At 30.8% G+C, this 279,186-nt stretch overlaps 7 protein-coding genes across 9 annotated transcripts in view; 1 reads left to right on the top strand and 6 right to left on the bottom strand.

Moving 5' to 3' along the window:
- The first annotated feature begins 366 nt into the window (after nt 1-366).
- LOC145319039 (erythritol/L-threitol dehydrogenase-like) lies at nt 367-51,604 on the top strand. 2 transcript variants are annotated; one of them, XM_080160863.1, is made up of 16 exons: nt 367-520; nt 808-869; nt 2,731-2,794; nt 3,370-3,467; nt 4,085-4,149; nt 7,449-7,509; nt 17,172-17,243; nt 19,140-19,214; nt 19,965-20,045; nt 28,497-28,557; nt 31,190-31,248; nt 31,615-31,667; nt 32,610-32,698; nt 36,853-36,911; nt 40,231-40,323; nt 51,377-51,491. In XM_080160863.1, exons 1-16 carry the CDS (start codon nt 481-483, stop codon nt 51,419-51,421), a joined length of 1,077 nt encoding a protein of 358 aa, XP_080016989.1. In that variant the 5' UTR covers nt 367-480; the 3' UTR covers nt 51,422-51,491. The 2 variants fall into 2 exon arrangements, with proteins under 2 accessions (XP_080016989.1, XP_080016988.1); XM_080160862.1 differs by lacking the exon at nt 36,853-36,911 and having other exon boundaries at nt 51,377-51,604.
- On the bottom strand, nt 41,905-46,440 carry LOC145320278 (uncharacterized). Its single transcript, XM_080162700.1, has 9 exons — nt 46,376-46,440; nt 45,934-46,028; nt 45,561-45,696; nt 45,183-45,356; nt 44,956-45,015; nt 44,623-44,670; nt 44,088-44,190; nt 42,771-42,820; nt 41,905-42,202 (listed from the first exon to the last, which is right to left on the bottom strand). Exons 1-9 carry the CDS (start codon nt 46,437-46,439, stop codon nt 41,961-41,963), a joined length of 972 nt encoding a protein of 323 aa, XP_080018826.1. The 5' UTR covers nt 46,440; the 3' UTR covers nt 41,905-41,960.
- Nucleotides 51,605-65,957: 14,353 nt separating the features above from the next.
- LOC145319040 (3-hydroxybutyryl-CoA dehydratase-like protein, mitochondrial) lies at nt 65,958-85,876 on the bottom strand. Its single transcript, XM_080160865.1, has 13 exons — nt 85,781-85,876; nt 85,457-85,496; nt 85,030-85,068; nt 84,280-84,361; nt 81,365-81,405; nt 80,914-80,995; nt 72,656-72,717; nt 71,657-71,739; nt 71,136-71,195; nt 69,970-70,085; nt 67,626-67,715; nt 66,997-67,045; nt 65,958-66,645 (listed from the first exon to the last, which is right to left on the bottom strand). Exons 1-13 carry the CDS (start codon nt 85,853-85,855, stop codon nt 66,592-66,594), a joined length of 873 nt encoding a protein of 290 aa, XP_080016991.1. The 5' UTR covers nt 85,856-85,876; the 3' UTR covers nt 65,958-66,591.
- A 1,483-nt stretch (nt 85,877-87,359) lies between these two features.
- LOC145319051 (protein Fe65 homolog) lies at nt 87,360-200,820 on the bottom strand. Of its 2 annotated transcripts, none has more exons than XM_080160876.1 (25): nt 200,755-200,820; nt 175,903-175,979; nt 175,540-175,604; nt 168,579-168,639; nt 158,565-158,649; nt 149,345-149,454; nt 148,605-148,701; nt 139,865-139,958; nt 136,830-136,907; nt 133,105-133,202; nt 130,789-130,862; nt 125,999-126,040; nt 125,419-125,547; nt 117,743-117,869; nt 115,219-115,258; nt 114,177-114,300; nt 109,358-109,445; nt 109,009-109,134; nt 101,888-102,035; nt 95,661-95,777; nt 91,892-92,002; nt 91,230-91,380; nt 90,939-91,041; nt 90,419-90,465; nt 87,360-90,248 (listed from the first exon to the last, which is right to left on the bottom strand). In XM_080160876.1, exons 2-23 carry the CDS (start codon nt 175,922-175,924, stop codon nt 90,971-90,973), a joined length of 2,058 nt encoding a protein of 685 aa, XP_080017002.1. In that variant the 5' UTR covers nt 175,925-175,979; nt 200,755-200,820; the 3' UTR covers nt 87,360-90,248; nt 90,419-90,465; nt 90,939-90,970. The 2 variants fall into 2 exon arrangements, with proteins under 2 accessions (XP_080017002.1, XP_080017001.1); XM_080160875.1 differs by lacking the exon at nt 200,755-200,820 and adding an exon at nt 188,202-188,323.
- A 1,292-nt stretch (nt 200,821-202,112) lies between these two features.
- Alg14 (ALG14, UDP-N-acetylglucosaminyltransferase subunit) lies at nt 202,113-213,950 on the bottom strand. Its single transcript, XM_080160878.1, has 7 exons — nt 213,838-213,950; nt 213,460-213,566; nt 212,834-212,894; nt 211,643-211,728; nt 207,149-207,295; nt 204,140-204,198; nt 202,113-202,221 (listed from the first exon to the last, which is right to left on the bottom strand). Exons 1-7 carry the CDS (start codon nt 213,937-213,939, stop codon nt 202,160-202,162), a joined length of 624 nt encoding a protein of 207 aa, XP_080017004.1. The 5' UTR covers nt 213,940-213,950; the 3' UTR covers nt 202,113-202,159.
- A 1,234-nt stretch (nt 213,951-215,184) lies between these two features.
- On the bottom strand, nt 215,185-233,018 carry LOC145319052 (tyrosine-protein kinase HTK16-like). The gene is made up of 29 exons (XM_080160877.1): nt 232,893-233,018; nt 230,160-230,241; nt 229,823-229,861; nt 228,934-229,009; nt 228,537-228,602; nt 228,242-228,317; nt 227,898-227,964; nt 227,464-227,584; nt 226,880-226,929; nt 225,953-226,057; nt 225,644-225,689; nt 225,338-225,398; nt 224,886-225,029; nt 224,578-224,705; nt 224,214-224,284; nt 223,813-223,959; nt 223,237-223,337; nt 222,812-222,953; nt 222,221-222,384; nt 222,006-222,087; nt 218,311-218,399; nt 217,950-218,059; nt 217,622-217,742; nt 217,183-217,314; nt 216,744-216,834; nt 216,276-216,395; nt 215,973-216,041; nt 215,586-215,664; nt 215,185-215,428 (listed from the first exon to the last, which is right to left on the bottom strand). Exons 2-29 carry the CDS (start codon nt 230,231-230,233, stop codon nt 215,327-215,329), a joined length of 2,673 nt encoding a protein of 890 aa, XP_080017003.1. The 5' UTR covers nt 230,234-230,241; nt 232,893-233,018; the 3' UTR covers nt 215,185-215,326.
- An 8,264-nt stretch (nt 233,019-241,282) lies between these two features.
- The window catches only part of chb (CLIP-associating protein), a 65,355-nt gene continuing 27,451 nt past the window's right edge, over nt 241,283-279,186 (bottom strand). Inside the window, exons 11-20 of the mRNA XM_080160879.1 lie at nt 250,058-250,146; nt 248,968-249,042; nt 248,456-248,534; nt 247,690-247,887; nt 246,143-246,191; nt 244,945-245,854; nt 244,611-244,695; nt 244,105-244,206; nt 242,993-243,165; nt 241,283-242,551 (exon numbers count right to left, since the gene is read on the bottom strand). Coding sequence (XP_080017005.1) covers nt 242,998-243,165; nt 244,105-244,206; nt 244,611-244,695; nt 244,945-245,854; nt 246,143-246,191; nt 247,690-247,887; nt 248,456-248,534; nt 248,968-249,042; nt 250,058-250,146 — 1,755 coding nt within the window. The 3' untranslated portion in view covers nt 241,283-242,551; nt 242,993-242,997. The remainder of the gene's footprint in view (nt 242,552-242,992; nt 243,166-244,104; nt 244,207-244,610; nt 244,696-244,944; nt 245,855-246,142; nt 246,192-247,689; nt 247,888-248,455; nt 248,535-248,967; nt 249,043-250,057; nt 250,147-279,186) is intronic.

Below are 279,186 nucleotides of genomic sequence, written 5' to 3' on the forward strand. Positions count from 1 at the left end.
AAATAGCTCAATGTCTCCTCTCTCCTTGGTGAAACTCAGCTACACTATGGCGTATGAAATATGATAAAATCACCTGTTTGGAAAATTTACGGCTTTGACCAAAAAAATCAGGTTTGTTTTTTAAAAGGAATTTGAGCAAAAAGTCTTACAGACATCTGTAAAATTTGTCAGTTGTCTTTCAGTTTTTAAAACGCGCACATTACATATTAATTTTTAAAAATATTTTCTAGTATATCCGCTTGATTAGAAAATGTTCTTATATATCATCATAATTCCGACAATTTTCTACACGTATTAAAATAAAAATCATAAGATTAATGCATTTTTGTCAGCCCCGAAGGGCTTAATGTAATATGCTTAATGAAGATAATTCCCCACATAGAGCTTATGTAACTTTTCTTATCCGGAAAATATTTTCATTTAATCATTATGGATGTTGACATACTTGTTCAACAATATTTTAAAAAAAATAGTTAAAAAATGGCTAAAATGATGAAGGCTGTTCGAGTTCATGGAATAGGTAACATCTTGTAACTTTTTGCTTGTCGATTTTTCCTTATTTAGGTTAGGTAAGGCTAGGTTATATAAGATTTTGGAGAGCTCTGCATGGATAATACCCCGTCGAAAGCCCTCCCATTTCTGTTGGTGTTAGGAAGTTTTTATTTCTACAAAAAAAAATAAGGAGGAATGTGTTTCGATGGTCCAATTATAATAAAAAGGGAAAGCACGAAACTAACTGGATATATCTGAATAAAAATTTAATAACAACTTAGACCAAAAGTGGTTTAATTAGTGGTTATATTCTAGAGGATTATAGGTATGAGGAGCTTGAAGTACCTAAACCCGGTTATGGAGAAATTTTAGTAAAGGTAAATAAGTTATTTGGAATTTTGTCTCCTATAGATTTATTTTTCTTTGTCGAAGTATTTTTATGCATAGGCTGTTTATTGCACTATACCCCAAAGTTTTTATTAATAACGTTTTCTTATCCGTTGACTTAACAACTATGGGGACCTTTATTTAATTTTCATTGTTTGTTTTATTAAGATTAATGAACGAACATTTTAACCACCAATAATAATCTACAGATGGGTCAATTATGTCAATCATAATTGGGGATTTATATTAATATGTCTTCATTGTCCTATCCCTGATTTTTAAAATTTTTTGACTCCAAGGACCTTCAACACAATGGTCTCTTTGTTTGGGTCACACTTTAATTTCACAGCACCGTTTAAGATCTAAAGCATTAGAAAACCCTTGCCAGTAGATATTCTGGCCTTTTGTCTTTAATTTGATGCTATAAATGATTTTTTAGTATGGCTGAGAACACAAAAGAACATTTTTTCCCATTTAAAATGGCATAAGTTTACATGAATGTTTTTGTAAGATCTTAGACAAATTATTTATTTTTTTTATCTCTCTTTGTTTATAATTTCTATTTATTACTGAAAAAATGTGTTTGTTTTAGAAAATAAAATAAGCATAAAAGGAAAACTATGTTTGAAAATTGTAGCTCATAACAGCCTTAATTGTTTACTTAGTAGATGCTATCTTTCTGTCTTAACAATATTACAATTTTTTATTTTCTTCCTTACTTGAGTGAGTATTTAGAAAAATCTTTCGATCTATTTATCCATCTGTCTATCCATCTATCTATACATTTATCTATCCATCTATCTATCCATCTATCTATCCATCTATCTATCCATCTATCTATTTATCTATCTATCCATCTATCTATTTATCTATCTATCCATCTATCTATCCATCTATATATCCCATCAATCTATCCATCTATCTATCCATATATCTATCCATCTGTCTATCCATCTATCTATCCATCTATCTATCCATCTATCTATCCATCTATCTATCCATCTATCTATCCATCTATCTATCCATCTATCTATCCATCTATCTATCCATCTATCTATCCATCTATCTATCCATCTATCTATCCATCTATCTATCCATCTATCTATCCATCTATCTATCCATCTATCTATTTATCTATCTATCCATCTATCTATCCATCTATATATCCCATCAATCTATCCATCTATCTATAATTGCATTTTTATTGTTGACACTTGATAAGAAAAGAAAAGTTAACCCAATTACAGAGACCTTTCCGAGACCAATTTATGTCAACATTTTGTCCCCATGGGAATTTAATCAGGGATAACAGGGATATAGAAACATGTCATTAATGTTGAAATAAAAGATATTAAACCTGTAGGGATTGTGTCGTAAGAAAATTTAATTGGGTCATAACTAACACATCCGAATTTCAGTTTATATAACTTAAGATAAACGAAATCAGAGTGAAAACGGTCAAAGTTAAATTTACCCTGGCAAAATCTGAAATCAAAATGAATAGTCCCTTAGTTTCTGTGATTTATGGGACTTTTCTAATTTTTTTATGTCTATGCTGTTACAAAAGAGTAAAATCAATTTAAATGCCAAAAAATATTTTTTTAAATGTTCTTTTTCTAATGTTATACTGCCTTTTTTAAAAAATCTATCATACTTTCTATCTACAATTTTTCTATAAATTTTTCTAGATACATCCACATAAATTATTGATAAACTAAAAGTAGCACAAGGCTAATGATAGAATTTTCAAACCAATCCATGTATGTATCTTTCTAGCTATCCATAAATCTTGCTATCTAGCTATCTATCTAACTATCCATCTATCTATCTAATATCTATATATCCATGCAGGTAGAAGCAGTAGGTATCTGTGCTGGCGATGCGAAAACATTCGCTGGCGCTGAAAGATTCTGGGGTAAGTTTTCAATTTAAATCTCAGAAATGTCTTATTTTTAGATTTTTGAAATATTTGTTTTAAATCAAATATTATTCAAATTTTCAGATATTTAAAAATATTTGTTTTAAATCAAATAATATTGTTACAAAATGTATTCAAGTGAACATGTTTCTAGACTCAATTTCCTTTAAATCTTATAGAAGATTTATACTTTACTCTCTAAATAGCAGTGTGGAAATTAAGGCTTTGGGTTTATCTCAAAAAAAGGTTAGGGTTAGCCCTCACCACGTTTGATTTTTTCTTTTTAATTTCCCATAAGATCTCGTAAATAGCTGGTAATGGTAAATTATATGAGATGACTTTGAAAAAGACGTTTTTTTGTGATACTTGCAAATTTATGAATGTACCAAACTCGAAAGATGTTTATAGTGCCTATAAAGAATGACGTAATACTGGCCTACCATTGGTTAATTAAAATGTATACTGGCCTGCTATTAGTAATTTAATCTTTGTATTGTCCTATCATTGGTCATTTGTTTTGTATGATGACATTTTTTTAATATGCACTATAAACAGCTTCAATACTTGTACAGGTAATGGAAAAGACCTCTTGCCCTATGTTGAACCTGTGGTAACTCCTGGACACGAATTTTCTGGAACTGTGGTACAGTTAGGAGAACAGGCTGATAAGGTTACCATCTCTTATCCAGTATGACTTTGAAAACCGATTGATATTCGCTGGACTAAAATCAGTTCTGAGCCATACTTAAAAATCATGAATCCTTAATTTTTCCTCGAATGACACAATAAAAATGAAAAATTAATCCCTTTATTTGATTTCCTGTGCCTTTATTCCCCTCAGGGCCATTAACAGGAATTAATTTTTTCAATTTACTATCCCTGGAAAGCTGTCTATAATACGATAAATAACTATGAAAGCTTTAACCAAAGCAAAGATTTTCTTCGTGGAAATTGCCTTTTGATGAATTATTTACTTCTTTCAAATTCCCTGTAATGATAAACAACAACACCCCTGCTGTGGGTTTAATTATTTGCTGAATAGTTTGAACACCGATAGTTAAGAAAGATCTTTTTTTCAATGCTAATTTATTCCTGATATCTAATGTGTTAAGTAGTGTTATGGACTATAATTCAAATAAATATTATCATCCTTGTTAGGAATTTATACTGCAAAAATACTGTATTTACTTGTATATGGGTGATATTATAAATACATGAATAAATCGAGAAAATAAACTTGTATTATGATTTACTACTAATCTTATTGGTGTTGTCTTCCTTGTTTAGATTCACGGAGTAAAGCTGGGGGATTTAGTTGTGTCAGAACAAATTGTTCCTTGTCATGAATGCAAGTAAGTACTACCTACCTATCTGTCTATCTATCTACAAACCTGTCTATGTATCTACCTATCTGTCTATCTATCTACAAACCTATCTATATATCTACCTATCTGTCTTTCTAACTATCTATCTGACAAAAATGATCAATCTTTTCATTTATCACCATCTGCTATTATGGGAAGAAAGTCGATGGTTGATACTACATAAACACTAAAGGGATAAGTTAATGGCCGATAAATTGATGTACATTCCCAATGGTGATTTACAAAATTAACCCTTCTATAAATTATGATTTTAATTGTTTGGACACTCAACTTAATGAAGCAACCAATCAAAAATCAATAAAAATACCCAAATTTGATAAACATTAGATTTTAAAAAAGAAAAGAAGCTAATCTGTGATTTATTCATTGTTAAAAATCTGATTATGTTTCTGACTGGAAAGGTTGGAATTTGTTAAAATTTTAAATCTAAATTTTTAAAGCTAAATTTTTAGTTTTTAAACATTTTAAACATAAATTTTAATTTACAGAAGGGGTAATTTTGTGTATCATCATTTATCGGCCATTGTCTTATCCCTTTAGATCCCTGCCAATAATAAATCAATTCTAAAAACAAAAGTTGAAGTGAATGAAATGAAAGTTGTGTAAATATAAAATCCTTGATATTGAAAACAAATATGTGAAACATTTGAATATATTATATTGTGAGAAATGTCTAGCGGAGAGAATATTCTCCACTCCTACCAGAACCTTTGTTTTAAACGTGTTTTTTATCGAAATACTGAATGGTCAAGCAGGTGTATTTGATGCAGGCTTGCCTGGGGACTTCTTTTCCATCTCCCCGGATAGAACCACTCCGGAAAAGCTTGCATCCTCGGTCCTAAATACTAACATATCCTAGTTAATTATAGAGTAGTTACAGTGCTGAAAAAAACCTCTCTGATGCTCTTGCTCTGAATTTGATATATGTTTTTTTTTACTTAGTTAGGTAATAGTTATTTCTTTCATCGTATAGAATGTACAATTATAAGATTAAAACTAGTTTTTTTTAGCCGAAGGCACCGGCTAAAAAAACTGGTTTTAATCTTATGATTGTACATTTTTATATTCCTAGAAAGCTGGAAATAATTCGGTGCTATACATAGTTTTTTCGTATAGATGAGAACCGGTTCCTATCCACCGGATTTGAATGAATACGAGGGGAAAAAATTATTTGAAAATAACGTCAACAACATCAATAAGTAGCGAAGCACAAATATGAAATTATTTGTCAAAATACCAAAGTAAATTTTTTATTAGATGCTATGCATGCATAGCAATTTAAAATTCTACATTTTTAAAACCTAAAATAATTTTTTTTTTCAATATTCATTTCATTTTACTTTAATGGATAATTGAAGACTTGAACTGTTGAGTTTCTCAACCTTTCCTCTTCCTACAAATATAAAAATTATTAAATATTCATTTTATTTCAATCCTATACACAACTTACAATATCCAAGTATATATATTTTCTTGAATAAGGCATTTATGGTCTTAACAAATATTAACAATTAAAGACTATTTGTCCCAATGAAGTTGCAATGTTGTATTTATAGAATATTTAACTGTAATACAGTAAAATAAAACATTAAATTGGCATTGATTTAAGGTTTTAGAAAATGAACTAGCTCAATATATCAATTTTAGCTACAATGAAGGTTTACTGTGAGGTTTTTTTAATTAGATAAGCGAGTCGATGGCATTCTTAAAGATCTTTAAATAATACTTTCTTGCCCCGAGAATTTTGGAAAATGTTTATTCTTATTACAATGTTTGTAACCTATATTAAAAAAAACTGAAGATGAATATTTGCTAGTATGAGTAGCAAGAATTTAACTTATCATACATATTCGAAAAATTTAATATCTTTAAGTGCGATGTCAAGACTGCATAATTCTGGAGGGAAATACACTCTAAAATTATACCTTTTAAAGATTACAACACAAATAAGAAAATAAAAAAAAACTGTACTAACTGTATCAGTGCATATAAATATCAATACTGTCAGACTGTCAAATATATTTAGACTAAAATGGAAAAGAAAAATTATTTCGCGGATTTTCTTTGAAAAGGTCCGGACAAAAAATTTTATTATTACTTTTCCCAGTAAGACATGTGATTTTAAGGCTTTGTGCAAACTGCTTTCATCGGTATTTTTTTGGCCTACCCGTGATGAAGTACAGTCCTGACTGTATATGAATAGAAGTAGAACTTTCAGAGCCTGAAATACAGTCCTAACTGTATATAAATAGCAATACTGTCAGAATTATTCTCTTCAAAGGGAATTCATAATTTAATCTTTCCAATACAGCTTCACCTTAAATATATGAAATACACCTCACCTTAACTTATCCAAGATAATTTACTACAAAGCCAAAATTGTTGTCTTGTACACATATGTCCCTCAAGGTAACTTTAGGAGCCACAGCTTATATTAGGATAAAATGCAGGGATTTAAAGAAACAAGACAATGGCTAATAAAAAGATGCCCAGGCCCAATGATTATACACAAAATTACCCATTGTGTTGATTACAAGTTGGTTTTTTACTTTCAACCTAATAAACCAACCAATCAAAATTCAATAAAAAATCCCCAATTCTATAAAGTTTTTAGTAAAGTCAACATTTCACTTAATTTCCCAGAGGACATGGTTTCTTAATTTATGTAAAGAAAACAGTGATAATTTCTATAAATATAGTACTATATATATATAGGTTGAGCTTCAAATATATTTCAAATTCTCTGTATTTGTTGACATCTATCTATATATATACATTTACTTATTTTGATTTTTACCGCGACTTTTGCTTTACACATAGCGAATCCGCTCATCGTCGGGAATGTGATGAGATGGAGTCTCGATTCAACACTGCTCGTGCTCACTCCTATGGTTCCTACTGCTGCTATGTCAGTTCCGCGACATTAATAGTTAGAGTAAGTGGACTTAGGACTTCTAGACAAAGGTCGTGGTTGTCTATTGGGTGTTACCTTACTTAATACCCTGGACGATTGAGCGCGTTAGACTGTAATACCACACAGAGTATGTTCAAGTTGGTGTGGAAAGGACTTGTTCCTGAGGCGTCATCGAGTCCCCAAGAGGTCATCTTTATATAAAAACTATTTTTATAATTGTTTATATACTAAACTCGGCCTTCGGAAGCTTGTAAATATTCGGAGAGGATAAGAAAGTAGCTAATAGCTTGTCATAACAATTTATTATTACATAATTTTTCAAAGCAAATATTTTCTATTCTTTTTGTTGTAGGTATTGCAGGAATGGTAATTATCAAGTGTGTATTCCCCATCATGTTTATGGTTTTCATCAGGTAATTTTAGACAAGGTATTATAGACAGGTTTCCGCGGATATTAAAAAGAAATTTAAATAAAGTTTTGTTAGCTCCGAGGGGTAACAAATCTGGTATTAGGTTGTAGTTTTTATTTAATATTTGTGGAAGATTGTTTGTAATACGATGCTATGCATGATTTTTCAGCATTGCCGAGAACCATTTCTATTCCTACGGATAAATTAATGGGTTTCGAAGAAAAAGCTATTAATTCCTAGTGACTATTATGGTCACCCTTTAATATAAAGCAAAACGATGTCCGTCGTTCATCTGTCCTTCGGAATAATATGAAGTTATCATCAACTATTGGATTATTAGACTCTATATTCCAAAATATAATCATACTAAGGTTTTAGGCTGTTTTTTTTACCTTTCCTTAATGTTTTAGCCATACAGAGCTACAAAAACCACATGGTTTTACTCCATAATGAAATTATCTTACCTAAATTTTGATATTAGGTAGAACTATTTGATGTAATTTATTTACTAAGTATATTTGCGATTACTTTTATTTAATAAAATCTTCCAATTTTTAACATTTACAAAACGGCATGCTTTATTGGATCAAGATCCATGACAGATCTATATAGGAAATAAACGTCTATAAATGAGCTCGAGTCTTCCAATGGTAAAGTGTTTAAAACTCATAGTGCTCCAATAATCCTCATTAAACTCTCATTGACCAAAGCGATAAGACCTTTATTCTATTTTTTTATGGAATGAATTAAGTTTTTCACTTCATGTTGATATTTGAATTACATTGAAGTATTTAATCCTTTTTTCATAAATAATAAATTTACGTTGATAATAGAGTAAATCTAAGAAAACTGTATTTTAAAAGAATTCGATTGTGGCGACACTTTCTTCGTGTTAAAATATTAAAACTAAAATTTTAATCATATTAACCCTCTGTTGATGGTAATGTGAAAAAAATATAATTGAAAAAATCTTTTTAAAATCATTTAAATTAATAAATATTTACTTCTTTCTTTTAGATAGTAATGGCGGGGGAGGAAAATTGATTTATTGAGAAATTGAGAAATAGATAAATAGATACGTACTTATAGAAAACTAGCCAATAGCGATATAGTCATATTGAGCCAACTATAGTACTACATATATAAAGGATTACAGGATTTGGGAGGGTTGAAATACCCGGATGTCCGGCCTAAATTATTGTTTAAAAATTCATATACATAGTTAAAGAATAGCTAGTAACAAAGAAATAAACGGTAGCGACAATGGAAGTGGGTCACAAACATTTTGTGCAGTTACTTAGGTGTTCAGATATTGTCACTGAATTTTGAAAAAGCACAGTTTCATATACAATTATAGTACATGAAAAATAATTCAAAAGGCAGTTTCTATTTGAACTTATTGCTTAATTATTTTTTGTTAAAATTTATTTTCTAAAATATTTACTATTTTATGAGTATTAAACTTTTTAGATTGGAGTAGCTGCATATTAGAGTGGCCCAAATGTAGGTCTAAATCGCTTTTTAATGCGCTGAAAGTTAAAATAGGTTATGCATTGTTTTTAGATTTTAGCCTTATAACTGATTTTAAGAAAAAATCTATCGCTACCTCGTCAAATGCATTTTTATTTTCACCTTTTCTTCCCCAATTAAGAAAGCCTTACACAAGATATAAAGCAAAACATAAATTTTTTCTGTCTGCTTGTTTACAAACATTGAAATTAGATATCAAATCACCAGGAATAAACATATGAAGAAAGAAAGTATAAAAATATATTTATGTACAATTACAATAATTAGGGAAAGCTAATTCATACAGCAAAATCATGGAAGAAAAATAATTAAAGATATGCCTTACTCTTTATTCCTGGTTTAACCCTTACGGTCGGGGGGGGGGGGGGGGGGGGCGTTGAACGCCCCCCATCCGGTTTTTTCTTTCTCATTTTCTGTGTGTGAAAGATAAAGAGCCCAAACTGCGTTACTTTTTAAGTGTGGGTATGACACATAACTGAGAGTTGGAATTTTTTGAATACCTCCATCCTGGTGGGCACAGAATGCCAGCAAACCTGGCAGGGTGATCCAGGTAAAGAGCAAAAATATTTTTTTGACTTAAACAAAGCATTTTATCTTACTAAAATACTAAAATATACTCTAGTAGTACATTCTCATATGAAATACAGGTGTTAAAGTCAATTTCAGGTTCCAGGTATGATCCTGCAGGTCCTGATCCTCCAGGTCCCCAGAAATCTTAAAAAGGCTCCTGTGACCGCAATTATTGACTTAGAGACTTCAAATTTTAAACTTAAGCTTTCCTTACAAAAACAAAGGTTATTAATTAAAGGGGTGAAGGAAGCGAAAATTGACTTTGACTCACTTAAGGTCGGAAATTCATTATCAAACAGGGGACTCTCAAAAATTTTTTTAGCCCTCTAGATCTAATAGGAACTGAGATAATAGAGGGGGGCGTTAAACGCCCCCCCCCCCCCCCCAACTGATTAAGGTGCGACAAGGGGCCCAACTGTAAAGGGTTAATAGTAAACAATCAAATTTTTTTTTGCAGTATTAATTTTTTATTAGTATCCTTTTTTTAAAAGTTAAATATGAGAAGTGTAATACATATTTTTTTTACCTTCAATTAATTTTTTATATAAATAAATTGTTTCTTTGTTGGCCACAATGTCTGTTGAGACATGAAATTTATTAAAAACACTTTTTCCTAGTTCATGTCTTTAAAATGTAGATTTTTTAGAGTTTTTCATAATTTCTCTTCTATAAGGCTAATAGCTACTGTTTTAGTTCAATTTCTCACATAAATTATCAGTTTAAATAAAACAATGTTTTTAGACATTTTTTGGAATTATTTGGCAGGAATGGCAGTTCTGTCTACTTTTTATGATTGCTTCATATTTGAACACTTGTTATATTATTTTAGGTTTGCAGTTCTTTCATTATCTCTTTGTTAAAATCATGAAAATATGAAGTTTTAGAAAAAAAGCTTAAAATTGAATGTTGAGGTCAATTATCATTGTAGAGAGGTCTAGTTTTCACTAAAAGGTCTACTTTTGAGTCGGTAACAACTTCAATATATCAGCAAATTGATATGGGAAAGATTTAAAAATGTATGTTTTTTTTTGTGCCAGCCTTAAAATAAATCTTCTTTGTGTTTATGTTACTTTTCAGCCTAATTGAGTTTTATTTGAACGAAGCTCGTTATAGTGTCTATCGAAGAGGAGAATAAATTGTAAAACTTTTGGCCGAAGGATCCCAAATGACGTCATATTTAAATGATAGTCTATTCTAACATGACGTCATTCGGGATAAATTTGCCAAAAGTGTTTTGATTTATCCCCTATAAAGAGATTCTATTTGAACCGTTCAAATTTTAAATTGCATATAAATGCAATTTTACAAGCACACTATTCTTTTTTTTACTAAGGGTGAGTGTTGCTTTGGTTTGCTATCCCTTTCATTTCAAGTGTTTATACAATACAGATAATATTACAATTCTACACAAAAAATGGACATTCGTTTGTCCACTTGTAAATAAGAAAGTTAGAATCGTCCTTTCTATTCTCAACTTTCCTGTTACGAAGTATGATTTTAAAGATATAGAATCATTATAGTTCATTTTAAACATGTCTCCTGTCTAACTAATTTTGAATTCAAATTAACTTTGATTTTTGAAAAGCCGATACCTAGGACGATTAGGCACAATCATCCTTTAATTTTTGTCCTTTAATTCCTTAAAGAGTGTAACTTAGAAAAAAATTACACTCTTTAAGGAATACATAAGGTGCCTGAAAGATATATTTGTCTAGATTCACGTTATCAAACTTTTTTTGTAGTTTATTGGTTGTTTAGTAGGTCTAAGCTGCTTTGTATTATATTGAAGACGCTGTTATGCAATTTTCTTTTCTTTTGCATTTCTAATTTTAAAAACAAGAACAATATCTTACAAAGAACAATGATATTGGTTTTAAAAGTAAAAAAAAATATGTTAAGCGGCATGTACAACTTTGTAATCGATTTATTAGTACTTGGATTGTGCACCAGATTTACATTAACTGTGATGAAGTGGTTCTCGCAGATGGCTAAAAAACGATACCCACCATCTACACCCTTTACCCCATCGCCTCCCACCCTACTAAAAGAACGAACGGATAATTAAATGAGGACCATATAAAAAATTTACCTGTTAAGCATAAAATCTTGTGATATATATTTTGCAAAAGTTTTGTTTAAAACCAATAAGTCGAATTTTGGAAATTCTTTTGAAAATTATAATAATAATATTGCGGTAGGGTGAAGCGGTTCAACCCTACTGAGCGAGTCCGGTCAAAAGAGCCCCTAGCCTTAAGGATTCTATCAATAAAGAACTACAAGTAGTTACAGTTTGAATGTTTTATTTGAACTCAATATACACAACAAGTTAATGGCTTTATATACAAACAGATTACAATAATGGGTTAGGTAAAAAATGGGTGTGGAGAAGATGGGGGGCCGCAGCCAGGTGAATAGTAACTGGGTAGGCCCCGGTAGGGGGTAAGGTAGACGTCCCCTGGAAAAGGGTAGGTTACTGGAACATGCAGTGGGGAGGGGCAACTCCCTCCCCATATCGGCGGGTGATAACTTTGACCGCTTTCTTTGACAGTCAAACAATGGAAGAATGGGTTGGCTAGAAATGTGATAAGGAGGGGATTAACATCTGGGTGTTATCGGCAGTCCCGGAGCATAGCGTGCTCTAGGAAGTGACAGTCTGTCTGTCCGACTACCACAATATGAATGACTTTGTAAGGATTTATTTGAAAGATCTTTACGATTTACATAACAAAACAAATTTTAGAGTAGCCCTGCTTCTAAACTGCAAAAATTGTTAAGACATGCTTCGAATTGGAACATAACAAGACCAATTATTATTATCTGTATTATTTAGGTTGCATTTATATTTATTGGAATTACATATCATGTTTCACACAATACGACAAGGAAAGATTTGTTAACCCATAACAATCGGTGGTTGGGGGAGTTGAACGATTAATTTGCGGTAAGGGGCCCAACCGTTAAGGGTTAAGGTTTTATCCTTTAACCCTTTAAATTATGTTTACAATAGAAATATCCTTTTTCGGGAAGCTTTATATAGCCCCTGAGTGTTTGTATGCTATTTTTCAGCTTCTTTTGAATAAAAGCCAGAAAAAATAGGGGCGAAGCCACTAGTTTATAAGATCCAATTCCCCACAAAAAAAGCATTGTATTCATGATTATATAGCAAACACTAGATAATGTCCTCAGTTAACTTATTTCATGAACTCCCTACAAAGTGGAATTTTTGATGTTACATCACCCTGTATATAGTTGAATATGTGTCTTAAGTTAACATATTTCTATGGACACTCTGTAAAATTTTTTCAATGTTCAATTAAAACCTGTATATTGTTTGATATATGCCACTGGAGTGGACAGAAAGAAAATTATTGAATTTAAGGTTTTTGTGTCACCCTAAGTATTCGTGATTATAAAGAGACTGTCGTAAGTTAACATATATTAAATGTTTTCATTGTTGTTATGACACCCTGTATTTATTGTTGAATATGTTGCACTGGGGTGGACGGTAAGAAATTTTTAATTTACTGTAGGTTTTTGAGTCACCCTATGAATTGTTGATTATATAGAGACCTTCTTGAGTTAGCATATTTCTATAGACACCCTGTAAAATGTTTTAATTGTTATATCACCCTGTATTTTGTTGAATATGTGGCACTAGTAGACAGAAAGAAAGTTTTAATTGAAGGTTTTTGTTTCACCCTATGAATTGTTGATTATATAGAACCTTTCCTGATTTAACATATTTCTTTGGACACCCTGTAAATGTCTTTATTATTGTTATGTCACCCTGTATCTATTGTTGAATATGTGGCACTAGTAGACAAAAAGAAATTTATTTAATTTAATGGTTTTTTTGTATCGCCCTATGTATAGTTATTTCATGTATTGAGACTTCTTTAAGTTAACATATTTTTATGCACACCCTGTAAGATGTATTGTTTGTTGTTATGACACCCTGTTTATTGTTGAATATGTGGCACCGGAGTGGACGGTAAGAAAGTTTTAATTGAAGTGCATTGTGAGGCAGCTTTAAGAGAGTCAGGGTCAAGGACATGGTACTCAAGGGTTATAATTAAAGGTGATTATATTCTTATATATAATCACAATCAGCAGGTTGTCTCTCAATTTCTAAAGATTTTTCTACTATGACAAAGCTACTCGTAAATAAATGTAAATCTTTTCTGCTTTATGTTAACAATTTGATCTGAAAAAATTAAATTTCAGTATTTAGAATACAAGAAACTTCGCTTATTTCTAGCGAAGCTTTCTACTGGCCCTATTATTAGTTTTTTTCTGGGTGGAGAGAGATATAATCAAGCAGAAAGTGCAATATATTATAAAACAATAGCAAAAAATACTATAAGTTTGAAAATGATTAAAAAATCCCTCCACAGATTATGATGTCATATGATAAAATAACCAATGAGAGGCCAGCATAAATTTACCATTCGTCAATTACAGTGTATACTGGCCTCTCATTGGCTATTCTATCGTATGACGTCATAATCTGTGGAGGGACTTTAATCATCTTCATAAATTTTCTAACCTTCTATTAAAATGCTTGGGCAACGCTATCGCTTGAGAGCTATTCTTATAACTTACACAATAACCATACAATATATCAAATATTATAATAACAAGAATGAGAACTTCCATAAATAACTAATAAATAAAAAAAATACAAAAAAGACAAACAACTATATAAAATAAAATATAAAGAGTAGATGCTCGTTGACTTTGAAATATTTCAAAGAAATTCAGGTTTTAATTTTCAATAGAAAAACATCCCCTTTTTCGATAGACGGACAACGTGAGTTATAGAATAGATTTTATTTGTTACAGATATCTTTTTAAAAAATCTAGATGTTTATCTTTAGTAGCAACCAAGAAAATAAATTTTCCATCAATCAAAAAGGCAAAATTTTAGATCGGCCAAAAAGCTTTGCCTATTATTACCAAACCTCAATAAAATTTGAAAGAACATTCTTTTTTAAAAAGAAGTATTTATGCTCAAGGTTTTGAGAGTTCTGAACTAGATTATCATATTACATGCTTAATATTTTGGCTTACGACAATATCATGACATAAAACATTTAAAATTGGAACTACTGTTCGAATGATTAAGATCTGCTCTAAAAGCACCAAAATAACACCTTGTAGTCGTCTACTTGAGGTTATAGGATATTCAATTACTTTTCCCAGAGGAACATTATATAAAACAAAGATTGTCAAATAAGTTATTCTTACTCAGCAGATGTAAAAAGGTTATATTGTTGCTGATCAATCATACCTATGTTTTATCTGGAGACTTATCTGTTTTTCGTTCTAAAACCTTTTACATACTTACATTATAGATTAAGATTGTTAACTAGAAAAAAACAAGGATGGCAACATCCATACTAGCAAAGCTCTAAGAAGGTACGACAAACAAACATCAATTTTGAAGAGTTTCAAAGCTGAATAAGCACAATATGAATGTATATAAGTCTAATCAAAATTGTAATTGAATTTGTTGTAAAACTGACTTAATACAGGATACTGTTTAAGAATTTTTTTTGATTTAATTATACAAATCTAACATGCATAAATTAGCTATAAGTACTATTCGTTACGGACGGACGGACTGACCTTAATCATAGAGAGCTTCGCTTTTTATAATGGGCTTAACAGTAGACATTTTCATTTAATTGCAGATTCTTTATGGCTGAAAGTAGCATTAGTTTTAAAGAATGAATGACCTTTTATAAACATAAATAATTATTAATAAGACCCAAGACGAAACATGTGTAATACATCCCATGGTATATTATATAAACCAAAAACATGAATAAAATAGTAAAAGAAAACTCTTTTCAATTTCTTTGTCTTCATAATTCAAATTCAGAAAAAAACTAATTGAAGATTGTAATTTATTTGAGACTATTGTGTGAGATTTATCTTTACATGTGGAATAGAAAAGTTTTCACAGTTTAGAAACAAAGACATTGAAAACAAGACCGAATATGTCCAAAATGCATCGATGATTTAGGGAGATTTAGCGATGCAAATAAAAAGGGTTATAAGAAAAAGAGTAATAGTTATTTCTCGCATCGTATTATAAACAGCTTTCCGCGGACATAAAAATGTACAATTATAATATTAAAACCATTTTTAGCCCTGAGATGTCTAAGGCACGGGCAAAAAAACGGGTTTTAAGCTTATGATTGTACATTTTTATATTAGTAGATAACTGGATATATAAATACGATGCTAGACATAATTTTTCCGTATGACTGAGAACCGGTTCTAATCCACTGGATATTAATCGGTTTCAAATGAATACGGGAAAAGGATTCAAAAACTTTTTTTATATTGATAACAGAAGATTATATGATGGAGTTTCAAGTAAGAGGGTGTAAAGATATGATTGGAGTTGCTATGCATCAAAAACTTGAATTCAAATGAAAGTTTTGTTTTATTTTAGGATAAAAAAACAAAGCCCTGTAGCCACGCATTAGCCGCAACTAAGTCTCAAATCTAACCCGTTTGGGTGCTTTGAAAATTATTTTTGAAAAAAGGGATTGTCATATTTTGGTCAGGTTTAAACTTCCAGCTTTATTTTTTAAGGTAAATTGTAAAAGGTTGATTTCAGGCTTACTGACGGATGAGGCGCTGCTACCTAGCCATTATAAAAGTTTTGGTATTCTTTAACCAATGACTTATGTTTAAGACATATTGAAAAGAGAAAATAATTGAGTGAATAAATAAAATTAAAGAACATGAGTTATATTTTCCTAACTAGAAAATTTTCTCTTAAAAGAAGGATGACAACATCCATAAAAGCAAAGCTCTGAAACGGTAGAAAAACGAATATTAACACATCTAGAGTGTCAGAACTGAATTATCAGAATTTAAATGTATAAGTAGAAACAAATTTGTTGAAAAACTGATTAAATACAGGATAAATCATTCGCTACGCTTTCTAAATCGTACCTAACTACTAAAGGAATTACCATGCAAAGTTCGAAATCGATGGAAAATTCTAACACATGACTGAATTAACGAAAAGATCTAACCGTAGCGGACGTACGGATGGGACTACCCTAATTATAGAAAAACTTCGCTTTAAAAATTCCAGTCTAAACACTACATACATTTTCTACTAAAATAAATTTTCCATATAAATCAGCAAAGAAAGAAGTAGAGTCAATTTGTTTTTGTTTAGAAAGAGAAAGTAATAATGGTAAAGTTAGCTAGCAGAGTATGCTACAAAATAATACATTTTTAATCAGATTTAGAATGTTTTTTGGAAAAGGTTGAAAAGTTTTAAATAATAACAGGTATACAAAAATGGATATAGGATATACGTGGATATATTGTCAGGGTTAATATTTGTCGTAAATTTAGCTTGCTCATTTATTGGTCAGCTGGTTCTTCCAGTAGAAGGGGAGGAGATGGGGTAAAGAGGGTGGATGGGGGTTATCGTTATTTAATCCAGCAACAAACATTAGAGTACATGAAAATCTGGTGCAACATCCAAGTATTAATATATCGATTTACGCAAACTACATTTTCAATATTTTTAGGTTACCCAAGGAGCAATGGCTGAATACATGATATTTCCTCAGAAGGCATTAGTACATGTTGTCCCAAAACAGGTTATTATTGTCAATTTTTTATACTCTATTGCAGTTTACTTGAGCTTTGATGTTTTATTTTCTACATTTTACTGATCTGTTTGCCATATCATATTTTCTATAAAAAATATACTTTGATATGCCGTGCCTCTAGATATAAAAAAAATGTATCATGTATTTCGACAAAAAAATCCGTTCCTCCATTTTTAATATTTATAAAAAACAATCACTTTTGTTTAAGTTTTAATTTTTTAAAAGTTTTATTTGTTGTTAAGCTTGAGTGCAAAAACAACTAATCCTAAACTTTAAAAAGGAAACTTTTCTTCATATTGAATTAGTCCGTTAATCCGTAAAGAATAACTATTACCATACATTTAGGGATTTTTAAATTGCTCTTTTGATTTCCAAACTTGTATGAAGATATTGTTAAAGGAATAATTGCATGAAGACCATTTAAAAAGTTTGATTGAAAGCATAAGTTACAAGAATACCATCTAATACATATATAATTTTGTAATACAATAAATAGCACTACCAAAATAGTCATTATGCTGTTTTTATGAAAACAGGACAACCATTTATGTTGCATTTATCCAAAAATATGTTTTTCAAGTCTTGATATTTTTAAAACTAACTGGTAGAAAATTGAAATTCTTTCAAATATATGTCCTATGGATGTATTTTAAACTATTGAACAGAATATGCAGTTCATTGCATTCAAGTTTAAATTTTTGTTCAGACTTTTAGAGTTTATATTCCGTTTTTATTTACAATTTTCTAAATTGTTAAGCTTCGCCTTAATGGATGTTGTCATCCTTTCTTTAGAGAAAAATTGTTGAAGTTTTGTAAACAAATATGCATATCCAACATTTTTACTTTGACTGTTTCATTTCAATTAAACTTTAAAGTTTAATTTAAAAAAGTTTTTAACAGATTACTTTCAAATATTTAAATCTTTAGATCATTATTTCAAAAATAAATAATTTGACAAAGGGAAAAGTAGGTTGCAGGTAAAATCTGTAAAGGTGTGTGTTTTAAGGCTTAAAAACAGTAGTAGAACGATAATATTCACTAGATATGTGTATTCCTTATTGAAAAGAACTATAGACAAATTTTTTTTTTAAGTTAACGTTACCTGAAAATTGTTAATAAAACCTGAAAAATTCACCAAAACTTTGCTAATGTCAAGCTGACAAAATTAAATTTTATAACATAACATATAATACATAGAATTACCATGGACAATCAAATAATGTTTTAAAAAATGGATATAGTTCTTTTCAATAAGGAATACACATATTTAGTGAATATTATCGTTCTACTACTGTTTTTAAGCCTTAAAACACACACCTTTACGGATTTTACCCGCAACCTACTTTTCCTTTATTCATAGGACGCAAACTATGACAAATATTTTATTGAATTAACGTTAAGAAAGCAATAATATTTATATATACTGGTTCATATTTCTAGCTTACGTAATACTTTCATAAAAATAACATGATATCTGTCTGTCTCTGTGTGCAGCTTAAGATCTCGCTAACCGCTTTTACAAAGGAGATTCCTATTGGTCCCGGGAAGGGAGTTAAACATTGTAGCGCACTGGAGCGTCCTGTTTATATGCTTAATTATAATTATTTTTATGTATATAGGTACCGTGAGCATCACCATTAGACAGACCAACCAATTAACAGGGCTTAACAACTTTGATGGCTTTAGTGAATTTTGATTGGTTGGATCATTAAGTTGAGTGTTCAAACATTTCAACTAATAATTTTAATTTACTTAAGTGTTAATTTTGTGTATCATCATTGGGATTGAACATGAATTTATTGGCCATCGTCCTTCCTTTAGATCCTGAATTTTAAAAGTAGTTTCACTCCTAAATCTTTATTCTAAAATTAATAAATAATTAAGATTCCAGCGCACCATGCTGCCTTTATTGAACCTCTAGCCTGTTCTCTCCATGCTGTTGAACTTGGTAATATCCAGGTAAATTTATCTTTTTCTCCACTTTTAATCCGCCCTTCTTTTTACTTGTAACAAACTGTGAACCGTTTTAAACACTAATGTTATTTTAGTTTAGAAATTGCCTGTAAGGTTTCTAAAAAATAAATTTTAAAGCATAGTTTTTGTATTATTAGATTCGGTCTGTCCGTCCGGTCCGTACTTTCGTTTTTCGGTTCATCCGTACGTTCGTCCGTAAGTAATCGTTAGCTCTTAACTATAATTTAAACAGGTTAGGATTGTCCTATCGATTTCAAACTTTGCATGCTGATTCCAATAACAATTAAGTACGACTTAGAAAGTGCAGCAACTTTATAACCGTTACCAGAAAGTCAGTATATGTTTATTTAAAACAAGCGGATTTTTTTTGCTTTTATGAAATTTTTTTTTTGTATGTTAATATTACCCTATTCATCTGTTTTTTTGAATACTATTACAACAAGGTACAATGTTATAAGCAAAGCATCTCTATAATCAAGTCCTAAAAATGCCAGTATGTCCTTAATCAGTATCATGTATTTAAACAGTTTTGCAACAAATTTACTTACAATTTTGCTGAGACTTCTGCATTAGTATTCTGCTTAGTTAGTTATGTCACTAAAGTTTTAAATCTTGATTGTTGTTGGTTTTATTTATATGTCATGTTCGACAAACAATCATGATTATATTATTAGATTGATTATATCGAACAGAAAAATTACTCCTCAAAAATCTTTAAAACAAAATATATCCTAGTGGAATGATGTGGTTGTTATTTCTGGATGTGGACCCCTTGGACTTGGAATGGTGGCTGGGGCCAGACAAAAACAGCCTAAGGTATTGATAACTATGAGGTGCGTAATCAGGAATTTTCTAGCATATAGAAATTGTTATGTTCAGCGGATTTTTAACACTAATGACTTTTTTTTCAAATTCAATTGCTGTTTATATTGAGATCATGTATTAGCTGGTTTTTATTTACGATTTAAAAAAAAAAAATTAAGCCATCAAATTTATATGATCATCATTTATATTGAATTCCTTTTATTAATTTGTTTTCTGTTTATTAAGTCATTTGGGTTAATATCTTTAAAGTTTGTAAAAATGATAGGAAATAGGGATGGGTTAAGTTAAATAGAATAGATAACCTTATTTTTAATGGCATTTTTTAGGGAAAAAAGGACTATAAATTGCTATGGTTATTGTTGGCTTCGATCCTAGAGTCAAATTTAAACATTATTTGTTTTTTTTGTGAGGGAAGGGGGGGGTGTGTGTAGTTTGTATTAAGGCCATATCTCCAAGAAGGGTTTACTTAAACCTCTCCAATTAATTGTCACAATCCTTAACTGGACTAAGGCTTCCTAGATAATTATTGAGCGTAGTACCAACCGTTTACTAGATATTATGGAACATGCACTTAACTTTCATATTTTATAGAGATTTGAGCAATTTACATATTCATTTTACTATTAGAGTAAATTGCATCTTTTGTGTCCATTTATTAAATTAAAATGCAAGGGTCCTTTGTTTGTGGCTCTTTAAAGATAATGCTATAAAAGTTTTGAAATTAAATTTTAGCAAGTTTAGGTTGCATGTATATCATTAGACAGTATCAAAATACCTAAGAATACTGCATTTACAAGCAAGATAAAAATATGGAAAAAAATATATACAAATTATTATCGAGAGTATTTCTAATTGATTATGCTAAAAAAGATGTTGAATAATATTTTTTCTTTAATTGATTAAATGGCAGTTATGCACAAACTAATGACATAACGAGTTGATAATTTTTGGCGATTTTGAAAGACTCTATCTATAATACAAAGTAGAACGATGTCTGTCTGTCTATTTGTACCGAAGGATCTCGCTAATCGCTGAACCGATCGGAATCTCCTTTACAGGGTTGCTTCACATAGGTCCTGGGAAGGTTTATAACTATTTTCTTAAGGGTTGGGACACCCCAACCCCCCAAAAAATTAAAAATACCCCCCATTTAAAAAAAACTAATTAAAATAGCGGAGTCGACTATAAAAAAAATATTTTAAATCTAAAGTACGAAAAATAAGGTTGATCAATCCTCTTGGGGAAAAGCCCCTAGAGGCTAGGGGCAAATCAGCTAGTTACATATAATGTACAGAATAACATGCACACATTTTTCATCTTACTGTAAAAAAAATTAATGACTATTTCAGATTATTTGCAGGCCTTTTGACAAAGATTTTAAACACGTAAGATGGATCCCTAGAAAATATATGAGGAATTAACTAAACAATAAAATGTCTTTTTTAAAAAACAATAAATACATCCCTAATCCATTCTAATTTCATGAAAAAAATTAACAGACAAACACACATTGTCTACATAACAATTGCATTCTCAAACTTAATGACCTAAATATGCAATTTATTCTATACCTATATGAGCGATTACTTTTTCTGTTTTTTACCTTATGAATTATTTTTGACAGATTTTTTATAAAACGGCTTGCTTTATTGCATCAAGACCCATGGCAGATCTATGTAGGAAATAAACGTCTATATATGAGCTCCAGTCTTCCAATAGTAGAGTGTTTAATACTTATAGTGCTCCAAAAATCAATAATAAACTCTCACTGACCAGAACTATAAGACCCATTATTTTACTCTATAAAGAATAAATTCTTTTTTTAAATTTCATGTTGCTATTTGAATTATACTAAAGTATTGAATTTCTATTCATAAAATAGAAAATTTAAATTTATAAAATAGTATATCAAAGAAAACTTAGTTTTAAAATGATTTGATACTAGCGTTGCGTCTGTAATGTGTTCAGATATTAAACTAAAATTTAACATTTAACTAAATATTCTAACCCTTTGAGGACGATAATTTGAAACAAAAAAATTCTAGGATCCTAAAATATTTTAAAGAAAGAGAGACAAAATTATAAATACGGTTTTAAATAAAAATAATGAAATTTAAAAAAAGATAGAAGGAAAGGGAAGTGAGAGAGAGGGACATATAATCTCTAAAAAATGATGAAAAAACTAAACTAAAGTCGTAGTATCTTTAAAATAAATCTTTAAGTGTAGTAACTTTTTTGTAGTTGGGTTGATATTCAGTGGTTAGACAATGGAATAAAAAGATTAATATTCAGAGATAGGCCAATGGAAGAAAAAAGATTAAGATTCAATCTAGCCAATAGCGAGATAATTTTAGAACGCCGCCTCTAGTATATATATATATAGTTGAATATATAGTAGAAAAGTTTTAAAGTATTCCAAAATAAATTAGAACAATTTGTGCCTATATTATACATACAATATATAAAGAAGATTTCTCTCTACTGAAGTGGTTATTCTAATATTCTCTTTTATAGGTTTACTAGAGTTGGCTCGATATAATTATCTCCCTGTTGGCTAGTTTCTATATGCATATCTATTTCTCAATAAATCTATTTTCCTCACCCGGCATTACTATCTAAAAGAAAGTAAATATTTAATAATTTAAATGATTTTTAAAAGATTTTTTAAAATTATATTTTTTTCTTTACATTACCATCACCAAAGGGTTAATGATGATGATTACAATTTTAGTTCAATATTTGAACACACAAAATGTCGCCACAATCGAATTCTTTTAAAACATAGTTTTCTTAAATTTATCATGTTATAAATTTAAATTTTCTTTTTTATGATTAGAAATTAAATACATCAATATAAGGTAAATAGCAACATGAAATGAAAAAAATGAATTTATTTTTAATAAAGTAAAATAATGGGTCTTATCGTTCTGGGCAATGAGAGTTTATTATGGATTATTGGAGCACTATGAGTTTTAATCATATATTCCTTGGATAACTTGAGCTCGTTTATAGACATTTATTTCCTATATAGATCTGACATGGATCTTGAAGCAATTAAGCAGGCCGTTTTGTACATGTTAAAAATTGGAAGATTTCATTAAATAAAAGTAATCGCAAATATACTTAGTAAATAAGGGGGATGATAGTTACTTCCCACCTGGGAATCTTACCTTTGGGATACAAAAATTGTTCTAACCCCCCCCCCCCCCCCCCCAGTTGAATTACCCCACAATTTTTTATTTTTTACCAACCTTCTCACAAAAAAAAACATAGTTTGAAAAATTGTTTTTTTTAGTTTTACATGAAGTTTTCTTGATAACCAAATTAAATAATTAGGAGGTAAAATACCAGAACATCTTTATCAAAATGCATCCAAGAACCACACTGTAGTGTATAGTTTTGAAAGGAAAAATGAGGAAATGTACAGCGAGGGAGGAGACATTGGACTATTAATGACACTATTTCCAAAGTTTTATAATCACGGTATCTTATTCGTTGGCTTAAAAACTTTGGGCAGTTTTAAAGAATTTTGATTAAGTTCTACGCTAGAAGTGTCAAAAATTTTAAACAAATGATTTAAATCTAGAGAAGGGTTTAACTTGTTTATTATCAATGGGGAAGTATGTTAATTTATCGTTCATTGTCTCTTGCCTCTAATTATTATGTGAGAAATTCTTTATTTAGTAGCTAATAAATATCAGATTTTGAGAATTTTAAAACAGCCTTCCTTTGGCATAAAAGTGATGATAATTTTCTGAAAGCAATTCTATTCAATTAAAAATATAGAAAGATATCACAAAATATAGATTTTTGATAACTATTTACGATTTATTTGATATTGATGGAGATGTTAGTGCAATGAAACAATGATCACGTGTCCTTTTTCTATATTAATAACACAACTGATCCATTATAATTTATTTTAAAGATCTGAAGGCCTGTAGCTCCTTAATCTGGAGTCTAATTTTATTATTTTCTTCAAATATGTAAATAACATTTATAAAGATGCATATGTTGTTTTATAAACTGTAGGCCGATTTTATTACTGCATCCCCAAAATAAAACTTTTTGCCAAATAACATATCCTCTCTCTCCTAATACTAAGCCTATACTCACCGTTTACGAAAATGTGTCAAAACTTCCCCTCTCCCAATAATATCTATTGAAAATTATAGTTTAAAAGTTTTAGAATTCTGTTAGAAGTAATATGATTGAATCGAATATTGAAATGTGAATAATTTATCAATGATACCAAACTATAAACTTTTATGGATTTTCATGTTTATTTTCCCGTTTTTAAAACTTATGGAAGGATATATTATTTTATTAAATAAACTGGCTTCAAATCTGATTGATTTCCGCTGGATTTTAACTGGTTCAACTCTATAATTTTTCATTTTTCTATCCGCGGACAACTGTCTTTAATAACGTAGAATAAGAAGATGTATTATATCATTATCTTATTAATCAATGAATGACACTGTTATTTAATTTATGCCTGATACTTTTAAATTGTTAAAAAATTTTTTTTAGAAAAATCCTCTTCAACGAATCAATAGCTACATTTCATTGAATATTTTTAAAAGCCTAACTTTTCTACAACATTTAGTATCTGTCTCTACGTCCGTAACGGGAACTTGTAATCGTTTATTTAAAATCTTGTCAGAATCGTTCAATTGATTTCAACTTATTTCATTATGACTCTTGTAATGATAAGATACAATTTAAGAAGTATGGCAACCTATAATCATTGTCTGTATGTCCATATTAATTTTTTTGGTATTTTTTTCAAAATATTTTTTTTGGAGTGGGGAGGGGATTATGGAAGGTCCAAATTCTAGTTAGAGGATATTGACAAATATTTAGTGCAATAATAATATAATATGAACAGTGAAACAATATTTATGTCACCTACTTTTCTGCTTTAAAATGCAATAAGAGGTACTTTTTCAAACAACAACAAAACAAATAGTAAATGTAGCAAAGCCAGTTGTAACGTACGTCCTTTTACTGTTTGCACTAATTGTTAGATTACTGTCTCTTCTTTAAAAATCTAATAAAAGCAAGCATATCCCTAAAATCAGCCCATTGGTCTGTGATGACAGATTGACTAACAGACTTTCTCTCTTTCACTCTCTCTTTGAAAATTATCTTTTTTTGTATTCATATGCTTAAAAATTTATGAAAACGCTCTCTTATTCGCTGGCATAAACTTTGGGTAATTCTATTAAGTATGGTTAATTGGTCCAACTTTTCAACAAATGATTTATCAATTTTTCGTCCATCGCCTTATCCCTTAAGCAAGGACGTCCAACCATTGGGGGGGGGGGGGGGTAAAAGGGTTATTACCCCCCCGCCCAAAATGAAAAAGCTTTGACGCCCTTGCTATTTTGATTGGTATATATTACAATATTATTGTGGAAGTGATAACACTTTTGTATTTCCAAGCCCTTTCCCTCTCGCTACTTAAGGTGTTTCTGCAAAAAAACTATTAATTCTTACAAAATAGCAAATAAATCTTTTCCTAACTTAAAAAACTAAAACCTTATAACAAAAATGAAATAAGGACAAAAAAATATCAAGAACCTTTAAGAGCTTAACTGGTGAAAACTACAATTTTTTTTTGTAAATGCATATTATTGCATAGTAAATTTCCTAGTGCCAGGGAGGAGGGAGTAGAAAATGTTGTTAAATTAATCTAACCTTTCTTTGTCACGTACCAGCTACCAAAGGTAGACTATTATACATAAGAATTTGGGCAGTGATAAGTTAGCTGTCCTTTTATCCATGGTTAAGGCTCAAAATATATTACATAAGGAATCTAGGACTCTGATTAGAAAGGTTACAAACAAGGATGGAACATGACAACATACGTACATATGTATCTAAGAAACTTAATTTTTTCAGAGAATTCCAAATAAAGCATAATTATCCAAAGACATTTCAGTTATGGAATCTAAGACAATTAAATATATTTCCCTCGTAGAAATCAAATTTTATGTTATTCATGAATTAATTTGTTCTATGATAGGAAAGTTCTGGGCCCAATTTTGTACAGGACTTACCATTTAAAACAGGGGTTAATACAAATTATACTAATATTTTTAACAGGTTCATTTACTGGAAAAGACAAAATAAAGAGACAAACCCCAAGGAGAGTATTAATAAAATTTAAGTAAATTTAACAATCTAAGGGCACCTTTTTGAGTATGTTGAATGTATTTGAGGGGTGAACACCTAGGGGTGTGTAGGGAAAACCCCCTGTTCACTACATACTTGTTCAACATTTATGTATGATAACCTTGTAGCAATCTAGGTCGTTGTCACAGAAAAGAAATGAACAAAGTCTGCTTGTGTTAAATATAGTCTATATTTTATGAAAGGTTTAGCTTTAGGGCGAAAGAGAGGAATTGTATTGAGAACCAACATAATGAAAAAAAGGAATAGCCAAGATCCAAAACATGTAACAGAGACTAATTTAACCACGAAAATTGTTTTCAATTGGGTCAGGATTAATGCAGATTTTTTGAGGGCTTCCTATATGGGTTTTTTGGTTTCTCTAAAATCTTAAATGAATTGACTTAATACAAACGATCTTTCATAAAAAAACATATTTTGGGTTAGGCATAAATTCATCTATTTTAAGGTGTTTCCTTTCCTACTCTTCTTCTCTCACCCCTACTTTTTAGACGTATTTTTATGACATCATACCTGACATTTTCCAGTGCTTCGAAGAGCTCCTCAAGAGGGGGGTTGAAATATGTTTGGAAAACTTAATATAGAGATTTGAGTGATACAGTTATTTATTCAGAAAAAAATAGGTTTATCCCAAATTATAGTAGAATTTAGAAAAAGTAAAAAAGATTTTTTATAAAGGATAGAACGAAGAAAAACTAGAAAGAATGTGTCTTAACTATTGGGATTTTTTAACCCATTTGTGACAAGCTCCCAAAGTTCAAAGTTTTAATTCAACAGGGTTAAAGAAAATAGATTTTTAATAATTACTCAACATAATTAAAAAAGTAAGGTGTCAAATTAAAGATTTTACTATTTTTGTTCATAAATGCAATTTTCTTCTTCTTTGCATTGCGTTTTGAAACCTTAAACCAACTTAATATAAAAAACTTAAATTACTTTAAAAATAAATAATTACTTTCTTTCAATTTTGATTAGAATGGATTTGTAATATTTTCTCATTCTAAAGGTAATCATGAACACCTATTTTTATGCTTGTGTTAAAAAAATAGATTTTATAAAATAATTATCAGAAAGAATTTAAAAAGTAAGCTGTCAAATTAAAGATCTTACTATTTTTGTTCACAAAGGCAATTTTCTTTTTTTTTGCATTGTGTTTTAGTACCTTAAACCAACTTAATATAAAAACTTAAATTACTTTAAAAATAAATAATGACTTTCTTTCAATTTTGCTTAGAATGGATTTGTAATATTATTCTCATTCTAAAGGTAATTATAAACACCTTTTTTTATGCTTGTGTTAAAAAAATCGATTTTTTAAACAATTACCAGAAAGAATTTAAAAAGTAAGGTGTCAAAGATCTTACTATTTTTGTTCATAATAGTAATTGGCTTCTTTCTTTGTTGCGTTTTAGAACCTTAAAACCAAATTAATTTTTTTTAAACTTAAATTACTTAAATTAAATAAGAGGTCTACAAAAAACCGATTGCATATATAAATTCTATGGATCATTTTACATCTACTATTTACTAAAAACACAGGCTAGCTATTTTTAAAAAAATCACAAAAGTTAGCACACATTCTTTTATAGATTATGTCTTTGAACCATACCCTTTTTATAACCTTGTAATTTTGCATATGGTTGAAATATGTAATGTCTTTATTATGCAAAAATATATTCTAGATTTTATAATAGTCTTAGAAATTACAATATTTCTTATAAATCAAATTATTATGTTCCTATTAGATTAAGTTAATTAAGACCAAAGAAATGATTTTGTATTTTGGAAATTTTTTCGTCATCCTTAAACAAAAGTAACAGGTTGTCTTTCTGTCTGTGGCTACCTAACTGAAGGATTGTCATGGTTCTTCTTTACAGTAAAGCATCTTATAAATTTTAACTATTTGGGGGGGGGGGGGACCCACCCTCCAAAGAAATATTTCCCCTACCACTAAAAAAAAAATTCTCCCGTTTCAAAATCAATATTTTTCTCTTTCATTCAAATCAAAATGGAAACTTTAACTCGAGTAAAATTTTAAGAATTATAATACTGTTCCAATATTAATTCTTTACTATTTTTAGAACCTAGGATTAGTGTCTAACTTTTTATCTTTGTGACGTAACAAAAATCAAAGGATGAGAGGGGAGGTGGGACAGGAAACCCCTAAAAAAGAGATGGATTTTTATTACGTCACAAAGATAAAAAGTTAGACACTATTACTAGGTTTCTATCTTCATATTGTAGGTGCTAGTAGCCCTGGATTTATGTAACTGGAAGCTGGATATTGCCAAGGAATGCGGGGCAGGTAATAGTTATTTCTCGAATCTTGTTATAAACAGCTTTCCACGAATATAAAATGTAAAATTATAAGATTAAAACAAGTTGTTTAGCCCCGAGATGCCGTATGCACGGGCTAAAAAACTTGTAGTGTTTAAAAGGTCTAGACTGCAACTACTATAGAGATTACCAATACACTCTTATTTTAAATGTTCACACCTAAAATCTACGTCTTTAATATCATCCTATTATATAAAATAGCTAGGTTTTTTTGTTCCTTAACATCTGCTAACTAAAGGACGTTCTACATTTTAGGAATGCTTCACAATGGTCCTGAGATCATTTTATTATTATATTTATGTCTGAAGGTGGTTATAGGTTTTTTCTCATCCCATTGAATAGAGAAACTACAGGTTTGGGGGTGCAGCTGCTAATCTCTTAAACTAATGTAAAATTAAGGTTCTAAAATACGAGCATAGCACATATAGTTGAATAATTATCCTATTTCAAGCAAAATTAAACACAAAACAAATTAGTTTAAATCCAGGCGCGTACACAGAATTTTGCATAAAGAGAGCGTGTAGCACCTTGAAAATTTAACACCTCCTTGGCGATATCTGTATATCTATTTAACTGATTGTTTTGTAATTGGGTATATAATGTTTGTCAGGTGGATAAATGTAAAATTTTGGGTAATGTAAAGAAGACGAAGTTTTTTTTCCGAAAAAGGACAAACATTACCTTCCTAAGATTTGACCTCAGATGGGTTAGATATGAGCTAGAATCAATTTAGAAGCGTCATGGCATGCTTTACAAAGTACTTGACACAACTTAGGGTCTATCTCTGACATTTCATATAATTTGTACGATTACTTTGCATGCTAAGACGCTCCTATAGACACCTTAAGATCAATTCTAGCACATACCTAGCCTATCTGACTTAAAATCTTAGGAAGGTAATTCCTGCCCTTTTTCGAAAAAACTTTGTTTTCTTTACATGATCCCATAACCCTCTTCAGCCTCCCCCTTATGTACGCCCCTGTTTAAATCCACGTTATTAATTATGTTAATTTAATTTTATTCCAACTCATCTTGTCTGTACTAAACATAAGGAAAGTTTAATGGAAAGATAGAAAGCTGCGGCATAACTTAAGACGGTAAAAGATTTACAGTACCTAGTAATAGAAAAAGGTATAGGGGGAATGCAACAGCCAAAAAAGGTGTAAATAGGTACAATACACAATAAATGACAGGGTTAGAATCTTAACTTTTTTACTGGTTGTTTAAGCTTTGGTTCTAGATGCTATTGATTATGTTTGTTTTTAGCAAACCAGAATATATAAATATAAGTTTAAACACCTGCATATAAAATAGATTTAATATATGGTATCATACATACCATTAAACTTATTGAATATGTTTGATATTATATATTCCAATTTTAAAAAATCTTTTCAGATTCTTTAACGTGATAAAAATTGCTCTCACTAAATAATTAAACTTTTCTAGATAAATACTAATAGGTCTTTTAAGATCATTGAGGTGAAACTATAAAATTGAATTAATAGCCCAGTGTCCTCTCCCTGTAGATTACTAAATTAAAAGATAGAAAATAATTTAATTAAAAGTTTGTTTAAATAAATTTTCTAAATAAAACTTAGAATGTTGCTTCCTAATTACACAAACAATCTTAACCTGGGTATTATTCATGAAAAAATAAATAAAAAAAATGCTTGTAAATTTAAAATAAAAAAAAACGTTCGGCTCTAAAAACAGGTGCAACTCACTACCAAAAATCTTAAAGACATACAGCTAAGTGTACCAGTCCCCTCTAAATTATTTAAGAAATTCCTTTATAAAAATATTTCTTTTTAAATTCAAAAAAGATATTTGAAAAATCTGGACTGTTTTGCAAGTTTTGATGATGTATTAGGACAAGTTTTATTTAAAATGCTCGTTCATTGTTATTGTAGCATCATAATAAAGGAACAATTATTTTTAAGGTAGCGCATTTTTTTATAAACCAAAAGTAAAGAAAAGGCTTTTTAAAAAATTCATTAATAAAATGAAAATTATAACTAATAAAATATACAGAAACTATTGACTAAACAAATATTAAAGCTATTTAAGTAACAATAACTTTAACAAAAAAAATTAAGAAGTGTCAAAGGAAAAACACAATGAGAGTAAGAAGTCGAATTAAAAGAAAACAATATTAGGAATAAAGGAATGACAGAAAAAGATTACTTCTAGATGACGCTTTTCTGCTAAAAATATCTTACATAGTAGCTTTGACATGTCAAAAATGCAAAAAATTGCAGTTAAGGAAGGCACAATTTAACTTTTTGTAAAAATGACGTTATTATGACCTTACAAAGGGGTTTGATACTGTGCAGTGTCTTGTAATCATAAGAAAACAGGTCAATGTCTGTTTCATAGAGCAACTTCTTTTATAATGTACAATTTGTACAGGGATGTTCAAATGTTGGAGGGGGGCATAAAGGGGTGTTTACCCCCTCTCCTGAAATCTTTTAACCCCCTCAAAAAAATGTAAAGCTTGGACGTCCTTGAGTTTGTACTAAATTTGTAAAATCAATTACGCAATACCATTCTCTAGAGAAACATAGATGATTTTTCATTTTTTACACTTTTTTTTATAGATATTGTGTTGAACCCAGCAGAGTGTGATCTTAAAGCTGAAATTGATAAGCTAACAGAGGTAAGTTTTTTCCAATATACATTTTTTACATATGTAAATTAAATTGTTTTATCTTTTGAAGAATTCTGAGCATCAAAGTTGTAGGTTCTGTAATTTAAACATGATCAAGCTGATATTGAATAAAAATATCATAAATTCTGAAATTTTGTGAACTTTTGATCTAATATTTTATGAATTTATGTCAGAGAGTGTATATTTTCTACAATTAGGATATTAGTCAGTATGTCATATGGTATATCTATTGCACTTAAATTATTTATTGATATGTTTTGAAATGATTTTGTCAATGCTCTGCCTTAAATGACACTATTGTTTTGTGAAGACACATATCAACAAAGATTTTTTTTATAGTAGGTATACTTATAGGGGTATGGATGTGATGTGTATATTGAAGCAACAGGGGCTGGTGCTTCTGTCAGGTAGAAACTTTTCTTTACATCTTTTTAATAATACACTGAATACTCAATAACTATAGTAAGTTATATATATATTATTTATGCCTGTTTATTAGTTTAACTAGTCATAGGTGTATTACTACATTAAAACTGTTAAACTTTCTTAGGTTCTTTATTGTTCTTTCTATATCACAGCAACTCTATAATTATGGTACCAGTCTGATTAATTATGTTCCCAAAAAGTATTTTTATATCGATTTTTTATGAAACCATTGCATTGTTTAACATAAATCTTTGCTCCTTAACATGTTTTGTTCCCCTAAAGAACAAATTTGATAATACTGCCCTAGAAATTTGAATTAAAATAATTAAATTAATGTATCCATGATAATAAATTAAGACTTTAAGGTTTCTTGCTTAGGAATTAAGAATTGATAATTTAACACTTTTGTAACTTTTTAATAAGGATAACATACAAGTATATAATCCAACATATTATGCATTCTTTTCATTCTAATCATATTATACCACAGTATTATTTTATAGTTTTGATACTGGAGAAATATTTTAAGTTAAAAATAAGATCTTATTTTTAAAGAATTCTTTGTACATTTGTGTTTGTCAGTCCATAGCTCTACTTGTAAATGTGGATACGTTAAAAGGATTATATTGCTTTCAAACCTAATATGCAATTTTGTTTGACAATAAAATATAATCTTAAAGGCTTTTAAATGGATTTTAAAAAATAAAAGTAAACCTTGCATATTTTTAGCACATTAAATCATGTGAATGATAGACATCCTATTTTTTTTAACATACTACAAGAGTATTAATAATGTTGTTTAATTACCTGGATTGAGTTGGTGACTTTTTTGATGGAATATGTAATATTTGCATTGCTTTGGATTATATTAAAAATTTACATAAATTAATTTCGAATAAATGTAATCATTATTCAATTATTAGACAAGGTTTGAATGTAATTGCAAGACAAGGCAGATTTGTGGAGTTCTCTGTCTTTGGAAAGGAGATTTCTGCTGATTGGAGCATTATTGGTAAGCACAATTTTTAATCTTTTTCAAATTTATTTGGGTAAGCATAAAACAAGGACAATTATATGCTACAGTTGCAAGGTTTGAAAACAATTGTTTAATATGTTACAGTTATTAAATTGATATACATATTCATTCCAATTAGTGTAATGTAAAGAGTTTGTTTTAAAAAGTATGCATTTGCATGGTCTAAGCAGTTAAGAGTGTAAAAGAAGGTTTGAATTAAAAAAATTATGAACAATTTAGACCAATGGATCCATTCACATTAATGTAAATTATTTTAGTTTCAAGGATTTTGTTCAGACATTTAAACATGTGTATTGAAAATGAGGAAAAAGACATGCCGGTGAATACGAAAAGAAATCATTAGTTTGTATAGTCTGGTTCTTCATTAGTAAAACACAAGATAAAAAAAAAAAAAGACAGTCTAGGTTTTCTGCAACTAATTAGATCTAAGAATCCTAATTATGTAATATTTTCCAGTATGGATTTAAAACAGATAAATATCTGCTGGATTGGAAACAATTCACATCCATAATGAAAAACATGTATATCATCATTTATAGCAGTGCTAATAAATTGGTTTCAACCTTATAATTTTTATTTCAACATCTGCGAAAAGCTGTCTATACAATGCGATAAAACTATTCCAGTATGGCTTTAAAATCGATTACTGTCCACTGGATTAGAAGAGGTTCTTTATTTAAAAATAATGGTGGCAGTAATTTAAAATTACAACACTGGGATAAATATATGTTCTATTAATATTTCCCTATTTTTCTATGTACATATAATATATATCCAACTATTACACAACAGATGCTGGGTTGATTTACTTCAAACTTCCTAGCAACCTCAGAAACCTTCCCCATGTTTTTGAAATAAATTCAGTGGGTTGGGAATGGGGTTTGGTATTTTCTCCCTTTCTACCTAACCCCCTTTGAATGGCCCTAGCCCTAGTGGAATATTCACTAGCGGTTCCCTAACCTAAGATAAATACTAACACAAAGAAATTTAAACTTCCTTCCTTCCTCCCCATTTTTAAAATTTATTTCCAAACATCTTTGGGATTAGGGATTGTGGGGGGGGGGGGGGGTCGCGCTGTTCACTGGTCTTATGTTTAAGAAACTTATATTTATGATTACATTTGCTCATTATGTTTTGGGAGCTGACTTCTATAATTTACACTTAGATAATGCCTTAACTTTGAATAATATCAGATTATCAAACATTGAGTATAAACACTTCCCTGATAACAGATTTTAGTTGTATAACTCATTATTATGGATTGGAAAGCAAAGGGAAGTAATTTATAAATAAATATTTTTGACGAACCCCAATCTGTCCTACTTTGAGAAAGACGATTTCAGTCATATTACGTTTAGGGAAGGGGTGAAGAAAATCTCTTCCCTTGTCTTATTTAAGGGAGAGCAGCTCGATCCAATCTTCCAAGACAAATCGCCCCTATAGCCTGTAGCCGCTAGTCCCTATAATAAAGTAACAGGATGTCTTCTGTTTGTACCAAAGGATCTCGCTAACCGCTGAACCGATCGGGTTCTCCTTAACATGGTAGCTTCTCATAAGTCCTAGAAATGTTTATAACTTTTTTGGGGGAAGGGTACCACCACCCTAACATGAGAAATCGCCCCGAAATTTAAAAAAAAGGGGTTTTGGGATTTTACTAACCCCTCCTCAAGTGCCCCTAGAGGCTTCTAGGGGGCGTAGCCGCTAGTTGTTTAACATTCTGTACGTACATGCTTCAAAGGAATTTAATTTCTTATAGATTATTTGCTATTTATTGGCAATATATGTAAAATGTTCAAAGATGCTACATTTTATCGGAAATTTAAAGTTATTGACTTTTAGTTGTACATCTATGTTATAGCAAAATTGTGCCCGTATGTCAAACATTAAAATATTATAATCATTATGCACTTGAAATATTATTACAACAGAAAAAAAACATAGCAGTTTTGGTTTTTAATATGGCATTTAATTAATTTATTTTGTAAACAAGATTAAAACCCTATTTCGGGGTTGCCTCTAAATAATCACTATCAGGGGAAGGGGAGGGGGGCGTACAATGCCCATCATCCTAGCTCGGAACTAATAGGTGCTTAATTCGATGTAGTTTGCTTCAATTTTCTCTATTAGCCATCTTTATAGTAGTTATTAACACACTTTTTAGTCAAAATTTCATATAAGCTTATGATCATGATTCTACATTATATCAAAAACTATTTTTCAATAATCCTATTAAATATACATCGCTATTCTTATAATAAGTTTATTTGCTGTATTATACCACAACCAATATTGGTAAAGTAATCAGGAAAAGATTACTAAAAAAATTTCAGTTTAAGGTTAAATACGACTATTTTTTGCAAATTCCATGGTTAATTTAATATAAACAAAATTACATTTTTATTTATTTATCATATTAAGTTTTAGAAAATTTCCTGAATAACCTCTAATTTTCTATAATTTCTGTATAATATTAACCGCAGTATCAAACTTTTTGTTAGTTGCAAAACATTTACCTAATCAACTTTGTCCGTTTCTTCTTTTACCTAAAAATTCTCGAATAAAGATATTTTTTGAGTGTTGGGTATATTTTTTGAACTTACAGACAGACAAACAACTTGCTACTGTAGTCAGGGATTTTAGGGGATAAGACATTGTACAATAAATCCATTTATATTGTACATCCAAAATTACGAAAACACAAAATAACCATAATAATAACGTTATTGGTGTAAACTAAGGCAACAAATGATAAAACTTTGGGGACCATTTATTTACTAAGTATATTTGCGATAACTTTTATTTAATGAAATCTTCCAATTTTTAACATGTACAAAACGGCCTGCTTAATTGCTTCAAGATTCATGTCAGATCTATATAGGAAATAAATGTCTATAAACAAGCTCAAGTTTTCCAAGGAATATATGATTAAAACTCATAGTGCTCCAATAATCCATAATAAACTCTCATTGCCCAGAACGATAAGACCCATTATTTTACTTTATTAAAAATAAATTCATTTTTTTCATTTCATGTTGCTATTTACCTTATATTGATGTATTTAATTTCTAATCATAAAAAAGAAAATTTAAATTTATAATATAATAAATTTAAGAAAACTCTGTTTTAAAAGAATTCGATTGTGGCGACATTTTGTGTGTTCAAATATTAAACTAAAATTGTAATCATCATCATTAACCCTTTGGTGATGGTAATGTAAAGAAAAAAATATAATTTTAAAAATCTTTTTAAAATCATTTAAATTATTAAATATTTACTTTCTTTTAGATAGTAATGCCGCGTGAGGAAAATAGATTTATTGAGAAATAGATATGCATATAGAAAACTAGCCAATAGGGAGATAATTATATCGAGCCAACTCTAGTATTGTAAAATCTTTAACATTTCTTTACATGTTATTACAATTCTAATGTCTAACTTAACGAAAAGAGCTACCGTTTTGGACGGATGGATCGATCTTAATTACAGAAAATTAATAATTAAGAAAATTAAGTATTACACGCATTAAGTATGGGTATTCTTGTTCTATTTCTGCCTATTGAGACAAGTTTAGTAAAAAGTTTGAAAATTTGATCTAATTTTTTGACAAGTTAAACCCTTTTAACTTTGGTACGAGAAGCACAACTTTTGGAATAATTATTGCATAATGTACAAAAAAAAGTACAAATATTCTGCTTCAAATTAACACCTGAACTAATTCTGAACTATTTGCTTTTATATAGACGTAGTCGTCCTTATTGTATTAAATTCTATGCCTAATCCTTGTAATAGAGTAACAGGATCTTTGTCTGTCTGTGTGTACCGAGGAATCTTTTAACATCTGAACCGAAATGGTTCTCCTCTGCAATACAGCTTATCATGGGTCCTTGGAAAGTTTATAACTTTTTTGATGGAGGGTACCACTGCCGTCTCAAGAGAAATCGGCAATATTTTAAAGTTCCGCTTGAGACCGCCAATGAATGACTTCCATTAGTAAAGGGTACCAATTAATACCAAAACTATTTTAAAGTGCCAATGGAGGCCTTCACAAGCATAGAAAACATTTTAAAGTGACGCTACAGGCCTCGAGGGGCGTAGTCTTATTGTATGATAATGGAATATTTCTATCTTAGGAGATACGAAAGAGTTGACCATTCGCGGTGGTCACCTGGGACCCAATTGCTGGCCGAAGGTAATATACTTTTTTGGCGGAACTACTCTATATCTTTGATATGTCCTTGAATATAAGTTAAATCAACAAGGACATATATGGCCATTAGCATCGAAGCTTTAACCTTCAGTTATCAGAAAAAAGGTAGGAAAAGAAAAAAATAAGGTTATTATTAGAGAAAATCCCGAATCCTTTACATATAAATTTTAAACATCTTTTTTATTAACATGATTGACAGACTGACAGACAAAGTAGGTTGTATACTGAATGGGAAAGTTATCTACACAAGAAACAATCTTAAATAGCAGCTGAAAAAATAACATTTCTCCCATAGCGTTAAGGACGAACAGATTGAAAGACGGACAGACAAAGATGATTAGTAGCCTTGCTCATAAGAATATGAATGAAATTACGTAAAACTTGATAAAATTATATTTTATGGTTTAGTCAAATTATTAATTAATTACTTACCTATCCTTCTGTTTTCAATAAATATGAAATCAATTAGTTTTCTGTGAACAACAATAATTTTAGATTAATTGGAACAATAAGGTTGATTTTTTTGTGTATATCCGTAAAGGTGTGTGTTCTAAGGCTTTAAAACAGGATAAGAACACTAATATTCAATACACAGTTTTTTTCCTGAATGAAAACAAATATTGACAAAAAAAATTATGTAAAAAATTAACGATACCTGAACATTGTTTTTAAAATTGTAAAATTTTCGTCAAATGCTATGTAGTATGTTTAGTCAAACTGACAAAAATTCGCTTTTAACATAGTATAACAAAATTCGGGTATTGTCCCTTTCGTGGCAACGCTCCTTTAGGGGCGTTTCTTTGTTTTTTTCAATGTAGCTTTTCTCCTATTTCTAGCTCTAACCCTGCGGGGCCAATTGCCTAACCCTGTGGGGCAATCACCTAACCCAATATAACCTAAAATAATCTATCAAACGCCATTTTAAAAATACGACAAATCGCCCCTTAAGAGGCGTTGCCACGAAAGAGACTAATCCCCAAAATTCGATTTTTTTGCAATACAGAGGCATGGGCTCTTTTAAATAAGAGAAGAAGCTATGTAGTGTGAATTTTAGCGTTTTACTTGTGTTTTAAAGTCTTAGATGAATAGACTAAAATCTACATTGTACAGACAGACAGACACGCTAAAACTTTAGCAAAGTGAAAATGTACATACAAATTATTAAAAAAATACAGTAAGGAGCTACGCTTTAGATATAAAACTGTCAAATATAAAATGTAAAACATGGATGACAACATCCATAAAAACGGACATACTTACATTTTTTGGTCTTAGTTATAGAGATGCTTCTGTTATATCATTGTACTTTGTTGTTCTAGGAATCCGTATCCCAAAAATTAGATCAATAGATTAATTATATCATATAAAAAGTTGTTAACGAAATGGACGTACGGACATTCTGATAATGATTATATAGTTTCTACGTTTCCAAAATTATATTTAATTGTTATAGGAATCATCACAAAATCGATAGGACAATTCTAACTTATTTAAATTAACAAAAAGAGCTAACTGTTACGGCCGGCTTCGCTTTTAAACAACAACCAATGAATAACAATTTTCTTTTGTTATATAAAGATTAATTTTGATAATTATTTTCCATCCTAGACAGACACACCATCAAAACTAATATTTAATTAACATAGAACAACAACTCTATTTTACATTTGTATGTTTTAAGATAATTTTCTATTCTTACTGTATAACCTGGATAGAATAATGATGTTTGAATACACCCAGGAATCGTTAGGGATTAGAGGACAATGGACGACAAATTAATGTACAATAACAATTATAAATACTCCTTCTGAAGATTAAAATTGTTGGTTAAAAATTTGGACAACCCAATCCAAGTAAAGATAAAAGTGCCTAAAATTTTCAGTCAACTAAAAGAGCATACTTTATACGTGTTTTTCAGCTGTCGTTGGGGGGCAACTCATCGTAAAATTGACGACCTCTACATTTTCCCCCAAATATTATTTTAGATTTATTTCGCTTGTTGGTTATACCTTATTCCTGATTCATATTAATTTACCCGCATATCACTTAGCAGCAGTATGAACCCTTTAATGCGGATATTCATCCCCGTGACCTACAAGACAACGAGCGGATGCCGCGCAACTTATGGACACAATTCACTTTGTTGCTATAAATACAGAAAATTGCGTCTAAAAAAGTTTGTTATTTTTTGACGCTTTTTTTGTCTGGAAATTAAATATAATCAAAGAAAATAAAGTTATGTTATTGATAAAGTGTGCATTCACTTACGCAAAATATAACTTCCCCTGTAAAAGGTTATATATTCGCAAAAAGAGTAAGCATAATATATCTCGATTGGCCATCTGATCCCATTTTTCGTCAAATTTAAAAAAAAAATTCTAGCAGACAAATATTATTATTTTTTAACAGCGAAGCTTTTCTATAATTCACAGACAAACAGAAAACAAACACATTCTTAAAAAAACATTTAGGCCCAATAATAATATCTAGAGCAATTCCTACCTATACAATTTTTAAGTCTAGCCTAGAGCTAATTAGAATAGTCTAGAAAATTTTATCGTCATAATCATATTGCATAGGTTAAGGGTAGGTAAAGAAAGGTTTAGATGAAATCTCGATTCATTCGATACCCTTTAATATCCGGTGGATTAGGAAAGAATTATGTCTAGCATCGTATTATATCCAGTCTTCTACAAATATACATAAAAATGTACATTCACAAGATTAAAACCAGTTTTTAGCCAGTGCCGAATTCGGTATCTCGGGGCCAAGAAACTGGTTTTAATCGTATAATTGTATATTTTATATCCGCGGAAATCTGTTTTATTGTATTGTTTTGGAGTACCAGAAATCCGCAAGACCACCAACCCTTTGATTGTAAAATCTTTGTCTAATAGTTCTAACTGAATTTAAAAGTTAGCTACGCCTGTTTATGGGATAAGGCATTAACTTCCAGCACCTGATATAGAAACAATAGGGCCCCAAATAATTTTATATTTCTTGAACCAAGCAGTTCAATGTGTTAGCAATTATCCCAACGTCGCATCAGATATAATTGGTTAATAATTATAAACAGATTTCCACGGATATAAAAATGTACAATAACAAGATTAAAACAAGTTTTTTAGACCAGAGATGCAAAAACGGTTTGAACCCTATGATTGTACATTTTTATATTCATAGAAAACTACATATAATACAATGCTAGACATAATTTTTTCGTATGGATGAGAACCAGTTCTAATATACCGGATACTAATCGATTTTGAATGAATACGAGAAAAAAATTATTATATTTCAGGCCATCTCTATGGTTGCGGACAACCTGCTTCCACTGGACAAAATCATAACTCACAGGTTCCCACTAAAGGATTACTTGCCAGCTATACAAAAGGTAACCTTTTTATGCATTCGCAGTTGCGGCTAGCAGATAGATAATTATAACCTACAGCTGCATACAATATTTACAGCTGCAAGTTATCTACACTGTTTTGGCCCTGCTAATTTCGCAGGCTTAATACCGAAAATGTAAGAGCATTCTTGACCGCCAATAAGTCAAAAATCCGTTGTTACACCTAATGCTACCGTACATTGTATCCGACCTAAAAAAAATCTAAAGCCACAGCCAGTATAATTTGAAACTAGGGTGTGTAGTTAATTCCCTGTATTCCTAGCCCCTGCGGGACCCATACCTGCAGTGCCCTAACACTGCTGCGGGGCTTCCAATGTCCAATATAACCTGACATAACCTGACCTAAGGTAATACACAAATACTTGGGAAAAATACCCGCCCGTTACCTCTATTTTCAATTTAGTTAAAAATAAGTGTGGCAGGTTTTTTTGTTCGACTTGGCTTCTCTGAGAGTAGCAAATTTGTTATCCGATAAAATCAATAGAATATTGTCAGTATTTTGAAAAAAAAACATGTGAAATTTTTATGAAAGGAATAAAAACTAATTAGCCAACTAACATATTAATTCAAATGAAAATTTAAATTTGAATCATTACAAAGTGAATTTAATATGTTTTACATAGAATTCTAAATATGCATTTCACCAATTTGAATTAAATTCAATTTAAAAGGATGACTTAATGTACCGTAAATTTATTTAATCATGGGACATCTAGGAGTCTAATATACTATATAACTAGGGATTTCTAACTACTTACTTTGGCTTTGTTAAAATAATTTCAAACCTTCACAAGAATATCATTAAGCTTCCCTGATTTAAATATATATACTTTAAGGTTTATTAAAAAATCAGCACTCTATTTTCAATAGTAAAAGAGGAAATAAAAAAAAATATGTGAAAATTGAAAATAAAGCTAATGTACTTATATATATGAAGACAAAAATCCTTTAGAACGACGGGAAATTCAATTATGATACTTTGTAGTACTGTGTTTACTACTAGAGCTCTTGGTGACGGATAACAATATTGTAGAGTAAGCTTTGCTGAATTATAAAGCTAGTCTAAATTTGCAAGTGTCTTTATTTTCTAACAGTGAACAAATAACTGAAAACAATTGATTAAGGTTGATAACAAATAACATACATATGATAGAATTAGCACAATTACAAGGTAACGAAGGGTGGGGGTAGGCCTTTCCCCTAGCTGTAGCTGTAGCTAGGGGAGTTGACTAGTCCAGCATGCCCCCTCTCCATCCTGTACTGGAGTAGGGGGAAATTCATAGGCAGAGCTCTTCCTTATATGTTTAGTATTAACGAATAAATAATACTTTATTAAATGAGTTGCGAGAAGTGTAGCTTTTATACCTATTTAGCCTGTCCTTACTAATAATAATTACTTTAAATTTTAAAACATTTATTGATAATTTGCATAACAAATTACAAAATAAAAACTAATATAAATCCAAAAATGATAAATATAATTTGCTTTACATAAAGGTTTAAAAATTTGAAAGAAGTTTTAATTACAATTTTATATGTGAAAGGTAGCACAGAACTATGTGGTATATTGTCAAAACTATAGGCTATAGAGGAAATAGTTGTGATGCATGAAATTTGATCTATTGTCCACAATATCTGCCTGTGCAATAAGTCACATCTGTTAAGTAGTACACAAAATAATCTCCACAATTAGAGGCCATTCCGTCAATTTCATAATCACATACAGAACTTCCGTAATGAATACAAGTTGTTATGTTGTTAGTTTGGCCAGGCATGGGTAGGACAGACAGTGGGGACATGTAACCAGTCTCAGATGCACCACAAACATTTATTCCAGGATCACTTGTTGCCAACATCGTACCTGGATAAAGATATGACAATTTATACAATAACAACCTTTAATGATTTAAAACAAAAAAGGATCGGAAAAGAATTTCTTCTTCTATGTTTTGACTAAGAAAAAATTAACATAAGTCAATTTTAGTTAGGATTTCCTTTTCAACAGTTAGGACGTTAGGGGAGGATGGAACATTTATTTAAGATCGTAATTGACAAATAGACATCTGAATTGGGTGTTTCAAAGAAAAAGGTCGTCTGAAGTCTTATCAATCAATTCAAATCTCGATAATCTAGTTGGATCTTGCACAATGCGTGTTTCAACTGAAAATTGAAAAGTACATTTTTCCAATTCCTCTACCTTTTTTTCTATTAACTCTTACTGGTAATGTTTTAATATAAAGACAGGAAAGAAAAGAGTCTTATTTAAAAAAAATATACTAATTAGAAAAATGGTTTTTATTTGTCAACTTAACAGAGAGCAGATTGCTTCAAACAATTATATAGATAGAGAATGTAACTCCAATCAATAACATTGATAACAACACTCAGATCCTTTTAGCCAAAACTTAAAGAATAAAATAAAGTTTAACCTGCTGGTTCCATAAATCGGTACCATGCAGAACTAACCCAATTCCCTATACTAAATAAAGTTTAAAATCATTACATATTTTAAATCAGCATCTTCCTGAAAATAGAAAGTGTAATACAGGATGAGCTCCATCTTTTATTCTCATGTGCAAAATAAATATTTATTCCATCCCATGATAGTGATTGGAAATAACATTCCTATAAAAACTAAATTTTCTTTTTTAGTATTAAACACTATTTTTAATATTTTTAGTACCGAAGCTACTCTATAATTTGAAATGTCCGTCTGTCCGTCTTAGTTTGGGGGAAATGTGATTTTCCCGGCTCGTATAAAAGATAAAAGGCTGAATTTTTTTGACCATTATTAAGGAGCATAATTAACTATAAAACATCAATGGCGGTAGGACCGCTTTTTGGCAGGTTTTAGGCTATTTTTATATTTTTCACATTTTTCTCCATATCATTTGTGTTTATGGTCCGATTTCCAAAATTCCAGTTATAGTATCAAAATTAAATTTCCTGTCGTTTCAAGAAAAGAACTATGACGGTCAGACTGCCTTGAAGCAGGTTTTAGGCTATTTTTGTATTTTCACATTTTTCTTCATACCTGTGGTGTTTATGGTCCGATTTCTGAAGTTTTTCAGTTATAGATATCAAAATTAAATTTCCTGTCGTTTCAAGAAAACATCAATGGCGGTCAGACTGCCTTTTTGCAGGTTTTTGGCTATTTTAATTTTTTTCACATTTTTCCTCATATCTTTGGTGTTTATGGTCCGTTTTATAAAATTTTTGTAGTTAAAAATATCAAAATTGAATTTCCCGTTGTTTTGAGCATCCAGTATGTAATTTACTTGTTAAATGTTAAAATGTTGAAAGGTTTCATGATTTTTACCCTAATATACATGCTTTTGACAACTAATATCTAAATTCTTATTTAATTGTTTGTGCTTCGCTACTTATGGATGTTGTCATCCTTGTTTATTTCTAAACTGCAGTAACTATTCCTTTCCCAAACAGATTTAACATAAGCATCTTGGGGGCTAAAAACGTGTTTAATCTTATAATTGTAAATTTTATATCCACAGAAAGCTGTTTATAATATGATGCAAAAAATAACTATTTTAAATTTTATATCATGAGGTGTGAAAAACTTACAAAAATTTAATACACCTAAATGTAATTTTAACATGCCTATAAATTTTTTGTTATTGAAGTTGCAGGATTCAAGTATAAGGTCAACTTGTTGCAGTCTCTTAGCATTTAGAGCAGTTTATTTCTTGCAGAGTTTCTTTAACTTTTACTGCAATATAATATCTTACTTAAAACTTGTAGAATTGCTATCACAGTATCCATCAGTACCATTGTAAGAGTAATCAACATTCCTGTTATCTTCATCCAGAACAACATAATCATAACATTCTTCTAACATAAATATAGAATTCAAGTATTACCTCATTCCTATCTTTTAATATATAATGTGATCATATGAAATTCTCATAGATTTTTAGGTTAAATATTAAAACAAAGGACTAAATCAAGTATTGTTTAAATTTATAATCTTGCTAACAGATTTTAAAGAGTAAAAAAAAACTATTACAAAATCGATATATATTAAAGATCTAGCTGTAAACAAAAAGTTTGGGCAGTAAAAAAGGTTATGGTTATTATTTTAACTTAATAAAAAAAAATATTCTGTTTAGTATTTTTTCCTTATATAAAGCAATAATCTTTTGTTGTAAAAAAAGGAAAAACAATGTAGGGTGGTTAGGTAAGTTTACATTTCCAGGAAAACTGATGTATTGAAATAGATATCCAAGTTATAGAGTAGCTATGTCTGTGAAAAGTTGTATTTACCAGGCATTGTTGGTTGTTCTGTAGTAGTTGTAGATGGTGTCTCTTCATCTAAAGAAGAAAATTAGCAAAGAAGAATTTGTTTAAGGCAAATAAGCAGTAACAAAGGCATAGAGAAAAAGTTTTGCAAAGTTTATTATAAAAATTGTTTAGATTTTAGAGGGGATTTTAAAGGGTTTCATATACATAACCTTTAAATTGACAACTTATGTTGATCTAGATATCAAAGTTTTATCAAGGTATAAAATTTTATTGTCAAATAATTAATATAAAGCTTACTACAGCACAGATGTTTCATAATCATGTTGTTTTGTTTACAAATCATGAAAAAATTACCTCGTTTACAGAATTTAAGTCCTAATTTTATTCTGATATCAGTTATAACTTTCTTCACAACTAAAATGTTTTATAAGTATAATTTTATTTAAGTTATTATTTGGTAAATTTTACTAAAATTGCAATTTTGTTATTTTACTTAATAGCTAACTGCAGTGCTTTAGTTTACATGCAAAGAACCTGATGTTCACAAAATATTTTTTTTAAAAATCAAGTAATTATTTTACCCACAAGTGAAGAAAGTCTGCATTTCTGAGATTTTTCACTGTATCTCCATAAGACACAGTTTTGCTTAGAAACACAGGCTTTATTACAATCAGCAGTGGTTGGTAGAGAGCCAGGTACAAACTTGGATTTCAGGATTGGTCTTCCCTTCATCACCTCACACTCTGGTGCAATTTCTACAAAGATTGTAAAAAAATTTTAAGTAGTTAAATTATTAATATATTTAGCTGGGAATCCTCTTATTTGATTGTTATTTGGCATTATACTTTGGTTACAAACACTTGGAACAAAAAGAACATCAATAATTTCAATATAACCAGTGATAAATAGATTTCTTGTTTTGTTCTAAAAAGTAGCTGTTAATGATATATATATATTACTTGATGGTTTTCCTCCTTTACATTTTCCAAGGCCATAATTAACATTCTTTTGTCCACTTGATTTGACAACTGTTAGCCAACAATTATCTCTGACAAGCTTCCACAGCAAGCAGCTTCTGTTTTCTAAACAAGCTTTCTAAAAGTGATAAAAATTTAAAATACAACATATAAAAAACACATTTTTAATCATAAGTTATCTAATTTTCATAAATTTGTTTCTGAGCTTTTTTATCTACAGAAAATTTGAGAACCTACTACTTAAATCCAATCATAAGATCTTGATTAGGAGAACATTGTTGCAGTATGGGACAGAATTGAATCCTCTAACACAAGGACAAGGAAAGATAACTTTTTTTTTCCAAGATCAACTTACCTCACACTCTTCAACAGTCCCCTTAAACATCCTTAAATGTTTAATCTTTGGTGTTTGGCTGTAGAACACACATTGCCTATCATCTGCGACAATGTCTTAAACGTATTGATATTTTATAAACTAAATAAAAACTACTAAGTATACTGATGAAGTAAAACCTAAATATTGATAAATAATATTAATTGTCATCTATTTTGAACATTATCATATAAAAACTACAAAAAATAGTTATTAGTAAAGCTATTATGCTGATCACTTAACACATGAAGTTATCATTGTTCTGAAATTGGTAGGATAAGTTAAAAAGATGTTTTCATTAGGATTATGATATTTTAAAGTTTTAAGAATTCAAAATCTGATTTAGAAGACAGTTATATTGATGTGCACATTTTCTATATGCAGAGAAGCCTTTGTCTATCAAATTATAAATTGTTGATTTTACCTTGTGCTATTGCAGACAAGACAGCATGGGCAAATATAGTCCATAGAAATAGCCTCATCATCATTCTATTGACAAATACAAATAAGGTACAGCAATATAAAATATTTACAGCATAAATTTAAAAAAAAAACAGCTTATGCAGAAGAGAAAAGGAAAAATTATATGATTAATTTCAGTTTTGTTGGCCCAAAGGTGTAAAAACTCAGGATAACAAAACTAGAGCCAATTCTATGATTTTATTTTTTTTGCAGAAAAATGTCATTGTAAGAATAAAATTGATGGCAAACTTTAAAGCACGTACTGTTTTTATTTAATAATTGGCAATTTAACAATGTGATATTCCTTGTTAATCATCTTATAATGTAAACAATTAAGGGATTAATCAGTTTAAAAACTGGTCTTGGACTAAGAAAAAGTAGCATTTCATTATGCATATTTTATTGGCTTGATAATCAAATTGAACTATTTTCTTCAAGTGCTTCAAAGTTTCACTTCAATTATCATTTATCATTTTGAAAACAATATTATTTATTTTTTAAGTGTGGCTAAGGACCAGCATAAATTAATCAAAGTAGCTGTCTAAAGCGCTCTAGCAAAATGGGGATAGATGTCACTGCTTTTGGCCTACCTATTTTATTGACGTCCGGAAATTCCCTATACCCCATCTTTTTTCTATGGGGGTTTGTTTCCCCCTTCCCTTTCTCTTTCCCTCTACTATGACGTCAATAGACTAAGTAGGCCAAAAGCTATCCCTATTTTCCTAGGGCACCAAACACAGCTACCTTAATCAAAGCCATACTGAAAGTAAATTAAGCCTATAATAGATAAAGAATCAATCTATTAACATAAGAATATTTACCTTACTGTTGCTGATATAAGATTGACATCAATTTGATTTTGCTCCACACTTTTATTAAAAATAACAGGTGTTTCTTTTAATTAATTGAAAAGGTATGCTGTACATGGGAGGTGGTGGCAAATTCGAAACTCAGCTTAAAATTAACCTTGTGGGTATCATTAAAAATCATTCATAAAGTCCCCCCCCCCCAAAAAAAAAATTGACAATGTTGATGGGTTGAATGCATTTTTGTATTATTCTAGTTCAAAATTTGCAAATGTTTGAAAATAAAGCTTTTAACACGATCGAAATGATCGAAAATCAGAGAGAAAAAAAAGATTGGTTTTAAACATCGTAATAGACGTATTGTAAAACATGTATCAAAGAATCTGCCAATTGTAGACTTAAACCACAAAACAAAATATTTGTGATAGATTTAATGCCCATAACAGTTATATTTAACCAAATTCAATCAGTGCTGTAGCTGGTCATTTTTCGGTATTATCCTAATATTTTTTTTTCAATTTTGAAAATTTTTATAAACATATTTATATAGGACAGCCTAACTTTTGTTCTTTTTGAACTTGGTCTTTAATTTTCTTATCAAATTTAAAAAAAACTTTAATTAGTTTAAATATAATGAACTACAGGTGTCAAATTTTCTTGTTAAATTGATAAGAAACTTTACAACTATAGTTGGCGTATTGGCCAATTAACAAACCACGCACACCTCTTACAAACCTCTCTAATAAACCTCTAAATAGACCAAGAAGCAGTTCCTTTTCAGTTACTGAATTATAGTCAATATTTCAGTATTACAGATAACTGTTATCTTTGGATATTTGGATATTGATTATGCGCTACTCATGAACATAATAGAATAAGGGAGGGAGAGGGGGGGGGGGTTGTAGGGTAAAGATTTTAAAAAATAAAATAAGAAAATTGAATTTGACATTTCTTTTCAGTTTTTATACTTTGAATGAATTAAATACAAAGTAATTAATAGCAATTAACTTGAATTAATATATTGAATTAATTTCATCGCAAAAGTAGATCATTTATTAAAATATAAATTAAATTTGATATAATCTTTTTATAACAACTACAAGGATGACAATAGCGATAAAGCGAAGTTTAAAAATCACAAAGAAATAATGTTCTGTATTTTAAGAAAATGTGTTTAATTTTCATATTGATCAGAGCTGGATCTTTAAATTATTTTAGTGGTGAGCCAGATCGGGGTGAGCCAACTTTCCACCAATGAGAGCACAGCATTTTAAAAAATGCCGCGCTGTGATTGGCTGAAATTCGGTGCACCCCGATCTGGCTCACCACTAAAATGATTTAAAGATTCAGCTCAGGAAACTTTATCATTTCTAAAACCAAACTGGACGTGATATATAGATATATCTATTTTCAAGCCGAAGCAAAAGCTAGAACACCCGTGATGTTAAAGCCACCCAATTAGTATCAGTAGCGGGGCTTAAAGAAAGAAAGAACAGAGGTGGATTCTTTAAAAATTATTGTCATTGCATCGCTGCCTCACCAAACTTTTATTATAGAAAGGTTATTTACATAAGATTTTATTTAATTTTTGTAGATTTTTTATTTGATTTGTGAGGATTTGTGCAACCTCAGCCCACTTAAGCCTCAGCAAGAGCCTCACCCTTATGAGCCAATATCAGCTGCAGCCACCATCAATTTTTTCCTCTGCCACCTAGCTTTGAGCTGCGGTTAAAATAAGTCACATTGGTTAGACCAGGGATGTAAGGGATAAGACAATAGCCAAAAAATTGATGCACATACCCTATAATTATACACAAGTGGACGTAGAATATACGTGTGTTAGTCGGGCCTTTTATCCAGTAGGAGAGGAGGGAACAGGGTAAAGAAGGGGGATTGGGGAGATCGCTATTTTAGCCCGCTACAGAGTACACTTTTATACAGAACATGAAAATTTGGTGTACGATCCAAAAAGGAATAAATCCATTGATACACAAAATTACCTCTTCTATAGATTAAAACTAGTGGTTGAAACGTTTGAACACTCAACTTGATTAACCAACTAAAAAGTCCTTAAAGTTATTAAGCCAACGAATAAGAAAACGTTATTATAAAACTTTGGAGACTAGTGTAAAACAGTCCATTGTCCCCTCTCTCTCTCTGGGTTTGACGAAGTCTTTGAGCTGATAGAGGGAATAAACAACCATAAACTACAGTCAGCCTCAGACACAAAATTTGAACTCAGTAAGATTTAGCCTTATCGAACCCTTCAAATCGTAGCTTGACAATATGTCTCAAAAATCAGCCATTTGACGTCATAAAAATTAAAGAGATGAGATATGAAGAAGGAAAGAAAACCCTTAAAACAGAGATGGATAATCCTTCATTTTTATGACGTCACAAGGGTGATTTTTTTAGACACTTTCACCAGCTACTTCAAATCTAGGTCGTCGCTTTGATGCGGTGCGTTTGAATGATATTATTATCTGTTATTGCTGCTATACAAAACTGTTTCTTATATATATTTATTTACAGAAGCAAAAAGTTATAAAGGCCAAATGAATTAAATACAGCTGTTAAAACGTTTTTGCATGTTAGACATAAATAAAGATTAATTATATACAATTTTTATTACATATTAGGTGCTATAACCTCAATTAAATAAGCAACCTGTGGTCAATAACAAGAAATAATTACTTACATTTCCAGTATGGCTTCCAAACCGATTAATATCTGCTGGATTAGAACTGGTTCTTAGCCATACTGAAAAATCATGTATAGCATTGTAATAAATTGTTTTTTTTACTAATACTAAAGTACAAAACATAAAATTGGTACCAGTTTTGTTAGCCCTGGCCTTCGGCTATTGGGGGGCCAACAATATAATACATATATTTTCGGCTACTCTAATTTAATTGTCCTTCGGCCTTCCAGCTGGCTAATATAATAGCCATTCTTCCACCCCTTTTACCCCATCCCCATGCCTTCTGCTGGAGGAAAGTACTGGCTAATAAATGAGGACTAAAGTAGCAACCAAATTGACGACAAAATTCCCATGTCCACGTATATTATATATAACTACTAGAGGCTTAGCCCCTTGCCCAAGTCTAAATAGTTTACCATTTACCTTTTTTTCGTTGGGGAGGAGATGATGTTTTCTAGGGGCTATTTATTTTGGGAGAGGTACTCTCACTCAAGATAGTTATAAACATTCCCTGAACCTTTCAGAAGATTCACTATAAAAGAAAACCATATCGGTCTAGTGGTAAGCGAGATCTTATGATAAACAGACAGACAGAAATCATTCCGGCTACTTTTATATTTCGATTGTACTATTCCTGTATTTTATCCTCGTCCTAATGGATATAGAATAGACGTGGATGTCATGACAGAGGAAAATTTGTCGTTGATTTAGGTTGCCATTATGGACCTCATTTATTGGTCAGTTTGTTCACCCAAATTAAGGGGAGGAGATTTTATAAAGTGGGTGGATGTGGGATATCGTTGTTTTAGCCCGTTGCGAGTACCGCTTTATTAGAGTACATGAAAATCTGGTGTAAAATTCAAGTTATAATATTTCTTTTTTTTTTGTCTAATAGTCAGTCTATTGAAGAGACAGCTTTTCAAGTGTTTATGAGAACTTTTTCTTTAAATTAAACAGGGGCTAGTCAGCCGCTTTTAATATTGAAAGGTGGCGCGACAGCTTGCGATGTGTGTCAGCTGCAAAAATGTCATGCAATTCTCAACGGCAAATGTTCTTTCTATCATGCTAATCAGTTGCCAAAATAATAATCGCAGCGCTCTTTATCCAATCCGCAGTATTAGCCACAAAGTGGCAGCAAAATTTATCTGTGTTTTTGGGTATCCGCCGCGCGACAAAATCGCATATCAACTGCTGAACTTAATACTAATTTATTGAAAAACAAGGCTAGATGATTAATCACATTAATAAAAAAAAAAATATATATATATATTTTCAAATGATTAATCGAACATTTTGTTTTAAAAATCTCCTAAAATATTTAATTAAAAATTCTTTTGTAAAAATCATATGTTATTGGGATTTTTATGAAGATTAAACAAGCATGAAAGTAAAGACAAACAAAATTTAAGTAAAAAAAGGTTAACTACTATAAATTACATTTCTATGTATTTTTTAGGTGCTGTCCAGTCAAGATTCCATCAAAGTTATGCTGATTCCTTAAACAAGTCGACATTATTCTGGAACTATGACAACAACGATTTGAAAATGAAATTATTTGGTGTGTTTATTAAGAGATATAAGTTTTCCGGAATTGTAATGTAGGGAGTAGATTTGAAATCTGCATCAAATTTTAAAGATTTTTTTTATAAAATTCGTTTTTTGTAAAATTCTTTATCTGAAAGCGGAAATACAAATTAAGTTAATTAATTTTGGCATCTGTGATGGTGGATTTAAAAAATCTGCGCTCTGATTGGATGTCGTACATCATTCAACCAATTAGAGCGCAGGTAGTTTAAAATCCACCTATCCTATTGGTCAAAATTAATTAACTTAAAATGTATTTTCGCTTTTAGATAAAGAATTTTACAAAAAACGAATTTTATAAAAAAAATCCTTAAAATTTGATGCAGATTTCAAATCTACTCCCTACAATAAAATTCCGGAAAACTTATATCTCTTAGTGTTTATTAATAACAATTAAATGAATGAAATTGTATTTTTAGCAGCGAAGCTTCTCTATAATTCACTTGGTCCGTCGGTCTATCTGTATTGAGTTGATCTGAGTGATATTCAATTTCTGTACGGGAAATGTGTTTATCTTATTTGCTTTTTAAGATAGAGGGCTGTATTTATTGAAGAATTGTCTGGCCAATGTGGATCTATTCTATACTTTACTTCGTCCGTCAGTCTGTTTTTACTGCTTTGTATTATAGATACCTTTTTATAGGAAAGTTTTCAAGCTATTATTTGTTTAAAGATTCAATTTGACACTGAGTATCTACCCTACAAATCAATATGTTCGGTTGTCTGTCTATCGTGCTATGTTTGAGAAGGATAGTATCTGTGGACATATGTCTCATCTTATTTTTTATATTAAGGATAGGTGTTTTCCCTGCATATGCATGTTCGGTCTTGTTATTATTTTTATATGTGTATTATCTTTGCTACTTATGGATGTTGCCATCTTTGTTTCTCAGTCTTTCAAACTACTTCACAAATAAGATTTGTCTGTTGGTTGGTTGTTCCAAGGATGACAACAACGTAAATGATATCCATAAAACTCGTAATCAAACCTTTTACCAGTAATTTAAAAGTTATTGTTATATAAAACTCTTATTTTCAAATCTTACACTCATAAACCTAGATGACATATGTTTCAATTTTCTGTTCAATCCATAAAAAAACAACTATATGTGTTATTTTTAGGGCGTGCGCACTTCAATTGAATGGGATAAAAAAGGAGGAGGGGGGGGGGGGGTATTTTTGTAATCAACCCTTCTATTCACTTTATTCACTTGTCCTTTGTCATGTTAATCTAGAGGAACGAATATTTTTGGAAAAAACCTATCCTGGATATCAAAACATAGGTTTGGGTGAAAGATCCTACTTATTTATTTTTCCATAAGTAACGTAGCAAGAAAAGTTATGCGCTGTAATCTTTACTGTTAGGTAAAAATGAATTTTACTCAAAATCAAGTAAAGTCTAAAATTCATTTTTGAAAATTCTAGGATAAACTTTTAAAAATCAGGAATTAAAAATCAAATTATATTTATGTAAGGGAAACAGTTTATCACAATTTAAAATTAATTTTAAAATCCACAAATCATCTAAAATAATATCTCAAAAATTTTCGACCTGCCAAAAGGGTTCAAGTGCATAGTATAAAAAGAGTTTGTTATATAAGACAGTTTCTACAAAATAACATTAAAATGAAAAAAAGTCACCATGATGATTAAATGAAAAAGAATGATGACATCCATAACAGCAAAGCTCAGCAAATGAGACGGACAGATAGACGAACATGAGTTTAACATTTGTTTTTAATTAGAAGTCTGAAATAAAAATTGACACAAATCCAACCGGAAATTACCCAAATACACATGATTATGGACGCAATATTTTAGCAATTAATTATAGATGTTCTTCGCTATTAAATATTTAACCTGATCGTCCAAGTAATCCTTATAATAGTTTAAAATTAATAGGACAATTAAAACATGCCTAGATAAAAGATAAGAGTTATCCGTTACAGACGGACGGGCGGACGAAATTATCTAAATCTAGAAAATCTCTCCTTAAAAAAAGATTGATTACTGAACATCAATTATAATAGTTATTTTTTTTTCTTGTATCGTTTTATAGACAGCTTTCCGTGGATATTAAAATAAAAAATTAAGTCTAAAACCCGTGGGGAGAGCAAAACTGACTTTGTATTTTCATTGAAAATTGTCTGTAATTCGATGCTATCCATGATTTATCAGTAAGGCGTAGAACCAGTTCTAATCCACCGGATATTTATCGGTTTTCAAGCTACAATGTATAGAATGTTATTAGCTTGTACTTTTATAATTTATAAAGAGTGTAGTTATGTTGTCTGAACACTGCACTATACATAAAATAGTGTATTATGTGGGTTTGTCATTGTGTCACCCAATTTGTTACAAGGTTTCGTTTAACATTACACAATAGTTTTTATTCAACCTTCTCTATATTCATAACTACTCTGCCCCTAGAGGCATCTCGAGACAATTGAAGTCGACACGTCCTTCCCCTTTTAAATTTTTTTTTAAATAGTGGTAAATTTTTCTATAGTAGCTTTCTCTTTGGAGGTTGGAGTAGTAATAAACCTTCCATATCGGAGAACCATATCGGTCGAGCGGTTAGCGGGATCCTTCTGTTCATACAGACAGACACATATCCTGTTACTTTTATATAAGGATTATAGCTAATTGTATTTTGTTTTATTAGCAGCCGAAACCGTATTCAGCGATTTTCATATATTTTTGTTAAAAAATCAAAAGTTTCCTCTTTCATAAACGTACCATAATGACGTATAGTTGGACATTCTCTAGCTGGACATACGCTATTTGTAGAGTAGCTGCGTTATCAAAAGTTGTATGGATAAATAAAAATTTAAACATACATATTTGAAGAGTACTTGAGATTTCTATTGAGTTTATTGATAGTTTTTGTAACAACTATATAAATCAACAAAGCTTCTATATAAGTCACTCTCTCATTTTTGTTCTTTTTAAACGTTATTTTTTTTATCTTTTTATTGCTGCAATACATTACTTTTTTCATTCTTGTCTTTACACATTTGGATTATTGTTTTACAGTTTAATTACTTTTAATCAAATGCTTTTGAAGGTAAGAATATTTGCAGAATATATTCAAAATAAGTTTTTTTGCTTGTCTTTTAAGTCTTCGAGAACTTAAATAAACTGCGTGTACCAAAAAAAAATTAAAATTCTTAGATTAATGATAGTGAAATATGGAATGTAAACTCTGGTTTATTGGCCTTGAGAAGCCAAAGAATCTGACAAAACACAGGGATCAATCTTATGATTTGGATTCTATGTATTACTCGTAGAAAATTCTTAATAATATCATGCGATGTATGATTTTTTAGCATGTCTCAGAACCGGTAATACTCGAGCGCAAACTTACCGGCTTCGAAACTAAACTGAAAAAAAGATTGTTATCTATACTCAATTATTCACCCAAAAGTGCGTTTAGCTTTTTAGGTTAGACGACACCCTATTCTCCCTTTCAAACTGGCTGATTTATGAACTTACAAACAAACGGACATTGTAAGTAAGATAGCGTCGCAACAAATGTTCAAAGTTAAAAAAATTTGGGCACTTTTTGTGAATTTTAGGCAGGTGGTGGATTTTTTTTTATCTCTCTTTAGTTCAACCCATTACTTGCTTGACCCATTGATTGATTGTTCAATATTCATAGATTAAATTACAATTAACATTGGAAAAAAACGTTTACAGAAATAATTAGTTTAGATTTCATATAAAACTGAAAACTAAAATAAAAGATAAATAGATAGAGGAGGAAATATTAAAAAAATACAAAAATAGATAAATAATAAAGTTAGATAGATAGATAGATAGATATATAGATAGATAGATAGATAGATAGATAAATATATAGATAGATAGATAGATAGAGAGAGAGACAGAGAGGAGAGAGAGAGAGAGAGAGAAAGGGGTAACAATCCAAATAAATGGATTCATAGTTTTTCCAATCTATGTAACTTTATTTTCTATGGTGGACTTTTTTGTTGTTAAAAAGCAGTAGCTGCCTATTATTAGGTCTAAAAAGATTAATATACACAGATGTTTGGAATTTGTACTTATTGTCTGATGTTCTTTAAGGGAATACGGACGTGACATATTTATAAGGTAACTACGCTTTTAGCATTATATTTAAAACTGCGACTGTTTCTTCCTTAAAAAAAACCAGTTTATCGTTACATGAAATCTCTCGGGACTGACCGACAAACATATATACAGCTTTCCTCTTCGTACAAGGACTAGCGTCAACGCCCCTAGATGTATTGTAGGGGAGAAAAGGTTGACCCACTATCTTAAATCTTGATTTTTAAAAGATTTATTTTTGTAACCTTTGCATGGATGGTATGCATCCATTCTTACATGATTATGGAGAAAAATATAGAATACCTGATGAACCTTCATATATGTTTTAATTCAACCCCCCATATTTTTTCCAGGAGGGTGGATACTCCCTTTCATAGATGTATGCAAGCCATGTTAACATTTAGTAGAAGTCTGTAAATTATATGACTATGCATTCTCTAATGTAGCGAACATATACATACATTAAGATATATAAGTTTTCCGGAATTTTAAAGTTAGGGGGAGATTTGAAATCTGCATCAAATTTTGAGGATTTTTTATAAAATTAGTTTTTTCTATAATTCTTTATCTAAAAGCAGAAATGCAATTTATGTTAATTAATTTTGGCATCTGTGATTGGTGGATTTAAAAAATCTGTGCTCTGATTGGATGGCGTACATCATTCAACCAATTAGAGCGCAGGTAGTTTAAAATCCACCTATTTGTCTGTGAGGATTTCGCTGACTAAAAAGCATCATATATATTTAATTAACTTTGTCAGTCAGTCCAGTCCGTCCATTATGCTAAAGTTTTAGTAATTATATTTTATGGTATTTTATGTTTTAAGTTTACTGTATTTATTTCTATTGACATCTAATGTTTTAACCATATTGTCCGTCTATTTTATTAGATTTTTATGAACTTCACAAAGTTTATGGATGTTATCATATGTTTCTTGGTACTCTAATTGAAATGTCTGTCTGTCTGTCTGAAAGAAACCGTAAAGAAGTAAACGTCAATTTCTCTTCAGTTATAAAAGATCAATGGCTGGAATTAAAAACATCCCCATACTGATGAACTTACTTTGTCCGTCCGTCTGTTGGAATGCTTTAATATGCATCTACTATCAAAGATATTATATAAATTCTATTGTAAAGATTTCCATGTTTATAAGCTTTACTAAGGACTTATAAATGATGTCATCCTTGTTTAGCTTTAAAATTTCTAAGAAATTCTATATGTTCTATAATTAATATCTTATCAAGAGTAAAGGCACATCAAGTGTAAACCTCGGTGGGTTAGGGCCCCCTGCAAGAGTTAGGCTTATGTGAAAAAAAACTATCCCTTCTAATTTACAATTTATTTATAAAATATGGAAGTGTATTTTCAATGCTCGATATGCACTCGATATGGAAAAGCACCCTAATCCTCACTTTGGCTGACCTTGCTTTTTTATTAAATATAATATTTTTTACGCGAAGCCCCTCTTTAATTAGAAATGTCCGTCTGAGGGTAAAACATAATTCACCATCTGCTATTAAAGATAGACGGTTTTAATTTTTGAGAATATACCCTATACCTTTAAGCATCCTATATGTGATTTACTTATTCCGTCAGCCTGTCGGAAATACCCTGCAAGGCATTTAATTTAAAATGAAAAAATGTATTTATCAAATTCTAAATTAGATAGACGATCACTACTGATTTTTTCTAGAGAAGATTTTCCTGATAGATGAATATCTACTCTCTACCTTATTTAGTCGGTTAATCTGTCTGTAACCCTCCAGATGACATCAATTTCTGTAGGGAAATGTGCATTTTCTTCTATTGAAAATAAAAGTCTAGCCTATAGTCCTTAAAATAAAGTAAAAGGATCTCGGTGTGTGTGTGTGTCTGTCTGTACTAAAAGATTTCTATAAATGCAGAATCGATATGGTTCTCCTTTACAAATAAGCATCCATTATATAATTTACCTGGTCTGTCAGTCTATCGGTAATGCTCTGATTGTCATTTCATTGATAGAAAGATGAATTTTTCCCTGGTAAAATTTTACAGGGTTGATGAGCATCTACTCTGCATTCCAATTGGCCCGTCAGTCTGTCTGCAAAAATATGTTTTTACACTTTTTTATGAAGGTTAAGATCTTAATAACTACTGAAGCAATTGGGTTCTCAATTGGGTAAGCTTTAAATAGGTCCCATGATGGTATTAGGCTATTTCATTTTCAGATGGTTTTGAGCTATTTTTTCTAGCCTGTTTCTGCCTCTTTTAATTGAGAGCCCCTGGATGCTAGATACACATCCGCTAGTTTAAAATATTCTTTTGCATTTAGAATAGAAAGAGATAAATATATTAACTTACACATAAAGATTACTTCAAGTTCAACTACTTACGATAGAATTTCTGTCTGGCTGATTTTAGTTATTTATTTTAAAATAAAAGCCTTTGATACTATGAACGTATTAACATTCTGCCTTAGCGTTTTCTTGTTTTAAAAAAAAAACCTCTCTCTAACTTGCTTTTTCTTCCATTTTCTTTTGATTTCTTAATTTAATCTTCAAATACGTATTTATAATAAAGCCATTTTCATTCTTTCAAAAATGCAATTCAAATTACGGAATTTATTTTCCAATATATATTTTTTTATAACCGTCAGGAAAGGGTTAAAATGTTTTTAATTTTTGTTTCAAAATTTGGACACATTAGGGAGGGGTGCTAGAATCAACTCATTTTAAAACTAAGTTTTCTTAAATTTACTATATTATGAATTTAAATTTTCTTTTTTAAGAATAGTAATAAAATACTTCAATATTATATAAATAGCAAGATGAAATAAAAAAAATTAATTTATTCTTAATAAAGTAAAATATTGGGTTTTATTGTTCTGGGCAATGAGAGTTTATTATGGATTATTGGAGCACTATGAGTTTTAAACATTTATTCCTTGGAAAACTTGAGCTCGTTTATAGACATTTATTTCCTATATAGATCTGACATGGATCTTGAAGCAATGAAGCAGGCCCTTTTGTAAATGTTAAAAATTGGAAAAATCTATTAAATAAAAGTAATCGCAAATATACTTAGTAAATGATATAGATAATATGGATCTGCCGCGAAAAAACAGGTGCTTTTGCAAAACGTTAATAACTTTTTTGTTTTTATAGCTAAGTTGCTGATTTTTTTTGTGAAATCTAATGTTTATTGACAAGTACATCTATTTGTGAATTCGTTTTATTCAAATTATTATTTTTTATATGATTTTTTTATCATTTTTTTAACGCCCTATTAGGACCCTGTTCAGCATGGCCATAAATACCCAACAGTTTTAAAACCCCGCTCGGTTTTGGTTTTATTACCCAGTTTTAACTTTTCAACCATTAAATATTTTTTTATGATTTATTATTCTTGAGCCACCCTAATCAGTATACCCTAGTAATCTCTATATGTGTCCTCCAATAGTTTTATGCTCTTTTTCTGATATGTATCATCCAATTTTTATATGTTCTTTTTTTGTGTATGTCAGGTTTTAAAACTTCGACAAACGGGCTTTTTTACCCGGTTACGGCGGTCGAAACCGGCCAAAACACTAAATTTAAAATAAATGCTTCGTATATTACTTGTAGCCCTATAGATTACATGAAGTTGTGTAGTTTTCAATTACGGATCGTATCAAAGTTCTAAAAAGTGTTCATCTCACTTTGGGCGTTCAAAAATTACATTTTTCATTTTTTTGTCGAAATAACGGGTATTTAGGAAAAAGCGGCTTTTAATGCCAGCAGAAAACCACCCAAAACGGGTTTAAATACCCGTTGTGCATTTATGGCCATGCTGAACCAGTTTTTTTTGCAACTTTCCTGTGCACGCCACAAGAGCAAAACAAAAAAATTGAAATTCCATTTTGACCATTATAAAGCTTCCCTGAAATGTTCAGCTTGATCGGCCCATAAAAGTGTCGCTCGGCACTAATAGGTTAAAATGCATTTCCACTTTTAGATAAAGAATTATACAAAAAACGAATTTAAAAAAAATCCTTAAAATTTGATGCAGATTTCAAAACTCACCCTAACATTAAAATTCCGGAAAACTTATATATCTTAACATACATACTTATTAGGGTATCCACGGATTGGTTCAAGTTAAAATTTTTGAAAGTGACCATATATTTATTGAGTTGTTGAAACAACAAAAACTAAATTGTCATTGCTAAGAAAAACATTACTAATACTATTTTTGTGGGATAAAAACTAAAATTTGCGCCTTTAAATTTTTTTTTGAAGATTTTTAAGATACCTTTTCAAAATTCTAACATGTATGAAACCACAGGTACCCTTCCTACTTGGTATATTGGATACGCTAACCACCTGACTTTCAGTAGATAACATATAATCTTTCTATCGATGTTTAAACAAAACAGTCAAAATTACAGCTTCAAAAGACAGTTAAAAATTCATCCAGGGCCATTTAAGCTTTAAGCATTTATATGATTTCTGCGGATTTTCTAATTTACATAGGTGTTTTCTATGTATATTACTCTTTCCAAAAATACCTCACTTGTCAAGATTGGATAAAAGAATCTTTGTGATCAAGATTCTATAACTGTGCGCTAAGGCGTCCTATCTCTTTTATTTGGGCATAATTTCTTGCTATTTTCCAAAATGGATGTTTTGTAAAATACTAAAAAAATTGTCGAGTTAATTCAACAGTATTTGAAAAAAAGATTGAAAGATTTTTTTTTGCAAATATAGCATTATAAATCATTAAAACGTTTATCCACAAGGATAACTATATAAATTACCTTTTTATCTTTTAAATTTAAAATTTAAAAGTTTGTATTTATATGTTAATTTGATCTTAAACAAAATAGGGAGGGAAGATAAATTAAGTAATAATGGTAGGAAAAATTTTATAAACACCTATTCTCATTCGTTGGTTTAAAAACATTAAGGGCTTTATCATATCTTGATTGTTTTTGCAAACTTTGAGTGTCCAAACTTTTCTACAAATGAATGAAATCTACAGAAGTAATTAAGAGTACACATCAATTTATTGTCCGTTGTCCTATGCATTGAAATCCCTGGAATCTGGATCACAAATAAATTTGATTTATGTGTAAAATTCATAACCCTAAAGCTGATATGCTTTCGGAATTCGGTACTTTTATGTACCATCGGCTTCGACCCTAGAGGCCCATAGAAATAAATTTGATTCAAGATTGCCAGAATCAGAATTATCAGTGGCAAGAATGGATTTATCATTACTTGGATCTTGCACCAGATTGTCATGGTTTATTACAAAGTGAACTCTGTAGCGGGCTAAATTAACGATCTCCCCCATCCCCTCCCTTCCTAATGGATAAACGGCCCGACCAATGAAAGCGGGGGAAAATTGCAACCTAAATTGACGTCAATTTTTTTCCTGTTATACTAACCACGTATATTCTACTACATCTATTGTTGCAAGTCGAGGATTAGGATTAGAAATGACAGGATCAGTTGCATAAAAAGAACTTTGACTTGAAATGTGATAATTTCTTTAAAAAAAGATTTTGCACTCTAGCACAAGCCAGGGATTCAGGGATATGACAATGGAGGTCCATATCCGCCCATTTTCAGTCTTAAGGGTGAGATTCTGCCTTCGTTGATAAGAGATTAATCCCGGATGTTCCCTTTCCTCCCTGAGCACAACACACAAATCAAATATTCTATTAAACTTCTTACAAAGATATTTTAAGATTTAAAATTCTTTCAGTGATAAGGTTACTCTATAAAAAGCAGTATTTTACCTCACAGTCACGGATATATCCTTAAAATAAAGTAACAGGATGTCTCTCTGACTGTACCGAAGGATCTCGCCATCTGTTGAACCACTATGGTTTTCCTTTGCAGGGTACCTTCTCATAAGGTATATATATCTATTTTGGGGGAAGGTGCTTAAAAGACATAAATAACATCATATAGCGGCAAAACATATTTTTGGTAAACAGCTGATCTTACTGTAAAGCAAAAAAAAAATTTTACGTTCCGCTAAAGGCATCTAGGAGCGTAACCGCTAGTGATTCAATATTACATTTACTAAATAAGCCTACGAATTTAAAAACAATCTAAAGTGATTTTTAGTTTTCTTGAACATACTTACATAAATGCAGATTTATTAATTACAGCCAATTTTTATCCCCCAAAAATTTCCATCTACCAAAGAAAGAATCTTACACATAGACTTGATGGAGGAAGGGGGGGGGGAGGTATTTACCCCCAGTCTACTATCTCATCTCTAATGTCTTAACATGATTCAAATTTCTAGACAAATTTTATTATCCAATTACAAACTTGGTTTCACTGATATGTTTATTAAGCTATAAAAATTGGAAAGAATCTTAATGAATATAATAGATTTGAAAACTGCATAAAATTTTATGGATTTTTTATAAAATTCGTTTTTTATATAATTCATTATTTAAAAGCGCAAATCCAATTTAAGTTAATAAATTTTGACCAATAGGATAGGTGGATTGGAAACTACCTGCGCTCTAATTGGTTGACTGATGTACGTCACTTAAGCTTCTCCAATCAGGGCGCAGATAGTTTTCAATCCACCAATCACGATGTCAAAATTATTTAACTTATTTTGTATTTGCGCTTATAGATAAAGAATTATACAAAAAACGAATTTTATAAAAATTCCTTAAAATTTTATGCAGATTTCAAATCTATTATATTCATTGAAATTCTTTCCAATTTTTATAGCTTAATGTTTATACCTCAATTAAGGGTACAATATATCACTGGTTGTTCAATACAAGAATCTGGTTACCAGTATGAATTAAAACCTATTAATATCCGGTGGATTAGAACCAGAAGGGAATATGCCATATAGTACAATTACAATGTCTAAATGTCTTTAGAACCAGCTTTTATTTTCTGCACTAAATTAGTAGAATAAAATATATTGTGGTAGAAATTCAAGTTTCTTTCAAACACATTCAAAAGCTATGTTGTATATGAATTCAGCTTTTAAACCAGGGATAAGGGATAGGAAACCTGGCCATAAATTAGGTCTCGGCCTGGTTTTGAAAGGGATCATGCAACTTTTACCTTTTGCCTAATTTAATGACCTTACTGGCGGACGGCTCATATTGGCTACCGCTCTAAACCAATAGTGTTCTGTGATTTGGGCTTGTTTTGTATCAACCAATCACCAATTGGCGGAAATTTTAGAAGCAGACAGTTCTAGAAAAAATAATGATTTCGTCTGCTACAAAAAAATAAATATAAATGGTGTTAGATCACATTAGTTTAATTATTAAATCTGCTTAGAGTTAAACATTAAAAAAGGGCCATATAGAAAAAACAAAAATAACGGGATTATTTTTTTGGAAAGAAGGTAGCTACGAATTTTCATTTGGTAGTTAATAAATTAGATGTTGTATTTTGAATTTTAAAAATTTAGTACGGAATTGATACAACACCTTAACCTTAATTTTTGTACAATACAACACAGTACAGATATATCATTACATTATAGTATCCAAAGAACTTGATAGAATGTTACCCAAGTGCATATTTATTTATTTATTTTGAATTTTAATTAGCAATGAAATTTTCAAATAAAATTTTTACTCATTAATAAAAATGCAAATAATACAAACTAAAATCTGTCTGAGGGAAACCCAACGATAGCTTTCTGACAGTTCAAATTACCAAAGTAAAAGATAAAAAAATTTTGGGATAGAAAAAACTTCATTTTAACAAAAGCCATTAATATATAGGTTTATAAAAAGTTATGTTTTTTACTTTAAACTAGCTACCTGAATTTGATTCTATACTTTATCTACACACACACACAGCTTTTTCATTAGCGTTTAGGACGAACCACTGCGTCATCCCAAAACTGGTTTATTAGGCCTGAAATAATATTTTCCTACGTTTCCCATCCCTTATCCCTGTTTTAAACATGTGACATTTGTTGAGAATAAATCTTTGTGCTGTTTTTATATTAACACAAGACTCGGGGATCTAAAGGAAGCTCTACAAAGTGTCTTAAATAATTAGCCATGTCACGTCATATTAATAAGGGATGAGGGAGAAGTGAGAAAGAAAACCCCTAAAAAAAGAGATGGTTAATCCCTCATTTTTATGGCGTCACATGGCTGATTTTTTTCAAAACTTTGTAAAGCTTTATCTAAAAGGAATAAGGCAATGGACGGTTAATGGATGTACTATATATCCCTAATAATTATAAACAAAAATTAACTCTTTTGTAGATGAAAATTGTTCCTTGAAAAGTTTAGATATGCTTATTTTTAACACAAAATAACCCAAAGTTTTAAGCCAACAATGAAAGAGAAATTATGGGTACCATAATAATTTTAGTCCAATTACCTTTCTTCTCTAAAAGCACTTAATAGTCTAGAGATCTTAGGGGATATGGTAATGGCCGAAAAAATTAGGAAATCCAAAGAAAACAAAGTTTAATCCAAAGCCAGCGAATGAGAAACCTTGCTTATAAAATTTGTGTACCATAACAATGTCCTTTTCTTTCCTGGAAAGACTAAAAAACCATATTAATACAACAAGACAATAGACGATAAATTAATGTACATTCCCAATTATGTTAAACAAAATTATCACTTATGCAGTTATGAAATTGAATGTCGACAAAAATACTGTTTTATTTTATTATTGCAAGGTTTCGTGATTTTTCATGTTAATTTTAATAAACAAATTCTTATCATTTTGAAAAAATGCTTAAATTAAAAGTGCAGCTTATCATTCAAATAAGCTTCTGCAAACAGTGTTTATTAATTTAACATGAAAAAAAAAGAGATAAAATTTTTATGATCCCCTTAGAAATAAAGGAAAAAGAAAACTGCTTTTAAATTTTCTTGCTAATAAATTTTAAGAAAGCCGGCTTGTTATTTTTACAAAAATAATTTTAAACACGCGCACCGCGTTTTCTATACTGCTTCGTTTTCTTGTATCTGTCTGTTGTTACATACAACTATGTTTTCACAATCCTATTATATAAAGTAGTAGGTTTTTTTGACTGAAGCTTAAGATCTCAATATCTTCTTAACTGATTGACTTCTTCTTTTTAGGGAAACTTCACTTGGGTACTGGGAGGGATTTGGCTGTTTTGTTTTTAGATTTCATGCCTTGGATGATTTTAGGCTAGTTTTTCTGCCAATTCCATACCCCTTTGAATACAAAACTCCTAGATACTAGGGGTGAAACCGCAGGTTAAAAATATAGATCATGTCGGATATACGAAGTTTGGTATTGGTTGGAACTCTAAATGCTGCTTACTAGGGAGAGCACATTTTATTACTTGCAAATACTAGATGAAAGAACCAAGACACAAAACAGTACAGTAAAGGCAGGGCTACTGAAAAAGCTCGTAAAATCGGACTTTTATTGAGTCTTGGCTAATATAGACTATTTTGGTTACTAAGTGGAAGTAGTAGGTAAAAATGTAAGTATTTATTCTACTAGAGGCTAAAAGCGGCACTTAACAGGGGGGTGGGAAAGTCTTTCAATTGTAGTTTTAAAAAGAAAATAAATTTGGGGTGGAGAGCCATATTTTCTAGTGGTACCCTCCCAAAAAGAAGAACCATGTCGGTTTAGCGGTTACAGAAATCCTTCTGTACAGACAGACATACAAAGAGACAGACAGCGATCCTGTTATTTTTATAATAGGATAAATCTTGGGAGATTTGTGTTTTTAATATTCAAACAATTATACCTATCCCGAATTCCATGATTTCCTTACAGTTTAATCTCCAAAAGATAGGACAAGAGGGCATGTGCTACTCATGGTGTTCCATCACTTACACAAAATTATATTGCATTAATTAATCATCAGAAACGCCAATTGTTATCACAGCATAAAGTGTCATTCCCCCTTGCCTTCACTTTCATGTGTAAAACTTCCTTGTAACTTTTTGCTAATGTGTCGTTTTACGAAAACACCGAGGACATGGAAATCATCAGAAATGAAGACACACCGCTATTTAAATAATAATAATAAACATTCATCATACATACTTTACAAATCTTTTGTTTCTGAATTATTGTTTTAATACTAACAGGATGACTGTCTATACCGAACGATCTGGCTAACTGCTACTTTTTAGTGCAGCTTTTCATGGATTAAGGGAAAGTTTATAACTATACCGTCTCTAGAAAACATTCACCCCACCTCTCATAAAAAGTCAGGTGAAGGGTCGACACCATCACCGCCTTATAGAGGCCAATAAAGGCGCACTAGTACTTGGTGGTTTAGGGTGGGGGGGGGGGGGGGGGGATTGTTGGTTACGTAACAACTTCCTCTTTGTCACGATGCTTCAGACAAGAAAAGCAGGAACAGTTTAATTATTACAAGTTTCGTGATTTTTCTTATCAAATATATTTTCAACATTTATCATTATCAAAACTATATATGTATGTAGAATATATTTTTAAAAGCGAAGCTTTTCTATAATTAGGGTCGGTCCGTCCGTCCGTGCGTCCGTCCGTAACGGATAGCTTTTTTCGCTAATTTAGGCATGTTAGAATTGTCCTATTGATTTCAAACTTTGCATGGTGATTCCTGTAGTAGTTAGGTACGATTTAGAAAGCGTAGCAACTCTATAATCATTACCAAAATGTCCGAACGTCCATTTTAAACATGTTGATTTTTTACTTTTTTAACAACAAATTTTTATGTGATCTAATAATCCGATTGATCTGATTTTTGGTATACTGATTCTTGGGACAACAAAGTACAATATTATAATCGAAGCAACTCTATAATCAAGCCCTAAAAATGTAAGTATGTCCATAAACATTATTCTGTATCAAGCAGTTTCAACAATTTTACTTACAATTTTGCTTTGACATTTATACATTTATATTCTGATTATTCAGTTCTGACACTATACAAGTGTTAGTGTCCGTTTGTCCTACCGTTTCAGTGCTTCGCTTTTATGGATGTTGTCATCCTTATTTTTTACAGAAATTACATCAATCAAAAACTAAAATTTATTCAGTCTCCTTTAAAAATTGGCTTTCTTTTTTCTTGAAGTGCCACTACGCCCTCCTAGAAAAAAAAATTTATTATGTAGTTGGACAAAATGTCTGCTGATTTTTTGGTTCTTTCCCTCAAAGTACCTAGGGAGCAATGATACCTATGAACACCTCTCATCCTTCTTTTTTTCTGAAATAAAGAGGGAAATGAACACTCCACTTTAAAAATTTAGGGAGGGAGGGGGGGGGGTCATTGCTCTTGGGTGGCTGGAGTGGATGTTCTATAAACCAAAATAGTTAGGGAACTTCTCTGTCCTACTAGAAACTTCACTCTAAAGGAGAAACTATTAGCGAGATTCTTCGCTAAACACACACACACACATAGACTATTAGAAATCCTGATACTTTTATTAAAGATTAAAACCTTCAAATCATTTGTGGGATAGCATTCTGCCTGCGCTTCAGCTTCTCTTCTAAATATGAAAACAAGGATAACAAAATCCATAAGTACAAGTTTAAACTAATTTAGTGAAATATCCTGATTGATCAGAAACTAAAATTTTTGAAGATAAGAATTGAAACCTTCAGCAGTTTGTATATAATAATAATTGAAGTTATGAGAGAGATGGGATTTTAAAAAATGAATGCCCCGTTTTTTCAGTTTGCGAAATTTAAACAGAGTATACATCTATTTATTTAATTATTTCGCTTTTGTTGGTACGGACCTTCATAGAAGACAAACAAATTATCTTCAATCCATTTTTGCTACATATTTATTAATGCATCTTTTTAGAGCTGTATTAGACATTATACAATGGCTAAAATAATAATTTTAAAATTTTGAATTCTTAAATTGTATACTCTGTTGAAATCCTATCGTCTTCGTTCAATCAATCAATGTCGAAAAAATGTCGAAAAAACGCGGCATTAATCTTTCAAAAACCCATCTCAGGTCTAATTTCCTATATACTGAGAAATGGGCAAAAACACACATACATATCCTATTCATAAAGTAGCAAAGCTGCGCTGCGGATAAGATTAAAAATAAAATACCTCAATGATTCCTCAAGGTTGATATTTTGTTTGTCCCTCAAGGTTTTTAATAAAGTACTAACAGATACTGGTGCTGATAGACAGATATCTCTAAATATAAATTATATTACATGGTTTTTAATAAAGTACTAACAGATACTGGTGCTGATAGACATATATCTCTAAATATAATAAGATAATTATATTACATGGTTTTTAATAAAGTACTAACAGATACTGGTGCTGATAGACAGATATCTCTAAATATAATAAGATAATTATATTACATGATTTTTAATAGAGTACTAACAGATACTGGTGCTGATAGAAATATATCTCTAAATATAATAAGATAATTATATTACATGGTTTTTAATAGAGTACTAACAGATACTGGTGCTGATAGACAGATATCTCTAAATATAATAAGATAATTATATTACATGGTTTTTAATAGAGTACTAACAGATACTGGTGCTGATAGACATATATCTCTAAATATAATAAGATAATTATATTACATGGTTTTTAATAGAGTACTAACAGATACTGGTGCTGATAGAAATATATCTCTAAATATAATAAGATAATTATATTACATGGTTTTTAATAGAGTACTAACAGATACTGGTGCTGATAGACAGATATCTCTAAATATAATAAGATAATTATATTACATGGTTTTTAATAGAGTACTAACAGATACTGGTGCTGATAGACATATATCTCTAAATATAATAAGATAATTATATTACAAGGTTTTTAATAGAATACTAACAGATACTGGTGCTGATAGACATATATCTCTAAATATAATAAGATAATTATATTACAAGGTTTTTAATAGAATACTAACAGATACTGGTGCTGATAGACATATATCTCTAAATATAATAAGATAATTATATTACAAGGTTTTTAATAGAATACTAACAGATACTGGTGCTGATAGACATATATCTCTAAATATAATAAGATAATTATATTACAAGGTTTTTAATAGAGTACCAACAGATACTGGTGCTGATAGACAGATATCTCTAAATATAATAAGATAATTATATTATAATGATTTTAAAAGCGAAGCTTTTCTATAATTAGGGTTGGTCGGTCCGTCCGTAACGGATAGCTTTTTTCGTTATTTTAGGCATGTTAGAATTATCCTACCGATTTCAAATCTTGCATGGTGATTCCTTTAGGTACGATTTAGAAATCGTAGCAAATCTATAATCAGTACCAAAATGTCCGTACGTTCATTTTAAACATGTTGAATTTTTAACTTTTTTAGCAACAAATTTTTATGTGATCTAATCATCCGATTGATCTGAATTTTGGTATATTGATTCCTGTGACAACAAAGTATAATGTTATAAGCGAAGCAACTCTATAATCAAGTCTTAAAAATTTAAGTATGTCCATAATTATTTTCCTGCATGTATAAAGCAGTTTTTCAACAAATTTACTTACAATTTTGCTTCGACTCTTATACATTTATATTCTAATTATTCAGTTCTGACAATATATAAGTGTTAATGTCCGTTTCAGTGCTTCGCTTTTATGGATGTTGTCATCCTTGTTTTATTAAATTTTCATTTTATCTTTATGTAAAAGCTCTAAAATCGTCTTATTTATTCTTGTATGATGTAGTTAAACGTTAACTTTATTATAGAGAAATAGTTTTATGGGATACCCATTTCAGGATTATTCAGGATTGTTTGATCACCTCGACATAATAAGCAAAAACAAGAGACTGATAAAAAAATAAACAAAAAATCTTATTGCAAACTTAATTATCAAGAATCTAGGTTGTAAGACCTAACCTGCTTTAAACCTAAAAAGATTCAGAAAGCATAAAATAAATATGCTGCTTTGCAAAAAAAAACTGGTCAAAAATATAAATATATATCATGAATTATTCTTAACACATTTCTGACTTTAGAATTTAAAACTTCAACAGTTCATTAAATATTTAAGTTACTTTCAACATATCTTTTCACACAGAAAATGGTCAAAATATTTTTGCTTTTTACATATTCAAATGAGAATTCAAAAGAAATATTTCTTATTTCTTTTAATGATATACATACAAAAATTATTGAGAGATTAAGGTGGTATGGTCTAAAAAGTATAAATGACAAAAAAGTCATTGTAAATAAACAAAGTCTAGTAATCATGTCATATTACCGCGGAAAAGTCCCTAGAGGATACTTGTCGATCCCCCTTCCCTATTTGAAATTTTTAGTTTCTGTTAGTGTTAACCTTCCCCAAAAGTATTATAAACCTTCATAGGTACTTTGAGAATCTTCATGTCATTGTCAGCTTTTGTTATGTTGAGTAAAGAAAATATAGAATACAAAAAATAAACCTTGCTATTTCTAAGCTTGTTTCAACAGCATTATCAGATGATTTAGACACTAGACCAAGTCTTACTGCTTCTGAAGAGTCTACCAGTCTGCCTGTAAATAACAGATCAGCTGCCACCTGAAAAATTGCCAAATAACTATGAGTTATCAACACCAGAAGGGTATATGATTATAATATAAAAAGATTTTTATCTAAGAAGCCATTCCTAAATATTTTATTTTAATGGGATCGTGCTATTTGTGGTAGGAAACGAGTTGCAGCAATTCCTAAATGTTTCATTCACCTGGGGTCTGGCTATTTGTGGTAGAAAATAAAATGCAGCCATTCCTAAATATCCTAATAATTTGAGTTCCTACTATTTGTGGGAGGAAATGAGTTGCAGCCATTGCATTCTAAACACTTAATCACCTGAGGAACTGCTATTTGCAAGTTGTAGACATTCCTAAACATCCTAATCATCTTAATCATCTGGGGTCTTGCTATTTGTGGTAGGAAATGAGTTGCAGCCATTCATAATTATCCTAATCACCTGAGTTCCTATTATTTGAATAATTGCAGCCATTCCTGAATATTCTATTTACATGAGGTTTTGCTATATAAAGTTCCTAATATTTGAAGTAGGAAATGAGTTGTAGCCAACCTAAATATTCTACTTACCTGGAGTCTTGCAATTTGTGGTAGAAAACTAGTTGTAGCCATTCCTAAATATTCTAATCACCTAAGGTCCTGCTATTTGTGGTAGGAAATGAGTTGTAGCCATTCCTAAATATCCAAACCACTTGAGTTCCTACTATTTGAATAGGAAATGAGTTGCAGCTATTCCTGAATATTCTATTTACATGGGGTTTTGCTATTTTTAAATATCCTAATAATTTAAGTTCCTGCCATTTGTCACAGGGGATGAGCCATTCCTAAATATCCTTATCACCTGAGTTCCTAATAAATATTTTAAGTAGGAAATGAGTTGTAGCCAACCTAAATAACCTAATGTACTTCAATTTGTGGTAGGAAACGAGTTGCAGCCATTCCTAAATATTCTACTTACCTGGAGTCCTGCTATTTGTGGTAGGAAATGAGTTGAAGCCATTACTAATTATCCTAAACACCTGAGGTCCTGCTATTTGTGGTAGGAAATGAGTTGAAGCCATTACTAATTATCCTAAACACCTGAGGTCCTGCTATTTGTGGTAGAAAATGAGTTGCGGCCATTCCAGGATGAAGACCAAGCTGAAAAAAAATTAAATTGAGATTGTTTGGCAAATTATAGTTTGTAATATTTCAATCTTGAGAAAGATTAAATAAATTAAAGCTCTATAAATCAAGCCTCTATTGGACTGCAAAAAAATGGCAAAATTGAAAAGAATATCAAACCTTTAATGAGCAATATATTTTAAATATTAATATGTTACAAAAATTTAAGCTTTAAATATAAAGAATAATCACAAAATTAAAGTAATTCTGAGGGATAGCAGTCATCTATGTTGACATTAAGTTATGAAAAATAACACTTGTAGAGATGTTAAAAATCAGGTAAGGTAACAAGTGAAATAAATCTTTTTTAAAATTAATTATATTATTGGTATAAGCTGGTTAAAAACCATGTACAGTTGTACATTCATCTCAAACCAACAATTTTGTACAGGGCACCTAGTAAAGACAAAGTTGTAGATAGTGAGAAAATAATTCACCTTAGTAAAAGTAAGTCCCATTTTAGCTTTGGTATGAGCCACTCTTATATCTGTTCCTCCTAAAGCCAAACAGAAGCCAGCACCTATAAAAACCTCATCATAATGTAATATATAGATAAAGTAGAAAAGAAGAAAGAAAATGAGAGGAAGATGAATATTTCTCTTTAAAGTAGAAAGTTTTTATCACCCCTTAATTACTTACCTTTCAACTAGAAATGCATATGCTTGCTTTTAAACTCATTCCTTTCCTTTTTTGTATTTTTTTTTGTAATTCATAATTTTCGCTAAAAATACGACCAAATTCATCGTATTTTTTAAACATTGCACATACGGTAATAGGTTTCAAAATTATTCTGTCAATGTAGTGATCATATGGTAAAATTTGTAATTTAATTGGCGTCGAAGCTCAGGAGTAACGCACTGAGTTACGGTGATGAGAGTTCGAGTTCTAGTCCCCATGTGGCAACTCGAATTTCTCAGTTGAATACATTCACGCAACTTCCCCTGGTTGTGTAAGAAGGGGATTATTGAGTAAGTTTGGATACTTAATAGTCAAGTACATAATATCAGTACTACCCTTTTCCCAAGCTCCTCTGCGGAGAGCGAATTCATTACGATAACTTAATTTGGGACACCTGCCATACTCGGCGAGGGTGAGGTAATAATGAGTAGCTCTCATGAGATAGCGGGTCAAGTCATAATGTGCTTGAACGTGGAGCTTGATAGCCCTAGTGGTTAAACAAAAGTGTCTCAGCCTACTCCATGACTACTTAGGTCCAAACCCTAAGAGACTATGGCTAATCAATCAATCAATCAAGCCTTATTCGTCCACTAGAGGAGAAAAAAACTTTCAAGTTTTGTCATGTGATCACACATTACCAAAATATTTGGAAACCCATACCAGCTTGACCAATATTACGAATACTATGTATACTATAGAAAACTATTATTGTCAACTAGGAAAGTCAAAGATATATACAGTATAAAAATATGCTTTACCTATTGCAGGACCATTAATGGCACCAATTACTGGAACAGGCAAGTCTCTCATCACCAGAAATCTAAAATATATTCATTTGAATCAAATATATCATTTTTTATTAAAAAAAAAATTGTCAAGAATTCAAGCTTTGGCCGGGGCGAGAGATGTGGATGAGTTTTAGTTCTACTTGTGTAAAATAATATCCTATCGTTTATTGTTTAGTTCCTGCTTTGTTACATAAGTAAATTACAGTCCCTGTTTTTTCAACCTTTATAAACTATAAAGATACTGTACTCTTTAATATATAATAGGTTCATTTATGATGTCAGAGAGAGAGGGGACAATAGTTTGTTTATTAAACAAGTCCCCAAAGTTTTATAATAACATTTTCTTTTCCATTGGCTTAACAACTTTGCTTGGTTTACTTAGTTGAGTGTTCAAAATTTTCAACCACCAAATTTAATCTACAGAAAGAGTAATTTTGTGTATCATCATTTGGGATGTACATCAATTTATCAGCCATTGTCTTATCCCTTTTATGATGTAATTAACAAGAATTTATAATTGTATCTAATGTCTTATTTCATGTTAAATTATTCAATTTGATGATAATAACGTTTTGACCTAGGAGTCGAGAAAAAAAGGGCAGTTCAAGCTCCACGGTTAAATGCTGATATTGCTTATTAAGAATATGAGAATTATTACAGAATATTAGAGTACTATGAGTTTAAAACACTAAATGGTTGAATAACTCGAGCTCAACTATAGACATTTATTTCCTATACAGATCTGACATAGATCTTGATGCTATAAAGCAAGCCGTTTTGTAAATGTTTCCAATTAAAAGTTTCTATGTTGTAAAAGTTGTCGCAAATATAAGTATTAAATGACAAGTGTACCAGATTAATTCTACATTATAAATAACACTCTCCAATGAATGTTAAGCTGGATATTAGACCTTTTCATGAAAATAAACTTTTTCGAATTTCAGTCTTCTGCTAACCTAAAAAGTTACTTTAGGAGCCTAGAAATACATGTACAAAATTTCAGCTCTCTATCTCTACTGGCGACCTAGCGCCAGGCATGTAAAATATCAACAGATAACGGTAGCACGGCGGTTTTAACAATATCTCGGCAATGTGCAGGTTTTAAGCTCTTCTGCATATTTCAATTTAAACACATAATGACAAAGGTATATTATCCCAAAAATCTTTTGTCCAAGTCTACTCTACACCTAGCGCCAGTCAGTTTTCTAAAATCATGCATTTTATACCTGTGAAAAATGAAATCGCCAGCGCTAGGTGTAGAGTAGACTTTGACAAAAGATTTTTGGGATATTATATCTTTGGCCTTATGTGTTTAATTTGAAATATGCAGAAAACCTAAATTCATCTTCCAAGCCATTCTCTAAGCATTTTATATTTTTTTTATTAAATAACGGGATTTCAAAACTGCCCTTTGAAAAGGCCTAAAAATATTTTTTTTTGTCACTTTTTTCACTGCTTATAATTACAACTTATTAAGATATTATGCTCAGTTAAAAAAAATCGGCGCCTCTAGCACCAAAACCGGCAAAAACTGGCAGTTAAACTTCTGTGCCCCTGCTTGCCCCCCTCTTCGGCCAACAGTAGTTATCTCAAGAAGTAGAAGAGATATCAACACACAGAAAGAAAACTTTTTTAACATAACCGAACAGATTGTAATGTAATGTTTACAGATTTCATTTTGGGACTTTCCTTCTAGGGGCTTGCGGAGCAAAAGACCCCCCAAAACACTAAAAATATGAGTTCTGAGCTTATTTTTAAAGATATCAACCTGATTTTTTTTGTAAACTTTGTTAACATAACCAACCTCAGTAACATTTACAGATTTCATTTTGGGACTTTCCTTCTAGGGGCTTGTTTGCCAAAAGACCCCCAAAACTAAAAATATGAGTTCTGGACTTATTTTATAGATATCAACCTGATTTTTTTGGTAAACTTTGTTAACATAACTAAACTCAGTAACATTTATAGATTTCATTTTGGGACTTTCCTTCTAGGGGCTTGTTTGGCAAAAAAAAAACTAAAAATATGAGTTCTGGACTTATTTTAAAGATATCAACCTAATTTTTTTTGAGAAAACCTTTCCACATAACCAAACTCAGCAACCTATACAGATTTCATTTTGGGACTTTACTTCCAGGGGCTAGTGGAGCAAAAGACACCCAAAACACAAAAATATGAGTTCTGAGCTTATTTTTAAAGATATCAACCTGATTTTTTAAAAAGAAAACTTTTTAAATACAACTGAACTAAGTAACCATTACACATTTCATTTTGGGACTTTCCTTTGAAGGGCTTGGGGAGGAAAAGACCCTCCTAAACATAAAAATATGAGTTCTGAGCTTATATTTAAAAATATCAACCTGATTTTTTTAAAGAAAACTTTTTTAACATAACCAAACTCAGTAATGTTTACAGATTTCAACAAAACACTAAAATATGGGGGGTCTTTTACTCCACAACAATCTTTACTGAGTTCGGTTATGTTAAAAAAGTTTTCTTTAATAAAATCAGGTTGATATTTTTAAATATAAGCTTAGAACTCATATTTTTTGTGTTTTTGGGGTCTTTAGCTCCACTAGCCCCCAGAAGAAAAGTCCCAAAATGAAATCTGTAAAGGTTACTAAGTTCTGGTATGTGAAAAAAGTTTTCTCAAAAAAAATTAGGTTGATATCTTTAAAAATAAGTCCAGAACTCATATTTTTAGTTTTGGGGATATTTTGCCCAACCAGCCCCTTTGAAGGAAAGTCCAAAAATGAAATCTGTAAACATTACTGAGTTTGGTTATGTTAAAAAAATTTTCTTTAAAAAAATCAGGTTGATATCTTTTAATATCAGCTCAGAACTCATATTTTTTGTGTTTGGGGGGTCTTTTGCTCCACAAGCCCCTGAAAGGAAAGTCCCAAAATGAAATGTTTAAATATTACTGAGTTTAGTTTTATTTAAAAAGTTTTCTATTAAAAAAATCAGGTTGATATCTTTAAAAATAAGCTCAGAACTCATATTTTTGTGTTTTGGGTGTCTTTTGCTCCACTAGCCCCTGGAGGGAAAGTCCCAAAATGAAATCTGTATAGGTTGCTGAGTTTGGTTATGTGGAAAGGTTTTCTCAAAAAAAATTAGGTTGATATCTTTAAAAGTTTTCTTTAATAAAATCAGGTTGATATTTTTAAATATAAGCTTAGAACTCATATTTTTTGTGTTTTTGGGGTCTTTAGCTCCACTAGCCCCCAGAAGAAAAGTCCCAAAATGAAATCTATAAATGTTACTGAGTTTGGTTATGTTAACAAAGTTTACAAAAAAAATCAGGTTGATATCTTTAAAATAAGTCCAGAACTCATATTTTTAGTTTTGGGGGTCTTTTGCCAAACAAGCACCTAGAAGGAAAGTCCCAAAATAAAATCTATAAATGTTACTGAGTTTGGTTATGTTAAAAAAGTTTTCAAAAAAAATCAGGTTGATATCTTTAAAAATAAGCTCAGAACTCATATTTTTAGTGTTTTGGGGGGTCTTTTGCTCCACAAGCCCCTAGAAGGAAAGTCCCAAAAAGAAATCTGTAAACATTACATTACAATCTGTTCGGTTATGTTAAAAAAGTTTTCTTTCTGTGTGTTGATATCTCTTTTACTTCTTGAGATAACTACTGTTAGCCGAAGAGGGGGGCAAGCAGGGGCACAGAAGTTTAACTGTTTTTTGGTGCTGGAGGCGCCGATTTTTTTTTAACTGAGCATAATATCTTAATAAGTTGTAATTATAAGCAGTGAAAAAAGTGACAAAAAAAAATATTTTTTAGGCCTTTTCAAAGGGCAGTTTTGAAATCCCGTTATTTAATAAAAAAAATATAAAATACTTAGAGAATGGCTTGGAAGATGAATTAAGGTGTTCTGCATATTTCAAATTAAACACATAAGGCCAAAGATATAATATCCCAAAAATCTTTTGTCAAAGTCTACTCTACACCTAGCGCTGGCGATTTCATTTTTCACAGGTATAAAATGCATGATTTTAGAAAACTGACTGGCGCTAGGTGTAGAGTAGACTTGGACAAAAGATTTTTGGGATAATATACCTTTGTCATTATGTGTTTAAATTGAAATATGCAGAAGAGCTTAAAACCTGCACATTGCTGAGATATTGTTAAAACCGCCGTGCTACCGTTATCTGTTGATATTTTACATGCCTGGCGCTAGGTCGCCAGTAAAGATGGAGAGCTGAAATTTTGTACATGTATTTCTAGGCTCCTAAAGTAACTTTTTAGGTAAGCAGAAGACTGAAATTCTAAAAAGTGTATTTTCATGAAAAGGTCTACTGGATATATTTATTTTACCTTACTTTCTAGTCATAGTTCAATCTCTGGATGGACAATTTAATAAATTGACCTTTTATTTTAAAAAACTTAAATTATTTTTTTTGTTTATTTTTGTTTCAGTAAAGGTGTGAATTTATAGGGAATAAGCGAGGAGTCTTTTTTCTTGTACCTGCGGTATCCCTAATGCTAAGGGGCTACCTTGTACCCAATATAACCTAACCTAACCTGACCTAAAGTAATAAACGAAACAATAATCTACCACCACCCTTAATTTATATATATTTCAAAAATAAAAAGAGGTTTCTATGTTCAACGGGGTGCTTTGAGGGAAAACACCAAAGAATGCAACACAATGCAGATAATCAATTTAGTTTTTTTTTAAACTTTCTAAAAACTCTTCAAACTTCCTCTATACCCTTTAGCTATCAAGAAAAGTAAAAAAAGGGTTAGAAAATAAAAAAAAAACATTTGACTCAAAATAGATACAATTTATGAATAAGTTCCTTTCAATCAAATAATGAACAAGACACAATTCCCTCATTGCCATGTTTTTCAAAAAAAATATAGGTAGTAGCAATGGTCAGCTGTAATGATAAGGGGCTTCCATTATACTAACCTAACCCGAAAAAAAATTCTCTTATGATACCTAAAAGAAGTATTCAAAATTCATAACTGGAGAAGTACAATTTTAAATTGTACAAAAAAAGAACAAAATTCATTAATTTCAGCCGTCCCCCATATAAATTAGCAGGTTTTACTATTACTAGGTTTTTAGTAAATAATTCATTTAGCTTTTGGCTGTAAAAGATATATCATTTTTTTATGAGAAAATGTTTTTAGTGCATTTTTAAAAGCAAAGCTGTTCTATAATTCTTATTAGCAAACTATCCTTATAATCCAGTCCTAAAATAGTATCCTGTATTTAAGCAGTTTTGCAACAAATTTCTTCGAATTTTGTTTAGACTTATTCATTTATATTCTGCTTATTTAGTGCTGAAATTTTCAAGTGTTAATGTGTGTTTGTCCTACCGTTTAAGAGCTTCGCTTCTACGGATATTATCATTCTTCTTTTTATTAATACTTAGTTTTTCACCAGGTCCATACAAAAATATACCTTTCCTTTAAGATTAATGTTAGGAAGGGTTAACAGTAGATAATCTTAAATGATTTGTAGGAACCAGTGTTGCGGAGCCGGAGCCGGGAGCCGTGGAGCCGCCATATTTTACTGAAGCCGGAGCCATAATTTTCGTTAAAAAACGGCTCCGGCTCCGGACTAGATAAATAAAGAGATTTTTTTTATAAATTGTAATTTTGTAACTCTGTTTTGTCATGTGCAAATGCCCTTTTTAAGTTTTTCAAGTCCATTTTTATCAAAAATTGAACTTTTAAAACTTTTAAAAGTCGAAAATAAAAAATATTTTTTTATGGGTAAAAAAATATATCGAGTTTTTCTTGATTTTAGGTCGGAGCTTGAGCTGGAGCCGCACCAAATTCAAACGGCTCCGCAACGCTGAAACAATTACTTTTATATTATTTTATTTTAAATTATTGGATAAATAATAAAAAAGATCAAAATCAAGCATCCCTAAAAAAATATAATCTCATTAGTACAGCTGTTAATGAAACCTTTTAAGGGAGCGCAGTAAGAAAATAACAATATAATTTAAAATCTTTTATCTTTATTCTACTTTTTAAATTTTAAGGAAAGCTTCCTTTCCGTGTCTTCTTTCATTCAATTAGCATATGTTATACTCGACCCCCAACCCCTGCACCCCCATCCTTTTCTTTTTTGAAAATTATCGAATGCCTCTTTAATTCTATAAACTCAAAACTTTTCCCTTCTGTTGCACTGAGCCCATTTTTAGTGTTTATATAATATATTTAATATACAGGATCTTGAAAATGCAAAAAAAATCCACGTAAAAAGTAAATTGATTTGATTGTGATATAATCTTTCTTTTTATTAGCTATACAGGGAAAGGAAAATTGAAACAAATTTGATATTCATTTCAGTTATTTTGTTCATTTCCCCTTAATGGTATATTTTATATTTTCTAAAGGGGGGTAGAAGTGTAGATTGATTTTTTGTATGCATGTTAGGATTCAGTTTCCATTTTAAGCTATATTATTTAATGACATTCTAATGATTTTTGAGCTGTTGTATAAAAACTCTTCCAAAAATGTATAGCAATAATATTCTTCGAGGGCATTTTTTCCGGTAATAGGGAAGCAAGAACAAGCTAATAAAAGAACAGTAACTCTTAAAATAAAGATTTTTTAAATCACATGTTATAGTCATTGCACTAATACACATTCTAAAAGAGCTGTTATACTAATGCAAATCTGAACCCAAAAAATGGAAAATGCTAAAGAATTTTAAAACACTGTGGATTATTTTATATTCTTAATTTTTCTGTATGGCTTCAAAACCGAATATTATCCACTGGATTAGAATCGAAAATCAGCCATACTAAAAAATTATGCATAGCTCCTCAAAGTTAACAAAAATGGTTTTAATCTTATAATTTTTTATTTTCCTATCCGCGGAAAGTTGTCTATAATACAAAGCGATAAATATAAATTCTAATTTTTTACGGCTCATATACGAGTATAAATTGTAATAAAGAACGTCTATCTACTGTAATGTAAGAACACTTATAAAACAAATTTTGTCTAAAGTTGCAATATCTATATCTAGGTTATCTTTCATAGTTATCATTCAAAGTAACAAAGTTCTAGAATTTAAACAGCAAAGCCTAAAAACAAGGAGGTATGACACATCTTTTGACTTATTAGATACTGCGGCTGCGCCAATAAAATCTAAGTCAGAAAAAGAGCATAAAACCATCTTAAAATTTGAATAGTGAAAAACAACGTAATACCATCACAGGACCATTACGATGCTCCCCTAAAATTTTTAACACAATCGGATCAGTAACTACCGAAATCTTCAGCTGCAGACAAAAAACCTTACTCAGTTATAAAATAAGATATTAGATCTTCAAGTGATTTTTAACTTATTTTTTCAGCCAATACTTATGACCTGACCTAACTTGCCATAAAATTATAATAGCTAGACTCTTAAAAAGACACTGATAGCATAAACCTTCCTCAAACAAAAATATAAAATTTCAAACAAAAACGTTTTTTTACAAAAATGAAAAAACACTCTAAACTACTAATAGATCCTTTTAACACTAAGTAGTTTTCTATCTTTTCTTTCCTTCAAAAACAATATTCCTTCTTTTTAAAAAGTTTACTATACTAAAAAGGATGACAATATCTATAGGTAGCGAAGCAAAAAGGATCACGGATAGGTAAACGGACAAAGTGAGTTATATAGCAGATGGTCATTGGTCATACAAAAACTAATAATAAAGAAGGATATGGTTTTTTAAAGCATGACCGAAAAACCGATAAAACAAGTAGGTTTATTGGATCATGATCTGTGGAATCTTCCCAAACCAGCCGTAGTGACTCTGACTGACACACTGATGTATGGACGAACAGACAGACAGAGTAAACTATAACCAGACAAAGATAACTAAAGAGTAGCTTTGCTACTTTAAAAAAAAATAGCCAAGCAGATGGACTGAATAGTGTTTAAAAAATTAGCCAAGCAAAAAGGACGAAATAGTGTTCCAAAAAGTAAATGGTCACATTGGTCATCAAAATCTTTAAAAGAGATTGGAAACATCTATAGATAATATTACAAATGGACATAGAATATACGTGAATGTTATGTCTTTAATTTAGGTTGCTAAACATAGACATAACTTATTAGTCTTATTCATCCAATTGTAGGGGAGGTTATGGGGTAAAGGGAGTGGATGGTGGGAATAGTTACTTTAGTTAACTACAATTTCACTTCTTTAGAGAACATGATATTCTGGTTTAAGATCCAAGAAATGATATATAATATTACCTTTTATAAAATTTCATCATGATATCAATATTATTCTGTGGAGTATCTCGATGCCTTTGTAATAGCCAGTCTAAATCACCACCTAAATGATTCAATAAGTATACATTTTTTTCTGTCTATACATACATTTATTAATTTTTAAACAGTTTTCATCAATATGGTTCCTCATCTGTCTAATATGGAAGTTATATATCTATCATCCACCTATTAATACACAAATATTCTTCTTTTTAAAATCTCTATCTAATTTTCAATTATCCACACATTATCCTCACAAAAATAAAATTACATTAAAGTCGGAGGTTTCTTTCAAAGTGCCTCTTATTGTTTTTAAATTATTCAAAAAAAAATCATGAGGGTAGAGATTTTAGTGCTCTTTAGGCACTTTGAGGAGAAACTTTTAGGTCTATCTATATATCCAAAAATATCTATCCATCCATTAATTCATTACCTGCGCTGAAGGCTTTGCCAGCACCTGTTAAAATTGCTGCCCTAGAATACAAGAATAGTTGTTTATCGCATCGTATTACAAATAGTTTTCCGCGGATATAAAAACATACAATAACAAGACCAAAACCCGTTTTGTTAGCCCCGAGATGTCGAAGGCACTGGCTAACAAAAATAGCTTTAATACTATAACTGTACATTTCTATATTTGTAGAAAACTGGATATAATGCGATACGATACACGATTTTTCAGAATGGCTTGGAACCAGTTCTAATCCAGCGGATATTAATCGATTTCGAAGCCATACTGGAAAATATAATTGGAACGCGCAAAATCTGTACAATCTCTTGTGGATCTTCTAGACTTCTATAATTTAAAATGTGAAGATTAGATTAAACCAATAGAGGGTGAAGAAGGGGTTAAGTAAGTGTAATTCCCCACCCCGAAAACCCTGTGCAGACTATCAATTGTGTCTTTGAAAATCAACCAAAAGCGTTGGGAACAACAGCCAAGTCGCTACAAAAGAGCCGAAAACAATTTGCTAGCAGACAAAAAAGTTTCCAACAGGATAGAGGTATATATCTGTTTGTACATCTATATATTTATAGATTTATTATTTGGAGAGATTTGGTTAGATTTTGATTTGTGAAGCAGCCATATATAATATATATATATTGAAATGTGAAATTGATTTACATGAAATTGAACAAAGGAGTAAATGTTATTACTCAATGCTGTATAGAATATTAGGGCCAGTACAATTCTTTATATTACAATTCGGTTTTAGAAGCTACGCTTCTAGAGGATCTAAAGGTGGGGAAAGGGCGAGTCCCCATTTTTAACCTTTGATATAAAAAGAAAAATAAAAATAAAAATTGGGGTTAATTTTTTTTATGGACGATTCCCCCCAAAATAGTTACAAACCATCCATGGATCTTTCAGAAGCTTCATTGTAAAAGAGAACCATATCGGTTTAGAGGTTAGTGAGATCCTTCGCTTAAGACAAAAACAAAACTTCTTTGGCTAGGATACAACATATCCCTGTTTAAAATTCACAGGATGTCTATCTGCCTGTCCCCTCCCAAACCTCCCTACCAAGAAAATGACCCCTTGCTAAATTTTCTCTAAGGCACATTTAAAGTGCTCCAAGAGGGACGTAGCCGCCAGCAATAGAAATTCTAAGGGAAAGAACCATCCAAAAATGTCTAACATTATTAATTAGGATGTATTTTGGGTATCTAGTCCCTTTCGTAACATTGCACCTTATAGGGCGATTCTTCGTATTTTTCCACAGTAGCTTATCCCTATTTCTAGCCCCTGCGGGGGGCTCTAACCCTGCGGAGCCAATTACCTAACCCTGTGGGGCAATCACATAACCCAATATTACCTAACCTAACCTAAAATAACCTATAAAAAGCCTTTTTAAAAATACGACGAATCGCCCCTTATGGACTATTCCCTGTATTTTTAACAAAAAAATGAGGCTATGCTTTTCATGGAAGATTTCTTTTAATTTCAGAATGCTGTTTCTTATTTTAAGTTTAGGGGCGAAGCAACTAGTAAATAATTAGGACAAGGGCAACGCTATATTTCTGTAAGCATATTGTGTAATATAAAATATCAGTTGTTTAATACAAATACATAGTATGGTATAGTAATCAGGGATATTAAGGGATAAGACAATGTAGATAAATAAATTGATGAGCTCAAATTATGATAAGCAAACATACTCCTACTATAGAATAAAATTATTGGTAGAAAAGTTTTGACAATACTAGTTTAGAGCAACAAATCAATATTTAATAATGGTATCCTAAGTATTTAAGCCAACAAATGGAGGAAGGTGTTTCTAAAACTCTGGGTACCAGTATATTTGCACTAGGGTGGGTCGATTTTGGACATTTTTTTTCTGAGGCCAAAGCGGGGATCTGCACTCAATTTATATAGATATAATACACCTCTGGATGATTTAAAATTTATCCTAAGTCTTAAAACCGCTGACGACCAGACATTCAATTGTATAGCTATTTGTAAATGGGAGTCAAAAATTTATTGACTCAGAACTATGGCTTCATGGTGCTCCCTGGAAATGCCTTGAGGAGCTGAGTCAGGAACTTTTGTCCGTTTCAAAAAATCTCGTTCCTAGCCTGAGAAAATCTAAAAAACCTCTACAAATTGGACAATTCTCAATAAACCTTAAAAATTTTTGTTTTTTAGTGATTTCTAAGGCTAGGAACGAGATATTTTGAAACGGACAAAAGTTCCTGATTCAGCTCCTCAAGGCCTTTCCAGGGAGGACCATGAAGCCATAGTTCTGATTCAAAAAAAATTTTGAATGTCGTCTTTGCATACTAATAAGTAATGAATTATATTTTTAAGTGGTCGTGTTCTAAAACTCAATTTTTTAAAATTCTTTTTCGGTCAGAAATGTTTTTAAGGTTAATTTTATCTGTTGCATATCCCCGCTTTGTCTAATTCCGATATGAACCCACCCTAATTTGCACCAGTCTTCTCTCTCTTCCCCTTTATAGCTAATGTAGAAAATGAAATTGAAAATCGAATTACTTTGAAATGAACTGTGTATTTTAATACTTAAAGCATGCGTCAATGTAATATTTATACAAGGACAATACCTGTGACGTGCAAAATTAAGAGGGGTGTATACCGTATACAACCTCTATGGTTTTCACTCCCTACCCCCATTTAAACCTCTCCTAACAAGTGTCTAGTCTACACCCACTGCACTGGTACACCCATTAAAGTAGCCAAGGTGTTAATAAAGTCATATTTAATTTGATGGTGAGTAGACACCTAAGGAAGTATATCGGTCCCCCCGCCCACTTCCCACTTTGGCAAATTTTATGCACGCCATATTACTTATAAGCTTGTTTTAATATTTCTTTTATTATTAAAAATACCTCAAATTTTTATTTGATTTTAAACTGTTTACTTGTTCTGTTAATTCATCTCCCATCGGTTCTGTTAGGGCATTTAGTTTTCCTTAATAGAATATATATCTATTTTTCCCTTTTTTGATGGTCTTCTTGTATGTTAGTAAGAAGTTATGTAATCTAAAGTGTTTTCAAAAGAAACCAATCACTCACAATTTTAACTAATTTAGATATATAAAATCTTGGAGATAGTCCCCACTCCCCATAATGTTTTTAGTTTTTGATGGGACATGTAAAGAACTAAAAACTTCATGGGGTCTATCTCTAAGATTTAAAGTACTTAAGACAGTTTGTTATTTTTAGAAAATGACAAACTTGTCTTAATTTGTAATAAATTATCCATTTGCCAGGTAGGGAAAATTTCTCTGCAAGGGCTAAGTCTTGACCCGTAGCGCTCTGGAGAGGTGAGTAGATTCAAAATTCAATATTGTTTTCTTATTGTCATTGCTTGAGCATAAATTAAATACTTTTTTTATTAGCGCTATATTAGCACTGAACTACCACCCCGCCCCCCCCCCCCCACTATATTTTTGAAATAATTTGAACTTAAGGGGCGGGGTTAGTTTTTCGTTTGTTTGCTTATTTCTTTATGGTAGATTAGGTTAGATAATATTCGGTACTGGATAGCTCTGCTGGGTTAGGACACCACATGTATATATACGGCCCCCGAATCCAGCCAAAAGGTTTCGAGGCCATACTGGAAAAAATATTGTATACCTGGATTATTTAGCGTAATCACAGCTATTTTACCTTCTTCTAAAAATAAAACTATGTAAACAAAAACAGTATTGTGAGTAGAGAAACTACTCTTTAATTCACTTTGTCTGTCAGTCTGTAACGCTATCATCAAGCACGAATCTAATATATTCAAATACATTATTTACTTAATTTTGACATTAAAGTAAAAGAATAGAGGGGACATGGGTTTAATATCTAAATGTTCACAGGGCGGAGAACTTGTGCCGACTTTAAATTGAGTCTTTGAATATCAGCCAATAGTGTGGGAAGTATTAATACAGCAAAGTTGATACAAAAGAACAGAAAGCAATTTGCTAGCAGACGAAAAAGGTCCCCACCACTGGAACCAGGTTGTTGTTTGGGTTATGCATCTATACTTATAAGTTTATTATTTTGACTTTCTTACCTTCTAGTGTTGTTGTCACAAGATTTGAATATTTTCTTGCCTAAATGATTTTAAGTTAATTTCAGTATGCCATAATATCCACTGGAATAGAACCGGTTTTCAGCAATATTAAACAAATTTTATGGATAAATCTGGATTTCATGGCTTTTCAGCGAAAACTCTTAAATTCAAGTAATTGCCCATTTCCCCTTCCCTTACTCCCGGGCCAAAAGCTAACATGTTACCGTCAAAAAGACATTCTAATACATACATACATATGTAGTTAAAATAAAATAAAACAATAGACAATCAATTGATAAAACAAACTTTTGTTGGGAAATTTACCTGTAATTTATTGGCAGAACGTGAAAGTCCTGGGCAGGTTGACCGTAAGACTCGCATTCCTCGGAAAACTAACATTTTACAGAATTTAATTCTGAAAAAAAAGAACTATTTGTTTCATATGTAGTTCAAGTTAATACATATGTCAAGCTTAAACTATTCCGATAACAAAATTACAGCAATAAAAAAGTGTAAAAGTCAGAAAAACTTGTAACATGTTCATAAAATGTTAAAATTTGTCATATAGCATTTTGGATATTCTCCATAACAGGCTAGGTCTATTGTCAACCTTTTAAAATTTGTTCATATATATGTACTTGTATTTATATTTCAAAGATTTTTTACTGAACAAGCACAAGGCTATACTTTTATTAAGTAGGTTACCAAAGAAAGATTTTCTTATAACAAATAGAATTTCTTAATGGTTGTAAAATTCAAACAGAACTTGTCAATAAAATTATTATTTTCAGCATTTCTTTTTTTATTTTAACTTAGCAACTAATTTCTAAATCTAATGTTTACATTTTTTGTCTGCTTCTAAAGTTGAGTTTAATTTTGTACACACAATTATTTGTCCGGTCAAAAGTTGTTCTTTTATAGAAAACGACATTTAATGTAGTTATTTACATATTTTTTTAAACACAGGAATAGTTGTTCCATGTGGCTCTTATAATCTTTACCTAACCTAACCTTAAAAGAGCATAAGAGCAAAGAATTATGACTTTCAAATCCTTCATTTTAGTAACTTTTGAGGGCCGAAGGACCTAAAACCACTAGACTTCATGTTTAATTTGCTAATTTGTAGGGGGATAAGTATTACAGAAAACACAATAAAGAGAGGGGTAGGTTTCTGGTAGAATCCGTAAAGTTTTAAGGTTTAAAAATAGTAGTAGAACGATAATATTCACTAAATATGTGTATTTCTTATTGAAAAGAACTATAGACAATTTTTTTTAAAAAAGTTAACCTACATTTTTATCGTTCTGCTACTGTTTTTAACTTATAACACATAACCTTTACGGATTCTACCAGAAACCTACCCCTCTGTTTATTGGTTAGGTAATAAATTTATAGTATAGATGTTTAACCAGACAACTACCTCCCCCCCCCCCTAACCCCATTTCCAAGAACTTTTTCCGTCTGTTAGAAAATTGCTTTCTGCTCTTTTGTAGCGCTAATATTCTCGAAGCAATTCGTTGATTTTCAAGGACACTATTGAAAGTCGGCACAAGGTTCTTGGAAAGGGGACAGACAGTAATTTAACCCCTTCCCCCTCTAGTGTTTTACTCTGTAAGGTAGCACTGAATTTTTCTCAGTGAGTTAGAGATTATTTGACGGGATGACATGTCGTCTTTTTTGTGTGACCTGTGGGATGTTTTGGTATAATTTTTTTAAAATCCCCCTAAATTTTCAGTTGGTTAGAACTCTTTATCTTGGCACTTCCCTTTGCTGTATTAAGGGGGCCGGGTGAAGACACTTGTCAAAGGGGGTTGGGGAAAGATATACATCCCCTCGAATTACAAACATAAGATAAAGTTTTTTTTTGGAGTAGCAGCACTTTTATCAATTTAAAAAGACATGATTTATAAAAGCATATTTTTTATTTTGTTAATATTATGCAATTATTTACAAGAAAACCGCTTCATGTTGATGCACATTCAAATTAAACATCATTTTTATTTAATAATACCAATTCATTTTACAATGAGAAAAAAAACCCTACATTTCAAGTAAAATTACATGAAATATTGTACAATAGAATTTAAATTTTTTGATTTCTGTTATTTTCTTAAATCAAAAGTTATACTTCTATTTTATAAACAATTATTCCATATGAAAAACTTGAAAATATTTGTCTTTTTTTCTCATTGTAATAATCAAATGATAAATTAACATTAATAATTATTATTAAAAATCTACGAATGCATAAACAGTTTTTTTTTACTTGTGATCAATTTTTAGTTAGTTTTTCAAGAACAGATATTAAGATTCTTTAAAAAAAAAAAGAAATTTTTTCTCATTGTTTTTTAATTTTATTCCTGTTCTCAACTTATTGTTAATATTCAAAGCACTATTTATGTATAATAATATTAGTATAATTGGACTAATAAGAATTAGCCTTTAACAATTTTAAATTTAATTTATAATTCAAAACCCAAACGTATTAAAAAATTGCTGTACAAAATGTAGTTTATTTTACCACTAAAAATAATAAAAAAAAACCAACAACTAGATCATTCAAAGACATAAAAAATCATTATTATTGGACAATTCAGTTTAATTTCTTGAATAGTTATTATATGTAAAAAAAAAGAAATACTTAATTGCTTATTAATGTAAATTTGAATTTAGAATAGCATTAAACAACTGATATGGCATTTTTTTTTTACAAAGGCGCGTTCTATAAAAAAATTAAATATGTACAAAAACTTTTTAAATCAAATTTGTATTTTATATAAAATAATATGTGAAGGTCAAATAAATAATACTCAGATAACAAATAATTTTTTTTTTAAATTTCTAACAAATGAGTGATCTATTAAAATATATAAGCAATAAAATTTAAATAATGCTTCTGATAATTTTGAAAATTTTTTAAAATAAATTTTTCTAACAACATGAAATAAATAAAATAAACATATATGTAACAACAATGGAAATTTTATTACTTGGATGTTACTCTCTAATCAATGGAAACGCTCAGCGGCCTGAAATAACAAAACCCCTCATCCCCTTTCCTCCTACTGATCAATAAAAGATTTCCATGTAAACACCTAAATTTATTAAAATTTTCCCCCTGTCATAATATCCACGTATATCTTATATCTATTGTAACAACAAATGAAAATCAATTACATTGAGATTAAATCACTAGCAATGTCATACTTTTTACAATTTTCTTTAATAACAAAAATAATTGGTGAAATAAAATTGATTTAAATTCAAACATATCAATTTTTTTCTTCTTCAAATTGAGCTAATTTTTTTAATCAAAACTTGTTAATATCATAATCCATTTCATGAAAACTGTTACATGTAAGTTTTAAGCAAGTAAATAAATGCATACTAAATGCTAAATTATTCAATGTAATTGTAATGTGATTACTTACAGCTATCATAGATTTCATCAATTCATTTAAGAAAATTACTGAGGATAATTTTTTAACAAAGAGGGAGGTCATTTTCAAGTAAATCCCCTAAAGGTGTGTGTTATAAGGCCTAAAAATAGTAGTAGAACGATAAGGTGCTCTATATATTTGTATTCCCTATTGAATAGAACAATAGGGAAGAAATTTTTTTTTTTTTTTTTGATAACCTTTCCTGGAATATCTTTAAAAAATAAGAAATTTCTATCAAACGCTTTGTTTGGCTCAAACTGACACAAATAAAAAAAAATACAATTATAATAAATCAACCTGTAAAGAATGACTTCTTCCTTTGTTTAATGGTATAGATTGTTCTTAACCTTTACCTTGTACCTATAGAAAACATTATTATTATAATTATATTTTTTTTAAATTTTTGTCAGTTTGAGCCAAACAAAGCGTTTGATAGAAATTTCGTATTTTTTAAAGATATTCCAGGTACGGTTATCAAAAAAAAAAAAAAAAATTTCCCTATTGTTCTATTCAATAGGAAATACAAATATATAGAGCACCTTATCGTTCTACTACTATTTTTAGGCCTTATAACACACACCTTTACGGGATTTACTAGAAAATGACCTCCCTCTTTTTAATAAACTCTGTTTTTAGATTCTCAGAGTCAAATAATTAAATTCATATTTAAAATGGGGTTAAATAAAGTATGTATACCATATGAAATAACATACAAACAACATTACACATGTAGCCAATTTCTAATACCACAGCTAAATTTTCAAAGGTTAAAACTAGAAAAAGGATTACTAGTCAATATTATAATGTATCAAATAAATGTAAAGGATTCTTTGGAAAATAAACAATACAAACAAATGATTTGGCTTATAACAAACACCTTCCATCAATATTTGTAAAAAGCTAATTCTATGATTATGTTGTTTTATTAGGATTTTTCTATTTTAATTTTTTTGTTTTGGTTGAATTGTTAGGTTCTAGGTAGAAAACAGCTTTTTTTCCTTTGGTATTAAATTGAAATTTTCTGCTCTTTTGATCAAGTTTGTTGTTAATACAGATAGCTTTGGAATTTCTGATTTAAAACCGTAGTGATGACCATAATGGTTTGGTTTGGCTTGAATGTAAATTCAGCTGCTTGTTAAGAGTTTAGTTGGTAGCTCTTTGATTATGCAGTTGTAAAAAAGCTCATAAAAATGGGAAGAAGCAGCTGTTTTAGTCAGAGTCAGTCTCAAGACAAGTTGGCAGCTGTTGTGGCGGCTGTTGGATGTTGTTGACCGCCTGACTGCTGTTGTCAATAAAACCTAGAATGCTGTTGAGGGAAGGTGTTGAAAAAGATTTCCTCAGCACTTCAGTGCCTGAAAAAATGAAAATTAAGCCATCATGCATTTCATATAAACAATGGCTTCTGTAAAAACCAAAAATTAAAAACTTTATAAAGAAAAAGGCATTAGGTAATCTATATAGAGAAACGAACTTACGATCATGCGTTAGATATAGAGTTGCAGGTTTTAAAATTTATTTTTACCTGGAAATTTAGGAGCTCTTGTTGGACATGGGGTCAATGGAACATGTCTGAAACAAAAACAAATATGTTGAAGTAATATTTCTAACTAACTATTCTAGAATAAAATGTATTACCGTTTGCTAACCTCACATATTTTAGTTGTTACGTGACCCAGAGGGCGTGGATCCTACTCATTACTCACCTACTATTCGCACTATCCGAGGCAACTGTCACGTGACCCCAAGGTATGGGGACCTACTAGGGACCTACTCATTACTCTCCTACTTTCGCATCCAAGGCAACTATGGGGACCTTCTTAGTATCCTACTAAGGACTTACTCATTACTCACCCACTATTTGTATCCGGGGCATCCCATGGTTGTCACGTGACCCCTAGGTCTGGGGACCTACAAGGGAACTACTCATTACCTATAGGTATGAGGACCTACTAGGGACCTACTTATTACTCACCTACTTTTCACATCCAAGGCAACTATGGGGACCTTCTTAGTATCCTACTTAGGACCTACTCATTACTCACCTACTATTCGCATCCGAGGCATCCCATGGTTGTCACGTGACCCCTAGGTCTGGGGACCTGCCCTTCTTGGTCAAAGCTCCAAACATGTTCTTTATTGTGGCCCCTTAAAAAAAACATTAAGATTAATTTGACAACGTTTACGTAAGGTAAGGAGATATTGCTTTAAACTCCAATACGAACAGAAAACAAGTTGAAATGTATTGTTTTATTGACTGTTGTATGCGAATTACCTATTATTTTTTTACGTTTTTTGTTGACAATTAATAAATAATTTTACTTCTCAAAACTTACCTATAGAGCTTCGCTCTGAACTGGTTGGCTCCGGACGGCTGGGCCGTGCGTCCAAACACTTTTGGTAGCGCAGCTTACAAGCAGCTTCTATGGTCTTGCACAGCGGTCCAGCGGTTGGCTCACAATGAAACACGTGGCACACAAAGGTGTCCTAGACATATAGATAGTTAGTAAAAGATAGCAACAAGATAGTTAGCAGGGGCTGTGTTTCGGGAAATTATTTCCATTTGAAACTGTTGAAAATTTAGATATATAAGGGCCGTAAAACTTGTTTTGTGCTGTAACAAAAGAGAAGTGGATAAGAAGGAGGAAAAAGAAGGAAGTGGGTTGTAGGAAAATGTTCAAGTAGAATTGTTTGTTAAAATCATGATCCCTTGGACATTTCTCCCATTTACGTGTGGAACAAATTACAATTATCCCAAAACCTAAAAATTTATATTAAAATTGAAGATAAATGTGAACACAGCCAGACAAAAATACAACATACTACTTCATAAGAAGGATTTGAACTTATTTTCTGATTATTTCCGCCAACTTATAAAAATCAGAGTACATCTTATTTTCATCAAATATAGCATTACGATCAACTATGTATGCCTAATTCATAATCAAATTCTGTTGTGACATGCAGTAATTAACCCAGATAGCATGGCTGTTACTACCTGTGTGGTATGCATAATGAAGGCTGCCTGCTGCACGTTGTTACCAATTCCCAGGAAGGACAGGAAACGAACCCTGCAGTCAATGGGCTCAAAGCCGTCCAGGAAGGAAATCTAAATACATTAAATGATATAAATATTGAACATGAAGGGCAAAAATTATATTACACCTCTTCTATGTTTTATTATTTTTACTGTTTGTATTTATATAAATCAAGATCTATGTTATGTCTAACTTTTGAAAGAATATGAAGTCCACAAAAAAATAAAAGGTAATATTGGGCCTAAAATGTATTTTTTTGTAAATATGAAGCATTTGCAAAATTATAAAATCAATAGGTACAGTACAGAGATGTGAATTTAAAATAGGATGAAGTTATGAATTGGAGATAAAAATGTTTTAGGTTTAAAAGCATTGTTTATTGAATTTTACCAAAATTGCACTGGCTAAGGGAATAAGTAAAATAAATATTAACTTTATACATTGTGCTTCTTTTATGGAACAAAAGTATTGCTTAATATAACCCACTAACCATTGACAGCAATTAATAATCAATATCTTATTATTTTCTTTAACGTGGAACATTTTGTATCGGAAAAAAACATTTCATGGTTTTCATCTAATCGTTCCTTTGGTTTTCTAAAGTGCCTAATTTTTGCCTAAGTTTTGTTCCATCAAAAAAACACACACACTGTAGTTAGACTTTTAACAGCACTGTTGCTAATTATGTCAGTTTTTGTGTGCTAATTGAGACCACCTTGTGTACTGCGTAGGTTTAAAGCAGGTCAAATCTTAATCCTTATATAAAAGTAACAAGATGTCTATGTGTCTGTCTCTGTGTGTGTAAGTAGTATCTCGCTAGCCGCTGAATCGATATGTTTCTACTTGACAGTTTAGCTTCTCATAGGTACTGGGATGAGAAGGTGCCCCTAGAGGCCTTAAGGGGGCGTAGCCACTAGTGTGGCTATATATTGATATTAAGGCTTCAATATGGAAAATTTATTTTCAAAATAGATCAACCTATTCTTTTAAACCCCTGAAAGTTTTGAAAATCCTCATATTACAAAATTTTCAGAATGAATGGATAAACGCCTTGCTTTTTTCTTACAGGGGTTTCAGTCCCCCGCACACCCCCCCCCCTCCTCACACACGCCCCACCACCTAACCATAAAAATTTCTTTTTATTTATTTTTAAATAGATGCACGCAAATATTTACATTTAAAACTTCTAAATATTTTCTTTTGAGATTCAATTAAAAATGAATTTCCTTGTTTTGTTTATTTGTTTCAATTTAAGTTTGGAATAAAAAGTTTTTAATAGTAATTGGTTCGAAGTAAATTTGCATTAAATGCAATTTGATATTTATTATAAATGTACATTAAGTATACCTTAAAATAGTAATAATGAAAATATTCAGAAAAAATCCTTTCAATCATTACTAGACCACAAAACCTACCTCATACCTACATATTTTTGTAAATCTATTGTCATGGTTATGTGAAGGTCAAGGAATAGGGGGATTCGAACTTTTTCACAATTTCCATACCCCAATTATTGTTTAAAGAAAACATAGAGTGCACTCCTTGGTCTTTATACTTTCCCCCATTTCTTTGCACCTAGCCCTTAAACTTAAACAAACTTTGCTATTTTAAACAAGATAATAATATTAGTTCCGGTATTTTGATAATTTACTGAATTAAGTTTACATGTGAAAACACGGGATGCCAAAATAATTTCAAAAACAGAGATTTGTGTTGACAGTGTTATCCTACAGTACAACAGTTTAAAATCTCTTTTAAATTATCTTTAGTTGACATTATTTTACTATTTGACCCATAGAGGTGTTCACACCTCCCCTTCCCCCCCCTGCTAAAACCTTCAAACCCTCCCATTTTACCCCCTCAAATAAAGCTTGGACGTACTTGACCTGACCCTTAGTATATAGTCAAAAAATTTCATTGCTTATGGCATTATTAGTTGCGAGGCTACTCTATAACATGGAAAATAGTCATTTATCCAATCTATAATACAAAATAGAATGATGTGTGTCTGTTCGTCAGTCTATCCGTCCGTCCCTTAAGATCTCGATAACCACTGAACCGATCGGATTCTAATCTTCAAGGAATATTCCTACTGGTCCTGTGGTGGTCTTTTAGGCAGTTAATTTAAAATGTGACAGAACCAGAGGTACTTATTTATTTTTTAATTACCTCTTGGGCAAAGCCCCTAGAGGCTAGGGGCGAAGCCGCTAGTATTATCTAAAGCAAATTTTGAATTGTAGTCATTTATGGTATATCCCACACCCAAACTTGCGGTAACTCTACCAAAACTTGTCTTTATTAACATTTTTACCTTATTTTTCCTTTGCTAATTTCTTTAGACCTAATTGTCCATGATGTTTGTTTTATTTACTAATGCAAAGGAACATAATTTAACAACAAAGGCAAACAAATAAAATGAAATTACACAACATTTTTTCCCAATTTCTATTCCATTAAGAAATATTTTTTTTCATCTAAGCAACTTACCTAATATATATAAAAAGGGAAGTCATTTTCTAGTAAATCCCGTAAAGGTGTGTGTTATAAGGCCTGAAAATAGTAGTAGAACGATAAGGTGCTCTATATATTTGTATTCCCTATTGAATAGAACAATAGGGATTTTTTTTTTTATAACCGTACCTGGAATATCTTAAAAAAATACGAAATTTCTATCAAACGCTTTGTTTGGCTCAAACTGACAAAAATTTAAAAAAAATATAATTATAATAATAATGTTTTCTATAGGTCTTCTTCCTTTGTTTAATGGTATAGATTGTTCTTAACCTTTACCTTGTACCTATAGAAAACATTATTATTATAATTATATTTTTTTAAATTTTTGTCAGTTTGAGCCAAACAAAGCGTTTGATAGAAATTTCTTATTTTTAAAGATATTCCAGGTACGGTTATCAAAAAAAAAAAAAAAAAAATTTCCCTATTGTTCTATTCAATAGGGAATACAAATATATAGAGCACCTTATCGTTCTACTACTATTTTTAGGCCTTATAACACACACCTTTACGGGATTTACTAGAAAATGACTTCCCTCTTTTTAAAGAAGCTTAGTTTTTGTAAAAGCCAGATTTTAGGGTATTTTCCATTGAGTTGATCATTTTTTTCATAGAAATCTTTCTCTCAAAAAATGCTGAACAAACAAAAGGTTTTGATTTTTTTTTCAAAAATCAACCGGCATATTTTTTAATGCTTGTTCCTATTGGCTTTTTAAGATTCCCTTTTTAAAAGATAATAAACTTTTTTTCAAAAAATTCTTTGTTCTATATCTTATTTTAATCTGGAAATTTGTTTTTATTTAATTTTAGTATACACTAGTGGATAATTTAATTTTATACACAGTGTTAGCTAACATGCAGGGAAATAGATAGGTTTTTGAATAACCCCTTTTGATTGCATGAATTTTTTATCAATATTCTAAATATTCATCTTGTAAATAAAGAACATTAAAAAATGTCACAGAAAGCTAGAATATAGCACATACATACAACTTAAAAACTACACCTCCAACTACTCAAACCTTTCAAAGGTTACATGAATCTTCCATACCACAATCTCTGTATCTCTTATAAAGAATATCCGTCCCTTGCAACAATGGCGGGGACATACGAATGTAAATTCTAGTACCCAAGTTCGTTGTCTTATTCCTTAAGATCCCTGGTCCCTTTCTAAGCTTAATAATAGGTAGGAATACTGCTGTTATGTCAGGTGCTTACCTGTACAGTGCTGGGGGCCACAGACACCTGTGCAGTTTTCCACTCTGTCTGCGGTACGGTTTCCATTAGTTCTTTGATGGCCGCGTTGATGGTGTCCATGCCGCTCGGCTGAGATACCTTAAACAATATAATTCGTTGGACATTGTCAAATTTATGTTATGGCTCATGGTGGGGTGAATTGAATCTTTTAGGATGTCCCCAAGCCTGTGTGACAATATATAATTAACCCTTTGATTGCATGACCTTTCTTATAAAAATCTTACTGCTTCAAATTTCAAAGTGATTTAAACATTTGAGTGTTTGCAAGGATACATTGGACTGTAAAATATACTGGTCTCCAAAGTTTTATAAAAACATTTTCCCTTTCTTTTAACTTTGTGATCTTAATCAAATTTTGATTGGGTAGTAAAAACTAACAATGTTCAAACTTATCCATGATAAACCTACAGGAAGTGTTATTTATTTTATTGTACATTAATTTATTGTCAATTGTACTATCCAAGAAAATTTCTTTGTATTTGGAATACTATTAACAATCGGGCAATGACATTAAACTATAGTCCTCCCGGTAACTATAAGAGAACTTTATACTTTGAGCCACAGCCATAGGTTTATTCTGTTGCTAACACTCTTTTAAACATATACAACGTTTCAATTAATAAATAAAGTTATCAGGGATCTTAGAGTATAAGATAATGGACTATTAATTGAATTATTTTTTGTACATTATAATTATTAGTTGATGATTGAAGGGTTGTCCCAACTACTAATTTGGAACCAATCAAATCACAATTCAATAAGAGTACTCAAAGATTTTGATCCAACGAATAAGAAGATAAAGCACTTAAAATACTTTGGATAACAGAGTAAGTTCTCCTCAACCCCTGAAAATTATTAAATACCTACCCCTTTTCCCTGTACATAAGGAAACTATCTAAAATGCACTTTAAATATAAAATTTTCACTAGAGTAAATGGAATTTTATGTTTAAAACAAAAGATCTAAATATAGAGAATTTTATCTGCATTAAAACTCTTCAGATTTCAATTAAGCATATATTAATACTAAAATTAAATTAGATTTGTTACTAAAAAAGACAGAATTAAATATTTTTGTTATTATATTGTACTTTTTTAATCTTTTAAATTCTATTAGTTAATATTTTGTGTCATAATATAATGCCAAAAACATAAAATTACGTGCACTTGAGTTTCATCCAAACTGGTGTTTGTTATTTTTTATTATTTTATTCGTGGAAAAATGTCTATGATATAATACGAAACATTGTTCTTCAGTATGGCTAAGAATTTGCTTCTGTAACAAAACAGAGATGGTTACGTCCAAAATTGACGAAGGTGTTTAAGATGTTAAGATGAAAGTAAAGGCATATTTTAAAAGATGTAGAGAAAAAAAGAAACAAAAGATTTAATAGGTTTAACTACTAAGCTAAAATTCTTCAGACAAAGAAAGTTAGAGCACATGAGATAAACCTGAATAATTTTTGTGCAGTATTTGTAAATAATTTATAACTTTAGTAATATGTTTTTGATTATATGTTGTAAACTGATAAAAGAAAACCAATAAAATACGTAATTTGATAAAATAACAAATAAATTCTTAAGTATGAAGGGTTTTGTTGTATTTATTCAGGAGAAAGAACTTGACAGAAGGACGGAAGGATAATATCAGAGTAGCTTCGCCCTTAAAAATAATTAAAAATCAGTAGAAAAGTAATTTTCATTATTTATGACGCAATATAAATAAAATGAATGTGTTCTAAAAGAAAAAAAGATGTGTAGGCGGATTTAATAGTAGGAGAAAAAAATTGATTATCTAATAAATGATATAATACAACTAGCTTTTTAGTATGAGAAATTTTGTATTAAAATAATTTCAAAAATAAAAAAAAAAAATTTTTCTCTATAGGTATATAATAAGTAATGAGATGTCTGTTTTAAAGCAAAAGATAGTTTTTTTTATTTAAAGACCTATAAGGATATTTTAAAGAACAGAGAACTGAATTGCTTTGGACGATGCCGTTAGTAAGGATAGATGTACAACATCTAATCTATCCTATTATATACCTAAAGCATTAAGCTTTTTTTGGCTGTGGTAAAGGATCTTGCTAACCGCTAAACCGAAATGGTTCTCATTTACAATTTAGCTTTGTATAGGATCTTTAAAGGTTTAGAACTATTTTTGGGGAGGGTGCCACAACAATCCTAAGTGATAAAAATGTAAAACTAAAAAAACAAAGAAAGTAGTTGAATTACCCACTTCCCCTAATGCCCCTCTAGGGGCGTATCCGCTTGTGTAATATAATATTTTAAGCTATAGTAATATTCTAGGATTATACAATAAAATTGCATTTTTACTCATAACTTTTTACAAGTCCTGGCAAAAAGGAATAGGTTTGTAAGTCGAAAATGAACTTTAGACATTTTACAAAATTTGAACAAATGCTCTCCGACTAAATAATTGCAATTTTAAGTGAATTTTTTACTTTGTAATATAAAAATTGGTAAATATTAAGAATCCTATTAATTATATCAAGTAGTAAGTATATCATTGGACTAAAATATATCAAGAATTACTTTTGACTTTGGATTATTTTTTAGGGAAGCTGTATGTTTGTGTTGGGATTGTTTTATGTACTTTTAATACCTGTTTAATTTACGTTACCCTAGAAGCATACACTTTGAAACAGTATTTATGGATACTCTTAGAAAAAATATTCTTTTGGGAATACAGTTTTATCAAATTTGTATGACATACTATGGAGTCATTTATAGCTGCTGCGCCAATTTTAAAAAGTTGCCTTGAAACTTTATATACTTTTACAGTAATATAATTTTTATGAGTCTACTTTTTATTATTTTATCCCTGCTTAAGCCTAAATTTACCAAGCTATAAAAAGAATGCACATAAAAAGGCAGTTTAGTTAGCTTTATGGTTTTTTAGTCTGTCACAAAATTTTATACCATAATTTTTATATAATATATCGTCAAAAAACTAAAGTAAAAAATTATAGAATGATAATTAGGAATTTATTAACAATTAGAGAAATCATCTGCTAAGGGTATAATAAATAATACCATATAAAAATTTAATTTTGATATTTTTTTATTATTCTACTCTCCTTTGCTAAATAAGATTGAATTGAATATTTTTTGACAAATGCTACTTTAAGGTCAAACTGTTTCTAAATTAGCAAAATGTATACCTTAGTCTGTTACATTTCTTTGTTATTTTAAAGAAATAGAATTTCTGTCAAATTTTTAAAATTACCTTCACGAAGGACAACCACTTAGTCAAATAGCGCAGCAATAACTTTTTACTTCTGCTTTTCAATCAACTGACACTTTTTTATAAGAGAATATCTTGGATTAGTTTTAATTTAATATTGTTATAATAACTCTTATAATTCAGATGTAAACTTTTTATGTAAATAATTAAGACAAATTATCAACGTTTAAATGAAAACAAGAACAATATTTGACAGTATGTTTTCCGCCGCTGTTTCTTTGAATCCTAGTGCTAGAGCCCATGTTTTTTACTAAAGTATTTTGTAATGGTTTCACCCTCACCCTTCAGACCACGTGGAGATATAAGACAGACGTACTGACATATTCTAGTGAACCTGTAAAAGTATAGAATCAGTTGACTCAAACATCGAGAATATTCTACCCCAGGCGAATTGGAGAAACAGAATTTTAATTTAATAAACTATTTGGTACTTTTCCTTAAAGTCTTATCGATCACCGAACCTCCCGCATTTAAAACTAATTAAAAATAAGGGAAGGGGGTTATTTTTTTTTCCCTATGTCTGTTTAATCCCTGCAGGGGGGTTTAATCCTGAGGGGCTAGCTACCAAGTACCCAATCTACCTAAAACAACCTGACATATAATAACATAAAATATTCCCACTCACTCATTTTCAAATAATGTAAAAAGAGAGAGAGAGAGAGAGGGGGGGGGGGAGAGAGAATTGGGCTCAACGAGGCTCTAGAGGAAAACAACCAACTATTTTTCCATTTCTTAACTAAATACAAACTCTTTTCAACTCAAAGGTTGTCTTAACATAGATATGGAGAACGGTATAAAAAAATAGAGATAAAACAAAATACAGCTAAAGATGGATTCTAAAACAAGGACAATTGTGTAAAAATAAGGGAAGCAAGAACAGGGTTACTAAATTAAATATAAATTAAGCATAATCTTCGCATTATGTTTTATTTTGTCTTGAGCAATATATCTCCTTAACTAGTGGACCAATAAATTTGTGCTTTTCAGAAAGTCTTGGGATGGATTTAGGGTCATGACATCCCCTCCTCAAACCCAAAAAGATGTATCTAATAGAGGCTAGGGGCACAGTTACAAAAAATAGGTAAATCCGCATGTATTTACTACAACTTTAAAAATATCGTAAAAAAAAAGTTTATGTTGTTTTGAATGAGTACTTATAGCTGTAAATAATAGATAAACCAGACTCGAAAACATTTTCAAATTGAAAACTTAAATCAGGATTTATGTAGTTTAGACTTTATCTGTTCAGTTTATAAGCGAAGAAAAGATGTTCTTTAAGTTATACACATTAGTCTGTCTATTAGTTAGTCAGTCATTTAGTTGTTAACATGTTTTACCCCTGGCCTGTTTCCCAAATAAATAATACGTTGTCACTATAATGCAATGTAGAGAGAGATTGGACAGAGGTTTGTAAATTATAGTGATACCCAGAGTATTAAAATACAATCTTTTATTCGAAGGTTTACTTTGTGCACTTATATTGAATCTTCTTGGTGGTTTGTAAAAAACTTGAATAATTTGTCACCAGAAAAAAAATCTTTGTCTGATCCCTTAAGATTCCTGCCTTTAATGCTACTGTAAGGGCATAAAACCCCTTCATTTTTTCCCATCATATGTATATACAAACTTTAAAGCTAGATGTTTTAAAGTTATGAACGAGTGGTGGGTCATCACTTTCGTATATGTTATATGATTTTTGCAATTGCAAAACTTAGAAATTTTTTGCCGACAATAAAGTAATTTGGAAATTTGTAATTTGAGCGCTGTATTAAAATTAATTAGTAAAGTGAAAGCTTTCTGTCGGGGAGGTTACGGGTTAGAGTCTTTACTTCCTCACGTTAAAATAGAGAAATTAAAATTTAACCTACTATTGCTGTAGTTAGATAAGGAGTAATGCCTTGGTCCATAAATAGAAGCAAATCACACCTAAGCACAGTTAGGCAATCCAGACAAATGTCGTGAAATTAAAAGGTTGACTATTGTGCGAAAACTCGGAATTGACGGGGTTATGCTAGTCTTTGGGGGAAACGTTGGCAAACCTAAACGAGTATATCTATCTAGAAGAGTGTATATCTGGCGGCTAAATACAGAATGGGCCCCAGGCTAAACTTTATTTCATATTTATATGCAAGAGACATGTTGTCATCAAATTTAAAATGGAAAGGTATCAAATTTTTGAAAGGTACACATTTTTTTGTTTTATTGAATAAAATAAAATTACACTTTCAACAGAGAAAAAAAATTTAGAAGTGCCCAAAGTTTTTGAGCCTATACAAAATGTAATGGTTATTACAAAACGTTGGAAACCTGTTTAATTTACTTTCCAATTTCCCCCTCTACCTCCCAGACAGCATATACACTTCACAAATAAGAACATTTTTCGGATCAACTGCAGTTCACGGTAAAATATTCCTGGTAACAAATATTTCCAAAAATCAAATCTATGAATTTTAAAGGCTGCTAGCTACCAAACGGCTGAACGTACAGATCACCGTTTTAGGCGACATAAGAAGGCCTACAAATAATCTGGAATAGCCATAAATTAATAATGCACAATTTTCTTGCAGTGCAGAGAAATGCGCGAAAAAGACATACTTTACGCATTTTTTTTCTTCAATGAAACTTTCCCTGTGCATCATTGGATCTTGGCTATTCCAGATTATTTGTAGGGCTTCTTATGCCGCTTAAAACAGTGTGCGGGCATGATCTGTACGTTTAGCCGTTTGACAGCTAGCAGCCTTTAAAATTCATAGATTTTAAAAATATTCGTTACCAGGAATATTTTACCGTCAACTGCAGTTGATCCCATTTTTCTTCTAATTTGATATTGTGATTCTTGTATCATGTTGTTAACTAAAGGGACGGAACCGTAAATATAGAAAAGCTTTGCTTAAAAAATCTATGAATCGACATATCGTTACCTGGATATTACCAAGATACCAGGCCTTCATGGTCTTCCTAGGTTCCTCCATGGGCGTGGGAAAGGATTCAACAGCGTGGACAATTCTCTTGCCGGTGCTACCACTCCCCTCAACAGCCAGGCTAGTTGGCCGACAATTTACACGCTCCCTGAAATAAATCACCCATTAACTAATTATTGAAATATTCAAACCTGATTTATAATACTTAATTATCTTCAGAAACTTGACTTAAGAAACAAAAAGAACAGCCAAGTCATTTGTTGTACTGCCAATAAATCACTTCATATCACATATTTTATTTAGCTCTAGTTTTAACCACTATGCTTTTCTTTGATCAAAAGATACAGTCACTGACATGGCTAACCAAAGCCTGATTACAAAAAAAAATATTAAAAAGCAGAGCCAAGTCATTCCAGCTATTAATGAGATCTTGAGCTTCAGATAGTCTGCAGATATATGAAAAGGCTGACACACTGACAATTAGACATTGTTCTCATTTGTATTACAGATATTATAATCTTAGTTTGTACTGTTCGAAAATCTACAGCTGAGATTATATGCATTTAAAATGTAAAATAATGGGTGTGAAATTTGAGTATTTAAAGTGGATGCTTTGGATTTAGTTTGGATTTTAATCAGAAATGAAAGAAAAGGTAAAAAGTAAAATATATATTTAAATTAGGATGGCCATTTCTTGCTCTGGCTAACCTGTTCTATGACCAAAACTTTTGCCATAGCCTTTTTAGTAGAGAAGCTACTCTAAAGTTCGAAATGTCCGTCTGTCTGAAACGTTTTGGAGAAGACGTGATTTTCTCAGCTGCTATAAAAATGAGAAGGATGAAACTTCTAGTCACGTATTATCAATATGAAGCATAATTAATTATAAAAAAACAATCATGGCGGTCGGGCGCTACTTATGGATGTTGTCATCCTAGTTTTATGTGATAACATATAGGACATTCTACAAATTGAGAACTATGTACAAAAGTTAAACTTTACTTGCTTTTTAAATGTACTAAACAAAATTTTCTTAACATCTTGTTGGGTTTGTAGTATAATTGTTTACAATTTCTACCAAAATTGTATTTATGTTTTCCTTAAAAAATGCTACCCTAATTAAAGGAATAACTATAAATTTTATACTTTATTCTGAAACCTTTTTGTAAAATTCAAAGTTCCTACACCCCTGGATATGGTTATGCTTCTTTAATTACCTAACCAAAATTCATTTAATTAATTTGCAAAACAGCCAGTGTTCTATGGATACTTAGTGACAAAATATAACAACAATATATATACATGTTTTACATGTTAGGTCTTTGCTATTCTAGATTATTTCTAGGCCTCTTTTTGCCATTTTTTTCCAACACATTGTTTAAAGAAACTTTAAAAGCTAAAATTATTTTAAATAAAAAATCCTCCAACCTTTTATCTACAAAATCTTCAAACCAGAATGAAGTTAGAAACTTTTTAAAATGCTAACTTTTTTATGAAAATAAAAATGATGGAAAATCTTTTAATGTTAAACCGCTTTGCGACCTTCATAAATTTTGACTTTATGAACATTTTAACGTTAACTTTTTAAAAAGTCAGAGATCATAAGGGATAAAACAATGGGTCACAACATAATTTAAAGCATTAATTAATATCTGTATATTAAAATCGTTGGTGGAAAAGTCTTGACACTTAATGTTTGTAAAACTTAATCAAGCTTTACATAAAGTACCTAAAGTTTATAAAAACTTTTGGTACCAGAATAATTTACACTTTTAATGTCCCCTCTCTTATAGGGGTGGCTATATGAGCACTTTGCCAAGCTTGGTAATCCTAAAACCAAAAGGCCTCCAAGAATAATATAATCAATTTCCTCCATTTACAAACTAATTATATAGCAGATGCGATTCTAAAATTTAAAAATTACACCAATTTTATCGGCTAATAAAAGGCCACAAAAAAAGACAGTCAAGAACCAATTAAACACAGGAAGCAATAACGACTAATAGAGGAATAAGTATAGAAGTAAATGATATTTTATTGTCTCTAAAAATGTTTATTTGTATCTATACTAAAACTTATAAATCGTGTACTCTAAGTTTTCTACAGAGCATTTTTCCTACCAATAAGTTTTTGCCTCAAACAAACAATACATTTTTTGCTTATCAGGGATAAGAGATGGTTTATCTGAAGTAAAATTTTTTTTTCCTAACTTAACGCCAATATAATGTTTACGTATAAATAAAATAATGTAATAAACCCCTTAAAAAAAGGAAAACTAGTGTTTTTAACCCTTGTTCCTGATTAAAACTTCTTCAAACATTACAGCAATAAATTTTTTCTACATAGTAAAATGTGTTTCTTTCATATGTAAGCAGATCTATGCTCTTTAAAGAAGCGGCCTATTGGTTCACTACAGCCTAAATTTAAGATGAACTTTTCTTTAGAAGAAGGAAATCATTCAAAATAGTTTAAAATGTTAAATGGCCTTAAATTATCTTTTATGTTTTTAAAGAAAAAAATTTTAATAGTTATATATCATATTTTCGTAATATTGTGAATGCTAGAAAGGATATTAAAATTATTTCAACAATTTTGGTCATGTGATCAAAATTTGAATTTTCCTTCTACTATTGCCCCCTCTGGGGGCGAAGTAGGTGGAAATTTAAATATTTGTCACTTGACCTTAATATTGGTGAAATAATTTTGAATGACCTTTCTTGTATAAGCAATATTAATAAAATATGATACTTGGTTTTGTCTCATTCTCTATCTTTTTCTTAAATTCAAAAAAGTCTATCAAAAAATTTACATCATCTAAGGGTGAACAATAAATATCTCTGTCTATTTTTCTCTATATTTCTTCCCCCTCCCCCCTCCCTCACTTTTCTGTCTATTTCCTTCTCTCTCTCCTCCTCTTTTGTACGTTCATTTATACAATAGAGATAACCTAGAGACAGCACAAGGGAATTTTGTTTACATTATGTATCAGCTATAAATTGTTGAATATCTTAGGTTAAAGCTTTCCTTGGGTGAAATATTTGAAGAAAATATTTCTTCCATCATATAATGTGAAGCGTATGACACAACATATAATAAGTTAGTTATAAATAATTTAACTTCTTATAATAAAGTTATCTTTCTAAAAATTATATCATTGCAAAATTTAGTTGCAAATAATGTTGCCTATAGGGCTGTATTTTATATACAACAAAAAGTGAACAAGAAAAAATGGGGTCAGATTGACCATCTATGTCTAATGTTTATACCCACATCAAATATTAAATTATAACAATGTACAGTAGAGTGGATCAATTTTGGACATTGAATTTGTAATCAACATCTACAGTTTAAACGTCATATAAGAAACCTAAATATAAAAATTGATTTTGTCCTTGAGGGGAAATGGGGGGAAGGTGTTTCCATGCATTAAAAATTTTAGAAGTTTATTCTGGAGGTGCAACTTTTTTTCTTTCAAAGTATTGCTTTATGCATCTTTTTGAATTTGTCTTGTTGATTAATATAAGAATATCAAATTGGTTTTAAAAAATATTCATCCAAGCATGAAAAATCTTAAATTAAATGTAAAATCTCTTGGTTTTTAAATTTATTTATGGATTTTTCTTGCTAGGATCAATAGTTTTAAAAACAGATTTTTTATTCTTATTCTACTCTTTAAGACAAAATTGGGAAGGTGCATAAAGCTATACTTTGAAAGAAAAATAATTGCCCCCCCCCCAAAAAAAAAAAAAAAAAAATTCTCCCCACAAGTGTCTTTCTAAAAGTTTACATGCATCAGCGAGCCTCCCCATTATTCAAAATATTTTCTTTTCATTTTTTTGTCTCTTATATGATGTTCAGACAGAAAGTGTATGTAGCACATTTAAAATTAGAAAATCATTGAAAATCAAGCCACTCTAATGTACAGCATTTATTTCTTCAATTCCACAGTACAAAATTATTCCTGTATTTAAATTTAACATATCATATAGGAAAAAATATTCTTGTATTTAAAATTAAAAATCATGTTGGAATTTTTTTTACAATTTTTAAATTTTTTTTAATAATGTACAGCAAATTATTTCCTTTTTATCTCATGTTTTGAAATTTATAAGATAGTTAGAATAAATTACAGAAATAATGAAAGATTTAAAGAAGAGAGCGTCAGGGGGGGGGTCGAGGGGGGTTTCCCCCCTCAGGAGAGGGGGGGTTGAGGGGGGTCTCCCCCCTCAGAAAAAGCTTGGGCTTAAATCTTCAACAAATAAAGAAAACTAAATTATTTTAAAAATTTCTTTTTTATGTTAAATATTATTATTTTTGTGACACTTGATTTTGAATGACAAAAAATGTTGAAATAAATATTACCCACTGTATGAAATGTTAAATTAGAAATCAATAATGATGTTGGAAAATTTATTCTCATTTTATACTCTGAAAAAAGGAATTGACAAAAAATAATAATTTTTATTCCAAACTTTTAAAACAGCATGCCTATTTCTTATTGGTTGACACTCGAATTAAAATAAAATAATGAATATTATTTCAAGACCAGAAATAAATTTGAAATAAATAATTTTCTTTCCCCTATATTTTTTATTCCAAAATGCCAAGAATTAATTTTGAAATAAAATAATTTTCTTTCCAATATTTTTATTCCTTTTTCTTATTGGAAGTCATTTTGTGTCCAATGAGAGACTAGTGTTTAAATATTTTAAAGCTTATTACAGCATTTATTTTGAATATGATAATAGCAACATTCTCACATTAAATGTGATAAAAATAAAGATAAAAAATTTGTCCGTGTTAATGCCATAGTTTCTTAGTGTTTGCACCGAAGTAGTGTGACTAGGACGAGACACTTATGTATGACAGCCACCAGGGCCAGCTCAAGCTCAACGCACACGTACTTGACCCGCTGCATCATGGGTCCTCTTTTTATGGCCTCGCCCTCGTCCAAAATTAAGTCACCGTAACGAATGATGCTCTCCAAATTTGTTGCTATTCATGTTTTTTCTTCTCTTTTTTAAAAACATATAATTTGTGTAAACATTTCTTATGTCCAAATTTGCAAAAGATGAATGGTCCTGTATCAAGAATGACAACATTTATAAAAGTAGAGCACCATTAGTAATGAGAAAATCATTAACTATATTCTCTGTAAAATATACTGGTTTCTCATTCGTCGCTTAAAATATTAGGCGGTTTTCATACATCCTTATTAGGTTGTTTTTTCCTCAATTAATCTTTAATTTTTTTTATCGTAGATAAGGTTGAAATAAATTCATCATTCATTGTCTTATCCCCAGGATATACCCCATACATACAGACTTACTTAATTATATAGAAGCTACATTACAACAAATAAATTGGTTTTCAGATATTTCATTGGAGGATTTCCTTTTGTTCAAGATAAAAAGATTGAAAATCGAACAACAACCATTTGTTAGATATTTCTAATTATTTTGATTACACAAATTTATGACCATTTTAAACGGTCAAACGGCTTAACGTACACTTTCATAATCAGACTATCAAGAAGTAAATAGAATTTTTGTAAAAACAATTCTATACACTGTTAAAAATAATTTTTTTATTTAGTATCAATTGATACTCTGGAGAGTATTGGACTCGTAAGTACGCTAAAACTATATAATTAATATATAACACTATTTAATACTATAGAACACAATAATTATTACTATACAGAACCCATACATTTTTTAGTATCGATTGATACGCTCTAGGGTACTGGAAAATACGCTACAGAAATGTTAATTAAAATAGTACTATTTGATACACTCTAGGGTACTGGAAAATACGCTACAGAAATGTTTATTAAAATAGTACTTTTTGATACACTCTAGGGTACTGGAAAATACGCTACAGAAATGTTTATTAAAATAGTACTATTTGATACACTCTAGGGTACTGGAAAATACGCTACAGAAATGTTTATTAATTTAATACTATTTGATACGCTGTAGAGTATCAGACAATACTAGTTTATTAAAATAGTAACTATTCATACCTTCTAGGGTACGAATCTGTACTGTAAAAAATAATTGAAACAGACACCATTCGTGCACACCTCTCATGGAAGTGTTTCAATGCTTGGTCGTTTTAGACAAAGATGAAATGTTACTATTTATGCTGAGATTTATAGTTTTGATTTTTGTAATTATGGCTGACCATAGTTTTTATTTTTAAGGATCATGTTTAGTCCTAAACATCTTTAAAGTCATTTTTTTACTAAATTTACATTTAATTTAATGTTTTATGGCTCTGCTTGGTATGTTTGTTGATATAATAAAATGTATATGTACATATAATAATCATATATTATAAACTGATCTTTCATCCAAAGTAAAACAGTTTCATACTCTACAGAGTATCAAAAATTATGATAGAGGGTATAAAAAATTTTGAAGGAGAGTATTAAAAACTTACTTCTACCGTATTGAATATCATTCCAAAGAGCGTATTGGATAATACTATACAGACAAATACATTATTTAGTACTACATGTTACTCCATAGAACACTAAGTAATACTCAATACAGTATTGGAATCTTCCTTGTATCGTAAAAAGGTTTTTTTCCTAGAACGTACGGATTGATACTATACATTAATGTGAAGAATATATAGTATTATCTGATGCTAAAAAAAATTATTTTTAACAGTGTATCACACAAAACGTGCTACAAAAAAGATTTTTCACGAATGAGAGCAAGTGATTTTTACACTTTGAACTCAAATTAAGCTAGTTGAAGATTCTGTATATTATAATTATTGGTTGAAGGGTTGAGACACTGCTAGTTTTGAACCAACCTATCAAAATTCAAAAGTACCCAAAGTTTAAAAGCTAAGGAATAAGATAACGTTTTTAGGAAGACGAAGAAAGTCCCCCAATGACGTCATAAAAATGAGGGATGAGGAGAGGGGGAGTGGGAAAGAAAACCCCTAAAAAAGAGATGGATAATCCTTCGTTTTTAAGGCGTAACATGCTGAGTTTTTGAGGGACTGTCTTCGGTCTTAGTTTTTATCAAAATTTGGGGACTATTTAGTATTTAATTTATTGTTCAATGTCTTTTTGTTTGTTCCAAGAACCAATGCAGAAAAGTACTTACTTTCTTTCTGTGGAAACAAGTTTTTCTGTGAGTTTGCTTGAAGACTGGGCTAGGGACCTTTCGATCAGGATCTTTTTACAGATGTCCCGCAGGGCGTTGGCGATAGTTCGAGCCCCAACCTCACATCTAAAAATAGTAAATATTTAATACGGCTATTCTAAATGGACAATTATAATACATAGATAATATTACATTTGATAGCCATATATAATTTCAAGCAATTCATCTATCTTTTTGTCTGTTTATCTATCTATATATATATACCTGAATACATGGCAAATATGTTTCCTGGAGACCTTATCCCTGGACACATAAGCAGTGTCTCCTATCTATCTATCTATGTATATACCTGAATACATGGCACATATGTTTCCTGGAGACCTTATCCCTGGACACATAAGCAAAGTCTCTGCCATTATCCCGCCCAACACCCCACACCCTAGCAAAAACAACACACATTAATTTACATTATGTTATAGTTTTTTTTCCAAAGAAAATTGTTATTTTTGTTACTTATATATTGTTAAAACTATAATTACTTATACAAATAAAATGAAAAAAAGAATATCCTTTGAATGCAGTTTTTACCCTTCATTATTTTTCTTTACTTTCCCCTTGTTTCCATCAGTTCAAAATAACTTGATAATCAATACTAGAAATAAACATAATCTAAAAAAGTTGATGTAAAAATTTTGCGCATTTTTCTTCATACCTAACATTTGCTGTTGATTTAAATTGTCCAATAACCTCCGCAAAAACAAAATTAAGTTAAATTCGTTCATGTTTATTTAATTAATAATGCAAAGTAGAAAGATGTCTGTCTATCCTATCGTCTGTCCTAATGAATGTACCATTAACCACTGGACCTTTCAGGTTCCGCTTTTCAGGAAATATACCCACTGGCCATACAAATTATTTTAGACTAATTTCCCCTAGGATGGCAATGTTTTTTTTGCGAAAGCTTTATTTTATCAGCTAAATGATACAATTTTTAAGATCATTCTTTTTTCAAATACTTTGACTAGCGCAAAGTTTATTGCATTTATTCTTTATAAAAAAAGCTGCAATCTACGTTTTCTGCACTAATACTGAGGAAGAGAAAATTATATTTGCAGGAATATAGTCATATTGTAAGATAATTTTTATGGAGGATATGTATTGGTCAAGTGTAGGTATTTGGCTATTATTTTGGATATGTATTAAGTTACCCCCTCCTTCCTCCTTTAGATTACATAAAATATTAAAGCAGCTTAAACTTTTTTTGCTTGTATTATTTTCTTTTATTCAGATCTAAATATTTTAGAGAGAATTAATACCTTCCGCCAAGCATTAACGTCATAAAAAAAAGTGAAATTATTTTTATGATGGAAGTAAAAGTATAATTTTAATTAGTAAAAGTACCCTCCCCCCCCCCCTCGGCCCCTCCCCCACTTTTACACACCCAACAGAAATAATGCAGTTAAATCAATAAAACAAAATGCGGTTCAAACAAATTTTATCAAAAGTTTTTTATATTAATTCTAAATAAAAAACTTTTACAAATTGTTCCATCTTTAAACTATGCATGGAGATTCGGAGAAGATATAAAATCTACAAAAAATATTTTTATAATAAAGCAACAGGAGATCTCTGTGCATCTGTGTGTGTGTCTCTGTACCGAAGGATCTTGCTAACCGCTGAACCGATATAGTTTTCCTTTGCAGTTAAGCTTCTCATAGGCCGTAAGAAGGTTTTATAACTATTTTAAGGGAGGGTACCATCAATCGCTCTTATCACATCAAGTCCCTCTAGTGGCGAAGCCTATAGGAACCAAAAAAGATAAAGATACATAAAAGAATAAATTTTTTATTTATATATTGGTAGGACAGAAATGAGAAAAATTGAAGGTAGGCTAAAAAAATTGCTCTAATGTAGCAGAAAATTTGAGCTATTCAATTTATGCTAGCATGACAGTTTTGATAATTTAACATTACTCATACAAAATATTCACATAAAAAAGTAAAGGGGGGGGGGCAGGGGCGTCCAAGCTTTTTTATTTGGGGGGGGGGGGTAAATTTGAAAATAAAAATTTTGGGGGTGCCTACGGCATCCCCAAGCTCATTTTGGGGGGGGAGGTAATCTTTATTTCATAGAGGCATTTTTTTATTTGGGGGGGGGGCGTCTATGGGGGGGGGGGGATTATAGAATCTCGTAACTCAAGACTTCATTGTAACGTCACAGAAACCTAAAACTTAAAATATTATCCCTTCGTATTTCTTTTTTAGTTGGTCAATAGTGAGATGCAGATATGTATTTCTTTTATTTAAACCTCTTTTAAGAATCTATGTAATAGGTTTTTTAGTGTTTAGAATGATTCTAAAAGTACTTTTATGGTGATCATGAAATCTTTAAAATTGTAACTCCTAGGGATCTTAGGGGATAAGACAATGGACGATGAATTTATATACATCTCAACTAAAGAGTGACAAAATTACTCCTTCTATAGATCAAAGTTATTGGTTCAAAAATTTGAACACATCAACTGTAAAGAAACCAATAAATTTTTTTTAAAGTACCCAAAGATCACGATGTTAAAAAATTTGGGTACTAGTTTAACAAACAGTCCAATGTCCCCTCCCTCCCTGTGAATCTCAATAATTTAGTAAATTATGGAAAGTATTGACAATTTTACAAATTGTAAGTCAACATTTCCTAAAGCTCATGGGACTAAATAATTTTCAATATTTCCTACATAAAGGATTTGGAAATATATTCAAATACTATCGGTTGTGCCCCTAACATCTAGGGTTTCTGAATTCGAAGGGACAAGTAGAGGGCAAAAAAATAGCCTAAAACCATTATAAGGCTTTAATCTAAAAATGGTGTAGCTTAACCCATCCCGAGACACATGTGAAGCTTACCAGAAATGAATAACTCAACCTGTTCAGCAGTTAGCGCTTAAGCTTAAGCTTCAGACAATATATCCTTATAATTTTATAAAATAGGAAAGGAAATAGGATTACTTATTTAAACCTTAAAGTGTTGACGTTTTTTACACATTATTAATCTAAGTCTGAAAAATACAAACTTTAATATTTTTAAAATAGCCATTATATTTAACAGTTTTCCTTTTTTTTCTAATGGACAGTGTTTTTAACATTGCAAAGCTGAGCAAAGAAAAATAACAATTCAATAATATTGATCCATGTGCACTTTTTAAATATGATCAAGAACCAAAGATTTATTTACAAAGAGAGGGGTAGGTTTCTGGTAAAATCCGTAAAGGTTATGTGTTATAAGTAAAAAACAGTAGTAGAACGATAAAAATTTATGTTAGCTTTCAAATTTTTTTTTGTCTAGGTATAGTTCTTTTCAATAAGAAATACACATATTCAGTGAATATTATCGTTCTACTACAATTTATAAGCCTTAAAACACACACCTTTACGGATTCTACCAGAAACCTACCTGTTTCTTTCTTTCTTTAGAGGATAAAAAGATTAAATGTTTGTAAACCATCATTTTCTTACCAGAGACATGACTTTAAAATTTGAGGCCCAACTTTAAAAATAATGTTTTCCAGACAATATTGACATGACAGAAAATAATGTATAAATGTTTAAATTTTCATATTTTAGACTTCAAGGTCATCTTCTTGAAAATGAAGACAAGCAGAATATGTATCGTTTAGATTGGGATGTACAGTTTTTTCAAAAATGATAATTCAATAAAAGTTCCTAAAGTTGTTAGGCCAACGAATTAGAAAATGTTATTAAAAATAAAACTTTTGTACAATTGTAACAGCCCAATGTCCCATCCCTTTCTGGGAAAGGGCCCAAAAGGGGGCTTATTAATTCATTCAAAATCGAAGCAGTTTAAGTCTTTTCGACATCTGCAGCTGCCAAATTCACTATCACAGCTGGCAGTATGACAACAAGCTCAAACTGATTATCCAAAGAGATAATCAACATTATGATCTTTGGTACCTTGCAGAGATCTTAACTGTAACAAAGTGTTATTCACGATGATGGTAAACAAAATTACCACTTCACATTAAAATTCGTAGTTTCATAAACTACCAATAAATTTCAATTAAAGTACTACCCAAAGTTGTTAAAACCAAAGAATAAGATAGCGTGGTTATAAGACTTTGAGTATTAGTGCATTTTACAGTCCAATGTCCCCTCCCTCCCAAGCTATTTGTTAAAAGTATTGTGTAAAGGTTTGTGTGGATGAATGTGTGAATTAAGATTCAGTAGAAGATTTAGAAAATAAGATATTTATGTAAAATATCTAAAAAAAATTTGTTACAGCAAAGTTGGTTAATTTACTAGTGGTTGTGGGGATACATACAATTGGACATGAAGGCGTCCAAAAAGCCTTAAACCATCTGGTAGCTTAAATAAAAATTTAAGTATCTAAAAATCTCTATGGTACATGTGTGAAGCTTATTAATAATGGTAAACTCAAAACGTTCAGTAAATATTCAAATCTTAAGCTTTAGACAAAAAAAACCCACACTACTTTATATAATAAGCTATATAAAGTAACAGAATGTCTTTCTGTGAATCTGTTGATTATCTGCATTACTAACCTACTAGGTAACCAATACCTCTTAGAAAGTTTCCTAATGTTATTTTCTTTATTGTAAAAACTCTTTGTGGGTTTGACAACAAGTTTTTGTTAGAGTTATGAAAAATGATACCAATATATTTTGTTAAGGTAAGATTATGTCAACAATTTTTCCTTTAGTTTCACATCCTACCAGATATTGTATTACTTTCTCTTTCTTTCACAATTTTTTTTACCACATTTTTACCATTTTTATGTACTTTCTAATCTTTGAAATTTACAATAATCATATTTTTTTCTCTTAATGAATCTTTTTTATTGTTAAATTATATTTTGAATATAGATTTTCTTAATATTTTATTCAAAAAAAATAACACTTAAAGGAGCGCAGTTACTATCTAAATTACTTATAAAGCAAGGATTACTTATTATCTGTCTTAGAATGTTATCATCAATTTCCTCTATTTGCTGACGTTATGAATAGACTTTTAACATTAAATTTGCCAACTACAAAATTTTAAGCTGTGATTTCTACTGTATGATGCCATTTTGCTTTTCTATTGCAGAACTACTAGATAAAATTTGAAAAATGGCCAATTTATATTTGTGTGTTGTTTCCCTGATAGCATGGATAGGCTGTGAGTTGACCAGCCTGCCTGTGGAGGCCTCTAGCAGCTTCAGGGATCCCTCGTCCAGCTCCAGGACAAGGTCTTCACCGTTGCCCCACACTCCAGTACGATCCTAAATTAGTTAGGGTAATTTTTTTGACGTGTTTTCCGTAGTTGTTGTGTGTTACCGTTATGTCAAATGCGCTTATTAGGTCAAACTATCAATATTAATAATATGTATATATATTTATATATCTGGTCACAAAAAGGAACAGTTCGAATTAATAAGCGTAGTTGACTAAACGGTAAAACACAACTATACGGAAAAAAACGCGGAAAAAATAACCCTATTTTATATACAAAATTCCCCACCCATTTCTTACATACATACTTTTTAGAAAAATTCTTAATTCTTGAAATACCAAACATTAAAAAGGGAGAGGTGATAATTAAAGAAATCTCGTATTTAGTTAAGCATATACATAATGAATAAGAATGATAACAAATAATTCAATAATAATATTTTAATTTAGATTCGCAATTTTCTTCCTTATAATAAGCTTTCAGCAATCACCCCCTTTATCTATCACAACTAATCAATTTGATAATTTCTTAAAAACTAAATATTTTCTTAAATGCTCTTTTTAAATCTTGAAAAGAAAATTGTAAATAAAGTACTCAATCTTATTTGTATAAGAATCTTTTCAAATATAAAATATTAAAGTTTTATAACTACATTTTTCTAAAGAAGTTTGCTTTCATAGAATTTGTATTTATTTGAGATTAAATTACTTTTATATAAGTTGTAATAAATATTCAAATCTTTTTTATACATCATTTAAGATCCATGAATATAAAAAGACATAGATATTTTAGCTAAGTATTGCCTAAAATACACTAAGAGATCAAGTAAAGTGGAAAAAAAGTTAAAGGTTTCAATGTTCATAACAACTCTAGACATCCATCTGATTTTAAAAGTTACACGACATTAAATTCCCTGTGGCTTTCAGGTGACTGACGCACAGCTGCCTAACCCAGAGCTTGATTTTACCTGTAAACTTGATTCTTTGTTGCTCAACTCAACAATACACCTGAAAATTAAATAAATTGTTAAGTTTGCCTTAAAAATGCGGGAACAGTAAGGGATGGGATGGTGGCTAAATTTAATTTCTTCCTTATTTCACTCTTATTTTTTAGAAACACCCTTCAAATTTTTAGGCTATAAAATGACTGGGCAAGTTAATATTCTTTAGAGGGACAGTATAATAGGTATACAGTCCATTATCCCATCGCTACCAGCAAAAAACTAAAATTTATGTAGGAAAAATTCAACAATTCTCCTTGATTATTTTAAGAAACAGCTAAGAATACAAAAATATTCAAATCTTAAAGGTTCGTTTGGACACTCAACACAAATAATTAATGAACAGAAAAACGGACAAAACTAATGTGGCCTTAGCTTAAGAGGTCTTTAATGCTTACCTAAAAAAGAAAGTTTGATATCTAGGCTAATATTTTTTTAAAAATTTTGGAGAGAAAAAATTAACAACAATCGTCTTTCTTTTTCATTAAACATAATTATCCTGTATACCCTTTTGTTGAATGACGTCATAATTTAGTATTCGAAATATCTAGTACACAAATTATAAACAGGAAAAGAAAATAAAGGAAATAAATAGGCCGATACATAATTCAATTTATTTATGTAACTGTTCATATAAGAAACAAGGACAATACAGTTCAAACGCCCCCTAATAAAAATAAGCTAACTCTATACCAATTAAAAACAACAGTGAACTGTAATATAAGTTTCCGACCCTAGCCTCTATTGAAGTTTGGAATATCAGTAAAATAGCATAAAACCCTTCAAGACATCTAGAAACCTTCCCTGAAAAGTACAACCCATTCGAACTACTTGTTCAAAGATCTTTACCCTCAGATAAAAAAAACCTTACTATTTATATGATAGGATAATAACTGCGTAGAAGGGCAAAAATATTTCATCAATCCTAGGAAAATGTGAAAATGTAAAAAAAATCGAGAAGGGGATACACTATAACTTCAATTGTCTGTACTTGTGTCTATAAGGATTATATTACTCGACTCTAATCAGAGATAGAAAGCTAAATTTTGTGAAGATTACGCAGACCTATCCTTCAACTAACATTCCACTGTAAGCATTAACTCTTTGTCAGTTCACCTTTTGTAAATATTACTTATCTTTTTTAGCTCCGATACTATTGGAATTAACATCCTTTCTTCTTACATAAAATCTTTCTTTTCTAGAAAATGTTTAATGTGATGTAATAAGTTTAGAAAGGTATATAAAAGCTAAATCTTTTCTTTGTCTTATCTTATTTTCTTCAAGATATCAATGGCAATGCTCCTAGCCTCTATGAATTAGCAAAGGATGTGCAAACAAATAAATTAAATAACGCAAAGAGTGCGTGCATTTGCGATGCTAACCAAACGGCCAATCAAATGGAATTGTTATTTTTGCAGCCTATGCTAAAAATACTTCTTTTATGTGAAAGAGAATTTTGACATAATAGTTTTCTGTATAATATTGCTGGAGAAAACTTTTTTATTGTAACATTGTTTATTTATGTCTTAGAATGGATTTATTTTTATGTAACAGTTTTCTTATTTTCTTCAGTGAAAAATGAAAAATATGTATTATTTTTTATATTCGTTCTAGAAAACATCTCAAAACATTTCTTTTGTAATAAGATATAAAACAAACAAAAAATGTTCTATAACTTTCATTTGAAGTTTTGATAATGTTTTCCTTGCTTTCAAAAGTTATCTAACAGTTAATGAATTCTTGGAAGTAAATTAATCAAAATTTCTAGGCAATTTTCCTTGAAACGCTAGTTGGACCCTAGGCCTAACCCCCACTCACCCTCACATGAAAACTACAAATACAAAATACAATGAACAAAAATTTATGTACAAAATTACTCCTTTTACAGATAAAAATTTTTAGTTTGAATGTTTTGACACTACTACTATGAGTATGAACCACCCTATTAAAATTTTAAAAAGTACCCAAAGTTTTGAGAAAAAGATTTGTAAACTTTGGGTACATTCTAATGCCCCCTCCCCCCCCCCCTTATTTCCAGAATGTATCATTGATAGGGTATGTAAAATTAGGTAAAGTTTAGATGAAATTAGAAAGGATAATATCTTTAGAAAGGATAATATCTGCAAGGATTTGAAAAAAACTAAGAGGATGTATTTTGTTTAACTAGCCAACTAGGAATTCTACCAATTTCTCTATCTTCAAATACTTGAACAAGTTAAATTAAAATCAAGATATAGGTTAAGATAAAAGCATAATCTAATTGATACAACACAGTAACCTCAAGTAAAGGGAAAAATCTACTTAAATAAGAACTTTCAAAATTTTACTATATTACAATTTGCTGTTCTTTTTTAAGATAGAGTATCAGTACCCTTAATCAGTGATCGTTGACCTTTAAAACGTACCTGTTGACATTTAAAACCTACTTATTGACCTTTTAGAACCTACTTATTGACCTTTTAGAACCTTCTTGTTGACCTTTAGAACCTACCTGTTGACTGCTCTGCTGCTGTTCTCTGGAGTGAGATCATCCTCTGCCAGCTCGCATGACCCGAGGCTGGTGACCCCGACCTGCATGGGCTTGAATCCGGAGCCGCTTCTGGTCATACCTGACTCCTCTAAAAATAAAAGTATATCAATTAATTACAAATTAAAAAGAACTCTAAATACACCATCAAATGATTTCTTCAAGTCAAAACAACAAAAAATTACACCTTTAGTCTTCGGGAAAAAATGCGAATAAACCAAAATCAAATGCTTTGCAGAAGTCAAATGAACGTAAATTACATTCTTTTTCTTCTTCTTGACATCACTATTATTTGCGCTGTTTTTCTTGCAGAAACAATATTACAAGCATAAATAATTTTAATGCCCCCCCCCCCGCCCTTCCACTTATTCTAAAGTGATAAAATCTGTCATGATAATGATAATAGTGGCAGGAATGTCCGCACCCTCCGCAGAAAATACCTCTTTTTTTACTTTTGCATCTTTAATCAAATATTTTTTATCAAAAAAAGTTTTTGAAGCACTACTGCCACGGGCATATAATCATCATAATTTCTATTTGATGTCCTTGATGTCTTTAACATAATACCTTTGAATGTCCTTGGGCTATGTAAAAAGTTTGTTAATAATGTGTATGTGTGTGTGTGTGTGTGTGTATGTGTATGCAAATATTTGGAATATGGGTCAGTACGGTACGGCTAAAGATTGCAGAGTTTTATATATAGTCAAGTCAAGTCAATCCAGATGGTACAAATTTTGCATAGGGGACACATTCTGGAAAATTGTGTCGGACAATTTCTTATTGTTCTTGTTAATAATTGATAAAATATTTCAGTGTGTAAGATATTATTGTTCTGAATGGATATTATTTAGAAGCAGCTTATAATGCCTCTTAAAAAATAACGTCATACAATACAAATAACCTATGATATGCCAGTATACATTGTAATTGACCAACGGTAAAATCTAGCATTGGTCATAGTATGACGCTATTTTTATTAGATACTGTAAGTGGCTTTTATTATTTAGAACGCATAATTGAAGAATTTTTGTTTCTAGGCTACAACAGATCATAGCCCCTTTACACAACCGGATAGATTTTTTTTTCTTTTTATATCTTACATATTATAGCAAACAGATCTATTCCTACCATCTGAGAGAAATAATTTTCAGCCATGTTCTACAGTAGTTTTCATGTACTGGGTTCAAAGGTATAAACACATTTATACTGTTACTTAAAACTATTTCTTGAATACAGGGCCTGGAAGTTTAATCTAAAAGCAATGAAGAGAGCGAAAAAAAAGGGGGTAGAGTCATAAAAGAAGGAAACTATAGGGAAGGTAAGGAGGCAGAGAACTTGATTTTGGCAAAAAAAACTGCATTGGCTTACAAGGACTAAGCTGTTGTACCAAGTTATATAAATTTTAATCTTTTTACACAATTTAGAGACAATATTTTACATATTCTATACACTAAACCACTAAACGAATGTTTCTGCATTTTTAATATTATATTAGTTATTTTTAAACAATAGAAATTGTAAAATAATAAAATCAATAAATTTCATGTTTTTCTAGATCCATATTAAAAGGGTTGATTTCATTTCAAGGAATTTTCAAAATTTATTCATCTAAATTTTCTTATGTAATTATAAAAAGTTGAACAATCATGTCTACAGTGTTAACTTGTGGTTAAATTTTAACATGTTTAAAAATTTTACTGTAATTTTAATATTTTTAAAAATGTATGTTTAAAGCTTATCCATTTAAGATATTAAGATCAATTAATCTTCCATTATATTGAATTAAAATTATCTTTAAATTTCTCATCAATATTTGTTAAGAATCTTTATTTCTTGATTGTAAAAATATTCTAAAATATTTTACCATTACTTAGAGGCTTCAAGTTAAGCATTTTTTCTTGAAAACTTTTCTTATTAAAAAATTGCAGAAAATATGATGGCAGTTTTTCTTGCAATTATATTTCGGCAAGCAACCAAGCCACAGAGTACAAATTATAACTACGCAGCATCATAGAAGGTGATAATAATTCTATTAATTAAGAAAAAAATCAGGACAGGCAAATTTTCAAGTGGGTCTAATGAAGTCATTAGAATCTAATGAAATATAGTATGACTTGTAAGTTGCCTGAAATCAGTTAAATTACAATCCCGACCTAATCTTCTTAACAATTTTAAAATTAGGGGGAGATAGTTTGAACTCCCCTGAGTCCAGCTTTCTTTTCATTAGGCTTAATAAAAGCAGGACACCTGCCATACTCAAGCCAAGTTTAATTTGGTTTAAAATTTCTGCCTAATTAGGTATAAACATTAAGATAACATGACATCTGACATACAAAAAACAAAAAGTTCCTATGGTTGTCTCACGTCCTTATGCATAACAACAATAGCCATAAAATATTTATTTCAGTGACATATAACGCCCTGTGTTACAAAGCAGCACAAAATAACGACTATCTATTTTTAAGAATGTTTATCTGTATCCCAACACAGCATATACTATGATATGATGCACCAAATATGAAATTCATCTCATAAAATTACATTTTTATTTGCATTTCCTAGTTAAAACTTGTACATTTCAACTTTTATTCACATGTTATGAGTTCACATCTCATGATTAAAATGTACTCTCTTATTTCTTATTAATATAAATAAGAAATCGACTCGTTACCTTAAATTTTAGTCCAGAGTGGAAAATTGCTTTGTGTTTATATTACAGGGAAGGGATTTATAGTAAAAGAGATTTCTCATAATTGGTAATATCCAGAAAAATAATAAAACCTTCCAGGGACAAATATCGAGATTCACAGGACAGCCATACAGGTCAAGACATCCTGCCTTTTTTTGTACATAAGGATGAAATAAAAAATTGATAATTACAAAAATCACTGAATTTCAAGACAAAACCTTAAACAGGAGGTTTTGTAAGGTATAGTAAACAATGTACTGAAGTAATTCGTGTAAAGTATTAGTAAAATATCCAAACTAATACATAATAAAACACATTATACTGTAATAAATACAAGTTTGTATGGAATGTTTTCTTAATTAAACATTTGAAGTGCATATTTATCTTCAAAAAATTCAAACCTAAATTCTGGTTTATTTTTGTGTGAATAGAAGTGAATAGTGCAGAGGCCCCTTAAGGGACATTTTTCTTTAAAGATATGTTGTGTAAATGCAAAGAAAATCTCAGCAGAATTCTTTCTGCACATAAACACTAGAGGAACAAAAAGAATTGGTTCCTTTGCAAGAACAGAAACCTGACCCAAAAATATGATAGGCATACAAAACCAAAACCCTTTTAACTCTGAATTTAGGTCCAATTTACTAGGTGATTCAGTGCTTTGCAGCAGGCAATATGATTGATTTAAATGCTTCAAATTTAGATATAAATACTTTTTGCATTTTTCCTCATATTGTATGTTCAGGTTTCTGGACTTGAACACATCCAAAATCCTGTAGTCCTACAATATATATGTATGTACATATAAATACCCACAAGTATAGAGAGCTCAGGGGCTTTGCAAAAGATTCTATCAATTGCAAATTGAAATGTTTATGCCAGAAAAATATTTGTATTACCCTGGGAATTCTCTGTATAGAAACATATCCATGCAGCATGCAAAATGTTGACATATATGATCAGTGATAAGGAGAGATAATTCCATGGATTTCAATAAAGATTAAAAAGCTTCTAGAACCTTTAAAATGTCTATTTCTATACAAAGAAAACTATTTTAAAAGTATTACACCCCCCACAAAAAAAACCTTTAAAACCCCTAAAATTTTTTTCACAGACCCTGGTTTAACAAATCAAATATATTTTCAACAATTCACATAAATTCTTTTAAAATTTTTAATCCACTTCCCCCCCAAAAAAACTTGGACGTCGATTCTTTAAATCTTAACAGTTCTAATATATTAAAAATCGGATAAAAAAAGCTAACATTTCATGCCATTTCTAGATTTTTATTATCTAAGTAAAGCATTGAAACATAACAACGTTCAAAAGGCAATATTGATTCAATCTTTTTTCTCCTTGTTAATAAAAATTGTTATTGTTTATACTTAGAAGGGAATTACCACAGCACCTTTCAGGATTGACAGTTATATCTCCAGGGTATAAACCTCTATACAATAAATATTCTACAAGCATAAAACTGTATCTTTAACATGTAATGTGAGAGTGTGTATGTGTAAAGTTTAATGTGAAATGGATGTTTTGCAATAGAACTCTGATTCAAACTTACTTACAAACTTGGATATTGGAATTTACAAGATAAAAAGGGGACAATGAACTCAGATGTAATTTAAGTTAAAGCTTCTGCAATCAGTTCTTGTGAAAATGTACAATTCTGTCAAAGAATAAAGTCAATTCATTAAGATTTACATAGCATTTAGAACCTACAAAAAGCAGCTATAAATCTATAGATGTAGCTATAAAATTATAGTAATACTTGCGGCTGCGCCCCCACTATTAAACACTCTGGTTTAGAGAGGTAAGTAAGAAGGGAGCCTAAAAATATTCAAAGGCCTAAATCTAAATTGCCTAAAACTATATCGGGATCTATGTAAAGCTTCCCTAAAATAAAGGAATCAAACAGTTCCATGGATATTGAAATATTAATCTTCAGATAAAAAAGTTATATAGTATGGCTAAAGATTTAAAATTGGACCATTACATCAATATTGATCTAATTTTCATATGCTCCGAATCTAGTTTAAATATTAAGTAATTTCATGTACATATATATTCTAACAAATTTAAAGCTTTATGCAACTTTGCTCTGCCTGTCAATCATTCAAATATCAAGATATGTTTCAGCTACATCTAAAGTTTCAAATATTCAGCGAGAGGGTTGTGCACAGCAATTTTATCGATAATATTCAATAAACATATTAGCTATTGAAATGAGCAAACCTAAATATTTATTCTATTCTGTAAGTGATATGATTTAATAAGAAAAAAGTTGTTTTAAAATTTATGTTCAATTAAAAATTTCCAAACTGAAATAAAAGAAAATCCATCAAATGTGGAACTGAACTTGTATAGCCAAGCAGAAAAATGCATTCAACCCCATCCAACTATCCATCCATCCATCCAAACAAAGAATAGTAAGAGAAAGGAGAGATGGAAGTTAATAATTTGAAAGTTAAATTGCGAATGTGAAGGTGCTGCATGCTCGAGGATATCTCAAAGGTGAACCCATTCTTCTCAGGTATCCTAAGGGATATGAAAATGGACGATAAATTGACATACATCCTCAAAAAAATACCCATTGTGCCATAAAATTATTGGTTAAAAAGTATAAACACTACTAGTTTAGAACCAACCAATGAAAATTAAATAAAAAGTACCCAAATAAGATAATATAGTTTTTAATCTCTGGTTACAAGTGTAATTTACAGTCCAATGTCCTCTTCCTCCCTGGAGATGAGATGAACTCATTCTTCTTAAATTTCTAACATCTTATTGTTAAACTTTGAAGTGGGCCAACCATATAAATAATGGCCAATGTTTTTGCAAACAAATTATTGATAGCAATAAGTTTTAATCAAAACAAATATTAATAAATTTATACTTTACAGTTCACAGCTGATTTAGTATTTGTTAAAAAGGTAATTATTTTAATAGAAACCTTGCAGAACATAATCAAGTTATTAAATATTAATAAAATAATTTGGATAAAAGTTTAATAAAATTATTTGCCTATAGTGCACTTGTGTAAATATAATTAATTGTTTTACAACTTTTAACCAATTTTAACTAATTTTCAAGCCAATTAACCTAAATCAAAGAGAAAGTTGTAAACCAATGCAAATCAATCAGAAATTTGCCTTTTCAAAGTTTTATTTTATATACCAATAATACATATATACAAAAATTATAAATGGACCTAACTTTAAATTTTCTGTTAAGTAAACAAAAAGAGAAATGTGTTTAAAATTCTGGGCATTAATTATGTAAAAGTACAAGTAATGTTGCAGATGTAAGTTTGTGAAAATAAGACTTTCCATGTAATCATTACTAACCCCCCTCCCCCCCCCCCCCCAATCCCTCTCTATTAATTTTGGAATTAAAAGTCAATCTAGAGGCAAACCCTAAGATAATATTAACACCTTTTCTCTCTCTTGCTTGCAACTTACATTGCGAGGCTACCCTGTACCAAACTTAACCTAACCTAAGGTAAATCTAACTAAAACTCCTCCCCATACTTTAAATTTAAATCTTTTTTTTGGAGGGGGTAATTCATTGGTCCATTAACTCTTAGGGGGTAAATTTATGTTAGAACTATTCCGAACAACCAGACTTTGAGGTTAAACATATTATGTAGCTGGAAATCACACATATAGTTCAGTCTGCATTGCTTATTCTAAACACATTTTTATTTTTTTAGAATTATTTTAATTTTCATCATGAAAGCCACTCTAGAATCTGTTAATCTACAAAAGAATATCTACTTTATTACTAATTATGATTGTCTGACTGTTTAGCTTTTATTGATTAGCCAATGTAAGTTTTTATAAGAATGTTAATGGGGGGAAAAAGGCTGTGGATTAATTCAACCCTTTCTAAGTTTTACCACAATGGCACATGTGAGTATAAATCAGTATGACATCAGGAATATGGGGATATTTCAACAGACAATAAACGGGTATAGTCCCTTTCGTAACAACGCCCCATAAGGGGCGATTTGTCGTTTTCTTAAAATGGCTTTTAATAGGTTATTTTAGGTTAGGTTAGGTTATATTGTGTTAGGTGATTGTCCCGCAGAGTTAGAGCCTCCCGCAGGGGCTAGAAATAGGAGAAAAGGTATTGTGAAAATACGAAGAATCGCTCCTTAAGGGGCGTTGCCACTAAAGGGACTATAACCCAATACAAAAATGTCCCCCCAAAATAAAATAAGCAATTCTTACTCCTACTTAATAAGAACAGCAGATGTTGTGTATCAATTATAGGTGCCATTGCCATCTCCCTCCCTGACATGACGAACATTAATAGCAGGTATAAATCTTATGTGGCCCAGGAATTCAATATATCTTGGAGAAACAGTTAAGAGTTGCCATTACATCACTATGTGCTGCAAAACAAAGGAAGTTGAGAGTAAGATTAACACCAGAAGAAAGTTCATTGGGATATTTTTTTACTGAAGTTAATATTTTTTTTTACACAGAAATCGTTATAAATTCCTTTTATTCAATAAAATGCAATAAATTTTTTTGTTTACAACTCTGTTTCTTCAGGATATTAACAAAGCATTTACTTTTTCACAGATATTTCGGATCTTATTAATAAAATCCATCAGATAGTTCTTCATTATGAATCTATTTTTTTTTTTGTAAGACATTGTTATAGTGTACACTATGGGGGCTTGAGAAACAAATATTATCATAAATCATAAACAATGGATTTATCAAGGATATAAAATTTCTTAATTTAGTTTGGCACGGAGATTGGTTCTTATATATTAATCTACACTCATTTCTTTTGCTAAAATTAACAAGGTAAGATAGGTAAAAATTGGGAGAATATTAAATCATTTTCCTTTTTTTGCACTGATATTATGCAATGTATATAAGCAAATTTTTACCCCCCCCCCCTCTCTGAATTTTTTATCTTTAAAAGTATGACCCACCTTGGACTTTGCCCGGGGGAAGACTTCGCCGCTTCCATTTCTCATCCACCGCTGAGGCTCCACCGCCGGAGAAACCGTTGTCCCGTTTTGACAGGTTCTCTGCTAATTTTTCGTCCTTCTTTTCACGCACTAGAAAAAAAGGATGAATAAGACGCCATTACTTTTATGAAAATTAAGAAACCAATGATTAATGACAAGTTGCTTCGCACCAACCATCTAGGGAAAGGCGGAGTAAATAAAGTAATTGAAATATCCCACCTTTGAAATGTACAATAAATTCGGCCCAGTGCTTTCAAAGATCATAAGCTACAGACTTACTATAATTTTTCGTAGGATTAAAATCATTTAAATTACGGTTCACAAACTGCAGAAAAATCATTTTCTCATATATTTTCTTTTCTTAAATATAGAATGAAGTTGATATTGGTTTTAAAAACTTTTTTCCTATCTCACTTTCTGATTTAAATAAAACTTTTATCTTAGTGTAAAGATTTAAAACGAAAATACAAATGTATTGGACAAACTAACTTAAAAATCCTAGTTTTATATCAGCTGTGTAAAAGAATAAATGGTGAATTACCTAGGTCACAAATGGAGCTTGTCGTGCAGGATTTCTGGATACCTGAATTAAAAATTAAATTAGTAACATGATTAGTTTCATTATTATATTAACTAACGGTTGCGTCCCTTGCATGTTGGGGATCTGTGTTGAAAATAATAGCCAAGATATAATCTAAAACCAACCCAAGACCTAAAGATGCCTCGCTAAAACGGAGAAAAGTGGATATTGAGGTCTTAATGGACAAACAAAGGAAAAAAACCTTTCTACTTTAACAGGATATCCAAAGCAAAGAAAATATAATACAATGGTTTTATTTTAAACCATTACTCTTAAAAGCCCTTCACATTCCATTAATTTTGTTTAACAATTTCCCAATAAATGTTCAGTAAATGTTAAATATTTGCCCTTTATATTTTAATTTTATGTTGCAAAGCTACTCTAAAATTATAAGTTAGTATTTCGGTCGTTTTTTTCTACACACTATCTGGGAAGAACATAGAAAAGCTTCAACCCATATATTCAATTTTATATCACTTTATTGTTACAGAGGCTTTGATACTATTTACGTAATCGCGCTTGTTATTCATTAAACAATAATTTTGTAGGTATGTGGTAATGTTTAATAATGAACATTGGTTTTACAACTAATTCAGATATTTTGGATGTGTTATTTTTCTAAATTTAGCTAAATAATAGCTTGTCGGTCGTGCACTTATTATCATATCCATATATAAAATCTGTACAGTTACTGTATTTTATGTAAAGTAAGATCCCATTAACGACTGCACCGACAATTCAACAATTTGGATCTTGGAAAGAAAACGGAGTAGCGGGTTTCGTCGTATTTTCACATTAGCTTTTGAGAGGTTATTTTAGGTTAAGTAAATGTTAATGATTGTCCCGCGGGGTCAGGAAATTAGATGATTAGAGCCCCCCGCATGGGCTAGAAACAAGAGAAAAACTACTGTGCCATATGACAAAACACGCTACTTTGCTTTCTTTCCATGAACCTACAATTTTAATGAGCTCAGTATTGTGCAGGGACAATATACATAGAGCTAATGGCATGTTAATTCCCCGTGAGATAGTGCCCTAAAATAAAAAAAATCCTATTTGATATTTAAAAAAAATTAAATGACCAAGTATTTGGGGGCGAAGCTACTATTATTTCAAGTAAAAAAAGTAATTCCTCTCACATTCTTTAAAAAATGCGTCAATGAATTCAAAAATTTAATTGAAAATCTGGTAGAATATATGTAAAACTTGCTTTGTAATGACATGGTAAGATTTAGGTGAATATACTATTCTACAAAGAATTAAAGATTTCAATTTAAGTTCTCAATTTTGTGGAAGCTTTTCACAGGCACCTCTTAAGCAAGGAAAGATTATTGAAAGTTACGTTTTGTTACTTGCTCTTATTTGAAATATTAAAGAACATGTACTTGTTACTTTTGTTGTTACAAAAGTTAAATGAAGTTGAGTTGTACAATTACATACATAATATGTATATGAGAATGAAGTTACTTAAAATATATTCATGTAATTTCATCTCATTTTTAGAAAAAATTATGTAAAAGTAAAGTTTCAAGTACTGCGCAATTGCTATGCATTTGTAAAATTAAAATATAGTTGATAGTTTTAAAAATCTTGTTAAGTTTATTTTACTTCGAGCCAAAATGGCTAAGGAAAATCTGATAAACAGCCAGGAAATTGTAACACTTCACAAAATGATTTTTTTGTCTTTAATACCAAAAAAAGCTTTTAAAATTGAAGAAAACGAGAAATATTATCTAAATCTAACAAAGTTTGACTGAAACTAATGCTTTAATGGTCTCTGGGACCATACAAATGACACTGAGAAATATTTTTTAACTTATAACCTTAGGTATTTATTTAACTGGCTAAATCCATATGTGATTAACCATAGATACAACTTGTATAGAAACAAGTTGAGATATGTGTGTAAGTTTAAACATAACATAATTCAAGGAAACAAATTAACTTCTGCACAAAACTAGAAGTTTAAACCAAAAATGTTCTAGTACTATTCTAGATTAAGCCCTGGAGAGCCTAAGCAGGACGGGTTACACCACGAGATCTGTATATCTACATAAACCAAATCTTGCTTCATGATGTGCATGATTTTACGCCATACAGACAACCAACCCTTTGATTGCACAACCTTTGTTTGGAAGTCCTAACTGTGCATAGTTATGAGTTGCAACTGTTTTGGGTCAAGACATTCCTCTACTCTAAATGTTGATGTTGCGTATCTGAGATAGCAGCAGCTGGAACCATTTTAACGTCTTTTATTATGACGCAGTGTTGGTCTAAGACTTGAACCAATCTACTTCCCGACAACGAGCGGATGCGCTACATGCTACGCCACAGTCGCGGTTTTACAAAACTAGATTTGGGAAAAAATATTTAGAAATGCCAAATAATTATTAAAAATGAATTGGTACACCCAAAACTAGAATTATAATTCCTAAATGGGTATATTGATAATTATATAATGTCTTTGTCTTTCATAACTAAGTCTATATACCCTTGCATTAGACATAAGCAATAGACATATATAAAAAGATAGATAGTTCAAAGTATAAAAAAGGTAAGCCATCATAACGTCCATAGAAAAATTAACCAAATTTTTGTCAAAATATCAAACCACTAAAACAGAAACATATATTTTAATGTATGATATATTGATTGTCTTTTATATATAGAAAGAAAACTTTATAAATGAAATAAATTGTTATTAAGATTATCAAATGCTTTGTTAAATTCAAGGTGTCATTAATGTTCTAGTTTTGACTACTTTGGTATTTGATAAATTTCAAGGATCTAAAGGGAAAAGACAATGGTCGATATTTTGATATACAACCTCAAAATACCCCTTCTGTAGATAACAAATGGTGTTTAAATAACCAATGGACACTCAACTTCATGAACCAACCAATCAACATTTCTGAGTCAACATGAGTCTCCATAATGGCTCAGCCATTCATTATAAAACATTGGGGTGTAATAAAAAGCCCAATGTCCCTCCCAGAATAAATTGTCTTTTAGTATTTAAAAATCTAGGAAATTGACACAAAATAGATCAAATTTACTGTCTAAAGTTGCTCTACTGTTAATATATTGTTTATTGATACTGTCATGTCATATTATGCCTACAGTATCTGAAACAGCGAAGAACAATGAAAACAAACACTCTAATCCATTTTTGGCTAAATAATCTATTCTTGGCACTCTTTTACCATGCAGACTCAGAAACAATGAAATATTTGAACAAAGGAAATGTCTGTAACACGGAGGAAGAGGCTTTTTAATCTACATCCATATCTTCCCACTGATATTCATAATGATTACCAAATGCAAAATTATACACATTATTATACAAGGAAAAATAAATTTATCATACATTGTCCTAACCCTATAATCTATACTAGCGGCTACGCCCCTAGAGGCCTCTAGGGGCACTTGAGGAGGAGAGAGTCGAATTTGATAGTTCAATTTCTTATTTTAGATTTTAAAAGAAAAAGTTTAAAAAAATTTACGTTTGATGTTTGTTTTTCGTTGAACTCTCTTTCTAAAATTGGTAATTTTTTTAAAAATTTAATTTCTCTAGGGAGGGTGGTGGTACCCTCCCCCAAAATAGTTATAAACCTTCCCGGGACATATGAGAATCTACCCTGTTAAGGAGAACCCAATCAGTTCAGCGGTTAGCGAGATCCTTCGGTACACACAGACAGACAGACACACAGACAGACACACAGACAGACACACAGACAGACAAACATCCTGTTACTTTAGTATAAGGATTCTTGTGTCTTTACATACAATCATATCTAGAGATTAAAGTTAGAATTTATATTTTATATAATTTTTAAAATTATTCAAATACTAGAAAAATCATGCACATAAAAATTTGGGGGGGATATAATCTATAATACAAAATAGCTTGATGTCTGTCTGTCCGTCCGTCTGTCTGTCCTTTAAGATCTCAGTAACCAATGAACCGATTTGATTCTACTCTTCAGGAAATATACATATATACTGGTCCTGTGGTGGTTTTAAGCTATTTTCTTGGGGGGTGGGACACCCCCAACCTCCCCAAAACACAAAAAAATTAGTGGTTGCAGCTGGTGCTGGTGCACCAGCGTTACATATTTTTTTTTTAATTACCTCATGTCCTCATGGGGCAAAGCCCCTAGAGGCTAGGGGCGAATTCCGAAATTCCTGAGTCTATACATACAATCATATCTAGAGATTAACTTTAGAATTCCTAAATTCCTGAGTCTATAAATACAATCATATCTAGAGATTAACTTTAGAATTCCTAAATTCCTAAGTCTATAAATACAATCATATCTAGAGATTAACTTTAGAATTCCTAAATTCCTAAGTCTATACATACAATCATATCTAGAGATTAACTTTAGAATTCCTAAATTCCTAAGTCTATACATACAATCATATCTAGAGATTAACTTGAGAATTTTCATTATTATTTCTTTAATTTCCACAGAACTTCATTACTAATAGTAAGAGTGAGGGGGGGCTAATATACCAAGCCAAAATATAAAACGGTAAGAAACATAACAAAAGAAAATTACAGCTTTGGGTATGGTAGTATTAAATATCATATTTTATGTTTAAATAGTTTAATCTTTTGTAAATTTTCAAACTATATACATAAAAATTGTATCATTTTTCATTGCCTTGTTAATGTTTAGTACAAAAAATCTTATGTAAATGAGAAGTATATTCTTGCCAATTGTATGAAAGATAATATAAATTATAACCTGTTGATGCAGTAAAAGGATCCGCCACAGTGTCCATGTCATAGTTCTCAAACAGTCTCGAGCTACGGATATTCCTAAAATAATACCTTTATTAAAAACAAACGCGTGCATAGAGATTGGCGAAAAAGGTGTACCCATTTGAATCACCCCCCCCCCCCTTCCTTTAATATCTTCAGAGGTTTGAACTAAAGATAAAAGGAACAATATACAGTAACAAACACTTCTAAAGTAGCATCCCTAAAAAATATAATCTATATCACATATTGTGACTTTATATTTAATGCATTTTACATATTTTAAGTTTTAACCTCTGCTTTGATGTCACATACAGTACATATACGGTCATTTACTATGTTTGATCAATCAAACAAAATTTTAAAATAATTTAAGCAATTTGATTTTATCATGACAAATATCTATATCTGTTACAAGTAACTACCTTTAGAAAGTAAGTGTTTTTTCGGTGTGTGTTTTTAGGTTTGAACAGATATAATTTGTCTATACGGGTGTGTACGGAAGATTTTGTGAAAGTTATGTAAACCAAGTTAGTACCATAATTTAATGCGAGCAAAAGTGTATAACTTAGCGGACTAATAAACAGATCTAAATTGCATCGTAGCTGCACTACCTCAACTAAATGCAGAACTTTTTCTGGTAAACATTTTTTTGTTAAATACACACACCAAGTCAGCCAATTTATTAGTTTAGTATGCACACCAAGTCAGCCACCATGCTTTGCCAATTCTTTGCATAAAATTTGCATGGTCAATTGTGTTGTGAGTAGCATTCAGATGTGGCCAATATTATGCAGTCAAATATCCTACCCATGTGAAATGGACTAAGATGGGTTTAAAAAAAAACAAAACACCAAGATAAATAACTTAATAGATCGTCTTTATTTTAACATTTCAGAGCGAAATGCGCACAGAAACCAGAATGCCCCGCAGTAATTAAAAAAAAAATAATTGCAATTTTTAACCATTAAGATTTCTTTCAACTAGAATCTTAATCAGGCTGTAATACTGCAACCGAAACTAAATGTTTCAGCAAAAAATGGATATTGGCAATAATAATGGCAAATATGCAGCATAAATATGTAAAACCAATATAAAGGTTAGGGTTGACCAAAAAAGTAAATTCACGTAATTCTTTACAAAAAAAAACAAAAAAGAATTAAAACTCAAGGGGGGGAGGGAACATTGGACAGTTTATTTCACTAGTCCCCAAAGTTTTATATCAACCTTTTCTTATTCGTTATATCAACAACTTTGAGGACTATTATCAAATTTGATTTGTTATATCAATAAGTTGAGTGTCCAAACGTTTCAACCACTGTTTGTAATCTGCAAAAGTGATAATTTTGTTAATCGTAATTGGGAATGGATATCAATTTATCGGCCATTGTCTTATCCCTTTAGATCCCTGATAAAATATTCACTAATTATCTCAGTTTTTATTTCAATATATCGTGATTTTCTAAAGATACATTTGCAAAAAAATGTACAATTTCGGCAACCTTGCCAATATTGTTACATATTGGCAATATTCTATTATTGAAGTGTAGTGGTCACCTGGTCACAAAATAGAATTGACATGCATTTATATTTTAACATTTGTCGACAAAATTGTAAGTGGAGAGCCGGGGAAGGGGGGGCGAAGTGTCAATTTAAAAAGGGGTGAACTTCTTAATAAATTTATGATTCAAAATAAAAAAAAAGCTTTACTACAAAAACTATCATACTTGACAAAAGCTGGCTAAGCTTTTTTTTCAATTAGGATTCAAACAGTTAAATTTTGATAACCATGTTTTCCAAATAAGACTACTTTTTCTGCGAATCTATTCTTGTAAAAAAGAAGCAAAAACTCAAATCCAATTATTGGATCTTATTGGATCATCGATTAATATAGATGAAAGAGTAGGTAGTTAATGTATTTGTAATAATCCAATCCGAGATGTTAAACTGTTTAAAACATACTTTAAAAGAAAAATATTCTGTTAAAATTTATGATTTTGGGTGTTAAACGCGCTGTTAAAGTCAAACTAACCAAATAACACGTTCTAACATTTCAAAGCAGCGAAGCTAGCATATTAACAAATGTATCCGCCTGTCCGTCCGTACAGCTAGGATAGAAATAAAAATAAGCTTTCATTATTATGTGTATCTGTAATTATGTATTTAACATTTAATTTTTTATCATCAATGTTATTTATTCGGTCTCTGTGTAAAATAGCTGTGAAATAAGCATATTTTTATCACCAATGAGCATCTACTCTATAACTTACTTTGCAACTGTTATAAATAAAAAATATATTACCTGATGATTTGATTGGTCTGTTCTTGGTTGTTAAGTGTCGGGGGCTCACGCTGTATGGTTCCAGATGAGATATGCCAGTAATAGTAACCTTCTCCATCCTATAGATAGATAGATATATAGTAAGATAGGTAGATAGAGCTCCCTATATTATTCCAGATGAGATATGCCAGTAAAAGTAACCTTCTCCATCCTACAGATAGATAGATATATAGTAAGATAGGTAGATAGAGCTCCCTATATTGTTCCAGATGAGATATGCCAGTAATAGTAACCTTCTCCATCCTATAGATAGATATCCTTATACTAAAGTAACAGGATGTCTGTGTGTTTGTCTGTGTGTTTGTACCGAAGGATCTCACTAACCGCTGAACCGATCGGGTTCTCCTTTACAGGGTAGATTCTCATAGGTCCTGGGAAGGTTTATAACTATTTTGGGGGAGGGTACCAAAAAAATTACCCCTTCCCAAAAAAGAGACTTGAACGAAACATAAACCAATTATTTCTCTAATTAAATATTTTAAATAAAAAAAACATTCAAAGTGCCACTAGAGGCCTCTAGGGGCGTAGCCGCTAGTATATGTATATAGCAAGATAGGTAGATAGGTATTGTTACTATTATTTACTGAATAGATAAAAATAACTTTAAAAATCTTTCAATAACTAGATGGATCTGATTTAATAAAAGCCAAATGACTACATTAAGACAGTGAAAAGATATGTTCCAAAAGGCATATTAAAACTATGTAGAGGCGTATCCACTAAGATGTAATTTAAACATTTCTCTATGATGTATTTCTATTTACTCAATAAAAGGAGAAAAAATAAGAACAGAAAACCTGTGAATAATTCAAATGTTTTCAATTTTCTTAACATTCTGCAAGATGTTGTTTTACTACAAAAAATACATTAAAAGATTATATGCTTAAATTCAAATAAAATTTTGTATTTGTGTAAATCTTAAATTTTTCAGGATAGAAAATTAATCTTTTTTGCTTTATTATATTGCTTAAAATTGCCTTTTTACTCAGACTAAGCATAAAACCCTGATTTATTTTTTTTATTCTTTTCCTAACCTTCAAAAAAAAACTTGTTGGTAGTTGAATCTGTAAATTCTCTTTATTTCGGTAGTGCACATATTTTAGAAATCATTAGTAACTTTTTGCTATTAACATTGCTTAGGCCCCAAATGGCACGAACTCGCTGGAAAAAGTTTTTGATTTTTTTCTACTAAAAATAAGTGCATATATCAAAATATCAAATGGTAAGTTAAGTCATATTATGATAAAATATGAAGTTTATATGAAAGTTATTCTATTTTTACAATTTTTACAACTATCTCCAGCTAATTTTCTTCCTTGCAACAAATTACAGGCTGCCAATTTTGAAAAGTTTCCAATGTTGAAATATATTCTTACAAGACAAAAGTTTATTAGAACCCAAAACAAAAATTGTATCTTTTAAATCTCCTAAACTATTTTCCAACCTCGCATTTTTCTCCTTTTTCAAAAGTATAATTCTTTCCCTTGCTATTGTTCTGCTATTATATATTAAAAGGCAAATTAGTGTGTGTTTGTGTTATTTAAATACTTTCCCCTATTTTACTTCTCTTAATTGAATGAATTTGAGGGTCTATAAAATAAAGGTAGTCTCCCCCCACCCCTCATTTCTAAAATAAAATCTATCAGTGGTATAAATTGATTTTTTATGTTTTAGAGTAAGATAAATTTATTCTCCATTAACATATTTAAGCTTAACCAAGAACTTAGTTAATAGTATCATAAATATAGGTATAAAAAAAACGTTTGGCAACCTGATGTAATATCATGAAATGACTGCAAACTTTATGATTCTGCATTTTATTGGATAAAGTAAAATTGTTCCTTGCCTACCTCAAGTCGAATAATAAAGTTTTACATAAAAATTTAATATTTCAATTCACAGGATAATATCGACAATAGGCTTTATGGGGTGGGAAGTGTTACACCATTTCATAATTTTTAGAGGATTTTCATCAAGAACTCCCACACATTCCCACCCCATCCAAAAAAATTAGGTGGCGAAATATTTTTGAAATATATTAGATTTTTCCCTCTCTCCATGACAGTATATCCTCCATTATGGAGTTGCATTGCCACCTTCCCTCCTCAAAAAAAAATTCCTTTAGGAGGAGTACGCCCCATTCAAATAGTTTGCTAATGACTATGACTCAATGAATCATTTCTAAATTTTGTAGTGCAATAGCAGAAAATTGCATAATTTTTTAAAAAAATAAAAATTTTCATAAAATTAGTAAAAACTTTAATATTGATTATTGTATAGATATAACATTTATGCATTTTAAGTTATTCTAACTTCAATTAAAAATTATAATAGAACTTTCACAAATAAATCAAGTAGGAGGGGTTTTATGTTAAAAAATATAGACATATGAAATTAGTGCATGGGTGGTTTAAGTTGTGCTTTTCGAGAAACTTATTGATGGTTCGGGTGGTGGTAGGCCTCATCCAAACATTACGTCACTAGAGGCTAGAGGAGCGGCAGCTAAGAACGTCCAAGATTTCTTTTAATGGTGGGGAGAGTAAAAAATTGAAAATTAATTAAGTATTTTTTTGGGACGTCCCAGGCGGCATCCCAAGTTTTATAATATAAAATAAGGTCCTTTAGTATGTCGGTTAAGATCTAGCCTACAACTTTACCGATTCAATCTTTTATTTCACGGAAGCTTTATATTTTTAAAAAAATTAAAATATGAACCCAGAAGCTAGAGGCGAAGCCACTAGAAAGGAATAATTCAAAATGAACAAAGGACCTAAAGTTTAATTTAACACCCTCTTTGTAATTCAATTTTTACCTCTCTTTCTCTGTGTTAATAATAGATGTTGAAACTATGGAGAAAAATTTAGATTTTAGGTGCAGATTAACCAAAAAGGACAATGTAAAGTATAATCATTGTTATTTTCAGGAGGAAATTTATTGATTCATTATCCCACAGCAGAAAATATAAAAAAGAGTAAAACCTTTGAATTAAAAATAGAATTCTGGAAAAATGAATCCATTGTTATTAGTTTTATTATCTAGCCAGAAAATTCATAATTCATTATTAATTCCAGGTTTAGTTGAGGAGTATAGCGAGGCAGCAAGGCTCTCAATTAATTTCGTGACTAAACTACAAAGTACAGATGCTATCTTTACAGGGGTATCAACTTTTTATATAAATGATTTACAACTTTAAAAAAAAATGGATTGATTGATTAAAGTTAGCAACTAGATAACCCTTAAGTAATCCTATTTTATAAAGTATTAAGCTTTAACAAAGGATCTCGCTGACCACTGAACTGATATGGTCCTACTTTGTATGGAAGTTACTTTTAGGTCTTGGGGTGGTTTTAGGCTATTACATTTTTACCTATAAAAAGTCTGGGTATGGTTTTAGGCTGTTTTTCTGCCCTTCACTATTCCTTTGAATATTGAGCCCCTAAATGCTAGGGCCGCAACCGCTAGACCATACGGAGATCAAATAGTTGTAAGATATTTTTGGAAATAATTCCAACAGGGGTGTCAACATTTATTGATAAACAGAAATTAGTCAAACAAAGGTGTCAAAAGTAACTAATACATTTCCATGCCAGAGAAAACTTTATCTAACCTCTAACAGTATCTTTGATATTCAATTATTAATTATGTTGTCTATTATTATCTATCACACTATCTATCTAACTATCTACCTGATGTTTCTCCCATCCTGGTGGAAGTTCCTCCCTCTTGTGACGACGTTTCACCGGGGCACTCAATTCAAAATCATCCTAAGATTAAATAAGAACAGTTGTAATACAATTGTATTCTATTTACATTTTAAAACAGGACTTTATTAAGTAATTTGGATATGGGACACAAAACACAGAGACTTCCTAATATTTCATGCTTAAATTTTTATTTTGGTATTAGTTTTAGAAATAATATCTATCAAAAAAGAAGTAAACCTACTACATTTAGAAAAAAAGCTATTGATTAAAAATTTTGTAATTTTTTTTGATATGGTAATAAGTAGTCAGCTTAATATGAAGCTTAAGATAAATATGAATCAACCTTAAATTATACAATAAGTGTAAATCTGTTTTTTTCTAAAGATCTTTTTAGGTTTAAACAAAAAATATATCTTTGACTTAAAGGCTCTAAAAGGAAAATAATTTGCACAAATTCTGATTTTTTCCTTGATTTCCAACATTGGCAAATACAAAGAGTTTGTGTATCGATTAGATTTATGTAGTTTCTATGGCTGGCCAATCGGAGAGGTGTTTTTTAAAACAGTATAAAAAATAGTTAGGGGCCAGGGGGTAGATTACTTGATAGGGGATATCATAACTATTTACCACTAGAGGCTTCGACCCTAGAGGCTCCTAATAAAAATTTAAGATTATTACTTTTTTTTTGGGGGGGGGGGCCTTGGTGTGTATTTTTTTCTAGAGGCGATTTCTTTTTAGAGGGTGGTGGTAACCTCCCCCAAAATAGTTATAAACCTTCCCTGGACCTATGAGAAGCTACTTTGTAAATAAGAACCCGATCGGATCAGCGGTTAGCGAGATCCTTCAGTACAAACGGACAAACAAAGAGACAGACAGATATCCTGTTACTTTATTATAAAGATTACTTACAGACAATCGACACTTTTATTACAAGACCTTCATCAAATTTTCTAATGCATGGTAATTAAGAGTAACTGTTTTGGGTCAATTTATTTCTAACTGCTGTTAGTATCACCCATCTAACATATCAGCATTAGATATGACGTGTTTGGTGAACTTTTTAAACAAAAGGGGTCATTTTTGCGTTTTTCTATTAAGTTGTAAGTAAGCTCTTAGACAAATGCGCTTATTAAGAACAATTTGACTTAATAAGCGCATTTGACTAAACGCTTACACACAACTTTATGGAAAATACGCGAAAAATGACCCCCTTTAACTATGAATCTTAGCTTAGTGAATGCATTACCTAATACAATTATCAACAAAATTCATGACTAGACTTATAATTTTTAATGGAAATCCTAGTGTAATTGTATGAACACCAACAGGCAATCTAGATTGTTTACTGCTAAGCTTCAGCTCAACGCAGAATAAGAATTTATTCAAAATAACAAACAAATTGGCTATGTCCTTCAGTAATAAACAGCTTGGGACAGTAATTTCGGTGTGTTAGATTTGTCATTTAGATTTCAAAACTCACACAATGATAAATGAGACTGTTATTGTCAACAAGCAACTTAACCTTTTTTATCATATCATGGGTGTGAAACTTGGAAGGGTAAAATTATGTTATGGTCCATAAATATAGAATATGGGATTTATTCTTTATTCATTTATATACATAGACAATTAAATAGGTATTAGCCGAAAAAAATGGATCATACCATAAATATAAAAAATTACTAATTTCAACAAATCTTAATCCATTTTCCTTTCCTTCCTAATTCATAATATTTGCTGTTCAAACCAAACATTTATAAAATAAAATCCAAAAAACAAAATAAATTGATTTCTGAAGAAAAATGGTAAAATGGTGCAGCTTTAACTTCACTTTCCCAAAAATTGAAAAAATATCATTCAACCGTAAATTTTAATTATCAAAAAATGTATCAACCTATCTAAAATGAAAGTACGGACTTATTAGTATTGATAATATAGTTAAAAGTTAAATAACTCTAACTTGAATGAAACACCATTCATGTATAAAATCAGAGGATGGTTTTAATATATAGTAAAACTGTGAGTGAAAAACTCCCTCTAGATTTGAACCCAGTTTGTAAACACTAATGAAAAATCTGAAAGCAGCCCATAAATTTCAATTCTCAAGTAAATTGTGTTCTTGTGATAAAGCTTAAATTAGATAAATAACTTAATTTTTTCTATTTACCTGTACCTTTAAAAAAAAAACTATTTCTATATTTTCAGAGCACTTTAATCTAAAATGTAAAGTCAAACACATCTCATTAAAATAATTAAATTTAGCTTTAAATTTTTTTTTTATTGCATTGAATTGTTATAAATAAAGTTGAGTATACATACCTTCTCTTAATGGTAGATAAATTGGTATAAGATGATGGGTTTTTATTTATTAAATTTTATATTAGAGATTCAGCAGTATTTAGAAAACACCAAAGAAAGTAATAAGAAAATTTTCATTTATTTCAATTACAGAAAAAATAGAGTTGTGTTATTTTGAGTAAATCTGCAGGATAATTTATTATCATTTTCTAACTGCCACAAAATTAATTTTGTTTTGGCTCAGTATCCTTCCTGCTTAAATCCATGTCTTTGTGAGACTTACAGACAACAGACTAAAGGATCTCATGAGTTATATAAAATTATAATGCTAGTTATCTATCTATCTTTATTAACAGTCGAGAAAAGCATAACGTCCTTGTAAGAATTTTCCCTAAATGCCAGTAAAAAAGACCAACTGTTATATACCTCTTATACAGATATTCATTGTCTTCCAAAAAATCGCCACCTTTTTCTGACTGAAGACGTATAAATTACATTTCTCCTATTGAATTCAATGTCTTCTTAAGCCTGATTGACAGACCAACGAACTAAGTAAGTTATGTACTGGATGGTCACTGGTAAAGAAAATATAAACACAAAAAAATAAGCGTCTTACTTGAATATGAGCCGAGTAAATATAGCATAGAGGGCGAACATGTGAGTTACATTATAGCTTTGCTTATAAAAGGAGAGAGGGACAAATATTGTTGAAAACTAACCTTCAAACTTTCCTCGGCTTCGTCTATATCCTTCTCCTCCTTCTCACTCACAGAGTCCGTCAATTTCTCACTTTCAGGCGACTCAACTTCAAACCTGAAATCAATAAATCAAATAATTAATGCCGCGTTTTTTAATGTAACACAATATCTTGGTATTTTTATTTATATTGAAATGAATGTTTTGCAATGAATGTGACATTTGTTGCTTGTAATTTAAATTTGTTTACCTTAGTCTTATATTAACTTGATCTTTTTATTTTATCTTAATGTTGTTAAAATTTGAAATTTTATAAGAATAAAAGTTTTTTTATAAAGAAAGTCTTTTCTGCTAATGCTTGCAAAATTTAAAATAAAACTATGCTCTAAAAACATGTAACCACTCGTGAAAAATGATAGCAAAATAACTTTCTTATTGAAAAAAAGTGCATAAAGATATTAAAAACTTTAAATAGATAAAGGGAAAATATTAAAAAAGGTATGTAGTGCATAAAAACATAATTTTCCTTTTTGAGTAAGTTAAGAAGGATGCCAAATTAAAAAAGTTTCAAAGCAAAGTTAACTTTTTTGATTTATTGACATATTAGTTTGAAATAGCTAATTTTATAACGAATGCAAACTTTTTTTGTGCAAAAAAAATGTGGAGCATCGAATTAGAGAAGTTAGTCCACTTTTACAAATCTACCAAACTAGACACATAGATAGCACATACGTCATACATGTCTATCAAGCTAAAAAATCTTAATTTTGAATTTTTCTGTATTCATCAAAAAAAGCTTTTAAGACTGAAAACACCTTGTAAATTTTTAGTGTCTAGGACGATGTTAGATAAATTCTAACATTTACTCTTTAAGTAATGCTTAACCTTTCCCTTATGAAACCTTTGTATTATATAACAATTTGATCATATGATATACCTATCTGCTGATTCATAAAAAAATTTCAACATTTGATTAATATTAAAAACAAAGAATTGTATTATGAGTCAATGTATTATTTCCATAACTGCATACATTGTTGTTATCCATCATATAATAAATAACCTTTCATGTGAGCAACTATAATTCTCAAGAAAATGAAAATTGGTTCTCAGAATTTTTCTCTTTCTTTTTGTTTTGTGTAAGTACAGTAAGGATTTGAGGTAAAGTGTTGATGATCCAAAAATTAATATCTGTTAATTAAAAATACCCAATTTTTTTTACCTAAAATCAGAGATATGAAACATTAAGAAATCTTTAACTTGAATCTTATCAACTTTTCATTGAAAATTCTTGCCATATTAATATTGCCAATCATTTAGTAATTGGTAGCAAGAATTATAAACCATATTTACTATTAATGCCTCTAAATTCTAAAATTCTTTGTAAGTTGTTTCTGATGCCCAGCCCTGGAAAAGAAAGTGGTTAGGGTTTTGTGCATTTGAGGTAATGAAGGGCTCTTACCACTGGGAGGTGAGAGAAGAGATGGGAGAAAGAAAAGAGAATTGGCAATTCTATGTGAGCATCTTAATGATATTAACATTCCACAATAGATGGCTTTTTTCTTTTTTTTTAGAGAGAAAATGTTGTTAATATGTGAGTATGTGAGTGTATGTTTGTGTGTGTGAGTGGTTAGCAGGCACAAACTTCAAGCTTCTCTAATTGCAACTTTGCCTTCTCCCATTACCCGTTAGCAAAAAAAGTATTACAACTTTTCAGATCTTTAGCTACCCGGGAAAGCCATAGATAACTATATGTAGATGAGAAGTGAGGTAGATTTTGTAACACTTTTCATGGCTCAACATTTCAGGGTGGGAAAGGTGATAAATAATCTTAAATCATAAGTTTTTCTATGATCATCTGTTGATAACGATTTTGATTCATTACATCATATCATAACCATTGTGATAAGTTTGTCAAAAGCTAGGACTATCTTTCTAAAATTTTCTATGGTCCAACCCATGCAATGAACAATTTTGTTGGTAGTTTGTGATAATATGATGTCATTATAATGCCAAGAGTCAGGGGATTTAAAGTTGAAAGTGGCCTCCAACTGAGGCAGGGGGGGGGGATAGCTGTGGGATTTTAATCACATTAATTATTCTGTAAGTATGCTAGCTCATGTTCTAATCATCTCAGATTACAAGTTGTAGGGTGGTTTATACAGTAGTGTTAAAATAGGAACATATAGAAAATAAGTACCTGCAAAGAGTATTTTTGTTTAGAAAAAAATTTCCTAATTGTGTAAAGATTTTTATGGAACCTCTAATATGGTTTGGCAGTTATGATCAATTTTCCATCTGAAAGTTTAGATTGCAAGGTTAACTATATGTAAGAAATCCAAAACAACCAAAATTTTTAAATATTGTCAGAAAAGTGCAGGAACATGAAGTGCTATTAGGAGCAAACTTTACAATTAAGCTTTTATAGGCTAAAGATTTCTTGAAAAGTATACCATACTGTAAAAAAAATGTAAATGCAAAACATATAAGCATCCCAATTTAGTTCATAAGATTAGTCGATTTTCTGAACCTAAAATTATGAAATCAAATTTTTTTTAACAATAAACTTTCCATATTATCAAAATAATATGTAAATATCATAATGTTAAACCTTAAAACCTTCTGTCTGTTAGGAGCTATTCTTTAATATCCACAAAAACTAAAACCTCATTAATCATTGCCCTTTTGTAATATGGAGAACCTCTCACACTAACCAGAGATGAGGGATAGGTAAATATCCAACATATCTTGCAACTCTTAATATTTTGTGTGTAATCTGTGATTGAAGGAAGGGGGGAGGGGTTATGTCGGTTTTAAGAAAAAAACAGAGATGGATAATATCCAGTCTTTTCATCTAGCTTCTTGTATTCAATAAGAAGAAAGTAATCTAACTTCAGCAAGAAATTAGCTTAGCAACAACTTAAATTATTTAATATAAGACTGCATTAATAATTGAAATACAAACAAATCGTCCTTGTTTTCCTGCACTCCAACCAGACACACACAGGCTCCACTATGTAGTGAGTATGCATTATTGGACGTAAATAGGATTAGTTCTTTTACATTTATATATTTATTGGTTGTATAGGGAACTCAGCGTAATAAATAGGAATTACAGAGAAAGGGAGATAAATTCTGTTAACAATAATTAAGAAAAGAAAAACGGTTACCTACATTCAAATATTCAAGAATATCATCAAATAAGGGTATTATAGACAGGTAGACTAGTAGGAGTATGTAATAGGTTTCAAACATGGCATCACATGCTTACTATTTTCAGACCAAATGGTAAGTGAAAACAACAAAATCAGATTTCGATTCTGAGCAAATTGTAAAAAAAATTAAATTCATCTGCAGCAGATTTGAATTATAGATAACTCCAAGTAATAAACATCTAGATTCTTTTTTACCTACCTACTCTTTTTAAGTCTCTGTTTTTTCATTTGTTTTGCTTAATCTTTAACTAAATCCATGTATGTGTTGGGTGGGAGGTCAGACTTTTATAACACCTTAGGGTTACATTCAAATAGGGATACCACAGAAAAAAAAGTTATTAGTTTCTTTACTAATATTTATGTTTTGGCTTATATTTTTGAGTTACTTAGAGCTTAAGAATTTGCCATTTGAGATCAGAGAGACGTCAAAACAATTAGATTAATAGGTGATGAGAAAGCCTAACCATTACCTATAGGGTCATATACAAAAGTTTCCTGTATCCTACTGCCTTATTCTATACTATATTTGCTAAGACTTTTGTTTTATAGAATATTCCAATTTTTAACAAGTACAAAACGGCCTGCTTCATTACTTCAAGATCCATGTCAGATCTAAATAGGAAATAAATGTCTATAAATGAGCTCAAGTTTTCCAAAGGATCAGTGTTTAAAACTCATAGTGGTTAAATCATTCTATAATAACTCTCATTGACTGCTTAGTTAAATCCAATTATACTATTTTTTAAGGGCAATATAAAGTTTCAAATTTTATGTTGATATTGTAAATGTAAATGTCCTAATAAATATAATTTTGATTTTTTTTGAAAAAAAATGTACTAGTATATAATGATGTCATATTACAGAAACGGATATTTTGAAGAAAGAGACCAGAGCGACACAAGTATTCTGCGACAGCTATGGAAACTGAACAATTTAACCGTTGGGGAAGAACATATCAAATTTCAAAAATGTAAAAAAAATTACACAAAATGAAAAATTGCAATATACGTATTTAAAAAACAAAACAGCTACTTCATATATCAATTAAAAATCAAAATAGAGAGAAACTAGAAAGTAAATAAAACATTAAATAAATCTAGCCAGCAGGATAGTTATAGACTGCAACCTCTCGTATTTCATATATTTGAAACAAGCCTACAATATTCATTTTGTGTACAAACATCTAGATAGAATGTGTATTATTTTGATGGATCCAATATTGAATATATAATTTAGAGCAGAGCAGGGTAATTATTCAATATATTGAAGGTCTAGGATTCAATGTTGGGCTGGGTCTGTCTATCATAACACTCAAATGTGAAGAGTTTCTTCAAGATAAGTATTTAAAATTGGTACATAAATATATTCAAGTATATGTAAGTGTGTATATAGAATAGGTACTTATATTATCAGGAAATATAGATTAAATATTGTATGAAAATATATGAAGCATATGTGGAATGTTTTTAGAATTTACATAAATTATGAATGTACCTTACATTGAAATATTTAGCAATCTAACAAATGAATTTACCCATCTCTTTTGTCTTTTAACAAAATTTGTTTGAACTAAACTTTTCATCATACTTATGAAAAAAGCTTTGCTTCTTGAAATAAATCTTCTTATGTTAGTTAAAAATTCTGGGCAAAATATCAACTGGGATAAAAGAGTCTTAAAATCTCAATTAAGTTTTATTTATTTAAAAATACAATTTTAAAAATTTCTATGAAAATGAACTGAGTAATGCAAAGAAGAGTTAAGTCAGCAGAATAGAAGATGAGAGAATGCCAAGAGAAAATGGTGAAAACTCTTTTTCTTAAAATATAAAAGAAAGTAATTAATCAGCAGAAAATACTCAAGTAAATAAATTGGTTAGCTCTAGCACAAGAGCAAGGTTAAGATACATTTTCTATGTAATAGAACAAACACACAACAAGACAGCAAAGCTAAAAAAATTCTTAAAGAATCATTTTTTAGAAATCTTTTAGAAGGTAAAATTAAGTTTGAACCAAAAACAAATAAAAAATTGACAAAATTTCAAATAAGACAATGCATTGCAGTAAATCCAATATTCCACAGAACTTACATATACCATAAATACATAGATAGAGTTTAAATAGTTTATGTGTTGAATTGAGCTCCAGGTCTAGACTTGCTAGAAAGGCAAGTGTGAAGTTCAACCAAAACGGATCTTACAATAAAGCTAAAACATATTAGCTATTTATTGAGAATGGTACCTCACCCTCCTTTTATCAAAACAAAAAATTAAATGTGGATATTATGGAAATTCCATTTGAGAAATTAATATATTTAGGGAATCTGTGACGTATCTTGAATATATATAGGCTAGACATATAATTCATGTTTTTAAAAAACTAGAAATTTTGAATTAACACCAGTGAGGGGTATTGAAGGCTTCAGTACTGCATAGCTTAATCTCTTAATCTTATCATCATTAGACCAGACACAAGAATATCATTGAGACGCCAAAAAGTTATATTTTTCAGGAAATATGCATTTTTATACACACTAACTTATTCGAAACTCTATCTTACAACCACAATACTTTATCTAACTTACATAAAAAAATAAGTAATATTTTGAAAAACATTGCATGGCCAACACCGGCCATGATATTAATAAAGCTCCTAAATTTACTTTCAAAATCAATGTTAATGGTAATTTTGATAAGTTTGGACCGTTTTTCCTCGTTTTGATGGACATTTGAGTAGTTCTATTTAACATTAAAATCATGTACAGCATTTTAACCTTCATACGAATTAAAAGTCAAACACTTAAATCAAACTGTCCCTAATAAAATCTTCAAACGATTTTCAACCATATGAAGTAAATTGTCTTGTTACTGGTTTTCTATTTGAAGGATTCTAATTATAATATGAAACATATTAAAATTGGGTATAGAATATTAATCTTAGCAAGAATATTAGTTAAACAATTTGCTAAATCAAACTGTCTCTAAATACGATTTTTATATGATTTTCAGCCAAATAAAGTAAAATTAACATATTAAAATCATATAATAATGAATAATAGTCAAACACATTGCTTAAATAAATCTGCCTATAAAAAATATGTATATGATATAGTATATTGTCTTACAGTTAAACCATTTGATAACCACCTGAGCAATTAGCCCATATCTCTGTACTTTGATGCTAAAATGTCATGTAAAGTAATTGGGGCATTCATCCAGACTTAAATAATTAAATTTCCACACTTAATTTGAAAATACAGTACAAATCTTAACATAAAGGGTAAATGGTAAAATAAGGTTTTAATTACTAGTAACTTTAAGAAGGGGTAACGCACCTCCCGACAAACAGCCTTAAATCTGCCACATACAAAAATAAAGCTTATTTAGGATCCATTGAAGGCTTTAAGCTTAAAAAAGGGGGTTGCAAGAGGCAAAAACCCATTAGATGCTAGAGGCGAAGTCAATAAAATAAAATTGGTCCATAATATAGGAATGTTCTTAATTCGTTTTGTATAATTGTATTTCCTTATTCTGAATCATGATGTGTAATAGTATAACCCAAAACAAGATTGTGGTATTATTAATTTATTAATGCAAATCTGAACAAGATTAATCCTAGGTGTTAGTAACCGTACTAAACAGAGCTAGTGTATTAACGAATAATAAAGATAATAAAAATAATTCTTTATTTTTAATAGCGATGGTTTAATATAATTTCTAACCGTAATGGATAGATTTTATCGTTAATTTATGCATGATAAAATTGTCCTACCAGTTTCAAAGTTTGCATAAAGATCCCTGTAATAGTTAAACAGGTAAAATTTAAAAAGCAAAGCAACTCTATATATTTTTCGGAAAATGCAAGTATGTTTTTAAACAATTTTGCAACAACTGTGTGGGACATCTCAAAAACGCTTTTCTCATAAAATGCCTATCTTGTAAAATTCCTTCTACATTTTTAAAAATAAAGCCTTTTTTATATCTAGCATTTAACAGAATAATGTGTATATATTTTAATATCATGAAAATGTAACAACTTTATTCATTTTGTATAAACTAAATTTTTTTTGTATAAGCTCAAATCTTGTATTTAAAAAATATTTGCTGCAATATATTTTCATGTATAAATAAGGTTTTAAATAGTTTGTAAGGTGTGTAATTATTTAAATTATTTTAGCATCCTATGCCCATTTATCTTATAAAGTTCATTCTACCTTTAAAGTGCATAAAAACCAAGGATTCAATGATAGGTCAATTGAAAATTTTAAAAGTAACCAAAAATTTTAAATCTGCCTAAATATTCAAATAAAGGAAGCATAATCTTTTTTACCCACAATGGACTCAAAGTTTTAATGGCAAAGTTATCATATTTTAAAATGGAAAAGTGTAGGTATATTAATTTCTAATGATTTAACCCTGCATGCCTGAAAACTCCCATTCTTTCCTTATTGTTCATCTAATAGACCACATAAATCTTAGAGGAATGATATATACTATAAAACATACATAGTTTAAAAGATTCTTTATTTACCTAATAAATTATGTTAAATATATTTTATTTCCTTATATTTGGTGTTTAAAAACGCGCCATTTTTACATCTAATGAAAAGGTAAACAAGATAACTTTTTAACTTTAATGCTTATTTTAGTTTAGGTTAAAAAGGTAATTTATGGGGAGGGGAAGAGTTCCCCATGGTCGATTACAGAATTTTAGGATTGTACAAAAATAACCTAAAAAAACGGGAGGGATTTTTCAAGGATGGGGTGTCTCTTCTCCAGGAAAATAGCTTAAAACAAAACCAGAAAAGAATTTAATATGACAAATAGTTGATGAGATTTTAATATTTTTTGCTAATTCTAACATTACAGATTTTTTCTCTCTATTCTTTAAGTATATTTTTGCAATTTTCTCTATTATTCTAATCATAAAATTTGCCCATAAATCCTCTCTTTAGAAATTGATTATATGCATTTTTTAACACAAAAACATTATAACTAAAAGCACTCTTTATCTCTCTCTACAAAAAAGTTACTAAATTTTGTACATTATTCACTATTTAAACGGATGTGCATATCGCCAAAAAGTTTTTGGTAATAATTTTTTAAGTTTAAGATTGTCATTTTTGCACAGATAAGATATGTCATTTATTATTTTTATGGCTTTTAAACATTTTTGGTTTAAGTTTAAAATCATGAAAAAAAAGTTAAATGTGGGAGGGGTGTTATGCAGGGATCTTAAGGGAAAGACAATGAATGACAAATTGATATAAATACCCAATTATGATAAACAAATTATCCCTTCTGTTGATTAAAATTATGGGTAAAAAGTTTCAAAATTCAACAAAGGAACCCAAAGTTTTTGAGCCAACGAATAAGATTAAAGTGTTATAAATTTTTGGGTATCAATACAGTCCAATTTTCCCTCCCTCCCTGGATGATATGTTACTTTTGAAATGAAAAAAAAAATAGAATTGTGCATACTTTATTCCAACATTGAGTAAAATTTTTGAATGAAACCGGTAAAAGAGCTGCGCTACCACTGACAAACTTACCTCTGTTTGTCTGCCTCGCCAAGGAGTCTGTGCAGCTTGGCTGTTTTCTCGGCCATGGATTCTGATAGCTTGTTGTCCGATACATCCATCTTGTTGTCTTAATATAAAATCAAATTGTAGGATTGCTATGCTTGTAGTATCAACGGAAAAATAGCCTAAGTAGGACCAATACTGTGCTTTTTGTAAAACTATAATATAGCTAATAGCTATCTATCTATACCTGACATATTATTATCTGATTTATCTTATTATCCACCTCTGGACATCCTGACCCCCATACTATTTATCTAGCTATCCTGCTAACTATCTATACCTGTGATATCCATAGCTGCTATCTTATTATCAAGCTCTGGCCCACTCTCCAGGTTGACCCCAAACTATCTATCTATCTAGCCAGCTATCCTGATATATATCTAAACCTGAGATATTCACAGCAGCTATCTTATTATCCAGATCTGGTCTTCTCTCCAGGTTGACCCCAAAACTATCTATCTATCTAGCCAGCTATCCTGATATATATCTATACCTGAGATATTCACAGCTGCTATCTTATTACCCAGATCTGGTCTTCTCTCCAGGTTGACCCCCAAACTATCTATCTATCTAGCCAGCTATCCTGATATATATCTATACCTGAGATATTCACAGCTGCTATCTTATTATCCAGCTCTGGCCTTCTCTCCAGGTTGACCTCCATACTATCTACCTATTTAACTAGCTGCCATGCTACCTATCTATACCTGAGATATCCATAGCTGCTATCTTATTATCCAGCTCTGGCCCTCTCTCCAGGTTGACCCCCATGCTGGCTATATCCAGGTTGGCATACTGTTTTCTGCTTCCAGTTGATCTGAAAAAAAAATTATTTATGTCTCTTTAATAAAAGAACTATAAAAAAGAAAATTCATCTTTCCACTAAGTAGTTTTCAAACTAAATTTGGTGCTTTCCCTTAAAGTGTGAAGTCGAGCACGAACATTTAATCGTTTGTTGTTTCATTACCTTATGTCCGATTGGGTTAGGTTATGTTAGAACACCTATTCTTGTAATAAACCTATTTAGAGAATTGGTATTTTTAAAAGCTCAACTCGTCAAAAATACAAGTCAAAACCTCTCTATCAATAGGGCTAAAAATTACTCGTTGAAAATGAAAAAAAAATGCGCTAAATCCTAAACGTTATAAATGAAATTTGAAAGGAAAATCAATAAAGAGAAGTATATACTATATATGCAAGCTTTCTGATTATTCTAAATGTCAAGGACAATTGAAAGCAGGTGTGTTGTAGATTCTCAGGGAGAAAAGGAATAATCGGCTTTAAATCATTCTTTTTAAAAAAAATTATTATCACGTTCCCTTAGTTGCTTAAACTTTAGGGTCTTTTAATCATCTTAATTTAGTGTTGCAAGTTAAATGTTTCAAATGTTTTCCAAATTTTTTTTATTCTACAGGAGAGGGAATTTTTTATAGGAATTGGTGGTGCAACTTAATTCATCTATCATTATCTTATCACTAATATCCCTGATCAAGGGTTTTACGTTTTGGCAGAAATTTAATAGTTGAAATAATCGGGTTGCAGGTTATAAGGTAACCTCCAACCACCTATAAAAAGTTGCCTAGGAAAAAAAACTGACCCCCCTTTAAATTCTTGTCCTTTTTATGTAAAACAATACTTGTTAATGCACCATCCTTTTAAGAAAAAAGAAATTAGACCAAAATCCTAAAATCATATTCATAACTAATCCCCTTTTAATTCTTAATTCAATATCTTATTTTCTTGCTTTAAAACAAATTACATAATAGTTATAATCAATGTTCATTATAGAGAAGTTTAAACAAAGACTGTATTTTAAGAATTTGTTTATGAATAGATGACGGGCAGGCCGGTAGCTAGAAGTATCAATAGACAAATTTCAATGTCTTATTAATGCTATTCAAATATAATATTCAAGGATATAGGGATGATTAAATTAGCTGAAACTAAAAGATGATATTTTTCAAGTTATATTGACAGCAAAGCCAATCAACAGTCCAGAAGTATTGGCTTGTCTGACTGTAATACTTAAAAGATAGTATTTCAGTATCACCTACAATCACACGATCTCTATTATAGTCCAAATTTTGATGATAGTTTTAATGATTTAATTTAACAATTATGCAAATCAATTTAAAAACAAAAATAGTGGCGGATAGAAAAAGACACAACAATGCAACCTAATATAACAATTCTAACCCCATAGATCTATGAAATTACAAATCTATGTTCTATGCCTATGTCCAATTATTGAAAACACTATGGTACACATTAGTCAGATGATTTCGGACAGGTCTCATGTTTAATACACAAGTTACTTAGGAATGCTAGATTGATCGATTGTGCTTTTCAAGAAAGATTTTGCATAGAATAAAACTTGATATATAAACTTTTTAAAATAGCTTTAGATTGTAATTTATACATTGATTGCCAAAAATTTAGGTATAATAATCATTTTCTTACTTGTAGTGTTATCTACTAAAACCTTGATTGTCCAAATAAACCCGCGATCACTTTGAGTGTAAATGTAAGAATGGATAAAGGAACTTAATTAATCTATACAAAACCAAGTCACATACATGCATGGTAATATGCTTTCTAAAGAATTAACTACAGGACACAATATTTTTAGTAGTTTTGTAAATCAAAATCGAATTCAAGTTTCATGCAATATAAAAATTTTATAAAAAAATTTTGGATAAACATTTCATCTTATTATAATTTCTTAATGCTTTTCTACTTACTAGCGGCGCCGCCCCTAGTAAGTATGAGAGGCTATACTGAAAAGGAGAACCATATAGGTTCAGCAATTACAGAAATCTTTCGCTACAGACAAAAAAGCTTGCTACTTTAAATTAATACAGTGTGTTTTTTTTTATGAGAACTTTTTTGAAAGCAATTTTACCCCACTTATAGTTATCAGAATTTAGTGATTAACGGCTTATTTTCTTCGTGCTTTATAACCATTTATAATACATCAATAAAATATTTCAGTTTTTATTTAAAAAGTACAGTAAAATCAAAAATTCAAAACTTAGGTGTCAACATCTAAAATAGGTTTTAGCGCATTTTTCTTAAGCTCAAATCTTCTACACTTTGCAAGAAAAAAATTGGATTTTCAGTAGTTCACTTTGGGGAGCCAGTACTCCCTCCCTGGTTGAGATATGACCTTCAAACTTTGATATGTTCTAGTACATGTCCCCAAAAATATCTGTATCAATTTTTAACTCTGTATCTCTACTTTTTACGTTTTACAGCCATTCTTGCAAAGGGTAGAAAATTTGAGCATAAGAAAAATGCGCTAAAATCATTTTTAGATGTTGACACCTAGGTTTTGAATTTTTTATTTTACTGTACTTTTTTAATAAAAACTGAAATATTTTTTTGTTGTTCTATAAATGGTTATAAAAAACGAAGAAAATAAGCCGTTAATCATTAAATTCTGATAACCATAAGTGGGGTAAAATTGCTTTCAAAAAAGTTATCATAAAAAAAACACACTGTACATATAATTATAAATATTTGTTATCACCTTTAAGTTTTAATATATTTATTCCAATCCTTGTTCATTTACATACACAAAGAGTATAAATAAGTCCTTACTTCTATCAGAATATAAATTTATTATTAACAGCAAGGATACTTTATAATTTGTGTATGGCCGTGAGAACTAACATTAACCCTAACTATGCCTGATAAAGTGTGCGAAATATATGACGCATTCGCAGCAAGATTCTTTTACTCGCTATAATGGTGAAAAAGAAAAGCAGACAGAAATTCTTTTATGAATTTGAGGCTTTTTCGGAATGTATCATAAGATTTTCTCATTTTTACTGTTTAATATGCAACTGTTTTTTTTTTTTACATATTTTTGACGCATCTCTTCTGATACTTGCTTAGGGTATAGTCCTTTCCACGACATCCCTCCATAAGGAGCGATTCTTCGTATTTTTCACAGTAGCTTTTCTCCTATTTCTAGCCCCTGCGGGGGGCTCTAACCCTGCGGGGCCAATTACCTAACCCTGTGGGGCAATCACCTAACACAATATAACCTAACATAACCTAAAATAACCTATAAAAAGCCATTTTAAAAATACGAAGAATCGCTCCTTATGGAGGGATGTCGTGGAAAGGACTATACCCCTTGCTTAATAGTATAATTAGTGTATTTTTGACTTAACGAATTGATAGAAAAAAAGCTCAACTAGAGTATATGTCAGTCTGTTTCGATTTATTTTTTTTCGGTCATTCCCTCAGTCTTTGATTAAAAAGAACATCACTCTTTTTATCTGCATGCACTAATATTAATGCTATCCGGGTTACATTGCTTTATTTACGAAACATTTATAATACCAGTAATATAATTCTGCATAAACATAAAAAGTAAGGATCGTCTATAATTAGGATCTGTCCGTTCGTCTGTACGTCCGTAACGGTTCTTATAGTTAATTTTGGGATATTAGAATTGTCCTATCGATTTAAACTTTGCATGATTATTCTAGTAACAATTAGGTACGATTTAGGAAGCATAGCAACTTTGCTTTTATGGTTGTTGACCACCTTGTTTCAATGAAATTATTGTTCTTGTTGTTGCTCTAATTTCCCAAAATTCTTACTTTTTAAAAGCGAAGCTTTTCTATAATTAGGGTCTGTCAGTCCGTCCGGGACGGGTAGCTTTTTCGTTAATTTAGGCATGTTAGAGTTATCCTATCGATTTCAAACTTTGCATGGTGATTCCTTTAGTAGTTGGGTACGATTTAGAAAGCGTAGCAACTCTATAATCATTACCAGAAAGTCTGTACGTCCATTTTAAAATGTTGATTTTTTACTTTTTTAACAACAAATTTTTATGTGATCTAATTATCTCGATTAATCTGATTTATGGTATACGCTTCTACTTTATATAATAGGATTGATTCCTGGAACAACAAAGAATAATGTTATAAGCGAAGCAACTCTATAATCAAGTCCTAAAAATGTAAGTATCTCCATAAACATTATGCTGTATCAAGCAGTTTTACTTACAATTTTGCTTCGACTTTTATACATTTATATATTCTGATTATTCAGTTCTGACACTATACAAGTGTTATTGTCCGTTTGTCCTACCGTTTCAGTGCTTCGCTTTTATGGATGTTGTCATCCTTGTTGAGCTAAAAAGTGACAAGGAAAAATTATGGAAAGTTTCTATAACTACACAAGCAAAAAAATATTAAACAAAAACAACAACTAACAAAAAATTCCACTTGATTAAAGGAACATGATATCGGATTATTGGACAGACAGATAAAAGGAAAGAGTGGCAGATAAGGAGAGAAAGGAAAGAGAGATAGATAGGAAGTGAGAGATTAACCTAATTTTGTCTTTATTAAAAAGTTTAAATTTTATTAGTAAATTTTTCTATAATGAAATAGCTTGTTTTAGTTCAGAGTTGATTTTAATTTAGAAATTTTTGAGCTGTCCTGTATATTTATCTAAAGCACTATGATTCCTGAAACACTTGGATATACAATTGTTAACAGAAAGGCCGTAAAACTAATTATTATACTTAATAAGAAGCTAATCTCCCTTTTCTGATTAAGGTATCTGAATAACTTTTTTTATAAATGTTCATAGTTCAGGGTTGGAGGGAGGGTACAATGACAATTAATCTTCAACTTATTCTTCCCTCAATATTTATTAGCATCTCAATAAATATAACTTGACACGTAAACATTAAAAACCATTATAGTATCCCTAAAATCCCTGTCTCTAATCAGATTCTATGATAACAAACTGGTCTAGAAATGGTGTTATCGTTCTGTCAATAAAAATAATCCTATCTGTCTGCCTGTAATACTCTATTTAACAAGTTGATGTGTACAATAAAGGGATCAATATATGCAACATGCAATTATTCCACATATTCTTTTTAAAGTATTGATAGTGTATAAGTCCTCCGTAAAAAGTATTCTCTGAGTAGTATATTATACACTATTTTCGCAGTCTAAACTTTACAGTATCTACGCAGTATATAAACTCTACAGTATTATTAGACTCTAAAATATTTTCGCAGTCAAAACCAGTTTAACAACCTACATACACAGCTTAGACAGATTACAGTCTTTATTTTTTTCATTCTAAAAATATTTTATACTATATCATTAAATTTTTTACCAAAAAAATGTTAGCTTTGCAACTTGTAAAGAAAATGGTTATATTTTTCATTGTTTTTTTTTAGTATATCTACCTATCCGGTAACCCTAGTTCATTGGGGAAAAGCTGAGATAAAAACAATTAGTGGAATTGTTTATCTCGAATATAACCAAAATACATTATAACAGTACATTATTATACAGTACACTAGAATAAAAATATCCATCATTCAACCAAGAAAAAAATCTTTGCTAAAAATTTAAAAGTACAGCTTGATAAATTGATATACATATCTAGTGATGATAAAAAAAAATCACCCCTTTGTAGATTACAGTTATTGCTTAAAAATTATGGATATTAATATTTTGTTATCAACCAAAAAAAAATCAATCCAGGCACCCAAAGTTTTTGTATAAAAAAAAACGAGAAAAGTTTGGTTAGCGTTATAATTTACAGTCCAATGTGCCCCTAACTTTCTGCAAAAATGGGACAACCCTAAAACGACGGCTGCACCAATAGGAACACTCTGCTAGGTTTTTTTTATGATGTACAGTCGAGCCCTGAGGTGAATTCTTAAAGAATTTTTTGCCCCACTAAAATTTTAGTGAGGCAAAATAATCCCCTCTAAATTTTTAGTTTGCCTCACTGATTTTAGTGGGGCAAAAGTTTTTTAAGAATTGACTTCTGGTTTATAAAGAAACTACGCTTGTAACTGTTAGACAAAATATACATTAACACTGCTAAAATAACAAGGTTTTTATGTTTACAAGAAGCCAATGGTCATAAACATTAGATTTTTCAAAGAATAATCATTCTGGAAATCATTTTGTAGGTCCATTAGAATTGCTTCAATTTACATATGTCATGCCGTGCAAGGGGCTTACCATATAATAATAAAATCTACACAATCAACAATAAGAAGAATTTTTTAGATGCTCTATTGGTATTCCAACAAAATAAGATTTCATCCACTAAATGTAACTGAACTCAAAGCCCCAACAAAGAGATTAAACCTTTGAAACAAATCAAAGTTAGACTCTAAAATTTTTCCTACGTTTCCAATTTTGTGCGTTTAATTTAAAAAAGAAAAGACATTAAATGATCTTAAAAACCTTATCGTAATTACTCCTAATATTGTCTATTTCGAATACTTTGTATTGTATATGATAATGGTTGTTTTGTCTGTAGATTTACTTCTTAACAGAGTGCATTCACTTCCGCATATTATTACTTTCACAATGTTTTAAAAATCACAATGATAATGAACAAACAATAAATTAGCTTGATTTACTCAACTATAAGACTAAAGAAAGTGCATTCAACATAAAAAATATCCTTATATAAAAGTAACAGGATCTCTGTGTATGATTCTCCTTTACAGTGTAACTTTTCATAGGTCCTGAAAAGGTTTATAGCTACTTTGGGGGAGGGTACCATCACCCTCCAAGAGAAATCGCAAAATATTTTTAAAAAAATTTATTTTTTCCGATTGGCGGCGCAACTGAATGACTTACAAATGCGGATGTGAATGCACAACCTTCTTAATATATACAGAATAGATGAAAAAAAAAATACAATTACAATATAGAGATTTTATTTCCATTCTATTTAAGGAATTAATTAATTTAAAAGCAAAGTCTTTTTTTATAATTCTTGACTTTTGCTTAAAGTATCTAGCATTATACATGCGACTAATCAGTTTGTACGTTTAACTTTTATTTCAAAGTCTGAGCTCATATTAATAAATATTGTCATCCTTGTTTTTTCTATACTTTTTTATAAGAGTTGTTGTTTCAACTAAGTTGAGTACCTCAGTTGAATACCATAATATTTTCCTTAAGTTTCATTACACGATGGAAAATAAAGAAATAAAAGTAACGGAAAAAATCTATCCATATAAACGAAGCTCAACATATCGTACAACACATAAAGAAATTAAAATAGATGGTGTGCGAGTGCTTTCAGTATTAAACAGGAGTCTAAATGTGCTCACAATTTACGAAGTAATTATAGAGTTGGTACATTTCAATCATTAAAAGCATATCTGTTTTGTATTGACTATAAAGTAACGCTTAAATCAACGAACAAAACTATCTGATAAGAGAACATATTAAATGTAGAAAGCCTCGCTTTAAATAAAATTTATTTAAATTTTACACCTAACGGCTAGACTTTGGAAAACATATTCTACAGAAGAGAAAATTAACTCTTTGTTTATTACAAAACTTTTAAATTAAAGTTTTTAAAGCATAGATGGGAACAATTTTAAGAACTAAAGTCCAAACAAGTCACAGTAATAACAATTTAACACAGAAAATAATTAAAACTAAGGGTATTATTGACAGAAAAACTTAGTACCGGTCTAAAAACTTTAAAACTAGTAAAATTCCAACTTTCAACAACAATCTTAATCTAAAGAAAGGGTAATTTTGTTTTTCACAATTTGAGTTTACATACATTTATCGTCTATTATCCTATCCCTTAAGATAATAATAAAGAAACAATGAGTTTTGATAATTCTTATTTAATTAAAAACAGCTCTTCCCCTCCTATAAAACTAATGTATTTTTCAAATTAAGTTATATTTTACTTTGCTGACAAAATCGCATATTTGTACAGTTTATCGTTTTTGGCCTCCCATCCTTGAATTTAGTAGAAAAAAATAAACGTAGTTGTTGTGTTTATTATCCTTTAAATTCAGTTAGAGCTCTCCCAAGGGCGTTTAACAAATTTACAAAATAGGAGAGAGGGGGGGGGGGCGGTAAGTATAGCACTTGAGTCGTAAAATATGTCATTTTCCTAATATTTTGCTCGTTAGAGGGGTGAGTTTGAAATCTAATTTAGAAATCTAAAATTAAGGGAGGGGAACCTCGTAATGAAGAGAAAAGCAAATGATAATTAAAGCTATTCGGAAACTTACATTAAATCTGCAAATCAAAAATATGACAACATTTTAAAACCCTGAGGGGATTAGGTACTTTTACTTACATCAGATCAATTTTTTTTCAAAGATTTCATTCGTGGTCCATATGCGCTTTTAGGGAATTGCTAGGTCTCCGCAGGGGCTATGGATTAGGATTAAGTAAGCAGTTGAAAATACAATGCAACCAAATTTTACTATATTGTATGAATTCTAAAATTGTATTATGATGGCATAATTAGATAAAACCAAAGGTTTGTGGTTTATGCATTTATACTAGAGGGGAAAATATTTGGAAAAACAAATACGTACTTCAGAAATTGTATTATCAGTATTCTTTTACTCTTACGAGATCTTTAGTTACAGACGGACATCCTGTTACTTTTATATAAGGATTGCCATGTTTACAATAGAAATAATAAATGTACTTTAACCCCCAAAAAATAGAATTAAACTATTACAATACTGAAAATAAAAAACTTAAGTTAGCTTAATACTAAACACTATAAAGCCTAATATGTAATAAAAGAACAAAGCCAAAAAGCTTAGCTTTATTGGACGAAATCATTCATTCAAAAAGTATATGTGTAATAAATTCCCCACCATGTTAGATTTCAAATCAAGGCTGAAATATGATTCTAAATCTATTTATAAACATTTGCATTTTGATGCAAAGCCAGGCAACCGGCATAATTGCGTCATAACTAATGACATTAAAAGTGGCCGTCTTATAAATAATAGTACCAGTATGGGTGATAGCCTTGATCCATAAACAGATGAACCTCATTACCATGAATCATTACAACTTCCAGACAAAGGTTTAGTTGTCTGATGGCTTATTTTGATTTTATACAGTGCAAAATAAGAATAGTTACCTGATGCTGTTTGATGAGTTGGAGAGGGATCTTCTCCCCTCGAGTTCCAGAAGTTCCTGGTACACACTCAGAGGAACGCTCGGCTCTGAAAAGATAGTGGTTATAGAGTTACAAGCATGGATTGTCTTCAATTTCGGGGGATTAGTTTTAACCAACTAATCAAGAATTATTAAGAGTAACCCAGTACTAAGTTTTAAAGGCAACTAATAAACACATATCTTTAAACCAGTTGGTACCAGAATAATTCAAAGTCTATCGTACACTACCCCCTCCCTCCTATGTGTATTATACAGACCTGTATTTACGAAAAAAAAACGTCTGAAGTGTTTGCCCTCCCATCAGTTATTTAAAAAGTTTGAAACAACATTTGGGTTCGAAAACACATTTACCTCCAAACGATATACCACCATATAAACTTTTAAAATTGCTTCGCTAAAGATAATGACTCTTAAGGTAAAATCTCCAAAAATATAGAAACTTTCAACAAAAAAAGTTGTAATTGCAAAGGTTCTTTAAATGAAAAAGTTATTTGTTTTAAAGATTAGATTGTTTTCCTCAATCCTAATTTTTTTTTAAAGTTGAAACATTGTCAATTATTCTAAATGGTAAAAAGTAAAAAATAAATTTTAAAAGATGATTAAGGTATCTCTATACCTAAATTAGATGAGTTATCTTATAAAATTTATATTTTTAAACTTTTAGAAAAGGGATGCATAGAATTTAAGGGTATAGTCCCTTTCGTGGCAACGCCCCTTAAGTGGCGTTTCTTCTATTTCTAGCCACTGCGAGGGGCTCTAACCCTTAAGGGGCGTTGCCACGAAATGGAATATACCCAAATTTAATTTTGTATTATTTTTATATGTTGTTTGTTTGTAGCCATGATTCTCTGAAGTTAGGATTCAGATGCACACGGAGATTGGAGGTGAGAATCCTTTGGCCAATCATAGATTGGTAAGCTTCGCGCACAGCTGGGTGTATTCTATGTTACGTTATAAGCTTACCCGCAATTCTCGTGGAAGCTACTCAATTATTACATCACCCTGGCCTAGAGTTTTTGGCAGGTGTTCCATATTAAGCCACCCTAATTAATGGCGCTCTCATATGAATGAGGAGCATGGACGAGGGAAAGCATGATATAATTTGCTTGATATATAGAATCCTAACTTTCTACAAATCTCCCCCCTTACAACCCTAGGGCATCTCAGGGAAGGTTGCGTGAATTTGACAAATTGCGACAGCATTTGTCAACCAAGTGCATAGTCTATGGCGGGACTTGAACTCGGTTTCTCCCAACCAAAGCGTAGTGCGCTAACCACTACACTATGGGACACCCCATTATTTTTATATCATATACGCCCCTAGAAGCCTCTATCTATGTATTTCAGATCCTTTATTCTACTGTTTTGGTGTACTACACTACTATTCTTTTTTTTAACCTATCGTTTTTTTGTGATTTTACTTATGGATATAATTGTCCTAAATATAATGTCAGAAACTGTTTTAAAGAAATCATTTCTCTCATTTTTAGAATTGTGTAATGACTGATCTAACTTTTTTCTACGTTACAACTTATTTGAAAAGTACCAATTTTATTGCAAAAACTAAATGAAGAGAAGAATCCCTTTAATATTGTTAGTGAGCTGGGGTAGCTCCTCCCAATTTGCAGTTTTTTTCAAACATGGACAATTAAGTCCATAAGTAGAATAGCTAATTAAACAAGATACCAATGTTCGGATGACAAGAAAAATTGAAGAGTCATGCATTACGTTGGGTATTGATATCTTAATATAAAAGATTTTACTGAAGAGAGAGATAAATATCTAGAAGTGGAGAAAGAGAGAGAAAAAGATAGATAAAGAGAGAGAGGTAAAGAGATAGAGATAGTGGGAGAAAGAAAGAAAGTTTGAGTAGAATTGCAATAAACTTTGTCCTTCAATATTACACCCTTTTTAGTGTCAATACACAACTGCAGTTAATTAGAAGTAAAAATATTTAAGCTAAAGAAACAACTAATTAAGATTGTAAATAATAAGAAAAGTAAAGTGAAAACTAGTATACATTGTAAAAATTATTGATATATTCAGAAAAGACAGAAAGATAATCTGTTTTGTGCTTTTTAAAATTATTCTGGCTATGTTTCCTTTGCTGTATTGTGCGACTAAAATGACACTGTTAAGTTTTACTCCGGTCCTGCATTCACTATTCCCTCCTAGAACCTTAAATCTTTTTATCAACCTTTAAACCAGCTAAATTACCCCCCCCCCCCTATACCTCCCACTATCTTACTCCCTACCTAATTCTAGTTGATACCTTCTTTAGAGCGTTTGATATTTGCTATTCTGTTAAAGAGTAAATTTAAGTATAAAATCATATAAAATTGCTAGGCAATTTTTTCTGTTAAAGCAAAAATCTGCTCTTTATGAATACACGTAGCGGCTGTGTTAAAAGAAGGAACCTTTTGACGGACGTTTGGTCAAGACTTGAGTATTATCCTATAATAAGTTTTTATGTTTAGCTATTTTCTAAAATTAAGTTACATAACAAAAACACTGTATAGAAAAGGTAGAAAAGCTGTAAACTAGATTTTATCGTGGAGGGGGGGGGGGGGGAGCATCCTCATTCTATTACACTTTTATTGGTGTAAGCAAGGTTTATATCAATTTTCAACAACCAGGAAGGGAAAGAACAATGGCACCTGAATTATGGTTATGGTCCATTTAAAGTATAGCTTGAAAAAAGTTATAAATTCTCTTCTATAGGTATAGAAAAATATATATCTTTAAATCAAATTAACATCATTTTGACTAAAGTAGTGCATTTGATTACAATAAAGATATCTAATGTTTTTTTTCTGATTACTTAATTAAAAATTTGGATTATCAATATTTGTTTTGAAAGCGTAGTTTCTCTATAATTGGTTACGGGGAACAGTATGTTTAACATTTATTTATTTACACATAGGATAAATAAAATATGATTACAAAACAAACGGCTAAATAGCAGTTATAGAGCAATAACTCTCATTTATGTTAACATATAATGGTCGATTTATGGATTCATAAACACAGATTAGCTTTTTGTGCCTATAAAAAAATGACTTGATACAATATAAATTACCAATGATAGGCAAGTAAATACTTTAATTGACCAATGATAAAATGTATACTGGCCTATTATCTGTCTTTTGTATTGTATGACGACATTTTTTTTCATAGGTACTATAAGCTGCTTCATAAACACTCAAGATGTGTTAATAAAAAGAAAGGAATAATAATACAAATAGTGCAATAAGAAAAAGTTTTTTGCTTTTGTCCTAATTTTTTGTTGGGCTAATAAAAAGGGCCATACATTACAATAGGAAAACAAGCACAAGTTCTTAATTTTTGGCACAGCTGAATATAAATCTTATTACAGGAATGGTTCTTAGAAAGATGATCAATATTATGATTTAGTAGAATATAGGTAATGAACAATATGGCTTAAATGAAATTGTTGCGCCTTGCTAATTTGGTAAAAACAAATCATAATAAGAAGTCACTTATATTAGAAGAGTATATTTTCAAGCCTTAATATTTTAGAAAATTATAATCACTAAGTTCAAATGCGTTTTTTAGACCGATCCTTTACAGTTTTAACAAATCTATAGATCAACTAAAACTTTACCTGAAGCATTTGAAATGGTAAAAAAATGTTACAATGTTAGATTTCTAGAAAATCGTACAAAAGTAAATTTTAGATCAGCTACGAATCCAAGAAAAGGGTAATACTTTATAATCTGTCCCCGTCTAGGTTTTATATCAATTTATTTCTTGTGGGCTAGCCATTTCTTTTTACGAACAAAAGCTTAAAGGGAAACTCATAAATAAGTAAATCAAAAGGCCTTTTGATGAATATAAAAAAAATGTATCGCAAAGTTACTTGAGTACAGGATGCTCATTTGGACATTTTAGGACTTGAATATAACAGTCCTGGGATCCATCGATCCAAAAATCAATTGAATAGTAAGATAACATTATACAAATTTTTTTTAAAAATTGTGTTTCAAATTGTACCTAATTGATACAGAAATGTTTAGGTTTAAATAGATAGGGCAAGTCTAACATGTCTATTAAACGATAAGAACTTTCCGTTAAGGGCACAATAGACAGAAATGATCACAAAAACAAATATTAATATAGTTTTGTACATTTTTACAAAGTTTTAGCAAACAAAAATTAAGCAACGATTGTCCCATTAAACCTTTTTTTCTCAGCGTATAGATCATGTGATGATTTTCATTTTGTAAAGTAAGACATGTCATTTTAAAGATAAATCTTCCGTACAAAATGGTTGAATCTTGAATAATGAACAAGAATACTAATGTGCTATAGAAGATAGCTAGAATATTTCCTAATATTTATGAGAGACATTTATACAGAATTTTTGAACAGGCATAAAGTAAAATAACCTCAAGAAGCTTTGGAACTTGTTGTTATATATTTAGAAAGCTTTTTTGGACAATTTTAAAAACATTATTTAGAAGTTTTCATTTTTATTTTGAGAAAAACATTCTGTACTAGAGAGAGATATTGGAGGGGAGGAACCATTCTTAGAAAGAGAGAATACAGACCTATGACTCATATTTCTCTTAGTTTGTGTGTGTGAGTGTGTGTGGTTGTGTGTAAATAAGTATGTAAGGGCAGTACGGATGAACATTCTGTCTCATCTTGAAGTATATGTTTATACTTTGAATAAAAATATAAAGGGTTTCTGGTATACTAGAATTATTATAGGCTTTATAATTATATAATTTATCCAATTAATGACAGATTAATTAATCAAAAGTCTAATAAAAACCCCACCATCAAAATACTTAACTTACAAGGTACTAAAGGCAGAATTCCAAAATAATTCTCTTTAACGTTCTATTCTTGTTTTTATTATGTAAAAATAGTTTTATGAATTGCTAGAAATTACAAAAAAATAATTGCTTCTCACCTAGCCTCTAATGGAAAGAAACGGTCATAGGAAAAGCTTTAGTTAAAAGGCATATCAGTACAATAAACCTTCATATTAATTTAAAATAATGGTTACTTTCTAAATATTAAGCCAAATATCATCAAATATAAGACAACAATGTTTAATGAATTTTCTTATTATTATCTAATCCTGCATAAGTATGGCAGGTGTTCTTCAAACCCTATCTAATATAGTTAGGTCTACTCTCAGAATGGATATATAGTACGTGGATATTGTAACAGGGTAAGTTTTTCAATTTAAGTTGCTAATATAGGGAGGTATCGTTTAATAGGCCAGCTGGAGGTATCATTTTATTAGAGTAATCAAAAATCTAGTGCAATATCAAAGTAATTGTATATCCATGAATACAAGAGATTAAGATAATGAACCTAAATGTAATTATTATTCAGTTTACATAATAATGCCTTGAATTCTTGTCTTAGTGTATTTACATAAACAAGGGTATGTAATTGTACACGATTTTGACTGGGGGGGGGGGGGTGGGGGAGGTTTGAAAAGATTAGAAAAATCCTCATCCCTCAGAAGAAAATAAAACCGGGAGGGGTCGTACCCCTCCTCTAGCGATTTACATTATTGGGACCTGGAAGACTTACCCTCCTGAGAAATTTTTCTATGGGGGGGGATAGTTTTACCAACCTTGAAAAAAATAAACGGGGGTATTTTCCCCCAGACCCTCCCTGTACACGTCTATGTACATATAGTGTATGTGCCATTGTGGAATAAATTTAGCCGCATTATTACTAAACTTTATGTTATATAAGCCCAATGATAGCCAGGACTTTGAAAGACTAATTTTAAACATATACAATTATGTCCATGAGAATCGCAGCAATAGCAAGCAATTTTTATTTTAGATAAAACAGAACAGTGAATTATGTGCAGTCAAATTACAAGTTGATTATCTTACAGCACATTTAAAATTTATACATGTTTGTATGACTTTAAAGTGCTTGACTAATAAGTCTAAAATTAACTTTATATTTTTAGAAATCCTAACTTTACAAGAATAGGCGAGAAAGCGAAGACTTTATTGCTTACATTATTAAACCAACATCAAGAATGTACAGTATGTCCATAAAAAAGTACTTTTATAAAAGACAAAACTTTGTACTTCAAATATTTCATCCCAAAATTAACAACTTAATCCAACAAACAGAGATTTTAGGCCACAAAAAATTCTTTAAATTTAATTTAAATATCCAAAAAAGACATCGAAGAAAAATGTCATCATGTTATTATTTTTTGCATTAGAAAGCTTCTAACACACATTATACATCCTGTAAAAAATTAGGCGGAAAAAAGGCATTATGTAAATGTACAAAGAATGAGGTTTTCTTTTTCTTTTGAGCTTTATAAGCCTACAAACCCTAAAATTTATATTTTTAAAGTCCACACTGTATATATTTAACACTGTACTGTTGTCTTAACCTCTTTTCGAGGAAGCTTTGTGTTTATCAAGATCGAAATTAATTCCTTATTCAAAATTCAAATTAAGCGCAAATGTCGTCTTTGTTTGACTTTCCTTTCCAAAGAGATGCGGCATGAATGTTGTTTATGTTTTGATGTGTCCACGTTCTTTACTTTTGAATGATATGTGAGTGGATGAAGATTTCGGAGAATAAAGTTGGGCCTATCATTGGTCTCATAGTGCGTGATCAACCCTAGTATACCAGGGGCTTTAAACCATAAGAACTTCAGGTAGATTTAGTTTATTTTATTTACATTGCATGGCGTATAGGACGAATTTATTAAGTTTAAAAGGCTTTAGCCAGCTAAACATGAAACTTTATTATGATTCAATTATTATGTTTTAGTAAATTTTATGTGCCTTTATTTTTGCATTTAACAATGATTTATTAAACCAAATAATTTTCCTTTAAAGCCAAAGTACCCAAAGATCTTAACCGTAGAAAAAAAGATTTTTAAAAAAGCAAATAATATTACGTGGTTATAAAAACTGGAATTTTGTATTAATTGATTTTGTAATTTCAGGACTTTGAAATAGTTTGTATCAATAAATCTATACTCAAACCTGCTGTTGAAACTTGATGGTTCCTGGTATTGGGGGTTTTTGTCCGTCAAACTAAGATCTCTAGAACTTCCCGCAAATTCGGAAGTCACACTTAACCAAAGTGTCATGGTTAAGACAACTGTGCATACGGAATTACTCTGTCTATCCTTCCATCTCTAAGTCAACGTTAAAGTAAGTATCTCTTGCTTATTGGCGAATTTAGAAATTTAAAAACTGTTTATTATTAATGAACTAGGTATTTGATGAAGGATTTTTTTAAAAAGCATTACGCGGCGAGTCTTATAGTTTTTACTTTTTATTGCTACTTTACATTTTATATAGCAGCCAATAACAATGTTAATCAATCTTTTATGTTTGACATCTCCAGATTGTTTTTGCTTGTTTGCATACTCTAAATAAACAGGAAAAAGAGGAAATATTTTAGGAGAAATAATGAAAAAAAAAAATATATTTTTGACATTTCTATAACTGAATTTAATACATTTTAATTGATATAGGATATACGTCGATGTATGTTACAGGGGAATTTTTTTGTTAATTTAGCATGCTAATATGGACCTTATTTATTGGTCAATTCGTTCATCAAGAAGGAGGGTAGGGGATGTGGTTAATGGGGGGTATCGTTAGTTTAGCCTACTGCGAGCATCACTTTATCAGAGTACAAAGAAATCTTGTACAGCATCCAATAATACATCATTTTACATTTCTTGTGTTTACTTCATCCTTTAGACATTAAACTCCAAGTTAATAAGTAGTGAAGCTACAACATAAACAAGTAACCCTTCTCCATATTTAATTTTACCCCTTTTTGTTTACCTATTCTGATTGATTCTATGCTTTTAACTGTCTTAAAATTGAACTTTAATCTAGTTTACGTTTAACATTTATCAGTTTAGTAGTATTTGTCAACCTTTTTGTATTCATCTAACCAGAAAAAAAAAACATTATTATTGGCAATCCTAACCACTTTTATATCCTACAACATGGCATTGGTTAACTTAATAAATTGCATATTGCCTCAGTATATTTTCTGTTGCAAAGCTTCTCAATAACTTAATTTATATTACTTACACGAACAAAACCCTTTTGCGTTTGTAATTTTGCTGGGGCATTTCCTCTTCTCCTAATAATACAACAAAGAGGTAAACCTTTTATGATCTGTAGGTATGACAAAGAATGGATGGATAGAGAGTTGAAGCAACCAACATTCCGACAGCTAGCAATGTGTTATTGCACCTTTTATAGGTTAATCCATTCCCATTATTTTAGTGTTAAAGTCGGCAGCAAATTTTCGCCAATGCTAAGGGTTCTAATTTACTTTGATTATCGTCATCCTTGTGTATAATAATAATAATAGAGTGTACAAGCTTCTAAACTGTAAATATACAGGTTTATTGTTCAATGTCACATCATTTCCACATTAGAATATATAGCTAGCACCGCAAATAATCATAAAATCTAAAACTACCATTTCCCAGGGAGGAAAAGGGGATATTAGGCTGTTTATTACACAAGTCCCTAAAGTTTTATAATAACGTTTTCTAATTCGTTAGCTTAAAAACTTGGGGAACCTATGAAATTTTGATTGGTTAGTTCATTAAGTTGAGTGCTAAAACGTTTTAACTACAAATTTTAATCTACAGAAGGGATAATTTTGTGTATCATCATTGGAGATGCACGTGAATTTATGGCCAATGCTAAACACTTCCTTGATTTCTTTTTCTGTAACTTTTGGCTAAATAAAATTCTTTGGCGGAAATTATGGCACATTTTATTGTTCACATAACACACATTATTCGCAAAATATTTGCGATATCAAATATGGGGACCTTCCACCCCCTACCCCCCTTCCCAGAATTCAAGTATATTATGTGTTATGTTCATTAACTATTGATAGAACTTTAGTAGTACTTAGAATTTTCCTTTTGTATGTCAGAAGGTTTTTAAGTAGCAAAGCTACTCTTTAAACTGTTCGTCAGTAAATCTGTAACACTTGGGTAAAAGTAAATTTTCGGCTGCGATTTAAAGAGTATCTAATGTACAACTCACATGATGTTTTACAGTGAAATTTCCAGGGGGAATGGGATTTACTTCTCTTTTATAATAGATAGATAGAAGACGTAATAACATACCCTACTTAAGTAGTAGCTGTGCTACATAAACTTATTACATGTGAGGGGGATAAAAAAATAGGACAATTAAGGAATATAAGATATTTCCCAAATATTAGCAATATTTTGCAATGTTGTATGACACTGCCCCCTCCTGCCCTCTCTCTTTCTATCTCACTCTGGGGATTTCCAAGGAAGATAACTTTATCAGTTGACTTTGTTTGTCACTATTCTTGGCATATTTTTATCTTACTCACAATTTGTCTTTACAAAAAATAAACATCTTCAATGTTTATTTAAAAATCTCATTAGTAATAAAACAAGTATGACAATATCCATATAAAAAGTAAAAAGTGAAAATATTCAGTATGCATTAAAAGATATTTGAATTCGAACTATGGCCGACTGACTGACGAACATAGTAAATTAATGACAGGAAACTTTATTTTAAAGGGATTTCTTAACAAAAAATCAGCTGTATATCTTGAATTACAATAGAAAAAATCACATTTCCCTCAAGGCGTTACAGACGGAATGACGGACCGACAGACAAATACATTTAATGCAGTAGCTTCGACACTAAGACTTTATATAAGTAAATTGAGTTAATTATAAAACCACTCTTTATAATTGTCTCGTACATGCTTTGCTTGTAGATGGGATAATCTTTAAATTTATTTTTATATTACTGTATTAGTTTACTCAAATATTTAGCTTAAAAATTATTGTTAGGTTTCCTATTTTTCTGAGCTTTCTACGGAAACAGTTATAGTTTAACAACATAAAAATGACAAATAGTTTAATAGAAGCGCAGCTTTTACAAAAAACTAAAGAAAAATAATGAAATATTACCTATGTTAGAGTTTATATGATCCTCCATGAGAGCTGAATCCAGCCGAGCAATCGGCTCCAACTGTGCAAACAAAATTACATGTTTCTTCTAATATTTTGATCAATTTTAAAATAATTTTTTCCTGTATCAAAAAAAGTCTGTGTAAGGTGGTGATAGAGGTATATTTTCAACATTGCAATAAATCTTAGATATACTTAAAGCCAAGGAATTCATAATTATTACACTACTAGATTTTACCAGAAAATTCTTACTTTGAGAATAAATATTATATTTTGTAGTTTTACAAAGTTCATCTAATTATTATTTATTTACATAGATAGATTTGGCACCTTAACATACTGTTTAATTTTTTTATCATTTTGAAAAAATTCTAAACTAGGTATAAATCATGCTTATAAAATACATGTAAAATAATATTTGATATTGGTATTTTCAAAATTATTGTCTCATCAAAATTTAGGTTCAGGTGCTGCAGTCTTTCCGGTTCAAGGGCTGCAGGCCTCCAGGAGGTCTCCAGACAGGCAAAAATGAAAAATAAATTTTTTTTAAGAGTTAGAGGTCAACTTATAAAACAAAATATGCATATTTTTGAATGATATTTACATACCCATTTAAAGATAAAAGATGCATATTTTCTTTTATAAGTTGACCTCTAACTCTTCAACAAAAATTTAATTTTTATTTTTACCTGTCCAGATACCACCTGGAGGCCTGCAGCTCATGAAATTGGAGGTTTATCCAAAAATCTTAAAACTTGGGAAAATTTATCATATAAGAATGATTTATCCCTAATAACCTATCCTCTCAGACTAAAGATAAAGTCTATATTCACTGTTTCCGCAAGTGGTAAAACTTCCCCTTCTTAGTACGAAAAAATTTCTAGAATACAAATCCAAATTATTACTCCCATGGAAAGGTAAGAAAAGCATCCAACATAATTCAATATTCATGGATATTTTGCAGAATTGCAGGACTCCATTTTACAAAATGGCGTTGATTTCAAATGAAATTGCATGCAAAAACTTTTATATTTCTCACAGGGAAATACGTTTGATTCAGATTCTTGGAGTATGGCTAGTTAAGTTTTCTATTACTAATTTAATATTTTCAAAATTATATAAGCTTCACCTATAACTTAAAGCCCAAATAACATTAAAAAAACACATTTAAAAAATTCCCAAAAATGATGAAACAAAGATTACATGATTTACGAGAACTTAATAGACATACACAGTACACACCTATTACTTAATACTTTATAAATTTTCTGAAATATTTTCAGAGAGCGTGAAACAGTCATGTCAATTCCTGTTATTAGGCACTATAATCTCTGCACGCACCTAAGGTGTTCATATAATCAATTCATTTAGAGAATAGGTGAATTTTCAATATTTGTATTACATTCACATTCCATTAGCATAATCTTACAAAACTTGTGCTTCACTTTAGGGATTTAAATGTATTAGAACCATATTGGCACATAGAGTATAATGTTTCACTTAACAGCATCAGGTTGCTAAGATTTCATCAAATTAAACTAATTGATTTCAAATGTTCATTAATTCAGCTTAAAGTTCTCAGAAAGTGGTAAACCATGTATATATAAACAACACCACAGTGCAATCTGGACTTAGATCTTAACCAATAGCCATTTTAAATTGAATAACATCACAATAATAAGTAATAACTTTCAACACAGGGTGGGAGGTTGATTGAGAACAACAATTGGAGAAAATATTTTATTGACAGCAGGCGGCCTGAAGCTGTGTCAGTTGCTTCAAAATCACTTCACCAGCAGCATTTATTTATTGAATAAATGATTAGGCCTTATTAAGATTTGGCTAATTTAATCCCAAATATCTAAGAAAGTTCAGTACAAACTTAACTACTTAACCGTCCAAAATAAGATAAAAATATTTAATGCCCTTTCCCTTTCAACCCCTCATCAATGGTTTATACCTACTGTTGTTGACTATTTAAAGTATCCAGATAAGTAATAGGGTAAATTAAATCTTGGCAATCTGTATTACTATCCTCCAAACTTGATGCATTACCCCTATACTAGTTACTAGTTAAGCTTGCCAGGTTAGATAAATTGGTTAGACTTAAAAATAGTTCATAATGAATATTATTTAGAGACTTAGGAAATTATGGAATAAGTAATTTGGCTATAATATTCCATATCAGCATAAACAACATCCCCTTTTGTTAAAACATCAAATGTATTTTGCCAATTGCCATTAAAAATTAAACAATAACTCTTTGATTGTGTGTCTTGGTTCAGAAAGTCTTATCTGTGTAGGTAATTAATTAGGCCTTAATTAGGAGTAAGGCATATCTCCTACTTTATATGATAAAGTGGTTAGAAACCCTGACACTTTTTTGGTAGGCCAAAAGTTTTCGTGGAATTTATAAAAAAGGCATTTTATGAGATGCACCTAGTGTTGGAACAAGCTTGACACATGGTGCACTCCTATCAACTATCAACATTTCAATATCTTAATTTGGATCAAATCTTTTAATTAGGAAAACTAGGCAGAAATCCTATTGTTTTTTTTATGTTACTTATTTCTTTTGATTTTACACATTAGACAATCATAAAATCAAACTATTAATTACTGATGTATTCATGTATTAATTATTCAAAAACCTTTGTCATTTTTCCATTTGTTGTTTAACATTAATATAATTATTCAATAAATTAATGTCTATGAAATATAAAATTGTTTAAAATGATGAATTTTCCTTATGAATATTATATTTACTTTTCTAGGCATAGTTATTATATTTATTCATTGTGGTAAAAGAGTTTGTGTAGACTGATAACTGAATGCCTGTCATAATCTAGAATGGATAAAAGATTAGGAAAACATATGAGAAAATTGAGCCTAGGGAATTGAAACACTATTATTGATTAAATAATTATGGGTACATTAATATTAATATTGGTTATGCTTACAATTCTAAAACAAGAATAAACTTTTTTGTGCAGGAGAAAAATTAGAAAGAAAATTATTACAGGATTTAAGGGTTTTGACCCAACTTTCCAAAAAAAAATGACTAAAACCCTGTTCCTGGTCCAATAAAAAAACATAAATTTTGAAAAACTTGATGAAAAAATACAAAAATGAAAAGCATGTCAAGGTATTTTTATATAATTGGTTTATTCTTAGTTTATTCAAACATAAGTTTGAATAGCAAATAAAATGAATGGATATAAATAATCAATACTGTATTATAAAAGCCTGGAGAACAACTCCAACGCAATATTTCAATAAACGTCAGACTAGAGAACTATAATACAATAATAAGGAATGTGTTTTGAATTATTAATTTTTCCATTTCAGCATAGAGATCTTTCTCTCAGTTTCGCTAAAAGTTGAAATATATATTCAAATAATTAATGAAAAGTAAAAAGATTCTTTTGTAAGAAAAAAAGTTTATATTTTCATTTGATTATGAAGATTTTAAAGCAATACTTAAATGAATTTAACCATTAAAGAGAAGCTTTAATCTATTTTTTTTGTGCTAGACCTAATAAGACTTTATATTGCCTTATATGCTCTATGAAGTAAAAATAACTTGTTTGCTTTTAATTTTCTGCAAAGGTGAATGTTTAGTGAAGCTTAATATTTCCTCATCTGAACTACCAGCTGGGAGTCCATTTAAGACATTAAGTAATTTACTGTAGTGGTTGGTATTATTTATAATTTGGTTTCATTAAACAAAAAGTTACCTAATACAATTCAGCATAAAAGTTATTATACAACTTTATCCATATGATATCTGTTTATTTTCCACACAAAAACAAAAAAATAAATTATTATCTCTATAACAAGTATATTATACAAATATCAATGTTCTATACATAAGCGGAAATTGGCATGTTCAGTTCATGCGAGAAACAAATTTTCTCGTATTCATTCGAATCCGGTGGATAGGAACCGGTTCTCATCCATAAGAAAAAACTATGTCTAGCATCGTATTATATCCAGCTTTCTACGAATATAGAAATGTACAATCATAAGATTAAAACCAGTTTTTTTAGCCGGTGCCTCCTGCACCTCAGGGCTAAAAAAACTAGTTTTAATCTCATAATTGTACTTTCTATATCCGCGGAAAGCCGTTTATAATACGATGCGAGAAATAACTATTATATAATTTTTTCCATAAAACCAAAATTTTATGAATAAATCTAATGCTTAAAGTGTCTGATGTCACAAAAATTTAGATAATTGATAATTATTCTAAGAAAAGTTCTTAGAATTAAATGTTATCAATATGAATTTCAATCTGCCTCAAATTTCCTTTTTCTTGATTAATTTGTGTTCCTAAGTTCCTCTATAACCTAACCTTAATTCTCTACAATATTCAACATTTATCCATTGAACTACAACATAGCTTTGATAATTTGACTGTTTTGTAGAAACATATTATTTTTACATTGAACAGAGTCCTTCAAGATGCAGTGGGCTTAAATTGACTCTATTAAGAATACAATTTTGTTTGAAAGAGAATATGTTTTATTTTAATTAAAAATATTTTTATTTTAAACCATAGATAATACAATAGTTGTGCCTTTATTTGAATTTCTAAGAATATTATGTAATTTAAATAAATCATAAAGATGTTATAAGATGGCATATAATCACAATGCTGTTCTTAAACTTTGACAAGAACTTTTCTTAAATGCTTAAACTAAAAAATAATCAATAATTAATATTGCAGATCATTTAAAGTTCTTATTTCTCAAATAACTATAATAAATGTATACATAAGGAAATATAATTAACATAACAAAATGAATAATAATTCAATCAACAATTAGAACAACCTCCAACAAAAAAAAGTTTATATATACAAAATAAAAATAAAAACAATTAGTAGTTTGCAAGATGTTCAATGACACGTTTTTAATGAAGAAGTATTTTTTCTATCCTATTAAAAAAAGAAGTAGGGGTTTCTTACCTGAAGCTTAAGATTTTAATAACTACAGATCGATTGAGTTCCTTCTATAATGGAAACTTCATACAGGTAACGGGGTGGTTTAATACTATATATCTTAAAGGGGTAGCTTCACGAAATGCATTTATACTTAATTTAGTGAACCGCATATTTTTTGCTAGTTAATGGGTTTAACTATATTTATATGGCATATATTTGAAAGAATTTCAATTTTCTACCACGTAGTTATGAAAATATTAAGACTTGAAAATCGTCTGTGATATAAGCCTTGGGATGGTTTAGAAAATTTTTATGTCCCCTTCTTATCCCTTTATAGACAGAGTCCCTACTGGTGGTACATCTGCTAGTTTAGAATAAAAGTGTTATTTTTAAGAGCTTGTATCTGAAAGAAAAAAAACTTTAGCTAATGTGAAATATTTATTTCTCATAATCGCAGTACCTGACGCCTATAGGAAAGTATCATATATCTAACACTTTGTATAGCCTCTCAAACAGGTTTATGTAAATATAAAAAAATCAAATACATCTCAAATATTTGCAGGCCCATAAACCAATATTCCATACTCTTGTTACATTGAGTTACTTTTTCTTTAAGCTGAAATGTTTATAAACAAATGTCATTTTTAAAATAAATAAGTAACGCAGCAATATCGGGCATACAAATTTAAGAAAAAATTGCCGCGCATTTACATGCACCATGTACTTTCAGTCTAATAAAGTTTATTTACAGAGCTTCTTAAGCCGTTTTTAAGAGGAGTTTTAAGAAATTAAGTATTAGTGCTTCTTCTAAAAAATGAATCCTATCGAATAAAAGAATAAAATTTCTGTTGGAAGCCCATCAAGGATCTATTTTGTTTCTAGACTACTTAGCAATATCCATACAATCGGCAATGGAGAGCCAATATGTCTTCCCCACTCCCTTAACTCACTTTTTTAATAATCTAAATAAATTCGAATTGGTTATTTTTTTTCTTCAAGATAGCCCCGTAGGGTATGTTAAAATAGCTACCCGCAGTCATTCAAATAAGTGTGATCAAAATATTACCAGTACAAGGATGGCAAGGGGGGGGGGGGAGTAATATCCCTAGTGGGATTTTATAACTACTTTTATTCAAAAAAAAAAAAAAAAAAGTCAGCAGTCTAAAAGTTTAATTTCAGGAAAGAAAGTACCATTACTTATTAAAACTCTATCAATTTTATATTTTTTTGGAATCATTGTCCGAAAGAAATTGAAAAATATTATAAATAATACGTAACAAGAATAGAAATATAATTAGGTGGAACGTTGTAATAAAGTTGACCACAATAATTCTACACAAAAGTTTACCGCCAACCAATAAAAAAAGGCCGATGGTAAGTCTTCAAAATATATCTAGAAAACTTTTGGGGTATAGTCCCTTTCGTAACATCGCACCTTATGGGGCGATTCTTCGTATTTTTCATAGTAGCTTTTCTCCTGTTTCTAGCCCCTTCGGGGGGCTCTATCCCTGCGGGGCTAATTACCTAACCCTGTGGGGCAATCACCTAACCAAATATAACCTAACCTAACCTAAAAATAACCTATAAAAAGCCATTTTAAAAACACGACGAATCGCCCCTTATGGGGCGATGTTACGAAAGGACTATTCACAACTTTTGTTTCAAATTTTTACGCTTTAAAACCATGGATTTTAATGAATAAGACATTGATAAATCAATGTCCATCCAAAATGATGATAAAAAATTTCCCTTTTAGTGGCATAAATCATTGGCTAAAATTTAAAAAAGATTGACGCTACCAATTTGGAACCAACCCAACACCATTGAATAAAGGTACTCAAAGTTTTGAACCAACAAAAAGGAAAATATGATACTAAAGCTTTATTTATAAGTGTAATTTTCAGTCCAATATTCCTTCCGGCTCTTGTTTTAACGCGAGATTTAGACATGTAATTTATTACCAAAGGCCCCTTTCCCACCTTGGTTTTAACACGAGAATCAGAATCATGTAATTTCCTGGTAGTTTGGGTTTTCAAAACTAAGATGACCGCTGCCAGAGAGGAACAGTGAGTAGTCATGCTCTAAAAATGAAATAGCTTAAAACAAGGCCAGTCAGCATCTCAAAAGCTGTGCACACTTATGGGGGGGGGGGGGGAGTCTACACCCCTCCCCACTTGCAAACTTGTTTTTTTAAAAAGTAAAGGAAAATTTGGAAAGGCGTTGTTTTTTCTATTTAGGGTAAATTAATTTTGGGAGGGTAGTTGTACCCACCCCTATGAGAAGCTACAGTTAAAAATGAATCATATCGGTTCTGCGGTTAGCGAGATCCTTCGGGACAGATAAAAACAGATCATGATACTTAATTAAAATGCTTGTAACCTGGAGAAGGACTTGTTGCCATCCCTCATGAAACCAAGCTCAAGCACCGCCTGCTGCAAACCCGTGCTGCAAAGATCCTGAAACAAAAATACTGTTGTTAAAATGAAGTTTTATCCAACATTTAAAAGCTAAATTTCACAGTGTGACTTATTTAATTATAAGTAAACACAAAAGCAGGGCTTGAAAGCCGAGCGTCAGCCGCGACTAAGCCTCAAATTTTAACCTATTTGGATGCTTTGAAAGTTTAAAAGAAAGATTGCCATATTTAGGTCACGTTAGTCTTCCAGCTGATTTTTAAAATGGTTAGAGCTTGATTTCCCTGAGGCTTACAGGCGGCTGCCGAGCCCTGCACATAAGTGTTGGAAGGTTGTATGGAAACATTTAAAGAATAGTTTTAAATTTTAAGCTAAGAAAGACTCATTACGTCATAACATAATAACATAAACTGTTTCAGAGGATCATAAATCATAAATTTTGCATATGTATGGTTACAAAATAGAAAGGTAAAATGTATGAAAAAAAACAAGTTCAATAAAACTCACATTCAAAGATATATATACCAAATGTGTTTTTATGGGAAAAATGATACATAATATTCTTGAATTACATATTTATCTATTATAAAACTGTGGAAGAGTAGACACTAAAATATTTTCTTATAAAATGGCTTCTATCCATACTTTTATATTCAAATATTTTTTTTGGATATAGTCCCTTCGTGGTAACGCCTCTTAAGAGGCGATTCGTCGTATATCTAAAATGGCTTTTAATAGATTATTTTAGGTTAGGTTACGTTTTATTGGATTATGTGATTGCCCCGCAGAGGCTAGAAATGGAGAAAAGCTACTGTGAAAATATGAAGATTCACCCTTAAGTCGCGTTACCACAAATATTTTCTTATAAAATGGTTTCTATCCTTACTTTCATATTCAAATACATTTTTTTAAACTGTTTGGTAAAAAATGTTCCTTTTGTCATCAAAAGAGCTTAAAAAGAAAATTAACATTTGATTAAAAAGTGTAAAATAAGTTTAGCCCCGTCCTTGAAGAAAAGCAAATGCATTCAAAATAGCTTTCTTCCTCTCTTAAAACATTTTAGAAGTGTTTTCAGAAAATCTTCTAAATTTTATTGAGCACTTAATATTTATACAATATATATATTAATGACTGGATGGTATTTTTTTCAAATATAAAATCATACATCATAATTCCTAGAATTTTTCAGTAGCAAAGCTACTTTTAAAGTCAAGCATATCAACCAGTTTGCCTGTCTTCTCTCTTTGCCATCGTATTTACACCCACAATAACACTTCCTTATCATTCCTCACTTGCTATTATTCCTCTATAGCACAAACGCATGGACACATGCTTCCGAACAAACTTTGTACTGATATGTCAAGAGAACAACAAAGGTTTCTTTCTAATTCAGCATATGTGCACTGGTGTTCTCCTAATGTAGGTGAAATCCATCAACATAAAAAATGTTGGATAAACTTTGAGGGGGGTAAGTTATTACTGGAATCTACTCATTATTTGGACATGTATGCGTTTGGTTTCAGGAACCATATTGGAAATAAAAGCAACTCCTATAAGAAGGAAAGAAATACTTTTAACATTGCTTTGAAATTCATATATTTAGAAGCTTAGTCAGTAAAATACAAAAAGACTAAATAAATACCTTTAGAAGATTTATTTAGAACTAGTGAAATTTAAGTCATGTTGTCTATTTACCACCATCGGTTGCTGTAACGTATTGCCCAACAGTATAAGAAATTTGTCTTTTAAATTTACAAAATATGCGACAAGATTCTACAAAACATTTTTTTTTATAAAAAAGTAAATTTTGACATAAAATCTCTTACTCCTAGACAAATTGTAATAAAATGCTTCTTTTAATGCATGATTATTTGCGGAATCACAGAAACAATATGCATTATGCTTTGGTCAATTTGGACAACAAAGTAAAATAATAATTTCGTCTTTTATATCAACATTATTGTTGCATCAAAAGAAAATAAGTACAAAATACTGGATACTATTTTTCGTATGGTATAATAGACACTTGTCTGCGGACACGGAAATATGTTTTAGTATGGTTTTTACTGGTTTTTATCCGGAATGGGCCATCCAAAAAGATTTTTTACTTAAAGGATAAGACAATGAACAGTAAATTGGTGTACAAAAATAACCAAAAAGTATGAACACTGCTAGTTTGTACCTATTAATTTTCAGCCTGGATGTACTAATTTAATCCTTGTAATCCTTGTGAATTGTTTAAAAATGGTCAGAGATGGTTTGTATGTCCGTGTGTATATTGTCGAGATAAACAAACATTCTAAGGAATACAGGGATACAAAAATTAAAAATAAAACATTTTTTTATTTAAAAAAAAAAAATTTTCAAAAATATAATCCACTTTGCTAAAGATGTTGAGACCTTGAAAAAAATGTGCGTGAATTTCGTGTTTCCATTAAGGTCTCTTAAAGGGACACATCTATTTTTTTCTTAAATCAGTGATTATTTAAAAGCTATATTTAAAAAAGTCCATAAAGCTCTAAAATTTTTACGATTGTTTTATTAAATAAGATCATGTCTTTTAAAAAAACAAAAGGAAATGCCCATATCTTTAAATAGTTTGAAAAATCTCTAGTAATAAAAAAGTAAGTGCCCAATTAGAAAAAATCTAGCTTTAATAATATCTTTTTTATCTGAATGATTACCATACTCCGTGAAAGCAAACAAGCCAAGGCGGACTTGTGGTTTGAACTTGAGCCTAACTTTTATTTACTCCCCCTCCTACTCAAAGCCCTCAACATCAAATTACCCCTCCCCCCCCCCCCCTCGAACTTTTATTTGCATAACATTTTAGTTGATTATAGCAAACTAGCCAGTATTCATCTAAGGGCTAAAATGTTCAAGATTTATTAAGATGAGTAAAAATTTATTGTTTTTTGTTTTAGTTTGACCAATTTATTTGGAAACATAAAAAGTATTTTTTTATTTTCCAATAAACATGGACAATTATTTTCACAATTAGCACAGAAAAAAAATATATAAAATTAATGACATAAGAAACATATTTTGTTGTTTTCTATTGGTTAGCTAAATGTCATACAGAAGAACTAACAAACCATTGTTATAGAATAGCTAAACTATTAAAAATGAATGACTTGAAATAATAATAAAACATAAAAGAAATTCTAATTATTTAATGTAAAAAACTTGCAAGACTTAATAAGGAAATAAAAACTATACAAAAGTACGGAATAAGTATTACAATTATTTTTTTAACAATTAATTAAACAACTAATAAGATTAGTTTTCATGGAGGCCTATTTCAAATGAAAAAGAGAAAACAGTCCTTTTGTATACTAGAAATAGTAACCCAATGAAAAATCTAAAATAGTTATTTGTTGCATCGTATAATAGACAGTTTTCCGTGGATTTTAAAATGAAAAATTAAAAGATGCAAAACGTGGTTTTTCAGTATAGCTGAGAATATGATATATTTACTATTTTAGTGTTTTTAATTTTTTTTCTTCCCAAGCCCTGTATGCTAGTGGCAAGGCCAATAGTGTGATTAAAAAGTAATATTTCATTTCTAATTCTTTATTCCCTTGTTTTTAGTATTTGTACATATAATAATCAGATATATAAAAATTATAGAGAGCTAACACGCAAGGAAGTAGCATTTCCATATTTAGAAAAAAAAAGTTAAAAAAACTAACGTAGCGAAGCAAAAACCCCTATTATACAAAGTAATAAGATTTTTTTTGTCTGTAGCAAAGCTTTTTATAGGTCCAGGGAAGGTTTATAACTATTTTAATGGAGGGTATCTCCACTATCTCAAGACAATTCGTTCCTAGAATAAATGATACCTTCCCCCCTAAAAAAAAACTACATTTTATTACTTTTCCTTTTTAAACTGAAAGGGGGGGGGGGGCGAAAGTGACACTTTTTGAAACCAAAACTAAGAGTCAACAAAGGAACTCAACTAAAAAAAGGGTTACAGGTCTTAGATTTTGCATGGCAGTTCCTTTATAGGGGTACAATATGGAACTGTAAAGAAACGGCGGCGCAACCGCCGAAAACCGCCGTAATTTTTGTTGCCTTTTCTCGGCGGTTTTCGGCGGTTGCGCCGCCGTTTCTTCACAGTTCCATATTGTACCCCTATAAAGCAACTGCCATGCAAAATGTCAGACCTGTAACTCTTTTTTTTAGTTGAGTTCCTTTGACTTTTAGTTTTGGTTTCAAAAAGTTCACTTTCGCCCCCCCCCCCCCTTTAAAGTGAAAGGTCGACCTCCCCCATACCCTGAAATGTCCCTAGAGTTTCCTAGAGGCGTTGCCGCTGGTATACAAAAAAAGGTAGTTCAAATGATTTCAATTGTCTTTCTAAACAAATATTAGCATGCATTTCAAATTCAATTTTTATAAAAACAATTTTGGATGGCATTATTAATTTAGAGCTTTTTTAAATTGAATCATTAAAGGGGTAGTTTCACGAAATGCATTTGAACTTAATTTAGTGAACCGCATATTTTTTCCTGGTTAATTGGTTAAACTGCCTTTATATGGCATATAATTGAAAGAAATTCAATTTTCAACCACGTAGTTTATAAAATATCAAGACTTGAAAATCGTTTTTTTAAATTGCATATATCACAAAAAGACGATTTTCAAGTCTTGATATTTTCAAAACTACGTGGTAGAAAATTGAAATTCTTTCAAATATATGCCATATAAATATAATCTAACCCATTAACTAGCAAAAAATATGCGGTTCACTAAATTAAGTTCAAATGCATTTCGTGAGACTACCCCTTTAACGATAAAATGGAAGAAACTCGATATGAATAAAGTTGAAGAACAAGTTCCTGTTTTTGAGTACCTATGCTATCAATATTTTATGCAACAGTTGTTATATGAAGCTTGTCATATTGAAAAAAAGTTTTTCATATTTTTTGAGATAGAGAAGCGGTTCTAAAATTTGCTTTGCATGTTCTTTGCTCTTACTTAATCCTTTATTTGAAAATTTTGACTTTTAAAAGATTACTCCTTACTTTCATCATATCGACCAAAACAAAGCATAACACATGATTTATTAGCATTAGGATGAATCAATATCAATTTTTTTTCTGAGAACGATGTTTTACTTGTTTTGTAGAATGGCATATGCAATTTTATATCAAAACCTGATATTACTTTGAAATTGATATATCTTTACTAAAAACAACAGAAGAACATTGAATATATATATTTCTACTAGCCCTAGCCTAAGGGGTTTTCCATCTACCCTACTTAGTGTTACGCCCATCCATCTGTGGGAGAATTCTGCTTGAAAAATACATCCTTTTTAAATTTCTTATTGATAGATTAATGATGATTCAATTAGAAATGTTATAGATAATATTCTATGCTTCTTATTGAAAAAATTTCTGACTTTCATTTAAAGATCTGATAGGTTGATGGCATATTGGACTTGTACTACTGTTATGGATCAATTTAGGTGAATCAAAACTTACCAAAAATAACTTGAAAATGTTTTTGCAAAATTTTAAATTAAAAAAAATGAAGGCTGTGTTTGATCATTAAAAAAAGGAAAGGAGCAGTTTATGCTAAAGTAAAAATATGCGGTAGTGAAGATTTTTGACAATATGAAAAAAAACCTTTTTGCAGAAGTGATATTAGACCATGATGTTGGCTATAATTAAGTTAATATTGGTTTGACATCATTTTAACATCAAAGAAGAATATGAGAGACTAGAGCGGTGGATGCAAATAAAGTTATCAAGAACAGGACAATTATGTACATAAGTAGCAATAAATTTCTAATTTAAGAAATTTCAGAGAAGGGAGGGGATATAGAAATGTAAATTATATTAATACCCAAAGTTTTATAAACTTATTCATTGCCTGAATTTTGGATCTATTACTGGAATTGTACATCAATTTACGTTACATTGTTTTGTCCTAAAAGATCTTTGAATTTTAAAAAATCTCTCACATAGTTTACAATTCCTTAAAAAAATATCTTTATTATAAAAAAGTTGGCTACTCTGATATAAACAACATGAAAAAGTTGTCTACCCTGACATATTTGATTATACCTGTTGGATTTATGTAGGATTTAGCTCATATTTGTGTGTGTAGTTAATGTTACTAATATATATATGGACTTGGTATTTATTATATGATACCTTTCAAAGCTATAATATTGTACTTAATAATTCATATATTCACCACTCTGATTAACTTACAAACAAAAAGTTAATAGATATTTACATCTTTAATTAAACAATTTTCCCGCCATTTGTTCTTATCAAATAGACATAGAAAACATAGGGTTTTAAAAGGATGAAATAATCCTTTATTCACATAGACTTAGTACAGCTGTCTCTTAAGAAGAAGCATTTTAACATTCTACGAAAATAAGGAAAGACTAAAAAAGGCTGAATAATTAAGAGTTAAAGCACAAAACTTCTTATCCATATTTCTAAAGTTTGAAGATTTTTCTGGACAGATTCTACCACAGACAAATCCCCCCTCCCCCTTCTTTGATATATTTTGAGACATATCTTCCCCATTCCTGCAAGAGACAATTTATCTCTTAACACTTTCTACCTAACTCTGTAATCCTTGTTTATAATCGAAAACAACACAAAAGTACAAATAAATAGTGGGATGTAACCCAGGGAGGAAAGGGACATTGTGCTGTTTATTACACTAGTCCCCAAAGTTTTATAGCAAAATTTTCTTATTCGTTGGCTTGAAAACTTTGAACACTGGAAAAATTTTGATTGGTTGCTTTATAAAGTTGAGTTCAACAAATAATCGTTATCTTGAGAAGGGCTAATTTTGAGTATCTTAATTGGGGTTGTACATTAATTTATCGGCCATTGTCTGATCCCTTTAGATCCCTGGATGTAAACATTGATAATAAATAAAACAAGAACATGTATCCATAAATAGCGCAACAATAAAGACTGAACTAAAGCAAAATGCAGTAAGTACAATAATTGACAGGCATTGTTAATAAATCTGTTGATACAATATTTAAAATAGTTCTTGTTTTACCTCAGCAATTTTTGTCCTCAACAGACATAGAGAATTAAAAATCAGAGTTCTTGTTAAGTGACATATATAATAGACAACTATCGCGCTTCTTAATAAATATTTACTTACGTAGATAAAAAATACAATTTTATGAAGAAAAAAAATACATGATAATTATATATTTTTAAAAATAATATGTTAAGGACATTTCAATAGAAAGAGAAATGTTGTAAATAGTTTTGAAATAAAAATAAATCGTCAACAATATTTTACAAAACAAAACATTTCCAAGTTTTTTTGGCGGAATGTAAGTAATGGTGAAAAAAGGGTAGGGTCCTGAAGATACGTATGAACTATAAAGATAAAAACAAAACAAAATATATTTATTTTTTGCTTGTAGCTTAAAATTTCGACAAATACTGATCCGATTGAGATCTCCATTTTAGGGAAGCTTTACATAGGTTCAGGGGTTTGTTCCATGATATTTAAGTTTTAGGTTGCGATACTTTTATATTCTTTCCAATACTGTGCCCCTATATGCTAGCGGCGCTGCCGCTAGTTCTAAACAAAGAACTCATCCAAATATATAAATTAAGAAAAGATTTGTTTAAACTTCATGTATAGAAACCATACAAGATAGATTAATGCCAAGATGCTAGACACATACTTCTATACTAAAAACTGTAGGCTCCACCCTTTGCCTCTAAGACCTAAAACTAGTATACAAAGGGGTATACTATTGCTTCAAGACCTATTTCTCTTTTAGAGGTGGTCAAACCCTCCCAGAAAATTGCCTGAAACCTGATCAATTAAACAATAAAAGTTAACTTTTAAATCTTAAAATAGTGTTTAAACCAATGCCGTTTTAATGATTTTTTAAAACAAATATTTTAGAATGATATTTTAATAATAGTTATTTCTTTCATCATATTATAAACCGCTTTCCGCGGATATAGAATGTACAATTGTAAGATTAAAACCAGTTTTTTAGCCCCGAGGTGCCGTTTTAATCTTATGATTGTACATTTTTATATTCGTAGAAAGCAGGATATAATACGATGATAGACATAGTTTTTTTCGTATAGATGAGAACCGGTTCCTATCCACCGGATTCGAATGAATACGAGAAAATAATAGAAACGTTTTTACTTACTTTTTAAAAAAAGAAACCTGTTAAAACACGGCAACCCTTTATTAGCAGGAAGAAAATAGTTTTCATATGCAAATTCTAACAAAATTCAATAAAGGTAATCTTTGCTTCGTACGTCGGATAAGAAGAATTATATCTTTTTCCACTCTTCAAAGAGCAAAAACTCGCTAGATTCCTTTTCTATCAAATGCTATTTATAGTTCAAACTAACATGAATTGTAGGTTAATGAGTTATTGTATGATATCCTATTCTATAAAATAGTAAGGTTTTTTTCTAAAGCTAAAAATCTTATTAGCTAAATAATCTCTTTATTACGTAAGCTTCACATAGGTAATGTGAGTTGGTTTCAGGCTATTTTCAGACTTAAGTCTTGGAATGGCTTTATGTTATTTTTCTAGCCCTTAGAAGGCCTTCTTGTCCTTTCGAATATAGAGACCCTAAATTCTAGGGGCTTAACCGCTAGTTATAATAAAAAAGTATTAAAACTAATAAGAAAAGGACAAATCTTATCATTTTCAAAATTTTAAAAATAACCAATAGTTGAATGTTTTATATAAATAAAAGTCAATGTCAGAGCTGCTGCAAGCGTGTTGTACATGATTATGAAACAGAGTAAAATTAATATAGTAATGCTATACATTAAATCACTTTCTGTATTTTTTTCATTTCCACATTAATATGGGTGATTGTCCTTGACAAAAAAAAGTATAATTACTATTTAGACTAATTGCCATATATTTACCACTTAGATATCATATACTAGTGGTTTCGCCTCTAGCGTCTAGAAGGGAAGAGTAGAAAAATGGCCTAAAACCAATGCAAAACTTAAATCTAAAATGCAAATTAGCCTAAAACCATCCTAAGACCTAAAATGGAAAACACAATCAGTTCATTAGTTATAGAATTTTTAAGCTACAGACAAAAAAAAACCTTACTACTTAGGGTATGATAGGATATCATCATAATATGCATAAACTGGTGAACTAATTTTGGTAAATCGCTGGGTGTTTTCTTATATTCAGTAGACAATAGAATTATAATATAAATAACACATAGGCAAAGGTTCAAAATACCGAAGTTTTCAAGAAAAAAAAGCGTTGGTCAAAGTGGTTTTTAAAAATAAATTAAAAAGATTTGGCATAGATAACTTAAAATTCATAAGGCACAATAATTTTACAGGGTAAGAAAAAAATAAAGCTACTAAAGGCAGTCGTGGTGAGCATTTAAAATTTAATGTTTCATGTACCTAACTATATCTGCAGAAGACTGACTTGAAATCATTATCTATTATACAAAGTAGCTTGATGTCTGTCTGTCCGTCCGTCTGAAGCTTAAGATCTCGGTAACCACTGAACCGATTGGATTCTACTCTTCAGGGTATATTATACCTATCGGTCCTGTGGTGGTTTTAAGCTATTTTCTTGGGGGGTGAGACACCCCCAACCCCCCCAAAAATGAAAATTTACCCCCCCTCAAAAAATTTTTTTCTTGAGAACAAATTAGACTATGAGCAGCACCAGTAGTAATTTTCTTGAGAACACATTAGACTATTTTTTTACGAATTACGAATTTTGCGAATTCGTTATTTAAACGAGAAAATGTTTTCCTGCTGGGTAGGTGCGAAAATTTGCAATCCGTTCTGCTGGGTAAGTAATAGAAGATGTAATTATACCTCTTGGGGCAAAGCCCCTAGAGGCTAGGGGCGAAGCCGCTAGTTATTTAAAAAGAAATTATAAAGTTTATACATTCTAAATATTCTATTTCAATTAACTTCTACTTTTATCTATAATACAAAGTAGAATGATGTCTGTCCGTCCGTCCGTCCGTCCCTTAAGATCTCGGTAACCACTGAACCGATCGGATTCTATTCTTCTAGGGTATATACCTATTGGTCCTGTGGTGGTTTTAAGCTATTTTCTTGGGGGTTGGGACACTCCCAACCCCCCAAAAACAAAAATTCCCCCCCCCCCACAATTTTTTTTGTTCATGGGGAAATTTGTTCACATAAAACTACTGGCAGCACCAGTAGTACTTAATTTTTTTATTTTTTTAATTACCTCTTGGAGCAAAGCCCTTAGAGGCTAGAGGCGAAGCAGCTAGTATTTAATATATTAATGGGGGACGATGAAATGCTCAGTTAAGACCAATTTTCTAAACATATAATTTAAACAAAATTCGACCTCTAGATATTAAAAAAGGTTTTGGTTAGAAAAAGTCGTATATATTTTCAATGCCTTATATATGCCTCTTAATATTTGGTAAAATCCTACCAATAACGCAAAAGGCAAAAGAACAAACTAAAGTTGGGCTTTAATAAATCCAAAATAGATTTCTAGGATAATGAAACCTAATTTACCTTGAAAAGGGGTAAATATAAAATGAAGGGGAAAGGTTTTAACTACAACCTCCAATCACTTCCACATATGTATCACAATATCAAGTTATTAGGACTGCGAATAATCATCACAGCACAAATTGCATATTGAACAAGACTTCACTCGAACCAATAAAAACCCTTTTTAGTTATTGGCTATGTTTCTGTATTGACCCGCGACATTGGCTAAAGGGATAGTTGCATGAAGTGCATTTAAAGAGTTTGATTGAGAGCAAAAGTTACAAAAATACTATCTAACATACATAATTTTGTATTACAATAAATATCAATAAAATAGGCACCATTAAAATAGTCATCATGCTGTGTTTGTGAAAACAGGACAGCCCTATAGGTTGCATATGTCCAAAAAATATGATCTTCAAGTCTTGATATTTTAAAACTACTTGGTAGAAAATTGAAATTCCTTTAAATATATGTCATATAGATGTAGTTTAAACTATTGAACAGAAAAAAAATATGCAGTTCCCTAAATTCAAATTTGAATGCACTTCATGCAACTACCCCTTTGTAGAGCATCCGCTCGTCCTGGGGCAGGTGATTGGTGCGTATCTTGATAGAACACAGCATCCTAACTAGAGATATTCATATTTATAGTAGGGAGAATGCCTAGGCCCAAAACAGGAAAACTAATTACTAATTACTATACACAGTTAGGATTTCTAGACTAGGGTCGTGCCTTCAAAAAGTTGGTTAACTGTTGGGTGTTATTTACCAACGACCCCGGCTATTAGGACAACAAAAGGAGAGATTGGTTCTTCTAAGTTATCCTAGATTGTTAGACCTGGCGTTAAAGTGTCATGGACAGCAGACTCGTCTGTATGAGGCAATTGATAGGTAAATGTACTGCCAATAATAAAAACTGAGGTTATATGATTCTACACGCATATGAATGCACACCTAAACTACTTGAGTCGTTAATTTATATTTATTTAACCACATTTGCAAAATATATTTATTTAAATCCTTTTATGGTTTAATCATAAATATAGAACAAGTATGATAACATCCATATTAACTATTCTCAAAAATTCAAATAGTCTGAAAAAAACGAAATAAAAAGTGACAATACTTTTTATTTGAAACCTAACGGCAAAATTGAAATTTGGATCACAAATAACTTGAAATACAGAATGCTATGTATAGACGTACATACATTTTGAAAGTTTATAATACATAGAAATACTTAAAGAAACCACCTGATAGGTTAGGGCGTTGCAAGCTAATGATAAATGCTTAACTGCCATAAGAAATCTTTAATTACAGCAGTGTTTACTGATTTAATTCAAATATAATTCGTTTTATTAATCAATAACACGAATAAACATTAGCATTCACGTTGGAGGGGGGCAGCCTTTCCCATTTTCATAAAATTTTTTATAGGATGACAAATAATAGAAAATAATGTTTAAAATTATATTGAATAAAATATAAAATTCTAGCTGCACTTACTTCTGAACCGAATAAAATAAATATTTAATTTAAATGGAGGTTGGGTAAAAAACATTCAAAGCCATCAAGTAATTTTGTTATTCTATTTATTTTTCTCTAATTAAATGTTATTTAAGTTTATGAAAAGAAACACAAATAATTTTATACTTTTAAAAACATTATTATTTTAGTGAGGTTTGGGAAAACGTTCAGCCATTATAATTATTTGAAGAAAGAAGCTGGTTTTTTGATAGATGATATTAAAATAATTACCTTGGATAAAATTTGAAATGTAGATGGGTCTAAATTTTCACTATCAATACATTATTATTTTAACTGAAAACATATTTTATTTTATCACTAAAATTATTTCAAGGAGATACTTGCATTCGTTGAGAAAAATCTATGAAAAAAAAAACCTTTATGAAAAAGCTAAATTTTTATGGATGAATATTTTTTATAATTAGAAACAGAAAGCTGTAAATGAAGAAAAAAAAGTCACAAATTATGTTAGAATAGTTACACAAACATCAATGGATAAACCGATTTTTGTACTAGTACTAGCGGTTGCGCCCTAGTATTTGATGTAATGGAAAGACAGTAAAATACCCTAGAATAATATTAACGAACAAAATTATCTTTCTACCCTAAATAATAGATTTTTAGGGTATTTCTATTTCTTAGAAGAGAAATTTTATCAATGACGAACCATAACTGTCCGTCAATCAGGCCATAATTAAATAGTGGAAAATTGTTTTTTTTTCTTTAAAATGGTTTGCTCTTTATCAGTCCAACTGTCTGTCCATAACTCCATAAAAAGACTTTTCGGGTATAGTCCCTTTCGTTGCAACGCCTCTTAAGGGGCGTCTCGTCGTATTTTCACAGTAGCTTTCCCCCTATTTCTAGATTCCCTAGGGAGGCTAGAAATTACTAAACCCAACTTAACCAAACCTATAAAAACTAATGTGAAAATACGACGACACGCGCCTTAAGAGGCGTTGCCACGAAAGGGACTATACATGACTTTTTTAAGAAGAAAATTTAAAAAATGCATTGATTTATCATTACTCAATTTGCTCGTCAGTCTGTTCAGCAAAATAATATTCATTTGTATTTCTGTTATGCATGATGTCATCCTGGTTTTATTTACACTAAATATCATTTTGTAAATATTTTATTCAGCCAAAAGAATTTTTTTTTGTTTTTATTTACAAGTTTGTGTCTTTTGTTCGGGATTAGATAAACTTAAATGAACAACATTTATCATTTTTCAACAAAGATGCAGGGATAAGGAAATGTTTAAGGTAAACAAATTACAAAAAATAAAAGGCTACGATTATGATTAATCAAAGAGCCGTTGGGTATGTTTTCAAACACAATATCAGATTTTTTTTCATGACTGTTATTTTTAGAACCTTAAAAATCCTAAAACATCTTAGAGTACTTGCTGAGTGCTTCTCTGAAATAGATACCCACAAAAAATGTTTTGACATAAAATTTATATTTTCACTGCAAATATCCTAAACCCTGAGTAAAATAGCTGGACATGTAAAGAACACAAATCTTTCATGTGAAGAAATATTTTGTATGGGCCGTTGAGGGGAAACAGAAATCGTTCCAGTTTTTATAAAAAATAAAGTTTAAATATTTTTGAAGTAAACACATTTTAGTATAATATTTCTCTTTAACACTTTTAGTGTGCCCTAAACATAAAATTAGTTAGGTATTAGCGGCAAAATTTAAAAACTAAAAATATAGAAAATCTGCCAATAGCCACTGCTTAGCACTGCGCACTACCCCGCCATTTTATAAGAGTAGACGAATGCTTTATAAACTAGCTACAAAATATCTAAATTTTGCTTTTATCTTAACTTTTAATGAAATTCAGTTCATTTTTAGGATGATTGTATTGTAACAGGGAGTCCCCAAAGTTTTATAATAAAATTTTCTTATACGTTGGCTAAAAAACTGCAGAACTTTTATTAAGTTGAGTGTCCAAACGGTCCTACGACAAACGCAGGAGTCCCAACCTAATCTGTAAAGAAATACTTAATAAGAAAATTAATATTTTAACACTCCTGAGTTTGTCCACTCCAACGTTTGGGACTCCTGCATTTGTCCTGGAACCGTCCAAACGTTTGAACCACTAATTGTAATCTAGAGAAGGGGTAAGTATTATGAGGATGTAAATCAATTCATTAACTTCAGATCCCTAGTATTGTACTATGCATAAAAATAAGAAATAAAATGTCTGAATGAATAAGAAAGCTCAATATGAATCATATTGGCGTTATTCTTATACTTAATTAATATTCTATCTTGTCACAAATATATTAATTACATTTTCTTGTACTCACAATAATTGGCTTATTATAATGCATGACGTGTTCTATAAGTGTATAAAGCTTCACATCCGTCTATATATACTAACATATAATTTTTAATTTTTAGTTGCAGGAACTCTTTAAATATAAATACTTTTAAAAGGGTTATTTTCGGGTATAGTCCCCTTCGTGACATCGCCTCTTAAGGGACATTTCGTCGTATTTTCACAGTAGCTCTTGATAGGTTATTTTAGGTTATTGTGATTGCCCCGCAGGGGCTAGAAATAGGAGAAAAGCTACTGTAAAAATACGACGACACGCCCCTTAAGAGGCGATGTCACGAAAGGGACTTTATACATGTAATTAAAGATTTAGCTGGAATTTGTTTATTACTCTAAACAATGAGCATCCAGCTCAGCTTATAATTTTATGGTCTGGCATTCAGTTGGTAATGCTATTGGTTTTGGGGCAGAGGACAATTAATATACAAAGAAAATAAAAACATTCTATGTCCGCCCTTCACTGTTAAAACAAAACATATTTTACCAAAACAAAAAAAGTAAAGGATAAATAAATATTAGAGCTAAAATTATAATATCTTTCAAAATTGAAATAATATATTTTTTTTGGGGGGGGGGGGAATTTATGAGAGAATAGGTTTTATTTTTAACGAATCATGAATCTAGTTGCTGTGGTTATGACTTTAACAAAGAAATTAATAATTTTCTCTCCGGCTATTACTAGAAAATCAGCTGATTTGAAATTATACATTTCTATCCAATTTTTATGCAGCTAAAAATATTGTGTTACTTTTAAAAACATCATTAAAAACATTAAGAAAAGTTAAAAAATTTGGATTTTGTAAAAGAAATTTTTAGAAAAAAATGGGAAAATATGAATTAAAGATGGCCACAAAATTAAAAGAGAGAATTATAAAGTTGTTTTTCACAAAGCATGCTTCTGTAAGAAAAAGAAGAGCTAAAATTCTTAAAAACTTGTATAGCATGCTAAAATCATGGCATAAGAGAAACAGAAAACCAGCCCAAAAAGGGAGAGATTTGTATTTATACACAGGGGGGAGGGGAGAGTAGCGGAGAAAGGGACTAAAAACTGAACATTTCAGTCCGTCTTTACAGAACTCTGTTTACTACGGTTTTATATTTTACAAGTTACATAAATATACACTTTTAATCAATTATTCTAAAATTATAATTAACAAAAACTTCAAATTATAATACTTTGTTGCCTATTTTTAGTTCAGATATTTGTATTTTTATAACATTAATAGATAATTAAACATAAAGTCACAGGATCTTTAAAAATGTGTAATTTCAGCTGTTGAGCTGTACACACATGTACATGTCTGCTACAAGACCACAACTGCGAGTCACTGGTTACAATTTTGGAGGCCGTCACAAATCAGCTGTTTGAATGGTCTTCTCTCACTAAGAGGGATTGAACATAAAGGGAAGTGGGGATGGGTTGAGAGAGAGGGAATATTTAAGGGGGGAAAACAAGATAAAGGGAGAAAACTGGTTTACTCCGGGAGGCTGAATTCCCCACCCCTCTAAAATTTCCCTTTCTCCCCCATTCAACTAAATTCCCCCCACCACTTCCTTATCTTTGCTTAGCACGCCCTTTTCCGGTGATAAAATGTTGGAATAACTTTCCCCTTATTATGCACAGCATATTGCGCCCTCCCTTAACTCTTTTTCTCCATCTTTAGCCTTTTATATATTAGGCATACTTTTGCAGCCAACAACGGAAAAAAACAACGGCGGCCACTTCATAAAACCACATTTCCACTTTTTTTCCTACCAAAAAATTAAAAAGTCTACGTTTTTGCAATTAAATGTGGTATAATAATTAGAAGCACGGCTACTCTTTAAATATTCAATTTTATCAAAAAAGATTTAATTATGATTACATTTCAATTTAGTTTCCTTTAGTTTCGCTAGGTGTCTACTTATAATCTTATAAGAAGTCATACTTACTTTGGTATGAAATCAAATCCTCCCATATTCCTATAATATTCTAGCTTGGGAGTAAACCAACATAAAAATTTAAAATTGTTTTTTTAATACATTCATTCTTAAGTTTATAATAGTACCTAATACTGATAGATTTGTTAAAATTTTTCAATTCTAGTTGCAATGTCCTAATTGTTAGAGAACAAGGTGGCCAGGAAAATAGCATTAACCCACACCAAGATATTTATTAAACACTCCTGAAAAGTACTATCAATTCTTACCAGCAATATCCGAGATCTTTAGTTCAATTCCAAAAAATCTTACTACTTTATATAGAAGGATGTAAAACAAACTGAAAAAATCATTAAAGACGATCAATAAAAACTTCCAAGACTAGATAAAAGAAGGAATGATTTTTAAAAAAACAAGGATGGTAACATCTATATGTAGCGAAGCACACAAAAGCAAACAAATGGATTAAGGAAAATATAAGAGGCATATAAATTTATGATCATGCGAGTTGTTTGTCTTAAAAAGCTGAAATATCACGCTTCCCTTAAATCGTTTCAGATGAAATTTATATTTTATGGAGAAGCTTCTCTATTAAAAACTATTATTAAAAAAGGAATGACAGACTTTTAAAAATACAGAAAACCTTAACCTTTTTAAAGGAAAAAAATATGTTCAAACGTAGCAGGGCATTAACAATCTTAACTTACTATAACAGGAATCATTTCCTAAATTTTAAAACGATAGGACAGTTCTAACATGCATATATTAACGAAAAGAGCTTACCGTACGCACAGACCCTAATTTTAGAAAAGCTTCACAATTTAAAATTAGTCATATTCAATGTGAAATATCATAGGTAATAATATAAAGTAAATTAAAAGTGAACTGTTTTTATTTACTTTCTCACGCAAATACGTACAGACATACAAAGGTTATAGAGTGGAGACGCTTCTCAAAATGCTCTAAAACATAATTTATCTATGCATTGAAATCTGTTGAAAAAATGCTCCAATTTCGTAAAATCAGAAAGGTAAGGTTTTTATGAAGGACGAATAATGGTCTGCTTATCCTATGCCCTAAAGTAATAGGATTTTTGTCTGTCTATCTGTATCCATTTATGTTTGTCTAGTGAAACCTCGTAAAACGACTACACCAATAGGTAAACAATTTTCATAAAAGCTTAGGTAGTAAAGATTCTTGCATTGGCAGGTTTTATGCTATTTGTAGGATTTTGCATTTTTCCATATTTTTAGTAGCACAGCTATTCAATAATTCAAAATATCCGTCCGCCTTACTGTAAGAAACGGAATTGGAGAAATGTGAATTCAAGATAGACAGATGATTTTTTTGTGCGGGTTAAGTTGACCAATGAGCATCCATTAACAATTAACTTGGCCCATCTATCATGCTACTAGAGGCAAATCTGTATATTTATTTTAAGATTTCATGATTTTGTATCTATAATCTTTCCAACGTTTTATTTATACTGAAAATCTTGGGAATAGTCCCTTTCGTAACATCGCCATATAAGGGGCGATTCGTGGATTTTTAAAATGGCTTTCTATAGGTTATTTTAGCTTAGGTTAGGTTATATTAGGTTAGGTGATTGCCACACAGGGTTAGGTAATTGGCCCCGCAGGGGCTAGAAATAGGAGAAAAGCTACTGTGAAAAATACGAAGAATCGCCCCATAAGGTGCGATGTTACGAAAGGGACTACACCCAAAATATTCTCTGTAACTTATTTTTTTCGTTTGTCAATCCATGATTTTCTGTTGTTCTGTACCTATGGATGTTGTCATACTTTTTCCTATAGAAGATCCATCCGTGTACATCTTGGATTGAAAACTAGGCAACGGAAATTGAAATGGTTTTCAAAAAGAAAAAAGTTTCTAATTCGATTTTGAAGTATTTGGTAGGATTGAAACTTTTCTATAATATTATGTGTATGTACATGTGTATTATGTAAGAGTTCAACCTAGTTCTTTTCTTTGTATTTTAGTGTTATGTAGTGTAAAATTTAACATGCTATACTTAGCTCATATAAAAAAAATAACATAATTGTGGAAATATTTTTTAATTTTTAGCTTTTTTAAAAATTGCTGATTGGGCATTGTCTTAAGACAATTTATTATTACAAATAGATAGTAGATAAAATTTATTGGTGGAAAAGTTTGGGCATTGTTAGACTGTACCAACCAATCCAATTAAATAGTATCCAAAGTTTTAATCAAAATGAAATTGTATCCAAAGTTTTAAAAATAACCAACGAGAGAACGTGTTAATTTAATGGGTACTGGAATGAAATACAGTCAAATGTCCCCTCCCTTCTATAGCCCAATTACTTATAAATACAACTATTTCTATTAACGTCCATAAATGGCTACAAAAAAATTTAATATAAAACTCCAAACGTTACATTCTTAACAACATGGAAATTAAACTATAGAGTAGCTGTAAAATAGACACAAACACAATGTCTAAATTATGAACACTAGAATGTGTATTTATTGTAATTTTAAAACTGGGGCAATATAATTACCATAAGTTTGCTATGCAATATTCATACAATACTGTTTTATTTATTAATTAGCTATTTATTCTATCTACAGCTATAAGTGATCAAAACTAGGTGGGTACTCAAAGTTTTACATCAAGTTATCGTGTTCGTTGGCTTCAAACTTTTGGGTATTTTTTATTGAATTTTGAATGGTTAGTGTCGATCAAAAAGTGTCTTAACTTTTCTATAAAAAATTTTAATCTACAGGTGGGGTATTATGTATTGTTTTATCACAAATTACCGTTTAATGTCCTAAACCTTCTCTCTAAGAAATATCAATTTTGAGGAAACGTGGAAGGTAGGAGTGGTTGTCAACTCCCTTTTAATTCACAAAAAAAAAGACAAAAAACTTAGAAGTCTGCAAGAAATACACCGATCTAACCGAAAAGCTTTACTCTACAGAAGATTCATACAGTTCTAGTTGTTTCCCAGATACTTCGCTACATACAGACAAAAACATCCTGATTCCTTTTTTCAGGCTATAAAATGCAGAATGCCTAACTTAAATTCTTTGTATTATAGAAACATATCCCACATATAGAGAAAATCTACCCCCAACTATTATAAACTTATTTCAAGCTATGCAATGCACATACAAAGCACCTAGTTAAGATGCATTTCCCGCATTTTATCGTGTTTAATAAACAGAATATTCTTGAGTTAAAGTAACAGGATGTTTGTCAGTCTGTCTATGTGTAGTTTAAGATCTCTTTTACCGCTGGAACAATATGGTTCTCATTAACAGTGAAGTTTCTTAAAGGTCCAGAGAAAGGTATATTTTAAGGGAGGGTACGGTACATCTACCATGCCAAGAGAAATCGCCTCCTAAATTTTAAAAACTAAAATTGGAAAGGGGGGTATTATATTATTAATGGGTATAAAATTTTATTAAATATTAATATTCAGTATAAACATTTTATGACATACTAAGAGCGTAAATAAAGTATCTACTGCTGCGACGTATGGCAAGTGGCATATAAAGTAATAAAAGTTTATGAAAATACCTTCTTGATAATAAGGACTTGATTATCTGCCGTAAACAAATACTAAAAATCCCTGAAAATGATGAATTAGTCACTAAAGCAGTATAGGAGATCTAACTGGGCCTACACACACATAAATAACCGCAACTTTTGGCCTTCCAAAGTAATGTCTCTTGTGTACTTTCCATGGATATAATTTTGGCCTTTCGAACTAATAGCATACATAAACTTTGGACGTATAACAAAAGGAGTTCAAATAAAACAATTGAACATGTTTTGCTAGATAAATGTAAGGAAAAACAAATGTAAAATTCGCAAAGAAAAAAACATTTTTCTATAATATCAAGAACGGTCAAATTAGTTGTTCATTAGTCATAGAAATCTGCACAAGAAAAATCAGAAATCCATCTTTAATAGTAGCCGAAGAATATCAAGTTTCAAGTTGAAAATAACTGACGGATAAAGGGATGACCACTGTACATTTGGAATTATAGAGAAACTTTGATTTTAAAATCATACGATATCAGGACACATTACAAAAATAGTTCTACAGTTTTCTAAATCTATCTTTTATGAATGCCTTTTCAATGATTATAGCTATTAAAATCAGGTTAATTTGTGTTTTTTGGAAACATCTAATAATAGATAAACTTATAATATTAGTTTTAATTTATTGGAACTAGCCATATTATGGCACGTCGTAGATACAAAGTTTTACAATGGGATATGGTACAAAACTGCAAATTCAATTTCTCTTAAAATATATTGAGAGCTAATATGCAAGTAAATTTTTATATAATAATTCTATAAACTACAAAATACCTAATCGTGGCTCAACATATAGCAAATCCGCTCGTCGTCGGGAAGGTTCCTACTGCTGCTATGTTAGGTGCGCGACATAAATAGTTAGAGTAGGGGGAATGCCTTGGCCCAAAAACAGGCGCAACTCACTACCATGCACAGGACTTCTCAGACAAAGGTCGTAAAATCATAGGGTTGGTTGTCTGATGGGCAAATGAACGCTTTACACCGCAATCATAGGGCTTAGGACCAACAACCCTATCCCATATCCATAAAAAAGCCCAATTTTACAGAAACACTGACAAATTGTCAGCGGCCTATGCTCCCACTGTGAAGTGAAAACGGCTTGTTACTGTTTTTTACAAACTACCTACCTAAAATATTTTTAACATAAATTTTAAAAATCCGCAAATTTTGCAAACAGAAATGAAGATAATGAAGTAAATATACATGTGCAATTTTTTTGAATTCAGTCTATAATATGAAGACAACATTATGAGGGAAACACTCAAAATTTTACTATACCAATATTAAGTAGTAGTTTTCAAGAAACATCCATAGCAGACTAATCCAGCTATAGAATATTGAAATGACCAAGGACATTGAAATTAACATAAATATTTAAACATTTAGGTATTATTTTGTTAATATTTAAAAATTAAATTGACTAAGTAAATTCGCTAGGTAAACACTTTTAAAGATATTTTTTAAAAGTTTTATTTTGACTGAAACCAGTTATGCTTTATTTCTTGAGAGATTTGGAAGGGCAACCACCCCCTTTCCCTTTATTATAAAATGAATCAAGGGGGGGGGGGGGCACATCTGACACTTTTGCGTAAACAGGGGACATAGGCTTTTGGAAGATAATAAATAATTTACAAGGCCCATTGCATCAAATATTTTTCTCGGCCGGTCTATAAATATATTTATGATAGCAGTACTTCAAACTTTTCTTTCTAGTAAGATATTTAGAAATTTTGATTCTTTCCCACAAAGTACCTGTCGAGGAATAAAAAATGCACCCTTATTTTTTTAATAGATTGAATAAAGGAATGGGTTGTTTTACTATGCTTACTCTGCGTGGCTACCCAGTACTAAATATAACCTCACCTTACCTGACCTAAAAAAATATGTTCCAAAATTCTTCCAACTATTGAATGATAGAGACTAATGAATAGACTTGGTGTACTTTTTAGTTTGATATAAAGCATATTTGGGTGTGGTGATTCATAGTAAAATGAAGTTAAAAAATCCTCAAATTCACAGTTTAATTTAGAGAAATGTTGGAGGCAAATATTATATTTTTCTAAATATTAGCCGCAATACTGTGAAAAATATCTTAAACTGAGGACAGGACACATAAATATGTCAATTTCCAGACTATCTGTCCACTCATACGGACTTCATGCCTTAACTTTAAGATAGTGAAGCTACTCTATAATTCAAATTGTACGTCCTTCCGTCTGTAAGAAACCGACAAGGGGGAACATGAATTTTTCTGCTTTTATTGAAGATATTAATATTTTTTTGTGAAGATTCCCCATACCAATGTGCATCAAGTATATACTTTTTCTGTAGGTCTATTGATGTGTCAAGCCAAAAACTTTTTCCAATGGCTCATCCACAACTTTTTTTAGTGTTTCACTATGTATGGATGTTGTCATAAACGCAGCTACTCTGCGAAAAGTCGATAAAAATGTTCTTCCACGGAAATAAATAATTAACAGGCAATCTTACTGAAGTAATGACATTGATAAATTCATCTTAAGTAAGATTTATAAAAATTCACATTCTTTATTTAAAATATGTAACAGGTACTTTCTTTCTTAACCACCTTTATATCAGAACAGTATAAATTCTTTTTTCGTTTTCATATGATTTTTATATACATATTTCTTTGGCCACGATATTGAACTATTAAAAAAATTTCGTCCTTGTTTTTTTAGAAATATCATAAATTATTGCAATTTAGAAAACTGCAACAATCAGAGTCTGATAAATTTATAGATTTACTGAAAACTAGGACAAATGTATTTCTTAAGTAGTGCAGCAACAGAAAATAATAGCATACAACGGATGTTCCTACTACTATAAAACGAAACAACCTAATCAAAGGCTAAAAAATCACAGCCAAGTGCGTAGACTTCGCTGATTTTATAACAAAACAAATATTTCCCCCCTATATTCAAACATGCCCCTAACCGCTACTAATTTTTTTTCTGACAGTTGGTTGGCCCAACCGTGTATGAGATCTTTACTGTCTAAATAAAGCAAAAGTGCAGTGTATAGTTATACTTTATCTAAAATGTCTGAAGTTATCTAAATTTTAAAGTAAATACTCTACAATCAGAGCTGTGTTTGCTCTCCTGTCTGAAAGCTATATCTTATTTCTGATTACAGGCTACGGGACATAAAAACATAAAAATATTTGCTTTTCAAGCTTATAAACCACCAAACTGCGGAAATGATAAAAATGTAGACAGTAGCAAAGGCATATTGTTTATTCAATTATAAATATTTGGCGTGTTTTATACCTGCAGCTGAAGATTGTCCTACAATAGTTCGACTTTCTGCAGATCTTTTCAATTACCGACGACTGCGGTTATGGGTTTCACATGATTGCTGAGCAACAGCGTTAGAAAAAGTGTGTGCTAGGTTTTGCTGCATTGGAAAATTATTATAAATATTTTTTTTTAAACTTATAGCTAATATCAAATGCTTTGTTGAATTCAAAGTGCAATAAATGAGTATTAAAAACGACTTACATTTATTTTTATCTTTTTAAATAAAAAAGGTCCAATATTTATGTGCATCCCCAAAGGTGATTCACAAAATTACCCCTTCTGCAGATTACAATTAGTGGTTGAAACGTCTGAACACGTTTCCAAAATTGTAAAGCTAACGAATAGGAAAACGTTATTATAAAAATTTGAGGACTATTGCAATAAACATCCCAATGTCCCGTCCCTCCCTGGATTTTTATGTATTAACAATCATTATATTTATAGCAAAGGTATATGCTTTTTTACTGTTAATTTCATAACTTTTATCCCTGATTATTAAAGTTTGCTTAGTGACAGCTTTATCCTAATAAAAGTTTTCTATTTTTTCCATGCAAAATATACAGAATTGCACTTTAGGTCATAGTTTCACAGGGATAAGGATGAATATTTATAAAAGAAATTTGTTTTCATTAAAATTAAACCTTTAAAATTTAAAAGCTAACGGATCGACCATTCGTAAGGAGTAAGGTTTCGATAACTTCTGAAATAATTTAGTTCTCCGTTTTAAGGAAGCTTAATTGATTTTAGGCTATTCTGTTGACCAAGTAGATTATATACTAAACGCTCATTGGAATAGGATTTTTTTAAACAGCAGCCAAGAAATTCCCACCAACTGTTTGTTACATATAGACATTTCAAATTATTGATTAGCATTGGTGCTGATTTTAGAGTAGCTTCGCTACTAAAAATAAAAAGAGCAGTTAAATGAGTAAGAGCTAACCATAATGCAAATATAAAGACTTAATATAAAAAGGGTCAAGGAAAAATAAAATTACTTTTTATGTCAACCAGAAGTCATAACAATATTGTTAATCATACTTAATTTAAATTAAGTCATGGGACATTGCATTTAATATGAACTACAATAAAAAGGATTTGTGCTATTGTTTTAATAGGTTTTTGCCTATTTTTTAAAAGTAAATATGCCAACTTTCTTTGTAAAAAACATCGCAAAAAAACAAAATATAATAAATCAATAGTATTGCAAAAGTTATCTAATATCTAGTATTGTAAATATCAATGAGCATTCACAAAGGAGTTATTATTTACAAGGATTAGGTATGACATTAAAGCGAAATGAAAATATTAATAATTAAAGTTCTAGTTTCAAGATTCAATGGATTTTGATTAAAATTAGTAAACCACGTACTTTTTATTCTAAGCAAAAAGAAATATTTAGATAAGCCTTTTAAGGAATTATATTTTTATTTTACAAAATATTCAATATACACTTTTTTGCTTGGGTTAATTTTGTTTCAGTAGATAATTAAAACATGCAATAGAGAAAGGGGTTAATGTTGTCTACAATAAGTGGCCTTACAGTTTAGAGGTTATTGAATTAATGTATTATGTTATTTTACATAAATGTTTTAATGTGTTTCATATTTGACTCACCATATTTGATAATACAGTCATTTTTTTTTGGAGATACATCAACTTTTTAATATTCACATAACTTCTGAAATCATATAGGTAAATGTAAAATAAGAAAAAAAAATATTATTTGATAATTTTATTAATTAATGCAAATTATTCCAAATAAATTAAGAATATCACAGAATGGTATTTATAAAAATGAATAATCAAAAGAAACAACATTAGATTTTAAGAATCATCTAGCAGGCCAAAATGTTTTATTATCATTGCTTAAATTAGTTTTAATCTAATTTATTTCTAAAATATTTTAACTTCTCGCGTATAAAATTGAATTATATATATAAATTCAAAGTCGGATCAACAATTTTTTGAACAAAATTATAAAATCCAGGATAGGTCAAGGGAACATTGAATGTATGAACATGGGTAGGGGGACTATTTGTACACTATTAACATATTCCTTTATCCTTGCTTACTTGCTTTTGGTTTAAGGAGTTACATTCTTTTTTATAGGACATGCACTTTTTTATCACAGTCTTACAACTTTACTATTCGCAACTAAAACATAAAATATTTCTAAATCCAAATAAGGGGGGGGGGTTTTAATGCAACCATCTCGTAATAAGTGAGCAAATGGCACTTAGAATTCGAATTTCCATCTATAATTTTGCATGAGTAATCCTTGGTAGATCTATTTTCCCTAAATCGAACAAAAAGTTGGAAAAGTAACGGCTAACGGCTGGCGGCTCATCTGTTTTGCCATTTGTTTGATATCTATATTGCAAATTAGTCACGAAACCTCTCTCAACATAATATTCTTTTCTACTCCAAAACGCTATCAAACGGTTCTAGACGGTAGCTGTTGGTACTAGAAGTTTTAAAATTAGTTATTGCTATCATTTAACATGAATTCAACCAAAAATATGTTTTAAAAAGTTGATTCCTACGTAATTGATGATGGATTTACCCTGAAAATAGGCAAAAAACGGCTGAACGGCTGAGCCGCTAGCCGTTACTTTTCCAACTTTTTGTTCGATTTAGGGAAAATAGACCTACCAAGAATTCTCATGCAAAAGTTCAGATCGAAATTCGAATTCTAAGTGTCATTTGCTCACTGATTACGAGATGGTTGCATTAACCCCCCCCCCCCCCCCCCTTATAATAGATAAAGGACTTTTGATTGTGTTTTATTTTTACTAAAACATTATACCTTCATCTTCGACCTACAAATTGGTAGGTAAACAGACTTTTTAGGTGATTTTTTTAAAATATGCAAAATAAATAGGAAAAAGACAGAGATACCATTTTTTTAAAGAAGAATTTAATTCATAATGTTTATAAATCTATGCCAAACGTCCAGGATGATTTCGAACATATTGTGTTTTCAAGTGTCTCATCCACTACGGCGTAGTCTTCTTAGTTCTTAGACAAGTTTTCCAATAAATTTAGTGTCTGGGTACTTCTCCGACAATTCTTCCCATTGCACTGAAATATAGACAGAAGATAAGACAATGTCCCATAAATTGATGTACATCACCAATGATCAGGGTTGTCATTTTGGGCGGGCGCTTTTGGGCGGGCAGTTTTGGGCCGCCCAATATAAGGTCCTTTTGGGCAGTTTTGGGCACCCCCCTTTTAGGGGGAGAGAAAAAGGGGAGGGGGTTAAATAAGAGGGGGGGCGGGCCTATTTTTTGGGTGATATCCTTATACTAAAGTAACAGGATGTTTGTCTGTGTGTCCCAAAGGATCTCGCTAACCACTGAACAGATCGGGTTCTCCTTAACAGGGTAGCTTTTCGTAGGTCCCGGGAAGGTTTATAACTATTTTCTTGGGGGGTGGGACACCCCCAACCGCCCCAAAAATTAAAAATTCCCCCCTCCAAATTTTTTTTTTTTTAATTCTAGAACTAAAATTAAAAATGATAGGAGGGCAACCCCCCCCCAAAAAAAAAAATTTTCCACCCCCCAAAAATATTTTTTAAAATTTTTCTTTTAAAATCTAAAATAAGAAATTGGGTAATCAAATTCGACTCCCCCATCCTCAAGTGCCCCTAGAGGCCTCTAGAGGCGTAGCCGCTAGTCCTTATACTAAAGTAACAGGATGTGTGTCTGTTTGGTTGTGTGTCTGTGTGTTTGTACCGAAGGATCTCACTAACCGCTGAACCGATCAGGTTCTCCTTAACAGGGTAGCTTCTCATAGGTTTATAACTATTTTGGGGGAGGGTACCACCACCCTCCTAAGAGAAATCGCCCCTAGAAAAAATTACACTCCCCCGAAAACTTTTTTTTTTTAATTTTCAAAACTAAAAATAATAATGGGGGGAGAACACCCACCCCGCCCCCCCCCCCAAAAAAAAAATGTTCCCCCCCCCCAAATTTTTTTACTTTTTCTTTTCAAATCTAATATAATAATTGGATTATCAAATTTGACTCTTCCCTCCTCAAGGGCCCCTAGAGGCCTCTAGGGCCGTAGCCGCTAGTTAACTATATAAATTAGTAAGCTTTTTTGTATCTAGAGAAGGATTTCGCTAACTGCTGAACCGATATGGTTCTCCTTTCCAGTGGAGCTTTTATAGGTCCTGAGATGGGTTTAGGCTATTTTATTTCTAATAATAAGTCTAGGTATGGTTTTAGGCTATTTTATATCCTTTTTATATGCTTTTTACGACATTTGCCCAAAAAGGGTGCCCAAAACCACTTTTGGGCGCCCAAAACCCGCCCAAAACCCTTTAGGGCAATTGGGCCGCCCAATATCAAAAAAAGTGCCCAATTCGACAACCCTGCCAATGATCATACACAAAATTACCCCTTCATTAGATTCAAATTAGTGGTAGAAACGTTTGAACACTTATCTTAAAAAATCAAACAATCAAAATTCAAGTCCCTAAAGTTGTTAGGCCAATGAATAAGAAAACATTATTATAAAACTTTGGACTAGCGTAATAAACAGCCTATCATCCCCTCTCTGTCTGAGACAGAGTAGATAAAAGAAAAGATTGGACTACCGATAATCCATAATATTCAGAAAAAAAAGATAACATTCGTTAGCTACAAACAAAACTTTAATTTAATTTTATTAAATATTCTTTGGTTTGTTGAAACTTTAAGTGTCCAAACTTTTAAACCAATAATTCTAATATACAAAAGGGGTAATTATGTTTGTCAAAAACTAGAGCTCATTATTTTCTTTTACCTTAAAATTCTTTTATATATAGCATAATATATATTTCAGTTTTTATTTTTTACAACATGACTTGTTTTAATTAGCTCATTCGATTTCAAGCTAATTTTTTAATTCAAATATCTAAATCCGTCTATAATACATCATTTATTTGTCCCAATTATCCAGATTTTCAAACTAACATACTAAAGTAATAGAATTGATATGATGATAAAAACAATACCTAAGGTCTGAGTAACAAACTTTCTGAGTAGCTTACATGACAGGGACAAAGTTTTCACCCTGAAATAAAAATAACTGTATGATGATGTAGGTTATAACAGCTATATTTTACTATATAAAATGAAGCAGATTAAAGTGCCTATAGGAAAAAGAAAAATTACGCCGTACAATACAAATGACCAATGATAGGCCAGTATACATTTTTATATGCTCTATAAGCTGCTTCTATAAAAAAATATAATTTTTTATTCATATTAAATCATTTATTAAGATGTAATAAAAGACTTGAGATTGTTTTATTTCTGATACTTAAGTTAGGTTGAATTATTTCATGAAATTCCAGCAAGGCTAGAAGCAAGATTGTTCAAATATATATTTTTGGATATATTATATTGAATTCTACTGATATTTAAATAGATTTTGTGTGTCATATTATGCCCCCGTAAGAACAGAGATAGATTTCTAGAGAAAAAAAGGGATCTTGCAAAGACAATAGGTATTAAAAATTGTAAAAAATCTACCAACCACTTTTTGTAAAATCCACGAAATTCTAAAATTAAAAATTTAGGCTATTTTTCTTAAGTAAATGTCCCGGGGCTATTTTGTCCTGGGAATATTTTGTCCGAGGCTATTTTGTCCGAGGCTATTATGTCCAAGGCTAATATGTCCGAGGCTATTTTGTCCGAGGCTATTTTGTCCAAGGCTATTTTGTCCAAGATTCACAAAAAAGATTTGGAAAAATACTTTGTTTATTAATTCTTAGAATCTTAAATAGGATTAGGGGCCGATAAAATTCTGATTTCCAAAATACTTTAAGACAGACTACCTGACATTCCAAATTATAGAGCAGCTAATATTTTCAAGTCTTTAAACATAATTTCTTTTCAATATATGCTAACTAGTTATTAGGATAAAATTAAATAATGGAGTTGCTGATACTAAAATTAATGTTATTTTTCTTTGTTTTTAAGTATACGCAAAGGCTTACTCCATTACTTATTCAACATAAATATCCTATTCCCTGACACTCTCCCCTCCAGTCCAAGAAAGTTTGGAATCCAAATATGAAATTGAAATTCATCCTAGGTAACATATGTCTCATACAGACACAGATTCAAATTCGAAAGAAGACATGTAAGTATTTCAATACAGAGTGGAGTAAATTTTTCAAGTGCGCTTCGCGCAACCCCTTAGCATAATCTTGTAGTTCATTTGATTAAAAACAAAAATAACGCTGTCGTAGAGGTGTCGATCGATGATTGCTCAAACTGAAAGATAAATAAGATTCGTATAAAAAAGACATAATCACATTATTTACAAATCAAGATACTTTGGCCCATTAACAGGCAAGCAATAGTCATTGAAATAAACCAAAAGGTTTAACATAATTAAACTTTTAAAATATCTATGATATTGCTTTTATTAACAATTTTAATAATACACTTCCTTTCATTCCACCTTTTAGGAAGGGCTAGAAATCAAACACATCAGAAAACCCCAATCTATATTTGAAAATAGTTGAAAGAAAAAAGTTAAATTAGGGAGAGAAAGTTCATATTTCATTCCCAGATTTTTATAAAATAGTAGGTAAAAAAGTGATAAGTAGTATTTGGGGGAAAATGAATTTAAAACCAAGAAAGACTAATTTGGTAGTACATGAGTAGCGCAGAAGTAACAAACTACCAATATTTTTTTTCTAGAAAAAAATATAATAATGAAACGAAGTCAATAAAATTACAGTTGTTAACGGTCGGTTGGAAATCTAAATCAAAATAGGACATAAATTTATAAAGTTAATAAAAAATTAAATGTTTTGCTTAAATCAAACATCGTAAAATTGACCCAATCCTTTTAGTTTTAATTGTTTTCTGTGCTTTTGTCTATTCATCCCCTCTATCCAATTTTTAAAATGTTCTTGCAAATCCGTTAAAAACAAGAAGTTTTGCGGGGTTAAACATTTAAATAACCAACTGCCAATCGTATATCTAATACATTAAACCTATAGATTTGTTTGTAGTTAACAAAAAATTACTTTTAAATGTTTTTTTTTATATTTTATTAAAAATATTTATTTATTTATAAGCTGAATGTAGTTTCAATAACAATAAGATTAGAAAATAATAATTTTTACTATTACTTGTTTGAAAATTTGTTGCTAATCTTTAAAGAATGACAGATTAGCTGGTATCAAAACAATGTAAAAACGTCTCCCTATTCAACTTTTATCTGAATTTGATCATATAATGTGTCTGTCTGTCTGTCCTAAAAGTTTTCCAGATAATTTTAAATTCACCCACCTTCTATCAGGGAAAGGGATTTTGATAGAAAAAAAACCTTTTTTCGCGGAGTATTCAAAAAGTTACGTTAACATTATTGTACATATGTTTTCACTGGATATTAAAATTTCAAAATTTTTTTTAAAATGAAAGTTAGTATTGTACTGAAAGTAGCGAAGCCGCTTATACTAAAAAACAAAACAACAAGCTTAGATTAAAATATCAGTAGAAAGTCTCTGTCAACGAGATCTTAATGGATACACGGACATCATACATCCAAATACAAGATAATTTTATCTTTAAATGTTTTTCTTTTAAATGTTTTTCTTTTGAATGCTTATTCATGGAAAGTAGCAGAGAAAGGGAAGTCAGTTAGTTTGATGGATTTTAAAACTTTTAAAATATAGAATTGAAAATCTATTTTTATTTTTAATTAAAAGATACAGGACAGAGAATAAATTAATCTTCCTTCTTAAAACAAAATCCTGTCTAAGGTAAATGATAAATATTTTGGGAAGTACAAGAGAACAGGTCTTAGATTATTTCAACTGTCATTGTCATCCCATTTAAAATATATACCTAAGTGATTGAGTTCTAGCTTTAATAGCAGGTGCGTGAGTAAACTCCATTTTCGCCATAGCGTTACGAACGGCTGGACTGACTGACGGACAGACAAAGTGAATTATAGAGTAGCTATTAATAAAATGTCTGAAATCTTTTATTGCAAAAATTACCTGCAAATAGACTCGACATAGATAACCTTCCCTGCAGGATGTGTGAGCATGTATAGCAAACAGATTGGCAGGCAGGTGCCAGGTCCATTCACTAGCAGGACATCAGCGTCCAGCTGATACACGGGTGATATACACCATACCAGGGCCCTAATAGTATATTTTTTATGAAGTTTCAGTTGTATGAACTATACAGTATACAAGAGTTAAAAACCGATTGATTAATAAACCCTGAACCACTTCATTATGCAATCTACATTTTCCTGGATATTTTGTCTATGGTACTCCATAAGTGTACAGCTTTACAGTACATTGTTTCTATTTGTTAAAGCAACACGTATGATAAAAGAAAAAGATAGTTTTTAAACTAAAATGCTTATATATCAATCAAAATCTATATTTTTTGAATTTTTACTGATCCACTTCATTATGCAAATCAAAAGAAAATCGATGGGTAAACGTTTGTTTTGCACTTTTCTCCACTTTTAAAAATTTATTCTGATAAAATAATAATTTTTAAAGGAATTTATGCATTAATTATAATGAAAAACAGTTTAAGGTAGATTTTAATGATTTTGCTAAATAAGAAATAATTGAAAAAATGAAATTCTATCCCTATCACTTTAGAGGACAGCTGCTGACCCCAAGTCTTATGGATGAACCTAAATACATGTTAAAGATAAAAATTAGCCTGAAAAGTATACAAAAATGTTTTTTGATGTGTTAAAAAGATCCATTTTAAAATCTTGATTTTGAGGATGATGGCCTTTAAGATGCTTTTACTGGTGGTGATGGTGAGCTAAATGTTATCTAAGTACATGACCATTACAACAACTTGTCTATTAACCTATGTACCATTTTTTGTAGTTATAGTAGCTTTCAATGGAGCCTCTCGACATGAAATATAACCATTATCTAAAAACTACATTGTTTACTCTATGAATTTTAGTAATTAAAATTGCATTTTTTCGTTTTTAATATTGCTTGGCTGGAGGCTGCTATAACTACAAAAATTGGACCATAGTTCAATATATAAGTTTTCATCATGGGCATGCACTTTGATTACATTTAGCTGTTACCGAATTATTAAAGATTTAGTCACTTGTACTGAGGGCTAAATTTTATTTTCATTAATAATAGTTTTCTTCAAAATCGTTTAGGCACAAATAGTAAATATAAAATAAACCCAGAACCACTTCATTATGCAATCTACATTTTCCTGGATATTTTGTCTACGGTAATCCATAAGTGTACAGCTTTACAGTACATTGTTTCTATTATTAAAGCAACACGTATGATAAAAGAAAAAGATTCTTTTTAAAGTAAAATGCTTATATTTCAATCAAAATCTATATTTTTGTATTTTTTACTGATCCACTTCATTATGCAAATCAAAAGAAAATCAATGGGAAAACGTTTGTTTTGCACTTTTCTCCACTTTTAAAAAATGATTCTGATAAAATAACAAATTTTTAAGGGATTTATGCATTAATTATAATGAAAAACAGTTTAAGGTAGATTTTAATGATTTTTCTAAATAAGAAATAATTGAGAAAAAGAAATTCTATCCCTATCACTTTAGAGGACAGCTGCTGACCCCCAGTCTTATGGATGAAGCTAAATACATGTTAAAGATAAAAATTAGCCTGAAAAGTATACAAAAATGTTTTTTGATGTGTTGAAAAAATCCATTTTAAAATCTTGATTTTGAGGATGATGGCCTTTAAGATGCTCTTACTGGTGGTGAAGGTGAGCTAAATGTTATCTAAGTACATGACCATTACAACAACTTGTCTATTAACCTATGTACTATTTTTTTTGTAGTCATCGCAGCCTCCAGTGGAGCCTCTCAACATGAAATATAACCATTATCTAAAAACTACATTATTTACTCTATGAATTTTAGTAATTAAAATTGCATTTTTTCGTTTTTAATATTGCTTGGCTGGAGGCTGCTATGACTACAAAAATTGGACCATAGTTCAATATATAAGTTTTCATCATGGGCATGCACTTTGATAACATTTAGCTCACCATCACCACCAGTAAGAGTATCTTAAAGGCCATCATCCTCAAAATCAAGATTTTAAAATGGATTTTTTTAACACATCAAAAAACATTTTTGTATACTTTTCAGGCTAATTTTTATTTTTAACATGTATTTAGCTTCATCCGTAAGTCTGGGGGTCGGCAGCTGTCCTCTAAAGTGATAGGGATAGAATTTCTTTTTTTCAATTATTTCTTATTTAGCAAAATCATTAAAAAATACCTTAAACTGTTTTTCATTATAATTAATGCATAAATCCCTTAAAAAATTGTTATTTTATCAGAATTAATTTTTAAAAGTGGAGAAAAGGGCAAAACAGACGTTTTCCCATTGATTTTCTTTTGATTTGCATAATGAAGTGAATCGGTAAAAAATACAAAAATATAGATTTTGATTGAAATATAAGCATTTTACTTCAAACAGAACCTTTTTCTTTTATCATACGTGTTGCTTTAACAAATAGAAACAATGTACTGCAAAGCTGTACACTTATGGACTACCGTAGACAAAATATCCAGGAAAATGTAGATTGCATAATGAAGTGGTTCTGGGTTTAAATTTTGTAAATTGCGTTTTATTGTAAAACGTTGTAGTGGGTGAAAATTTCACCTTAGTGGAAAATAACAAGTTTTAATAAATTCAAATGTGTTTATTCATTGCAGTCAAATGTTAAAAAGCACAAATACACACATCTAAAATTTAATAGATGAATAATATTTTTAAGTGTGCCTCAGTACTCCTTAATAAAAAAACCTGCACATTAATTCTATTTGCCTAATAAAGTACTATTTATTTTTTCACTGTTTTTGAAGACACCATCAATTTCAATTGTGAAAATACTGTTTTCAAGTTTTGATGACGCAAGAAGTAGAAAATCAATGAATCTATTGAAATTTTGGTAAAGGATAGATGGTTACATTTTTATAACAATGATAAGTTTGGATATAGTCCCTTTCGTGGCAACGCCTCTTAAGGGGCTTTACCATACGTTTTGTTTAATGAACATAAAAAATTTAGAATTTAAAAAAATTAGGATTAGTAAATTTGGTTTCTGTCTTTAATATTTTCTTTAATTTGCCACTAACCCATTCATCTACCTTAAAATCTCCAAGAAAGGTGTAGTTACGAGAATAAAAGAAGTGTATCAAACCATTTTGCCATTACCATTTAAATCAGTGGCGTGCGAAGCACTTTGTCTAGGGGGGGGAGGGCATTTTGATTACATATACTAATTTTAAATAAGAGCGTTTTAAGGGGTGGGATTATTTGATTATGGGCCTTCTAGTCCTTATCCTTTCTTCCCCATTCCTTCCCCCATCCCTATTTCCCATTTCTTCACCCCCATCCTTTCCCCCATCTCTTCTCCCCCATTCCTTCTCCACAACTTTGGGGACTTTAATGGAATTTTAATTGGTTGTTTAACTAAGTTGAGTTTCCATATGTTTCATCCACTAATTGTAATCTATATAAGGGGTTAATTTTGTGTATCATCATTGGGGATACAAAATAAAATGAAATACTTCCTATTACCTGGTTTGTTATGTTCAGTGAAAAGAGATTATAACCTAATTTCTACACTAGTTGGCAAGGTTAAGTGAAAAACTTCCTGGTTGGCGCAAAGCGCCAAAATTTTTTTTTGAGTAGGTATTTCTTGATCTTTTGGAAACTGGGATAGTTTTGCTTTTTGGAGGGTAGGGGGCAAAAAGGGGCAATTTTGTTTACCAGGGGGGGGGGCGGTTTAGTCGCTAGTGGGCGGGCGGTGGCTTGGAGGGGGCGTTTTAGTCGCTAGGGGGGGGGGGGGGGCGATTGCCCCAAATACCCGCACGCCACTGATTTAAATGCCTATAATTTCAAGTTTAAAACTCTAGAACTAGTTTGTAAGCATTAGACAGTATAAAAAATGTAACCATTTCACCAATACCATTTGAATATAAACTCAAGTTTTTAACTATGTTTCTATGCAAGAAACTTAAACCTTTTTTAAAAGTAATATTTTAAAGATTACTTTCGGTTAGGCTTTATTTTCTTACCCAATATAGTGTCTTTAAATGAATATAAATTGGAATAAAAAGTTTAGTTTTTAATGGTACATTTTTTATGAAATTTCGGCGTTATCCTCTTAGAAAGTTTTTTTTTAATTTTGAAAATTTGAGTAACCCCCCCACCCCCCCCCGACAACGACGAACAACTATTTTAGGTTAGGTTAGGTTTTAGGTTAGGGAGCCGAGCGCCAGAGTTCATAGTTTGCTGTTGGGGGGGGGGGGGGGGGGGATTCTGAGAGGATAATACCGAAATTTCTAAGTACCTTTATTTAGTAACCCATTTATGAATTTTTAGCTATCTAGGTTGTTTTCCCAAAACTTTGTTTTTCGGAATCTTCTCATTTTTTTGGCACTTATTTTGGGCGTAAGTATGCTAAGCCGCATGTCCTAGAATTATTCTAATAATACCTTAATGACGTAAATACAGAGGTAAAGTATGATTGTCCAACTTCTCTAGCTCTTGGGATTACATGCACTTTGTAATCATCGTATCCCTAAAAATAATTTAACATTTAAAAGATTTTGAATGTAGCTTAAATTTAAATGACCGGATGCAAAGCATTTTTGCACACTCTGACAAAACCAGGTGAATACAAAAATCTGGAACAGTTAAGGCCAAATTTTGCACAGCTCCTCAAAACGCGCGAGAAATTCTGGTTTCTTTTCTTACTGTTACCGCGCACTAAGATTGGTAATTAGTAGGTATTCCATATTTCATTTTATGTCATGTCCATTTCAAAGAATTACCACATCAAACAGAACCTTGATTCTTGGAAAAGGCAAAGTAACAGTTTGCGCTGATTAGTTATACTAAAAAAGAACCATCAAATGATTATCAAGTGCCTCGAAAAAGTCAAAGTAACAATAAATGGATAATATATTATTCATTTACTATGCCTACTTCGAATGGACGTTGTCATATATGTTAAATAAAAAAAAAGTTAACTAGTGAAAACTAGTTTTGCAAAAAAGAATAATATGGGTTTATGTTTACTTTGTTGAAACTTTGATAATTCAAAATAACAACATCATTCTGTATACTTTCAGCAAGGATGATCTAGCCCAAAAGTAAAAAATTCTAAATATTATAATAGTGAGATTTATGGAATACATTAATGTACCCCTAAATATGACAAACAAAATTATCCCTTAAACAGATAAAAATTGTTGGTAAAAAGTTTGGGAACTGTTACATAATACAAATCTAATCAAGATTCAAAATTTTAAAAGGAGTTCTCAAATTTTAAGAGGAGGGGGGGCCTAAGGGGATAATTGTATTATAATTCAAATTTTATTGTCCAGTGCCTCCCTGAGGTTATTAGTTTTTTTTTTTCATTGTTTTGCATGTATTTATCTCTTTGCATCAGGGCTCTTAAGATATAAGATAATGATTGATATGATATCATACAAAAATAACCCTTCTGGAGATTCAAACTTTTGATATTAAATCTTGAAACTGAAGTTTTAGGCCAACGCAAAAGATAACAACGAAATAATACCTATTTGTAGATTTTCATTAAAATATTACCACCAATAAATTGATCTAAAATGAACAATGATATAGGTAGGTACTTTTTTTATGAAAATGAAAATAAATACCTTTTCAAACTCTATTAGCTTCTTTATGCTAAAATCATCTGTACTTGCAATGAAGTAAGTCCTAAATAAAAATTTAGCATTTGAGTTTTTAATATTTATTCTTTCTGGGTACACTAGGCATGGCCACATAAATCATGGAAACTTGCTAAATTAAGTAAATAAGATTGGCAAGAAAATTGGGGAATAGCCCCTTTCGTGGCAACGCCCCTTAAGGGACGATTCGTCGTATTAATAAAATGGCTTTTTTTAGGTTATTTTAGGTTAGGTTAGGTTAAATTGGGTTAGGTGTTTGCCCCACAGGGTCAGGCAATAGGCCCCGCAGGGTTAGAGCCTCCCGCAGGGGCTAGAAATAGGAGAAAAGCTACATTGAAAAATACTAAGAATCGATCCTTAAGGTGCGTTGCCACGAAAGGGACTATACCCGAAAATTGGCTTCTTTTTTTGGAAAACTATGGCTTTGCCACTTACCTCTCGTCTCTCCCCCCATCTATTACAAAGAATCAATTATTTTTGGGAAGGGGGTAGGGTTTTCCCAGATCAAAATAACCCTAGGAAGGTGTCGGCCCCTCCCCTCCAAAAATGTCTAAAACATTAGGTACCCAAACCGATATAAAACTTCAATTCACCTGGGGCTAAATTTCTGTCTATCCAAGGTAGAAACCAGCTTCAGCATTTCTGTAGTATGGCCTCCAGATCCCAGAACCACGCAAGTTCCAGCTTTCAAACATTTATCCTGAAAAGTTAAAATGTAGAAAATTTTCGAACTTATTTTAAGAAATCTTCCAATATAATATTAAAACTTTTAGAACCCCAACTAATATTTTGTTAATCAAAACTAAAAAAGCTCAGAACAGTAAATGAACAGAAAAATATTCTAAAACCATCCCGGGGTCTTCCTTAAAATGGAGAACTCTATCGGTTCAGTAATTATCAAAATCCTAAGCTAATTTACTACTTTAAAAAAGATACGGTTTTTTTTCTATTTTATCAAAATAAAAACAAACCTTATCAAATAACCTATATTTTCTAACAACAATTAAAGTTGCTATAAATACACAAATCACCGAGGTAAAAATAATTCCTAGATTTATCATTAAACTTAACATTTTTTATATCTGAAATATTAAATATACATGTGTTTAAAATAGATATAAAAATACACCATTTGTTATATATTTTTTTTTACAAAAAAATCATAATAAAAAGGGTTATACGTAGCTAAGTTATATTTGTATGCAAAAATAGAGGACAAAAATTTGTCTAATATTGAAATCATTTAGTTATGGTATTTATATAAAAGCAATTTTTCAATTTGAGTAGGTAACAATATAATTTTACAAACAATAAAAGCTTCATTTTGATAAATATCACAGTTCTATAATCATTTTTTATTTACAATATTTCATAAAAATATTTTAAAAGCTGCTTGAAAAATACATTTTATACACAGATAAGTAAAATTAGAAAGTTGGAATGAATCATAAACTAATGCAATTGTTCCAAAATCAGAAGGTGGTTGCATAAAACATCATCTCCACTAGTGGTGGCAAAAATATCGTTGCCATATGATATATATGATTGTACAACAAACATTATAAACGTATAAAAGGGAGGAGTAGGTTGCGCTAAAAATCCGTAAAAGTGTAGTTTTAAACGCTTAAAAATAGTCGTTGAACAATAATAGACACTAATTATGTGTATTTTTTATTGAAAAGAACTATAAATAATATTTAGGTTTTTTATCGTTCTACTACTGTCTTTAACTTAAAACTCACAACCTTTATGGATTTGTAAATATTAGAGACGAATATGCGAAGGAGACCTTTTTCGACAACTTTATACTCTTCTAAGAGATAAAATGAACTCAATACGATCGCATCGCACTTAAAGGATTTTAGATCTTGTACAACCCATATTATCTCAAGATTTTATATGTTAATTATGATAATGTGCGAATGTTGCCTGTTTAGCCAGTATCAAAATGTTGTCGAGCAAAGATCTTCCAAAAGACTTGATACTACATTGTACATAAATTACCAACTAGTTGTAAATTATTGATTGTCATATTTTCATTATTAATCAATCTATGTACAATAAGGTTTTTAAGCCATTGGTTATCAATATGAAAATATCACATAATCCCATTGTAATAGCAAAGCATCACATATCTGCAAAAAGGACATAATAAAAACATTTTGTTGTGTTTAATATTTATAAAAGTGTTTAAAAACAAAGATTTTGCAGATGTGATTATGGCCCTGATGAATTTTAGTATTTGAATAAATTTATCTGGCGACAAATAATTTTAAGGGTAATTTGTACTGGAGTTACAGTGACTTATTTAACACTGTTTAAGGCACGTCTAATTACAAAATCATCTAATAAAAAATAAAATTTGTGCTTTTATTATATGCTTTCTCACATTTTAAAAACACCCTGGCCGCTGTAAGTAGACATAATACCAAAACACCAAATAATGAGTTTACAAGATGGTTACATCCCCAATTGTTGAAAATCTTGAGTTCTCAGAAGTTCAGATAGATTTTGGTATTGAGGATTATCCGAGAATACGCTAAATAATTCCTCAAAACCAGGCCTGTGAAAATATGTTTATCAAGTTTATTTTTTCAAAGCAAAATCCTAATTATAAGTTAATTCTTTTTCTTTTTATAAAATTAAAATTCAGTATCCTCTCCTCCCTGGTAAAAAAAACTTTATTTATCAACAGTTTTTAAGGTAAGCATGATAAATTCCTTTGATTTGGTTGTTGTTGCCAACATTTCAACATGTAGTCATAAACATCATTTGTTGCGCAGGGCGGCTGCGGTAACCTTAACAATTATATCCTTGTTATTCAAAATTAAAAATGTTATCTGTATACAAACCATAGACACGTCCTTGTACAGAGTCACGTAATATTTTTTTATAACTAAAATCGAAAGAGAAGGGTCATCTTAAACCGCCTCTTTAAATTGCTCCAAGAGGCCTCGATGGGCGTGGCCACTCGTGATCTCAACAAAGATCTTAGGGTCGCTCAACCCCACCAAAAACATTCCAAGACAATTTATACTAAAAACTAATTTAAGGTGGCAGAATTTTCCCCTTGCAGTAAAATAATTAATACCAATGATTACCATACCTGTGACCAGCCTCTATGTATTCAACAGTTTGTACACTTGTCTTCCCTTCATACGGTTGCTTCCCATAACTATTTGTACACATTACAATTAACCAAAAATTTAAAAAATATGTCTCTATAATCTTAAGTAGGACAAATTATTGTTGTCTGTTTTTATGTCCTTTAGATACAAGGAGAGGACAATAGAATATACTTGTCTCATTTATTATCCTTATGATGAATTTTTATGTGTAATCTTAGATCTATAGGTATTCAGAATTAAATTAAATGATATTCTCAAAGTTTAATTATAATGTGATTTCCCTGTACATTTCCCATAGGACAATTCCATAGCTCCAAACATCACTGGCATGTGTAAAGGAACCAAAGTTAATACATTCTGGAGCATACCACTTCACAGGCCATCTGCCTCCAGATGCGCTCCTATATAGATAGATCTTGGATACATATGGAACCTACCCAATAGGGAGCATATTTCAGGGATCTAGAGGGATAAGACAATAACCGATTAATAGATGTACATCCCTGAAAGGATGATTCACAAAATTGCCCCTTCTGTAGAACACAATTGGTGGTGGAAACATTTAGACACTCAAATTAATAAACGAACCAATCAATACGTCACCAAAGTAACAAATTTTTAAAATTGAAAAAAAAATTCTATAAAACGCCTCCAAATTTTCCTATTGAATCAAATCGCTAAAACAAGACCAAGTTTTGAAATAATTACCTAATAGGACAAGTTGACACAGACCCAATGTAAAAACAAACCTGTAATAATCTTTATCTCCAACAGCTCTGGAGAGTCCAAAATCAGAAATTTTGGTCTGATACTTGGAGGATAACAGGATGTTTCTGGCAGCTGAAAAAATATCCATTGATTGATTAGTTTCAGAAAATGTTTAGGTCCAGAGTGTATGATTTTAGGATCATTATAATTCTAAAACTATGTGGTATAAAATTGTTTCATTTAAAAACTATGAATATAAAGCTCACAAAAATCATTAAATTAAAAAGATTACAACATCCAAAGAAGCTAAGCTAAAATATCGGGCTTTAATATGAATCAAATACATAGTGACACCATTCAAGATTTAATTATGAATAAGATAAGTCTAGTTTAAGATTGTAGTTATCCGTTACGGCGGTTAATGCGAACGGACTCGTCTTAATGATAAAATAATTTTAGTTTAAGAATACAAAAACTGACCTAAATCTCTGTGCACAAATTTCTTTTGTTGAAGGTAGAGCATGCCACATGCTATCTGACTAGCCCACAGGGGTATCTCCAAGTCTGTGCTCACACTGTCAGGATGCTCCAATAAGAAGTCCAGCATTGAACCTAACATTAATAATCAAGAATGAATACATTAAAAAAAATTAATTCTCAATTTCTTCTCAAACACAGGGATCCAAAGGGATACGACAATTGCTAATAAATTGATACATCCCTAATAATGATTAACAATATTCCCCCTAGTGTAGATTACAATTAGTGGTTTAACATTAGGACATTAAACCAATCAAAAAACAATAAAAGTTCTCAACGTTGTTAACCCAACGAATAAGGAAACGTTATCATGAAACTTTGGGAACTAGTGTAATAAACAGCCCAATGCCCTCCTCATCCTTTTTATTCGTTTATTTACCTAGAGGTACTAACTCCAGGACCATGAGTATAGGTGGGCCATGAGACACTCCCACAAGTTGAACAATACATTGATGGTCCAAACTCATCATAATTCTCGCTTCTCTTAGAAACTCCTCATTCTAAATTAATGTAATTGTAATCAAATGAAATGTTTTTGTTGAGAAAATAAGATAACTTAACGAAGTAGTTGTATGAATGTATGTGTGTTTGAAGTAAGTGGAGTAAAGTAAAACAGAAATAAAGAACTAGGAAAACAAAAGCGTATAGAGGTTCAAGTTACTTGAACAATTAGAATCATTTTACTTTAAATTTTCTTATTTTTTTACCTGATTTGGTTGAATATTGTCCTTGCTAAGAGCTTTGACAGCCACTTCTTTATATTCGCCAGCCTCAGTTATGTAAATGCCCTGGTAAACATCTCCAAATTCGCCTTCGCCTGTAATAAAAAATGTTTAAACATTTCAATTATTTCTACACAATTAAATTTTTAATCAATTTGGCTCTCCTTTTCATTAAATATTCTTATATGTTCTAAAGAAATTATTTTCATTTTAAAGGAGGGTAACCACCAACTTCCAAAAATATTTACAAACTTGTAACGAGCTTCATATTTATGTCCTTTTTACATTAATGAAGCTATGTGTTTGAGCAATCCTCTTCTTGAAGGACCTTTATCTGAAAGCTTACCTAAAACTCTGATTAGCTGTATGGACTCTCTAGGAATTCTGTCCTTGCTGTGTCGAACTCTTCTCAGTGTATCATTATTCTCATATACTCTAAAATAAATTCATTTTAGTATTAGTTTAACAGCATGATTTATTTATTTTTATTTTATTATCTACATTTTGTGGTATAAATAAGAAAGAATCATTTTATGCTACGGTATACCTTAATTTTTTTTAAATCAATTTTTTCATGGGTGGGGGGGGGGATGGAGTAACCCTCCCGTAAAATAGAAAAGGAGGTACTTCTTGAAGTACTGGGGGATATTGACGTCCCTCCCCTTACCAGTCACTCTTCCTTCCAGGGATATGGAAGGTTTGCGTAGGACTAACTATCCTACCTGTAAAAATACCCACAGTTAGCGAAAACACCCACAGAACCTCAAACACTAATGGCTTTCACACAGCCAGAGGTGTGCATGAAACAAGAACCGTTGGAACTGATGCTCAGTTTACTGAGAATATGAAAGATGATAGTGAAATCCGAAAGGAAGCTATCAACTTGATGACAGGACCAATAAGTTCTAAGCAAAGCTGTAAGATAGGAACCTGGAATGTTAGAACAATGTATGAGTCAACTAAAACAGCCCAAGTAGTTAAAGAAATGACAAGTTACAATATTGGAATACTTGGGATTGCAGAATGTAGATGGACAGGACAAGGACAAACTACAACCAAAGATGGCCACCTAATACTTTATTCTGGTCATGAAAGCCAACATATGTATGGTGTTGCTATAATTATTCAAAAACGACATGTCAATTCACTAATAGACTGGAAACCTATATCAGACAGAATAATTAAGGCTAGATTCCAATCAAGGCACTGCAAGTTGACCATTATCCAATGCTATGCCCCAACAAATGACAAAGATGGAGAAGTAAAACAAGAGTTTTATGATCAACTGCAATCAATCAGAAACTCAGTACCCAGACATGACATGTGCCTAGTTCTTGGAGATATGAATGCTAAAGTAGGAACTGACAGGACTGGAGTGGAGAATGCAATGGGACACTTTGGCATAGGTACAAGAAATGAAAATGGAGAACTTTTACTTGAATTCTGTTTAAATAATGATATGGTTGTAGGAGGTACATTATTCCAACACAAAAACATTCACAAATATACCTGGACAACACCTGATGGACAAACAAGAAACATGATTGACCACATTATGATCAATAGAAAATGGGTCAATTCAATGCAAGACTGTAGGAGCTATAGAGGACTCAGGAGCCGACATATTTAGTGACCATGAACTAGTTGTCAGTAAGATTAAATTAAAGCTAATGCGTACTGGCCATGATAAAAAGAGTGAGATTGGTAGACAATATGATTCTTCAAGATTAAAGGACCCTGTGATAAAGAATGAATTTGTCTTAAAACTCAGAAATAGATTTCAAGTCTTAGAGGACCTAAATGAAGAGACTGAGATCACATGGACTTCAATTAAAGAAAACTTTCAATCTACTGCTAAGGAAATCCTAGGACACAAGAAACCAGAGAAAAAGGACTGGATCTCTGAAGAAACATGGATCAAAATAGAAGAGAGAAAGAAGCTCAAAAACAAAATCCATAATGCTCAACATTTGGCTGACATGAGCAATTTAAAAGCGGAATATACTGCTAAAGACAAAGAAGTCAAAAAGTGCACAAGGAAAGACAAGAGAGATTACATTGACAATCTGGCTGAAAAGGCCCAGAGAGCAGCTGACTTTGGTAACATGAAAACAGTATACAACATAACCAAGCAATTAAGTGGCAAATATAGCAAAAAGAGTGGTGAAACTATCAAGGCTAAAGATGGTAAATTACTCACTACAGAAAAAGAAATTGCTGAAAGGTGGAAATCACATTTGAAGAAGTGTTGAACAGACCTGAACCAGAAATTACTGCTGAACCAGAACCAGGACATGAAATAGACATAGATATAAGACCACCAACTATTCAAGAAGTTAAAGCTGCTATACATAGCCTAAAGAATGACAAAGCACCAGGACCTGACTTAATAACTGCCGAAATGCTTAAGGCAGACATAGATCTTTCTGCTAGGACTCTAACTGATCTTTTTGATAAAATTTGGAGGCAAGAAAAGATACCAACGGACTGGTCTAAAGGTATAATCATAAAACTACCTAAGAAGGGAGATTTGAACAATTGTGATAATTGGAGAGGAATTATGCTGCTTTCTATCCCAAGCAAGGTCCTATGTAAAGTTATTTTAAACAGAATTGATGAGAAAATTGACAATAAACTGAGAGAAGAACAAGCTGGATTCCGTGCTGGAAGGGGCTGTGTTGACCAAATTTTCACCCTTAGGACAGTTATTGAACAAGGTGTTGAATTTAACAAGCCACTTCACGTAAATTTTGTTGATTTCTCTAAGGCCTTTGACTCCATACACAGACAAACACTCTGGAAAATACTAAGAAGTTATGGTATACCAGAAAAGATGATAATTATGATAACTAAATTTTATGACAACTTCCAAGCCTGTGTTTCAGTTGGAAACAATAAGACATCTGATTTCTTTAAAATAAGCACTGGAGTTAGACAGGGATGCATTTTATCACCTATTCTATTTATATTGGTCATTGACTGGGTGATGAAGAAAACCACAGAGGACAAAAAACGTGGTATCCAGCTGGGCAAACTAGGACACCTAGAAGATCTGGACTTTGCTGATGACCTGGCACTGATTTCAGAAACAATTAAACATCTACAAGCCAAGACAGATAGACTAGTCAAATATGCAGGACAAGTCGGGCTCTTTGTTAATGTCAAGAAGACTGAAATTATGAATATACCTACAAACCCTGATCAAAGTATAACAATAAATGGTGAACAATTGAAACAAAGCAACAAATTCACCTATCTGGGGAGTGTTATCAGCAGTGAAAATGGCTCAAAAGCTGATATTAAAACCAGGATTGATAAGGCTAGGGTTGCTTTCAACAGTCTACACAACGTTTGGAATTCAAAGAAACTTGCTCTGAAAACAAAAATCAGACTTTACAACAGTAATGTGAAATCAGTTCTTCTCTATGGAGCGGAATGCTGGAGAACTGTGAAAACTGAAACAAATCAACTTAATGCATTTCACAATAGCTGCCTAAGAAGAATTTGCAAAATATTCTGGCCAAACAAAATATCAAACCATGAGCTGTATGCTAAGACCAAGTGCAATAGTATTGAAGCAGAAGTGAAATATAAAAGACTAAGGTGGCTAGGACATGTGCTCAGAATGGAACAAAATAGGTTTCCAAAAAAGTGCTTAAAATGGAACCCCACCACTGGTAAACGTAATCGGGGACAACCAAAAATGACCTGGAGGCGGAGCACTGAAAAGGACCTCTTTAATTTGGAATTAACATGGGGAGAAGCTGAAAAACTTGCCAAAGACAGCAGGAATTCATGGAGGAACAAGGTGTCCGTATTCTCTGGCCTTCACAGTCAAAAAGAGAGATGCGTTTGATGATGATGATGAAAATAGAAAATAAAATTCTCATAGCCTGTATGACACTTTTCTGTAAAGAAGGGAAACATCTCTCCGGCGGTTTGCAAGATCCTTAGCTAGCGATAGACATCTTGTTACTTTTATAAAAGGATAGTGTCGTCTCCTTTGTTTTAAATAAAATAAAAGTACATTTTAATAGTTACCTAGGATCAATAGTTTTAAGATTTGATGGATATGAAGGTGGAAAGCTTCTGTTTGGAACTCTGGGTGGAACATTTGCTGGCTCTAATAAATAAAAAGCGCATTATGTATGTATGATAATTCATTTAATATCAGCAAAAAAAGATTATTTGTATATAGAAATAAAAATTTTTGTTGAAAGTATTATCTAATCTATTTAAATAGAAATATTGTATACCTTTTTTGTCATTTGCATTGAGTGTATCAGCTGATCTTGATAGGTCATTAAGTATGTGGGGCTGCAGAGGAAGGGGAAGGTCCAGTACGGGAGTGACAGGTAGCAGGTTAGATGGCTTGGCGGGCAGACTGCTGGGAGGTGGTGGTAAAGGCGGAATGTTTAACCTATATCATTTAAAATAAATTTTAAATGCTAATTTTCAACAAAATAAAACGGTAACTTTAATTACCTTAGGATATATGAAGTAACATTAGTGTTAAGACGTAAATCGGCATTAAAAAAAGCTGCGTAGAATGTCATCACAAAACTATACAGTAAGACCCTCAAAAAGTATCTTTAAGGGTTTATAGTCCTTATTTAGCTCTAAAAATCTCCGGTGTTAATGGAGGTAAAATTAAGATTTTTATATGTGCTTGTGTGGAAATGTATAGAGAACAAGGATATATGCTATTTTTGATGATAAAATAAGAAACAAGGGCTAAAAGATACTTTTTTGAGGGTCTTAATGTACCTAGTAAAATGTATTATTAATTGTTGACCATGTAAAAACTATTTAGCACCGTTTAGTGATGGAAATCGTAACTAAAATACCTTGCTGGAGATCTGGCTGGCGGAGAAATGAAAGGATTTGTACTGCAAGATTTCAAAGTATTTGTACTGCTACTGCTACTAGTTGCTCTTCTTCCATCTGTAACACTTATGCTTGGCACCTGCCCAATGGGGGAGGATAAATCTAAAATATAGATCCACAAGTTTTATTATTAGAGAAGGGCCAAGGGAATATCTATGGAGAAAAAAAGTCATAATTTACTTAATTTTTAAAGATAATTCTGTCTTGGTTGCTTAATTATTTTTTTTTGGACGGGGGAGGGGGGGGAGTTGTAAATTTGTTTAAGCTCCAATGTTACCTTTATCTGAAATTTATTTTATTTCCTATTCTTTTAACTTTTTCCCTAGGTATTTCAACTTAGTATTAATTTATTATTAAAGCAACTGAAATAATGTAAAAATTAAACCTTGTGCTGAAAGGAAAGTTGCAGTTGTTGCTGTGGAAAGGTTTTGGCCACCGCCTGTTGGACTCAGTGGTGAGGGCAGGAACCCAGCGTTAGAAAATGCCCTGAATTACATTAAAAGTAAAAAAAAATCTTTTTAGTTCTTTAAAAATATGAGAAGTACAACAAACATTTTAATTGTAATAATTTATAGGTATTTGATCTTTGCAATTACCAAAGAAACATGAAAACATGATCTTATTTTTCGTTTCAAAATTAAACACAAAACAAACAAAAACTATCATCGTCCATTATAAAAAAAAAGAATTGGTTCAGTCTAGTGATTGATTTTTTAGATTTATATGGACAGGCAAACAAACATATAGGTATCCTGCTACTTCAAAATAAACTGTATTTTTAGGGAGTTCGAGTAAAGATATTTTTCTAGGAGCGATTTTTCTCGGGAGAGTGAATGTTTCCGTACCCACCAGTAAGAATATTATTTACTGTAAAGTATCAGTTCGGTGGTTAGAAAGATTTTTCGATACAGACGGACAGACAGATATCCTGTTACTTTAAAAAAACAATCTCTGTTCTAACCCAAATTGACTGGAGTTCTGATTAGAACTCTGGCTGCTCCCCACACTGATGGAAGTGCTGGCAAAGGATGATGACAAGCTGGATAGTTTAGTGGCAGGTCTGGATCCTACAGGTATAGATAGCACGCAGGGTAACCCATCACTGAACCTAGACAAGACAAATTACAAAATTACCATTATATCATATGATCATTTTTATATCTTATTCGTTGGCTCAACAACTTTGGATTTCAAATTAATAGTATCTAAACTTTTCAACCAATAATAATTTTAATCTACTGAAAGGCTATTTTGTATTTTTATTTAGGATGTACGTAAATTTATCGTCCATTATCTTATCCCTTGAGATGCCTGCGGAGTCAGACAGATGGAAAGACATAATTATAAAAAATAATAAAATACCTTGAATAATGTTGAACTAGATGCTCCAAAGTTGGAAAGTAGGGTCCCTCGTAGATAAAGAAAAAAACTCCCTAAATTATTCTCTCATTATTTTCTATACAAGAAATGTCCTAATCTATCATAAAAAATACCTAGTAGGTATGGTTTTTTTTGTCTAAAATGTTAAGATCTCATCAAATATTAAAGTATGGGTTTAGGCTGTTTTATTTTCAGATTTAAGTCTTGGGATGGTTTTAGGCTATTTTTCTAGCCACTTTGAAAAGATGCTAGGGTTGTAGCTACTAGTGCTTGAAATTATAACAAGAATAAGAATATCCATAATTAAAGCAAAGCAATGTGAATAATAATACAATGTATAAGAAACCTGTTTTTCAATTTCAAAATGGTGGCCTTTGTTGTTCCAAATCAGACTCAATACAAAAAATCTTTTCTTCTTTTGATGATTTCTAATTAAAAATGTTCCATTGTCGGCTCCATGTGATTGTAAAAGTTCTAAATAAACAATAATTAAGTTATAATATTGTCAGCAAGGTTGTTTATAGGTTTCAGGAAAAACAAGTCTGAACGAAAACTTTATAATTGGCTCCAATTGTTTTAATATTAAGAGAAAACCTTAGTCTATATACACAGGTATTTAATTGAAGAAATAACATTCAAAAGTAAATTATTTACCAATAGCAGCAGGTCTATCAAGGCTAGGGTGATACCATTCCGTCCTGTCAGTTTCTGGATGCTCCAGAGGATAAGAGTCAATGAAGGCGGCCACCTCATGGTGACCTGCAGCCCTCGCCAGGTCAGCTGGAGTCTCATTTCTACCTAGATACACAAATGGTTGAGCAATATTATGTAATTAAGAGTGTTTTAATTGTCTATCGCGGCATCAACGCGGTATCAGATTCGAGTCTGGACAACAAAGTCATACTGAAGACAATAAAAATGGCACCTATTGTTGCTCTTTCAGGCATGTTGAATAAATAGTAAGAGTAGTCTTGGCCTTAAGATGTGATTGCCTAATACCTGCCATATTTGGGACATAATTTGGGATAATAAAGTAGATCCAAATATGAACACAGTTCTACATATGAATACCAATGTCAACAAAAAATATTTATATTAAATCTTACTTGTCCTCGGACGGGATGGTGATTTATTATCCAATAAACACAACACATTCTCTAATTCTCCCTACAAATATTTAAAATATTTTTCTTATCTCTTTGATACACATTTTAATCGAAATCAGAAATCCATAAGAAAAGTAACCGGTCGTTTGTCTGTCAACTGTCTGTGTGTCTGTAGCGAAGGGTCTCGCTTACCACTGGACCGATAGAGTTCTCCTTTACAGGAAATCCTTTTAAAGGTCCAGGTAAGGTTTATTACTATGTTGGAATATCATGTACTCTCATTAATAAAATTGTAAATTGGCTTACCTTTGAAGCAGCTTCATGAAGGGGCAACCAGAAATTAATTTCATTTCTAAATAATTTTTTATTTAGATAGGTAGGTAATTAGTTTTAAACTTATAAATTAGAAAAGGTAATTTTCAGTATGGTCAGATGCTAGGTTTATAGTTAAGGGCGAAGTAAACAAAAACCAAATCATTACCTAGCACACAATATCAACTTTTACTAAAATTTGTTCACCTAACAGGAATCTTTTGCAGATAAAATAGGTAGGTATAAATATAATCTTTCAAAATAAGGTTTACTTTATTTCTTAAAAAAACTAAATTAATTTACCTTATAGTAGGGTTGGCTCTTCCAACAGTGAGAAGAATCTTAAGGAATATGAGACTATCTTTCATACCAGCTGCATAATGTAAAGGAGTTGCTCCACTTGAGTCACTAAGAAAGTGGTTTTACAGGTAAAGGGGTGGGAAAATTGGTGATTAACCCTTTCCAAATCATTTGTGGGTTAAGTAGGCATCTCTAAAAATGTTGGAAATATTTTAGATTTTACCCTCCCGGCCCCCCTCCTCATAAATTTGTACACCAGAACCATCGTTCATTCTTTAAAAAGATGCAAGTTCAGGTCGGTGTTTGTTTAAAATACAGTATACATTACGAAAAATGACCGGTTTTTAAAATGATCTAGCCCCACCCCCCCTGTAATGAAGTTGTAACCCTATTTTTTGTGTGTGTGCATTTGTACACGTATGATGGTGTTTGTATCAGTCAATTAGATCAAAGAACATTTTCCGAAATTCAGCAGGCTATGAAAGAAAAAATTCAAAATCTAAAAATTCCGACCATTACCTATGTATTTTAAGTGAATTTTGGTTAAGCCGAAAAATCATAGATAATGGGTTCTTGATACATACTTTTTGGGCTCAAATGACTTGTATGAGAGCTAGGAATTTGGGTAAGGTGTCTATGGAAGCAAAATTTTAAGCTTTAAGCTTACTTTAGTTAATAAGGGTTTGATTTTTTTCATTTTGAATATCTTCTTTTATAGCCTGCTGAATGTCGGAAAATGTTCTTTGATCTAATTGAACGCAACAAACACCATCATACACGTATATAAAGAGCACACATAAAAAATAGGGTTACAGCTTCATTATAGGGGGGGAGGGGGCTAAACCATTTTAAAGACCGGTCATTTTTTGTAACGTATACTGTATACCTAACTTATTAATATACCTAGTGATTTAAAATATTTTAGTTTACCTGACATTAACATTTGCTCTGTATTTTAACAGGGTTAACAGTATTTCCTCCTTAAAAAATAAAAAAAAATTTTGCTTTACAATAATTTCATTTGAACTTTTAAATCGCCTTATAAAATAGGATCTTGGACAAAGTAGCTTCGGACAAAGTAGCTTCAGGACAAAGTAGCTTCAGGACATTTACCTAAGAAAAGTAGCTTCCTAAGAAAAATAGTCTCCAATAGTAATAAAGGTCATGGCCGCAGCGCTCGGCCCCGGGGCCTGCCTAGCCTCAAAACATTAATGCAAGAAAAATATCATCAACTGAGAATACATAGCTCAGGTTGTTTAGAATTTCGTGGATTTTGCAAAAAAACTGTCAGGATCCTTGCCTGCCAGGTTTCCTACCTGTTTATGAATGAAAGCCAGGTGGAGAAATGTCTGCTGTCAGGAACCTTGGCTGCCAGGTCTCCTACCTGTTTAAGAATGACCGCCAGATGTAGAGCTTTCCTGCTGTCAAGATCCTTGGATGCCAGGTTTCCTACCTGTTTATTTCTGATGGAGAGCTGTCCTGCTGTCAGGATCCTTGGCTGCCGGGTTTCCTACCTGTTTATGAATGACCGCTAGATGGAGAGCTGTCCTACTGTCAGGATCCTTGGCTGCCAGGTTTCTGTATCCGGAGGCAAGCAACTCTGTAACTACAGTCGTGTTTCCCTCAGAAGTTGCCCTAAATAATCAAATTAATTAATAAAGAATTAAAGAACATTGTTTTCTCTCTGCCTATCATGTGTAACTCAAATGCTGCAGGAAAAAAAATAATAAGTGGATACTTCTCCAATATTTTAAGAGAAAAAATCCAAGAAACTATTCCCTTTTGATACTCAGAAGCTTTGCCCTACAAAAGGATGGAGGCTTAACTTTAAATTATTTCATGGATTAAAAATAAATAAGGGAAAAAATAGCACTAAACCTTCAAGAACCCATGAAAAAAGGCATAACATGATCTTTTAACCATTTTTAAGATATTAGGGAACAAATACCTGTGTAGTAAATTTTGTGTTCCATGAAGCTTTGTCTCAGAAGGGGGACACACTCCTTCCACATAATCTTAAATGTCAAACAATTTTTTAAAAATTGAAGTAGTACCTACCTAAGCAAATTAACTAATAGGTAAAATCTTTAAAAATATTCAGTTATATTAGAGGATTTTTTTCGTGAATTTAGGGGGCAACACTTCGTCGTGAAGACTACTTTTTTCTCACCACCCCCAAAAATCATTTTAGATTGATTTCACTTGTTGGCTATTCCTTATTTCTTAAACATTAAAAAATATAAAGGTTCAAGAAGAAGTAACCATTCTGTGTTATAAATTAAAATATAAAACCTGTTAATTGATGTTCTAATCCACTATTCTTATTTGATTCAAAGAAAGTTATTAGCTGGTCTAAACCATGGATAACCTAAAATATCTTAGCATTATTTATTGTTCAGCAAGAAAGATAGATAGATTACGATATCCAATTTTTATTATTTTGAAGGTAGATAGTCAGACAGATGAGTTTTCCAATGATTGATAAGTAGATACCCATTTGTAAGGGTACTAAAGAGCAATATGATACTTAGAATTTTTATACAATTTTTTATAGGTAGGATATAAATTATAAAACATTAATTGAAACCTTATCGTTATCTCCCAGCGAGTACAGAGCATCTTCACCACGTTTACGAATTTGATAATGAATTGCCTTAAACAGAAAAAAATGATATTCAAATAAATTTTAAGACCAACATAATTTAAAAATCAATCGTTGTTTAGATTTGTTATTCTTAAATGATTCTAAATGAATTAATCTATTTTTTTAAAACATTGCATAAGAATCTTAACTTATTTCACTACAAGCGGCTACGTCCCTAGAGGTCTTTATGGGCACTCGAGGAGGAGGGCGCACCTTTAACTTAGCTTTTTAAAAAATTGGAGGGCGTCATTTTAACAAGGTCGGTGTTATCCTCCCCATAATAAATATCAACTTTCCCAGGACCTATGAATAGAAAATGGAGAACCATTATATCCATTACCTCATTGTTATAAACTACAGACAGGGCAAAGTCCAATGAATTTGTGCTTGATTCACGTACAAGAAAAAGACCTTCACTAAAACGTACAAAGATTAACTTTTTAACTCGGTTAAATGTGAGGCGAAGAAAAACTAAATTTATAAATCGACGATAAATCTGTCATTGTCAACGACCATTTGATGGTTTTATTGAAAATGGTAAAAATTATTGTAAACACAAAACTTTAATAAAAATGGCGTTTAATTGATTTACTGAATTAATGGCTCTTTTAAATCCCATCCAAAAAAAGAACATAACTAATTTATCATTGTGTACCTAACTAAGTGCTTTACTTTTTAAAAGCGAAGCTTTTCTATAATTAGGGTCGGTCCGTCCGTACGTCCGTCCGTCCGTAACGGATAGCTTTTTTCGTTAATTTAGGCATGTTAGAATTGTCCTATCGATTTCAAATTTTGCATGGTGATTCCTTTAATAGTTAGGTACGATTTAGAAAGCGTAGCAACTCTATAATCATCACCAAAATGTCCGTACGTCCATTTTAAACATGTTGATTTTTTAACTTTTTTAACAACAAATTTTTTTGTGATCCAATCATCCGATTGATCTGATTTTTGGTATATTGATTCCTGGGACAACAAAGCATAATGTTATAAGCGAAGCAACTCTATAATCAAGTCCTAAAAATGTAAGTATGTCCATAAACATTATCCTGAATCAAGCAGTTTTTCAACAAATTAACTTACAATTTTGCTTTGACTCTTATACATATATATTATGCTTATTCAGTTCTGACACTATACAAGTGTTAATGTCCGTTTGTCCTATCGTTTCAGTGCTTCGCTTTTATGGATGTTGTCATCCTTGTTTTTTAAAATATTAATTTTTTTACCTATAACCAGCAGCTCTTAGCTTTTGTTCTGCTTCTTCCCTAAAGTAGTTCAAGTTTGTTCAATCTTTTGGACGAATTTTTAAAATAGAGGCCAACTTGATTAGTTTAATTCAATCATTAAAATTAAAATTCTGTAGGTAACTTTTTATTTATGGATATATTGAAAGGTCAAAGTACAAAACAAAATTTTGCGGAAAAATATTGTTGTATGAATTGGTTTTGTCCATTTTACGTTGAACTTTTTATTTTCTTTAAACCGAAACTTTACTTTCCCTTATCATCTTATAATTTGAGTGTGTATGTGCGTAACAAGTCACATGACTGCAATGCTAAATACCTGTTAGTGTTTGGATGAAACCAGTTACAACTGGTATCATCTGGTGTTGACCTCCGGGATAAGGTCTTCGGCATTTTGAGAACTAAAACATAGAAATTAAACCTTTTTTTATCCTAAAAGCTATTAAAAAGTGAACAACACGCATACTTCAGCTTGTAAAGAAATCAGGGTTATGCAAAACCAGTTTTTTTTTTAAAGCCCCGGGTTCGTGGGAAATACGGGTTTTACCCGAGTTTTAGGTTTTTTTGGGTTTTTTTTTATAGAATTTTACTGTAAAAGCTTGAATAATATATGATATATAATTATATCTATAACACAAAGTATCTTAATGTCCATCCCTTAAGATCTCGGTAACCACTGAACCGATTGAATTCTACTCTTCAGGGAATATATATATTGGTCCTGTGGTGTTTTAAGCTATTTTCTTGATGGGTGGGAAAACCCCCCAAAAAACAAAAAAAATCCCCCTCAATCTTTTTTGGTTGCAGCTGTACATATTTTTTTTTAAATCACCTCTTGGAGCACCTAAAGGCTAGGGGTGAAGCCGCTAGTAATATATGATAGACTATTCTTTCTATTGCGCAACGAGTTTCATAGCATTTTCACAGTAGCTTTTCTCTTATTTCTACCCCGGCGGGGAAATCATTACCCTTTACTAACCTCACCTAAAATAACCTATTAATAGCTACTATAAAAATACAAAGAAAACCACCGTACAATGAAACCAAATAGGTTTATTCTTTAAAAGCTGAAAAGTTGGCACTTGGCTTCCATTTACGTCCTAGGACATACAGAAAAAATGCAAAATCTCAAGATCCTAAAACTGAACGTGCTTTTCTTGATGTAATGTCAGTGCAAGTAATGAGTCTATTCCTTTGTTAAATACATGCAAGGGGTCAATGAAAACATATTTTTTTATATAAATAATGAAAAATAAACTTATTTTTTAAACAATTTTTGCTTTTTTATGTAAAAATCCAAAAAACCCAAACTCCAGGGGCGTCCAAGCTTTTTTATTTGGGAGGGGGGGTAACTCAATTGGGGGGGGGGGGGGTAATCTTTATTTCATAGAGGCATTTTTTTTTGGGGGGGGGTAATCTTTATTTCATAGAGGCATTTTTTTTTGGGGGGGGGGGGTAATCTTTATTTCATAGAGGCATTTTTTTATTTGGGGGGGGGTAAAAATTGAAAATCCAAAATTTTGGGGGTGCCTACGGCATCCTTAAATTCATTGGGGGGGGGGGGGTAATCACCCCTCTACCCCTCCCCTTGGACGTCTATGCCAAACCCCTTGGTTTTTTAGGTGGGTTAAAGGGCAAAAACCCGGGTGGGTTTTTGTCTGCCAACCCTGAAAGAAATATTACTGGAATGGTTCATAATAATATTTCATGGAAATTTTTTTTAGAAAGGCTTTTAGTAGAACCATGACTCCAATAGATACCATTAATTGCTAATGGCAAAAGTTAATCTATCTAGAATACAAAGTAGTACGATGTCTGTCCGTCTGTCCTAAGCTTAAGATCTCAGTAACCACTGAACCGATTGGGCTTTACAATTCAGGGAATTTACCTACTGGTCCAGGGATGGTTTAAAGCTATTTTCTTGGGGGGTAGGACACCCCAACCCCCCCCCCCAAAAAAAAAATGAAAAATACCCAACCCACAAATAAATTTTTTCTTCTTTTTTTTCTAAAATCAAAAAAGGGGAGTTCGACTAACCCCCACCCTCCCCCCCCCCAAAAAAAAATTCCCCCCGCCCCAATTTTTTTTTATTACCTACTTTTTGCTTTTAACACAAAATAATACAAAAATAGGTAGATTAAAATCTTGGGGCAAAGCCCCTAGAAACTAGGGGAGAAGCCGCTAGTATTAAAATAGAAGATTCTTTAGAATTTATATTTTCAGTTAGGATCTCACTAAGCACGAATCGATTAATGGGTCAAATTAAGGGAAGCTTTATTTATAGGTCGAGTCGCGGAAGTAATCTCTTTTTTACGTATGAAATAAGCCCCAGGCTAAGGCCGCACCTACACATATTCTATATACTGAAGTGGTTGTTTGTGTCTAGTAAGGTAATGGAACTGTTTCACCAAGTTTTTTACTTAATCATAAATTGAATTCAAGAAAAAAGCATGAAATTAAAAAATTACAAATTATCTAAATACTTCGCAATAAAGGACCATAAAAACCAAGACTCAAATCTTCAAACACAAACCAAGAAAAAAATATAAAGGTTCTCAAATAGTGATACAATGAGTGATACAGTGATATTTTAAGACTCGATGGACAATAAACATCCATGGCAAAATCTACAGATTAATAAACCTGCATTTGGAAAGATATAAAAGAAAATTCACAATTGTAGGTTGACATATTTGGTATCAAAGGCAAAGGGTAATAATATATTATAAATGTTATTTTTCTCCGAATATTTTTGATTGATTATCCCATATGTGATGAATGATATATCAAGCAATTGTAACATTTCTTTGTGAGATTATTTTCGTTAAATATGATAGCCAAATTATTTAAAACGGTTTAACTCCCTTTTTAGACGAGCTAAAAAATTAATAGATTGTTATTGCTGTGCTACTTGTAGACATGATCGTTTACGTTTTTTTTACCTAATCTATCCTAAACTACAAATAGTTTAATCTTTAAAAGACTCAGCTAGAGAGGTGAGAAAAAAAAATTAAACTTTTAAAGATCGAACTGAAACCTATCTACTCCTTACCTTAAAAATAAAAGCAGTCTCAATTTTGTTCTGACATTTTATTAATTTTCTAAACAAATGCAGATATACTTTAGTAAATTAGTTCTACGCAGAATTATAATAATAATAATATTATCGCATAATAACAATAATTAATAATTAATTATTTCCATAGTTCAATTAATAGATTTTCAGTTAGGTCTAATTATAATAATAATAATGTGAACATAGGACAAATAAAGATAACTTAATATTTTAAAAATCTAAGCAAATTTTGGTTAGTTTAGTACGTGTGTTTGTAGGGTTTATTTTATTTAATTTTTTTTAATGTGAAAAAGAAGTACAATGTACTTTTTAAAGTATGAACTGTGGTACAATTATATAGAAATCATGTTTAAAGGGGTAATGTAGTTAAAATCTTCATTATAATATTTTAAAAGATGAGAACTTTGGTTAAGAATTAAATAAAAGGGAGGGGAAATGATTTTTATTTACATTTACATTTTATTACGTAAATAACTTTTAAGATATATTATTGTATCAATTAAAGAAAAGAGATAAATTTTAAAATAAACACTGTACAAAAATAAAGAAAAGGGCAATTCAACAAAAATATATTTTATAATAAGGATTAGTTGTTAGTAAGTGATTATGAAATAATATAAAAGGAATAAAAATATAAAATTACAAAATTTCAGATAAAAATCAAATGCAACAAATCAAATCACAATAATTAACAATTTCTAAAAAGAAAAGACCTTTTTACTAAATTTGCTTTAAGATAGAAAAGTATTTAATTTTATTAAAAAATAAATTTTTTTTTTGCTTAAATACTTTGACAATATTTATAATTACAGTGTTTTCTTATAACCAATCTTTGCACTTGGGTGTTGGTTAAATTTTCACAGAAAATAGATCACATCCTAAAGTTCAAAATTGTTTAAAGGGTACCTCGGATTTATCAAAAAGGTAAAAAGTCCATCAATGTGTTTAAAAAGCAGAAAAAAAGTATAAGACAAAAGTTTAATATTGTTCCAATTAAAAGATTTGAACTCTTTGGATAATGATATTTATTTTAGGCTAAAGATTGATTTTAAAATGTTATTTTTAATTATCTCTTTTCTTCAATGATTTAAGTTTTTTTCTTATCCATAGAAAAAAATTAATGGCCAAATGTTTCAGAGAAAAATTGAAATTAAAATATATTTCTATCATCAAATATTTTTTCCTCAAAAATTATCTGATTCAACGATTTTGGGGTGTTTTTAAAAAGTTTTATATTTCAATTGTTGCTTTATGCCATTAAGTATGTAAAAAATATTTTTGCCAAACAAGGGAAAAGTAGGTTGCGGGTAAAATCCGTAAAAGTGTGTGTTTTAAGGCTTAAAAACAGTAGTAGAACGATAATATTCCTTATTGAAAAGAACTAGACAAAAAAATTTTTTTTAAAGTTAACGATACCTGAAAATTGTTAATAAAACTTGAAAAATTTACCGAAAGCTTTGCTAATGTCAAGCTGAAAAAAAAAATTAATTTTAACATTTAATACATAGAATTACCATGGATGGACAATCAAATAATGTTTTAAAAAATGGATATCTTTGAAATTATTTGTAACTTTTCAAACTCTTTACAATTTAAAATTGTCAATTTTGTTATTGTCAGTTTGACATTAACAAAGCATATAAGGAATACACAAATTTAGTGAATATTACTACTGTGTTTAAGCCTTAAAAAACACACCTTTACGGATTTTACCCGCAACCTACTTTTCCCTTTATACTTTAGTGAACATTTGTGTTTACTTTTTATACATACATTAAGCGGGGGCTTTATGTGAAAATGTTAATTAAGCTTTAAATGATAATAATGAAATAAAAAATGTATATATGAAAAGTAAAATAATTAAATCAAAAAAATAGAACTAATGGTTTATATGGTGCATTATTTGCCAAATGTACCACTTTTCTGCACTACCTCTCCGATTACCTTAATACTCTATATTTTGGTCCGTTGGGTCATTCAAGGATGCTGGATGGCCAAAAAAAAGTTTCAGAGTCCCTGGATGTCTAGATATCTAGCTATCTATGAAGGTAGGTAACAAAAATGTAAAAAACACCCATTTTTTCACAATTTTAAAAATTAATTTTTTCATCAATCTTACATCCAATCTATACATTTTATACACCAAAATGATCGTTTATTCATGTAAAAAGCGCACATAATGCTATTTTGGCAAAAACTCTAATTTTACAGGGTGTCCAACAAAAAGTGTATTTTGGATATCTAGCGTAATACCCAAAATACCTGTCCGAAAAAAATCATTTTTTTTGGCTTAAATCCTGTGTTTTATCTGTGTGCATATGTGGTATATAACGGTTCGGACCACCCGGGACTATAAGGTTGTCAAATTTCACTTTGGGACACCCTGTAAATGTGATTTTTGCGTCTGTAGAGCTAAAACTTGGTCCAAATTGGCTATTTTTTTCAAATTACTCTAATATGTGTCTTAGTATGTTTGGCCATAGTGTTTTCTGACCAGATCAATATTTTCCTATTTTTTGGACACCCTGTATTTTCAAAAAGAGAAAAAAAAATTTTGTTTTTTTTTAATTTTTTTTCTATTTTTAAGTTACTTAAAACTGTCATATAGATACAGATTTTGACTAATAACAATAATATTTGCCTATTTTACAATTTTTTACACTTTTGGGACACCCTGTGCATGTTTTTGAAAAATGATGGTTTTTGCCCATTTTTGGGGGGAAGGAGTCGTTTTAGGGCCATAGACTATTTCTTCATTTTTGTAGAACTTTTCAAGACACATCATTTGTTATTTATGCAAAAACCGCAAAAACCGAACCGTTTTGCCGTTATTCACCGCCAAAGGCAGAATTTTTTACGTTTTTTGCCGTTCCCGAGGTTCTAATGGGCATATGTGGTAAGAAGACGTTGGTTTATCAAGATAACTGTGAAATACTTTTATTTAGGCATTTTAATTTACTAAATTTCATGTGAAGTATATTTTTTTTTGTATATCCAACCGATTTTTGTCAAAAGGAATTTCAAATGCACATGATTTTTGTTTCTTTTATCACTTATGTTATAGCAATTATTTATGTTATATTCACTTAATTTTCTTGTTATAACAATTGAAATCCATCTCGACGAAAAACGGTTAGCTGCACAAAAAATTTTACTTAATATGAAATTTAGTAAATTAAATTACCTAAATAAAAGTATTTAAGAGGGATCTTGATAAATCAACGTTTTCTTACCACAAATGCCCATTACAACCTCCGGAACGGCAAAAAACGTAAAAAATTCTGCCTTTGGCGGTGAATAACGGCAAAACGGTTCGGTTTTTGCGGTTTTTGCATAAATAACAAATGATGTGTCTTGAAAAGTTCTACAAAAATGAAGAAATAGTCTATGGCCCTAAAACGACTCCTTCCCCCCAAAAATGGGCAAAAACCATCATTTTTCAAAAGTGGTTGTTTGTGTCTAGTAAGGTAATGGAACTGTTTCACCAAGTTTTTTACTTAATCATAAATTGAATTCAAGAAAAAAGCATGAAATTAAAAAATTACAAATTATCTAAATACTTCGCAATAAAGGACCATAAAAACCAAGACTCAAATCTTCAAACACAAACCAAGAAAAAAATATAAAGGTTCTCAAATAGTGATACAATGAGTGATACAGTGATATTTTAAGACTCGATGGACAATAAACATCCATGGCAAAATCTACAGATTAATAAACCTGCATTTGGAAAGATATAAAAGAAAATTCACAATTGTAGGTTGACATATTTGGTATCAAAGGCAAAGGGTAATAATATATTATAAATGTTATTTTTCTCCGAATATTTTTGATTGATTATCCCATATGTGATGAATGATATATCAAGCAATTGTAACATTTCTTTGTGAGATTATTTTCGTTAAATATGATAGCCAAATTATTTAAAACGGTTTAACTCCCTTTTTAGACGAGCTAAAAAATTAATAGATTGTTATTGCTGTGCTACTTGTAGACATGATCGTTTACGTTTTTTTTACCTAATCTATCCTAAACTACAAATAGTTTAATCTTTAAAAGACTCAGCTAGAGAGGTGAGAAAAAAAAATTAAACTTTTAAAGATCGAACTGAAACCTATCTACTCCTTACCTTAAAAATAAAAGCAGTCTCAATTTTGTTCTGACATTTTATTAATTTTCTAAACAAATGCAGATATACTTTAGTAAATTAGTTCTACGCAGAATTATAATAATAATAATATTATCGCATAATAACAATAATTAATAATTAATTATTTCCATAGTTCAATTAATAGATTTTCAGTTAGGTCTAATTATAATAATAATAATGTGAACATAGGACAAATAAAGATAACTTAATATTTTAAAAATCTAAGCAAATTTTGGTTAGTTTAGTACGTGTGTTTGTAGGGTTTATTTTATTTAATTTTTTTTAATGTGAAAAAGAAGTACAATGTACTTTTTAAAGTATGAACTGTGGTACAATTATATAGAAATCATGTTTAAAGGGGTAATGTAGTTAAAATCTTCATTATAATATTTTAAAAGATGAGAACTTTGGTTAAGAATTAAATAAAAGGGAGGGGAAATGATTTTTATTTACATTTACATTTTATTACGTAAATAACTTTTAAGATATATTATTGTATCAATTAAAGAAAAGAGATAAATTTTAAAATAAACACTGTACAAAAATAAAGAAAAGGGCAATTCAACAAAAATATATTTTATAATAAGGATTAGTTGTTAGTAAGTGATTATGAAATAATATAAAAGGAATAAAAATATAAAATTACAAAATTTCAGATAAAAATCAAATGCAACAAATCAAATCACAATAATTAACAATTTCTAAAAAGAAAAGACCTTTTTACTAAATTTGCTTTAAGATAGAAAAGTATTTAATTTTATTAAAAAATAAATTTTTTTTTTGCTTAAATACTTTGACAATATTTATAATTACAGTGTTTTCTTATAACCAATCTTTGCACTTGGGTGTTGGTTAAATTTTCACAGAAAATAGATCACATCCTAAAGTTCAAAATTGTTTAAAGGGTACCTCGGATTTATCAAAAAGGTAAAAAGTCCATCAATGTGTTTAAAAAGCAGAAAAAAAGTATAAGACAAAAGTTTAATATTGTTCCAATTAAAAGATTTGAACTCTTTGGATAATGATATTTATTTTAGGCTAAAGATTGATTTTAAAATGTTATTTTTAATTATCTCTTTTCTTCAATGATTTAAGTTTTTTTCTTATCCATAGAAAAAAATTAATGGCCAAATGTTTCAGAGAAAAATTGAAATTAAAATATATTTCTATCATCAAATATTTTTTCCTCAAAAATTATCTGATTCAACGATTTTGGGGTGTTTTTAAAAAGTTTTATATTTCAATTGTTGCTTTATGCCATTAAGTATGTAAAAAATATTTTTGCCAAACAAGGGAAAAGTAGGTTGCGGGTAAAATCCGTAAAAGTGTGTGTTTTAAGGCTTAAAAACAGTAGTAGAACGATAATATTCCTTATTGAAAAGAACTAGACAAAAAAATTTTTTTTAAAGTTAACGATACCTGAAAATTGTTAATAAAACTTGAAAAATTTACCGAAAGCTTTGCTAATGTCAAGCTGAAAAAAAAAATTAATTTTAACATTTAATACATAGAATTACCATGGATGGACAATCAAATAATGTTTTAAAAAATGGATATCTTTGAAATTATTTGTAACTTTTCAAACTCTTTACAATTTAAAATTGTCAATTTTGTTATTGTCAGTTTGACATTAACAAAGCATATAAGGAATACACAAATTTAGTGAATATTACTACTGTGTTTAAGCCTTAAAAAACACACCTTTACGGATTTTACCCGCAACCTACTTTTCCCTTTATACTTTAGTGAACATTTGTGTTTACTTTTTATACATACATTAAGCGGGGGCTTTATGTGAAAATGTTAATTAAGCTTTAAATGATAATAATGAAATAAAAAATGTATATATGAAAAGTAAAATAATTAAATCAAAAAAATAGAACTAATGGTTTATATGGTGCATTATTTGCCAAATGTACCACTTTTCTGCACTACCTCTCCGATTACCTTAATACTCTATATTTTGGTCCGTTGGGTCATTCAAGGATGCTGGATGGCCAAAAAAAAGTTTCAGAGTCCCTGGATGTCTAGATATCTAGCTATCTATGAAGGTAGGTAACAAAAATGTAAAAAACACCCATTTTTTCACAATTTTAAAAATTAATTTTTTCATCAATCTTACATCCAATCTATACATTTTATACACCAAAATGATCGTTTATTCATGTAAAAAGCGCACATAATGCTATTTTGGCAAAAACTCTAATTTTACAGGGTGTCCAACAAAAAGTGTATTTTGGATATCTAGCGTAATACCCAAAATACCTGTCCGAAAAAAATCATTTTTTTTGGCTTAAATCCTGTGTTTTATCTGTGTGCATATGTGGTATATAACGGTTCGGACCACCCGGGACTATAAGGTTGTCAAATTTCACTTTGGGACACCCTGTAAATGTGATTTTTGCGTCTGTAGAGCTAAAACTTGGTCCAAATTGGCTATTTTTTTCAAATTACTCTAATATGTGTCTTAGTATGTTTGGCCATAGTGTTTTCTGACCAGATCAATATTTTCCTATTTTTTGGACACCCTGTATTTTCAAAAAGAGAAAAAAAAATTTTGTTTTTTTTTAATTTTTTTTCTATTTTTAAGTTACTTAAAACTGTCATATAGATACAGATTTTGACTAATAACAATAATATTTGCCTATTTTACAATTTTTTACACTTTTGGGACACCCTGTGCATGTTTTTGAAAAATGATGGTTTTTGCCCATTTTTGGGGGGAAGGAGTCGTTTTAGGGCCATAGACTATTTCTTCATTTTTGTAGAACTTTTCAAGACACATCATTTGTTATTTATGCAAAAACCGCAAAAACCGAACCGTTTTGCCGTTATTCACCGCCAAAGGCAGAATTTTTTACGTTTTTTGCCGTTCCCGAGGTTCTAATGGGCATATGTGGTAAGAAGACGTTGGTTTATCAAGATAACTGTGAAATACTTTTATTTAGGCATTTTAATTTACTAAATTTCATGTGAAGTATATTTTTTTTTGTATATCCAACCGATTTTTGTCAAAAGGAATTTCAAATGCACATGATTTTTGTTTCTTTTATCACTTATGTTATAGCAATTATTTATGTTATATTCACTTAATTTTCTTGTTATAACAATTGAAATCCATCTCGACGAAAAACGGTTAGCTGCACAAAAAATTTTACTTAATATGAAATTTAGTAAATTAAATTACCTAAATAAAAGTATTTAAGAGGGATCTTGATAAATCAACGTTTTCTTACCACAAATGCCCATTACAACCTCCGGAACGGCAAAAAACGTAAAAAATTCTGCCTTTGGCGGTGAATAACGGCAAAACGGTTCGGTTTTTGCGGTTTTTGCATAAATAACAAATGATGTGTCTTGAAAAGTTCTACAAAAATGAAGAAATAGTCTATGGCCCTAAAACGACTCCTTCCCCCCAAAAATGGGCAAAAACCATCATTTTTCAAAAACATGCACAGGGTGTCCCAAAAGTGTAAAAAATTGTAAAATAGGCAAATATTATTGTTATTAGTCAAAATCTGTATCTATATGACAGTTTTAAGTAACTTAAAAATAGAAAAAAAATTTAAAAAAAACAAAATTTTTTTTCTCTTTTTTGGAAAATATAGGGTGTCCAAAAAATAGGAAAATATTGATCTGGTCAGAAAACACTATGGCCAAACATACTAAGACACATATTAGAGTAATTTGAAAAAAATAGCCAATTTGGACCAAGTTTTAGCTCTACAGACGCAAAAATCACATTTACAGGGTCGCCCAAAGTGAAATTTGACAACCTTATAGTCCCGGGTGGTCCGAACCGTTATATACCACATATGCACACAGATAAAACACAGGATTTAAGCCAAAAAAAATGATTTTTTTCGGACAGGTATTTTGGGTATTACGCTAGATATCCAAAATACACTTTTTGTTGGACACCCTGTAAAATTAGAGTTTTTGCCAAAATAGCATTATGTGCGCTTTTTACATGAATAAACGATCATTTTGGTGTATAAAATGTATAGATTGGATGTAAGATTGATGAAAAAATTAATTTTTAAAATTGTGAAAAAATGGGTGTTTTTTACATTTTTGTTACCTACCTTCATAGATAGCTAGATATCTAGACATCCAGGGACTCTGAAACTTTTTTTTGGCCATCCAGCATCCTTGAATGACCCAACGGACCAAAATATAGAGTATTAAGGTAATCGGAGAGGTAGTGCAGAAAAGTGGTACATTTGGCAAATAATGCACCATATATATCACTTGATCTTCGTAATCGATGTGTTTTATGTTAACGTGGCACCAAAGGTCATGTCTCAAACGGAGAGGGTTATATACAATCAAAAACCCCACTCCCATTAAAATTATTTATGCTTTATGTTAAATGTTGATTTTGCTTTTAATTAGTATAAAAAGGTTAAGATAGGAATGTTAAGTTAGATAGAAGGTTAAAAAAGGTTTTCAAGTTCAATATTTTTTTTACATAAAAATCTGGAAATCGAACTAGCAACCCTAATAAACCTTCTAAATCAAAAGTGCAATAATAAAAGAGAGAAAACTAGAGTTAGCTTTGTAAATGTGATTTATGGTGGAACTTTTTAAACTTACAAGCGTTGGGAGTTTCAAAGAAGAGGTCACAACGATATTTTTATACATATATAATGCTAGATAATAATAATTAATCAATAAATTAGTATTGTTGCATAGAGTGTCCCTATCATAATATATAATGGAAAACAAAAAAACATAAATTAAAATTAATATTTTAATAATATGCACCTTTATAGCTCAAGAAAAAATGTTGCAATTGATTGCGATTACTTTACTCGCAAAGCTTTACTATTATTAAAGTTTTGTATCACTTGTATCAATATGAATAATATTATTAATTATTGGATTATTAATATCACATTGTTCATCCAAATAACTAGTATATACATAGTGTGTGTGTGTGTGTCTACATACAACCAGCAATTATTATTATTATTTTCTTTATAATACATTGCGTCAAATCTCACAGGTCTATCAAATACTGTGGATAAAATTCTTTTTCGGTAGCGCAGCTATTCCATAATTTTCTTATCCTCCAACCGTCTCGCATCGCTTTTGGCACTGAGCACATTTTTTATAGGCAGTTAGTTTTAGGATTGGGTGCATGGGTTTCGCTCAGCAAATAATTTTGAAAGGTGTGGGTTTTACGGCACATAAGCAATGGGTAATCATCTGCATTTTAAGATTGTTAAATATGGCATAAGCGAAGAAAATTTTGTGCTAGATATGGCTTTGTAAAAAGTTTAAATTATGGCGCAAAAAAATGCTGACATAGTTTGGGGCCAAAAGTATGTGGAATAGCACAGCATAGTGTGGAAAAGCAGGAAAAGGATTACAAGGTGAATGGCGTGGTGTGTGCATGGCTCAGCAAGTGAATGTATTGTTGTTGTTGTTAGTTGAATATGAAGATAAGGCCGGTGGTTCTGCAAGCTCCGGATACGGTGACCTGAACATACACACGTACAATACATCAATATTGAAGTTACTACGCTCCTGTAACTAATAGATAAGTAACATGTCTGTCTGTCTGAAGATCGCTAACCGCTGGACTAATATTGTTTTCCTTTACAGTGAAGTTATTATATGTCTAGGGAAAACTTGTATATTGGTGTAGGGAATCCCAACCTCACATGAGAAAATGCCCATGGAAAAAATAATACCACCACACCCAAAACATTCAAACTAAAATTAAAAGTGGAGGGTCCACTCAGCAATCACCTTCCCCCTTTCCGTCAAGTGCCCCAGGCGTCAATCTAAATAAAGGACAAAAGCACTGGGAATTGGAATTGGCCTCATAGAAGTACAAAAGAATTTTTTTTTTCACCCCCCCCCCCCCCTCCCCTTCTTCTTCATCATTTTATTTTTCATAGATTTATTTTGCGCATGCCTGGGTCAGGTGGGTGTGGTGCGCTGGCTCGAGGGAGCTGAACTCTTTTCATTGGCTCTCTTGATGTACAGGTACAGCAGCTTCATCTTGCTGCCGTTCAATGACTCTAGGTGGGGCTTCAGCACGGGCTCTCCCACCAGCTGGTGCAGGGCTACTATGCAGAACACAGCCGCCTAAAATAAATAAAAAATATTTTTCTTATGAAAATACAAAAACAATATCTTATGTTATGAATAGAGTTTTCTCTGTGTGTGATAAAGAGCCCAAACTTCGTGACTTTTTAAGAATGGGTATGACACATAACTGAGAGTTGGAATCTTTTTAATATCTCCATCCTGGTGGGCACAGGATGCTAGCAAACCTGGCAGGGTCATCCAGGTAAAGAGCAAAAATATTTTTTTGACTTAAACAAGGCATTTTGTCTTGCCAAAATACTAAAACATCCACTAGTAGTACATCCTCATATGAAATACAGGTGTTCAAGTCAATTTCAGGTTCCAGGTATGATCCTGCAGGTCCTGATCCTCCAGGTCTCCAGAAATCTTTAAAAGGCTCCTGTAGCCGCAATTTTTGACTTAGAGACTTCAAATTTTAAACTTAAGCTTTTCTTACATGTCGACATATTGTTTAAAAAATTCATAAAGATCCGCCGCCGTTTTCCCGCCGACTGTTACGGCTGGCAACTGCCAAGTACAGCTGCGGCCGCTGAAATTTATATTTGATATTTCTGATATAAAATTTAATTAAAGATAAACATTTTCTGCAAAAAAATTGTTCTTCTAGCTTCAAAATTAAATAAGAAAATTACAGCAGTTTGAAATTTTTAAGTGAAAAAGGACCTAAAAACATAGGTTGTTAAATAAAAGGGTGAAGGAAGCGTAAATTGACTTTGACCTACTTAAGGTCGGAAATTTACTATCAAACAGGGGACTTGCACAAAATATTTTAGCCCTCTAGCTCTAATAGGAACTGAGATAATAGTAGGGGGCGTTGAACTCCCCCCCTCCCGACCGGTTAAGGTGCAGCAAAGGGCCCGACTGTTAAAGGTTGATATAAGAATAAAAGATTTTTAATGGTTGAAGAAAAATAATCCGCATATAAGTGTACTTTACCTTTCTCACACTTGACTCAACATTGTCATAGGCCTTGACAAGTCCTGGCATTATTTCTGGAAGGTGGGTAGCCATATTGTCTGGGCTCTGAAGTACAGGATACTAAAATTAATTTCATTCCAAAAGTGTTATTTTAAAGTACATTACATTATCATGACCTTGTTTCTAATGAAATATAACAATAGTTTATTTCAATAATGCTCTTTAATTAAGCTTATTTCCCTTTAGATCCATTTATTATAATAAAACTTATGAAAATTACATAAATCAATACCTAATGGGAAAAAATTTTCCACAATGTTCCACATTTCCCCGATATAAGAATTCCATTAAGTTTCAACATCATGGTTTAATGCTGACAAATGGCATGAAACCGTCCGCAGAGAGCCTAAACGTTTATGCGAGCCACACAATGAAACAGGACTAGTCCAACTATCATAAAACTTAGGAATTAACCTATCATGTTACAATCTGTGTTCATATTCATAAAACAAAGTAATAATAACCTGTTTTTCAACGAGTTTAGTTAGCATTTTGATGGCTGCCTGGTTCACGGGGAAATCTCCTGTTTTCACAATGGGATTTAACACTCTAAAACAAAGTTAAGATTAGTTTATGATTAATAATTGAAATATATTATGCATGAACGAGATCAAATCTATTAATTTTAATGCATTTTATTTATGTGGTGACTCGGTGAGTTTTTCAAAATGTGATAATTTGTTTAGACACAAAATTCTATCGACATTTGTGATTATTTGTAAATACATACCTAGGTAATCAGAATGAATGAGATAAGCTTTTAAAATTTTTTGAATTATGAAAATGACATAAGCTCACCTAACAACCATGTCTGGTGGAAGACTAGCGGCCATTGTGGCCGCACAACTCTCTGCCGCTCGCACCACGTCTTTTTCCGCATCCTTGTGGGCCTGCAGCACCTTTAGCATCACCAGCTCTGTGAACCCATGGAAGCCTGACTGTAAACTCGCCTGATTAAGCATCTCTGTGAGCACCCCAAACACAAGCGCACGTACTGCACCCTCTTCATCCTCCAAGTTCTCCAGGAGGACGCGCAAAAGCGCGCGAAATTGCGCATGCAACGCGGCATTTGAGCCAGGATTGCGCACAATTTTAATCAGCGCTGTCATGCTGGACTTGCGCTCCGCGGTGGCAGAGTTTGTTTTGACTGATTGAAGTGTGGAAATAATGTCTTGAATGGCACCCTTGTTGTCTTTAGAGGATTCATCATTTGATAATGACCTTCCGCCGTACAGCATATCGTCCATGACCGGCGGCTGGCGGACCGAGCCTGTCCTGACAAACGGCGGCAGGGCCGCGTTTAACATGTGATTTTCGACCTCAAGCGCGGCCAGCTTTTCATCGATGTTCATTTCGTCGCTGGAGGATGCTGCTCCGCCGCTATTATTGCTTCCGCGGTCAATTTGGTCAAAGGAATAGTTTGAAATGGCATTTGCGGTCAGCCGCAGCGATTTATTAACCTCATCTGGGTTCATGTTCTCTGAATCGTCGTTGTGATGCGGATGCGGCAGCGAGGGTTTGCGCCCCGCACTGCCCGGGCTCCCGAGAGAATCACGGGAAAGCATTGATTGTATGTTACGCGGCTTCATTGGTGTTGAGGCGGATAAATTCAAGTTGTCGCTGTTGTTGTAGAGGCCGCCAGGTTTCAGAGGACTGTTGCTGTTGTACAGATGGTCGTAGGAAGAGATTTTGGCGTTGGAATTTATGACCTGTGGCGTTCAAATAAAATTAACAATCTAAGAAGGTTAAAAAGGAGCTTTACTTCTGTTTGAAAATGTACTAAATATAATATGATAATATGTTTCTCTGTATCTGTATGATCATGCTGTTTTTATATTTCTCAAGGGAGTTTAAATCTACTTTAGAGCCCAAGGGAAGCTTGAATTGACAACCTAAAATTCTCCCATACCCATTTGATGTGCACTAAGGGCTTGTATAAATATAAGTAGAAAAACACATAAGTTTATAAAAAAATTCTTTTGCTAATTTATATTTTCCTGTGATGCTTTGTCCTGGTATGTTTCTGGAAGCTTAGATAACAGATTCTGAAAAATAAATAATCATTAGTAAACGAGCCTATCTATAATAGACCGACTCAAAATGCAAAAAATTTTAGCGCGCAATTCTAACCCATTTCTTTTATGATATTATGACTATTGATACCAAAGTATGGCTTTATGTACCTTCCTGAATTCGTATTGAAGTGTAGAATATAAATCAAAAAACGATTTTCAAAAATATTGACCATAGCAAAAGTTATCCTCAAAAAACCGTCAAAATCACCTGAGGATAGCTCTTGCTATGATCAAAATATTTTAAAATCGTTTTTTTAATTCCTAATCCACTCTTCAAGACGAATTCAGGAAGGTGTATAAAGCCATGGTTTGAAAGAAAGAAAAAATTCTCCCCCAGGGGGGACCCTTCCCCTTTTTTTATGAAAATCAAATTTGACATATTGATGAAAAAAAGGTACCAGAACACTCTTTTTTGTATCAATGGTCATTATATCTTAAAAGGAAAGGGTTGAAATAGCGCACCCATTGAATTTTAAAAAAGTGGTAATTCTGAGTCGGTGTAATCTATAATTATAATCAGTTCTGAGGTATTGAGCAAAATTCTGTACACGCAAAGTAAACATTTAATTTAAATTTTTAACAACAAAAAAAACCAAAATAACAAAAATACCCCTTTCATTTAAATGAATTTAGGATTTAACTTTTATTATCTATAATACAAAGTAGAATGATGTCTCTCCGTCTGTCTGTCTGTCTGTCTGCATGTTAGAATTGTCCTTTCGATTTCAAATTTTGCTTGGTGATTCCTTTAATAGTTAGGTACTATTTAGAAAGCGTAGCAACTCTATAATCATCACCAAAATGTCCGTACGTCAATTTTAAACATGTTGATTTTTTTACTTTTTTAACAATAAATTTTTATTTTATCTTATCATCCCATTGATCTAATTTTTAGTATATATATTCCTGGGACAACAAAGTAAAATGTAATAAGCGAAGCAACTCTATAATCAAGTCCTAAAAATGTAAGTATGTCCATAAACATTATCCTGAATCAAGCAGTTTTTCAACAATTTACTTACAATTTTGCTTTGACTCTTTTACATTTATATTATAATTATTTAGTTCTGACACTATACATGTGTTAATGTCTGTTTGTCCTACCGTTTAAGCGCTTCGCTTTTATGTTGTCATCCTTGTTTTTAAAAGAATTTGCTGAAGATTTCCTTGGTTCTTTTACGAATTTCGCCTTAATTTTTTTTGATCAGCTCTTGGGGCAAAGCCCTAGAGGCTAGGGGCGAAGCCGCTAGTTATATCTATATAATATTATAAAGAAAAACTGTCTGTCTGTCTTGAAGCTTGAGATATCAGTATTCACTGTACCGATTGGACTCTACTCTTCAGGGAATAAAGCTTCTGGTCCTTCCGTTGTTTTTAACTATTTTCTTGGGGTCTGGGACACCCCCACTCCCCAAAAAATTACATCAAAACATTAATTTTAATAACTAGAAAATTAAAAAGTATCTACCTGCATCTGAGGTGAATGTGCTTGAAAGAGGCCGGCAACCACCAGGTTCGCTTCCCGCCGAATTTCCGCGCTCTTTGGCTCACCCGTCCACGTGATCAGCTTGGCCAGCGCCAACTCTGCCTCCTTGCCGCTGGGAATGTCGGCTGACTCGACCAGAGTCACCAGGGACCGCAGATAGGTCAGGACAGCCAGTTTTACCTAGAGAAAATAGGAACTTTAATTTAATTGCTGCAATTAATAATCCAAAGAGAAAAGATGACTAAAATATAAAAATCATGCTTAATATTGAAGAGAAACCTGATAGTACTGATGGACAAGTCTCTCTTTAAATGTAAAAAAAAACTTAAGTCTTTTCAAATAGGTACAATTATCAATAATAGGGATTAACAAATAACACCAATGATTACACCAATCTAAATTTTTCAGTACCTAAACAGTTGGCAAAGCTTGAAGATATGTTTCTATCTAAATTCTAAATCAATCAATAATCACTTGTTTTATGCAGAAATGGATATTAATTATTGGATCTCACATCAGATTTTCATGTTCTCTAATAAAGTGAAACATGTAGCGGGCTACAATAACGATTCTCCCCTTCCACCCTATTACTTCCTACTGAGTGAACGAACTGACCAATAAACACAAGTTCCATGTAGCAAGCTAAAATGACGTCAATTTTTACCCTATCATAATATCCACGTGTATTCTGCATAAATCAATTCTACATCAAATAATGCCGAAAACGATGGTGAGAATAAATCCTTACCTTGCTATTGGGTGTCTGTGTAGTATCTGTCATGAATTTAAATAAAACATTCAGCTGTTCGTCATAGTTGAAACTTTCCCTACAGTGGGCAGGTTCATTGCCATTTTTTATTACAACTTTTTAAAGTAAAGAGCTGTTTAATGTGTAACATTAAATTATAAGTAGAACTACTTTATAAAAAGTATCTCATACCAAAGAAAGAGAGATAGGACAAGGGACTGTAAATGAAACTTCCCCCTAAAATTCACGGTCTTATTCATGCCATTGGTTGCTAAAACATTGTATGGTAAAAGATCGAAAGATTCTAAATTTCCCATGCTCTATTTTTAACCTTTTGCGTAAACAAAATTATAAAAGTTTGAGGGAGAAATTAATCTATTATCCATTGTCTTTTAAATCATTCTTTAGGTATTCCAAAAAAAAGAGGAATATATAAAGAGTTCTTAGGCTTTAAGACTGCTTTAGTTGATGTCTTAAAACAATGAAATATTTAAAAGGACAATTGCTCCTGCCTGACAACGTCCAAGGTTCTGTGAATTTTATGGACAACACTTCCCAATAGATCTGCTCCAAGCTTGCTTACCAACCTAAAAAAAAAGTTTATTTAATATAAGATAAATTAAATTATCAACTATAAAAGGATTAACAGTTTTTCGAGTCGTGCTTTTTTACTTTATGGTTAGGTTTATATTGGGTATAGGGAAGCCCCACAAGTAGAGGCAAAAAGAAAGAAAAAACTACATCCCTTTTTATTTAATTAATTTCAAAAAAGATTGTGGGGGGGGTCTGTACTCAATAGCACGTTTAGGAAAAGTACTAATAAACCTAATACAAGGAGGACGTATTGTAGAAGTTCAGTAGAAGATAAATAGATCTCCTCCCAAAATCAGAGAAATCATATTATTCTTATTATAGGGTTCTCAGCAGTGTTTCGGAGCCGGAGCCGGGAGCAGCAACATTTTTGTTGGAGCCGGATCCGGGGCCGTATTTTTCGGTAAAAACAGCTCCGGCTATAGATTAGCTAAAAATGATTTTTTAAAGTAATATTATAATTTGGCAACGGTCTATTTCCATATAATAAACTGAAAAACTTTTGTTTCTTAACAAATAGACACACATCCTTCTACTTTTATATAGCTTTAATCAAATAAAAGCAAAATATTTTATATTATTTATTTTATTTTCTCGTATTCATTTGAATCCGGTGGATAGGAACCGGTTCTCATGAATACGAAAAAACTATGTCTAGCATCGTATTATATCCAGTTTTCTACGAATATAGAAATGTACAATCATAAGATTAAAACCAGTTTTTTTAGCCGGTGCCTCCGGCACCTCGGGGCTAAAAAAACTAGTTTTAATCTTATAATTGTACATTCTATATCCGCGGAAAGCCGTTTATAATACGATACGAGAAATAACTATTATCAAATTCAATAATGAACAAAAATTGATATATTAATTTTAAGGTAGGAGCCGGAGCCGCATCCAAATTAAACGGCTCCGACACCCTGGTTCTCAGTTTTAGCCTAGTTAATTAGCCTAAACAACGGATAAGAAAAGTAAAAAAAAGAGCATCTGCATTGTTAATTAAATAATTACCTGGTTAAAAGGACGTAAAGCCAGTCGTGTAGGTCAGCTTTGTGGCTCGTCACCAGCTCACACAACGTCTCCAGGAATAGTGCGAACACCTGAAAGCAAATATGGTTGTCAAAAATAAGAACATTAACATACTTAATTACTAAGCGTAGCTACAATACAATAAACTTAAGTGAAACCCATCATATTTAAAATCAAATTACAGCTTTAGGCTTGTTTTCAAATGGTTAAGTTTAGGAATTTTTATCAAAAATACATTTTATTTATCACTATTATTATTCACAATGTTTTGGCAAAAAAAATATTGATAGGTAAATAGATAGATAAGGGGGGGGGGGGGAAGTTTTGACACATTTGCGTAAACAGGGAGTATAGGCTTTATCTTTGGACTGAGAGGATAGGTTATTAGGGATAAAATCATTTTTATATGATGAATTTTCCCAAGTTTTAAGATTTTTTGGATAAGCCTCCAGGTTCCGGAGCTCCAGGCCTCCAGGTCCTCTCTGTACAGGTAAAAATTAAAAAAACAAATTTTTTTTTAAGAGTTAGAAGTCAACCTATGAAACAAAATATGCATATTTTTGAATGTTATTCACATATTTAAAGAAAAAAATGCAAATTTTGTTTCATAAGCTGACTTCTAACTCTTCAAAAAAAATTTTTTTTTTTTCATTTTTACCTGTACAGAGAGGACCTGGAGGCCTATCCAAAAAATCTTAAAACTTGGGAAAATTCATCATATAAGAATGATTTTATCCCTAATAACCTATCCTCTCAGTCCACAGATAAAGCCTATGCTCCCTGTTTACGCAAATGTGTCAAAACTTCCCCCCCCCCCCTTATTAATCTGATAAAAATATCGAATTCAAGGTTAATCAGGTTGTCCAACAATTACGCAAGTGATTAAAATCGTTCTAAAAAGTAGGTAGTATTTCTCGATAATAAAAATGTTTAAAATCGATATGATTAAAATGAAAATACAGACTTTTTAGTAACAATTAAAGAGTTGGTATGTTTCTAACTGTTTCGTGAATCAATGTGCAGTTTAAACCGATAGGAAAATTTTAAAATGCAAAAATATAAATAAGAGGAAAGGTAACGGCTGTACGGACCGACAGACTCTGTAAAGAAAAGCTTGCTACTACTCCCTTCCCCTCTTCAATAAAAAAAAATTTTTGCTTTAAAAGTGAATAAGTTCTTATGCTGTTTTATAATCACACTTTACTAAAATTGTTTTTTTTTTATTAACAAAATACTATCTTTTATTTCAAAGGGTGTGTTAGTGTATTATTTGTCCATCCAATAATTTCAGTAAGAAGCAAAGATTCTATATACAAATTCTATAAATAATTCTAAAGGAAAATATCCCAACAATCCCCTTCTCTTTTTTCTCTCCCTTCTTACCCACTCCCCTTCAGTTACTTGTTTTAATCCAACTTTACTCCAACAAAATATTTAATATTGCGGCATTCAAATAACTGTACATAACTAAAGTTGTATGAGAGTTGAGAAGTACTAGTAGCAAAGCTCTCAATGACAAACTTAGCTAAATTTGGTTTTCTCGTTTGCTATTTAAGATAAATGACTGATTTTTTTGTGAAGACTCTTGTTACAAAAAACATTCAATAAACAAATTACTTTGTCTGTCGGTATGTAACAAAAGTATTTATTTGTAACAGTTTTGTGATTTTCTATTATTTATTTCATACTTTTGAAAGACAATTGAACATCTGCTCCATAATTTATTTTGTCCTTTTGTGATCTTTTGGCTTCGCTACACACAGATTATGTCATCCTTGTTATGAATTAAAATTATCCTCTTAAATCATCTGTAAATTAATATCTATATTTCTCAGGTATGCTAGCTTTGAAGAAAATTGTTCTTGATTTTAATATCTATCTTCACTCTTCATATTAAAAATTTTGTTACTTAAATATATCCTATGTACATAGGGGTTTTATTTATTTCCTATGTACATAGGGGTTTTATTTATTTCAGCATAATGTGCAATATTTAGTTTTCAATTCATATATAGTGGTATTATTTAAAAAGGGAGACAAGTTTTACCCAGGAATATCGTAATCAAAGTTAATTTTGAAATATCACAAAAAAAATATAAAAATATAATTTTTTTCAATTGGGCTTCCTATTACAATTTTGTGATATTATTTGACTTAGGTAACAAAGCATTTGATATAAAAATATTCATTGCATTAGTTGAAGCTTTAAATGGATTTTTAGATTTCTATGATGTACAATACTTGGATTACGAGATCTCGGCACAAACATCCTGTCCCCTTTATGCGTGTGTCTTTTATGTTAGAATATATGGAAAAGTCTTCCACCCATTCTTGTCTTTTTATCCTGCAAACTTTGTATATTGTTCTCCTTATTATTTGTCTACCCATACTCAAAAACTTCTGAAAGCTGTCTTTATTTCAAGCTTCAAAGAAATTAGCTAACAAAAGTAAACAAAATAATAGTTAGGTTATATCCATTATTGTTTTACTATGCCCCCAATCAAAAGAACTAACCCATTAAAAAAAATTAAGTATTCACGGTCATATACCTATAAAATTAAATTTGAACATTTTGGTTCAATTCGTTATTCCTTAATCTTAGTGAATTTGTGTGTGTTTTTAGTTGTATGTGGGCGGAATTTGTTAAATTACACACACACACACAGCAGCAGTATACATTAGACACATTAACAATATGAATATTTGAACAAGTTTTAATAGATTTTGGAACATACATTTCATATGCATTTGTCGCATTATTTAAATCACTTTTTTCAAGGGCACAATAATAAATGTATAGTTATAGATGTATAATCCGGACAATTATCTGCCCCAAGTTGTGGAGACCTTTTTGGTCTGCTAGCAAATTGCTTTTTGTTCTTTTGTAGGAACTCTGCTGTGTTTATATTTCAAAAGGAGACACACAATCACATACAATAGCTTGGCTACAAAAAACCTATTCGAACCAGTCTACAATAACTCTATAAAGAATAAGAATCTTTCTAAATTTTATACGGAAAATAGCTTAATCCATTTTTTATCTAGAGCTACAATTTTGGGGAAGCAAAAGAATAAGTGGAATTAGGGAGGGTCAAGAGTTTAAATATTTTTTTAGGAATAGGCCCAATGTTTTGTCTAACCATATTTTTAAAAGCACAGTTTTAGACTATTTTGTTCCTGTCTATGGGTGGTTTAAGATTTATTCATATAAGGACATTAGGTAATAAAGTTGAAAAATTAGTAAAACCGGTTTGCAAAAAATATTATTTTGTAGAGTTTTTCGTATTCTTTTCTTTACTAAGACCAATTTTTTCTTCTAGGTTCATCTTTCACCATATTTAAAAGTAAATATTTTTTTAAATTTAAACAAAATATGCATTTTTTTTCTTCAAATATGTGAATAACATTCAAAAGATGCATATTTTGTTTTATAAGTTGACCTCTAACTCTTTAAAAAAAATTTTTTTTCATTTTTACCTGTACAGAGACCACCTGGAGGCATGGAGCTCCGGAACCTGGAGGCCTATTCAAAGAATCTTAAAACTTGGAAAATTCATCATATAAGAATGATTTTATCTTTTATAACCTATCCTCTCAGTCCAAAGATAAAGCCTATATACCAGGTTTACGCAAATGTGTCAGAACTTCCCCTCCCCCCCTTAATCTTGATGGGGAAAAAATGCTACGATTTTTTTAGAACTACGTGATAATAATACATATTTTATAAGTGAAATGATTACAATTAGACTGATAGTTTACTATATACAATTCAATATTACAGGAAGAAGATAATATTGTTTTTTTTAATTGCTGCACTACTTCTAGACAAACTAGTTCTTGTTTTCTTTATAATAATACTCTGTCTCTATATCATACTATTAGGACGATGTTTAATGCTATATGAATAAGTTTAACCTATTACGCCCATGTTAAACTTTGTATTTATTAGAGCTACATTTTCTATCAGACAATCAGAATTAATAAGACGTGTTGGTCTCTTGATAAATAACTTACAATGTATACCAAATTCGCTGATGAGCTGCCTTATTAACAGCCGATGCCAAGCCCTGATACTTTGTAATTCCAATGCCGAGCCATACTTTTTTGTTGTTAATTTTCTGATGGAATTATATTATTTATCGATAATATTGACAAATAAACTAGTAATCCTTCATGTCTTACAGAATATAACAAATATCTGATAAACAAAACATTTTTTCAAAGCTTTGATTTAAAAAGTGAGTGTTAGTTCTTTAATTGCTGTATAGAACCTTTGCGTTTTAGTTAGCTCACACTACATCTTACATTTATAGAACTAGCGGCTTGCATCCAGAGTTGTGGATATGGATCCGGAAGGATCCGCACTTTTTTGAGTCCAAAAAAAAATGCGAAAAAAATAGAAAAATCTACCTAAATTTATATAAAATAGTCACTTGCAAAGACATTCCCGTGATGAGAGCCAATCTTTAAGGTTGAGGTTCAGACTTAAAAATTAAAAGTATTTTTGACTTCGAGATTAAGGAACAAATATTTTTTGAAAAATTTGGTGATTTTATTATTATTGTCAAGGATCCGGATCCGGCTCCGGATCCGCACTGACCAAATTTGGAGGATCCGGATCTGGATCCGCATACAATCAATGCGGATCCACAACTCTGCTTGCATCTAAGGATCTGTATTAAAAGGGGGTAGAATAAATATAGTTTAAAACCATCCCGAGACCTATGTGAAGCTTTCCTGAAGTAGAGAACTCAATCGTTTTAGAAGTTATCAAAATCTTAATCTACAAAGTCAAAAAACCTTACTACAGGGTGTCCCTCGTAAACAGGTTTTTTTAAAACGCTTATTACTCCCTTAATATTTGAGCTATCTTTGTAAAATAAAAAGTATTTGTCAGCCTACTACTGACCATTTATTGATATAGTGATGAAAAATCCGCAAAGTTAACAGAAAAAATCTACAAGGTAATACGTAACAGGCTTATTTTAGTGAATATAAGACTAATCCACAAGAAAAATATGCCTTAGTTTACTTTTAAAGCAGCTGGTGGTCAAACGGTGGATCACAAAGACTTACTCCAGACATTATAAGAACTGGTATTGTAGTCAAATTAAAAAAATCTGGTATATTTTAGGTTCTTGTGTGCATATGAAGCGAGATCACATGAAAAATTACCAAAAAAGATCAATATTATGCCTATTTTTACATATTGTACACTTACATTACACTTCAGATTCTTGAATATTGAGATTTTCTTTTATGCCATGTCAAGCCTGTTCTATTTTTGTGCTTAGAAAGTCTGAGCGACCAGCCGTTTAAGCCCTAACTAATCTTAAAGTTCACAAAGCAAATATTTTCTTGTGGGTTAGTCTAAATTCAATAAAATGAACCTCTTATGTAATACCTCGTAGATTTTTTCCTGTTTATTTTGTGGATTTTTCATTATTACCCCATGAAATGGTCTGTAGTAGGCTGCCAAGTACTTTTTATTTTACTAAGATAGCTCAAATATTAAGGGAGAAATAAGCGTGTCAAAAAAACCAGTTTACGAGGGACACCCTGTACATTATATAACAGGATAGCGGTGCTTCAAAGAATAGACGATTGAGTATTTTAACTTTAACTAGCAGCTAGAAGCGAAGCGTTCTAGTGGTAAATAATCCAAATATTGTTAAAACTATTAACTTTACATATTTCATAATTTTACAGAGAGTTTTAAAGAGGAGGGACCAATATTCTAAGGAAAAGAAATTACTACCTATATTATGTAACAGGATGCTATTGCTGAACCGATTTGGTTCTCCTTTATATGTAAGCTTTTCATTGGTTCAGGAAAGGTTATATAATATTTTTTGAAAATTCTTTTTTACATTCTTAAAAACTAGAATTCGTACTAATCAACCTTCACTCAAAAGCCCCTAGAAGCCTCTAGGAACGTAACCGCTAGTATTAAATAAAGAAATAGAAGATCTATAATACAGGTAAACGCTTAAGTATTAAAAATAGAAAAATAGCTTCTAAAGAAAGTATTAAACATAAGAGAATTGGGGAGGAAAATTTGTTTAGTGAATTTACCTTATAAAGTTACAATACAAGCAAAATCGTTGACTTCTTTTACAGTTTGAATTTCAATTTTTTTGCGACTGTAATTATACCTGTTCCTAGAAAGTCTGAGGTTTATAGGATTAAAAGCAGGACCAACGCTGGAATAATCCTAATTTAATATTTAAAATTCATCTTTTTAATTTATTCAAGTTTATATAGGAAGGGAAAATTTACACATTAACTGAAATAATATTCCTTTTAAATGATTGTAAGACAATATCTGTTATTATTATATGCGTGTAATCAAGTTTTCAAAGCAAACATTTTCTAATTTTACGTCCATTATAGATTGCTCTTATCTTTAATTCAAGTATGTTATAATTGTCCTTTCGATTAAAAACTTTACATAATCATTGTATAATTCATAAAGTGTAGCAACTCTAAAACCATTAATAGTAAATCCGTACATACATTTCAATCACGTTGATTATTTTGCTATTTTAACACCAACTCTTTAAATAAACAAGGACTTAATTATGTGGATTTTAGGAATTATAATTCATATGATGATAAGGCAAAAAGTTAAAAGAAAATATAAGCAATCTTGTGAAATATCGAATTATTTTCCGAATTCTTAATATTATGTTTCTTCAACGTTAGTTTGTCCGGCTGTCTAATATTTTATCTTCGCTTTTTATGAATTTCGTCATCCTTGTTCTTTTGTTCTTGTGATAAGCAATTCTATAGTTGTATATATTTTTTAAGGAAGCGCAACCATGCCATGCTATCAATTATGCAGATATAAAGTAAACAATTCCTAGTATTGCAATATGAATTTCTATTTATAAACCCCGAACAAACATATTATGCAAATCTGAATTTTCAAAATAGCAGCTTTATTATTCATTTAGGATGATTTTACAATAAATATGAAATGTAGATGCCTCTTTTGGTTACAAAATTCCACTGTTATTTTTTGATTAATCAGCACCAATAAAGCACAAGATCTCAAAAACAGCATTTGGGGGTAATACTGGTGAACAAATATATTATGCAAATCCAAAACAAAGCAACAAAAAAAAGGTTTTTTGGCACTTTTCTCCTCTTTTAAAGATTGATTATGATAAAATAATATTGTTTTAAGGGATTTATGCATTAATTATTATGAAATATAGTATAAGGTAGAAATTAATGATTTTTCTAAATAAAAAATGATTGAAAAAAATAAATTCGATCCCTATCACTTTAGAGGACAGCTGCTGACCCCCAGTCTTATGGATGAACCTAAATACATGTTAAAGATAAAAATTACCCTGAAAATTATACAAAAATGTTTTTTTATGTGTTAAAAAAATTCATTTTAAAATCTTGATTTTGAGGATGATGACCTTTCAGATGCTCCTGTTGGTGGTGATGGTGAGCCAAATGTTATCTAAGTACATGCCCATAACAACAACTTGTCTATTAACCTATGTACCATTTTTTGTAGTCATAGCAGCCTCCAATGGAGCCTTCCGACAAGAAATATAACCATCTTCTAAAAACTACAGTATTCACCTTATGAATTGAAGTAAATAAAATTGCAATTCTTTTCTTTTTTAATAATGCTGGGCTGGAGGATGCTATAACTACAAAAATTGGATCATAGTTTAATATATAAGTTGTCATCATGGACATGCACTTTGATAACATTTGGCTCACCATCACCACCAATAGGGGCATCTTAAAGGTCATCATCCTCAAAATCAAGATTTTAAAATAGATTTTTTCAACACACCAAAAAACATTTTTGTATAATTTTCAGGGTAATTTTTATCTTTAACATGTATTTAGGTTCATCCATAAGACAGGGGGTCAGCAGCTGTCCTCTAAAGTGATAGGGATCGAATTTATTTTTTTCATACATTTATTATTTAGAAAAATCATTAATTTCTACCTTATACTATATTTCATAATAATTAATGCATAAATCCCTTAAAAAAATATTATTTTATCATAATCAATCTTTAAAAGAGGAGAAAAGTGCCAAAAAACCTTTTTTTTGTTGCTTTGTTTTGGATTTGCATAATATATTTGTTCACCAGTATTACCCCCAAATGCTGTTTTTGAGATCTTGTGCTTTATTGGTGCTGACTAATTAAAAAATAACAGTGGAATTTTGTAACCAAAAGAGGCATCTACATTTCATATTTATTGTAAAATCATCCTAAATGAATAATAAAGCTGCTATTTTGAAAATTCAGTATTGCATAATATGTTTGTTCGGGGTTTAAAATTTCAATCAAAAATCACAAATCTTTCTTAATCTTTTCAAAGCCTCTAGTTGGTTAATACAGTAGTTGTAAGATAAAGAATTTTAGTTAAATAACGTAGGGTAAACTTTACATAGTTTAGCTAATGAAGTTATTTCAATAGACCAATTAGTGATAGACATCCTTATTCGCCATTATACAATTGCATATTCATTTAGTTACTTAATAATTAGAGTCTTACGTACGTCTTTCCGTCTGTCTGAACTGTCAACTAACCAAAATTATTATAGGTTTGAGCTAAAGATTTCTTTATGCTTTACTAAAGTTTTACATATAATAAATTATGTGGTCTTTTATTTTCTATTAAATTTGGAATACTCTAATGGCTGACTAATCCAGAATTAGGTATTCAAAATATTCAAGTTTTTACACACTACACACAAACCTTACAAACAGCCACAAATAAAGAATAAGTAAATTAATAAAATAATTCAGAGAACAGAAATTTTAAAAATTGATGTTCATTGTCAAAAATTCAATAAAGGGATACATAGCACATGTGTGACATTCTGCTTTTTGTAGTTTTAAGATAAACTACGGAAAATTTGGGGTGTAGGGGTAGCCCTCCCAATCAATAATAACACTGTTATTTATTCCTTAAACCATTGCTATAATAAATTCATAATATGAATAATAATATACATAAACGTCTTTATTATATAATGTATGAATTTATAATCACTTTAAAGTCAATGACACTATATGAACAAATATGGAAATAAACAGATTTGAATGTCTGTATTTTCAGTATGATCTCATAAAAGGCTTGAAAGTTTAAAATTTAGTTCAGGGCAGGTTTGAGACTATTAAGCAAGATATCTATTACAATCTGAGAGATTAAAAGAATCAAATCGACTTCTAAAATTTTTGGGTAGGTAGATTACAAAAAGAATAATTCTTTTTGCTGTTGATCGTATTCTTAAACATTCTATGATTGTAAGACATACCCCTCAAAAATAAATAAACTTATTTTTATTTTCACAAAACAAATAATATGCCTTAAAATTTTCAATGAGTAATATCCGCTAATTTGTATTTCTAAACAGTTTTAGTAATACTAATAAGCAAGGACAATTATGTCCACAACAATCTTATCGCTGATAAACTAAAACTGGGTTAGTAAATTTAATTTTTAAGTCTTAATCAATATACCTACTGAAAAGTTCTGAGTGTCTTATCTAAGGGGGGGGGGGGGCGAAAGTGACACTTTTTGAAACCAAAACTAAAAGTCAACAAAGGAACTCAACTAAAAAAAGAGTTACAGGTCTGAGATTTTGCATGGCAGTTGCTTTATAGGGGTAAAATATATAACTGTGAAGAAACGGCGGCGCAACCGCCAAAAACCGCCGAATTTTTTTTGCCTTTTCTCGGCGGTTTTCGGCGGTTGCGACGCCATTTTTTCACAGTTCCATATTGTACCCCTATAAAGCAACTGCCATGTAAAATGTCAGACCTGTAACTCTTTTTTTAGTTGAGTTCCTTTGACTTTTAGTTTTGGTTTCAAAAAGTGTCACTTTCGCCCCCCCCCCCCCCCCTTTAAAGCAATTTGAAAATCTACCATAATTAAAGATCATTATTCATTCCTTCAAATAGGATTTTTCATGTTAAAGATATCTTGGTAACTACTTTGTAATATAGCTGAGAAGATGTTTATTCGTTAATTACAGATCAAGGACATTTACAACGGGGGTAAGCAATTCCCCGCTCTAATCAAGTTTAGTTTGTATTAGATTAGATCTAAAATAACTAAAAATAAAAATAGAATTGAACAGTTATGAAAAATTAGTGATAAAAATATTTTCTTCAAACCCTACAGAATGATATTTGAAAAAAAAAACTATGAAATCGTGATTCTTAGTATCATACTGAGAGCTGGACAATCATGTGACATGTCCATAGGTAGCGCAGCAATAAGCAGCCAACAACATTATCAAACCAAGTAAAATGTAATCACATAATAAGAGTTCAATTTATGAAGTTTAATGCTGTTTAGTGATGGCAATCCGTCGAATTTTTGGGCCGGATTCGGATTCTGGATTCTTAAAAGAATCCGTCAAAAAAAGTGGCGGATTCCTTGCGGATTCCGGATTCTTATTATTGGCGGATTCCGGATTCGGATTCCGGATTCTAGCAGGATTTTAAAAGGCTTTTAAAAAATTTTTAAAAATTTAAGTGCTACATATGTCCTAAAAATTAATGTTCTTGGTGTTCTCTATATTTCACTTCCGAGAATCGAACCAGATTTTAAAAATTTTTATATTTAATGATGATAATCTTTGCCTTCAAAAAACGCGAGAGTTGAAAGAAAAAACTTAAGACGCTAATTTTAGCAAACCAATTAAGAATCCGGAATCCGCTATTAAAAACGGATTCCGGATCCGGATTCCAAAATAAGCCCAAAAAATGGGCGGATTCCGGATCCCGGATCCGGATTGCCAACCCTATTTCTTATTAGTGATGGCAATCCGTCGAATTTTTGGGCCGGATTCGGATTCTGGATTCTTAAAAGAATCAGTCAAAAAAAGTGGCGGATTCCTTGCGGATTCCGGATTCTTATTATTGGCGGATTCCGGATTCGGATTCCGGATTCTAGCAGGATTTTAAAAGGCTTTTAAAATTTTTTTTAAAATTTAAGTGCTACATATGTCCCAAAAATTAATGTTCTTGGTGTTCTCTATATTTCACTTCCGAGAATCGAACCAGATTTAAAAAATTTTTATATGTAATGATGATAATCTTTGCCTTCAAAAAGCGAGAGTTGAAAGAAAAAACTCAAGACGCTAATTTTAGCATACCAATTAAGAATCCGAAATCCGCTATTAAAAAACGGATTCCGGATTCGGATTCCAAAATTGGCCCAAAAAATGGGCGGATTCCGGATAAAATAAAATATAAAAAATATCAAGTACGTAAGTAGCTATTTTCTTGAACATGATAAATAACACTTAAATGTTAGAGATAAACTTTGTAGGTACTGATAAAATAAAGAAAGAAAATAAAATACATGCAAGACGAATCAGGTCAGTTTAGCATGGTTGTAATTAAGTAAAAGACGGATATTCTATAATTATAGAGAAGCTATGCAGTAATAGCCCAATGCAGGGAGCATAAAGAGCAGTTATTGGCCGTAGATTATATCAGTTTGATTTCAATATTAGATATCATATTATTGCAAACGAATCTTATTTAGTGTGCACTTACATCCGCATATTGTTAGGTACATCAATAAAAAACATAATAGCAAAAAAAGGTGTTGATATTGTTGACTAACCGACGGGACAGGCAAAATGAATTAATGATTAGCTTCGCTACTAAAAAGAGTAAGTGACAACTGTATTTATAAGCAGTTCTATTTCAATGATGAGATAATAGCGCGGCAGTAAATGCACACCATCTTATTTTAGTTCAACTAAATGTATGTGTTATTTACTTCTCAGATCCATGAAAATATACATAAATTCTTATTTAGAACAACTCAAAAAATATATTAGACAATCCGCTATGCTAGTTCGTTGCCTGTAAGGTAAAGTGTTCAAGTTTCGGCACAAACTTCGTCCTCCAAGATCAAATCAATGACATCTACTGTACTAAATTATGACTTTTCGTATCAATCAATTTCTTTTTATTAGAGTTTTTCAATGTTTGATGATGTTATTTTAGCTTTAAATCAAAATACCTATTTAAATTAAAACTACTAGTGTTAAATGAACAATGTGTCCTCTAAACTTTCCCTCATTCGTAACACGCACAATGAGTTCTGAAAAGCTTTGCTTCACTCACGGTTTTATCTTAGTCTGTTTGTTTTTGGTATGGCTTTTTAATATTAATTATGTTTAAAGATAACATGTTTTTCTTCTTAAAGCCAATAAAAATTATTTGACCTATTAAGTTTTTGTTTAATTGTGAACTTATTCGTGCTTGTTTCGCGAATAGATGAAAATAAAAGGAAGCAAAAATGTAGAAAATGTTTGGATCAAGTCAAGCTGAGTGTGCCAATGGCAACAAGTAAAACAGAGCGTGCCAATATTCCCCCTAGTCAAGTAGAGTATGCCAATATTCCCCCAAGTAAAACATAGTATGCCAATATTTCATCAAGTAAAGCATAGTATGCCAATAGTTTATCAAACAAAGCAGCATAACAACAAAAAAAAGATTAATTTAACATATTTTCCGATTTATATTATAATAATTCAACCTACAAATTTACTACTTTATGTACGTAAAATATATAAACTAGCAGTTGCGTCCCTAGCATCTTGGAGCTCTCTATTCCAAGTAGTAGAAAAGTTACGAAAATTAGCCTAAAACTATTAAAATTTCAAAATAAAAGATCTCACTAATCGATGGACTGTTATGGTTCTTCTTTCAATGAAGCTTCTTATGATTTTGTTACAATAGTTTTTCTTTTTAAAACTTAAATGTAAAGGAGATTTTCAGCTCTCTCCTTCCCTCAAATGCCCCTAGAGACATCGAGGGGGGGGGGGTGGAGCCGCTAGTATATACACATAAATTATTTCAAAATTTTAGAAAAAGCATATCTTGACAAGTAAAGCAGAGTATGCCAATATTACGCCAAGTAAAGCAGAGTGTGCCAATATTCCCCCTAGTCAAGTAGAGTATGCCAATATTCCCCCAAGTCAAGTAGTGTGTGCCAAAACAGGCTATTGGCATACTCAGCTTGACTTGATCCAAATGTTTTTAAAAATTAGAAAAATGCTCTTAGTAGTAGTAGCAGAAAAATGCTTTTAGAGAAACAAGAAAATACAAGGCAAATACAGAATGAGAAAAAGTACTGAAAAATCAATTTTAGACGAAAAAGCATTCCAATAAATGGATCTCATCTAATTTTTAAATTGAGCCACGTATTTTTTTCTAGTTTAGCTGAAGCAAGTCAATTTGAATACGCTAAGACTTTTTAAGAGATATGACACTTGCACTCAAATAAATGTACATCTCAATAACACCTAATACAACAATAAATTAAAGACATAATTTCATCACGTAAGAATTGTTGGAAAATCTAAATATCGTCAATTGCCATATCCTTGTATGCGTAAGAGATATAGGTTGACAACATCAAAAAAAGTTCTTCTAATTTAACGAAGACGCACATAAAGAAAATTATAGAGAAGCTACACTATTACAAAAAAGTCCACCGCCGGTTCGCCTAATTGTAAATAAAAATATGTGCTTAAATATGCGGTAAAAACTTTAATCCTAAATATCATGCATTCCTAATTCTGTGCCACCCTTTCACTTTTACATGCTGTGGAATTTAAATATTTTACAGAAAAGATATTCTTTTAAGTACAAACTAATAAAGTATAATAAAATGAAAGCAGGAGGGGCAACATAGGCTTAATTAATTGAGAACAACGATAAATAAATGTTCAGCTATCAAAGTCATAAATACACACAATTATATATCCTGTATTTACAAAAAGTTATAAAAACATTACTTTTCTGTATAAGATAGACATGCCTATTTATGAGATAGGTATACCTATGTAAAGATTAGTAGTCATTCAAATTAAAGAATAGATATTTTTATATTTAAAGTAACAAATAAACCCCACAGTGCGCTCCCATAACCCCCTTTATCTGTCTATTCCTACTCCTTTTGAATGAGATAAGAGGAATGGCAACTCCCAAATTACGTCATTCCGCCTGCCTATGCAGCAAGCCTTGCAGTGTGAACACGAGAAGGCAAAATCTTTTTTATCTGAATAGCGCAGCTTATCTGTAGAAGGGGTACTTTTTTGTCCGAACATTTAATAAAAAAATCTTAGTTTATTGACAGATTTCAAAACTGTCTAAAAACTTAGCTTCTTGGCGAAAATGGCATAACTAGTAATTTCTTGATAATACTTTTCTATATATATAATATAAATTTAATCAAGATAATATAGAAGTATCTACGTAGAGACCCATTCATGGCCTGCTATTATTATTCTATTACACATTGACCTTTTTTAATAAAAGCTATTAAAGCCGAATTTAATTTTCTTTCCAAAAATATTAAATAATCTACCCGAACCTTCTAAAATCATGCATTAGTCTCATAAAAATCGATGTCAATATTTAAATTAGATTGCTATATACAACGTTGTAATTTTGCGAAATTTTGAGGACGCTTCGCGCCCGACATGTGCAGCTTTGATATACTGTAGAAAAAAATCAATGGAGCTGTCATTTTTATTCTTCGCATCACTTACAAGTTTACTACAGGGTTTACTCATCTAAGAATATCTATCCTAACTTCCTTAAACTAAATTGTGTTTCTAAAAATAATATTGAAATTAATTTTCTTTTATTATTTACAATAACGAGTTATTTTGAAGTATAAAAAACGCAGGTCTGAACAGATCTAGATCTATTTAAGCGGTTTTAGGCTATTCTCAAAGAACCAAGTTGCTATTAGCTAGGGTGCAGATATGTTTTTGCCCGACTACATTTACTTAAGAAACTTGAACATTTCACAATTAAGAATTTTTGGGTCAGTTTATTCCATAAAAATTCTCGGCAACCCTTTCTCTACCTTTATTTATCCAAATTTGGATTCTATACAAACGTGTTACCCCGCGTCACATTAGCAAATGTTTCAACAATACAGCAGGATTATTGGTTCGAAGCAGAGGATCTCTAAAACGGCTACGTTTGTAATGAGGTTAACCTTCTTAAGGAACCTTTATACTTGTTTTCAGGTGGTTTTAGGCAATATTCTAGTAAGAGGATATTAAATAAACTGCAAACAACTTTTTACTTAATTCTGTAACATTGTGAAAACACAAGGCAAGATTTGATATGCTTCAAGTGCGTCATTTTTATTAAGTATTTATAATTTACACCTATTGTATGTAAATATGTTTATACTTGTGGCATATGAAAGTAATAGTTTTTGGAAAATAATAATGTTTTTAATGAGAAATAAGCAAACACAATGTCGAATTTTTTTTGCTTCTTTTTTTATTATTTACTAGCGGCTTCGCCCCTAGCTTCTACAGCTTTGCCCCAATAGGTGATCATAAAAAAAATTAGGGTGAAATTTGTAAAAAAAAAAAAAAAAAAAAAAAAAGGACCAAGGAAATCTTCTACAAAAAAAATGGGGGGGGATGTCCTACCCCCCAAGAAAATAGCCTAAAACCACAACAGAACCAGTAGGTATATTCCCTAAAGAGAGTAAAATACAATTTTTGTGAGATTCGGATTGCAGATTTTTAAACTACGGTTTTTGAAAGTTAATGAGCAGTTTGAAAAATCCAATTAATTTATCTTTATAATAAATAAACAGGATGTCTTTTTGTTTGTCAGTCTGATTGTACCTAAGGATCTCGATAACCGCTGAACCGATCAGCTTCTCCATAACAGGGTAGCTTCTCATAGGTCCCGGGGAGGTTCATAACTATTTTGGGGAAATCACCACCCTCTCAAGAGAAATCGTCCCTAACAAAAAATATCCCACATAAAAAAATTAAATGGGTAGTTGCACGAATTGCAATTAAATTTGAATTTAGTGAACTCCATAATTTGTTCTGTTCAATAGTTAAAACTACATCTATAGGACATATATTTGAAAGAATTTCAATTTTCTACAAGGTAGTTTTGAAAATATTAACACTTAAAAATCCTATCTTTTGGATATATGCAACATAAATGGCTGTCCTGTTTTTACAAAAATAGCATGGTGTCTATTTTAGTGGTGCCTAATTGATTGCTATTTAATGTAATATATGTTAGATCGTATTCTTGTAACTTTACTTATGCTTGCAACTAAACTTATGAAATGCACTCCATTGAACTATCCTTTTTTCTAAAACTTGAATAAAAAATTCCTCAAGTGCCCCTAGAGGCCTCTAGGGGGCGTAGCCGCTAGTAATAATAAAACTTGCTGTCTTTAAATGAAACCCCTAAAATAATATGTACTATATAAATTTAACAGGCCTTTTAAAACCACCTCTTTTGAAGGCCCATTAGCAAAAAGCGAGCATGTTTAATGCCTTAGGCCAAAATGACACTTTTAGGGGATATCTCATAACCATCACTATTGTTAAAATTACATCAAATTACTGTAAAAATTTTCAATATTTCTACTGTTATTGTTGGGTTGTACAAATATCTAAAAACAACCCTTCTTAGCCTATTGTAAATGCATAGCACAAGGTGACCAAATTTTGTACAATTTTTCCAAAAGTTCAGAAGTTACAAAAATTTCGTTCGCCCGTAGCCTCTCTGGAGAGAGGGAGAGGTACCAAGACATTATTGAAGTTTCCTAAAAATGCAAGCAATTCAAAGCCAGCATTTTCATATATCTTTAGCTACGGAAAAAAAACCTTACTATTACCCTAGTAATCTCTGTCTCAGCAATTTACCTTTTTTTGTGCTTATATAAGCATTTTTGTCAGATTTAAGTAGGACGTGCTCACATCGGGAAAGTCCGCACTTTACAACAAAAGTGGCTTACTTAAATCGGACATGTCGGACTAACGAGCCATTTTTGTAGGTTAATTGCTTACTTGAAGAACTATTATTGCCCTATAAACCCCTAAAAAACCCCAAAAATAAGGGTGGCTGATAAGAATCAGCCAAATCGGACGCTTTTGCCGTAAATGTCTTACAGATTAAGATTTTAATCCGGATTATTTTTCCTCAAAATTTAATCCCTTCTCAGCCATTTAGGCTATATTTGTAGTTGATTGCTTACTTATATCTTCCATTTTTGCTACAAAATCCTTACTTAAACAAGCCGTTTTTGGGGTTGATTGCTTACTTAAATCCTCCATTTTTGCTGCAAAACCCTTACTTAAATAAGCCATTTTTGGGGTTGATTACTTACTTAAATCGTCCATTTTTGTTGCAAAATCCTTACTTAAATAAGCCATTTTTGGGGTTGATTGCTAACTTAAATCATCCATTTTTGCTACAAAATCCTTACTTAAATAAGCCATTTTTGGGGTTGATTACTTACTTAAATCATCCATTTTTGTTGCAAAATCCTTACTTAAATAAGCCATTTTTGGGGTTGATTGCTTACTTAAATCATCCAGTTTTGTTGCAAAACCCTTACTTAAATAAGCCAATTTTTGGGTTGATTACTTACTTAAATCATCCATTTTTGTTGCAAAATCCTTACCTAAATAAGTTATTTTTGGGGTTGATTGCTTACTTAAATCATCCATTTTTGCTACAAAATCCTTACTTAAATAAGGCATTTTTGGGGTTGAGTACTTACTTAAATCGTCCATTTTTGTTGCAAAATCCTTACTTAATTAAGCCATTTTTGGAGTTGATTGCTTACTTAAATCATCCATTTTTGTTGCAAAACCCTTACTTAAATAAGCCATTTTTGGGGTTGATTACTTACTTAAATCATCCATTTTGGTTGCAAAATCCTTACTTAAATAAGCCATTTTTGGGGTTGATTGCTTACTTAAATAATCCATTTTTGTTACAAAATCCTTACTTAAATAAGGCATTTTTGGGGTTGAGTACTTACTTAAATCATCCAATTTTGTTGCAAAATCCTTACTTAATTAAGCCATTTTTGGGGTTGATTGCTTACTTAAATCATCCAATTTTGTTGCAAAACCCTTACTTAAATAAGCCATTTTTGGGGTTGATTACTTACTTAAATCATACATTTTGGTTGCAAAATCCTTACTTAAATAAGCCATTTTTGTGATTAACTTCCTACTTATATCTTCCATTTCTGTTACAAAATCCTTATTTAAACAAGCCATTTTTGTGATTAAATTCCTACTTATATCTTCCATTTTGGCTACAAAATTCTTACTCAAACAAGCCATTTTATTGATTAATCTCCCACTTATATATTCCATTTTTGTTACAAAATGCTTACTTAAACAAGCCATTTTTGAGATTAATTTCTTACTTAAATCTTCCATTTTTGCTACAAAATCCTTACTTTTTTGTGATTTATTTCCTACTTTCATGATGAAAATTGGCAAAATTGAACCTATAATTAATGTAAAAAAAAACTTTATAAGTCAAATTATATTAAACTACATGATATTATACAGTATTACAATACATTCAAAAATTTTATATTCTTTTCATGTTTAAAAAATGGCTGATGAAAGTTTGTTTTAAACTTATACAAATTAGATGTTTAAATCAAATTCACTAGTTTTCTGCATAAATCAATCTTCTGTTTCTGATTTAAAGTTGTGTTATAAAGTTCCAGCAAAACCACTCTAACCACAGACTGAGACAATCTGTCTTTGAAGTGATTCTAATGTACTCTAATGATATTTTGATTGATTTATCAACTCTGTTCTCCAATGAAGTAAACTCCTGAGAAAAAATTACTAAAAAAAAGATATATTTAATATTGATATGAAATACACAAAACTACTCTTTCTGACATATGTTTCTTTAATATTTACAATAAATATTCATGAATTATTATTAACATTTAGAATAAATAAATAATAGTAAAATATCTAATATAGTATTTGTCATTTGGGATTAGACTTTTATTCAAAAAAAAATTTAAAGCTATTATATATAAAAACAAGCAATGAAGTGCACTGATGTCTAAGGAGGGAGGGATGTACAGGTATGATAACCCCCACCCCCAATGAAATTTGGCATTTAGGAACTAAGACATCATTGTGGAGCTTCTATGTAATACAGCATGACACACAAAAAGTATTTTTTAGGGTTTACAGACCATATTACTTAGTGTATCAAAAAAAGTAGCATATGTTCTTGATCTCTTAATATTTCCACACAAGAAAAAAATTTTAGAAAGAGCCTAAATTTTGAAAAAGTAACTTACATAAGTTTTAAGTAAAAAGTTAAAATAAGTTTTAAGTTGAAAGCATTTTTTTTGAGTCTTGTAAGGTCAATGATATTTTCATGATCCTAACTTTATTAACAAAAAAGATATCAACAAAATAAAATTTCATCAAAATGAGTTTTGATTTTCAAAAGCATAATATATCAGAGATCTAAAGAGATATGTCGAAAAGGGGGCCAAATAAATGTTGGAATTCATCCTTTATTATACACATTGTGGTGAAAAAATTAAGTTTTTAAAGTTAAAAGCATTTTTCTATTATTGGGATTATTTATACCCACAAATTTTAGTTCCAAGGTTAAAAGTTTTAAGAATAAAACAGATTTAAAACTTAAAAATGTAAGAATCGATCTAGCACCCCAAACAATTGGCAAAACTTAATGAAACTTGGTGAATATATGAAGATTATTACCATAATTATCCCTAAAAATTTCAGCTCTGTATCTTTTGTAGGAGTTGAAAAAATCATGTTTCACCCTTTCTGTCTCTGACAGATGGACAGATGGACGGACAGACAGATAGACATTTCATATAATAGAGTAGCTTCACTACTAATTATAGAATAGCTTTGCTACTAAAAATAAGCTCAGAACTCATATTTATAGTTTTAGAGGGGGACTTTTGCTCCACTAGCCTCTAGAAAGGAAGTCCCGAAATGAAATCTGTAAAGGTTAATTATTTAAGTTATGTTAAAAAAGTTTCCTTTAAAAAAATCAGATTGATATCTTTAAAAATAAGCTCAGAACTTACATTTTTAGTGTTTTGGGGGATCTTTTGTTCCACTAGCTCCTAGAAGAAAAGTCCCAAAATTCAATTTTTACAGTTTTACAGGTGGATCCGATCAAATAAATGAGCTTACAAGCTATAAAAACAAGCCCAACAATCCAGGGCAAAATTTGGTACTGAATTATAAATATTATTGTAGCATTTGCTCCATAACAAAAACACACACACAGAAAAACTTTAGGGTACCTATATTTTTGGGTAACCCAATGCTAAGAAATGATAAGGGAGTAATAAAAATAAATTATTTGTGTAAGAACCAATTATATTCAGAAAGTTTTTAAAAAACAGAGGGGGAGAGGAATGAGGATACTTTGTTAAAAAGTTTAATGTTGCTGCCCTACTTATGGATATACTTATCCTTGTTTTAAATTAGTATAGTATAATGTTGTTGTTTTACATATGTATATAACTGTCCTTGTTAACATTAGAAGGAATAATGTTGTGTTACTTACGGATTGGGGGGGGAGTCATATTGACCCCCCCCCCCTCTAGTTATTTCAATGTCATTTTTTTTGTAGGTAAGATAGAGAGTTGTGACTTCATGACTATTTAAGTTTTGTAATTATACGTCGGCAAGAGTTGATCTGGTCTGTGTCGGTCATGGCATCCGGTCAAAGTCGGTTAGGTGGCACCAAATTTAGAAAAAATTTTAAATAAATCTTAATTTCTACATTATGACTTTTGTGTATAAGGAAAACCTAAAATTTTGTTGGTGAATACTTAGATATCAATGACCTTCTGAGAAAAGTGGTGTTATGACCGCTCCCTGACCGACTTTATGACCATTTTTTGTCCGGCTTTTACTACAGACATATATCATGAATATCGTGGCTTATATTACAGCTAGAGACCTATAAATTTTTTTGGTAAATCCTTGAGCAAAAAAAAACAGATAAAAATATTAATTGGCGTCGCCAACCGCCGTTTTACCGCCGTAACCGCTGAAAATGGTGGTTTCCGTTATTTGCCGTTTTTCGGCGATGATCAGATAAAGTATTTTTTTTGTTATCAAAAATTAAAAGTTCGTCCTAAAATTTGGTCATCCTAGCTGCAAAATTGGCTGCTCTACAACTGTTTTAATATTTAGCAGCTGGCCGCTAAAAAGGGGCTAAAGAGGGATGATCTTGGACAAAGTAGCTTCGGACAAAGTAGCTTCGGACAAAGTAGCTTCAGGACAAAGTAGCTTCCGGACAAAGTAGCTTCCGGACATTTACTTAAGAAAAGTAGCTTCTTAAGAAAAATAGTCTCTAATATGGCCGCAGCGCTCGGCCCCCTGGCCTGCCTAGCCGCGGGCGCTCGGCTCCCTAGCCTATAACCTAACCTAACCTAACCTATGTTAGCTTCAGAACATTTATTTAAGAAAAATATCATCAACTGATAATACATAGGTGGTTTAGAATTTCGAGGATTTTGCAAAAAGTGGTTGATAGATTTTTACAATTTTAATATTGTTTTTACAAGATTTAATAAAGTTTATACAATTTTTTGGTTAATTTAGGTTAGGTTATAGGATAGGGGGCCGAGCGCCCGCGGCTAGGCAGGCCAGGGGGCCGAGCGCTGCGGCCCTAACCTTTATTACTATTAGAAGCTACTTTTCTTAAGTAAATGTCCGGAAGCTACTTTGTCCGGAAGCTACTTTGTCCTGAAGCTACTTTGTCCGAAGCTACTTTGTCCGAAGCTACTTTGTCCGAAGCTACTTTGTCCAAGATCCCTAAGGAGCGGTCTGACCGCTATGACTAGAAAAAGTAATTTTCTCTAAAAACACACATTAACCACCAGAAAAAAATTTATGTCTCTAACTGTAACAGGAGCCGAGATAGAGGGGGAGGGTCAATATGCACCCCCCCCCCCCCCCCCCAATCTATTAAGGTGGGAATTTGGGCCCGATCTGTAAGGGTTAAATTTAGATTATCATAATGTTGCTGACAAACTTGTGGATATAAATGCACTTGTTAAAATCAGTAATTTACCACAAAAATGGCACAATTAAGTAAGCAATTTACTTTTTTTCATGCTTACTCCACTAGGAGAGATTACTAGGGACAGCATAATATAATTTTGCCGCGCTATTTATGAATATACTTCAACATTACTTAAACATCACTATTGTATAATATTGCTGCTCTACTTATATTTATACTTGTCCATGTTAAATTCAGTATAGTAAAATAATGCTGTTCTTCTTATGAACATACTTGTCCTTATACCAGTATTACCTCTAGGGGCTCGGTGACGCTTTGGGTAAAAGTTCTCTCCACCCCACCTTGAACCAACTCTGTCTCTAAATTGCAATGTAACGCGCTCAATCGCCCAAGGGTATTAAGTAAGGTAACACCAAATAGATAGCCAAATCTTTAATTGCACGAATTTTGTCTAGAGGTCCTAACTGCATGGTAATGAGTTGCACCTGTTTTAAACCAAGACATTCCCCATACTCAAACTATTAATGTCACAAACCTCCCTCCTTGTTTGCTCAAACAAATGCATCATAAAAACGTTTTAAGAAATAAAGCCAAACATTAACCCATTTACTAATTTAAAACAAGGAAATTTAAATAACAAAATGATTTGCTCATAAAAAAATTTAAAAGGGTGGGGTCAAAATAGGATGTTGTCAAAACAAGGATGACAACATCCATAAAAGCGAAGCTCTGAAAAGGTGTGATAAATGAACATTAACACACAGAACTAAATAATCAGAATATAAATGTTTAAAAGATGAAACAAAATTTTGAGTAAATTTGTTGAAAAACTGCTTAGATGCAGAATAATGTATAAGGACATACTTTCATTTTTATAGATGCTACGCTTACAAAATTATACTTTGTTGTCCTAGGAATCAGTATTTTAAAAATCAGATCAATCAAAAAATTATATAACACAAAAATTAGCTGTTTAGAATGGACGTACGGACATTCAGGTAACAATTATAGAGTTCCTACGATTTCTGAAGTCTACCTATCTACCACAAGAATCCCCATACAAATTTTGAAATTAATAGAAAAATTCTGACGTGCCTATTTTAATTCAATTTAATGCATAATTTTAATTAACACTCAAAATATTCTTAAAAGTATATGTCCGTCTGTCTGTCCGTCAGTTTGTCTGTCTGTCCATCTGTTTACGTCTGTATGTCTGTCAATACCTTTTCGTTAATTTAGGCATGTTACAGTTGTCCTTTAAATTTCAAAGGTTTTAGGATTTAGTGCTCAACAAGGTATCCTGAGTGAAAGTTACAATTTTAATTGGGATAAGACAATGAATGTTAAATTGAAATACATCCCCAATGATGATAATAGTTATTTATTGCATCGTATCATAGACAGCATTTCGCGGATAGTAAATTTAAAAGATTAATTACGGTTTTGTTAACCCTGAGGGGCCGAAGTCCTTGGCTTACAAATCTGGTATTGATGTTGTGTTTTTTTTCATTTTAATATTCATATAAAATTGTCTAGTATGGCTTTGAACCGGTTCTAATCCTGCGGATATAAATAGGTTTCAAAGCCATACTGAAAATAAAATAACCCCTATTGTAGAATAAATTCATTGATTGGGCAATATTTGTCTGGAACCAACCAATCAAAATTAAATAAAAGTACCCAAAGTTTTTATGCTAAATATAGGCGAGGATGGTAATAAAACTTTGGGTACCTTTGAAAATATAGTCCAATGTACCCTCCCTCCTTGGGTAAAAATGTAATTTACTGCTCAATGATCCCTACATCCCTGGGTATGGTGTGTCTACAAAAAGGCAGTGTTCAAACTTTTACACCAATTATTTTAATCTACAAAAGTGGTCCCGTTTTATAATTGTAATTGTGCATATTGTAAACAGTTATCGCGCAAGTAAATTTCTGTTTTTCTACAATATAATATTTTTTTTTTCATTTTGACTCAAAACCTATCAAATCAAGAGGAAAACTTAGATTCGTAGCCACACTAAAATAGTTATTTATAGCATCATATTATATACACTAAACAGCATTCCGTGGATTTTAAAATGTATAATTGTAAGAGTAAAAATAATTTAAGAATAATGCGTTGAAAACTTCATTTTATTTGCTCAAAGATGTGCCTCAAATTAAAAACGTTTCAAGAAAAATGCCACCCCCCTTCTCCTTATACAACCTATCCTAACCTGACCCAAAATTGAAGGTTTCAGTGCTCATCAAGGTACTTCGAGTGAAAGCGCCAATATTTTGTTTTAGAGCATTGCAGTTATGGATTTATATTTCTTGTTTTTACTTTAAACTAAATTTTCGTTTTAACTAGGAATCTTAAAGACTAAGACAATGGACGATATTTTGATGAAAACTCCCTTTTTACAAACAAGTTTGAAAACTTAACTAATCAAAATTCAATAATCTATCATTATTATCTTTAGTGTTCAAACGTTTCCAAACCTAATTGTAATCTACAGAATGGGTAATTATGTTTACCATCAAACTAATTAGTTTTCCAACCCCAAAAAACCATACAAGCCAACAAACAACAGATTAGTTTTTGGGACAAGTATAATTTCCAGTCCAATGTGCCTTCCCTCCTTTGTTTATACAAAGCTTTAATAAATTGTAACACAGAAAGAAATTATCAGGGGAGGGGATCTTTGGCTGTAAATTACACTGCTCCACAATGTTGTGTTTGATGGCTCAAAAACTTTGGGTAATTTGAACCAATTATTTTAATAATTGTTTTTGGATGTATAAAAAAATTATTATTATCCATCGCCTGTTCTCTTATGATCGTGATTGAATAGTGTTAAAATTTATAATTTTATTAAATTTGGATTGGTTAATTAATTTACTTGCAATGTGCAAACGTTTCATTCAATAAAATTACAATTTATGAGGGGTAGTTTAACATCCTTGAAGATATATATTAATTTATCATTCATTGTCTTATCCCTTTAGATCCCTGAATTCATAAACAGTTGACCACGAGAAAAAAAAACGATTATTTAATGTTATATATTTAGTTCCAATAACATTTCTCTATACGCGGAAATCTGACTATTAATATGTTTTGATAAATAACTATTACATAAATTATTGTTTCAGAGATCAACAATATACTCTGAGAAAAACACCAGTATTTTTTTAGCATTGCTTTCATGGATTCTACATTACCAAAGTCTTAAAATATTGTTTTCTTATTCGTTAACTTAACAACTTTGGGGACTTTTAAAATCTAATAAAAGTCCCCAAAGTTGTTAAGCCAGCGAATAAGAAAACGTTATCGTAAAACTTTGGGGACTAGTGTAATAAACATTGTACCTCTCTCTTTGCTAGTTCCCAAAGTTTTATAATAACGTTTTCTTATTTGTTGGTTTAACAACTTTGGGGACTTTTACTGAATTTTGATTGGTTGGTTTAAACACTTCTATACTTAATAACCTAACCATTCAAAATTTAATAAAAGTCCCCAAAGTTGATAAGCCAGCGAATAAGAAAACGTTATAGTAAAACTTTGGGGACTAGTGTAATAAACAGCCCATCAATAACGTTTTCTTATTTGTTGGCTGAATTTTGATTGGTTGGTTTAACCACTACTATACGTAATAACCTAACAATTAAAAATCCAATAAAAGTCCCCAAAGTTATTAAGCTAACAATAAGAAAATGTAAAACTTTGGGGACTAGTGTAATAAACAGCCCATTGTCCACCCTTATTTCCGAAGTCTTATAATAACATTTTTTATTCATTGGAGACTAGTGTAATAAACATTGTACCTCTCTCTTTGCTAGTTCCCAAAGTTTTATGATAACTTTTTCTTATTTGTTGGTTTAACAACTTTGGGGACTTTTACTGAATTTTGATTTTTTGGTTTAACCACTACTACACTTAATAACCTAACCATTTAAGATTCAATAAAAGTCCCCAAAGTTATTAAGCCAGTGAATAAGAAAACGTTATAGTAAAAGTTTGGGGACTAGTGTTTTATTAGACCATTGTCCACATTACCAAAGTCTTATAATATCGTTTTCTTATTCGTTAACTTAACAACTTTGGGGACTTTTAAAATCTAATAAAAGTCCCCAAAGTTGTTGAGCCAGCGAATAAGAAAACTTTATCGTAAAACTTTGGAGACTAGTGTAATAAACATTGTACCTATCTCTTTGCTAGTTCCCAAAGTTTTATAATAACGTTTTCTTATTTGTTGGTTTAACAACTTTGGGGACTTTTACTGAATTTTGATTGGTTGGTTTAAACACAGCTATACTTAATAACCTAACCATTCAAAATCTAATAAAAGTCCCCAAAGTTATTAAGCCAGCGAATAAGAAAACGTTATCTTTAAACTTTGGGGACTAGTGTAATAAACAGTCCCCTCATTCTCTAATTCCCGAAGTTTTATAATAACGTTTTAATTTTTGATTGCTTAACAACTTTGGGGACTTACAGATGGGGTATTTTTAGGAATGTAAATGAATCTATCGGCTATTGTCTTATCCCTTTAGATCCCTGGTGGCGATAAACTTAAATTAAAGTACCTAGAGGTTTTTGGCCAGCTAAGAAGGTAATTTGCAGTTCAGTGTTCCCTACCTCCCTGGGTAGAGTAAAAATTGTCTACAGGGAGGGAACAATGGACGAAAAATTAAATAAATTATGTCTATAATAACATGAGAAGGACAGTAGCACCCTGTAATCGTTATCAAAAAGTCTGAACGTTAATTTGGCGAGGCTTTTTACATTAAGAGTTAAGACAATATACATTAATAACATACACAACGTTATTGTTTCTAAGCAACAAATAAGGTAATGTGGTTATAACACTTTGGTTATCTGTGTAATTAACAGCCCAATGACCCCTACCTCCCTGGTGAAGTATTATCTATCACATCGTTTTAAAGGCACTTTCCAGGGATAAAAAAAAACTTTTATTACAAGATTAATTCAAGAATTGTTGGTTCTGGTAAAAAAATTTATTATTGGTGGAAAGTTATCTATAAAACGACATTATACATAATTTTAAGAGTTTCTCAGAAATGGTTTTTATTTTTTATATCGCGGAAATTAATTAAATTCACAGCCATACTGGACAGAGAGAGTAGGGACAATGACCTGTTTATTACACTAGTCCCCAAGGTTTTATAATAACGTTTTCTTATTCGTTGGCTCAACAACTTTGGGAACTTGATTTTAAATTTTGATTAATTAATTTCTTAGTATAGTGTCCAAACTTTTCAACCACTAATGGTAAAAGACAGGGGTATTTTGATTGGTTGGTTAATTAAGTTGAGTGTCCAAACGTTTCACCCACTGATCGTATTCTATAGAAGGGGTATTTTTGTGTATGAAATTTGGGAATGTTTTTTTATTTATTGGCCATTGTCTTATCCCTTTAGATCCCTACTTTATAATGGAATAGTTATTTATCGCATTGTATTATAAACTGTTTTCTGCGGATATAAAAATTGTTATTCCCGCGTTTCGATTATAATCCCCTGGATTAGAACCGGTTCTAATCCATACTGAAAAATAATGTATAGCAAAGTATTACAAACTGTTCTCCACGAGTAATAAAATAAAATTATCCTAAAATTAAAATAAGTTTTGTTAGCCAGGGCCTTCGACCAATCAGAGCTTACAAAACTGGTTTTAATCTTAAAATTTTTTAAATTTAATATCTGTAGAAAGCTGAATATTATGATGCGATAAATAATTATTTTTTATATAATCATATCCTTACAATAAAGTAACAGAATGTGTGTTTGTCTGTGTGTCTCTACCGAAGGATCTAACTAACTAGAGGCCTCTAGGGGCAGAGCCGCTAGTAATATATAATACAAAGTAGAACAATGTCTGCCTGTCTGTCTATTTGTAATGAAGGATCTCGCTAACCGCTGAACCAATTGGGTTCTTTTTTACAGGGTAGCTTCTCATAGGTCCCGGGAAGGTTAATAACTATTTTTGGGGAAAGTACCACCACATATACTCATCCATATGAAAAAACTATGTCTAGCACTGAATTATATCCAGCTTTCTACGGATATAGAATGTACAATCATAAGATTAAAACCAGTTTTTTAGCCGGCTCGGGGCTAAAAAAATAGTTTAAATCTTATAATTGTACATTCTATATCTGCGGAAAGCCGTTTATAATACGGTGCGAGAAATAACCAACATAAAACTTTGGGTACCAGTGTAATTTATGGTCCAATGACACCTCCCTTCTTTTTGCTCGTACATGTACATCAAACGTTTTAAGTACCAAACATTAACCTATTTATAGTATTATGCAAGTTCGTTATCCAAACATTTCTTATATTTGTTTCATATATATACCTAGTAAATGTAAATAACATAATGGTTAGCTTTTGAAAATGTAGAAAGCTTAGCGTCAAAATAGTTTTTAAAACACATATATAACACACGCAATTATGGACTATATGTACTGTATATCATATATTACTGAAATAAAGTAACGCTCAAATGTGATCCAAAAAACAATAAAAATATTAATCTTTTAGATTCCTTGTATCTGCCGCTATTGCCGTAATGGTGCGTCCTACGTGGATGCTTCTGATAACCACTTTTGTTGGGCTCTTTGAGTTCTAGAAAAAAGTATTTATTGGTCAAGTCCGTAAATGACTCCCAGGACTACTTCAAGGGATCGAAAAGGTTCGAATTAAGTAATGGCCAGAATAAAACAAAATTTGGGTATTTTGACGGATTTATAGCATTTACTTTATTTCAGTAATATATGATCATTTAAACTTAAGAAAACAGAGACTTACCTTATATTTAATAGAATAACCATAGTTTCCTTTCAATAGAGCTTGGCTTGAGTAAATGATGCGTTGTATTGATTTAACTTTACGATTTTCTACAATTCAAATATTCTTTAAAGTATTATTTAATAGATAGAATATTGATCTGTTAGAAAAATGTATAGTTAAAATAGAATTCACTTGAGAATATTTCTTTTATTATCCAATAACTCGTAACTGTAGAAACTAAATTGCACAGATTTATATAACAAATACATCTTTACTCTAGGAGTAACTTTGGCTTACTGACGCGCGGCTGACCCGACACGCTAGCTAGTGTCTTGACACAATCTATGACCCGGCACGACACACATAGGTATACGCTTACACACACACACACACACACGGAAATACAAACACATTCAAAGATTTCAA

This window comes from Acartia tonsa, chromosome 5 (genome assembly GCF_053477335.1).
Source record: "Acartia tonsa isolate MP-2025a chromosome 5, ASM5347733v1, whole genome shotgun sequence".
NCBI classification, from domain to species: domain Eukaryota; kingdom Metazoa; phylum Arthropoda; class Copepoda; order Calanoida; family Acartiidae; genus Acartia; species Acartia tonsa.

What these genes read in the sequence shown, in the direction of transcription:
- LOC145320278 (XM_080162700.1), bottom strand. Translation starts at nt 46,439, where the DNA reads ATGATGATGAGGCTATTTCTATGGACTATATTTGCCCATGCTGTCTTG. An exon ending in GGACTGTTGAAGAGTGTGAG is followed by an intron (nt 45,697 to 45,933) that starts GTAAGTTGATCT and finishes TATCACTTTTAG; the next exon opens with AAAGCTTGTTTAGAAAACAG. An exon ending in TAAAGGAGGAAAACCATCAA is followed by an intron (nt 45,357 to 45,560) that starts GTAATATATATA and finishes CAATCTTTGTAG; the next exon opens with AAATTGCACCAGAGTGTGAG.
- LOC145319040 (XM_080160865.1), bottom strand. Translation starts at nt 85,855, where the DNA reads ATGTTAGTTTTCCGAGGAATGCGAGTCTTACGGTCAACCTGCCCAGGA. An exon ending in AAATCAAATAAAAATTTGAG is followed by an intron (nt 81,406 to 84,279) that starts GTATTTTTAATA and finishes CTTGTATTCTAG; the next exon opens with GGCAGCAATTTTAACAGGTG. An exon ending in ATCCCACAAATGATTTGAAG is followed by an intron (nt 66,646 to 66,996) that starts GTTTTAATCTTT and finishes TTTTTTTTCTAG; the next exon opens with GAGGGCGTAGTGGCACTTCA.
- Alg14 (XM_080160878.1), bottom strand. Translation starts at nt 213,939, where the DNA reads ATGTTAAGTTTAATGATAAATCTAGGAATTATTTTTACCTCGGTGATT. An exon ending in AGCTAATAGAGTTTGAAAAG is followed by an intron (nt 211,729 to 212,833) that starts GTATTTATTTTC and finishes AATTATTTTTAG; the next exon opens with GGATACGATGATTACAAAGT. An exon ending in TCTGTATTTACGTCATTAAG is followed by an intron (nt 207,296 to 211,642) that starts GTATTATTAGAA and finishes ATATACTATTAG; the next exon opens with GGCCCTGGTATGGTGTATAT.
- LOC145319052 (XM_080160877.1), bottom strand. Translation starts at nt 230,233, where the DNA reads ATGCCGAAGACCTTATCCCGGAGGTCAACACCAGATGATACCAGTTGT. An exon ending in ATTTTGAAATTGAAAAACAG is followed by an intron (nt 224,285 to 224,577) that starts GTTTCTTATACA and finishes AGAATAATTTAG; the next exon opens with GGAGTTTTTTTCTTTATCTA. An exon ending in CCAGCCAGATCTCCAGCAAG is followed by an intron (nt 222,385 to 222,811) that starts GTATTTTAGTTA and finishes TAAATGATATAG; the next exon opens with GTTAAACATTCCGCCTTTAC.
- LOC145319039 (XM_080160862.1), top strand. Translation starts at nt 481, where the DNA reads ATGGCTAAAATGATGAAGGCTGTTCGAGTTCATGGAATAG. An exon ending in ATGGAGAAATTTTAGTAAAG is followed by an intron (nt 870 to 2,730) that starts GTAAATAAGTTA and finishes ATATCCATGCAG; the next exon opens with GTAGAAGCAGTAGGTATCTG. An exon ending in TAGGAGAACAGGCTGATAAG is followed by an intron (nt 3,468 to 4,084) that starts GTTACCATCTCT and finishes TTCCTTGTTTAG; the next exon opens with ATTCACGGAGTAAAGCTGGG.
- LOC145319051 (XM_080160876.1), bottom strand. Translation starts at nt 175,924, where the DNA reads ATGGCAACAAGTCCTTCTCCAG. An exon ending in TCCCCCGGGCAAAGTCCAAG is followed by an intron (nt 117,870 to 125,418) that starts GTGGGTCATACT and finishes TTTTATTTTTAG; the next exon opens with AGGAGTCAGGTATGACCAGA. An exon ending in TTCAGAGCGAAGCTCTATAG is followed by an intron (nt 91,042 to 91,229) that starts GTAAGTTTTGAG and finishes GTTTTTTTTAAG; the next exon opens with GGGCCACAATAAAGAACATG.